This window comes from Oncorhynchus masou, chromosome 5, assembly GCF_036934945.1.
Source record: "Oncorhynchus masou masou isolate Uvic2021 chromosome 5, UVic_Omas_1.1, whole genome shotgun sequence".
Classification (NCBI taxonomy): domain Eukaryota; kingdom Metazoa; phylum Chordata; class Actinopteri; order Salmoniformes; family Salmonidae; genus Oncorhynchus; species Oncorhynchus masou.
Genome location: NC_088216.1, coordinates 7244416 through 7532773, shown reverse-complemented (window position 1 = coordinate 7532773; position 288358 = coordinate 7244416). Strand labels below are relative to the sequence as shown.

The following is a 288358-nucleotide window of genomic DNA, read 5'->3' as shown; positions in this document are numbered from 1 at the left end:
ACATTTCTGCAGCCTCCTCTCTTCATATGACGTCCTCATTCATTTGTCCAGTGATATAATGCCACTATGATATTATGTTACACTGGTTGCTTCCCAAATGCACCCTACGTGCCCTGGTCAAAAGTAGTACACTATTAACTTCTCTAGGATAGGAGGCAGCATTTTCACGTTTGGATGAAAAACGTGCCCAGAGTAAACTGCCTCCTACTCAGTCCCAGATGCTAAAATATGCATATCATTTTTAGTATTGGATGGAAACCACTCTGAAGTTTCTAAAACTGTCTGAATCATGTCTGTGACTATAACAGAACTTATTTGGCAGGCAAAACCCCGAGGACAAACCATTCAGAATCATTTTTTGGAGGTCACTCTCTTTTCAATGGGTTTTCATTGGGAATCCGGTGTTTTTCTGGATCAAACGAGCCAAATAAATGGACATTTTGGATATATATCAACAGAGTTAATCGAACAAAAGGTCCATTTGTGATGTTTATGGGACATATTGGAGTGTCAACAGAAGAAGCTCGTCAAAGATAAGGCATGAATTATATCTTTATTTCTGTTTTGTGTCGTGCCGGGAGTGTTGAAATATGATTGTCTGTGATTGTTAGCTGGGGTGCTATCCTCAGATAATAGAATCGTTTGCTTTCGCCGTAAAGCATTTTTCAAATCTGACACATTGGCTGGATTCACAACCAGTGTAGCTTTAATTTGGTATATTGAATGTGTGATTTCATGAAAGTTTGATTTTTATAGTAATTTATTTGAATTTGGCGCTCTGCATTTTCACTGGATGTTGGCCAGGTGGGACGCTACCATCCCAGATATCCCAGAGAGGTTAAAAATTATTAACCTACGCCACGCTGTATCTTGGTCCAACCATCCTTACAACGACAAGCGTTACAGAGATCCCAACACCTACGGACCAAGCAGCTTGCCCACGAGGAGCAGGGATCCTGGGCCTGGGAGGAAAGCCAGAAGTGGAGGACATCCTGGACGTGGGACGAAATCATGACAGGAGACATGGAAGCAGGCGGAGGTAGCGAAGAAACAATAACAATGACACCGGGGTTCGCGGCCACGACGGAAACCCGAGAGGCAGCCTCAAAACATTTTTTGGGGGGCACACGGGGTGGTTGGCAGAGCCAAAGTGGGAACCAGAACCAGCTCCCTGTACTCACCGTGTGGAGTTGGTTACCGTTCAGGTGCCATGTTTTGCAGTTTTACGCACCGTGTCTCCAGTGCGCCTCCACAGCCCGGTGCGTTCTGTGGCAGCTCCCTGCACTTGTCGTGCTAATGTGGGTATCTGTCCAGGATGGGTTGTGCCGGCTCAGCGCTCCTGGTCCCCAGTATGCCTCCAGGGTCCAGTATATCCTGCGCCGGCTCTAAGCCCTGTGCATCCTGTGCCAGCTCCCCGCACTTGCCGTGTGAAGGTGGTCATTTGTCCAGGACGGTTGCGCCAGCTCTGCGCTCCAGACCCCCAGTGCGCCTCCATGGTCCAGTATATCCTGTGCCGGCTTCACGCTCCCGGCCTCCAGTGCGTCTCCCCAGCCTGGTACGTCCTGTGCCAGCTCCATGCACCAGGCCTCCAGCGATGGTCTGCAGTCCAGAGCCTCCAGTGATGATCCGTGGCCCGGAGCCTCCAGGGATGATCCATGGCCCGGAGCCTCCAGTGATGACCCATGGCCCGGAGCCTCCAGTGATGACCCATGGCCCGGAGCCTCCAGTGATGATCCATGGCCTAGAGCCTCCAGTGATGATCCATGGCCTGGAGCCTCTAGAGATGATCCAAGGTCCGGAGCCTCCAGTGAGGGTTCCCAGTACAGAGCCTCCAGCGACGTTCTGCAGTCCAGAGCCTCCAGTGATGATCCATGACCCGGAGCCTCCAGTGATGATCCACGGCCCAGAGCTTCCAGTGATGATCCACGACCCGGAGCCTCCAATGATGATCCATGGCCTGGAGCCTCTAGAGAGGGTCATTGACCCCTCAGCCTCCAGTGATGTTCCATGGCCAGGAGCCTCCAGTGATGATCCATGGCCCGGAGCCTCCTGGGATGATCCTTGGCCCGGAGCCTCTAGAGACGATCCAAGGTCCGGTGCCTCCAGCGGGGGTTCCCAGTCCAGAGCCTCCGCCGACGATCCACGTCCAGAGTCCCCGGCAACAATCTACGGTCCAGAGTCCTTGGTGACGATCCGCAGTCTGGTTTCTCCGGCGATGATCCACGTTCCAGTTCCACGGAAGAGGAGGGATCCGCGAGCGGAGCAGGGTCTACGTCCCGAACCGGAGCCGCCACCGAGGCTAGATGCCCACCCGAACCCTCCCCCATAGAGTCAGGTTTTGCTGCCGGTGAACGCACCTTGGGGGGTTGCTGTCACACCCTGACCTTAGAGAGCCTTTTGATTCTCTATTTTGGTTAGGTCAGGGTGTGACTAGGGTGGGTACTCTAGTTTTTTGTATTTCTATGTTGGCCTGGTATGGTTCCCAATCAGAGGCATCTGCACGTTCGTCCAACCATCCTTACAGTGACGGGCATTACATTGGGACACAACCCCTGTTGGTCATTGTGTACAGTACCGGTACCTAATAATAATGTCCTCAAACATTTTGGGTCAATAACAACATAACAAACGAATAAAACACAACACTGGCTAGAACTTGACCAAGTCACATTTACGCACACAAACACTGATGTCTATAGTAGTATAAGCCACTATTACATTATGTTACAATGTTGGCCCTTATGTACAGCAGAGGAGGCTGGTGATAGAAGGAGATGGTGCTGCAGTGGATGCTAATTTGTGTTTTTTATGCTGGTCTTTTTATGCTCTTTTTGTTCTTAATGTCTCTGCCATCATTTTGTAATAGGTCTGGGTGTAGCTGGTGCAGAGGAGTCAGGCGCAGGACAGCAGAGATAAATAATACACGTCATTTTACTCAAGACTTAAAAATAGTCAATAATACCTAGCCCACAATACGGACCGTAAATACAACAAACAATCACTCACAAACAAACATGGGGGACAGAAGTTTAAATAATGAACAAGTAATTGAGGGAGTGAAACCAGGTGTGTAAGACAAGGACAAAACAAATAGAAAATGAAAGTGGATCGGTGATGGCTAGAAGGCTGGTGACGTTGACCACCGAACGCCGCCCGAACAAGGAGAGGGACCGACTTCGGTGGAAGTAGTGACACATTTCCTTTGGCCTACAGCTTCTAAACATCACAACAGTGATCACTAAACTTGATTTGGACTAAAATTTCAACTTCAACGAGTCTGCAACATTGGACATTCTGCTTACTCCGGACCAGACATGATCCCCGGCAACCCTGATCCCCGGCAGCCGTGAGTCAAGCGAGCAGGCATCCTGACAAGATTACGTCGGTGATCAAATAGACCAACAAATAGACCAACAAACTGGATGAGCTCGAAAACTATCCGGTCAACGGGACCTGAATAACTGTCATATATGTTTCTCAGAGTCGTGGCTTTACATCGTGGATTTACATCTTGCTGATTTGTCTATACTCTTAGAAAACAAATGGTGCTATCTAGAACCTAAAAGGGTTATTTGGTTCTCCCCATAGGAGAACACTTTGAAGAACTCTTTTTGTTTCCAGGTAGAACACTTTTGGGTTCCATGTAGAACCCTTTCCACAGAGGGTTCTACATGGAACACAAAAATGTTCTACCTGGAACCAAAAATAATTCTACATAGAACCAAAAAGGGTGCTCCTATAGGGACAGCCGAAGAACACTTTTGGATCCTCACCTGTGCAACTAGGAGGAACAAAACTCCAGTTCACCTATACTCTACACATGAATAAAAGGCCCTCCCTTGCCCTCTCTTTGGCAAATCAGACCATACCTTTGTCCTCTTGCTTCCTGCCTACAAGCTAATACTCAAACAGGACCTACCAGAGACACGCTCAATATGTAAGTGGTCCGATCAAGTGGATGCTCAGCTACAGGACTGTTTCACTAGCACAGACTAGAATATGTTCCGGGATTCATCCAATAACATTGAGGAATTGACCACGTCTTTCACCGCTTCATTAATAAGTGCATCGCCGACATTGTCACCACAGTGACTTACAGATGTACCCCAACCAGAAGCCATGGATTACAGGCAACATCTGCACAGAGCTAAAGGCTAGAGCTTCCGCTTTCAAGGAACGGGGCACTAATCCGGACGCATAAAGAAATTCTGCGACCACATCTAGATGAGCAATCAAACCGGAAACACGTCAATACAGGACTAAGGCTGAATCCTACTATGCTGGCTCTGAAGCGAGAAGCATGTGGCTGGGCTTGCAAACTATCATGGATTACAAAGGGAAATCCAGCCGCAAGCTGCCCAGTGACACAAGTCCACCAGACGAGCTACGGTAAGTTACTTCTATGCTCGCTTAGTCTATTATCGCTCCTGATGCCTAGTCACTTTACCCCTCCCTATGGGGCAGCAGGTAGTCTCGCGCTTAAGAGTGTTGGGCCAGTAAAGGTTGCTGTTTTGACTTCCTGAACTTGCAAAAGCAGTAAATTCTGCAGTTCTGCCCTTGGGCAAGGCAGTTAACCTCTTGAATCTATAGGGGCACTATTTCATTATTGGATAAAAAAACGTGCCCGTTTTACGCGCGATATTTTGTCACAAAAAGATGCTCGACTATGCATATAATTGACAGCTTTGGAAAGAAAACACTCTGACGTTTCCAAAAGTGCAAAGATATTATCTGTGAGTGCCCCAGAACTGATGCTACAGGCGAAACCAAGATGAAACTTCAAACAGGAAATGAGCAAAATTTTTGAAGCTCTGTTTTCCAATGTCTTCTTATATGGCTGTGAATGCAACAGGAATGAGCCCACAATTTCTGCCGTTTCCCCAAGGTGTCTGCAGCATTGTGACGTATTTATAGACATATCATTGGAAGATTGACCATAAGAGACTACATTTGCCAGGTGTCCACCCGGTGTCCTCCGTCGAAATTGGTGCGTCATCTTCAGATGCAAGTATTTTTCCATGGGATTCAGAGGAGAAAGTAGACTTCCACGAACGATATATCAATGAAGAGATATGTGAAAAACACCTTGAGGATTGATTCTAAACAGCGTTTGCCGTGTTTCAGTCGATATTATGGAGTTAATTTGGAAAAAAGTTAGCCGTTTTGATGACTGAATTTTCGTCTTTTTTTGGTACCCAAACGTGATGTACAAAACGGAGCGATTTCTCCTACACAAAGAATCTTTCAAGAAAAACTCAACATTTGCTATGTTACTGAGAGTCTCCTCATTGAAAACATCCGAAGTTCTTCAAAGGTAAATGATTTTATTTGAATGCTTTTCTGGTTTTTGTGAAAATGTTGCCCGCTAAATGCTACGCTAAATGCTATGCTAGCTATCAATACTCTTACACAAATGCTTGTTTAGCTATGGTTGAAAAGCATATTTTGAAAATCTGAGATGACAGTGTTGTTAACAAAAGTCTAAGCTTGAGAGCAAATATATTTATTTCATTTCATTTGCGATTTTCATGAATAGTTAACGTTGCATTATGCTAATGAGCTTGAGGCTATAAATAGGATCCCGGATCCGGGATTACTCGACGCAAGAAGATAACCCACAACAACAACTGCTACCGGGCGACGATTACGTCCATTTATGCAGCCCCACGCACCTCTCTGATTCAGAGGGGTTGAATTAAATGTAGAAGACACATTTCAGTTGAATGCATTCAATTGTGCAACTGACTAGGTATCCCCCTTTCCCATATGTATGTACACAAACACCTCATTACCTCGTAGCCCTGCACATCGACTCTGTACTGTGGAACAGATGTTATTTTTACTCGTGATTGATATTCGTTAATCACTCTGTATTTATTCCTTGTGTCACTATTTCCCTCAAAACATTTATACAGTGTAAGTATTCAGACCCCTTTACCTATTTCGACATTTTGTTACGTTACAGCCTTATTCTAAAATGGAATAAAGAACAATTTCCCTCATCATTCTACACAGAATACACCATAAAGACAAAACAAAAACGTTTTTTATTTTTTTTACACAAGTATCCATAACATTTGTTATGAGATTCGAAATTGAGCTCAGGTGTATCATGTTTCCATTGATCATCCTTAAAGTGTGATTGGAGTCCACCTGTGGTAAATTCCTGTCTATATAAGGTCCCACAGTTGACTATGCATGTCAGAGAAAAAAACAAGCCATGACGAAAGGAATTGTCTGTAGAGCTCCGAGACAGGATTGGGTCTAGGCAAAGATTTGGGGAAGGGTACAAAACATGTCTGCAGCATTGAAGGTCCCCAAGAACACAGTGGCCTCCATCATTCTTAAATGGAAGAACGGAGCAATCGGAGGAGACAGGCCTTGGTCAGGTAGGTGACCAAGAACTCGATGGTCACTCTGACAGAGCTCCAGTGTTCCTCTGTGGAGATGGGAGAACCTTCCAGATGGACAACAATCTCTGCAGCACTCCACCAATCAGGTCTTTATTGTAGAGTGGCCAGATGGAAGCCAGATGACAGCCAGCTTGAACTTTGCCAAAAGGCACCTAAATGAGATTCTCTGGTCTGATGAAACCAAGATGGAAGTCTTTGGCCTCAATAGCCAAGTGTCACGTCTGGAGGTTACCTGGCACATCCCTACGATGAAGCATGGTGGTGGCAGCATAATGGTGTGGGGATGTTTTTCAGCTGCAGGGACTGGGAGACTAGTCAGGATGAGGGAGAGATGTAAAAAGTAGAGAGAGATCCTTGATGAAAACCTGCTCCAGAGCGCTCAGGACCTGCCAACAGGACAACGACCCTAAGCACACAGCCAAGACAACGCAGGAGTGACTTCGGGACAAGTCTCTGAATGTCCTTCAGTGGCCCAGCCAGAGGCAGGACAAACCCAATCGAACATCTCTGGAGAGACCTGAAAGTAGCTGTGCAGCGATGCTCCAACCTGACAGAGCTTGAGAGGATCTGCAGAGAAGATGACAGAAACTCACCAAATACAAGTTTGCCAAGCTTGTTGCATCATACCCAAGAGGACTCGAGGCTGTAGTTGCTGCCAAGGTGCTTCAACAAAGTACTGAGTAAAAGGTCTTAATTCTTATGGAAATGTGATATTTCAGTTTACATTTTTTTACAAAAATGTATAAAAAACAGTCTTTGTATTTATTATTATGGAGAATTGTGTTTAGATTGATGAGGGGGAAAAAAACAATTGAATCCATTTTAGAATAATGCTGTAACGTAACATGTGGGAAAAGTCAAGGGGTCTGAATACTTTCTGAATACACTGTATTTTTATCTTTAACTCTGCATTGTTGGAAAGGACCCGTTTAGTCAGCATTTCAACCCACCATCACTGTGTCTCATGTTAATACTACTCCTATACACAACCCACCATCACTGTGTCTCATGTTAATACTACTCCTAAACACAACCCACCATCACTGTGTCTCATGTTAATACGACTCCTAAACAGAACCCACCATCACGGTGTCTCATGTTAATACTACTCCTATACACAACCCACCATCACTGTGTCTCATGTTAATACTACTCCTATACACAACCCACCATCACTGTGTCTCATGTTAATACTACTCCTAAACACAACCCACCATCACTGTCTCATGTTAATACTACTCCTATACACAACCCATCGTCACTGTGTTTCATGTTAATACTACTCCAATACACAACCCATCATCACTGTCTCATGTTAATACTACTCCTAAACACAACCCACCGTCACTGTGTTTCATGTTAATACTACTCCTATACACAACCACCATCACTGTGTCATGTTAATACTACTCCTAAACACAACCCACCATCACTGTCTCATGCTAATACTACTCCTAAACACAACCCACCATCACTGTGTCTCATGTTAATACTACTCCTAAACACAACCCACCATCACTGTCTCATGTTAATGCTACTCCTAAACACAACCCACCATCACTGTCTCATGTTAATGCTACTCCTAAACACAACCCACCATCACTGTCTCATGTTAAACCTACTCCTAAACACAACCCACCATCATTGTGTCTCATGTTAATACTACTCCTAAACACAACCCACCATCACTGTGTCTCATGTTAACACTACTCCTAAACTCAACCCACCATCACTGTCTCATGTTAAACCTACTCCTAAACACAAGCCACCATCACTGTGTCTCATGTTAATACTACTCCTAAACACAAGCCACCATCACTGTGTCTCATGTTAATACTACTCCTAAACACAACCCACCATCACTGTGTCTCATGTTAATACTACTCCTAAACACAACCCACCATCACTGTGTCTTATGTTAATACTACTCCTAAACACAGCCCACCATCACTGTGTCTCATGTTAAACCTACTACGAAACACAACCCACCATCACTGTGTCTCATGTTAATACTACTCCTAAACTCAACCCAACATCACTGTCTCATGTTACACCTACTCCTAAACACAACCCACCATCACTGTGTCTCATGTTATTACTACTCCTAAACACAACCCACCATCACTGTGTCTCATGTTAATACTACTCCTAAACACAACCCACCATCACTGTGTCTCATGTTAATACTACTCCTAAACACAACCCACCATCACTGTGTCTCATGTTAATACTACTCCTAAAGACAACCCACCATCACTGTGTCTCATGTTAATACTACTCTTGTTAATACTACTCCTAAACACAGTCCACCACAACTGTGTCTATACTACTCCTAAAGCTCTTACGAAGCATTCATTCAATCACTCAAAACTCTTACTTTAGGCCATTTTCAAAATGGCTCCACAACAATCTGTTGATCTGAGAGCTCTTAAAATAGCATGCACCGTACACACACACACACGTACACGCACACACACGCACACACATGTACACACACACACACACACACGTACACACACACACGTACACACACACACACACTCACACACTCACACTCATACACTCTCACACACTCACACGTACACGCACACGTGCACGCACACACACGCACATACACTTACACACACGTACACACTCACACACTCACACACTCACACACTCACACACTCTCACACTCTCACACTCTCACACACTCGCACGTACACACACACACACACACACACACATACATACACACACACACACACACACACACACACACACACACACACACACACACACACACACACACACACACACACACACACACACACACACACACACAGACAGTTATCATTGACCCTGTTATACTATGACAGTGAACATGACCCTATTGAATGGAGATCTGGGTATTACTGGTATACTCTACTGATCATGTTTTAAACATGTAAATGAATAAACTGAACTAAACTAAACACATGAAACCCCAGTCCAGGGTCAGTATTCACAATGTGTATCAGAGTAGGAGAGCTGATCTGGGATCAGTTTAGCCTTTTAGATCATAATTATATGGACCGTCTGAGACACTTTATGAATACAGGCCCTGATGTAACAACCAAAACACAGTACAAAGATACAGGCAGTCATGTGATGTTTGGCTAAAAACGTCAAAACTAAAACTATATTTCAAGATATCATCAAGTGTACTTACAGAGTGAAGTGAAGAGGAGAGGTCTTGAACAGTTAGTCAACTTACTGTCACTGCGTGGAAACAAGAAGTAGTCTACTGTAAGTGTTAGTAGAAGCAGGCAAAGCCTAAGTGTGAGTTCTGTGGTTGACACATTTTAAAGTAGTCTTGACTGGTCATTAACATGCAGCAACAACATGTCACATAAGGGATGTTACTGAATCTAAATCGAAAATGTGCTAAAGTCAGAATACTGTAGTTGCATTTCTTTATTTGAGGAGTGGACCTACATGTTTTAAAAGAGACAAAATGTGACCCATTCCCATCACTCCTCATCAGCTGGTACTGAAGGTTCCAGAACAGATGAAAGGGGAGTATCTTTGGTTCCAGTGTTCTAGACTAGAGCTCTCCCTACTGACATCTCAACATTACTGCAGCTTCCAGGCTTCATATGTCCCTACAAGTCCGATGAAAATATACAAAATAGAAGGTAAAATAACATTTGAAAATGGCAAAAATATATATAGAATAAAACAGTCACGTACTTAAAAGTACTGTGTTATTGGGACTTATGTTGAACTGGTGTTTTAATTGAGTGAATTCGTGATCTCAACTAGCTTGTTAGCTACATGAAGCTGCTGTTATTCAGTGATAAACAAGCATTTTGGTGCATCACACAGCTACTCTGAATGTACTGGATTGTGAACAATATGATTTGCTGCCGCTGAATTACAGCAAGACCCCATAGTTAACTAGTGAGCTAGTTAGTTAGCTGACATTTAGCTATCAACATTAGCTAGCTAGAAACAACAGACAACAGTGAGCTGTCATTATGCCAAGTCCAAGGCAAGCTGCTCTGAGTTTCCAGTGTGTTCTTGTGTGAAAGAGAACTCTTCACTCCTCTTCACTTTGATTGACACTTCACACACTCACTATATATGTCCAGTGTTCTGTCTGGGATCTGTGGCCGGTGCCAGAGGACGACAAATGGGGTGACACCCCCCAAGCCTCCTGTTCCCTTTTAAAGTAGGGACACAGCCCCTCATCCTCTTCCTGCGGGGCGGCAGGGTAGCCTAGTGGTTAGAGAGTTGGACTGGTAACCGAAAGGTTGCAAGTTCAAATCCCCAAGCTGACAAGGTACAAATCTGTCGTTCTGCCCCTGAACAGAGGTAAAAAGGTAAAAATAAAATAAAAAAATCTTCATCATTCTCTCTACTATTCAGGGTGCTATTTGAGACGGCATATAGAACTGTAGAAATGTATACTGTGGAATAACCATAAATAAACATATTCACCCACTGGAGTCCTGAGGGGAGGAGAGGTCCATCACTGGAGTCATGAGGGGAGGAGAGGTCCACCACTGGAGTCCTGAGGGGAGGAGAGGTCCACCACTGGAGTCCTGAGGGGAGGAGAGGTCCACCACTGGAGTCCTGAGGGGAGGAGAGGTCCATCACCGGAGTCATGAGGGGAGGAGAGGTCCATCACTGGAGTCATGAGGGGAGGAGAGGTCCACCACTGGAGTCATGAGGGGAGGAGAGGTCCATCACTGGAGTCATGAGAGGAGGAGAGGTCCACCACTGGAGCCCTGAGGGGAGGAGAGGTCCATCACTGGAGTCATGAGGGGAGGAGAGGTCCACCACTGGAGCCCTGAGGGGAGGAGAGGTCCATCACTGGAGTCATGAGAGGAGGAGAGGTCCACCACTGGAGCCCTGAGGGGAGGAGAGGTCCACCACTGGAGTCATGAGGGGAGGAGAGGTCCACCACTGGAGTCATGAGGGGAGGAGAGGTCCATCACTGGAGTCATGAGGGGAGGAGAGGTCCATCACTGGAGTCCTGAGGGGAGGAGAGGTCCACCACTGGAGTCATGGGGGAGGAGAGGTCCATCACTGAAGTCATGAGGGGAGGAGAGGTCCATCACTGGAGTCATGGGTGGAGAGGAGAGGTCCACCACTGGTCCTGAGAGGGGGAGAGGTCCACAACTGGAGTCCTGAGGGGAGGAGAGGTCCACCACTGGAGTCATGATGGGAGGAGAGGTAAACAACTGGAGTCCAGAGGGGAGGAGAGGTTCCAGCATTTACTCAAAAGCTACAGTTCATGGTCTGGAAAACCATCTAGATATGGTTGCAAGAGAATAGAGGTGTGAGACCTGGTTTTGGATTAGAACCGTAGCTCGTCAGTCCAGCTTCTGTGGTGATTCTCTTCAGTCCAGCTTCTGTGGTGATACTCTTTAGTCCAGGATCTGTGGTGGTTCTCTTCAATCCAGGATCTGTGGTGGTTCTCTTCAGTCCAGGATCTGTGGTGGTTCTCTTCAGTTGATGTTCTGAGGTACTTTTCTTCAGTCCAGCTTCTGTGGTGATACTCTTTAGTCCAGGATCTGTGGTGGTTCAAATCAAATCAAATCAAATTTATTTATATAGCCCTTCGTACATCAGCTGATATCTCAAAGTGCTGTACAGAAACCCAGCCTAAAACCCCAAACAGCAAGCAATGCAGGTGTAGAAGCACGGTGGCTAGGAAAAACTCCCTAGAAAAGCCAAAACCTAGGAAGAAACCTAGAGAGGAACCAGGCTATGTGGGGTGGCCAGTCCTCTTCTGGCTGTGCCGGGTAGAGATTATAACAGAACATGGCCAAGATGTTCAAATGTTCATAAATGACCAGCATGGTCGAATAATAATAAGGCAGAACAGTTGAAACTGGAGCAGCAGCACGGCCAGGTGGACTGGGGACAGCAAGGAGTCATCATGTCAAGTAGTCCTCGGGCATGGTCCTAGGGCTCAGGTCAGTTGAAACTGGAGCAGCAGCACGGCCAGGTGGACTGGGGACAGCAAGGAGTCATCATGTCAGGTAGTCCTGGGGCATGGTCCTAGGGCTCAGGTCCTCCGAGAGAGAGAAGGAGAGAATTAGAGAACGCACACTTAGATTCACACAGGACACCGAATTGGACAGGAGAAGTACTCCAGATATAACAAACTGACCCCAGCCCCCGACACATAAACTACTGCAGCATAAATACTGAAGGCTGAGACAGGAGGGGTCAGGAGACACTGTGGCCCCACCCGAGGACACCCCGGACAGGGCCAAACAGGAAGGATATAACCCCACCCACTTTGCCAAAGCACAGCCCCCACACCACTGGAGGGATATCTTCAACCACCAACTTACCATCCTGAGACAAAGCTGAGTATAGCCCGCAAAGATCTCCGCCACGGCACAACCCAAGGGGGGCGCCAACCCAGACAGGATGACCACATCAGTGAATCAACCCACTCAGGTGACGCACCCCTCCAGGGACGGCATGAGAGAGCCCCAGCAAGCCAGTGACTCAGCCCCTGTAATAGGGTTAGAGGCAGAGAATCCCAGTGGAAAGAGGGGAACCGGCCAGGCAGAGACAGCAAGGGTGGTTCGTTGCTCCAGAGCCTTTCCGTTCACCTTCCCACTCCTGGGCCAGACTACACTCAATCATATGACCCACTGAAGAGATGAGTCTTCAGTAAAGACTTAAAGGTTGAGACCGAGTTTGCGTCTCTGACATGGGTAGGCAGACCGTTCCATAAAAATGGAGCTCTATAGGAGAAAGCCCTGCCTCCAGCTGTTTGCTTAGAAATTCTAGGGACAATTAGGAGGCCTGCGTCTTGTGACCGTAGCGTACGTGTAGGTATGTACGGCAGGACCAAATCAGAGAGATAGGTAGGAGCAAGCCCATGCAATGCTTTGTAGGTTAGCAGTAAAACCTTGAAATCAGCCCTTGCTTTGACAGGAAGCCAGTGTAGGGAGGCTAGCACTGGAGTAATATGATCAAATTTTTTGGTTCTAGTCAGGATTCTAGCAGCCGTATTTAGCACTAACTGAAGTTTATTTAGTGCTTTATCCGGGTAGCCGGAAAGTAGAGCATTGCAGTAGTCTAAACTAGAAGTGACAAAAGCATGGATTAATTTTTCTGCATCATTTTTGGACAGAAAGTTTCTGATTTTTGCAATGTTACGTAGATGGAAAAAAGCTGTCCTTGAAATGGTCTTGATGTGTTCTTCAAAAGAGAGATCAGGGTCCAGAGTAACGCCGAGGTTCTTCACAGTTTTATTTGAGATGACTGTACAACCATTAAGATTAATTGTCAGATTCAACAGAAGATCTCTTTGTTTCTTGGGACCTAGAACAAGCATCTCTGTTTTATCCGAGTTTAAAAGTAGAAAGTTTGCTGCCATCCACTTCCTTATGTCTGAAACACATGCTTCTAGCGAGGGCAATTTTGGGGCTTCACCATGTTTCATTGAAATGTACAGCTGTGTATCATCCGCATAGCAGTGAAAGTTAACATTATGTTTTCGAATAACATCCCCAAGAGGTAAAATATATAGTGAAAACAACAGCGGTCCTAAAACGGAACCTTGAGGAACACCGAAATTTACAGTTGATTTGTCAGAGGACAAACCATCCACAGAGACAAACTGATATCTTTCCGACAGATAAGATCTAAACCAGGCCAGAACTTGTCCGTGTAGACCAATTTGGGTTTCCAATCTCTCCAAAAGAATGTGGTGATCGATGGTATCAAAAGCAGCACTAAGGTCTAGGAGCACGAGGACAGATGCAGAGCCTCGGTCCGATGCCATTAAAATGTCATTTACCACCTTCACAAGTGCCGTCTCAGTGCTATGATGGGGTCTAAAACCAGACTGAAGCATTTCATATACATTGTTTGTCTTCAGGAAGGCAGTGAGTTGCTGAGCAACAGCCTTTTCTAAGATTTTTGAGAGGAATGGAAGATTCGATATAGGCCGATAGTTTTTTATATTTTCTGGGTCAAGGTTTGGCTTTTTCAAGAGAGGCTTTATTACTGCCACTTTTAGTGAGTTTGGTACACATCCGGTGGATAGAGAGCCGTTTATTATGTTCAACATAGGAGGGCCAAGCACAGGAAGCAGCTCTTTCAGTAGTTTAGTTGGAATAGGGTCCAGTAAGCAGCTTGAAGGTTTAGAGGCCATGATTATTTTCATCATTGTGTCAAGAGATATAGTACTAAAACACTTGAGCGTCTCTCTTGATCCTAGGTCCACGCAGAGTTGTGCAGACTCAGGACAACTGAGCTTTGAAGGAATACGCAGATTTAAAGAGGAGTCTGTAATTTGCTTTCTAATAATCATAATTTTTTCCTCAAAGTTATAGACTTTGGTTCTCTTCAGTCCAGGATCTGTGGTGATTCTCTTCAGTCCAGGATCTGTGGTGATTCTCTTCAGTCCAGCTTCTGTGGTGATTCTCTTCAGTCCAGGATCTGTGGTGGTTCTCTTCAGTCCAGGATCTGTGGTGGTTCTCTTCAGTTGATGTTCTGAGGTACTTTTCTTCAGTCTAGCGTCTGTGGTGGTTCTCCTCTGTGCAGGTTCTGTGGTGGTTCTCTTCAGCCAAGGACGTGTGGTGGTTCTCTTCAGTTGATGTTCTGAGGTACTTTCCTTCAGTCCATGTTCTGTGGTGGTTTTCTTCAGTGCAGGTTCTGTGGTGGTTCTCTTAAGTTCAGGTTCTGTAGTGGTTCTCTTCAGTGGGAGGGTCCCCTCACATTCTAAAAGAAGATACTGAATTAGCAATTTACACTCCCACTAAAATGTTTATGGACACACTAACAAACTTAGAGAGAGAGGGAGAGAGAGAGAGAGAGAGAGAGAGGAGGAATATTACACAAACTTTCCACAGAGGGAGAGGGAGAGAGAGAGAGAGAGAGAGAGAGAGAGAGAGAGAGAGGGAGGAATATTACACAAACTTTCCACAAATGTACTTTTCCACACAATGACTTTTAGCTCCATCCTCTTATTGAAGATGATCCGTTCAAGTATCATGTGGAGCCAATATCTGTCACTACAATGTTATTATACCAAACTAAAGGGTTAAACCCCATGTACTTACATCTGACAGTGAGAGTCTCTTCATCAGAGTGGAGATCCTCATGTCCTTCTACAGAACAGGAGTATCTGCCTGCATCCTCACTGCTGACTGAGTTTAGGAACAGACTGTTAGATTGGTTGGTTACATGTCCGTTCTTGTACCAGATGTAGGTGGGGTTGTCACTCAGAGTACAGGTGGTGCTACAGGTCAGTGTCACCTGCTGTCCCTCTGTCACAGTGGCAGGAGTCACCTTCACCTGCAGACCTAAATGAAAGAGGATTAAAACACTGAGTACATCATTAAGTAATCGTTTGCAGTATTGATAGGATGTGACCTGCAGTGTTACCTGTGACAGTCAGAGTTGTTCCAGGGAAGGTGGGCTCCCAGGTTGTCTGATCTGTTCTGAATCTAATCGTATACTCAGCTGAGTCACTCTCTCTCAGGTCTGTGATTCTCAGGATGGAGTCACTCTGCATATTTCCAAGGTACTCCACACGACCTCCATACCCCGGGCTCAGGTTTTGAGGCGCCTCATTAACTTTTGTATACCAGTTTGTTTCAGACACTGTATGACCACTGGGATAAGTATAAGAGCAGGATATGTCCACTGATGTCCCCTTCAAGGTACAGATCCTCTGATGGGTGTAAGTCACGTGGAAATAACTGTGACCCTCAACAGCTGAAACACAAGTACATTTTTCAAATGGTGTCAGTATTTAGAACTGTAAAATCAACCACCATTAATCTAAATGGAATAGTAGCTCTATCTCATGTCTGTTTCACTAAACATCAACACTGACCAGTGATATATTGGAGGATTTTGACAGACTTTAAAAAGTGTGTCAGTCACACTCACACACTGCAGGAGAATTGATGCCTTTTACAGCACAGTAGAAGCTGTCTTCAGTTTGAAAGTAGACTGAGTACGAGGGGGAGGAGTACCTGAGACGGTACCTGCTACAGACCAGAGAAAGACCACCAACACACTTCCTGCTGTTCTCAAGGACATTGTTGCATCTCCCACCCTGCAGTCTTAGAAACATAAACAACAACTCACTCTATAGCTGGTGAATAACTCCACCTGATACATTGAAGTAGAAACTGTAAATGGGGTACAGGGCCTCATTACTGAAAATGAACCAGGCTCATATTGTGTTCTGTTGTATTGTGCTATATGGTTGTCTATGTGAATAATGTCTGTCTGTAAGTCTATATCACTATGTACAGTATGTAATGTGTGTGACGTGTTGCATGTCTGTCTACATCTGTCTATTTAACCTGACGTGATGTATGATGCAAAAATAATTTCCTAATGGATACAATAGTCATCATCATCATCGTGGTCATCAGCACCATCATCATCAAAAACAACAACAGCAACAATCACTTATTGAACAGATGTGTAAAACTGTAAACAAACATTTCTACATTGATTGTTCTGAAGCTGTTTTATTCTCAGAACCCCAAATATAGGAGGATAAATGTTCAATCCTCTACGGTCCGTCAAGCTGTACAGCAGCATAAAGACTGACCACCAGGTTCAATGACAGCACCTATCCTCAAGCTGTGAGGCTAAACAGCAAGTCACTCACTCACTCACTCACTCACACACACACACACACACACACACACACACACACACACACACACACACACACACACACACACACACACACACACACACACAGTCTTGTAAAGCTAACCTTGTGGGGACACAAAATTCAGTCCCATTCACAATCCTATTTTCCTTTACCTTAACCCCAAAACCTATTAACCCTAACCCGAACCCTAGCTCCAAACCCTAAACCTAATTCTAACTGTAAAACTGATTCGAACTGGTTTAGTCTTATATTTAGTATTGCATTCTATTATACCATGCAATTAATTAACCTAGCACTTATTTTTTGAGCACCTAATCCCTTCATCTCTTGTTGTCACGCCCTGACCATAGAGAGCTGTTTATTCTCTATGTTGGTTGGGGCGTGATAGTGATTAAGGTGGGTCATCTAGGTGATTAATGAATTATGTTGGCCGGGTATGGCTTCCAATCAGAGACAGCTGTTTATCGGTGTCTCTGATTGGGGATCATATTTAGGCAGCCATTTCCTCATTGTGTTTTGTGGGATCTTGTCTACAGATAGTTTCCTGTGTGCATACCAGTAGTGTCACGGTTCACTGTTTTGTTTTGTGAGTTTTAATTTATTAAAAGATGTGGAACTCTACTCACGCTGCGCCTTGGTCCAATCTTTACGACGATCGTGACACTTGGTGGGATTATTTATTTAATTGATCCAGTTTGCATGTTTTATTATGATTGTATTAGAACATTTGTATTAAAGTTAAAGTTTTTAACCTCAGCACTTAATCAATAATTGTCTTCCTCCTGTTGAACTTCGGCCTGTCATGTTCTCCCACTGTCTCCAGACTGGTTGGATGTACAATATAGAAACAGGGCAGAAAGTTGCAATAGGCCCGTGCAACACAAGTGTTGATACCAGCATAAACAGAAACCCTCTTAAACCTGACACTGATTCTAACCTTAACCCTGAACCCCAAGAAATAGCATTTGACCTTGTGGGGACCAACAAAACGTCCTCCGTTGGTCAAATGTTTGTTGGTTTACTATTCCTGTGGGGAAACTATATATACAAAATAATGTGAACACCTCCTCAAATGAGTGGATTCAGCTGTTTATGCCACAGCCGTTGCTGACTGGTGTATAACATCGAGCACACAGCCATGCCATCTCCATAGACAAACAGTAGAATGGCCTTACTGAAGACTTCAGTGACCTTCAACGTGGCACCGTCAAAGGATGACACCTTTCCAGTTTGACAAATTTCTGCCCTGCCAGAACAGGGTTTACATGAACAAGCAGCCAGACACAAGCCCAAGATCACCAAGCGCAATGCCAACCGTTGGCTGGAGTGGTGTGAAACTCTTCACCATTGGACTCTGGAGCAGTGGAAACGCGTTCTCTGTAGTGATGAATAACGATTCACCATCTGGCAGTTCGACGGACGTTTCTGGGTTTGGTGGATGATAGAACACTACCAGCCCCCCAAAAGTGCCAACTAAAGTTTGGTGGAGGAAGAATAAAGGTCTGGGGCTGTTTTTCATGGTTCGGGCCCCTTAGTTCCATTGAAAGGAAATGTTAACGATACGGCATCCAATGATATTCTAGACCATTATGTGCTTCCAAGTTTGAGGCAACGATTTGGGAAAGGCCCTTTCCTGTTACAGCATGACAATGCACACACACACTGCAGTGCTACAATGTTTGTCTGCATGTCTTTTTTACCCTGGTTAATCATCTCATCCCTATGTAGATCAACACTCCTACACTGAGACACTATAAATACTGGACATAAAACACAGCTCAAAACTGAACAACAAGTAAAATGATACATTACCCTCAATTACATGACTAAAAACAAATAACCCCAAACTATATTTCAAGATATTGACAACTGTACTTACAGAGTGAAGTGAAGGTGAGAGGTCTTGTACAGTGAGTCAACTTACTGTAAGTTAGTGTGAGTTATTTTGTTGACACATATTTAACTGCCCTTATACTTCCTCTTTAAGTCATTAACATGCAAGATGACCAGACCAGTACATCAGAAAAGGGATGTTACTGTATTTCTACAGAAATTGTGCAACAGACTGCATATCTATATGTACTTTTCTTCATTTGAGGAGTGGGACTACATTTTTAAAAATAGCTAAATGTGTCATATTTCCAACGTGATTTTTTGACAACACAGAGAACCATTTAAACAATGTGTCGACTACAGAGGGCTTGGTGTGGTTGCTAGGTGATTTGTGACACACCTGCAAGCCCTCTATACTATTTAGAATGTGAACAATTGCTTAGAATGTGTTGTCTTGTCCTTCTGAGTTCTGTATATACAGGTCAAAGTTCTATGATCTCATTCAATTAGAACCCATTCAATTAATACTGAAGGTTCCAGTGTTCTAGACTAGAGCTCTCCCTACTGGTATCTCAACATTACTGCACTATCCTAATAATAATGTCCTCAATAATGTTGGGTTAATAACAACATTTTTTCAAATGTATTTTATTTCACCTTTATTTAACCAGGTAGGCTAGTTGAAAACAAGTTCTCATTTGCAACTGCGACCTGGCCAAGATAAAGCATAGCAGTGTGAACAGACAACACAGAGTCAAACATGGAGTAAACAATTAACAAGTCAATAACACAGTAGAACAAAAAGAGAGTCTATATACATTGTGTGCAAAAGGCATGAGGAGGTAGGGGAATAATTACAATTTTGCAGATTAACACTGGAGTGATAAATGATCAGATGGTCATGTACAGGTTCCTTGATGTCCTTCCAGATTCCCTCTGTCTACCCAAGGACGCCAGAGGACAAAACTCAGTTAACCACCTAACTGAGGAACTCAATTTAACCTTGCGCAATACCCTAGATGCAGTTGCACCCCTAAAAACTAAAAACATTTCTCATAAGAAACTAGCTCCCTGGTACACAGAAAATACCCGAGCTCTGAGGCAAGCTTCCAGAAAATTGGAACGGAAATGGCGCCACACCAAACTGGAAGTCTTCCGACTAGCTTGGAAAGACAGTACCGTGCAGTACCGAAGAGCCCTTACTGCTGCTCGATCATCCTATTTTTCTAACTTAATTGAGGAAAATAAGAACAACCCGAAATTCCTTTTTGATACTGTAGCAAAGCTAACTAAAAAGCAGCATTCCCCAAGAGAGGATGGCTTTCACTTTAGCAGTGATAAATTCATGAACTTCTTTAAGGAAAAGATTATGATTATTAGAAAGTAAATGATGGACTCCTCTTTAAATCTGCGTATTCCTTCAAAGCTCAGTTGTCCTGAGTCTGCACAACTCTGCCAGGACCTAGGATCAAGAGAGATGCTCAAGTGTTTTTTTTGTACTATATCTCTTGACACAATGATGAAAATAATTATGGCCTCTAAACCTTCATGCTGCATACTGGACCCTATTCCAACTAAACTACTGAAAGAGCTGCTTCCTGTGCTTGGCCCTCCTATGTTGAACATAATAAACGGCTCTCTATCCACCGGATGTGTACCGGATGTGTACCAAACTCATTGCTTGCTGTTTGGGGTTTTAGGCTGGGTTTCTGTACAGCACTTTGAGATATCAGCTGATGTACGAAGGGCTATATAAAATACATTTGATTTGATTTACAGGTAGAGATATTGGTGTGCAAAAGAGCAGAAAAGTAAATAAATAAAAACAGTATGGGGATGAGGTAGGTCAAATTGGGTGGGCTATTTACCGATAGACTATGTACAGCTGCAGCGATCGGTTAGCTGCTCAGATAGCAGATGTTTGAAATTGGTGAGGGTGTTAAAGTCTCCAACTTCAGCAATTTTTGCTATTCGTTCCAGTCACAGGCAGCAGAGAACTGGAACGAAAGGCGGCCAAATGAGGTGTTGGCTTTAGGGATGATCAGTGAGATACACCTGCTGGAGCTCGTGCTACAGGTGGGTGTTGCCATCGTGACCAGTGAACTGAGATAAGGCGGAGCTTTACCTAGCATGGACTTGTAGATGACCTGGAGCCAGTGGGTCTGGCGACGAATATGTAGCGAGGGCCAGCCGACTAGAGCATACAGGTCGCAGTGGTGGGTGGTATAAGGTGCTTTAGTAACAAAACAGATGGCACTGTGATAAACTGTATCCAGTTTGCTGAGTAGAATATGGTGATTGACAGAGTCGAAAGCCTTGGCAAGGTCGATGAAGACGGTTATGATATCGTTTAGTACCTTGAGCGTGGCTGAGGTGCATCTGTGACCGGCTCGGAAACCAGATTGCACAGCGGAGAAGGTACGGTGGGATTCGAGATGGTCAGTGACCTGTTTGTTGACTTGGCATTCGAAGACACTGGAAATACATTAGATGAACATTAGATAAACTAGTGAAAAACTAAACTGTTTACTTGACAAAGTCACAGTTAAGCAAACATACACTGTTGTATTACAATATGCCACTATCATATTCTGTTACACTGTTGGCCCTTGTGTACAATAAAGGAGGCTGGTTGGCAGAGATATAGGAGGAGAGGCTAATTGCAATGACTGGAATATAATTAATTGGATACCGTTCCATTTATTCCACTCCAGCCAGTACAATGAGCATGTCTATCTATATATCTGCCCACCAGCCTCCTCTGCTGGACAGTACAGGTAGTAGCAGAGGTATCAATATCCTCACCATCATCATCACCATAGTGATGCTGTGTTGACTGTATAGGCAAATGCACTCTGTTGTCCATGTAGAATAATGTAACCTCTTATCCATATATATTAAAATGTAGCAAAGTATCCACATATAGTCTAATGTAGCCTGTTATCCATATATAGTCTAATGTAGCATATTATCTATATATAATCTAATGTAGCATGGTATCCATATATAGTCTACTGTTGCCTGTTGTCCATATATATTCTAATGTAGCCTGTTACCATATATAGGCTATTATAGCCTGTTGTCCATATTGTCTGATGTAGCCTGTTATCCATATTGTCTAATGTAGCCTGTTAATACTACTCCTAAACACAACCCACCATCACTGTGTCTCATGTTAATACTACTCCTAAACACAACCCACCATCACTGTGTCTCATGTTAATACTACTCCTAAACACAACCCACCATCACTGTGTCTGATGTTAATACTACTCCTAACCACAACCCACCATCACTGTGTCTCATGTTAATACTACTCCTAAACACAACCCACCATCACTGTGTCTGATGTTAATACTACTCCTAAACACAACCCACCATCACTGTGTCTCATGTTAATACTACTCCTAAACACAACCCACCATCACTGTGTCTCATGTTAATACTACTCCTATACACAACCCACCATCACTGTGTGTCATGTTAATACTACTCCTAAACACAACCCACCATCACTGTGTCTCATGTTAATACTACTCCTAAACACAACCCACCATCACTGTGTCTCATGTTAATACTACTCCTAAACACAACCCACCATCACTGTGTCTCATGTTAATACTACTCCTAAACACAACCCACCATCACTGTGTCTCATGTTAAAACTAATCCTAAATACAACCCACCATCACTGTGTCTCATGTTAATACTACTCCTAAACACAACCCATTCTCTATGTTGGTTAGGTCAGGGTGAGAGTGGGGTGGGTAATCTAGTTTTTTTTTCTATGTTGGTCTGGTATGGTTCCCAATCAGAGGCGGTTGTTTATTGTTGTCTCTGATTGGGGATCAAATTTAGGCAGGCATTTCCCCACTGTGTTTTGTGGGATCTTGTTTTTGTGTTGTTGCCTGTGAGCACTCCTGAACGTCACGTTTCGGTTATTCTTTATTGTTTTTGTGCGTTTCATTAAAAAAATGTGGAACCAGATGACGCTGCGCTTTGGTCCGAGTATGGTTCCAACGAGAGCCACAGACCACCTGGGAAGAGATAGAGAGGTGGTCAGTCGACCCAAGGAGTGCCACCGGTGGTACCACCTGGGCCGGCTCCACGCACCAGGCTTCCAGTGCACTTTCCCAGTCTGGTACGTCCTGTGCCTAATCCTCGCGCTTGCCCTGAAGTGTGTGTCACCAGTCCGGTACCACCTGGGCCGGCTCCACGCACCAGGCTTCCAGTGCACTTTCCCAGTCTGGTACGTCCTGTGCCTAATCCTCGCGCTTGCCCTGAAGTGTGTGTCACCAGTCCGGTACCACCTGGGCCGGCTCCACGCACCAGGCTTCCAGTGCGCTTTCCCAGTCTGGTACGTCCTGTGCCTAATCCTCGCGCTTGCCCTGAAGTGTGTGTCACCAGTCCGGTACCACCTGGGCCGGCTCCACGCACCAGGCTTCCAGTGCGCTTTCCCAGTCTGGTACGTCCTGTGCCTAATCCTCGCGCTTGCCCTGAAGTGTGTGTCACCAGTCCGGTACCACCTGGGCCGGCTCCACGCACCAGGCTTCCAGTGCGCTTTCCCAGTCTGGTACGTCCTGTGCCTAATCCTCGCGCTTGCCCTGAAGTGTGTGTCACCAGTCCGGTACCACCTGGGCCGGCTCCACGCACCAGGCTTCCAGTGCGCTTTCCCAGTCTGGTACGTCCTGTGCCTAATCCTCGCACGCACGCTGAAGTGCGTGTCACCAGGCCAGAGCCTTCCTCTGTGCCGATGCCCAGTCCAGCCCTGGTGTCCAGTCCCGCTCCAAGGCCGGAGTCTTCCTCTGTGCCGGTGCCCAGCCCAGACACGGTGTCCAGTCCTGCTCCATTGCCGGAGCCTTCCACTGCGCCGGTGCCCAGTCCAGGCACGTCGTCCAGTCCCGCACCAAGGCATGAGCATTCTTCTGCGCCAATGTCCAGTCCAGGCACGGCGTCCAGTCCTGCTCCATGGCCGGAGCCTTCCACTGCGCCGGTGCCCAGTCCAGGCACTTTTTAAACTTTTGTTATTGAAAAATCCTACAATGTGATTTTCTGAATTTTTATTCTCATTTTGTCTGTCATAGTTGAAGTGTACCTATGATGAAAATTACAGGCCTCTCTCATCTTTTTAAGTGGGAGAACTTGCACAATTGGTGGCTGACTAATTACTTTTTTTCCCCACTGTATCTGGACGGTACGTGGTGTTCAGGCTTGTAAGGGTTGTCAGGGTTTCCTGTCTCTTCCTCTCTGGTCAGGCTTGTGTTTGAAGCGACACTTGTCACCATAGAAACAGCCGGTGGTCCTCCAGAAGAAACACTCGTCACCATTGATGGGAGCCATCCTCCTGGTCCTGGGAGAGAGAGAGACAAACAGTATGAAAACACAAACACCTGCACCTGCTTCCTCCTGCTTCCACCTGCTTCCTCCTTCCATCACTTTGTACATTTCAAAAGTTTATATGAGTTGATTGGTAACACTTTAGAATAACTCATAATGATGTTTTGGATGACAGACAGATGGATGTCTTTACCCTGTGGAGGCGTACTGGGAGGCTGAGGAGGTGTTGAGGCCTATAGGGTTGGTCCTCTGAGGAGAGCGAGGGGTTCTCTGCATCTAGCTGTCTGGGTACCTGATCACCAGCCTGGTGCTCTCCAGCTCCACCCCCTGGACGGGAGGACAAACAGCAGGCACAGTCCAAAAACATGCAATGGGACCAATAGCATAGTCCCACAAGTACAATGGAACCAATAACAAAGCTTGTTTTTCCTTTGCTGCCAGAAATGAGTTGAATCGTTGTACTTTTCTCTCTTTGAGGAACGTTGGTGATACTATTTAAAGCTCTAAACTGAAGCTCTAAACTGAAGGCTCTTGACTCCGTGTATCGTGCAGGGACGTCTAACTCACCATTGTGGTCTCGACAGTGCTGTCAGGTGGACATCAGTAGCAACACGCAGCCTCAAACCCTGGTCCATTCCTAGTCAGAAGGCCATTTAAGGAAAACTGAGGGGAGGTGGAGGATATGAAGTGAGAGAGTGAAGGGAGGAAAGGATGGGGAGATAGAAGGAGTGGGGAGAGGGAGAAGACAGACCGACACACACACACATACACAATCAGCAATTTCCACTTTCACAGTAGAAAGCTCAGACACTGACCTTCAACCCCATCAGTGCACTCCCCTTGAATAAGTATCCCTTTGGCCAATCAGGGGTGAGCTGGATGGACTTCTGAGCATCTGATAGGGCAGAGGGGTAGAGCTCCAGACACCAGTAGCAGTATGAATCCCATTCCCAAAGAACCATAGAAAATGAAGAAATGAGATCAATGTAGAAATAGTCCATCCAGACCTTTACCACTTAGGAAATCTGTTGGACCACTTACATTAGAGTACTCCTGCAGTAGTCTAGGGAGCAGCATACCCACACCACACACACACACACACACACACACACACACACACACACACACACACACACACACACACACACACACACACACACACACACACACACACACCCATACAACGTCTGAACTACCGGGAAAGACTCAAGTTCCAGACTCAGTGTGTGTTTACGTGTGTTTACGTGTGTGTGTGCATGTTCGTGTGTGTGTTTGTTGATGAACAGTGCTGATTGTTGATCTATTACAGTTTATCTCCTGACAGTAATGGAGTATCCCTGGCTGGCCTATAGGCGAGCCACTCATGTATTATGTTGCTCAATGGCTCCATCATGTGTACAATAGACAGAAATACAACAAACATAATTGATTTATTTGTTGTCTATTTATTGTCTTAAACTGAGCTTATTTACAACATGATACTTGCACTGTATTCAATGTAAAAAAAATACTGCAAAATGTAATGTATCTAAAATAGATTTGATAATTTGATAATAAAACAAGCAATATTGACACTGAACAATATGGTATAACATAATATAAAATATAAAATGCCCAATAATATCTGACACCAATACAATGTAAAACGTATTAAAACAAATCAGGAGAAACTCCAGAGCTAAAATTATTTAAAACCTCTCATCAATGTTATTCCTTTGTGTCACTAAAACAAACCAATACTTCATCTATTATAAAACATCTGGAATTGGCTAAATCCCATAGAAAAATATCAAAAACAGATAAGCACAAGAAAAGTAGGCTAATTATTTAGCGGAGCAAGTTCAGAAAGGAAACCCGAGGGCCCGCCTCAACTGAGAATGGAACCAATTAGAGGCCAGTATCATTCACGACTTCCTTATTGACCTGGTCTGCTCTTACATCCTTCTGCCGCTTGCTGCTACTAAGCGCTGGCTTCTTGTCCTCCATTGATTCTGCTGCTGTAACTAGCTGTTTCTCGCTATGCTGCTGATTTCTGATATAATGTTGTTTTTGTGAATGCTCGCTGGCTGTGTTTGAACCTCACCCGCATCGTTCAATATGCTCATGTTGCAATGTTTGGCTGCTGCGGTGATGTGATAGATTGTGAGGATCAACCATGTTGCTGCTCTGTTTTCAGTTAATAGCCGGCGACATGTAGAATTAGCTTAGTAGAATTAGCCTCAGGAGTAGTCAATCATATAGCCTACTTGTTTGTTCCCAATACCAGCTTTCGAGCTGAGTCGGTGGGCTCCGTGAACCATCATGGAGAATAGTCCCTCATCCATACAAGGAGGAAGAAGCCTGTGCTAGACTAGCATACAGGCTATGTGTTGCTATACCATCTGGACTGGTGCATTTGTATAGTTACACTTTCGCTGCACTTCTACTCTGATTTGCTCAGAGCGTCTGCTAGCTCATTGGTGCAGTATTTACGAAAATATGCAACTATACATAAATATCAATACATTTCATTGCCCTTATGCCTGAAACAAATGCAATATAGACAAAAACAAATAACAATGACATTAAATATCTATTAATGTTTATTTTCCTATCTATTAATGTAGAAATTATTGTTGAAAGTCTAGGTTGGAACTGTTGCTGTTAAAATACAATACATATGTTTTTATTCTGACCTGGAATAAAGTGATTGATCACATCTGTAGACCAGAAAACCCCCACACAGTCCTAATGAGAGCAGGTCTATTCTGGGCTCTGTTTATGACAGTGTAACACTGAGGTCAAGCTCAGCCTTGAAACTGTTTCTGTACATGTTTTTTAAGTGTCAGAGTTGAGAACCCTGACTCACATAGGTATGTGGTGCCAAACTGGACCAGAACATCTACTGCTTTCTCAGTCAGGCAGGAGACCGCTTCCTATTGTAGATGAGCAACCCAGAACTGTGAGTGAGTTTTCCTCAAAAAGTATCTTGCTTCAATCAATTTATTCCAGCTAAGAATAACAATTATAATTGTATTTTAACAGCAACAGTCCCAACCTAGACTAGTTTTCAACAATAATGTATACAGTAAGTTGTAAAGTAGGCCTGATCATTTTTTATTTTCATCTGTACTGTTACTAGGGTTGCACTATCAGTAGCTAGCTTGTTTTTGGCAAATGTTAGCTATTAGCTGTGTACAAGGCCAGGGGATTGAAAGAGAAACTCACATCTACTACTATGAGAGTTAGTTAATACTCCCTTATTACTGCTTATCGTCACCTGTTATAAAATACCAACAATCTGAACGACAGCGCTGCATCTGTGTAGCCGAGTGATCTGCAAGAAAACAGCAGAAAAAGAGATCAAGTACACAACTCAGATGCACACAGGAATCTCCCTCTCACACTGGTGCAGCTGCCAAACTGAGCAGAGACCGAGCAGAACGCGCACCGAACAGAGAGCGCAGATGCACTTGGCCAAATCAATTACAGTAGATCATGAAATAGTGATGTATTTACACTGACATGTCGCGACCCACCATTAACAGGTCCTTGACCCAACTTTAAGAAAGGCTGCATTAGTGCATACTGACTGACTGGGTGCATCACTGACTGTTATGGCAACTGCTCGGCCTCCGACCAAAAGGCGCGTATGGCCCAGTACATCACTGGGGCCATGCTTCCTGACATCCAGGACCTCTAACCTGACAGTGTCAGAGGAAGGCCATAAAAATTGTCAGACTCCAGCCACCCCAGTCATAAGCTGTTCTCTTTGCTACCAAATGGCAAGAGGTTCCAGACCGCCAAGTCTAGGTCCAAAAGGCTTCTGAACAGCTTCTACCCCCAAGCCAAGACTCCTGACCAGCTAATCAAAGGGCGACCAAGACGCTGCTGCAACACTCTGTTTATTATCTATGCATAGTCACTTTAGCCCTACCTACATGTACATTTTACCTCAACTACCCGGTGCCCCCAAATTGACTCAGTACGATAACCCCTGTAAAGGGGTTGGGTTAAATGCAGAAGGCACATTTCAGTTGAATGCATTCAGTTGTACAACTGACTAGGAATCCCCCTTTCCCTTTATATAGCCTCTATAATGTTATTTTACTGCTGCTGTTTAATTATTTGCTACTATAATTTTCTATTTTTTACTTAACACTTAATTTTTCGTAACTTATTTTAACTTATTTTTTCGTAACTTCTGAAAGCATAGTTGGTTAAGGGGCTTGTAAGTAAGCATTTCCATGTAAGATTTACACCTGTTGTATTCCGATACTGTTGCATGAGTCACATTATTAGTTTCCATTTTATGGTATAATTTGTGTCACTCTAATATTTACTTCATCCTTATCTACAACAGTAAGTTTAGGCTCTGATGTATTAGCCATATTCTAAGCCTGTTATGTATTTTACATAGTTAGTCCTCCCTGTCGGTCCATCTTTACATAGTTAGTCCTCCCTGTCGGTCCATCTTTACATAGTTAGTCCTCCCTGTCGGTCCATCTTTACATAGTTAGTCCTCCCTGTCGGTCCATCTTTACATAGTTAGTCCTCCCTGTCGGTCCATCTTTACATAGTTAGTCCTCTCTGTCCGTCCATCTTTACATAGTTAGTCCTCTCTGTCGGTCCATCTTTACATTATATGCTACTGTAGCGATCACTTCATTCTAGTCATCATGTATTAGCTACTGTTGTTCATTCTTATTAATCTCCTGCTAGTAATACATTTACGCATGTTATCATGTATGCTTGTACATAGTGAGTATGCAGGCATCTTATACCCTGATGAGACTCACTCTGCTACAGTAGTTTTAGTGAGAGTGGGTCATATCTACCACCATCGTGCTGGCCCAAATGCTGTTGGCCGCTATATGCGCTGTTCAGCAGTCGAGCATTACTGGATCTTTTTATCATTAAATGCATGTATTCATAGATGTACAGCATCATTTAAAATGTCATACTACTTCTTAAACCTGACTTTCTTCCTCAGATTCCAAGTTATCACATTGGACCTTAGTGGGGAAGCTGACGCTGTGATTACTAATCAAGGCTAGCTATAATTTCAGCTGTGTTGGATGGGCTGTTAATATTAGCATTATCTGGCATGTGGTGGTCTTACTATAGTTTCAGCTGTGTTGGATGGGATGTTGATACTAGCATTACCTAGCATGCGGTGGTCTTACTATAGTTTCAGCTGTGTTGATGGCATGTTGATACTAGCATTACCTAGCATGTGGTGGTCTTACTATAGTTTCAGCTGTGTTGATGGCATGTTGATACTAGCATTACCTAGCATGCGGTGGGCTTACTAAACACCTGAAGGAGCAGAGCTAATGAATAGTTCAACATATTTCTACATGAAATGTAATCAAATCTGGAAATGGCAAAATCTTATAGAAAAATAGCAGAAGCATAATCTATCCCCCATTTATCATCTATATACAAACTGTATTTATCATCTATATACATACTGTATTTATCATTAGGATAACAATCTAAATTCCAGCATTCACTCAAAAGTTAAAGGTCATTGTCTGGAAAACCTAATAGATAAGAAAGCGTAATGATAGTAAGAGAATAGCATTGTGAGGCCTAGCTTTGGTTTGATGCTGTTGCTCTTCAGTCCAGGTTCTGTGGTGGTTCTCTTCAGTTCAGTTTCTACGGTGGTTCTCTTCAGTCATGTTCTGTGGTGGTTCTCTTCAGTCCAGGTTCTGTTGCGGTTCTCTTCAGTCCAGGTTCTGTGGTGGTTCTCTTCAGTCAGGTTCTGTGGTGGTTCTCTTCAGTCTGGTTCTGCGGTGGTTCTCTTCAGTCCAGGTTCTGTGGTGGTACTCTTCAGTCCAGGTACTGTGGTGGTTCTCTTCAATCCAGGTTCTGTGGTGGTTCTCTTCAGTCCATGTTCTGTGGTGGTTCTCTTCAGTCCAGGTTCTGTGGTGGTTCTCTCCAGTTCTCATAATCGGAGGGCTCAGCATCTATCTGAGGGTCTGTGTCACTTTCCAGGATCTTTGGTGGTTCGCTCCAGTTCTCATAATCGGAGGGCTCAGCATCTATCTGAGGGTCTGTGTCACTTTCCAGGATCTTTGGTGGTTCGCTCCAGTTCTCATAATCGGAGGGCTCAGCATCTATCTGAGGGTCTGTGTCACTGTCCAGGTTCTGTGGTGGTTCGCTCCAGTTCTCATAATTGGAGGGCTCAGCATCTATCTGAGGGTCTGTGTCACTTTCCAGGTTCTGTGGTGGTTCGCTCCAGTTCTCATAATCGGAGGGCTCAACATCTATCTGAGGGTCTGTGTCACGGGGGAGTCCCTTAATCTGAAAGAAGACACTCTGAATTAGCACTTTACGAACCACTCCCTCTACATTTTTAGGTAAATTCATTTTCTTACTGTCTATGTTATTAGGATTAAAATAACTTTGGTTGTTGACATTATTACCTGTGTGTCTGCTGTGGCATCACTTCCTCCTGTGGATCTCCTGTAATGAGGGACATAGTGAGTTCTGCTCTCTACTGACCTCTAGTGGAAGTTGATATGTTACTAATACAGTACATCTCAATGAGAGACTCACCTCTTCATATAGCAGTAGATGGTGACAAGAAGAGCTCCAGCAGTCAGGACAGCCCCCACCCCCACCACAGGAACCCAGGGAAACACTGTTGCAGGGTCATGAGTTTATAAATGCATGATGTGAGAATGTAATCTGTAAAATGACAGAGCACAAAAATAGACAGAATGTGTCATACTTACATGTAACATTAATATGGACAGGGACAGTCTCTCTCCCTATAATGTTCAGAGCCTCACAGTAGTATCCCTCTCTGTCCTCAGAGCTGATATTATGGATGGTGTATCTCTGTCCTGATGCTTTTGGTGAGATCACGTTCTTCTTGTACCAGGTGTAGTTTTCCACAGGTGGGTTGGCGTCACTGCTGCAGGTCAGAGTCACTGAACTGCCCTCCACTATTTCACCAGAGGGACTGACTGACACTGAGGTGTTCCTTGGGCCATCTGGTGGACAGTATGAACCAATACAGTGTCTTAAAACAGTGTTGTACATGAGGAACATCATGACACTTGGACTTATGATTGTATGAGTGAAATCAAATTTAAAATGTGTGAATCTCAGATCAAAAGAGAAGGACAGGTGAACTTACAATGAACATCTACATGCACAGAAGTGGAGTTGAGACGTCCATATTTATTCTCAGCCTCACAGTAATATTCTCCTCTGTCCTCAGAGATGATGTTAGTGATGCTGTAACTCTGTCCTGATGCTTTTGGTGAGGATACGTTCTTCTTGTACCAGGTGTATTTGTCCACAGGTGGGTTGGCATCACTGCTGCAGGTCAGAGTCACTGAACTGCCCTCCACTATTTCACCAGAGGGACTGACTGACACTGAGGTGTTCCTTGGTTTATCTGATGGAAAAATGTGTCACAATACTTTCCTTTTGAGATCAGAATATATATCTGTAAAATCATAATTCAAGTAAAATAGAGTTGAAATTGGAGATTATATGCAATACTTACACAACACATTTACAGGAACAAGCTTTGATATTTTGGCTCCAACTTCATTCTCAGCCTCACAGTAATATTCTCCTCTGTCCTCAGAGCTGATATTATGGATGGTGTAGCTCTGTCCAGAATGTCTCATTGACATTTTCTTGTATGTTATCTTGTACCAAGTGTATTTGTCCACAGGTGGGTTTGCATCACTGCTGCAGGTCAGAGTCACTGAACTGCCCTCCACTATTTCACCAGAGGGACTCACTGACACTGAGGTGTTGCTTTGGCCATCTGGTAAAGATTAGGACATAAAAGGTAAGAATACACATAGTATAATGCAAGAATGTGTACTCTTACCTTGCTTGTGGGGGCCAAATAAAACCACCCGCAAGCCAAGTTTGGCCTGCAGACCACCAGTTGTGTAAATCTGGTCTATGTCATGGAAAAAGCAGGTGTTCTTAATGTTTTGTATAATCAGCATGTAGTTCTAGAATTATATCCCACATACTCACATCTGACAGTGAGAGTCTCTTCAGCAGAGGGGAGATCCTCCTGGCCATTAACAGCACAGGAGTATCTGCCTGCATCCTCACTGCTGACTGGGTCTAGGATCAGGTACTTAGTCTCGTGTCTGAACAGACGTTGTCCGTTCTTGTACCAGATGTAAGAGGGGTTGTCCTGCAGAAAGCATATGGACTCACAGAACAGACAAAGCCCCTTTCCCTCTATGATGTTGGTTGGATCCTTAATCCGCACCTGAAGACCTGGAGTAAAAAACATCATTAAAACCCTGAATCACCTGATTACAATAAACAAAGACTTTCCTACACAGAAGGTTCCTATTGTATCAATGTTAAAAAAAGACAACACCCACAGCTGCATGGTCACTGTGGCAGGAACAGGGTTAAACACTTCTGGTAACTCTCCCCAAATCCCCATGTTTTCCAGAATATTCCCAGAATCAGAAGGAATTAATCCTCCAACCAGGATTTCTGGAATTTGGGGAAAGTTACCAACATGTTGCATCACCAGGCAGGAGTCACATTCACCTGTAGGTTGTGAGTTCAGTGTTACCTGTGACAGTCAGAGTTGTTCCAGGGAAACTGTATCCCCATCTTGATGTCTGTGTGTTGAATATGAACTTGTACTCAGCTGAGTCCTCCTCTCTCAGATCTGTGATTCTCAGGGTGGAGCGACCTCTCTCCTTCTCTCCAACATACTCCACACGACCTGCATACCCTGGGTCTGTGGTTAGGTCCTCAGGGATCAACTCATCCCTCCACCTGTCACTCTGTTTAGGACTAAACCAGAGTGTTGATGTGATCGTATCATAACCACTGTCATACGTGGAGGATATATCCACTGATGACCCCTTCAAGGCACAGACTCCCTGATGGGGGTAAGTCACACTCCAACACTTCTGACCACGGACACCTTAAACAATAACATGACAATATAGTGTTTTCTGTATTCTTTTCTCAGATCTTTCTGTGTGATGAGTGTTTCAGATGTGTAATTCCCCAACATGAATGAATGTAGCCTAATGAGGAGGAATACTGTAGTGGAATCTACACTCACACACTGCAGGAGAGTGGAGATCCTCATGGCCTTTTACAGCACAGGAATAACTGTCTGCATCACTAATGTAGTCTGAGTACTGTCTGGAGGTGTCTTCCTTTACTTTGTTTCCGTTCTTGTACCAGATGTAGGTGGGGTTGTCAGTCAGAGTACACGTGCCACAGTTCAGGGTCACCCATCTTGAAAACAGTGAAGTTGTCATCTTTACCTGAAGATCTGGAGAGAAATACAACACACCAAATACTGTTTGAATTTACTGAGTTCTCTTCTGAAGAAATGATGCAAACCAGTCCTATTACAGTCTGTACAGACCATCATCCTGACCCTTATACTGAATGAACACAACACAAGATATGTTGAATTCAAATTACGTTAGTCTGTAGATTGATAATGCACATTTGTATCGAATCTTGGTCTAGTATTTTAACACAGTATTTATTACCTATGACAGACAGTAACTCTGTGTCATACTGCCCTCTCGGATCTGAATAAACTATTTTAGAGACAATAATGACAGTCATTCTCTCTCTCGGATCTCTGTTTCAACTACACTGAAAAAAAATATAAATACAACATGTAAAGTGTTGGTTTCATGTTTCATGAGCTGAAATAATAAATCCCAGAAATGTTCCATATGAACAAAAAGCATATTTGTCTCATGCAGCGTGACACATCTCCTTCACAGAGAGTTGATCAGGCTGTTGATTGTGGCCATACACGTGGTCTGCGGTTGTGAGGCCAGTTGGACGCACTGCCAAATTCTCTAAAACGACATTGGAGGCGGCTTATGGTAGAGAAATGAACATTAATTTCTCTGATAACAGTTCTGGTTGACATGCCTGCAGTCAGCATGTCAATTGCACACTCCCCCAAAACTTGAGACATCTGTGGCATTGTCTTGTGTGACAAAACTGCACAATTTATGGTGGCATTTTATTGTCCCCAGCACAAGTTGCACCTGTGTCATAATAATGCAGTTTAATCAGGTGAGTAAAACATTTAAACGTGTTAACCCTCGCAAGGCTGCAGGCCCAGACGGCATCCCCAGCCGCGCCCTCAGAGCATGCGCAGACCAGCTGGCTGGTGTGTTTACGGACATATTCAATCAATCCCTATACCAGTCTGCTGTTCCCACATGCTTCAAGAGGGCCACCATTGTTCCTGTTCCCAAGAAAGCTAAGGTAACTGAGCTCAACGACTACCGCCCCGTAGCACTCACTTCCGTCATCATGAAGTGCTTTGAGAGACTAGTCAAGGACCATATCACCTCCACCCTACCTGACACCCTAGACCCACTCCAATTTGCTTACCGCCCAAATAGGTCCACAGACGACGCAATCTCAACCACACTGCACACTGCCCCAACTCATCTGGACAAGAGGAATACCTATGTGAGAATGCTGTTCATCGACTACAGCTCGGCATTTAACACCCTAGTACCCTCCAAGCTCGTCATCAAGCTCGAGACCCTGGGTCTCGACCCCGCCCTGTGCAACTGGGTACTGGACTTCCTGACGGGCCGCCCCCAGGTGGTGAGGGTAGGCAACAACATCTCCACCCCGCTGATCCTTAACACTGGGGCCCCACAAGGGTGCGTTCTGAGCCCTCTCCTGTACTCCCTGTTTGCCCACGACTGCGCAGCAACGCACGCCTCCAACTCAATCATCAAGTTTGCGGACGACACAACAGTGGTAGGCTTGATTAACAACAACGACGAGACGGCCTACAGGGAGGAGGTGAGGGCCCTCGGAGTGTGGTGTCAGGACAATAACCTCACACTCAACGTCAACAAAACTAAGGAGATGATTGTGGACTTCAGGAAACAGCAGAGGAACACCCCCTATCCACATCGATGGAACAGTAGTGGAGAGGGTAGTAAGTTTTAAGTTCCTCGGCATACACATCACAGACAAACTGAATTGGTCCACTCACACAGACAGCATCGTGAAGAAGGCGCAGCGCCTCTTCAACCTCAGGAGGCTGAAGAAATTCGGCTTGTCACCAAAAGCACTCACAAACTTCTACAGATGCACAATCGAGAGCATCCTGGCGGGCTGTATCACCGCCTGGTACGGCAACTGCTCCTCCCTCAACCGTAAGGCTCTCCAGAGGGTAGTGAGGTCTGCACAACGGGGGCAAACTACCTGCCCTCCAGGACACCTACACCACCCGATGTTACAGGAAGGCCATAAAGATCATCAAGGACAACACCCAGCCGAGCCACTGCCTGTTCACCCTGCTATCATCCAGAAGGCGAGGTCAGTACAGGTGCATCAAAGCTGGGACCGAGAGACTGAAAAACAGCTTCTATCTCAAGGCCATCAGACTGTTAAACAGCAACCACTAACATTGAGTGGCTGCTGCCAACACACTGACTCAACTCCAGCCACTTCAATAATGGGAATTGATGGGAAAGGATGTAAAATATATCACTAGCCACTTTAAACAATGCTACCTAATATAATGTTTACATACCCTACATTAATCATCTCATATGTATACGTATATACTGTACTCTATCATCTACTGCATCCTTATGTAATACATGTATCACTAGCCACTTTAACTATGCCACTTTGTTTACATACTCATCTCATATGTATATACTGTACTCGATACCATCTACTGTATCTTGCCTATGCTGCTCTGCACCATCACTCATTCATATCTTTATGTACATATTCTTTATCCCCTTACACTGTGTATAAGAAATTAGTTTTCAAATTGTTAGTTAGATTACTTGTTGGTTATTACTGCATTGTCGGAACTGGAATCACAATCATTTCGCTACACTCGCATTAACATCTGCTAACCATGTGTATGTGACAAATAACATTTGATTTGATGTCACACCTGTCAAGTGGATGGGTTATCTTGGGAAAGGAGAAATTCTCACAAACCGGGATGTAAACCAATTTGTGCACATCATTTTGAATCATTTGGAACATTTCTGGGATCTTTTATTTCAGCTCATGTCTCAAGCACATTACATGTTGCATTTTGGTTCAGTATGTCCTCTTATGTGAATTACTACATTCGGAATTTTTCCATCACATACCACTACTGTGTCTGTATGACTGCCCTTAATAAGGTCATTACACTAACAGATGTGAGATGAGTGACAGATTACCTGTGACAGTCAGGGAGACAGGTGAGCCATAAAACTTGTCTCCAGATGTTATGAATCTGAACCTGAACCCAGCAGAGTCACTCAATCTCAGGTCTGTGATTCTCAGGGTACAGTCACTCTCCTTATCCCCAAGGTACTCTATATGACCCTCATACCCTGGCACTGAGCTCAGATCTACAGGATCCATACCAGACCATTTAGTAAACCAGAAAGCTTGTTATCATACCTGTCTCATGATAACTGGGATATGTGTAAGAGCAGGAAATGTCCACTGTTGACCCCTTCAAAGCACAGATCTTCTGATGGGTGTAAGTCACACTCCAACACTTCTGACCTGAAAGACAAGACAATATAATCCCTTTATATTACCAATACACTTATGTTCACCTGCAAGAAAACCCAAAGTCAGTCAAACAGAAGGGGGAAATACCAAAGAGTCACTAAAAAAGACCAAAATGAGACCAGTTTCTAGGAAAGGTTGTGAAAGACACTCATGGGGGTGTCCATTGAAAGTCGACTAGCAACAACAACTGGAACCAGAGACACGAGCACCCACAATATTTTAAGATAAGAAAAAAGTAAAAACCTACACCAAACGTGAAGACAGGAAGCAAACCAAAAAGTGGAGAAAAACAAAAGCAGGGAAGAAATCAGTAAGGGAGAATCAAGTAAAGGTGTTGACTCTCCACATTTCTTAAACTTCATCATTTAAATATCACCTGGGCCAGCAAAGGTGAAATACCTTCCCACTAACCAGATGGACAGGCGAGCACATGTGTAACTAACGAGGTGATCCCATCTCGAAAGAATTAACTCAAAGAAGTCCACACTGTTGATGAAGTAGGAACACTAGTTTTTACCAGTTAAAATCATATGCTGTGAAAGTAACAAGGATGTGACTAGTCCCTCAGCTTTGTAGTTTTTTTTCATTGTTTAAAAAAGGAGTGCAATGGCGTACAAGCACAAAAACATAATGAAAGGTATCTGGCAGAATTAAATCCATCCATTGACTGCATTTTCATGAATTTGATTATATATCTTGAAGCCCATTCAACACTGCGTGGCAAAGCATACAGAACTAAAGCAGAAGTGGACGTCACATTCACAGCAAATTCAATAATGATCGTCTGACGACCTGAAACAAATGTTGTATGTAAAAGTCCACACTTACACACTGCAGGAGAGAGGAGATCCTCATGGCCTTTTACAGCACAGGAGTAACTGTCTGCATCACTAAAGGAGTCTGAGTCCAGGCTGGAAGTGTCCTCCTTTACTTTGTGTCCGTTCTTGTACCAGATGTAGGTGGGGTTGTCAGTCAGAGTACAGGTGGTGATACAGGTCAGTGTCTTACCAGTCACCTTCACCTGAAAACCTGAAGAAAAACAATATCACTGTAAATCCCTTTACTGATTTATCACTCTAATACTAATAAGGAAGATATCCTGTTATACAGACATAAATACAAACCAAGACAATTTTCCTGAACTAAATGGAATTCAACAGTTTAACTATATTGAATGTAACTGTACCCGTTTATTTATTTATTTTACTAGGCAAGTCAGTTAAGAACAAATTCTTATTTTCAATGACGGCCTAGAAACAGTGGGTTAACTGCCTGTTCAGGGGCAGAACGACAGATTTGTACTTTGTCAGCTCAGGGATTCGAACTTGCAACCTTTCGGTTACTCGTCCAACGCTCTAACCACTAGGCTACCCTGTAACTGTACCTGTGACAGACAGAGCGGCTCCAGGTTTGCCAGTATACCTCCATTTCCCTGTCTGATCTGTAAATCTGAACATGTACGTAGCTGAGTCACTCTCTCTCAGGTCTGTGATTGTCAGGGTGTGACCATTCTCTTCATCCTCACGGTACGTCACACGTCCTTTGTAGTCTGGGTCATCCTTCAGATTAACAGGCCCAACAGCATAATTTTTAGTGAACCAGAAGGTTGTTGTGACTGTATAATCACTGGGATGTGTGTAAGAGCAGAACAGATCCACTGTTGACCCCTTCAAGGTACAGATACTCTGAGTGGTGTAAGTCACTCTCCAGCCATCCTGACCCAGTACCACTGAAACACAGTCACACAACACAATGGTATTAGAATTAATCCAATTAATTGGCACACACTGATGCCTGTAGTTTGAAAAACATGTCAAGCTATGAATGAGACCATACCTGTCACAGACCAGAAAAAGACCACCAACACACTTCCAGCTGTTCTCAAGGACATCGTTGCATCTCCCACCCTGTAGTCTTAAAAACATAAACAACAACTCACTCTATAGCTGGTGAATAACTCCGCCTGATACATTGTATAAACTGTAAAGTATAAACTGTAAATGGGGTACTGCGGTCCGTCAAGCTGTACAGCAGCCTAGAGACTGACCACCAGGTTCAATGATAGCTCCTATCCTCTGTGAGAATAAACAGCATGTGACACACACACACACACACACACAGAGCATCTGTAGTGAAGGCCCGTAAGGTCCATTGAGTCTGTATCAAAGTCTAAAGAGCTGGTTGTTATGGATGTAGAAAAGTTAAAACACACATCCTACACAGTATAGAAGTCAAACCTACTCTGGGGTGGCAGGGTAGCCTAGTGGTTAGAGAGTTGGACCAGTTACCGAAAGGTTGCAAGTTCATATCCCCGAGCTGACAAGGTACAAAGCTGTCGTTCTGCCCCTGAACAGGCAGTTAATCCACTGTTCCTAGGCTATCATTGAAAATAAGAATTTGTTCTTAACTGACTTGCCTAGTTAAATAAAATATCAATTTGGTCCTGAAGAGCCCTCAGCTAAATCCACTGTGTCATACACATTTTAAATACTTGATTTGAATGCATCCAAACATTTCAAAAGTCTCTGTATTCATGGTACTCAAGGGTACAGAAGGCACCTCCTTCTCCAAACAGCTAGACTGCCCGCATCAGCTGAAACTGAGCAGTACCGAGCCAGTTGATTTAACCTAGCTTTTGTCAGGTCCTCAATCTGGAGGCCACAAACTGCAGTGGCTCAGACTGCCAAATATCAGCTCCATCAGATTGCACTTCCACCTGTCCAAGCTCCACGAGGGGCTAATATTTAAGCAGCTTCTCTGTAAGGGCCTGCTCCATGTATTCATCAAATGAGCAGCCCACTTCCAAAATGAGCACCCCCCAACAACAATATCTGGCGTATTTGGCACACAGGAAAACACATCATAATCAACATTAGACCAGCTTACCCTTACACAATAACATTTATGCATGTGTGCTGCTGGTGAGACTACTTGCCATCAGGTCAACAAGGTGGTCATGTCTAGCAATGTACAAATTCCCCCCCCCCCCTCCCCCACACACACACACACACAGACAGACACACACAATGCTGTGTTACAATGTTTGTTTGTATGTCTTTTTTACCCTGGTTAATCATCTCATCCCTATGTAGATCAACACTCCAACACTGAGACACTTTATGAATACTGGCCCTGATGTAACAACCAAAACAGAGCTCAAAACATAACAAGTAAAATGATACATTACCCTTCAAGTATATGACTAATGACTAAAAACAAATAACCAGAACATATATTTCAAGATATTTTCAAGAGTACTTACAGAGTGAAGTGAAGGGGAGAAGTCTTGTACAGTGAGTCAACTGACTGGTATTGTGTGGGAACTGCTAGTAAGTGTCAGTTCTGTGGTTGATACATATTTATGTCGTCAGGACACAAGTAGCTGATGCAGAACTGTCCTTTCTTCCTCTAAGATATTAACATGCATGAGGACCAGACCAGCACATCAGAAAAGGGAAGTTACTGTATTAAAATGGGCCCTACATTTCTATAATGGTCAAAATGTCTGTAACGGCTGTCGTGGGATGAAGAAGGTGAGGACCAAGGTGCAGCGTGGTAAGTGTTCATCATTTTAATAAACTGAACACTAAATACAAAGTAACAAAAAGAGAACAACCGAAACAGCTCCATCAGGTGCAACACACACTAAACAGAAAATAACCACCCACAAACAAAAGTGGGAAAACAGGCTACCTAACTATGGTTCTCAATCAGAGACAACAATTGACAGCTGCCTCTGATTGATAACCATACTAGGCCAAACACATAGAAATATAACATAGAAAAAATAACATAGACTACCCAGCTCAACTCACACCCTGACCAACCTAACACAAAGACATAAAAAGGGAACTAAGGTCAGAACATGACAAGTTGAGTATCTGGAGCATCAGCATTTGTGGGTTCGATTATGTGTTATTCTTATCTCTTGCTTTGGGGGGTATTTTCTTAAAACTACATTGTTGGTTAAGGGCTTTAAAGTAAGCATTTCATCGTAAGGTCAACTACACCTGTTTCAGTGCATGTGACAAATAAAATGTTATTTGATTTGATACTACTCCAAAACACAACCCACCATCACTGTGTTTCATGTTAATACTACTCCTAAACACAACCCACCATCACTGTGTGTCATGTTAATACTACTCCTAAACACAACCCACCATCACTGTGTCTCATGTTAATACTACTCCTATACACAACCCACCATCACTGTGTGTCATGTTAATACTACTCCTAAACACAACCCACCATCACTGTGTCTCATGTTAATATTACTCCTAAACACAACCCACCATCACTGTCGCATGGTAATACTACTCCTATACACAACCCACCATCACTGTGTGTCATGTTAATACTACTCCTAAACACAACCCACCATCACTGTGTCATCCCACCATCACTGTGTTAATACTACTCCTAAACACAACCCACCATCACTGTGTCTCATGTTAATACTACTCCTAAACACAACCCACCATCACTGTGTCTCATGTTAATACTACTCCTAAACACAACCCACCATCACTGTGTCTCATGTTAATACTACTCCTAAACACAACCCACCATCACTGTGTCTCATGTTAATACTACTCCTAAACACAACCCACCATCACTGTGTCTCATGTTAATACTACTCCTAAACACAACCCACCATCACTGTGTCTCATGTTAATACTACTCCTAAACACAACCCACCATCACTGTGTCTCATGTTACATACTGTGTCTCATCCTAAACACAACCCACCATCACTGTGTCTCATGTTAATACTACTCCTAAACACAACCCACCATCACTGTGTCTCATGTTAATACTACTCCTAAACACAACCCACCATCACTGTGTCTCATGTTAATACTACTCCTAAACACAACCCACCATCACTGTGTCTCATGTTAATACTACTCCTAAACACAACCCACCATCACTGTGTCTCATGTTAATACTACTCCTAAACACAACCCACCATCACTGTGTCTCATGTTAATACTACTCCTAAACACAACCCACCATCACTGTGTCTCATGTTAATACTACTCCTAAACACCCACCATCACTGTGTCTCATAAACACAACCCACCATCACTGTGTCTCATGTTAATATACTCCTAAACACAACCACCATCACTGTGTCTCATGTTAATACTACTCCTAAACACAACCCACCATCACTGTGTCTCATGTTAATACTACTCCTAAACACAACCACCATCACTGTGTCTCATGTTAATACTACTCCTAAACACAACCCACCATCACTGTGTCTCATGTTAATACTACTCCTAAACACAACCACCATCACTGTGTCTCATGTTAATACTACTCCTAAACACAACCCACCATCACTGTGTCTCATGTTAATACTACTCCTAAACACAACCCACCATCACTGTGTCTCATGTTAATACTACTCCTAAACACAACTCTCACTGTGTCTCATGTTAATACATCAACACAACCCACCATCACTGTGTCTTGTTAATACTACTGTAAACACAACTTACCATCACTGGGCCATTTTAAAACTGTCTAAACACAACCCACCATCACTGTGTCTCATGTTTATACTACTCCTAAACACAACCCACCATCACTGTGTCTCATGTTAAAATCCTAAACACAACCCACCATCACTGTGTTTTGTTAATACTACTCCTAAACACAACCCACCATCACCTCATTTAATACTACAAACACAACCCTATCACTGCTCATGTTATTTATCAAACACAACCCAATCATGTTGGTCATGTTAATGTATCCTAAACACAACCCAATCAGATGAATATCAAAAAATCTTATTTATACATCAACACACGCACTGCGTTACACACACACACACACACACACACCATTTTCAAAATGTCTCCACAACAATCTATTGCACTCAGAGCTCTTAAAATAGCAAGCACAAGTTTTTGTGTAACATGTACAATTTACATCCCATCATTTGTAGCACACAGTGTATAGCTCAGTATTTATCAAGGGTGCCAATCATGTTGGTCATGACTGTATATCCAACAATCAGATGAATATCAAAACATTTATTTATTCACACACACACGCATGCGTACACACACACACACATGCACACAGTTCTACTTTGACAGTGAACATGACCCTGTTGAATGGAGATCTGGGTGTTACTGGCAAACTCTACTGATCATGTTTTAAACATGTAAATGAATAAACTGAACTAAACTAAACACATGAAACCAAAGTCCAGGGTCTGTATTCACAAAGTGTATCAGAGTAGGAGAGCTGATCTGGGATCAGTTTAGCCTTTTAGATCATAATTATATGGACCGTCTGAGACACTTTATGAATACAGGCCCTGATGTAACAACCAAAACACAGTTCAAAATAAACCAACAAGTACAAAGACACAGTAAGTCATGTGATGTTTGGCTAAAAAAGTAAAAACTAAAACTATATTTCAAGATATCGTCAAGTGTACTTACAGAGTGAAGTGAAGGGGAGAGGTCTTGTACAGTTAGTCAACTTACTGTCACTGCGTGGAAACAAGAAGTAGTCTACTGTAAGTATTAGTAGAAGCAGGCGTAGCCTAAGTGTGAGTTCTGTGGTTGACACATTTTAAAGTAGCCTAGTCAGGCCATTAACATGCAGGAACAGCATGTCACATAAGGGATGTTACTGTATCTAAATAGAAAATGGTCTAGTCAGAATACTGTAGTTACATTTCTTTATTTGAGGAGTGGACCTACATGTTTTACAAGAGACAAAATGTGACCCATTCCCATCACTCCTCATCAGCTGGTACTGAAGGTTCCAGAACAGATGAAAGGGGAGTATCTTTGGTTCCAGTGTTCTAGACTAGAGCTCTCCCTACTGATATCTCTACATTACTGCAGCCTCCAGGCTTCATATGTCCCCACTTGTCAGATGAAAATATACAAAATAGAAGGTAAAATAACATTTGAAAAAGTAAAAGGTATATAGAATTAACCAGGCGCGAACATAAAAATACTGTGATATTGGGACTTATGTTGAACTGACATTTGAATTGAGCGAACAAGTGAGCTCAGCTAGCTTGTTAGCTACATGAAGATTTTTCCTAAATAAACTAGCATTTCTCTGCATCACACAGCTACTCTGAATGGACTGAAATGTGATCAATATGATGCGCTGCCGCTGAATTACAGCAAGAACCCATAGTTAACTAGTGACCTAGTTAGTGAGCCTACTTTTAGCTATCAACAACAGTGAGCTGTCATTATGACAAGGCCAAGGCAAGCTGCTCTGAATGTCCAGTGTGTTCTTGTGTGAAAGAGATGTGTTCAGCTCACTAATCTTCAGAACAATGGACTCAAAGTGAACCCTGACATGAATATAACTAAGTCTGTCTGGGATTATTGTGTCCTACTGTATCTGAGTGATGCGTGTTTTTTTTTAAATGACAATTAATAATCTTTCATGTATTTTGTTATTTCTGCTTCGTTATTGTTATTTTATTGTGATTTAGTTGTAGTTTTATTTACAATTTTTATTTAAAAAAAATAGAATATTACCTTCCATAAAAAAACTGCATTGTTGCTTAATAACCATTTAATAACCATTTCACAGTAAGGTCTACCTGTTGTATTTGAAGCATGTTTCAAATACAATTAGATTTGTGTGTTTAGGCACTGGACATTGCTCCCTCTGACACTGGGATTCTGAATATCTAGAAGTCTGAGCCGTCAGTGGACGGGGACAGGAGGGTTATTCTACTAGCTGACATATGGAATTGTTTTAAGGTGGTCATACCATGGATCATTTAGCTATTTGATTTTGAATTATAGTACCCCTTTAGGTAAAAAGGAGAAGGAGAAGAACTAATGTTTGTGAGAGCAGGCAGGTGACTGCAATATAGTCTGCTGGGAACATGCCCCATATTCAAGTGTAATTCAATTCAAAAATAACATTTATTTATCCCCTGTAGGGGCAATTACTAGGCACCCTTTGGCATCAGGCTGGCACTGAGTCTCACAATGACATCACAAGGGGTCACATGTCCAGTCACATGACCATACACACACAGTAAAACACATGAGTACAACAGATGTCATCCCCCTTAGTGTCTACAACATTGTCATCATAGAGGCGGTTCACGGGGCAAAGATCCCTTCAAGTTCCAATGATGATTTCATTTCCATGTTTCACAGCTCAGGCCGAGGGAGATTTACATTTACAGTAGAGAACATAGTATTAGAATGTAGAACTTAGAGAGTATCAATCTCCCCACACCTACAGTACAGAACATAGAGAGTATCAGAGTTCTACATTCTAATTATATCTCCCCACACCTACAGTACAGAACATAGAGAGTATCAGAGTTCTACATTCTAATTATATCTCCCCTCACCTACAGTACAGAACATAGAGAGTATCAGAGTTCTACATTCTAATTATATCTCCCCTCACCTACAGCACAGAATGTAGAAGGAGGAGAGGAAGGGATGGAGGTGAACACAGTCAAAATACAAGCAATGTAGGAACAGGGTGCTATTTGAGACGGCATATAGAACCTATAACTGTAGAAATGTATACTGTGGAATAACCACAAATAAACATATTCACCCACTGGAGTCCTGAGGGGAGGAGAGGTCCATCACTGGAGTCCTGAGGGGAGGAGAGGTCCATCACTGGAGTCATGGGGGGAGGAGAGGTCCACCACTGGAGTCATGGGGGGAGGAGAGGTCCATCACTGGAGTCATGAGAGGAGGAGAGGTCCACCACTGGAGCCCTGAGGGGAGGAGAGGTCCATCACTGGAGTCATGGGTGGAGAGGAGTGGTCCACCACTGGTCCTGGGAGGGGGAGAGGTCCACCACCGGAGTCCTGAGAGGAGGGGAGGTCCATCACTGGAGTCCTGAGGGGAGGAGAGGTCCATCACTGGAGTCCTGAGGGGAGGAGAGGTCCATCACTGGAGTCCTGAGGGGAGGAGAGGTCCACCACTGGAGTCATGGGGGGAGGAGAGGTCCACTACTGGAGTCATGGGGGGAGGAGAGGTCCATCACTGGAGTCATGAGAGGAGGAGAGGTCCACCACTGGAGCCCTGAGGGGAGGAGAGGTCCATCACTGGAGTCATGGGTGGAGAGGAGTGGTCCACCACTGGTCCTGGGAGGGGGAGAGGTCCATCACTGGAGTCCTGATGGGAGGAGAGGTCCATCACTGGAGTCCTGAGAGGGGGAGAGGTCCACCACTGGAGTCATGAGGGGAGGAGAGGTCCATCACTGGAGTCATGAGGGGAGAGGAGAGGTCCATCACTGGAGTCATGAGGGGAGAGGAGAGGTCCATCACTGGAGTCATGAGGGGAGAGGAGAGGTCCATCACTGGAGACATGAGGGGAGAGGAGAGGTCCACCACTGGAGTCATGAGGGGAGAGGAGAGGTCCATCACTGGAGTCATGAGGGGAGGAGAGGTCCATCACTGGAGACCTGAGGGGAGAGGAGAGGTCCACCACTGGAGTCATGAGGGGAGAGGAGAGGTCCATCACTGGAGTCATGAGGGGAGGAGAGGTCCATCACTGGAGTCATGAGGGGAGAGGAGAGGTCCACCACTGGAGTCATGAGGGGAGAGGAGAGGTCCATCACTGGAGTCATGAGGGGAGAGGAGAGGTCCACCACTGGAGTCATGAGGGGAGAGGAGAGGTCCATCACTGGAGTCATGAGGGGAGAGGAGAGGTCCATCACTGGAGTCATGAGGGGAGAGGAGAGGTCCACCACTGGAGTCATGAGGGGAGGAGAGGTCCATCACTGGAGTCATGAGGGGAGGAGAGGTCCATCACTGGAGTCATGAGGGGAGAGGAGAGGTCCACTACTGGAGTCATGAGGGGAGAGGAGATGTCCATCACTGGAGTCATGAGGGGAGGAGAGGTCCATCACTGGAGTCATGAGGGGAGAGGAGAGGTCCACCACTGGAGTCATGAGGGGAGGAGAGGTCCATCACTGGAGTCATGAGGGGAGAGGAGAGGTCCATCACTGGAGTCATGAGGGGAGAGGAGAGGTCATTCACTGGAGTCATGAGGGGAGAGGAGAGGTCCATCACTGGAGACATGAGGGGAGAGGAGAGGTCCACCACTGGAGTCATGAGGGGAGAGGAGAGGTCCATCACTGGAGTCATGAGGGGAGGAGAGGTCCATCACTGGAGACATGAGGGGAGAGGAGAGGTCCACCACTGGAGTCATGAGGGGAGAGGAGAGGTCCATCACTGGAGTCATGAGGGGAGGAGAGGTCCATCACTGGAGTCATGAGGGGAGAGGAGAGGTCCACCACTGGAGTCATGAGGGGAGAGGAGAGGTCCATCACTGGAGTCATGAGGGGAGGAGAGGTCCATCACTGGAGACATGAGGGGAGAGGAGAGGTCCACCACTGGAGTCATGAGGGGAGAGGAGAGGTCCATCACTGGAGTCATGAGGGGAGGAGAGGTCCATCACTGGAGTCATGAGGGGAGAGGAGAGGTCCACCACTGGAGTCATGAGGGGAGGAGAGGTCCATCACTGGAGTCATGAGGGGAGAGGAGAGGTCCATCACTGGAGTCATGAGGGGAGAGGAGAGGTCCATCACTGGAGTCATGAGGGGAGAGGAGAGGTCCACCACTGGAGTCCTGAGGGGAGGAGAGGTCCATCACTGGAGTCATGAGGGGAGGAGAGGTCCACTACTGGAGTCATGAGGGGAGGCGAGGTCCACCACTGGAGTCATGAGGGGAGGGAAGGTCCATCACTGGAGTCATGCGTGGAGGAGAGGTCCATCACTGGAGTCATGAGGGGAGGAGAGGTTCATCACTGGAATCATGAGGGGAGGAGAGGTCCATCACTGGAGTCATGAGGGGAGGAGAGGTCCATCACTGGAGTCATGGGTGGAGAGGAGTGGTCCACCACTGGAGTCCTGAGAGGGGAGAGGTCCACCACTGGAGTCCTGAGGGGAGGAGAGGTCCATCACTGGAGTCATGAGAGAAGGAGAGGTCCATCACTGGAGTCATTAGGGGAGGAGAGGTCCATCACTGGAGTCCTGAGAGGAGGAGAGGTCCAACACTGGAGTCCTGAGGGGAGGAGAGGTCCATCACTGGAGTCATGAGGGGAGGAAAGGTCCACTACTGGAGTCATGATGGGAGGAGAGGTGAACAACTGGAGTCCAGAGGGGAGGAGAGGTCCACCACTAGAGTCACGAGGGGAGGAGAGGTCCACCACTGGAGTCCTGAGGGGAGGAGAGGTCCACCACTGGAGTCCTGAGGGGAGGAGAGGTCCACTACTGGAGTCATGATGGGAGGAGAGGTGAACAACTGGAGTCCAGAGGGGAGGAGAGGTCCACCACTAGAGTCATGAGGGGAGGAGAGGTCCACCACTAGAGTCATGAGGGGAGGAGAGGTGAACAACTGGAGTCCAGAGGGGAGGAGAGGTCCACTACTGGAGTCATGATGGGAGGAGAGGTGAACAACTGGAGTCCAGAGGGGAGGAGAGGTCCACCACTAGAGTCATGAGGGGAGGAGAGGTCCACCACTAGAGTCATGATGGGAGGAGAGGTGAACAACTGGAGTCCTGAGGGGAGGAGATGTCCACCACTAGAGTCATGAGGGGAGGAGAGGTCCAGCACTGGAGTCATGATGGGAGGAGAGGTGAACAACTGGAGTCCAGAGGGGAGGAGAGGTCCAGCACTGGAGTCATGATGGGAGGAGAGGTGAACAACTGGAGTCCAGAGGGGAGGAGAGGTTCCAGCATTTACTCAAAAGCTAAAGTTCATGGTCTGGAAAACCATCTAGATATGGTTGCAAGAGAATAGAGGTGTGAGGCCTGGTTTTGGATTAGAACCGTAGCTCGTCAGTCCAGCTTCTGTGGTGATTCTCTTCAGTCCAGCTTCTGTGGTGATTCTCTTTAGTCCAGGATCTGTGGTGGTTCTCTTCAGTCCAGGATCTGTTGTGGTTCTCTTCAGTCCAAGATCTGTTGTGTTTCTCTTCAGTCCAGGATCTGTGTTGGTTCTCTTCAGTCCAGGATCTGTGGTGGTTCTCTTCAGTTGATGTTCTGAGGTACTTTCCTTCAGTGCAGGTTCTGTGGTGGTTCTCTTAAGTCCAGGTTCTGTAGTGGTTCTCTTCAGTGGGAGGGTCCCCTCACATTCTGAAAGAAGATACTGAATTAGCAATTTACACTCCCACTAAAATGTTTATGGACACACTAACACACTTACTGAGAGGGAGAGGGAGAGGGAGAGGGAGAGGGAGAGGGAGAGGGAGAGGGAGAGGGAGAGGGAGAGGGAGAGGGAGAGGGAGAGAGAGAGGGAGAGGGAGAGAGAGAGAGAGAGAGGGAATATTACACAAACTTTCCACAAATGTACTTTTCCACACAATGACTTTTAGCTCCATCCTCTTATTGAAGATGATCCATTCAAGTATCATGTGGAGCCAATATCTGTCACTACAATGTTATTATACCAACCCAGGAAGGAAGATCACATCAGTGACTCAACCCACTCAAGTGACGCACCCCTCCCAGGGACGGTAGAAGACCAATATATAAAGTGAAGTATATATGCCAAACAGAACAACATTATGACTCTTAACCTTTTAGACATGTTTATAAATTTAAACACAGGGCAACTAAAACAGTTATGAAAGGGACCATACCTGTCACAGACCAGAGAAAGAACACCAACACACTTCCTGCTGTTCTCAAGGACATTGTTGCATCTCCCACCCTGCAGTCTTAGAAACATAAACAACAACTCACTCTATAGCTGGTGAATAACTCCACCTGATACATTGAAGTAGAAACTGTAAATGGGGTACAGGGCCTCATTACTGAAAATGAATCAAGCTCATATTGCGTTGTGCTGTATTGTGTTACGGATGTAGGATCTTAGTTTGATCACTCTTTAGTTGTAGAGAATTTGTGTATTCAAGGTTTAAAAAGGCATCTAAAGGTTTTTTTGTTTTTTTTCAACTGTCAGACTTAATTTTCCCTAATGAAAACTGTGTGAACCACCACATTAATTATAATCCACATAATAATTCACTTTTCCTGTTGCTGAAGGATACTTTTTAAGATCCTTCATCTGTATACGGTTGTGTGTGTGAATACTGTCTGTCTATTACACTATGGATCAACATCATCAACAACACAGTACTGTAAACACATATTTCTATATTGATTATTCTGAAGCCGTTTTATTCTCAGAGCCCAGATATAGGAGGATAAATGTTCAATCCTCTACGGTCCGTCAAGCTGTACAGCAGCCTAAAGACTGACCACCAGGTTCAACGACAGCTCCTATCCCCAAGCTGAGAGGCTAAACAGAAGTTACTCATAAACACATTCACACACACCTTCTATATAATAATTATATGGACTGGGGGCCCTGATCCTAGATCAACACTGGGGCTATGAGACACTTTATGAATACTGGCCCTGATGTAACAACCAAAACACAGCTCAAAACACAACTAGTAAAATGATACATTACCCTCAAGAATATGACTGAAAAAACAAATAACCAAAAACTATATTTCAAGATATTGTCAAGAGTACTTACAGAGTGAAGTGAAGGGGAGAGGCCTTGTACAGTGAGTCAACTGACTGGTAGTGTGTGGGAACTGACATTAAGTGTGTGTTCTGTGGTTGATACATATTTATAGTAGTCAGAACACAAGTATCTGATGCAGAACAGTCCTTTCCTTCCTCTTTAAGACATTAACATGCATGATAATCAGAACAGCACATATAAAGGGGAGGTTACTGTATTCCAATAGAAAATGTACAACAGACTGCATATCTAGTTGCCTTTCTTCATTTGAGTAGTGGGCTTACAATTTTTTAAATGTGGCCCATTTACAATGTATTATATTGGCTAAATACTATGTTTATCATGTTTACTATAGCCTACTATTTTACTATAGCCTCCCTCCGAGTTCTTCTTGGAACAGGTCAATGTACCATTTACATTTGATCAGTTCCATGATGTCATTCATTCTATTCTACAAACACATTCAATTTACTCTCCTCATCAGCTGTATCAATGTGGTACTGAAGGTTCCAGTGTTCTCGAGTAGAGCTCCTCCTACTGGCATCTCAACATTACTGCACCATCCTAATAATAATGTCCTCAATCATGTTGGACTAATAACAACATTACAAACTGGAAATTAATCAGATAGAATGGTGAAACACAACACTGTCTAGTACTTGACAAAGTCACATTTAATAAGGACACAAACACTTGTAGCGCGATCCTGCAAGTTGTCTTCGCCGTACACTGGCACTTTAAGAGCGCAGCAGCAGTCAGGAAGGAGGAAATCAAGACGTCTTTTCCGGCTCAGTGTCGGAGCTCTCGATTGGCGGGGCAGTTTGACGGGTGTGTTCAACTCCGCATACGACTTGTTTGGTTTCAGCGTGCTTAGTTTATAACATTTCTAAGTGTGATTGCTGTTGTTATCGCGTTACTCCTGACGAGTTGGAAGCGTTCTGGACTCTGATCTCATCGAATACTAGCAACATTGTTGCAAGCTTTTGTCAGACGAACAACCAAGGATTGTGTCAGACGGACAAATGCACGTTCAAGCTTGTACGCAACAGCTCCTTCTTCAGTGTTTACAGTGAAATATGTTCTCTCTTTGTGCTGCTCTCTCTTTCATGTTCAGCGCCTTCAGTGAACTAATAATGCACTTTGGGACTGTTACTTTTTAGTTTAAGGGAGGTTGTGTGAGTGTTTTGAACTTTATTGATTTTGTGTGGGACAACTGACATTTGGAATGTTTTAAGTCCTTTTTAGTCTATGAACACACCTGCACACCCATCCGTCTTTTTAGTCTATGAACACACCTACACATCCATCCGTCCCTCCCCCTCTTTCATTTGGAGGTGATACAAAATATTGCATATTGCTTTCTTGTCGTTGTTTCTAGGAAGTTGCCTTTGAATTGCTCTGACATTAATATTGTATGAGTTATTATTGGTTAGTTTACCGCCTGTGACTTGTCTTCTCCTTTCTCCCCACTGACTATCTGGCCAACAGGCTTCCCTATAGGCAGTCTCTTCTGCTGATGTCTGGTAGTGGTTCTCTATCTATCCTACTCTGTTCAGTTCAGATGGTAGTGGTTCTCTATCTATCCTACTCTGTTCAGTTCAACAGGTAGTGGTTCTCTATCTATCCTACTCTGTTCAGTTCAACAGGTAGTGGTTCTCTATCTATCCTACTCTGTTCAGTTCAGCAGGTAGTGGTTCTCTATCTATCCTACTCTGTTCAGTTCAACAGGTAGTGGTTCTCTATCTATCCTACTCTGTTCAGTTCAACAGGTAGTGGTTCTCTATCTATCCTACTCTGTTCAGTTCAGCAGGTAGTGGTTCTCTATCTATCCTACTCTGTTCAGTTCAACAGGTAGTGGTTCTCTATCTATCCTACTCTGTTCAGTTCAGCAGGTAGTGGTTCTCTGTCTATCCTACTCTGTTCAGTTCAGATGGTAGTGGTTCTCTATCTATCCTACTCTGTTCAGTTCAGCAGGTAGTGGTTCTCTATCTATCCTACTCTGTTCAGTTCAACAGGTAGTGGTTCTCTATCTATCCTACTCTGTTCAGTTCAGCAGGTAGTGGTTCTCTATCTATCCTACTCTGTTCAGTTCAACAGGTAGTGGTTCTCTATCTATCCTACTCTGTTCAGTTCAACAGGTAGTGGTTCTCTATCTATCCTACTCTGTTCAGTTCAACAGGTAGTGGTTCTCTATCTATCCTACTCTGTTCAGTTCAACAGGTAGTGGTTCTCTATCTATCCTACTCTGTTCAGTTCAACAGGTAGTGGTTCTCTATCTATCCTACTCTGTTCAGTTCAACAGGTAGTGGTTCTCTATCTATCCTACTCTGTTCAGTTCAGCAGGTAGTGGTTCTCTATCTATCCTACTCTGTTCAGTTCAACAGGTAGTGGTTCTCTATCTATCCTACTCTGTTCAGTTCAACAGGTAGTGGTTCTCTATCTATCCTACTCTGTTCAGTTCAACAGGTAGTGGTTCTCTATCTATCCTACTCTGTTCAGTTCAGCAGGTAGTGGTTCTCTATCTATCCTACTCTGTTCAGTTCAACAGGTAGTGGTTCTCTATCTATCCTACTCTGTTCAGTTCAGCAGGTAGTGGTTCTCTATCTATCCTACTCTGTTCAGTTCAACAGGTAGTGGTTCTCTATCTATCCTACTCTGTTCAGTTCAGATGGTAGTGGTTCTCTATCTATCCTACTCTGTTCAGTTCAACAGGTAGTGGTTCTCTATCTATCCTACTCTGTTCAGTTCAACAGGTAGTGGTTCTCTATCTATCCTACTCTGTTCAGTTCAACAGGTAGTGGTTCTCTATCTATCCTACTCTGTTCAGTTCAACAGGTAGTGGTTCTCTATCTATCCTACTCTGTTCAGTTCAGATGGTAGTGGTTCTCTATCTATCCTACTCTGTTCAGTTCAACAGGTAGTGGTTCTCTATCTATCCTACTCTGTTCAGTTCAACAGGTAGTGGTTCTCTATCTATCCTACTCTGTTCAGTTCAACAGGTAGTGGTTCTCTATCTATCCTACTCTGTTCAGTTCAACAGGTAGTGGTTTTCTATCTATCCTACTCTGTTCAGTTCAGATGGTAGTGGTTCTCTATCTATCCTACTCTGTTCAGTTCAACAGGTAGTGGTTCTCTATCTATCCTACTCTGTTCAGTTCAACAGGTAGTGGTTCTCTATCTATCCTACTCTGTTCAGTTCAGATGGTAGTGGTTCTCTATCTATTCTACTCTGTTCAGTTCAACAGGTAGTGGTTCTCTATCTATCCTATTCTGTTCAGTTCAACTGGTAGTGGTTCTCTATCTATCCTACTCTGTTCAGTTCAACAGGTAGTGGTTCTCTATCTATCCTACTCTGTTTAGTTCAACAGGTAGTGGTTCTCTATCTATCCTACTCTGTTCAGTTCAACAGGTAGTGGTTCTCTATCTATCCTACTCTGTTCAGTTCAACAGGTAGTGGTTCTCTATCTATCCTACTCTGTTCAGTTCAACAGGTAGTGGTTCTCTATCTATCCTACTCTGTTCAGTTCAACAGGTAGTGGTTCTCTATCTATCCTACTCTGTTCAGTTCAACAGGTAGTGGTTCTCTATCTATCCTACTCTGTTCAGTTCAACAGGTAGTGGTTCTCTATCTATCCTACTCTGTTCAGTTCAACAGGTAGTGGTTCTCTATCTAACCTACTCTGTTCAGTTCAACAGGTAGTGGTTCTCTATCTATCCTACTCTGTTCAGTTCAGATGGTAGTGGTTCTCTATCTATCCTACTCTGTTCAGTTCAACAGGTAGTGGTTCTCTATCTATCCTACTCTGTTCAGTTCAGCAGGTAGTGGTTCTCTATCTATCCTACTCTGTTCAGTTCAACAGGTAGTGGTTCTCTATCTATCCTACTCTGTTCAGTTCAACAGGTAGTGGTTCTCTATCTATCCTACTCTGTTCAGTTCAACTGGTAGTGGTTCTCTATCTATCCTACTCTGTTCAGTTCAACAGGTAGTGGTTCTCTATCTATCCTACTCTGTTCAGTTCAACAGGTAGTGGTTCTCTATCTATCCTACTCTGTTCAGTTCAACAGGTAGTGGTTCTCTATCTATCCTACTCTGTTCAGTTCAACAGGTAGTGGTTCTCTATCTATCCTACTCTGTTCAGTTCAACAGGTTAATACCTGTCTGGCGCCCAAACATAAAACCTTTCTCTTTACCTCTCTAACAACACTGCTACAAACTGATGTCTGTATTGTTACAACATGCCAATGTCATTTTCTTTTACACTGTTACTGTATCAAATGGCACCCTAATCCCTATACGGTGCAATACTTGCACTCCATCTATGATACCGTATGATGGGAATGTGTTTGTCAGCAGCATACCACTGCATCCCACTGCTGGCTTGATTCTAATCAGGATTGGTCCCTGGTTGGGAGACCAGATGCTGCTGGAAGTGGTGTTGGAGGGCCATTAGGAGGTAATCATCCCCAGCTTCCAATTGGCTGATTCATCCCCCTCCTCTCCCTGTAAATATTCCCCAGGTCGTTGCTGTAAATGAGAATGTGTTCTCAGTCAACTTACCTGGTTAAATAATATAAAAAACGTACCCCTGTATGCAGAACAATTTACCCATGGAGCATGTCGACAACTTATTCTAGGTGACAGAACTAACCACAGGTCTGAATACTTATGTACATGTGATATTTCAGAATTTTTTTTATACATTTGCAAAAAAATGTAAACCTGTTTTTGCTTTGTCATTAATGGGCATTGTGTGTAGATTGACGGGAAAATAAACAATTTCATCCATTTTAGAATAAGTCTGTAACTTAACAAAATCTGGAAAAAATCAAGGGGTCTGAATGCTTTCCGAATCCACTGTGGGATCTTGATTCAATCCTAATGTGCTTGTAGACAATACGTTTATTTAAAGGCAAAGTTAATGCGTTAGTGGAGATCACATTCAAGGTGAACACAGCAGATTTGGAAATGACCTTTTAAATGCTTTAGCACGGTTTCTAATTGGATCCAGGCTCCAGGCTCCAGGGTTAGATAAGTCTACAGCCTTTGTTTTCCATAAAGTGTTTTAAAAGGATCCCACGGACATAACCTTCTCCTTATTGGTGCACTCAGACCTTATGAACAACCAGGACCAAAAGGTCAGATAGAGGTTACTTATATTTGCCCTGTTTCAGATGGAAGCGTGTAACCTGTACAGTGTGTGTGGTGTGAAATGGTAATAGTTTGTTGCATATCCCACTCCTCCTGAGACACCCTCGGGGAGGAGAAAGGGTTGCATATCCCACTCCTCCTGAGACACCCTCGGGGAGGAGAAAGGGTTGCATATCCCACTCCTCCTGAGACACCCTCGGGGAGGAGAAAGGGTTGCATATCCCACTCCTCCTGAGACACCCTCGGGGAGGAGAAAGGGTTGCATATCCCACTCCTCCTGAGACACCCTCGGGGAGGAGAAAGGGTTGCATATCCCACTCCTCCTGAGACACCCTCGGGGAGGAGAAAGGGTTGCATATCCCACTCCTCCTGAGACACCCTCGGGGAGGAGAAAGGGTTGCATATCCCACTCCTCCTGAGACACCCTCGGGGAGGAGAAAGGGTTGCATATCCCACTCCTCCTGAGACACCCTCGGGGAGGAGAAAGGGTTGCATATCCCACTCCTCCTGAGACACCCTCGGGGAGGAGAAAGGGTTGCATATCCCACTCCTCCTGAGACACCCTCGGGGAGGAGAAAGGGTTGCATATCCCACTCCTCCTGAGACACCCTCGGGGAGGAGAAAGGGTTGCATATCCCACTCCTCCTGAGACTCCCTCGGGGAGGAGAAAGGGTTGCATATCCCACTCCTCCTGAGACACCCTCGGGGAGGAGAAAGGGTTGCATATCCCACTCCTCCTGAGACACCCTCGGGGAGGAGAAAGGGTTGCATATCCCACTCCTCCTGAGACACCCTCGGGGAGGAGAAAGGGTTGCATATTCAACTCCTCCTGAGACTCCCTCGGGGAGGAGAAAGGGTTGCATATCCCACTCCTCCTGAGACACCCTCGGGGAGGAGAAAGGGTTGCATATCCCACTCCTCCTGAGACACCCTCGGGGAGGAGAAAGGGTTGCATATCCCACTCCTCCTGAGACACCCTCGGGAGGAGAAAGGGTTGCATATCCCACTCCTCCTGAGACACCCTCGGGGAGGAGAAAGGGTTGCATATCCCACTCCTCCTGAGACACCCTCGGGGAGGAGAAAGGGTTGCATATTCAACTGTTTCACTGTTAGAAAATGGACAAGAACAAAGATGGTGTGGTCACCACTGAGGAATTTCTGGACAGGGTGCCCATATTTAGCCCCACAGCCTCCACCCCCGTGCTCTCCTCTATCCCCAATCACAGACTCATTAGGGCTGTCAGGTGGGTAAAACGTACCCCTCCATGGATCTCCACTCTACCATCCGTCCCTAGCCCCCCCCCCCCCAAAAAAAAGAGAGACTCCTAACCGGGTAGATCATACAACAGTTTGGTGGGCAATAGGTACACCTCCATGGGTCTCCACTCTCTCATCCACCTCTAGCCCATCTCTGCCCCCAAAAGAGAGACCCCTACCTGGGAAGGTCAGACAACAGTTAGGGGCTCAAGAGCCACGCAATGTTGGAGACCATATCACTCATTCTATATGACATCACATTCTCACTAAACAATGATGTAATTTATTCTCTAACTACTAGTTGGACAAAATGAGACTGTGAGGAACCCTACAGGTAACACTTTAGAATAACTCATAATGATGTGTTGAATGACAGACAGATGTCTTTACCCTGTGGAGGCGTACTGGGAGGCTGAGGAGGTGTTGAGGCCTATAGGGTTGGTCCTCTGAGGAGAGGGAGGGGTTCTCTGGACTCAGCGGTCTGGGTACCTGATCACCAGCCTGGTGCTCTCCAGCTCCACCCTTTGGACAGCAGGACAAACAACAGGAACAGCCAAAATACTTAGAATGGAACCAATAGCATAGTCCCAAAAGTACAATGAACCAAAAGCATTATCCCAAAAGTCCAATGAAACCATTATTTGTAAAAACAGAGTCGTTCGAAATTACAATCTTTGCAGCTAAACTACATTGTAGCTAATCTTCAAAATAAATCAATGTTAGATGTACAGTATGTATTTCTATATTGTTGTAGTATTTTGGGTAAATCATAAATCAAGCCCCTCTATAGTCAATGGCTATGTCACCTTGGAGTGGGGTCTGGTAGTGCAGCCTGTCTATACTATGTCCCTGTGGTGGGGTCTGGTAGTGCAGCCTGTCTATACTATGTCCCTGTGGTGGGATCTGGTAGTGCAGCATGTCTATACTATGTCCCTGTGGTGGGGTCTGGTAGTGCAGCTTGTCTATACTATGTCCCTGTGGTGGGGTCTGGTAGTGCAGCCTGTCTATACTATGTCCCTGTGGTGGGGTCTGGTAGTGCAGCCTGTCTATACTATGTCCCTGTGGTGGGGTCTGGTAGTGCAGCATGTCTATACTATGTCCCTGTGGTGGGGTCTGGTAGTGCAGCATGTCTATACTATGTCCCTGTGGTGGGGTCTGGTAGTGCAGCATGTCTATACTATGTCCCTGTGGTGGGGTCTGGTAGTGCAGCATGTCTATACTATGTCCCTGTGGTGGGATCTGGTAGTGCAGCCTGTCTTTACTATGTCCCCGTGGTGGGATCTGGTAGTGCAGCCTGTCTATACTATATCCCTGTGGTGGGATATGGTAGTGCAGCCTGTCTTTACTATGTCCCTGTGAAGGGGTCTGGTAGTGCAGCCTTGTTATGCAGCCTGTAAAATTGTTCTGTCATCCTGTATTAGTTATGTTAACTGTGAGGGCTATTTAGCTGACAGAATAGTTACAGTAGACCACTTATTGGCCAGCTCATACTCCACTAGATCACTTATTGGCCAGCTCATACTCCTCTAGATCACTTATTGGCCAGCTCATACTCCTCTAGATCACTTATTGGCCAGCTCATACTCCTCTAGATCACTTATTGGCCAGCTCATACTCCTCTAGATCACTTATTGGCCAGCTCATACTCCTCTAGATCACTTATTGGCCAGCTCATACTCCTCTAGATCACTTATTGGCCAGCTCATACTCCTCTAGATCACTTATTGGCCAGCTCATACTCCTCTAGATCACTTATTGGCCAGCTCATACTCCTCTAGATCACTTATTGGCCAGCTCATACTCCTCTAGATCACTTATTGGCCAGCTCATACTCCTCTAGATCACTTATTGGCCAGCTCATACTCCTCTAGATCACTTATTGGCCAGCTCATCCTCCTCAGGAGTATGACATCATCTTCTATTAGGAAATAGCAAGCATTTTTGAAACAGTCTGTTTGAGGTGACTTTAAAAAAATAGTTTAGCCGCAAATACGAGCTTTGTATGAGTCAACAAAATTATTTTGGTATGAGTGTATTGTCAGTAAACAGAATATTAACAGAATATTACATTTTAAAAGTGAGAGTTTCACTGGACAGTTACTTTAAGAACCTGCCATTGTACTGTTAAAAACTTATCTCCAACTGCTTCTTATCTGTTATGCTATTTGTCCCTTCCAACTACCAACTATGCTAGCTAGCTCGTTACCATCTACAGAATAGACTTTCCCATGCAATCTGTTGAGTTTTTGGAAATTAGCTATCAAGCTAGCTCGCTAGCTAGTTTTCTTACGTTGACTAGCTAGCTACCTAAGCTGGCAAATAGCTATGCTGTAATGACTACTCTAAAGCTAGCTGGCCTCAATGGTCTAATCTTCCCTGAACCTTGTTCACAGGGTATCGGTACCTCGATGGTATTATGTAAGACACACCTAGCATGTTAACCTTAGCTAGCTATATACTCATGTCAGCACACTATCAGTAACATTAGTTACTTCTGAATGTAGCTAAACACTAGCTAACTAGCTAACTATGGCATGGTAGACGCCAGTCAGTGAGGTTGACCTTTACTGTATCTGATCTGTTAACCCAGATGGTAAACTTTTTGGGTGCAAGTGCTAACAACAACATAATTAGAGCAGGTAGGTAATTAGGGCCTATCTAATATCGGGACACCCACCGCATCAGTCCACGAGAGATTACAACCTTGTGATAGTTATTACTTAATCAAATGCAGCTGAGAAGAAACAAAACACTAAATGTGGGGCCCCTGAGTGGTGCAGGGGTCTAAGTCACTGCATCTCAGTGCTAGAGGCACAGACCCTGTTTCGATTCCAGGCTGTACACAACCGGCAGTGTTTGGGAAATCCCATAGGGCGGGGCAGAATGTGTCGGGGTTGGGCCGGGGTAGGCCATCATTGTGAATAATAATTCATTCTTAACTGACTTGCCTAGTTAAATAAAGGTTTAATAAAGTAAAATAAAAATAAAATAAATGATTGAATTTAGTGAAAACTTTTTGAAACAAGCATCTCTGTAATTACAGACTGCAATTACCACCAGTTACATTTTGTTATTACAATGAACTGCAATGCTTGTTACAGTGTAATTACATTTCTACTGGCCTTCAGGATTTATTTCACTAATATATCCTCTATTAGGTTAGAGTTAGAGGAGATGGAAGTGAAGGCTGAAAGGCAGGTATCTTACATCACAGTCAGGACAGGAAGGGAGAATAATATAAAATATATAAATAATAATAATATATAATAATAATATATCCTGCATTTAGCAGTGTTTAGGGAGGGGATGTTTGTCTGCTTGTTGTAGGACAGTACTGTACAGTACTGTACCCAGCCATGTGTGTGTTTAGGGAGGGGATGTTTAGTCTGCTTGTTGTAGGACAGTACTGTACAGTACTGTACCCCAGCCATGTGTGTGTTTAGTTAGGGGATGTTAAGTCTGCTTGTTGTAGGACAGTACTGTACAGCCTGTACCCCAGCCATGTGTGTGTTTAGGGAGGGGATGTTTAGTCGACTGAGCAGTACTGTAGTGTGTGTTTAGGGACTCTGTTTAGTCTGCAAGATGTAGGACAGTACTACTGTCCCCAGCCATGTGTGTTTAGTTAGGGGATGTTTAGTCTGCTTGTTGTAGGACAGTACTGTACAGTACTGTACCCCAGCCATGTGTGTGTTTAGGGAGGGGATGTTTAGTCTCTTGTTGTAGGACAAAGGGAGGGGTTTAGTCTGCTTGTTGTAGGACTACTGTACAGTACAAGCCATGTGTGTGTTTAGGGAGGGGATGTTAAGTCTGCTTGTTGTAGGACAGTACTGTACAGTACTGTACCCCAGCCATGTGTGTGTTTAGGGAGGGGATGTTTAGTCTGCTTGTTGTAGGACAGAACTGTACAGTACTGTACCCCAGCCATGTGTGTGTTTAGGGAGGGGATGTTAAGTCTGCTTGTTGTAGGACAGTACTGTACAGTACTGTACCCCAGCCATGTGTGTGTTTAGTTAGGGGATGTTATTAAGTCTGCTTGTTGTAGGGTACTGTACATGTTTAGGGAGGGGATGTTTAGTCTGCTTGTTGTAGGACAGTACTGTACAGTACTGTACCCCAGCCATGTGTGTGTTTAGGGAGGGGATGTTTAGTCTGCTTGTTGTAGGACAGTACTGTACAGTACTGTACCCCAGCCATGTGTGTGTTTAGGGAGGGGATGTTAAGTCTGCTTGTTGTAGGACAGTACTGTACAGTACTGTACCCCAGCCATGTGTGTGTTTAGGGAGGGGATGTTAAGTCTGCTTGTTGTAGGACAGTACTGTACAGTAGTGTACCCCAGCCATGTGTGTGTTTAGTTAGGGGATGTTAAGTCTGCTTGTTGTAGGACAGTACTGTACAGTAGTGTACCCCAGCCATGTGTGTGTTTAGTTAGGGGATGTTTAGTCTGCTTGTTGTAGGACAGTGTACAGTACTGTACCCCAGCCATGTGTGTGTTTAGGGAGGGGATGTTTAGTCTGCTTGTTGTAGGACAGTACTGTACAGTACCCCAGCCATGTGTGTGTTTAGTTAGGGGATGTTAAGTCTGCTTGTTGTAGGACAGTACTGTACAGTACTGTACCCCAGCCATGTGTGTGTTTAGTTAGGGGATGTTTAGTCTGCTTGTTGTAGGACAGTACTGTACAGTACTGTACCCCAGCCATGTGTGTGTTTAGTTAGGGGATGTTTAAGTCTGCTTGTTGTAGGACAGTACTGTACAGTACTGTACCCCAGCCATGTGTGTGTTTAGTTAGGGGATGTTTAGTCTGCTTGTTGTAGGACAGTACTGTACAGTAGTGTACCCCAGCCATGTGTGTGTTTAGTTAGGGGATGTTTAGTCTGCTTGTTGTAGGACAGTACTGTACAGTAGTGTACCCCAGCCATGTGTGTGTTTAGGGAGGGGATGTTTAGTCTGCTTGTTGTAGGACAGTACTGTACAGTACTGTACCCCAGCCATGTGTGTGTTTAGTTAGGGGGATGTTTATGTTGTTGTAGGACAGTCTGCCATGTGTGTGTTTAGTTGTAGTCTGCTTGTTGACAGTACTGTACAGTACTGTACCCCAGCCATGTGTGTGTTTAGTTAGGGGATGTTTAGTCTGCTTGTTGTAGGACAGTACTGTACAGTAGTGTACCCCAGCCATGTGTGTGTTTAGGGAGGGGATGTTAAGTCTGCTTGTTGTAGGACAGTACTGTACAGTACTGTACCCCAGCCATGTGTGTGTTTAGTTTGTTTAGTCTGCTTGTTGTAGGACAGTACTGTTAACCCCAGCCATGTGTGTGTTTAGTTAGGGGATGTTAAGTCTGCTTGTTGTAGGACAGTACTGTACAGTACTGTACCCCAGCCATGTGTGTGTTTAGTTAGGGGATGTTTAGTCTGCTTGTTGTAGGACAGTACTGTACAGTGTACCCCAGCCATGTGTGTGTTTAGGGAGGGGATGTTTAGTCTGCTTGTTGTAGGACAGTACTGTACAGTAGTGTACCCCAGCCATGTGTGTGTTTAGTTAGGGGATGTTTAGTCTGCTTGTTGTAGGACAGTACTGTACAGTAGTGTACCCCAGCCATGTGTGTGTTTAGTTAGGGGATGTTTAGTCTGCTTGTTGTAGGACAGTACTGTACTGTACCCCAGCCATGTGTGTGTTTAGGGAGGGGATGTTAAGTCTGCTTGTTGTAGGACAGTACTGTACAGTACTGTACCCCAGCCATGTGTGTGTTTAGTTAGGGGATGTTTAGTCTGCTTGTTGTAGGACAGTACTGTACAGTAGTACCCCAGCCATGTGTGTGTTTAGTTAGGGGATGTTAAGTCTGCTTGTTGTAGGACAGTACTGTACAGTAGTGTACCCCAGCCATGTGTGTGTTTAGGGAGGGGATGTTTAGTCTGCTTGTTGTAGGACAGTTGTACAGTAGTGTACCCCAGCCATGTGTGTGTTTAGTTAGGGGATGTTAAGTCTGCTTGTTGTAGGACAGTACTGTACTGTAGTGTACCCCAGCCATGTGTGTGTTTAGTTAGGGGATGTTAAGTCTGCTTGTTGTAGGACAGTACTGTACAGTACCCCAGCCATGTGTGTGTTTAGTTAGGGGATGTTAAGTCTGCTTGTTGTAGGACAGTACTGTACCCCAGCCATGTGTGTGTTTAGTTAGGGGATGTTAAGTCTGCTTGTTGTAGGACAGTACTGTACAGTACTGTACCCCAGCCATGTGTGTGTTTAGTTAGGGGATGTTAAGTCTGCTGTGTTGTGTGTTTAGTTAGGGGATGTTTAGTCTGCTTGTTGTAGGACAGTACTGTATCAGTACTGTACCCCAGCCATGGGGGATGTTTAGTCTGCTTGTTGTAGGACAGTACTGTACAGTAGCTGCCCCAGCCATGTGTGTGTTTAGTTAGGGGATGTTTAGTCTGCTTGTTGTAGGACAGTACTGTACAGTAGTGTACCCCAGCCATGTGTGTGTTTAGGGAGGGGATGTTAAGTCTGCTTGTTGTAGGACAGTACTGTACAGTACTGTACCCCAGCCATGTGTGTGTTTAGGGAGGGGATGTTTAAGTCTGCTTGTTGTAGGACAGTACTGTACAGTAGTGTACCCCAGCCATGTGTGTGTTTAGCCTGCTTGTTGTAGGACAGTACTGTACAGTAGTGTACCCCAGCCATGTGTGTGTTTAGTTAGGGGATGTTAAGTCTGCTTGTTGTAGGACAGTACTGTACAGTAGCCCCAGCCATGTGTGTGTTTAGGGAGGGGATGTTTAGTCTGCTTGTTGTAGGACAGTACTGTACAGTAGTGTACCCCAGCCATGTGTGTGTTTAGGGAGGGGATGCCAGTCTGCCATTGTTGTAGGACATGTACTGCCAGTACTGTACCCCAGCCATGTGTGTGTTTAGGGAGGGGATGTTTAGTCTGCTTGTTGTAGGACAGTACTGTACAGTAGTGTACCCCAGCCATGTGTGTGTTTAGTTAGGGGATGTTTAGTCTGCTTGTTGTAGGACAGTACTGTACAGGTACCCCAGCCATGTGTGTGTTTAGGGAGGGGATGTTAAGTCTGCTTGTTGTAGGACAGTACTGTACAGTACTGTACCCCAGCCATGTGTGTGTTTAGGGAGGGGATGTTAAGTCTGCTTGTTGTAGGACAGTACTGTACATGTGCCAGTGTTTGTGTGTGTTTAGGGGGGGATGTTAAGTCTGCTTGTTGTAGGACAGTACTGTACAGTACTGTACCCCAGCCATGTGTGTGTTTAGGGAGGGGATGTTTAGTCTGCTTGTTGTAGGACAGTACTGTACAGTACTGTACTGCCCACTGTTTAGGAGGGGATGTTAAGTCTGCTTGTTGTAGGACAGTACTGTACAGTACCCCCAGCCATGTGTGTTTAGTTAGGGGATGTTAAGTCTGCTTGTTGTAGGACAGTACTGTACCCCCAGCCATGTGTGTGTTTAGGGAGGGGATGTTAAGTCTGCTTGTTGTAGGACAGTACTGTACAGTACTGTACCCCAGCCATGTGTGTGTTTAGGAGGGGATGTTTAGTCTGCTTGTTGTAGTACTGTACAGACTGCTTGTTGAGTACTGTACCCCAGCCATGTGTGTGTTTAGGGAGGGGATGTTTAGTCTGCTTGTTGTAGGACAGTACTGTACACTACTGTACCCCACCATGTGTGTGTTTAGTTAGGGGATGTTAAGTCTGCTTGTTGTAGGACAGTACTGTACCCCAGCCATGTGTGTGTTTAGGGAGGGGATGTTAAGTCTGCTTGTTGTAGGACAGTACTGTACAGTACTGTACCCCAGCCATGTGTGTTTAGGGGGGATGTTAAGTCTGCTTGTTGTAGGACAGTACTGTACAGTACTGTACCCCAGCCATGTGTGTGTTTAGGGAGGGGATGTTTAGTCTGCTTGTTGTAGGACAGTACTGTACAGTACTGTACCCCAGCCATGTGTGTGTTTAGGGAGGGGATGTTTAGTCTGCTTGTTGTAGGACAGTACTGTACCCCAGCCATGTGTGTGTTTAGGGAGGGGATGTTAACACACATGTGTGTGTTTAGGGAGGGATGTTAAGTAGGACAGTACTGTACAGTACTGTACCCCAGCCATGTGTGTGTTTAGGGAGGGGATGTTAAGTCTGCTTGTTGTAGGACAGTACTGTACAGTACTGTACCCCAGCCATGTGTGTGTTTAGGGAGGGGATGTTTAGTCTGCTTGTTGTAGGACAGTACTGTACAGTACTGTACCCCAGCCATGTGTGTGTTTAGGGAGGGATGTTTAGTCTGCTTGTTGTAGGACAGTACTGTACAGCCATGTGTGTGTTTAGGAACCACTACTGTACCCCAGCCATGTGTGTGTTTAGTTAGGGGATGTTAGTCTGCTTGTTGTAAGTATGTAATGTGTGTGTTTAGGGAGGGGATGTTTAGTCTGAAGGAGTAGGAAAGGGTGTGTGTTTAAAGGGGATGTTTAGTCTGCTTGTTGTAGGACAGTACTGTCACCCCAGCCATGTGTGTGTTTAGAGGGGATGTTTAATCTGCTTGTTGTAGGACAGTACTGTACAGTAGGGGATGTATTAAGTCCCAGCCATGTGTGTGTTTAGTTAGGGGATGTTAAGTCTGCTTGTAGGACAGTACTGTACCCCAGCCATGTGTGTGTTTGGGAGGGGATGTTAAATCTGCTTGTTGTATACTGTACAGTAGTGTACCCCAGAAATGTAAGGGGATGTTTAGTCTGCTTGTTGTAGGACAGTACTGTACTGTACTGTACCCCACCATGTGTGTTTAGTCTTCCAGGACAGTTCTTCCACGTGTGTGTTTAGGGAGGGGATGTTTAGTCTGCTTGATGATGGTTTTAAGGGAGGGGATGTTTAGTCTGCTTGTTGTAGGACAGTACTGTACAGTACTGTACCCCAGCCATGTGTGTGTTTAGTTAAAGTATGTTAAGTCTGCTTGTTGTAGGACAGAACTGTACAGTAGTGTACCCCAGCCATGTGTGTGTTTAGTTTGGGGATGTTTAGTCTGCTTGTTGTAGGACAGTACTGTACAGTAGTGTACCCCAGCCATGTGTGTGTTTAGTTAGGGATGTTTAGTCTGCTTGTTGTAGGACAGTACTGTACAGTACTGTACCCCAGCCATGTGTGTGTTTAGTTAGGGGATGTTTAGTCTGCTTGTTGTAGGACAGTACTGTACCCCAGCCATGTGTGTGTTTAGGGAGGGGATGTAGTCTGCCCCAGCCATGTGTTTTAGTTAGGGGATGTTAAGTCTGCTTGTTGTAGGACAGTACTGTACAGTTGTACCCCAGCCATGTGTGTGTTTAGTTAGGGGATGTTAAGTCTGCTTGTTGTAGGACAGTACTGTACAGTACTGTACCCCAGCCATGTGTGTGTTTAGTTAGGGGATGTTAAATCTGCTTGTTGTAGGACAGTACTGTACAGTAGTGTACCCCAGCCATGTGTGTGTTTAGGGAGGGGATGTTTAGTCTGCTTGTTGTAGGACAGTACTGTACAGTACTGTACCCCAGCCATGTGTGTGTTTAGGGAGGGGATGTTAATCTGCTTGTTGTAGGACAGTACTGTACAGTACTGTACCCCAGCCATGTGTGTGTTTAGGGAGGGGATGTTTAGTCTGCTTGTTGTAGGACAGTACTGCCCCAGCCATGTGTGTGTTTAGGAGGGGATGTGCCCCAGCCATGTGTGTGTTTAGGGAGGGGATGTTTAGTCTGCTTGTTGTAGGACAGTACTGTACCCCAGCCATGTGTGTGTTTAGTTAGGGGATGTTAAGTCTGCTTGTTTTAGGACAGTACTGTACCCCAGCCATGTGTGTGTTTAGGGAGGGGATGTTTAGTCTGCTTGTTGTAGGACACTACTGTACCCCAGCCATGTGTGTGTTTAGTTAGGGGATGTTAAGTCTGCTTGTTTTAGGACAGTACTGTACCCCAGCCATGTGTGTGTTTAGGGAGGGGATGTTTAGTCTGCTTGTTGTAGGACACTACTGTACCCCAGCCATGTGTGTGTTTAGTTAGGGGATGTTATTAAGTCTGCTTGTTGTAGGACACTACTGTACCCCAGCCATGTGTGTGTTTCTCTGTGTGTCGTCCCCCTTCATCCATTCTTCACCTGTTCCTGGGTCTGCTGCCGTTGCTGGGCTGCCTCCTACCAGAGTCTGTAGGGAGGGCAGAGCAGTCCAGCTCAGCTGTTATGTACTCAGCCCCCGCCAGGCCCCGGGCGTGGCTTGACATGGGCAACACCCACAGCCACTGCAGGCTCCTCCTGCCTGTACCTCTCCGCCTCGACCAGCCCCCAGAGACCACCACCACCACCTTCAGCCAGGCCCAAAGCAGCCAGGCAGCTGGGGAAATATCAACAGAAGACAACATGGTCAATACAACAATAACAGGCCACTACAGAGAAGAAGTCAGTAAAGGACAGGGTAATGTTCATAAGGCACAACACAGAAGAAACACTGAGAAAGAGAAAGTAGAAAACTATCTGAACTTGTACAATATTAAAAGTTTTTTTTTCTTTGTTGCAACACATTTTGTTATGATGTGTGCACTAATGAACACAACCCAGCTTCAATAAAGGACATGTTCAACTCAATAGAGGACAGCACCAACAAGGTTGAGTTCATGTGGATGACCATGTACATGTTGAGTGTTTGTGTGTTTGTGAGTGAATTAATGAACAATGGAGGAGCATCCTAAGCTGGATGCCTGGCTGGCCACAATGTAAAGTTTGCAGAAGCAGTACACACACACACACACAACTTACCCATTGAGTGGATTCAACACCATGGAGTTAGTGAGAGCCACACAAATGGACACAACCACAAAACCAGGCCATGCAGCTAGTAGACCTAAGATAAATACCTTGACGACTGAAGGAGCAGGAAAGGGATGGAAAGGTGCCACCACTGTCACTCTCCACTTAGTAGAGCAAATGAATGGGAACTGTAAGTCGCTCTGGATAAGAGCGTCTGCTAAATGACTTAAATGTAAATGTAACTGTACAGTAGTAAGCTGGACTGTTCTTCCATTCTTCCACGCTGCTGTTGATGATGGCTTTAAAACCTCTTCAGGATCGGTGGGTCGATTGAGCTAAAGTAGGCTAATGCGATTAGCATGAGATTGAAGGTAACGAGAACATTTCCCAGGACATAGACATATCTGATATTGGCAGAAAGCTTAAATTCTTGTTATTCTAACTGCACTGTCCAATTTACAGTAGCTATTACAGTGAAAGAATACCATGCTATTGTTTGAGGAGAGTGCACAGTTTTGAACTTGATTATTAATAAACAAATTAGGCACAGTTGGGCAGTCTTGATACAACATATGAACAGAAATGCAATCATTCATTTGCTCAGCTATAAAGTTTGCACATACACTGCTACCATCTAGTGGCCAAAACGTAAATTGATTCTGGGCTGGAATAATACATTATGGCCTTTCACTTGCATTTCAAAGATGATGGTACAGAAAGTTCAACGTTTTTCTGTAATTATCTTTTACCAGATCTAATGTTTTGTATTATCCTACATTCATCAAGTGTATCCAGAATTGCCTCAGACATGAGAAACTATCAGAGTCATGAGCACGTTTCATGTAAATTCACGCACACGGTTTAATATTTAATATTTTTGAGCATGTTTTATAATTTATTAGCTCTTTTTATAAATCATGATCATGTTTAATATAAATTCATGCACACATTTGAGTAATTAATTAGTATGTTTTATAATTTGTGAACTCATTTTATAAATCATAAGCACGTTATATTACTCGTGTTGAAAATACAAATCTCAGTCAATGTCACCTCCAGGGCTCTGTAGTTTACACATTGTTTTGGTTATTGATTTAAAAAATAGATATTTGAAAAGCTTTTATTTTTCTCTCAACTAAAGATACTGTTAAAACAAGTTAAAAACAACAACAATTAAGTTTAATATTTCAAGTTTATTTGTCAAAGATTCCTGTAATCAGATTGTGTTTGCTGTAAATATATTTTTTGAAAATGAACTTGAAAAATATATATTTTTTAAGCTCCTTTTCATGTTCATCATAGTTTAAAAGGCAAAACCAACCCGAGATCAGCACTCCTACTCTAATTTACGACTCTACCCTAGCATGGCTCTACCAACTGCTGGGACTACCGATATGATCCTGGGTAGTTTGGTTCCTGGATGCCGATTGGTTGAAACAACATTTCAGAAGTGTGTACTGTATATCAGACAAAAAACCACCATTGCTCATCATGCATTGCTGTGATAAGGTGCGTCTAGGTGACAGGTGTAGGAGTCAGGCGCAGGAGAGCAGGGATGCCTGAGAAGCGTGCTTTAATAAGACCGTCCACCAACACTGGAATGGCACAATCGAAAAGGACAACGCCCTCGTAATAGAGAACCCGTGCAAACGCACAGAGGAACAAACACAGTTCTGACACTATATACACTTACATAACCGTGAAAACAAATAACACTGAGCACATCAAATAAAAAGACTAATCCCGCACAAACTTAGGCAGGCAACAGGTTACCCTTATACACACAGAAATTAATGTAAATGAAACCAGGTGTGAAAAAGAACCAAAGACAAAACAAACAGAAAAGGAAAAATGGATCGTTGGGGAGAGGAGTTACCTTCTTTAGAAGTCGTGACCATTGCTCTGATCATTTTGAAAAGTTTGCCGACAAAAATGTATTTTCCTATGAATGAAGTCACACAAAATGTGTGTATTTTACTAAAAATTAAATTGCTAAAAAAGGAGTGTCTTTTCCCATGAATTAATCCACACAAAAACGCAAAAAAACATGAAATCTGCTAAAATAGTTTTTGTTCATATTTGCACAAATTGAGTGTGAGATTGTGTTGGTATATCAGACAATATCAGACAATAAAGCACGGGTATGACGCAAAATACTTTTTTACTTTTCTATTGATGTTGGTAGCCAGTTTATAATAGCAATAAGGCATCTCAGGGGTTTGTGGTTTATGGCCAATATACCACTGCTAACGGCTGTTCCAGGAACTCTGCGTTGTGTCGTGCTTAAGAACAGTCCTTAGCCGTGGTACAGTATATAGGCCAATATACCACTGCTAACGGCTGTATCCAGGAACTCTGCGTTGTGTCGTGCTTAAGAACAGTCCTTAGCCGTGGTACAGTATATAGGCCAATATACCACAGCTAACGGCTGTATCCAGGAACTCTGCGTTGTGTCGTGCTTAAGAACAGTCCTTAGCCGTGGTACAGTATATAGTCCAATATACCACAGCTAACGGCTGTATCCAGGAACTCTGCGTTGTGTCGTGCTCAGTCCTTAGCCGTGGTACAGTATATAGTCCAATATACCACAGCTAACGGCTGTATCCAGGAACTCTGCATTGTGTCGTGCTTAAGAACAGTCCTTAGCCGTGGTACAGTATATAGGCCAATATACCACAGCTAACGGCTGTATCCAGGAACTCTGCGTTGTGTCGTGCTTAAGAACAGTCCTTAGCCGTGGTACAGTATATAGGACAACATACCACAGCTAACAGCTGTATACAGGAACTCTGCGTTGTGTCGTGCTTAAGAACAGTCCTTAGCTGTGGTACAGTATATAGTCCAATATACCACAGCTAACGGCTGTATCCAGGAACTCTGCATTGTGTCGTGCTTAAGAACAGTCCTTAGCCGTGGTACAGTATATAGGCCAATATACCACAGCTAACGGCTGTATCCAGGAACTCTGCGTTGTGTCGTGCTTAAGAACAGTCCTTAGCCGTGGTACAGTATATAGGCCAATATACCACTGCTAACGGCTGTATCCAGGAACTCTGCGTTGTGTCGTGCTTAAGAACAGTCCTTAGCCGTGGTACAGTATATAGGCCAACATACCACAACTAACGGCTGTATACAGGAACTCTGCGTTGTGTCGTGCTTAAGAACAGTCCTTAGCCGTGGTACAGTATATAGGCCAATATACCACAGCTAAGGGCTGTATCCAGGAACTCTGCGTTGTGTCGTGCTTAAGAACAGTCCTTAGCCGTGGTACAGTATATAGGCCAATATACCACAGCTAAGGGCTGTATCCAGGAACTCTGCGTTGTGTCGTGCTTAAGAACAGTCCTTAGCCGTGGTACAGTATATAGGCCAATATACCACAGCTAAGGGCTGTATACAGGAACTCTGCGTTGTGTCGTGCTTAAGAACAGTCCTTAGCCGTGGTACAGTATATAGGCCAATATACCACAGCTAACGGCTGTATCCAGGAACTCTGCGTTGTGTCGTGCTTAAGAACAGTCCTTAGCCGTGGTACAGCATATAGGCCAATATACCACACCCCCTCGGACCTTATTGCTTAATTATACCACTTAGTTATTATATACGGGTCCAGATATACAAGGTCTTCTTGGTTCTGGGTTTGTTGTTTTCAGTTCTTGGTTCTGGGTTTGTTGTGTTCAGGTCTTCTTGGTTCTGGGTTTGTTGTGTTCAGTTATTGGTTCTGGGTTTGTCAGGTCTTCTTGGTTCTGGGTTTGTTGTGTTCAGGTCTTCTTGGTTCTGGGTTTGTCAGGTCTTCTTGGTTCTGGGTTTGTTGTTTTCAGTTCTTGGTTCTGGGTTTGTCAGGTCTTCTTGGTTCTGGGTTTGTTGTTTTCAGTTCTTGGTTCTGGGTTTGTCAGGTCTTCTTGGTTCTGGGTTTGTTGATTTCAGTTCTTGGTTCTGGGTTTGTCAGGTCTTCTTGGTTCTGGGTTTGTTGTTTTCAGTTCTTGGTTCTGGGTTTGTCAGGTCTTCTTGGTTCAGGGTTTGTTGTTTTCAGTTCTTGGTTCTGGGTTTGTCAGGTCTTCTTGGTTCTGGGTTTGTTGTTTTCAGTTCTTGGTTCTGGGTTTGTTGTTTTCAGTTCTTCTTGGTTCTGGGTTTGTTGTGTTCAGGTCTTCTTGGTTCTGGGTTTGTTGTTTTCAGTTCTTGTTTCTGGGTTTGTCAGGTCTTCTTTGTTCTGGGTTTGTTGTTTTCAGTTCTTGGTTCTGGGTTTGTCAGGTCTTCTTGGTTCTGGGTTTGTTGTTTTCAGTTCTTGGTTCTGGGTTTGTCAGGTCTTCTTGGTTCTGGGTTTGTTGTTTTCAGTTCTTGGTTTTGGGTTTGTTGTTTTCACTTCTTGGTTCTGGGTTTGTTGTTTTCAGTTCTTGGTTCTGGGTTTGTCAGGTCTTCTTGGTTCTGGGTTTGTTGTTTTCAGTTCTTCTTGGTTCTGGGTTTGTTGTTTTCAGTTCTTGGTTCTGGGTTTGTTGTTCTGTTCAGGTCTTCTTGGTTCTGGGTTTGTTGTGTTCAGGTCTTCTTGGTTCTGGGTTTGTTGTGTTCAGGTCTTCTTGGTTCTGGGTTTGTTGTGTTCAGGTCTTCTTGGTTCTGGGTTTGTTGTTTTCAGTTCTTGGTTCTGGGTTTGTCAGGTCTTCTTGGTTCTGGGTTTGTTGTTTTCAGTTCTTGGTTTTGGGTTTGTTGTTTTCACTTCTTGGTTCTGGGTTTGTTGTTTTCAGTTCTTGGTTCTGGGTTTGTCAGGTCTTCTTGGTTCTGGGTTTGTTGTTTTCAGTTCTTCTTGGTTCTGTGTTTGTTGTTTTCAGTTCTTGGTTCTGGGTTTGTTGTGTTCAGGTCTTCTTGGTTCTGGGTTTGTTGTGTTCAGGTCTTCTTGGTTCTGGGTTTGTTGTGTTCAGGTCTTCTTGGTTCTGGGTTTGATGTGTTCAGGTCTTCTTGGTTCTGGGTTTGTTGTGTTCAGGTCTTCTTGGTTCTGGGTTTATTGTGTTCACGTCTTCTTGGTTCTGGGTTTGTTGACTGTACTGTAGAGAACAGAGGGATCCTCCTCAGCTGCTTGTACCACCGTGGACCTGGAGAAAGAAACAGACGTTAAACTGAATGTCCCAAATGGCACCCTACTCCCTTTTTGCATGCACTACTTTCGACCAGTAGTGAACTAAATAGGGAATAGGGTGCCATTTTGGAATGCAAGCAGAACAGTTACTCAAAACCATCATCACATCACATCACTCCTTCATTATAGACATGTCATAGTAACTGTCTTGAGATGTAAATTGTTGAGTTTAGTTTCAGGAAATTCCATTTGGCCTGAAGAATACTACTGGAACCTTTTAGACATTGAAACTGCAACTTTTCAAAATGTTCACTGTCACACCATAGTATGCACCTAGAGTTCACCATAGAGTTCAATGAAATGTCATTTGATATGAATATTTCTCCTTCAACCCTCAGATAGTGATGGAGGGAGTTATCAGGGAGCAATGAGGGGTCACTAGGGGTCAACTGTTTGGTTATTTTAATGGCATCATTGTCCTCTCCTCCAATAAGCAGCAGCATATGAATGGCCTTGATGCTGTCTGTGTTCACATGTTCAAAATAGAAGACTCTATGTTGTTGTAATGGCAGAATATGCTCACCAGGTGGCAGCACTGGGAAGGTTGAAATTCAAAGCAGCGTACTGGACATCCTCATCCTCTTTCTGGGGTTGAGGCAGCTGGACGGTGGAGTAGAGAGGCACTTCCTGGTTTTTGGAGCGAGAGTGAACATCACTGGCATAGTGAACATCATCCTGGTCGACGGTGGCCGCTGTCTGTGCTGCAGTAGGGGTGAAGGCCATGCCTGAGATGTTGTCATACACTGGACTAGAGTCTCCCTGATGGAGAGAGAGAACAGACAACATAAATAGACCTGGGGACAGACAGCATGAAGTGTGGAAATGTCCCACAAAGCAATAAAGACAATCCTACATCTATTTCAACAGACTCACCTGTCCATTGCCTGCCGTGTGTCTTGTGTCAGAGGTGGTTTTGAAGACCTTCTTCCTGTTTTGTAAATGAATGAGTGAATGAATATATTAACAAAGTAATGAAGATAATAAAGTGAAATAATCTTTAAAATATGCATTTTCACTCACCTGAACCACATGAGTCCAGAGAGACATGAAGCCAGTATGACACCCAGAACAATCACTATGATTCCTACAGCTGCAGTTAGAACTGAGGTTTGTTTCTCTAAAATATAATATAGATGATACGAGTACAGGTTATTATGAAGTGAAAACGAATACAGCAAAACAGGACATTAATGTAATACTTGTATATAGAAGCCCATGTATAGTTAAAAACCAATATGTAATAAGGCCAACTAGAAGAAGATTACCATGAAAAACAATTAGTTATTGAACATCATTTTGTATCTAAGATGTAACTTTACCTGCTACAATGATCATCAGAGCTGTAGAGTTATTAGATCCTCTTCCATTCTGGGCCTCACAGTAATATTCTCCTCTGTCCTCAGAGATGATGTTAGTGATGCTGTAACTCTGTCCTGATGCTTTTGGTGAGGCTACGTTCTTCTTGTACCAGGTGTATTTGTCCACAGGTGGGTTGGCATCACTGCTGCAGGTCAGAGTCACTGAACTGCCCTCCACTAGTTCACCAGAGGGACTGACTGACACTGAGGTGTTCCATGGACCATCTGGTGTAAAATAAATTGTATTTATTTATAGCAACATTTGTGTTTAGTTGAAATAATTTATAAATTATAATAAATTATTAATTCAGAGCAAAAGAAAATGTGAAACAGAATCACAATAAATAATGATGACATTGTGGTAATGCACATTCAGGGAAATGGATGAGTCACGATCGTGTGGAGAGACGGACCAAGGCGCAGCATGATTGGAGTTCTACATCTTTATTTTTAGTGAAACTTAAAATAAACCAAGAAACTAACAACGACGACAGTACTGAGGTGCAACATGAACTCACTCAAAAACAACATCCCACAAAGCAGGTGGGATAAAGGGCTTCCTAAATATGATCCCCAATTAGAGGCAACGATGACCAGCTGCCTCTAATTGGGAACCGCACAAACCAGCCACATAGAAAATAAATGACTAGAACTCCCCCCTAGTCACGCTCTGACCTAAACACCATAGAGAACCGAGGGCTCTCTATGGTCAGGGAGTGACAGGATGTTACACACTAAAATATGTATTGATAGATATATTTATGTGTAAAACAATCTATTCTAAATTCAACTATCAACATTGTCAGTATATCAAACTGGACATTAAAATCCCCAATGTACTTACATGTGACAATGAGAGTCTCTTCAGCAGAGGGGAGATCCTCATGTCCTTCTACAGAACAGGAGTATCTGCCTGTATCCTCACTGCTGACTGAGAACAGGATATAGAAAGGAGAGTAGGTGTTGCTGTTTGGTATAGACTGTCCATTCTTATACCAACTGTAGGCTGTGATGGGGTCCAGTGTACAGTTGGTTCTACATCTCAGTGTGACTCTCTCCCCCTCTGACACAGATGTAGGATCCATCTCCAACACAACATCTGGAGTAAAAGGAACCACATCATTATTCTCCTCCTATATATGTCCTCTTATGTGAAATATCATATTTTTTTTTCCCCTGTTACATAACACTGCAGTGTCTGCATGACTGCCCTTAAATAAGGTAATTACGGTCATTAATTTGATATATTTAGACAGGACAGTCAACTCTGTAATAATTTCCACTGTTTTCCAGGAAGTCCTGGGTTCCTTAGAATCAATAAAACAGATTAAAACACAACATTCTCATTAGCATACATACAAACAACACTCACATTACAGTTATCTAGATATGTGTCATAGATGTGAGATGAGTGACAGATTACCTGTGACAGTCAGAGAGACAGGTGAGCCAGAAAACTTTCCTCCAGATGTTATGAATCTGAACCTGAACCCTGCAGAGTCATTCAATCTCAGGTGTGTGATTCTCAGGGTACAGTCACTCTCCTTATCCCCAAGGTACTCTATATGACCCTCATACCCTGGCACTGAGCTCAGATCTTCAGCCTCCAGACCAGACCATTTAGTAAACCAGAAAGCTTGTTTGATCTCATGGTAACTGGGATATGTGTAAGAGCAGGATATGTCCACTGTTGACCCCTTCAAGGCACAGATCTTCTGATGGGTGTAAGTCACACTCCAACACTTCTGACCTGAAATACAAGACAATATAACACCTTTATAAAATTCTTAATTACAATATCTACTGTATTCACTTATGCTGTTACGTTCCCCAGCAAGAAAACCTCAAATATAACCAAAACAAAAGTGGGAATTAATAAGAGTCACTGACAAAGACAAAAATGAGACCAGTGGGCTCTGAAAGACACTCATGGGGGAGTCCATTGAAAATGTACTATCAACAACAACTGGAACAAAAAGACATGAGCTTCCACAACATTTTGTTATAGGACAAGGTGGAAGCAAACGGGACGACAGCTTGCTTCTGGCATCAAAAAACACAAACAAGAATCAGACACTGAAAGTAGCAGGAACAGAGAAAGAAATAGAGACCTAATCAGAGGGGGAAGAGAGAACAGGTGTGAAAGAGTGAATGAGCTAGTTAGAGGAGATGTAGAACAGCTGAAGAATGAGAGACAGAGAAGGTAACCTAAAAAGACCAGCAGAGAGAGAGTGAAGAGAAAGGACAGGAACAGACATAACAAGACATGACAGTACCCCCCACTCACCGAGCGCCTCCTGGCGCACTCGAGGAGGAAACCTGGCGGCAACGGAGGAAATCATCGATCAGCGAACGGTCCAGCACGTCCCGAGAGGGAACCCAACTCCTCTCCTCAGGACCGACCCTCCCAATCCACTAGGTACTGATGACCACACGGCCCGAGGGCGCATGTCCAAAATCTTACGAACCCTGTAGATGGGTGCGCCTCGACAAGGATGGGGGGAACGATCACGCGAAAACGGGCTTAACACATGGAGACATGGAAGACCGGGTGAACGCGACGAAGATAGCGCTGGAGAAGAAGTCGCACTGCGACAGGATTAATGACCTGGGGGAAATACGGAACGGACCAATGAACCGGGGGCCAACTTGCAAAGCTGTCTTAAGGGGAAGGTTCTGAGTGGAGAGCCATACTCTCTGACCGCAACAATATCTAGGACTCTTGGTCCTACGCTATTACGGCCCTCACAGTCTGCGCCCTATTACGGCAAAGTGCCGACCTGACCCCCTTCCAGGTGCGCTTTGGACAAAAGCCTGAGCGGAGGGGACGCATGACTCGGCGAGCTGAGATGAGAACAGCGGAGGCTGGTACCCGAGGCTACACTGAAAAGGGGATAGACCGGTAGCAGACGAGGGAAGCGAGTTGTGGGCGTACTCTGCCCAGGGGAGCTGTTCTGACCAAGACGCAGGGTTACGAAAAGAAAGACTGCGTAAATGCGACCAACAGTCTGATTGGCCCGTGCTTGACCGTTAGACTGGGGATGAAAGCCGGACGAGAGACTGACGGAAGCCCCAATCAAACGGCAAAACTCCCTCCAAAATTGAGACGTGAACTGCGGGCCTCTGTCGGAAACGACGTCAGACGGAAGGCCATGAATTCCGGAAAACATTCTCGATAATGATCTGAGCCGTCTCCTTAGCAGAAGGGAGCTTATCGAGAGGAATGAAATGAGCCGCCTTAGAGAATCTATCGACAACCGTAAGAATAACTGTCTTCCCGCTGATGAAGGCAGTCCGGTGATAAAATCTAAAGCGATGTGAGACCATGGTCGAGGGGAATGGGAAGCGGTCTGAGACGGCCAGGAGGAGAGTTCCCAGATTTAGTCTGCGCGCAGACCGAACAAGCGGCGACAAATCGACGCGCGTCACGTTCCCGAGTGGGCCACCAGAAACGCTGGCGAATGGAAGCGAGCGGCATTCAGGCCGGCTAACTTGGCAGAGTGGGCCCACTGAAGAACGGCCGGACGAGTAGGAACGGGAACGAACAGAAGGTTCCTAGGACAAGCTCGCGGCGACGGAGTGTGAGCGAGTGCTTGCACCTGCCTCGACAGTCAACCCGACAACACGCCCGTCAGGGAGAATCCCCTCGGGTCGGTGGAGACCTCAGAAGAACTGAAGAGACGAGATAAAGCATCAGGCTTGGTGTTTTTTGAGCCCGGATGATAAGAAATAACAAACCAAACGAGCGAAAAACAGAGCCCAACGAGCCTGACGCGCATTAAGTCGTTTGGCTGAACGGATGTACTCAAGGTTCCTATGGTCAGTCCAAACGACAAAAGGAACGGTCGCCCTCCAACCACTGTCGCCATTCGCCTAGGGCTAAGCGGATGGCGAGCAGTTCGCGATTACCAACATCATAGTTACGTTTGACGGCGATAAGCGATGAGAGAAAAACGCGCAAGGATGGACCTTGCCGTCAGAGAGAGAGCGCTGAGAAAGAATGGCTCCCACGCCCACCTCTGACGCGTCAACCTCAACAACAAACTGGCTAGAGATGTCAGGTGTAACAAGAATAGGAGCGGATGTAAAACGATTCTTAAGAAGATCAAAAGCTCCCTGGGCGGAAACGGACCACTTAAAGCACGTCTTAACAGAAGTAAGGGCTGTGAGGGGAGCTGCCACCTGACCGAAATTACGGATGAAACACATAGAAATTAGCGAAGCCCAGAAAGCGCTGCAGCTCGACGCGTGACTTAGGAACGGGCCAATCAATGACAGCCTGGACCTTAGCGGGATCCATCTTAATGCCCTCAGCGGAAATAACGGAACCGAGAAAAGGGACAGAGGCGGCATGAAAAATGCACTTCTCAGCCTTCACATAAAGACAGTTCTCCAAAAGGCGCTGGAGGACCTCCACGTGCTGAACATGAATCGAGAGAGACGGGAAAAAATCAGGATATCGTCCATGTAAACGTGTTCAGCATGTCTCTCAGGACGTCGTTAACTAGTTCCTGAAAGACAGCTGGAGCGTTAACGAGGCCGAAAGGAAGAACCCGGTATTCAAAGTGCCCTAACGGAGTGTTGCCGTCTTCCACTGTGCCATCCCTGATGCGCACGAGATGGTAGGCGTTACGAAGGTCCACCTGGTGAAAAACCTGGCTCCCTGCAGGATCTCGAAGGCTGAAGACATAAGAGGAAGCGGATAACGATTCTTAGCTGTTATGTCATTCAGCCCTCGATAATCCACGCATGGGCGCAGGGACCCGTCCTTCTTCTGAACAAAACCCCGCCCGGCGGGAGAGGAGGAGGAGACAATGGTACCGGCGTTGGAGCGAAACCGACAAATAATCCTCGAGAGCCTTACGTTCGGGAGCCGACAGAGAGTATAATCTACCCCGAGGGAGTAGTTCCCGGAAGGAGATCAATACTACAGTCATACGACCGGTGTGGAGGGAGAGAAGTGGCCTTGGAACGACTGAACACCGTGCGCAGATCGTGATAATTTCCGGCACCCCTGTCAAATCCAGGCTTCCTGTGAAGTTTAGCAGACATTAAACAGGTTACATGACAAGAAACATTCCAGGATAGGATAGTATTACTAGACCAATTAATAGAAGGGTTATGGCGCACTAGCCAGGATGACCCAAAACAACAGGTGTAAAAGGTGAACGAAAAATTAAAAAAGAAATGGTTTCGCTGATTACCAGAGACAGTGAGGGTTAAAGGCAGCGTCTCACGCTGAATCTTGGGGAGAGAACTAATCTAAAGCGAACAAGGCCGTGGGCTCCCTAACTGTCTGAGAGGAATGTCATGTTCCCGAGCCCAGGTCTCGTCCATAAACAGCCCTCCGCCCCAGAGTCTATCAAGGCACTGCAGGAAAGCAGATGAACCGGGCCAGCGGAGATGGACCGGAAAGTAGTGCGTGATCCAGAAGGAGAGGCCTGAGTAGTTGCGCTACCAGTAACTGATGAGCTCTGGCTTTTACTGGACATGAGGTGACAAAATGACCAGCTGAGCCGCAGTAGAGACAGAGGCGAGATTCTCCTTCCTTCTCCTTGGCCGAGATGCGGATACCCCCAGCTGCATAGGCTCAGCATCCGAGCCGGCGGAGGAGGGTGGCAGTGATGCGGCAGGTGGCAGTGATGTGGAGAGGGGAGCAGCGGAGAACGCGAGCTCCTTTCCACGAGCTGGCGACGAAGATCAAACCGTCGCTCTATGCGAATAGCGAGAGCTATTAAGGAGTCCAGACTGGAAGGAACCTCCCGGGAGAGGATCTGTCCTTAACCTCGACGAGGAGACCCTCCAGAAAACGAGCGAGCAAAGCCGGCTCGTTCCAGTCACTTGAGGCAGCGAGAGTGCGAAACTCAATAGAATAATCCGTTATGGATCGATTCCCCTGACATAGGGAAGACAGGGCCCTGGAAGCCTCCTCCCCAAAAACAGAACGGTCAAAAACCCGTTCATCTCCTCCTTAAAGTCTTGATACTGGTTAATACACTCAGCCCTCGCCTCCCAGACTGCCGTGTACTCACGCGCCCGTCCGGTAAGGAGAGAAATGACGTATGCGCTCCTGGAGTAAGTGTTGGGCTGGAGAGAGAACACCACATCACACTGAGTGAGGAATGAGCGGCACTCAGTGGGCTCCCCAGAGTAACACGGCGGGTTGTTGATCCTGGGCTCCGGAGACTCGGAAACCCTGGAAGTGGGCGGTGGATCGAGGTGGAGTTGGTGAACCTGTCTTGTGAGGTCGGAGACTTGGACGGCCAGGGTCTCAACGGCATGTCGAGCAGCAGACAATTCCTCCTCGTGTCTGCCTAGCATCGCTCCCTGGATCTCGACGGCGGAGTGAAAAGGGTCCGGAGCCGCTGGGTCCATTCTTGGTCTGATTCTTCTGTTATGTACTTGAGTGAAGACCCAAAAGCGGTTTTAACAGAAAACAGAGTTCTTTAATGAAAAACAGGAATGGCATAAATCCTCTTCCAACGTAGTCAATGGAACAAAAAGAACGTATTTTAATGCAGGATGCACCTGCCAGGCAGACTCCGACAGGATAGGACAAGGTGGAAGCAAACGGGACGACAGCTTGCTTCTGGCATCAAAAAACACAAACAAGAATCAGACACTGAAAGTAGCAGGAACAGAGAAAGAAATAGAGACCTAATCAGAGGGGGAAGAGAGAACAGGTGTGAAAGAGTGAATGAGCTAGTTAGAGGAGATGTAGAACAGCTGAAGAATGAGAGACAGAGAAGGTAACCTAAAAAGACCAGCAGAGAGAGAGAGTGAAGAGAAAGGACAGGAACAGACATAACAAGACATGACACATTTACCCAAGAAGAGGCAAACAAAATAAAACCCCCAGTTGTAACACATTCTGACTAATGAGTGACACCAATCAGGGCACCTCACCTCCAAGTATCATTGAAAACAACAAAACAACAATGTTTAAATCATATGCTGTGAAAGTAACCAGGAAGTGACTATCAGCTTTGTAGTTTATAAACTTTTCATGGGTCTTCAGTGCTCAAAAACAGACGTGCAATGGTGTACAAGCACAACAACGTAATGAAATGTATTTTGTAGAAGTAAATTCATCCATTGACTGCATTTTCATGAATTTGATTATACACTGCTCAAAAAATAAATGGAACACTAAAATAACACATCCTAGATCTGAATGAATGAATTATTCTTATTAAATACTTTTTTCTTTACATAGTTGAATGTGCTGACAACAAAATCACACAAAAATTATCAATGGAAATCAAATTTATCAACCCATGGAGGTCTGGATTTGGAGTCACACTCAAAATTAGTGGAAAACCACACTACAGGCTGATCCAACTTTGATGTAATGTCCTTAAAACAAGTCAAAATGAGTCTCAGTAGTGTGTGTGGCCTCCACGTGCCTGTATGACCTGGGCATGCTTCTGATGAGGTCGCGGATGGTCTCCTGAGGGACCTCCTCCCAGACCTGGACTAAAGCATCCGCCAACTCCTGGACAGTCTGTGGTGCAACGTGGCGTTGGTGGATGGAGCGAGACATGATGTCCCAGATGTGCTCAATTGGATTCAGGTCTGGGGAACGGGCGGGCTAAGTCCATAGCATCAATGTCTTCCTCTTGCAGGAACTGCTGACACACTCCAGCCACATGAGGTCTAGCATTGTCTTGCATTAGGAGGAACCCAGGGCCAACCGCACCAGCATATGGATAAACAAGGGGTCTGAGGATCTCATCTCGGTACCTAATGGCAGTCAGGCTTCCTCTGGCAAGCACATGGAGGGCTGTGCGGCCCCAAAGAAATGCCACCCCACACCATGACTGACCCACCGCCAAACCGGTCATGCTGGAGGATGTTGCAGGAAGCAGAACGTTCTCCACGGTGTCTCCAGACTCTGTCACGTCTGTCACGTGCTCAGTGTGAACCTGCTTTCATCTGTGAAGAGCACAGGGCACCGGTGGTGAATTTGCCAATCTTGGTGTTATCTGGCAAATGCCAAACGTCCTGCACAGTGTTGGGCTGGAAGCACAACCCCACCTGTGGACGTCGGGCCCTTACCACCCTTACAGAGTCTGTTTCTGACCGTTTGAGCAGACACATGCACATTTGTGGCCTGCTGGAGGTCATTTTGCAGGGCTCTGGCAGTGCTCCTCCTGCTCCTCCTTGCACAAAGGCGGAGGTAGCGGTCCTGCTGCTGGGTTGTTGCCCTCCTACGGCCTCCTCCACGTCTCCTGATGTACTGGCCTGTCTCCTGGTAGTGCCTACATGCTCTGGACACTAGGCTGACAGACACAGCAAACCTTCTTGCCACAGCTTGCATTGATGTGCCATCCTGGATGAGTTGAAATACCTGAGCCACTTGTGTGGGTTGTAGACTCAGTCTCATGCTACCACTAGAGTGAAAGCACCGCCAGCATTCAAAAGTGACCAAAAAATCAGCCAGGGAGCATAGGAACTGAGAAGTGGTCTGTGGTCACCACCTGCAAAACCACTCCTTTATTGGGGGTGTCTTGCTAATTGCCTATAATTTCCACCTGTTCTCTATTCCATTTGCACAACAGCATGTGAAATTTATTGTGTTGCTTCCTAAGTGGACAGTTTGATTTCACAGAAGTGTGATTGACTTGGAGTTACATTGTGTTGTTTAAGTGTTCCCTTAATTTTTTTGAGCAGTGTATATCTTGAAGCCCATTCAACACTGCGTGGCAAAGCATACAGAACTAAAGCAGAAGTGGACATCACATTCACAGCAAATTCAATAATGATCGTCTGACGACCTGAAACAAATGTTGTATGTAAAAGTCCACACTTACACACTGCAGGAGAGAGGAGATCCTCATGGCCTTTTACAGCACAGGAGTAACTGTCTGCATCACTAAAGGAGTCTGAGTACAGGCTGGAAGTGTCCTCCTTTACTTTGTGTCCGTTCTTGTACCAGATGTAGGTGGGGTTGTCAGTCAGAGTACAGGTGGTGATACAGGTCAGTGTCCTTTCCTGCCTCTGTGGCAGGAGTCACCTTCACCTGCAGGTCTGAATACAAGTCAATGACAATAACATCATTAAACCAATACTGTATTATGGATAAAACATGTATAATGAAACATCTAATAGAAATGTATGTATTAACATGATCCTGTATGTATAAACATGATCCAGTGTTACCTGTGACAGTCAGAGTTGTTCCAGGGAAGCTGTGTCCCCATCTTGATGTCTGTGTGTTGAATATGAACTTGTACTCAGCAGAGTCCTCCTCTCTCAGATCTGTGATTCTCAGGGTGGTAGCAGTCTTTCTTCTTATCTCCAACATACTCCACACGACCTGCATACCCTGGGTCTGTGGTTAGGTCCTCAGGCATCAACTCATCCCTCCACCTGTCACTCTGTTTGGGACTAAACCAGAGTGATGATTTGACTGTATCATCACCACTTCTATAAGTACAGGATATATCCACTGTTGACCCCTTCAAGGCACAGATTGTCCTCTTGGTGTAAGTCACTCTGTTGCAGTCCTGACCCTGAACACCTAGACATATAATGGAATCACATAAATGTACATTATACAGTATTTTCAGATATTTTCATAAAAGCCCCATCAAATTATACAGTGAGACCAAAAGGACGTGTACAAACATTCTGTATACTTGCTGTATTAGATTCATATTAGATTCACACTCACACACTGCAGGAGAATGAGATCCATGGCCTTTTACAGCACAGGAATAACTGTCATCATAGTTACTGGAGACTGGGTCTTTGTACTGGGGGAGGTGCTCTCATCTAGATGTTGTCCGTTCTTGTACCAGATGTAGGTGGGGTTGTCAGTCAGAGTACAGGTGGTTCTCAAGGCCATTGTTGCATCTCCCACTACAGGTCAGTGTCTTATCCTGATGTCCACCAGTCACCTTCACCTGAAGACCTGGAGAAAAAACAATATCACTGTAAATCCCTTTATCACTGACTTATCACTCTAATACAAAGATGGAGGAAATCCTATGTTATACAGACATAAACACAAACCAAGACATTTTTCCTGAACTAAATGGAATTCAACAGTTTAATTATATTGAATGTTACTGTACCTGTGACAGACAGAGTGACTCCAGGACTTCCAGAATATTTCCCTCCTTCCTGATCTGTTAATAATCTGAACTTGTACTCAGCTGAGTCTCTCTCTCTCAGGTCTGTGATTCTCAGGGTACAGTCTTTCTTCTTATCTCCATGATAGTCCAGACGACCTGAATACTCTGGGTCCTGACCTAGATCTTTAGGTTGTACACCAGTCCCCCATTTAGTGAACCAGAAGGTTGTTGTGACTTTACCTCTGGGATATGTATAAGAACAGAACAGCTTCACTGTTGACCCCTTCAAGGTACAGATACTATGAGTGGTGTATGTCACACTCCAGCCATCCTGACCCAGTACCACTGAAACACAGTTAGATATCACAATGGTATCAGAATTAGAACAAGGTATTCTGACTCACACTTTGTTTAGGGTTTGTCCACACTTTGTTGCCATATTGGAAACCACAGATAATCATCACTCAGTGAGGCTGAAACATAACTATTTAAAGTGAAGTGGAGATGCCTAACAGAACACAAGCCAATGTAATACAAATGTCTGTAGATTGACCAACATATAAGTTATGAATGAGACCATATCTGTCACAGACCAGAGAAAGACCAAACACACTTCCTGACTGTTCTCAAGGCCATTGTTGCATCTCCCACCCTGCAGTCTTAGAAACATAAACAACAACTGACTCTATAGCTGGTGAATAACTCCACCTGATACATTGAAGTAGAAACTGTAAATGGGGTACAGCACCTCATCCTCCAATATTGTGTTGTGTTGTATTGTGCTAAACAGCTGTCTGTAAGTCAGTGCACTATTCACTGTCTACTCTGTCTACTTAAAACTGACATGATGCAACAAATAAATTCCTAATATATACAGTAGTCATCATCATCATTGTAAACAACAACAACAACAATCACCTATTGAACAGGTCTGTATTACTGTAAACACATATTTCTACATTGATTGTTCTGAAGCACACACACACACACACACACACACACACACACACACACACACACACACACACACACACACACACACACACACACAAATGATACATTACCCTCAAGTATTTGACTTATGAATAAAAACAAATAACCCAAAAACATATTTCAAGATATTGTCAAGTGTACTTACAGAGTGAAGTGAAGAGGAGAGGTCTTGTACAGTGAGTCAACTGTCTGGTAGTGAGTGAAAACCTGAAGTGTTGAAACATTATAAAAGCAGTCAGAACACAAGTAGTGGATGCAGAACTGTCCTTCCTGTTTATTAAAGACATTAACATCCACGACAACCAGACCAACACGCCAGAAAAGGGCTGTTACTGTAATAGAACAGAAATTGTGTAAAAGACATGTCTGGGCATATATTTATTTTATTAAACAAATGTGTCAATTTTCACTGTGGTCTTTTATACTACATACAGAACCATGTAAACAATGTGTTGACTAAGCTATTTATAACGTTAACATTTTAATGACCTACCTTGCCCTTCTGAGTTCTGTATATACAGGTCAAAGTTCCATGATGTTATTCAATTAGAACCCATTCCATTTAAACACCCATGACCATCACTCCTCATCGGCTGCATCAAAGTGGTACTGAAGGTTCAGTGATCTAGACTAGAGCACCAATGGGTGGTCCTGGGAACCAAACCCATAACGTTGCAGGTGCCATGTTCTACCAACTGAGCTACAGAGGAACATGTTCTGTAAAGTCTAATGTGTATATACAGATTTCTGATATGACTCGGGAGGTCTGTCAGAGGACAGACAGGAAAGGAGAACAGGGAAGTGATACTGAGTGTGTGCATTTAAACCAACAAAACCACAACCCACAGTCACTGTCTCATGTTTATACTACTCCTAAACACAACCCACCATCACTGTGTCTCATGTTAATACTACTCCTAAACACAACCCACCATCACTGTGTCTCATGTTACATACTGTGTCTCATGTTAAACACAACCCACCATCACTGTGTCTCATGTTAATACTACTCCTAAACACAACCCACCATCACTGTGTCTCATGTTAATACTACTCCTAAAGCTCTTACGAAGCATCCACCTAATCACTGTTACTTTCAGTCTTACTTTAGGTCATTTTCAAACAAGTCTCCACAACAATCTATTGCTTTCAGAGTCCTTAAAATACCATGCTAAAGTATTATATGTGTAACCACATGTATAATACTGTATCAGATTACTACGCAGAAATACATCTACAGAGTATACTGTAAATAACAGAAAAACAAAACATACATTACAATAGCATCGCCATGCACATAACAGGATACAGAAGTTCATGGAAACAAACAAATGATAAAATAAACATATTTTAAGATATCATCAAGCATACTTACAGAGTGAAGGGGAGATGTGTTGCAAGTTAACTTACTGGAAGTCTATATAAATAGACACTGAGTGTGAGGTTTGAAGTCTGGTTGACACAACATTGAAGCAGTCAGGGACAATAGAGTTGAATAGAGGGCGTACTTGCTTCAAAGCCCATTTTAGCATGACTAAAGCCATTGAATACACCATTTCAGTTGGTATACCGACTGTTATTAAACTTATGGAAGTTGAAGATATTAACTACTTTAATATGGAAATAGCCCTCAATGGTGCTGCCCATTCTGTCAGAGAAGACATCATGACAAAGATGTCAAGATGTACCTTCTATCCAACTCTATGTCAGGGACCAAGAAGCTTATGCAGAGAAGGCTTCCTTCAGCAGTCACTCAGACAGTGTTCGAGAACATCAAAACTGATGTATCATGGGTAAATTGTGACTGACTGAATGATCTATAAATAATATTGAGTAGTTATTCATCATGCAAGGTGATTTGTAGATCTCGACTTGCCTATAAAGTCAGCTACTATGTCGAACACTCCCACATTTACAAAAATCCCATTCAAGTCACGGGACTGATATTAAGATTTCACATATTAACATCATGTTCAAATCATCTAGAAGTGACTTTGTTGACCTTCACAACGCATTTTTTTAACTTTTGATTGATTTCTTACAGAGTGAAAATGATGCGCAAGAAATGCCTCTTATCAGTCACATGACGAATGGGATTTGTGCCACGAATGCTAAAACGTTAGCAGGTGGAAACAGTGTCAGGGGAAACTAAACCAAAGCAGGGACTGATGTCACCATGTTCATAGACTGCTAAAAGGGAAACCAATGTGTCATTTTGTAACTTGGGTGAACCTTCATTATATTATAACAATATATTAGCAAGAGAATAGAGTGTAAGGACTAGCTTTGGTTTGGGGCCATAGCTCTTTAGTCCAGGTTCTGTGGTGGTTCTCTTCAGTCCATGTTCTGTGGTGGTTCTCTTCCCTCCAGGTTCTGTGGTGGTTCTCTTCCCTCCAGGTTCTGTGGTGGTTCTCTTCCCTCCATGTTCTGTGATGGTTCTCTTCCCTCCAGGTTCTGTGGTGGTTCTCTTCAGTCCAGGTTCTGTGGTGGTTCTCTTCCCTCCAGGTTCTGTGGTGGTTCTCTTTAGTCCAGGTTCTGTGGTGGTTCTCTTCAGTGCAGGTTCTGTGGTGGTTCTCTTTAGTCCAGGTTCTGTGGTGGTTCTCTTCCAGTGCAGGTTCTGTGGTGGTTCTCTTTGGAGTCCAGGTTCTGTGGTGGTTCTCTTCAGTCCAGGTTCTGTGGTGGTTCTCTTTAGTCCAGGTTCTGTGGTGGTTCTCTTTAGTCCAGGTTCTGTGATGGTTCTCTTTTATTGCAGGTTCTGTGAAATGGTTCTCTTCAGTCCAGGTTCTGTGGTGGTTCTCTTTAGTCCAGGTTCTGTGGTGGTTCTCTTCCAGGATCTGTGGTGGTTCAGGTTCTGTGGTGGTTCTCTTCTCTCCAGGTTCTGTGGTGGTTCTCTTCCTCCAGGTTCAGTGGTGGTTCTCTTCCATCCAGGTTCTGTGGTGGTTCTCTTCCCTCCAGGTTCTGTGGTGGTTCTCTTCCTCCAGGTTCTGTGGTGGTTCTCTTCCCTCCAGGTTCAGTGGTGGTTCTCTTCCCTCCAGGTTCTGTGGTGGTTCTATCAGTCCAGGTTCTGTGGTGGTTCTCTCCCCTGGATGGTCTGATATACGGAGTGCTGAGAGTCTCTCTGAAGAGATGTGAACGTGTCACTGTGGGGGATTTTCACACTCAGAGAGACAGCGACAAAGGAAACACAGTATGAGCACTTTACACACTGCTCTATAGCATTCTCTCTTACTTCTACTTTCTGTGTTCATCTCTCTGTGTCACCCACTCACACACACAAACACAAATATTATATACAAAATAAACACATATATGAATATGTTATAACATACCTACTGCCAGAGTGTCTGGTCCTCATTTTCAGTGGTGTGTGTGTCCTAGTTAGGGTCAGGATGGACACTCTGGAGAGAGAGCTGTGTCAAGGTACAGGGGAAATAGTAGAAAGAGACTATTGTGACACAGTAAAAAATAAAAGCAGTAACTTATCAACAGGACGTGTGTTGATAGAATGACCATCTGTAGAGCATCTATCCAGACTATCCAAATAAAGTGACAAAAAACTATCACTGTAAATCCCTTTATCACTTAGTATTCACTCTAATGCACAGATGGAAGAAATCCTATGTTATACAGACAAACACAAACCAAGACATTTAACTGAACTAAACGGAATTCAACAGTTTAGCTTAATTGAATGTAATGTGACAGACAGAATTACTCCAGGATGACCACTATATTTCCTTAGGGTCTGATCTGTTATAAAGCTGAACTTGCACATAGCTGAGTCACACTCTCTCAGATCTCTGATTGTCAGGGTGTGGCCATTCTTCTTGTTGCTACAGTACGTCACATGACCTGTGTAGTCTGGTTCATCACTCAGAGTCACATGATTCCCCTCAGCATCATTTCTAGTGAACCAGAAGGTTGTTGTGATTGTATAGCCACTGGGATATGTGTAAGAGCAGGTCAGCTCTACTGTTGACCTCTTCAAGGTACAGATACTCTGAGTGATGTACTTCACTCTCCAGCCATCCTGACCCAGTAACACTGAAACATCTCTTCAGTGGGTCAATCACACATGATAGTGATTATACATTACAGACCCATTTCCTCACACTAACAGCGTTTGTCCACATTTTATTGCCGTACTTTACTTGCTGAGTGTGAATGGAAACCACAGAAAGGACCGAAGTGTTACTCAGTGAGCTGTGAAAGACAACTATTCCAGAAAAGAAGAAGCCCCTAACAGACGATGTCACTGAACACACAGAATAACATTACTAAAACATTATGAATGAGACCATACCTGCTACAGACCACATACCTGCTACAGACCAGAGAAAGACCCCCAACACACTTCCTGCTGTTCTCAAGGACATTGTTGCATCTCCCACCCTGCAGTCTTAGAAACATAAACAACAACTCTCTACTTCTATAGCTGGTGAATAACTCCACCTGATCCATTAAAACAGTCCAGGTTCCATATTCACAAAGTGTCAAAAATGTAAGTAAAAGTAAAACGATACAGTACATATATATATATCTAATGATCTCGTCAACAGTACTTAACAGAGTGAAGGGGGATGTCTTGTACAGTGAGTCAATTCACTGTTGTAGCTGTGACAGAGAAACAAGAAGTGTGATTTTAGTGACTGACACATTGTGAAAGTAGCCTAGTCAAACATTTAAGACAATCACATGCACCAACAGCATGTCAAAAACACAGATGTACTGGATGTACTGCTAAAGACTGCACAGCTATTTACATTTCTTCATTTGAGGAGTGGGCCTACATTTTTTAATGGGGAAAAATGCAGCCCATTTTCAACATAGTATTTTCTTTAAATACAGATCCACAACAAAGTGTTGACTGTTCTATATGGTTTCTTAATGTGTTTCCTCACAAGATGTGACCCATCACTCCTCATCATCTCCATCAAAGTGCTACTGAAGGTTCCAGTGTTCTAGACTAGAGCTCCCCTACTGGCATCTCAACATTACTGCAGCCTCCAGTCTCTTCATATGTCCCAATCATGTCCTCATCCACTTGGATCAATAACAAAATATCAAACTGGTAATAAGGTGCCTGAGACTGAGGTCCCGATTCCCAACCCTTTCCCAAGTGTGCAAGTTCACTCTTCCCGTCATGGATTTAAAAGTATGAGACTGGTGTGAACATTGGAGTTTCCATATTTGTTAGCTGAATCCATATCAGTGGAACAGGTGAAGCTGAAATCTTTGCCCTATACACATTCTATGTCTTTGCCAGGGGTCAGGGAAACGGACAAGGGATTCACATTTTCTCAAAATGTATTTTCATCAATGTTTTTTTTTCTGTGATTGACACTCAACTAGTGAATTCAGACAATCCGATCTACGATGCTCACACGGTCTACTTCGGGGAAGAAGTGGGCGGAGTCAGGTCTACTTCGGGGAAGAAGTGGGCGGAGTCAAGTCTACTTCGGGGAAGAAGTGGGCGGAGTCAGGGGAGGATTCAAACAAAAGAGCAGATAAAGATACAAATGAAAATAAACAAAATAAAATGTCAAATAACATTTGAAAATGTAAAAAAATGTATACAGAATAAACCAACCATGTAAAGATACTGTGTTATTAAGAGTTGACGTTGGACTGGCATATGAATTCAGTGAACTAGCCATCTCAGTTGGCTTGTTAGCTACATGAAGCAGACGTTGTTCAGTGATACCGAAAGCTAGCTAGCCAGCTAGAAGTTAACTCTGTTACCTCTGACAATCAAGTGAAGTGACTTCCATAAACTGGCATTTTTATCACACAGCTGCTCTGGACAAAGTGATTGTGAACTATACGGTGCGTTGCGCTGAATTACAGCAGCATTTTTATGATTTGTTTACATTTCACACATTAGTAATGTTTTGCTAAAAATAATGAGAAACATTGCATCAAGCAGATTTATTTCCTGAATTTTGAGGCAAAATTGTGATATAAATTTGTCATAAAAACATTTAAACAAATATATATTTTTAAATCTAGCAAACTCTATATAAATTGTATAGAAACAAATTTTATTTATTTGGGTAACAGACAACCAAATTTACTAAAAAACGTTTTATTTGGTAGCATGATACCCAACAAAGACTCGCTGCCAATGGTGCTTCAACAAAGTACTGAGTAAAGGGTCTGTATACTTACGTAATGTGATACTTCCATTTTGTATTTTTAATCAATTTGCAAACCTTTCTAAATACCTGTTTTTGCTTCGTCATTATGGGGTATTGTGTGTAGATTGATGAGGGGAAAAAACTATTTATTCAATTTTAGAATAAGGCTGTAACATAACAAAATGTGGAAAATGTCAAGGGGTCTGAATACTTTCTGAATGCACTGTATATTATTAGATACTATTATAAACCAGGTAGTTTAGGTCCTGGATGATGATTTGCTGAATAAGCATTTCATCTCACATTCAGTATATCAGACAATAGAACACTGGTATGACACAAAAATATTTGTTTACTTTCTATTTATGTTGGTAACCAGTTTATAATAGCAATAAGGCCCTCGGGCTTGTAGTATATGGTCAATATACCACGGCTAAGGGCTGTATCAAGGCACTCTGCGTTGTGCAGAACAACAGTCATTAGCCGTGGTACAGTATGTAGGCCAATATACCACAGCTAACGGCTGTATACAGGAACTCTGCGTTGTGTCGTGCTTAAGAACAGTCCTTAGCCGTGGTACAGTATATAGGCCAATATACCACAGCTAACGGCTGTATCCAGGAACTCTGCGTTTATTGTGTCGTGTTTAAGAACAGTCCTTAGCCGTGGTACAGTATATAGGCCAATATACCACAGCTAAGGGCTGTATCCAGGAACTCTGCGTTGTGTCGTTTTGTATTAAGAACTGTCATTAGCAGTGAGTATAGTATATAGGCCAATATACTATAGCTAACGGCTGTATCCAGGAACTCTGTGTTCTGTTTGTTGCGAACAGTTTAAGAACAGTCCTTAGCCTGTGTTGTACAGTCATTGGTTCTGGGTTTATAGGCCAATATACCACAGCTAACGGCTGTATCCAGGAACTCTGCGTTGTGTCGTGCTTAAGAACAGTCCTTAGCCGTGGTACAGTATATAGGCCAATATACCACACCCCCTCTGACCTTATTGCTTAATTATACCACTTAGTTATTATATATGGGTCCAGATATACAAGGTCTTCTTGGTTCTGGGTTTGTTGTTTTCAGTTCTTGGTTCTGGGTTTGTTGTTTTCAGTTCTTGGTTCTGGGTTTGTCAGGTCTTCTTGGTTCTGGGTTTGTTGTGTTCAGTTATTGGTTCTGGGTTTGTCAGGTCTTCTTGGTTCTGGGTTTGTTGTTTTCAGTTCTTGGTTCTGGGTTTGTTGTTTTCAGTTCTTGGTTCTGGGTTTGTTGTTTCTTCTTGGTTCTGGGTTTGTTGTTTTCAGTTCTTGGTTCTGGGTTTGTTGTTTTCAGGTTTTCTTGGTTCTGGGTTTGTTGTTTTCAGTTCTTGGTTCTGGGTTTGTTGTGTTCAGTTCTTGGTTCTGGGTTTGTTGTTTTCAGTTCTTGGTTCTGGTTTGTTGTGTTCAGGTCTTTCTGGGTTCTGGGTTTGTTTGTTGTTTCAGTTCTTGGTTCTGGGTTTGTTGTTTTCTTGGTTCTGGGTTTGTTGTTTTCTGGTTCTGGATTTGTCAGGTCTTCTTGGTTCTGGGTTTGTTGTTTTCAGTTCTTGGTTCTGGGTTTGTTGTTTTCAGTTCTTGGTTCTGGGTTTGTCAGGTCTTCTTGGTTCTGGGTTTGTTGTGTTCAGGTCTTCTTGGTTCTGGGTTTGTTGTGTTCAGGTCTTCTTGGTTCAGGGTTTGTTGACTGTACTGTATAGAACAGAGGAGTCCTCCTCAGCTGCTTGTGCTGCTGCAGGTCTGAAGAGAGAAACAAAAATGAAACAAAGACAGCGTCCAAAACGATGGCACCATGTAGGGCTCTGTCTAAAGTAGTGCACTAAATAGGGAATAGGGTGCCATTTGGAACAGAAGAACAGTTCCTCAAAACCATCATCACATCTCTCCCTCATTTTAGACATGTCATAGTAACTGTCCTGAGATGTCCATTGTGGGGTTCATAGTTTGGCTTCATAGTGTTCACTAAGGGTCAACTGTTTTGCTTGTTGATGACATCTCCTACAATAAACAGCAGCATATGAATGACCTTAATGCAGAATATGCTCACCGGGTGGCAGCACTGGGGAGGTTGAAATTCAGAGCAGCGTACTGGACATCCTCATCCTCTTTCTGGGGTTGAGGCACCTGAACGGTGGAGTACAGAAGCACTTCCTGGTTTTTGGAGCCAGAGAAGTGGACGCTGGCGTAGTGAACATCATCCTGGTTGTCTGTGTCAGCTGTCTGTGCTGCAGTAGGGTTCATTGCCATGCCTGAGATGTTGTCATACACTGGACTAGAGTCTCCCTGATGGAGAGAGAGGACAGACAACATGAGGAGTGGAAATGTTCCACAAAGAATACAGTCATCACAGTCTCCTTCTGATTCCAACAGACTCACCTGTCCATCGTCTGCTGTGTCTCTTGTGACAGAGGGAGAATTGGAGGCCCTCTTCCTGTTTTATAAATGCATTAATCTATTAATTCATTAATTCATCTTCTAAAGTGAAATAAAAACAACAAAAATACTCACCTGAACCACATGAAGCCGGAGAAACAGAGGATGAGAACCAGAACAACCACTATGATTCCTACAGCTGTAGTCAGAACTGAGGTGTTCTTTGGGCCATCTGGTGGACAATATGTAACACATTGTTCATACATAGAGCTTTACATGAGGAGCATCATGGAACTTACACTTGTGATTGAAATAAGTTAAATATTACTTTAAATATGTGTGATTATCTGATCAAAAGAAGACAAGGTTAAGTGTATTTACACTGAATGTCCACAGACACAGAAGAAGAGTTGAGACTCCCATATATACTCTCAGCCTCACAGTAGTATTCTCCTCTGTCCTCAAAGTTAATGTTGGTGATGAGGAAGGTGTTTTCAGATCCCTTCAGTGAAGCTCCATTCTTCTTGTACCAGGTGTATTTGTCCACAGGTGGGTTGGCATCACTGCTGCAGGTCAGAGTCACTGAACTGCCCTCCACTATTTCACCAGAGGGACTGACTGACACTGAGGTGTTCTTTGGAGCATCTAGTAAAGCAGAAGTTGGGGTTTAGGACTGTTGTATACTACCTCAAATGACGTCATGTCTAAAAAATATATATCTAAAGTCAGAGAACTATCTAAAACTATCACTTACACAAAACATGAACAATAATACATTTAGAGATACTTTAGGACTTTAGTCTACTAAACTATTCTTCAAGTGTCTGAGGCACTGAACATTCTAACTATAGACATGCATACATCTATGATATTGTCTGTAATTTCTATGAATGATGAATATTGATAGATAAAGCAGTAATACTCTTCTTATTGACCTTAAATGATTGATACTTGCTAAGTAGAATAGTAGTTTAATTCATACTTACACACTGCAGGAGAGTGGAGGTCCTCATGGTGTTCTACAGCACAGGAGTAACTGTCCACAGAATGACCCAACACTACTAGGGTATTACTAGAGTATTGTTGGGAAGTGGGCTCATCTACACGTTGTCCGTTCTTGTACCAGATGTAGGTGGGGTTGTCAGTCAGAGTACAGGTGGTGATACAGGTCAGTGTCTTCTGTCCCTCTGCAGCAGGAGTCACCTTCACCTGCAGACCTGAAACAATATGTATAAAACCACATACACCTCTGTGTCAACAGGATGGTTAATTATTTTCTCTTGTAATTCAATATGATTTACAGTTGTATCATACAGTGTAGTATTACCTGCGACAGACAGAGTTGTTCCTGGGAAACTATGACCCCATTCAAAGTTGTCTGTTTTAAAAGTGAAGCGATACTCAGCTGAGTCCTCCTCTCTCAGATCTGTGATTCTCAGGGTGAAGGGACCTCTGTATGTTCCAGTGTACTTCACACGACCTGCAAACCCTGGGTCTGTGGTTAGGTCTTCAGGGGTCGACTTATCACTTCTAAACCAGAATGTTGATGTGGTGGAATAATAACCAACATAAGTACAGGATATGTCCACTGTTGACCCCTTCAAGACACAGATTCTCCTCTTGGTGTAAGTCACTCTGTTGCATCTCTGACCCTGAACACCTGAAACACAGTGACATAACAAGAGGTCAACTAGATTGTGTTCTCAGTTCTTTCTAGAAATGCTAAACGTTCTCAAATGACAAAGTGAAACCAATACACACAGGTTGTATAGTATTGTTAATTAAAGAAACACTCACACACTGCAGGAGAGCGGAGATCCTCATGGCCTTTTACAGCACAGGAGTAACTGTCTTTATAGTTACTGGAGACTGAGTCTTTGTACTGGGGGGAGGTGCTCTCATCTAGATGTTGTCCGTTCTTGTACCAGATATAGATGGTGTTGGGGTTACTCAGAGTACAGGTGGTGCTACAGGACAGTGTCTTTGACTCTGATCTCCATCTAGGAGTCACCTCCACCTGAGAACCTGAATTAAAGGAGAGCAAAAAAAGAGTCAATGGTTCAGAATTGGTTTGAGTTAATTATTAACATTATGACCCTTCAAAACGTTATAATGTGCCATGTTACCTGTGACAGTCAGAGTTGTTCCAGGGAAGCTGTACCCCCATCTTGCCTCATCAGTTGTAAATCTGAACTTGTACTCAGTTGAGTCACTCTCTCTCAGGTCTGTGATTCTCAGGGTGGAGTCCTTCTCTGTTTGTCGATGGTATTCCACACGATCTGCATACTCTGGGTTCAGGCTGAGGTCTTTAGTGACACCAGACTCCCATTTGTTGAACCAGGACACTTCTGTGACGTTATGCCAACTGGGATGTGTGTAAAAGCAGGATATGTCCACTGTTGACCCTTTCAAAGCACAGATACTCTGATGGGTGTAAGTCACATTCATACAGCTCTCACCCACAACACCTGAAACAAAATGTAGCTGATCAATTCCTGAAACCATAATGAGACTCAATGTTTTAGATGTATTGGACAGGTTCATTTTGAATAATAAACAATATATATTGACATAGATCTATAAAACTGTTTATCATTCCAATATATCTAGTTAAGAATATTGATAGAGAAAGTAAAACCATTCTTATTTGTTCCAAATGATACCACATAAAATACTAGTTTCATTCATACTCACACACTGCAGGAGAGTGGAGATCCTCATGGCCTTTTACAGCACAGGAGTAACTGTCTTCATAGTTGCTGGAGACTGAGTCTTTGTACTGGGGGGAGGTGCTCTCATCTAGATGTTGTCCGTTCTTGTACCAGATGTAGGTGGGGTTGTCAGTCAGAGTACAGGTGGTGATACAGGTCAGTGTCTTCTGTCCCTCTGCAGCAGGAGTCACCTTCACCTGCAGACCTGAAACAATATGTATAAAACCACATACACCTCTGTGTCAACAGGATGGTTAATATATTTATCCTGTAATTCATTATGCTTTACAGTTGTATCATACATTGTAGTATTACCTGTGACAGACAGAGTTGTTCCTGGGAAACTATGACCCCATTCAAAGTTGTCTGTTTTAAAAGTGAAGCGATACTCAGCTGAGTCGTCCTCTCTCAGATCTGTGATTCTCAGGGTGAAGGGACCTCTGTATGTTCCAGTGTACTCCACACGACCTTCATACCCTGGGTCTCTGGTTAGGTCTTCAGGGGTCGACTTATCACTTCTAAACCAGAATGATGATGTGGTGTAATAATAACCACCATAAGTACAGGATATGTCCACTGTTGACCCCTTCAAGACACAGATTCTCCTCTTGGTGTAAATCACTCTGTTGCATCTCTGACCCTGAACACCTGAAACACAGTGACATAACAAGAGGTCAACAGATTGTATTCTCAGTTCTATCTAGAAATGCTAACAGTTGTCATATTATAAAATGAAACCAACACAGATATACATTGTATACAGTTTTACAGTGATGTATTAGGGATCTATTTAGTTTTTGTTGTGGGGAGGATTGTGTGTTTTTTACATTCAGCCCAGGATTTCCACATCCGGCTTCTTCACCTGCGGATCATCTGAGAACAGCCACCCAGACAGCTGATGAAACTGAGGAGTAATTCTGTCTGTCATAAAGCCCTTTGTTGGGAAAACCTCAGTCTGATTGGCTGGACCTGGTTCCCCAGTGGGTGGGCCTATGCCCTCCCAAGCCCACCCATGGTTGTGACCCTGCCCAGTCATGTGAAATCCATAGATTAGGACCAAATTATTTTAATTCAATTTTCTGATTTCCTTATATGAACGGTAACTCAGTAAAATGGTTGAAATTGTTGCATGTTGTGTATATATTTTTGTTCAATATAATTGTATATGTATTTATGTAAAACATAGGGACCACAATGAAAAAAGTCACCAACTTTATAGTGCAATCCTGTTCACTTAAAATAATATTGTTTATATATGTATTTTTTTAACTGACGAATAAAATCAATCAGTCAATCAATCCAAACTGAGCAGCAGCCATTTGATGAACGGAAAGAGACATTGGTTAAAAAACACCAAAAAGTTGAATGACATTCAGAGATTGTCAAGCCTTCAATACTGGGTAAGACTACAAGGTAGGGAGGGATGCATTCTCTGTTTGTCCAGATTTACATTGTCTATTTATTGTGGTGTTGAAAACACAAACCATGACATTGAAGGGCCCGAAGTCGGTATGCTTTGTTTATTGGTTGTGTGCTGCATTGGCACAGAAACCTGTTGGTGGAAAATGTGTTGCATATATTTTGTATATGATCGCAGTGTAATAGAACAGGCAGGGTGAGCTTGTCTGTGGTGGTCGGGAACCCTCAAACTTCTGGCCCGTAGCCCTGCCACATAAGGTCTTGGCATTGTCGATCAGTCGGAATTCACGTTTATCAATGCAGGTCTCACTGCAGTTATTCTTATTTGTGGTCAGGCTACCTCTGGCGAGCACATGAAGGGCTGTGCGGCCCCCAATGAAATGCCACCCCACACCATGACTAACCCACCTCCAAACTGGTCATGCAGGAGGATGTTGCAGGCAGCAGAACGTTCTCCACGGCATCTCCAGACTGTCTTGTTTGTCTGTCACATGTGCTCAGTGTAAACCTTATTTGAGTTAATTCTATGAGGGGGAGGGTGTTCAATTTATTTGACAGTACAAGGGAGGGTCATGTGAAAATATTTTAAACTTTGAAGACCAGTCCTGTCCCGTCCCACAGTAAATTTCAATCTGTCCCTTAATAAATAAACACTCACAAACTGCAGGAGAGTGGAGATCCTCATGGCCTTTTACGGCACAGGAGTAACTGTCTTCATAGTTACTGGAGACTGGGTCTTTGTACTGGGGGGAGGTGCTCTCATCTAGATGTTGTCCGTTCTTGTACCAGATGTAGATGGGGTTGTCAGTCAGAGTACAGGTGGTGCTACAGGTCAGTGTCTTATCCTGATGTCCACCAGTCACCTTCACCTGAAGACCTGGAGAAAAAACAATATCACTGTAAATCCCTTTATCACTGACTTATCACTCTGTTATACAGACATAAACACAAACCAAGACAATTTTCCTGAACTAAGTGGAATTCAACAGTTGAACTATATTGAATGTAACTGTACCTGTGACAGACAGAGAGACTCCAGGACTTCCAGAATATTTCCCTCCTTCCTGATCCGTTAGAAATCTGAACTTGTACGTAGCTGAGTCTCTCTCTCTCAGGTCTGTGATTCTCAGGGTACAGTCTTTCTTCTTATCTCCATGATACTCCAGACGACCTGAATACTCTGTGTCCTGACCTAGATCTTCAGGTTCTATACCAGCCTCCATTTTAGTGAACCAGAGGGTTGTTGTGACTTTACCTCTGGGATATGTATAAGAGCAGGTCAGCTCCACTGTTGACCCCTTCAAGGTACAGATACTCTGAGTGGTGTAAGTCACACTCCAGCCATCCTGACCCAGTACCACTGAAACACAGTTAAACATCACAATGGTATCCGAATTAGAACAAGGTATTTGGCTCACACTTTGTTTAGGGTTTGTCCACACTTAGTTGCCATATTGGAAACCACAGATAATCATCACTCAGTGAGGTGTTTAAAGTATTTAAAGTGAAGTGGAGATGCCTAACAGAACACAAGCAAATGTAATACAAATGTCTGTAGATTGACCAACATATAAGTTATGAATGAGACCATACCTGTCACAGACCAGAGAAAGACCACCAACACACTTCCTGCTGTTCTCAAGGCCATTGTTGCATCTCCCACCCTGCAGTCTTAGAAACATAAACAACAACTCACTCTATAGCTGGTGAATAACTCCACCTGATACATTGAAGTAGAAACTGTAAATGGGGTACAGGGCCTCATTACTGAAAATGAACCAGGCTCATATTGTGTTGTGTTGTATTGTGCTACATGGTTGTCTATGTGAATAATGTCTGTCTGTAAGTCTACTGCACTATGTCTGTAATGTGTGTGATGTGTTGCATGTCTGCACCTATGTCTTAAACTGCTGATGAAAATGTGCTGAAACAGCCAGTGACATGACCACCAGGTTCAATGACAGTCTATCCTCAAGCTGACATGATGCAAAATGCAAAAAATGCAAAAGATAAATTCCTAATATATACAGTAGTCATCATCATCATTGTAAACAACAACAAGGTTCAATCACACCTATTGAACAGGTCTGTATTACTGTAAACACATATTTCTACATTGATTGTTCTGAAGCTGTTTTATTCTCAGAACCCCAAATATAGGAGGATAAATGTTCAATCTTCTACAGTCCGTCAAGCTGTACAGCAGCCTAAAGACTGACCACCAGGTTCAATGACAGCACCTATCCCAAGCTGTGAGGCTAAACAGCCAGTGACTAAAGACTGACCACCAGGTTCAATGACAGCACCTATCTTCAAGCTGTGAGGCTAAACAGCCAGTGACTTTCACTCTCACTCTCACCACACTTCTACCCACACACTGTTTCACACACACACACACACACACACACACACACACACACACACACACACACACACACACACACACACACACACACACACACACACACACACAAATGATACATTACCCTCAAGTATTTGACTTATGAATAAAAACAAATAACCCAAAAACATATTTCAAGATATTGTCAAGTGTACTTACAGAGTGAAGTGAAGAGGAGAGGTCTTGTACAGTGAGTCAACTGTCTGGTAGTGAGTGAAAACCTGAAGTGTTGAAACATTATAAAAGCAGTCAGAACACAAGTAGTGGATGCAGAACTGTCCTTCCTGTTTATTAAAGACATTAACATCCACGACAACCAGACCAACACGCCAGAAAAGGGCTGTTACTGTAATAGAACAGAAATTGTGTAAAAGACAAGTCTGGGCATATATTTATTTTATTAAACAGTAGTTTTCAGTGAAAGCAATACAGTAAGTAAACAAACTAAACTATTTATAACGTTAACATTTTAATGACCTACCTTGCCCTTCTGAGTTCTGTATATACAGGTCAAAGTTCCATGATGTTATTCAATTAGAACCCATTCCATTTAAACACCCATGACCATCACTCCTCATCGGCTGCATCAAAGTGGTATTCTGAAGGTTCAGTGATCTAGACTAGAGCACCAATGGGTGGTCCTGGGAACCAAACCCATAACGTTGCAAGTGCCATGTTCTACCAACTGAGCTACAAAGGAACATGTTCTGTAAAGTGTGTTCTACTAACTATACAGAGGAACATGTTCTGAATAGTGTAATGTGCATATATAGATTTCTGATATGATTCAGGAGGTCTGTCAGAGGACAGACAGGAAAGGAGAACAGGGAAGTGATACTGAGTGTGTGCATTTAAACCAACAAAACCACAACCCACCGTCACTGTCTCATGTTTATACTACTCCTAAACACAACCCACCATCACTGTGTCTCATGTTAATACTACTCCTAAACACAACCCACCATCACTGTGTCTCATGTTCAACTACTCCTAAACACAACCCACCATCACTGTGTCTCATGTTAACACTACTCCTAAACACAACCCACCATCACTGTGTCTCATGTTTATACTACTCCTAAACACAACCCACCATCACTGTGTCTCATGTTAATACTACTCCTAAACACAACCCACCATCACTGTGTCTCATGTTAATACTACTCCTAAACACAACCCACCATCACTGTCTCATGTTAATACTACTCCTAAACACAACCCACCATCACTGTGTCTCATGTTAATACTACTCCTAAACACAACCCACCATCACTGTGTCTCATGTTAATACTACTCCTAAACACAACCCAACCTTCACTGTGTCTCATGTTAACCACCATCACTGTGTCTCATGTTAATACATACTCCTAAACACAACACCACCTGTGTCTCATGTTACCATCACTGTCACTGTCTCATGTTAATACTACTCCTAAACACAACCCACCATCACTGTCTCATGTTAATACTACTCCTAAACACAACCCACCATCACTGTTCATGTTAATACTACTCCTAAACACAACCCACCATCACTGTGTCTCATGTTAATACTACTCCTAAACACAATCCACCATCAAACAAACACACCCACCATCACTGTGTCTCATGTTAATACTACTCCTAAACACAACCCACCATCACTGTGTCTCATGTTAATACTACTCCTAAACACAACCCACCATCACTGTGTCTCATGTTAATACTACTCCTAAACACAACCCACCATCACTGTGTCTCATGTTAATACTACTCCTAAACACAACCCACCATCACTGTCTCATGTTCATACTACTCCTAAACACAACCCACCATCACTGTGTCTCATGTTAACACTACTCCTAAACACAACCCACCATCACTGTGTCTCATGTTTATACTACTCCTAAACACAACCCACCATCACTGTGTCTCATGTTTATACTACTCCTATCACTGTGTCTCATGCTAATACTACTCCTAAACCAACCCACCATCACTGTGTCTCATGTTAACACTACTCCTAAACACAACCCACCATCACTGTCTCATGTTAATACTACTCCTAAAAACAACCCACCATCACTGTCTCATGTTAATACTACTCCTAAACACAACCCACCATCACTGTGTCTCTTGTTAATACTACTCCTAAACACAACCCACCATCACTGTCTCATGTTAATACTACTCCTAAACACAACACACCATCACTGTGTCTCATGTTAATACTACTCCTAACACAACCCACCATCACTGTGTCTCATGTTAATACTACTCCTAAACACAACCCACCATCACTGTGTCTCATGTTAATACTACTCCTAAACACAACCCACCATCACTGTGTCTCATGTTAATACTACTCCTAAACACAACCCACCATCACTGTGTCTCATGTTTATACTACTCCTAAACACAACCCACCATCACTGTGTCTCATGTTAATACTACTCCTAAACACAACCCACCATCACTGTGCCTCATGTTAGTACTACTCCTAAACACAATCCACCATCACTGTCTCATGTTAGTACTACTCCTAAACACAACCTACCATCACTGTGTCTCATGTTAATAATACTCCTAAACACAACCACTATCACTGTGTCTCATGTTAATACTACTCCTAAACACAACCACTATCACTGTGTCTCATGTTAATACTACTCCTAAACACAACCCACCATCACTGTGTCTCATGTTAATACTACTCCTAAACACAACCACTATCACTGTGTCTCATGTTAATACTACTCCTAAACACAACCCACCATCACTGTGTCTCATGTTAATACTACTCCTAAACACAACCACTATCACTGTGTCTCATGTTAATACTACTCCTAAACACAACCACAATCACTGTGTCTCATGTTAATACTACTCCTAAACACAACCCACCATCACTGTGTCTCATGTTCATACTACTCCTAAACACAACCCACCATCACTGTGTCTCATGTTAACACTACTCCTAAACACAACCCACCATCACTGTGTCTCATGTTTATACTACTCCTAACCACAACCCACCATCACTGTGTCTCATGTTTATACTACTCCTACACACAACCACACCATCACTGTGTCTCATGCTAATACTACTCCTAAACACAACCCACCATCACTGTGTCTCATGTTAACACTACTCCTAAACACAACCCACCATCACTGTCTCATGTTAATACTACTCCTAAACACAACCCACCATCACTGTCTCATGTTAATACTACTCCTAAACACAACCCACCATCACTGTGTCTCATGTTAATACTACTCCTAAACACAATCCACCATCACTGTCTCATGTTAGTACTACTCCTAAACACAACCCACCATCACTGTCTCATGTTAATACTACTCCTATACACAACCCACCATCACTGTCTCATGTTAATACTACTCCTTAACACAACCCACCATCACTGTGTCTCTTGTTAATACTACTCCTAAACACAACACACCATCACTGTGTCTCTTGTTAATACTACTCCTAAACATAACACACCATCACTGTGTCTCTTGTTAATACTACTCCTAAACACAACACACCATCACTGTGTCTCTTGTTAATACTACTCCTAAACACAACACACCATCACTGTGTCTCTTGTTAATACTACTCCTAAACACAACACACCATCACTGTGTCTCATGTTAATACTACTCCTATACACAACCCACCATCACTGTCTCATGTTAATACTACTCCTTAACACAACCCACCATCACTGTGTCTCTTGTTAATACTACTCCTAAACACAACCCACCATCACTGTGTCTCTTGTTAATACTACTCCTAAACATAACACACCATCACTGTGTCTCTTGTTAATACTACTCCTAAACACAACCCACCATCACTGTGTCTCATGTTAATACTACTCCTTAACACAACCCACCATCACTGTGTCTCATGTTAATACTACTCCTAAACACAACCCACCATCACTGTGTCTCATGTTTATACTACTCCTAAACACAACCACTATCACTGTGTCTCATGTTAATACTACTCCTAAACACAACCCACCATCACTGTGTCTCATGTTAATACTACTCCTAAACACAACCACTATCACTGTGTCTCATGTTAATACTACTCCTAAACACAACCCACCATCACTGTGTCTCATGTTAATACTACTCCTAAACACAACCACTATCACTGTGTCTCATGTTAATACTACTCCTAAACACAACCCACCATCACTGTGTCTCATGTTAATACTACTCCTAAACACAACCCACCATCACTGTGTCTCATGTTTATACTACTCCTAAACACAACCCACCATCACTGTGTCACATGTTAATACTACTCCTAAACACAACCCACCATCACTGTGCCTCATGTTAGTACTACTCCTAAACACAATCCACCATCACTGTCTCATGTTAGTACTACTCCTAAACACAACCTACCATCACTGTGTCTCATGTTAATAATACTCCTAAACACAACCACTATCACTGTGTCTCATGTTAATACTACTCCTAAACACAACCACTATCACTGTGTCTCATGTTAATACTACTCCTAAACACAACCCACCATCACTGTGTCTCATGTTAATACTACTCCTAAACACAACCACTATCACTGTGTCTCATGTTAATACTACTCCTAAACACAACCCACCATCACTGTGTCTCATGTTAATACTACTCCTAAACACAACCACTATCACTGTGTCTCATGTTAATACTACTCCTAAACACAACCACTATCACTGTGTCTCATGTTAATACTACTCCTACACACAACCCACCATCACTGTCTCATGTTCATACTACTCCTAAACACAACCCACCATCACTGTGTCTCATGTGAACACTACTCCTAAACACAACCCACCATCACTGTGTCTCATGTTTATACTACTCCTAACCACAACCCACCATCACTGTGTCTCATGTTTATACTACTCCTACACACAACCACACCATCACTGTGTCTCATGCTAATACTACTCCTAAACACAACCCACCATCACTGTGTCTCATGTTAACACTACTCCTAAACACAACCCACCATCACTGTCTAATGTTAATACTACTCCTAAACACAACCCACCATCACTGTCTCATGTTAATACTACTCCTAAACACAACCCACCATCACTGTGTCTCATGTTAATACTACTCCTAAACACAATCCATCATCACTGTCTCATGTTAGTACTACTCCTAAACACAACCCACCATCACTGTCTCATGTTAATACTACTCCTATACACAACCCACCATCACTGTCTCATGTTAATACTACTCCTTAACACAACCCACCATCACTGTGTCTCTTGTTAATACTACTCCTAAACATAACACACCATCACTGTGTCTCTTGTTAATACTACTCCTAAACACAACACACCATCACTGTGTCTCTTGTTAATACTACTCCTAAACACAACACACCATCACTGTGTCTCTTGTTAATACTACTCCTAAACACAACACACCATCACTGTGTCTCATGTTAATACTACTCCTATACACAACCCACCATCACTGTCTCATGTTAATACTACTCCTTAACACAACCCACCATCACTGTGTCTCTTGTTAATACTACTCCTAAAAACAACCCACCATCACTGTGTCTCTTGTTAATACTACTCCTAAACATAACACACCATCACTGTGTCTCTTGTTAATACTACTCCTAAACACAACCCACCATCACTGTGTCTCATGTTAATACTACTCCTTAACACAACCCACCATCACTGTGTCTCATGTTAATACTACTCCTAAACACAACCCACCATCACTGTGTCTCATGTTAATACTACTCCTAAACACAACCCACCATCACTGTGTCTCATGTTAATACTACTCCTAAACACAACCCACCATCACTGTGTCTCATGTTAATACTACTCCTAAACACAACCCACCATCACTGCGTCTCTTGTTAATACTACTCCTAAACACAACCCACCATCACTGTGTCTCATGTTAATACTACTCCTTAACACAACCCACCATCACTGTGTCTCATGTTAATACTACTCCTAAACACAACCCACCATCACTGTGTCTCATGTTAATACTACTCCTAAACACAACCCACCATCACTGTGTCTCATGTTAATACTACTCCTAAACACAACCCACCATCACTGTGTCTCATGTTAATACTACTCCTAAACACAACCCACCATCACTGCGTCTCATGTTAATACTACTCCTAAACACAACCCACCATCACTGTGTCTCATGTTAGTACTACTCCTAAACACAACCCACCATCACTGTGTCTCTTGTTAATACTACTCCTAAACACAACCCACCATCACTGTGTCTCATGTTTATACTACTCCTAAACACAACCCACCATCACTGTGTCTCATGTTAATACTACTCCTAAACACAACCCACCATCACTGCGTCTCATGTTAATACTACTCCTAAACACAACCCACCATCACTGCGTCTCATGTTAATACTACTCCTAAACACAACCCACCATCACTGTGTCTCATGTTTATACTACTCCTAAACACAACCCACCATCACTGTGTCTCATGTTAATACTACTCCTAAACACAACCCACCATCACTGTGTCTCATGTTAATACTACTCCTTAACACAACCCACCATCACTGTGTCTCATGTTAATACTACTCCTAAACACAACCCACCATCACTGTGTCTCATGTTAATACTACTCCTTAACACAACCCACCATCACTGTGTCTCATGTTAATACTACTCCTTAACACAACCCACCATCACTGTGTCTCATGTTAATACTACTCCTTAACACAACCCACCATCACTGTGTCTCATGTTAATACTACTCCTAAACACAACCCACCATCACTGTGTCTCATGTTTATACTACTCCTAAACACAACCCACCATCACTGTGTCTCATGTTAATACTACTCCTAAACACAACCCACCATCACTGTGTCTCATGTTTATACTACTCCTAAACACAACCCACCATCACTGTGTCTCATGTTAATACTACTCCTAAACACAACCCACCATCACTGTGTCTCATGTTTATACTACTCCTAAACACAACCCACCATCACTGTGTCTCATGTTAATACTACTCCTAAACACAACCCACCATCACTGTGTCTCATGTTAATACTACTCCTAAACACAACCCACCATCACTGTGTCTCATGTTTATACTACTCTTAAACACAACCCACCATCACTGTGTCTCATGTTAATACTACTCCTAAACACAACCCACCATCACTGTGTCTCATGTTAATACTACTCCTAAACACAACCCACCATCACTGTGTCTCATGTTTATACTACTCCTAAACACAACCCACCATCACTGTGTCTCATGTTAATACTACTCCTAAACACAACCCACCATCACTGTGTCTCATGTTTATACTACTCCTAAACACAACCCACCATCACTGTGTCTCATGTTTATACTACTCCTAAACACAACCCACCATCACTGTGTCTCATGTTTATACTACTCCTAAACACAACCCACCATCACTGTGTCTCTTGTTTATACTACTCCTAAACACAACCCACCATCACCGTGTCTCATGTTTATACTACTCCTTAACACAACCCACCATCACTGTGTCTCATGTTTATACTACTCCTTAACACAACCCACCATCACTGCGTCTCATGTTTATACTACTCCTAAACACAACCCACCATCACTGCGTCTCATGTTAATACTACTCCTTAACACAACCCACCATCACTGTGTCTCATGTTAATACTACTCCTTAACACAACCCACCATCACTGTGTCTCATGTTAATACTACTCCTTAACACAACCCACCATCACTGTGTCTCATGTTAATACTAATCCTAAACACAACCCACCATCACTGTGTCTCATGTTAATACTACTCCTAAACACAACCCACCATCACTGTGTCTCATGTTTATACTACTCCTAAACACAACCCACCATCACTGTGTCTCATGTTTATACTACTCCTAAACACAACCCACCATCACTGTGTCTCATGTTAATACTACTCCTAAACACAACCCACCATCACTGTGTCTCATGTTAATACTACTCCTAAACACAACCCACCATCACTGTGTCTCATGTTTATACTACTCCTAAACACAACCCACCATCACTGTGTCTCATGTTAATACTACTCCTAAACACAACCCACCATCACTGTGTCTCATGTTTATACTACTCCTAAACACAACCCACCATCACTGTGTCTCATGTTAATACTACTCCTAAACACAACCCACCATCACTGTGTCTCATGTTTATACTACTCCTAAACACAACCCACCATCACTGTGTCTCATGTTTATACTACTCCTAAACACAACCCACCATCACTGTGTCTCATGTTAATACTACTCCTAAACACAACCCACCATCACTGTGTCTCATGTTTATACTACTCCTAAACACAACCCACCATCACTGTGTCTCATGTTTATACTACTCCTAACCACAACCCACCATCACTGTGTCTCATGTTTATACTACTCCTAAACACAACCCACCATCACTGTGTCTCATGTTTATACTACTCCTAAACACAACCCACCATCACTGTGTCTCATGTTTATACTACTCCTAAACACAACCCACCATCACTGTGTCTCATGTTTATACTACTCCTAAACACAACCCACCATCACTGTGTCTCATGTTTATACTACTCCTAAACACAACCCACCATCACTGTGTCTCATGTTTATACTACTCCTAAACACAACCCACCATCACTGTGTCTCATGTTAATACTACTCCTAAACACAACCCACCATCACTGTGTCTCATGTTTATACTACTCCTAAACACAACCCACCATCACTGTGTCTCATGTTTATACTACTCCTAAACACAACCCACCATCACTGTGTCTCATGTTAATACTACTCCTAAACACAACCCACCATCACTGTGTCTCATGTTTATACTACTCCTAAACACAACCACCATCACTGTGTCTCATGTTTATACTACTCCTAAACACAACCCACCATCACTGTGTCTCATGTTAATACTACTCCTTAACACAACCCACCATCACTGTGTCTCATGTTAATACTACTCCTTAACACAACCCACCATCACTGTGTCTCATGTTTATACTACTCCTAAACACAACCACCATCACTGTGTCTCATGTTTATACTACTCCTAAACACAACCCACCATCACTGTGTCTCATGTTTATACTACTCCTAAACACAACCCACCATCACTGTGTCTCATGTTTATACTACTCCTTAACACAATCCACCATCACTGTGTCTCATGTTTATACTACTCCTAAACACAACCCACCATCATTGTGTCTCATGTTTATACTACTCCTAAACACAACCCACCATCACTGTGTCTCATGTTTATACTACTCCTATACACAACCCACCATCACTGTGTCTCATGTTTATACTACTCCTAAACACAACCCACCATCACTGTGTCTCATGTTTATACTAGCCTACCCTTGAAGCTCTTATGAAGCATATACTCAATCATTCTTACGGCTCGATTCAATCCGTATCACTGAAGAACAGTAAAGTAAGAATAGCTAGACTATATACAGGGGATACCGGTACAGAGTCAATGTGCAGGGGCACCGGTTAGTCGAGGTAATTGAGGTGATATGTACATGTAGGTAGAGTTATTAAAGTGACTTTGCATAGATAATAACAGAGAGTGGCGGGGTGGGGGGGGCAATTCAAATAGTCTGGTTAACAATTTGATTAGATGTTCAGGAGTATTATGGCTTGGTTGTAGAAGCTGTTTAGAAGCCTCTTGGACCTAGACTTCCACCCGGCGCTCCGGTACCGCTTGCTTTGCGGTAGCAGAGAGAACAGTCTATGACTAGGGTGGCTGGAGTCTTTGACAATTTTTCGGGCCTTACTCTGACTCTGTATGGTATAGAGGCCCTGGATGGCAGCAAGCTTGACTCCAATGATGTACTGGGCCATACGCACTACCCTCTGTAGTGCCCTGCGGTCGGAGGCCAAGCAGTTGCCATACCAAGCAATGATGCAACCGGTCAGGATGCTCTCGATGGTGCAGATGTAGAACCTTTTGAGGATCTGAGGACCCATCTGAGGTCCAATTTCCGATTTGAGAAGATATATGCAGTGTTTACCATGAATTCAGTCTCTGCGAACGTGGGAACATAGCCTTTAAATTTCAATGGCACTATAGTGCCGAACTTCCGGATACGGATTGAATCGAGCCCTTCCTTTCACTCTAACTTTAGGCCTATTACTCTCAAAGCCCTCATCAATCAATCAATGACATGTATTTATAAAGCCCTTCTTACATCAGCTGATGTCACAAAGTGCTGTACAGAAACCCAGCCTAAAACCCCAAACAGCAAGCAATGCAGGTGTAGAAGAACGGTGGCTAGGAAAAACTCCCTCGAAAGGCCAGAACCTTGGAAGAAACCGAGACAACCAGGCTATGAGGGGTGGCCAGTCCTCTTCTGGCTGTGCCGGGTGGAGATTATAACAGAACATGGCCAAGATGTTCAAATGTTCATAGATTACCAGCAGGGTCAAATAATAATAATCACAGTGGTTGTTGAGGGTGCAACAGGTCAGAACTAAATTTCAGTTGGCTTTTCATAGCCAATCATTCAGAGTCTCTCTACCGCTCCAGCTGTCTCTAGAGAGTTGAAGACAGCAGGTCTGGGACAGGTAGCATGTCCGGTGAACAGGTCAGGGTTCCATAGCCACAGGCAGAACAGTTAAAACTGGAGCAGCAGCACGACCAGGTGGACTAGGGACAGTAAAGGAGACATCAGGCTAGGTGGTCCTGATGCGTGGTCCCAGGTCTTAGGTCCTCCGAGAGAGAGAAAGAAAGAGAAAAAGAGAGAGAGAATTAGAGAGAGCATACTTAAATTCACACATGACACTGGATAAGACAGGAGGAATACTCCAGATATAACAGACTGACCCTAGCCCCCCGACACATAAACTATTGATGCATAAATACTGGAGGCTGAGACAGGAGGGGTCAGGAGACACTGTGGCCCCATCCGACTATAACCCCGGACAGGGCCAAACAGGCAGGATATAGCCCCACCCACTTTGCCAAAGCACAGCCCCCACACCACTTGAGGGATATGTTCAACCACCAACTTACCATCCTGAGACAAGGCCGAGTATAGCCTACAAAGATTTCCCCCACGGCACATAATTTCATGCAAAACGAATATGTACAGTATATACCTCACTATCAGATTCAGATGCAGAAATACTGTCTAAAGTATACAATGCAAGACAGCAAAAGAAAACAACATACTGGAACTTCCAATAGCATCACCATGCCCTTAATAGACAGGCTGGTCTCATATCCTAGACGTAATATAGTAAAATGAAAATCACTCAAATTAGTATGATATGTTACTTTTTGGTATGATTATATGAGACAGACCGTTTTTTCTGGAATAAACAAAAGAATGGTGGATGTCTGACTGTATTACGCGAGCGTCTAGCAACCCCAAGGTCTCGGGTTTGAATCTTATCACTGACATTTTTAGCTAACTAGCAACTTTGCAACTACTTATTAGCTTTTAGCTACTTTGCACATTCTTAGCATGTTAGCTAACCCTTCCCCTTCCCCTAACCAATTAACATAACTCCTAACTCTAATATTAACCTAAACCATAACCCCGAACCTCTAGCCTAGTTACCGTTAGCCACCTAGCTAACGTTAGCCACATCAAATTGAAATACCATATATATCATGCGTATTGGAATTGCAATTCATTACACATGGATTATATATAATGAAAACCAATTTGGATGATGGATATCAACAAATTAATACTTACCATACCAAACGTAACATATCATACTAATTTGGGAGTACTGGGTTTAAGTTTACTATGTTACGTCCATCCCTGAGTCCAGGTTGTAACAGATGACTATGGTTCATGGTTTCAAACAAGTCAGAAAATATACATACAGCATTTTAAGGTTTTATTAAATGTAAAAACAGAGTTAAAGTGGCAATATGCAGTTGCACCATCCCTTCTTGCACCAATTGATAGTTAAAGAATATAACTTTGCCAGCAGCGTACCACCCTGCATACCACTGCTGGCTTGCTTCTGAAGCTAAGCAGGGTTGGTCCTGGTCAGTTCCTGGATTGGAGACCAGATGCTGCTGGAAGTGGTGTTGGAGGGCCAGTAGGAGGCACTCTTTCCTCTGGTCTAAAAAAATATCCCAATTCCCCAGGGCAGTGATTGGAGACACTGCCCAGTGTAGGGTGCCGTCTTTTGGATTGGACGTTAAACGGGTGTCCTGACTATATGAGGTCATTAAAGATCCCATGGCACTTATCGTAAGAGTAGGGGTGTTAACCCTGGTGTCCTTTCTAAATTCTCAAACCATCACGGTCACCTAATAATCTCCAGTTTACAATTGGCTCATTCATCCCCCTCCTCTCCCCTGCAACTATTCCCCAGTTCGTTGCTGCAAATGATAACATGTGCTCAGTCAACTTACCTGGTAAAATAACAGATAAATAACTTATAACTTATAAATGCCTCATGAGCTTAGTTCAACTGTCGTACACCATCAGAATCCAAAATATATGTTTATTTTACTGTTTGTAAATAAAGTAAATGTAAAAAAACACTATACAGCCTGACAACATGGTTATTAACACTATGATGTTTATATCATGGATGGTCAGTCCTTGCTGTTTATGAATTTGAGAGAGGTTCCATTTCTCTCTACTTTTGATCAAAACAAAGGGCAGGGAAACTACTGATTTCACTTTAAGGTGAGAAGTTTTGTAAGTCAACTTAATGGGAGTCCAAGGAAACAAACACAGTGTGAGGTTTCAGGTCTGTGGTTGATACGACAATGAAGTAGTCAGGGAGCATAGAGTTGAATAGAGGGTGAACATGTCACAAAGCCTGTATTAGCATGGTTAGAGGCATTTACAGACTGTCCTAGAAGATGGAGAATTAAAAGATGAACAACCTTAAAATCAAGATAGCCCTCAATGACGCTGCCCATGTTGTCACAGTAGCCATCATAGCAAAGCAAATACGTGCCCTCTGTCCAACTCTATGTCAGAGACCAAGAAGCGGATGCGGAGAGTGCTCCCTTCCTCAATCATACAGGCTGTGTTCAAGAGCATTAACACCGTGTTGTATCGTGGGTAAATTGTGACTGGCTGACTGATCAACAAATAATACGGAGGAGTTATTTATCATCTAAGGTGATTTGTTGATCAGTCAGTTTCGACTTGCCTTAAAAGTCGGCTGCAATGTTGAACGCACCCACATTTAGGTATTTGACAACCAATGATGTCATACACAATATTATAATAACCGTCTACTGTATTGTGGGATACTTATATAAATTCAGCTTTTTAAGATGTTCATGTTAACAGATGATAAAGAATGACAGACTCGGCTGTAATATTTCAAGCAAAATGTATTTTCTTCAACTATGAGCTCATTTACAACTAAATGCATAATTTACACAGAATCACACTGTATCGTAAATAAATAATCATGAATAATTTCACCATAAAACAAGCGTGATTATGATATTATTAATATTCATTTTCATGAATGCCATGGCAAAATAAAATCTGACAGCAATACAAAGTAAATCAATTAACACGTCAGGAGCAACTAGATCCAAGAGCAAAACATTAACAGCTGTTTTCAATATTATCCAAACGAGTTGCTGAGAAAGGTACATTACGTAATACATCCTGGGGGAATGTCCCATTGTAAAAGAGTAGAAGTGTAGTCCATCATATTTATTTTAGATTTATTTATATTTATTTTTTGTCTTCAGTCCAGATTCTGTCGTGTTTCTCTTCAGTCCAGGTTCTGTGGTTCTTCTCTACAGTCCAGGTTCTGTGGTGGTTCTCCTCAGTCCAGGTCCTGTGGTGGTTCTCCTCAGTCCAGGTCCTGTGGTGGTTCTCCTCAGTCCAGGTCCTGTGGTGGTTCTATTCAGTCCAGGTCCTGTGGTGGTTCTCCTCAGTCCAGGTCCTGTGGTGGTTCTCCTCAGTCCAGGTCCTGTGGTGGTTCTTTTCAGTCCAGGTTCTGTGGTGTTTCTCCTCAGTCCAGGTCCTGTGGTGGTTCTATTCAGTCCAGGTTCTGTGGTGGTTGTCTTCATTCCAGGTTCTGTGGTTGTTCTATTCAGTCCAGGTCCTGTGGTGGTTCTATTCAGTCCAGGCTCTGTGGTGGTTCACTATCTCTCTGAGGGGATGTGTCACTGGGTGAGTCTCTCACATTCTGAACAAACACACACTGAATGAGCACTTTATACACCACTTCATAAAATGACACAAACACACACACCTACTGCCTGGATGTCACTCTGGTGACCTGGTATTCTTCTTCAGAGATGTGCACTTGTTACTGTTAGGGTCAGAATGGACACTCTGTAGAGAGAAAGAGGGAGGGAGGGAGGGAGGGATGGAAAATGCATGAGCACTTTGAGACACCTCTATCATTTTCTCTAAACACAAACACATAATAAGAGACTTACTGCCAGAGAGTCGTAGTCAGGGGACATGGTCCTCATCTTCAGACCTGTGTAAGTGTCACTGTTACAGTCAGGATGGACACTCTGTAGAGAGAGAGAGAGAGAGAGAACATGCTAACTGCAAAAATAGTGTGAAAGAGACTGTCGTGATACAGTAGATTAATGTCACCAGGTGTGAAGGTGGAGGTGTAACTAATATAATCACCTGTGTGTCTGTTGTGGCATCACTTCCTCCTGTGTATCTCCTGTAAAGAGGAACAGAGTGAGTTAAGCTCTCTACTGACATCTAGTGGAGGTTAATATACATTTCATATTTAACCCTGGCTCGAAAATACTCACCTCTTCATATAGCAGGAGATGGTGAGGAGAAGAGCTCCAGCAGTCAGGACAGCCCCCACACAGACCACAGGAACCCAGGGAAACACTGCTGCAGGATTTACTGGGTTTAAGTGTTAAGAGGTTAGAACATATATCTGTTTGTATTTATTATGGATCCACTTTAGGTCCAGAAAAATTAAGCCAGTTCTACAATTTTACAACATTACAATACACTCACAATAGATTTCACAACACATTAAGTGTGTGACCTCAGGCCCCTACTCTACTACCACAGATATACAATCCATGTGTAAAGTGTTTATATTTCATACCTGTTAAATCTGTCATCTCACAGAGCACCAGAAATAGACAGAACATGACATACTTACACATGACATTAATATGGACAGGGATGGAAGTCTCTGTCCCTCTAATGTTGCTAGCTTCACAATAGTACTCTCCTCTGTCCTCAGAGCTGAAGTTAGTGATGCTGTAACTCTGTCCTGATGCTTTTGGTGAGGTTACGTTCTTCTTGTACCAGGTGTATTTGTCCACAGGTGGGTTGGCATCACTGCTGCAGGTCAGAGTCACTGAACTGCCCTCCACTAGTTCACCAGAGGGACTGACTGATACTGAGGTGACCTTTGGCCCATCTGATGTAAAAGACAGTGGATTTAAAAAGAGAACTCATTAGGTCAGTTAAAAATGTGATATACATTTTCCACAATTGTAGTTTTCCACACAATTATATTTAGATTCACCTTCCTACTGAATATGATCAATTCAAGTATCATATGGAGCTAAATTCTGTCACTACAATGTTATTATAGTTAATTAAAGGTTTAATCCCCATGTACTTACATCTGACAGTGAGAGTCTCTTCATCAGAGGGGAGATCCTCATGTCCTTCTACAGAACAGGAGTATCTGCCTGTATCCTCACTGCTGACTGAGAACAGGATATAGACAGGAGAGGAGGTGTTGCTGTTTGGTAGAGACTGTCCATTCTTATACCAACTGTAGGCTGTGATGGGGTCCAGTGTACAGTTGGTTCTACATCTCAGTGTGACTCTCTCCCCCTCTGACACAGATGTAGGATCCATCTCCAACACAACATCTGGAGTAAAAGGAACCAAATCATTATTCTCCTCCTATATATGTCCTCTTATGTGAAATGTAACATTTGGTATTTTTTTTACTTCCCTTACTAAGGTAATTACAGTAATAGATGTGAGACGACAGATTACCTGTGACAGTCAGGGAGACAGGTGAGCCAGAAAACTTGTCTCCAGATGTTATGAATCTGAACCTGAACCCAGCAGAGTCACTCAATCTCAGGTCTGTGATTCTCAGGGTACAGTCACTCTCCTTATCCCCAAGGTACTCTATATGACCCTCATACCCTGGCACTGAGCTCAGATCTTCAGCCTCCATACCAGACCATTTAGTAAACCAGAAAGCTTGTTTGATCTCATGGTAACTGGGATATGTGTAAGAGCAGGATATGTCCACTGTTGACCCCTTCAAAGCACAGATACTCTGATGGGTGTAAGTCACACTCCAACACTTCTGACCTTAAATACAAGAAGACAATATAACACCTTATATAAATCTTTCATTACAATATCTACCGATATACACTGATGTTGTTTATAAAGTAGAAAAACAAACAAGTTTAACAGTTTACATTCGTGACAAGCATAATTTGAATAATGATCCATATTAATCGATTCATTGGCATAAGTCTCACAACCTGAAACAAACATGTATGAGATTTTAATTTTAAAACATACTCACACACTGCAGGAGAGAAGATATTCTCATAGCCTTTTACAGCACAGGAGTAACTGTCTGCATCACTAAAGGAGTCTGAGTCCAGGCTGGAAGTGTCCTCCTTTACTTTGTGTCCGTTCTTGTACCAGATGTAGGTGGGGTTGTCTGCCAGAGTACAGGTGGTGATACAGGTCAGTGTCCTCTTCCCTGCCTCTGTGGCAGGAGTCACCTTCACCTGCAGGTCTGAATACAGAGTCAATGACAATAATATAATTAAACCCATTGTAACGACGTTCTTCGTTTGTCGAAAGAGAGTCGGACCGAAATGCAGCGTGTTGGTTACTCATGTTTATTAATGAAACAAATAACGGAACTATACATGAAATAACTAATAAATACAAAAACAGCAAAACGGAACGTGAAACCTATTACAGCCTATCTGGTGCACACTACACAGAGACAGGAACAATCACCCACGAAATACAAAGTGAAAACCAGGCTACCTAAATACGGTTCCCAATCAGAGACAACGAGAATCACCTGACTCTGATTGAGAACCGCCTCAGGCAGCCAAACCTGTAACACACACCCCTAATCAGCTACAATCCCAATAACCAAAAAACCCCACTAAGAATTACAACAAACAATAAACCCATGTCACACTTTGGCCTGACCAACTAATAAACTAAAACACAAAATACTAAGACCAAGGCGTGACAGAACCCCCCTAAGAAGAACCCCCCCCCCCCTCAAAACCATAGGGAGGGTCCGGGTGGGCGTCTGTCCATGGTGGCGGTTCCGGCTCGGGACGTGGACCCCACTTAATAAATGTCATTGTTCCTCCCCTTCGCGTCCTGGGATGATCCACCCTCGCCGCCAACCATGGCCGAATAGTCCTCACCCAGAACCCTACTGAACAGAGGAGCAGCTCGTGACTGAGGGGCAGCTCGGGACTGAGGCAGCTCGGGACTGAGGGGCAGCTCGGGACTGAGGGGCAGCTCGGAACTGAGGGGCAGCCCGGCACTGAGGGGCTGACTGGCAGATCTGGAAGAGTCTGGCTGACTGGCAGATCTGGAAAAGTCTGGCTGACTGGCAGATCTGGATGAGTCTGGCTGACTGGCAGATCTGGAAGAGTCTGGCTGACTGGAAGATCTGGAAGAGTCTGGTTGAATGGCAGATCTGGAAGAGTCTGGCTGACTGGAAGAGTCTGGCTGACTGGCAGATCTGGAAGAGTCTGGCTGACTGGCAGATCTGGAAAAGTCTGGCTGACTGGCAGATCTGGAAGAGTCTGGCTGACTGGCAGATCTGGAAGAGTCTGGCTGACTGGCAGATCTGGAAGAGTCTGGCTGACTGGAAGAGTCTGGCTGACTGGCAGATCTGGAAGAGTCTGGCTGACTGGCAGATCTGGAAGAGTCTGGCTGACTGGCGGATCTGGCTGCTTCATGCTGACTGACGGCTCTGGCTGCTCCATGCTGACTGGCGGCTCTGGCTGCTCCATGCTGACTGGCGGCTCTGGCTGCTCCATGCTGACTGGCGGCTCTGGCTGCTCCATGCTGACTGGAGGCTCTGGCTGCTCCATGCAGATTGACAGCTCTGGCGGCTTCTTGCAGACTGATAGCTCTGACTGTTCCATGCAGACTAACAGCTTTGGCTCCTTGCAGACTGGCAGCTCCTTGCAGACTGGCAGCTCCTTGCAGACTGGCAGTTCCATGCAGACTGGCAACTCCATGCAGACTGGCAACTCCATGCAGACTGGCAACTCCATGCAGACTGGCAACTCCATGCAGACTGGCAACTCCATGCAGACTGGCAACTCTGGCTGCTCCAAGCAGACTCTGATTGAGAACCGCCTCAGGCAGCCAAACCTATGTAACACACACCCCTAATCAGCTACAATCCCAATAACCAAAAAACCACACTAAGAATTACAACAAACAATAAACCCATGTCACACCTTGGCCTGACCAACTAATAAACTAAAACACAAAATACTAAGACCAAGGCGTGACACCCATGAAGTATTACATATAAAATATAAAGAAACCTACCGTGAATATAAATCTATGAGTATGATCATTTGTTCAGTGTTACCTGTGACAGTCAGAGTTGTTCCAGGGAAGCTGTGTCCCCATCTTGATGTCTGTGTGTTGAATATGAACTTGTACTCAGCAGAGTCCTCCTCTCTCAGATCTGTGATTCTCAGATCTGTGATTCTCAGGGTGGAGCGACCTCTCTCCTTCTCTCCAACATACTCCACACGACCTGCATACCCTGGGTCTGTGGTTAGGTCCTCAGGCATCAACTTATCCCTCCACCTGTCACTCTGTTTAGGACTAAACCAGAGTGATGATTTGACTGTATCATAACCACTGCCATAAGTACAGGATATATCCACAACATCAGGGGCAGCAGGTAGGACTCTAGTCAAAAATAGTGCACTCAATAGGGTGCACTCAAATGGTGTCATTTGGGATGCAGGAATTAAAAACTCACATTATCATGGCTTTGAGTGGATGGTGTGTAAATATCATTTGCCATAATAGTTTGGTAATATGGAGTATGTCAGCTGTTTTGGCAGGTAGTATAGTGGTTAAGAGAGTTGATACATAGAACTCTAAATGTGGCACAGGGCCTCATTACTGAAAATGAACCAGGCTCATATTGTGTTGTGTTGTATTGTGCTATATGGTTGTCTATGTGAATACTGTCTGTATGTAATGTGTGTGACGTGTTGCATGTCTGTCTACATCTGTCTATTTAAGATGACATGCTGTATGATGCAACATCTATTTCCTAATGGATACAATAAAGTCATCATCATCAACAACAACAACAACCACATATTGAACAGATCTGTATTACTGTAAACATATTTCTACATTGATTATTCAGAAGCTGTTTTATTCTCAGAAACCCAAATATAGAAGGATAAATGTTCCATCTCTTACGGTCCGTCAAGCTGTACAGCAGCCTAAAGACTGACCACCAGGTTGAATGATAGCTGCTATCACCAAGCTGTACAGCAGCCTAAAGACTGACCACCAGGTTGAATGATAGCTGCTATCACCAAGCTGTACAGCAGCCTAAAGACTGACCACCAGGTTGAATGATAGCTGCTATCACCAAGCTGTACAGCAGCCTAAAGACTGACCACCAGATTGAATGATAGCTGCTATCACCAAGCTGTACAGCAGCCTAAAGACTGACCACCAGGTTGAATGATAGCTGCTATCACCAAGCTGTACAGCAGCCTAAAGACTGACCACCAGGTTGAATGATAGCTGCTATCACCAAGCTGTACAGCAGCCTAAAGACTGACCACCAGGTTGAATGATAGCTGCTATCACCAAGCTGTACAGCAGCCTAAAGACTGACCACCAGGTTGAATGATAGCTGCTATCACCAAGCTGTACAGCAGCCTAAAGACTGACCACCAGGTTGAATGATAGCTGCTATCACCAAGCTGTACAGCAGCCTAAAGACTGACCACCAGGTTCAATGACAACTGCTATCACGAAGCTGTACAGCAGCCTAAAGACTGACCACCAGGTTTAATGATAGCTGCTATCACCAAGCTGTACAGCAGCCTAAAGACTGACCACCAGGTTCAATGATAACTGCTATCAGGTTCAATGATAACTGCTATAACCTCACATGGTCTCTCCTATCATTGCTATGCAGACGACACACAATTAATCTTCTCCTTTCTCCCTTCTGATGACCAGGTGGCGAATCGCATCTCTGCATGTCTGGCAGACATATCAGTGTGGATGACGGATCACCACCTCAAGCTGAACCTCGGCAAGACGGAGCTGCTCTTCCTCCCGGGGAAGGACTGCCCGTTCCATGATCTCGCCATCACGGTTGACAACTCCATTGTGTCCTCCTCCCAGAGCGCTAAGAACCTTGGCGTGATCCTGGACAACACCCTGTCGTTCTCAACCAACATCATGGCGGTGGCCCGTTCCTGTAGGTTCATGCTCTACAACATCCGCAGAGTACGACCCTGCCTCACACAGGAAGCGGCGCAGGTCCTAATCCAGGCACTTGTCATCTCCCGTCTGGATTACTGCAACTCGCTGTTGGCTGGGCTCCCTGCCTGTGCCATTAAACCCCTACAACTCATCCAGAACGCCGCAGCCCGTCTGGTGTTCAACCTTCCCAAGTTCTCTCACGTCACCCCGCTCCTCCGCTCTCTCCACTGGCTTCCAGTTGAAGCTCGCATCCGCTACAAGACCATGGTGCTTGCCTACGGAGCTGTGAGGGGAACGGCACCGCAGTACCTCCAGGCTCTGATCAGGCCCTACACCCAAACAAGGGCACTGCGTTCATCCACCTCTGGCCTGCTCGCCTCCCTACCATTGAGGAAGTACAGTTCCCGCTCAGCCCAGTCAAAACTGTTCGCTGCTCTGGCCCCCAATGGTGGAACAAACTCCCTCACGACGCCAGGACAGCGGAGTCAATCACCACCTTCCGGAGACACCTGAAACCCCACCTCTTCAAGGAATACCTAGGATAGGATAAGTAATCCTTCTCACCCCCCCTTAATGATTTAGATGCACTATTGTAAAGTGGCTGTTCCACTGGATGTCAGAAGGTGAATTCACCAATTTGTAAGTCGCTCTGGATAAGAGCGTCTGCTAAATGACTTAAATGTAAAATGTAAATGTCTATCACCAAGCTGTACAGCAGCCTAAAGACTGACCACCAGGTTGAATGATAGCTGCTATCACCAAGCTGTACAGCAGCCTAAAGACTGACCACCAGGTTTAATGATAGCTGCTATCACCAAGCTGTACAGCAGCCTAAAGACTGACCACCAGGTTCAATGATAACTGCTATCACCAAGCTGTACAGCAGCCTAAAGACTAACCACCAGGTTGAATGATAGCTGCTATCACCAAGCTGTACAGCAGCCTAAAGACTGACCACCAGGTTGAATGATAACTGCTATCACCAAGCTGTGAGGATAAACAGCAAGTGACACACACACACTTTTCTTTTCAGGGGGTAGCTCAGCTTCAATATTGCAGATAGATTGTGGCTTCCATCAATGTAATTGTCTGAATCATTTCCAATTCCCTATTCATATTTGTTGTAAATATATACAAAATATATCAAATATAAATATATATATACATTATATTTAATATATATGAATATATATATACAGTATATATCATATATGTCATTTAAACCCTTTTTCAGGACCCTGTCTTTCAAAGATAATTTGTAAAAATGCAAATAATTTCACAGATCTTCATTGTAAAGGGTTTAAACACTGTTTCCCATGCTTGTTCAATGAACCATAAACAATTAATCAACATTCACCTGCGGAACGGTCGTTAAGACACTAACAGCTTACATACTATCGGCAATTAAGGTCACAGTTAAGAAACTTAGGACACTAAAGAGGCCTTTCTAGTAACTCTGAAAAACACCAAAAGAAAGATGCCCAAGGGTCCCTGCTCATCCTCGTGAACTTGCCTTAGGCATGCTGCAAGGAGGCATGAGGACCGCAGATGTGCCCAGGGTCCCTGCTCATCCTTGTGAACTTGCCTTAGGCATGCTGCAAGGAGGCATGAGGACTGCAGATGTGGCCATGGCAATAAATTGCAATGTCCGTACTGTGAGACGCCTAAGACAACGCTACAGGGAGACAGGATGGACAGCTGATCATCCTCGCAGTGGCAGACCATGTGTAACAACACCTGCACAGGATCGGTACAACCGAACATTACACCCGCAGGACAGATAAAGGATGGCAACAACAACTGCCCGAGTTACACCAGGAATGAACAATCCCTCCATCAGTGCTCAGACTGTCCGCAGTAGGCTGAGAGAGGCTGGACTGAGGGCTTGTAGGCCTGCTGTAAGGCAGGTCCTCACCAGACATCACCAAACAGGACTGGCAAAAAGAGCTCTTCACTGACGAGTCGCGATTTTGTATCACCAGGGGTGATGGTTGGATTTCCGTTCATCGTCGAAGGTCTGAGCGTTACACCGAGGCCTGTACTCTGGATCGGGATCGATTTGGAGGTGGAGGGTCCGTCATGGTCTGGGGCGGTGTGTCACAGCATCAGTGGACTTCTGCGACCACATCTAAATGAGCAATCAAACCGGAAACACGTCAATACTGGACTAAGGCTGAATCCTACTTTGCTGGCTCTGAAGCGAGAAGCATGTGGCTGGGCTTGCAAACTATCATGGATTAGAAAGGGAAATCCAGCCGCAAGCTGCCCAGCCACTTGAATCTATAGGGGCACTATTTCATTTTTGGATAAAAAGACGTGCCCGTTTTAAGTGCAATATTTTGTCACAAAAAGATGCTCGACTATGCATATAATTGATAGCTTTGGAAAGAAAACACTCTGACGTTTCCAGAACTGCAAAGATTTTCTCTGTGGGTGCCCTAGAACGGGAGCTACAGGCAAATCCAAGATGAAACGGCATCCAGGAAACCAGCAGGATTTTTGAGGCTCCGTTTTCCATTGTCTCCTTATATGGCTGTGAATGCGAGAGGAATGAGCCTGCCCTTTCTGTCGTTTCCCCAAGGTGTCTGCAGCATTGTGACGTATTTGTAGGCATATCATTGGAAGATTGACCATAAGAGACTACATTTTCCAGGTGTCCACCCGGTGTCCTCCGTCGAAATTGGTGCGTCTTTTTCAGCTGCCTGTATTTTTCCATGCGATTCTGAGGTGAAAGCAGGCTTCCACGAACTGCATATCAATGAAGAGATATGTGAAAAAACACCTTGAGGATTGATTCCAAACAACGTTTGCCATGTTTCGGTCGATATTATGGAGTTAATTCGGAAAAAGTTTGACATTTTGGTGACTGAATTTTCGGTTCGTTTCGGTAGCCAAATGTGATGTACAAAACGGAGCGATTTCTCCTACACAAAGATTCTTTCAGGAAAAACTGAACATTTGCTATGTAACTGAGAGTCTCCTCATTGAAAACATCTGAAGCTCTTCAAAGGTAAATGATTTTATTTATTTGGTTATCTGGTTTTTGTGTAAATGTTGCGTGCTAAATGCTACTCAAAATGCTAAGCTAGCTTAGCATATTCTTACACAAATTAGTGAATTGCTATGGTTCAAAAGCATATTTTGAAAATCTGAGATGACAGTGTTGTTAAGAAAAGGCTAAGCTTGAGAGCAGGCGCATTATTTTCATTTTATTTGCGATTTTCAGAAATCGTTAACATTGCGTTATGCTAATGAGCCTGAGGCTTTATTCACGATCCCGGATCCGGGATGGGGAGTATCAAGAGTAAACAGGCAAACAAACTGTATGTAGGTCTACATTACACATGTCTAGGCTAACAGCAAACAAACTGTATGTAGGTCTACATTATGTATGTCTAGGCTAACAGACAAACAAACTGTATGTAGGTCCACATGTCTAGGCTAACAGACAAACAAACTGTATGTAGGTCTAAATTATGTATGTCTAGGCTAACAGACAAACAAACTGTATGTAGGTCTACATTACACATGTCTAAGCTAACAGACAAACAAACTGTATGTAGGTCTACATTATGTATGTCTAGGCTAACAGACAAACAAACTGTATGTAGGTCTACATTACACATGTCTAGGCTAACAGACAAACAAACTGTATGTAGGTCTACATTACACATGTCTAGGCTAACAGACAAACAAACTGTATGTAGGTCTACATTATGTATGTCTAGGTTAACAGAAAAACAAACTGTATGTAGGTCTACATTGTGTATGTCTAGGCTAACAGACAAACAAACTGTATGTAGGTCTACATTACACATGTCTAAGCTAACAGACAAACAAACTGTATGTAGGTCTACATTATGTATGTCTAGGCTAACAGACAAACAAACTGTATGTAGGTCTACATTACACATGTCTAGGCTAACAGACAAACAAACTGTATGTAGGTCTACATTACACATGTCTAGGCTAACAGACAAACAAACTGTATGTAGGTCTACATTATGTATGTCTAGGTTAACAGAAAAACAAACTGTATGTAGGTCTACATTGTGTATGTCTAGGCTAACAGACAAACAAACTGTATGTAGGTCTACATTACACATGTCTAGGCTAACAGACAAACAAACTGTATGTTGGTCTACATTGTGTATTTATAGGCTGACAGACAAACAAACGGTATGTAGGTCTACAGTATGTATGTCTCCATTAACAGACAAACAAAACAGCAGTATGAAACATTGTTCTGCCCGGCAGAAGCTTAAATTGTCATGCCTGGCAGAAGTTTGATGACTCGAAACAAGTAATAATGAAAAGATAGACATTATCAAGCGTACTTACAGCGTGAGGAGAGAGAGGGGAGGTGAGCTCACTGTCCAAACAGAGAATGAAACAGAATGCTGTGAGTTCTGTGGTTGACAGCAACTAGATGTACTGAGGGGCTGAAAGGTGCTGCAGAGCTGGCTTCCTGTCTTCATGATGCCTCTTCCTGGCAACCAACACGCCAGTGAAGGGCTTTAAGAACGGTGTGGACATCTTCATGAGGAGAGAGAGGGACTTTACAAGAAATGTCTGTCTGATATGTCATAGGCTACTTGTATTTCTTCATTGGTGGCTCCAATATGGAGAGTGGATAGATGGGTCCCTCCTGAGAGGATTGAGAAACACTAGTTCTGGTGGGGGGCTGTTCATTCCCCAAACATGTTGCTAAAACTGTTTTTGGGTTTTAGAACACCACTTTCTGAAAATTTACATTACATTAATAATGATACTACATCTGATTTGTTTAAACTGTATTTTATTATGAATGAATACAAGTGATTGTCATAATAAAACAGTAAGTCATTTGTTCACTCAGCTCCCCCACATGCTGAGAGGATACAGACAGATTGTCTTTTTACATTGATGCTCTCAATCAATCATTATGTGCTCCTCATATTGTCACTTTAGTCAACTTGAATTGAATTAGTCCACTGAACATCATGTATAAAATCACTGAACTGAAGATAGGGGCCTTGATCCAATATCCACAGTAGCACACTACTTGTTTCAGTTAAGGTGGTCTGGTGTGGATGTTAGAACACCGCATGGACACTGAGGGCGTTCCAGGCTGACTATATTGCAGTCAAGCTGTGTGCAGCAACCAATGGTTGTGTGCCACATCATCGATTGCGCAGTCAGGAAACGCAGGTTAACTGATATCTTAAACACAAACACCTATCCAGGCATTGTGAGATCTGGCAGGCGACTGTAATATAGTCTGCCTGGAACAGGCCCTATATTCATTTGCAATTGAATTCAAAATCAGCTCAGGCTGAGGGAGCAGGGAAAGGGAATCAGAGGAGCCCTCCTCTTCACTTTGATTGACACTTCACACACTCATACTGTATGTCCAGTGTTCTGTCTGTGCTGTGTGTCAGAGGACTACAAAAGTGGTTCCCCCCCCAACACCCCCATTCTGTCCAAGCTTCCTGTTCCCTTTTAAGGTAGGTACACGGTCCCTATTCCTCTACCTCAATCTTCATATTCATTATTCTGTTCTTCCTCTTCCTCCTCTTCTTCTTCCCTCTGTTATATCCGGACGATGCGAGGTGTTCAGGGTGGTCAGTGGGTCACGGTGGTCAGGGTAGTCTGGGTGGTCTGGGTGGTCAAGGTAGTTTGGTTGGTCTGGGTAGTCAGGGTGGTCAGGGAGGTCAGGGTGGTCTGGGTGGTCAGGGTGGTCAGGGTAGTCTGGGTGGTCAGGGTAGTCAGGGTAGTCTGGGTGGTCAGGGTAGTCAGGGTGGTCTGGGTGGTCAGGGTAGTCTGGGTGGTCAGGGTAGTCTGGGTGGTCAGGGTAGTCAGGGTAGTCTGGGTGGTCAGGGTAGTCTGGGTAGTCTGGGTGTTCAGGGTGGTCTGGGTGGTCAGGGTAGTCTGGGTGGTCAGGGTAGTCTGGGTGGTCAGGGTGGTCAGGGTGGTCAGGGTCGTCAGGGTGGTCAGGGTGGTCAGTCTGGGTGGCCATGGTTTCCTGTCTCTTCCTCTATGGTCAGGCTTGTGTTTGATGCTCCATTTGTCACCATACAGGCAGCCAGTGGTCCTCCAGAAGAAACACTCATCACCATTGATGGGAGCCATCCTCCTGGTCCTGGGAAAGACAAACAAACAGTATGAAAACACAAGCACCTCCACGCAAGTGCTCCCATCCCCACCTTCTGTCAGTTATCTGTAATTTTGTACAATTCATGGCCCATAGATTAGTAGCAATTTAGAATACAACATTATAAATGCTTATATATGTTTATAATATATAGTTGATGTTTTGACATATAGTTGGATGTCCTTACCCTGTGGCGGCGTACTGGGAGGCTGAGGAGGTGTTGAGGTCTCGGTAGGAGGTTGGTCCTCTGAGGAGAGGACCTAGCGGTCTGGGTACCAAATCACCAGTCTGGTGCTCTCCAGCTCCACCACCTGGACAGTAGGACAAACCGCATCCACTGTCAAAATACATACAACATCATCCACTGTCAAAATACATACAACATCATCCACTGTCAAAATACATACAACATCATCCACTGTCAAAATACAAACAACATCATCCACTGTCAAAATACATACAACATCATCCACTGTCAAAATACATACAACATCATCCACTGTCAAAATACAAACAACATCATCCACTGTCAAAATACATACAACATCATCCACTGTCAAAATACAAAAGACAGCATCCACTTTCAAAATACATACAACATCATCCACTGTCAAAATACATTCAACATCATCCACTGTCAAAATACAAACAACAGCATCCACTGTCAAAATACAAACAGCAGCATCCACTTTCAAAATACATACAACATCATCCACTGTCAAAATACATACAACATCATCCACTGTCAAAATACATACAACATCATCCACTGTCAAAATACATACAACATCATCCACTGTCAAAATACATACAACAGCAGCCACTGTCAAAATACATACAACATCATCCACTGTCAAAATACATACAACAGCAGCCACTGTCAAAATACATATAACAGCAGCCACTGTCAAAATACATTAAATGGAATCAATATCATAGTCCCAAAAGTTCAAGGAACCAATAACAGAGTCAAAAAAGTACAATGGAACCAATAGCCTAGTCCCAATAGTACAAGCATTGTCACAATAGTACAAAGGAACCAATAGCATATTCCCAAAAGTACAATCTCCTTTTTTTTCAAGCTAAATAATTGAAAGCACATCTCACATAGTAAAATGCATTTGACAGCATTATGTTTCATCACACCACTCACCTGGAGCCTCTCCAAGGCGAGAGCAGCCATGTTGCTATTCTTGATGTTCACAAAGCTGTGAACTGTGATGCTCTCTATGTTCTGTACTGTAGCTGAGGGGAGATACAATTAGAATGTAGAACTCTGATGCTCTCTATGTTCTGTACTGTAGGTGAGGGGAGATACAATTAGAATGTAGAACTCTGTTACTCTCTATGTTCTGTACTGTAGGTGAGGGGAGATATAATTAGAATGTAGAACTCTGATACTCTCTATGTTCTGTACTGTAGCTGAGGGGAGATACAATTAGAATGTAGAACTCTGATACTCTCTATGTTCTGTACTGTAGCTGAGGGGAGATATAATTAGAATGTGGAACTCTGATACTCTCTATGTTCTGTACTGTAGGTGAGGGGAGATATAATTAGAATGTAGAACTGTGATACTCTCTATGTTCTGTACTGTAGCTGAGGGGAGATATAATTAGAATGTAGAACTGTGATACTCTCTATGTTCTGTACTGTAGGTGAGGGGAGATACAATTAGAATGTGGAACTCTGTTACTCTCTATGTTCTGTACTGTAGCTGAGGGGAGATATAATTAGAATGTGGAACTCTGATACTCTCTATGTTCTGTACTGTAGCTGAGGGGAGATATAATTATGAGGAGAGGTCCACCACTGGAGTCCTGAGGGGAGGAGAGGTCCATCACTGGAGTCCTGAGGGGAGGAGAGGTCCATCACTGGAGTCCTGAGGGGAGGAGAGGTCCACCACTGGAGTCCTGAGGGGAGGAGAGGTCCACCACTGGAGTCATGAGGGGAGGAGAGGTCCACTACTGGAGTCATGAGGGGAGGAGAGGTCCACCGCTAGAGTCCTGAGGGGAGGAGAGGTCCACCACTAGAGTCCTGAGGGGAGGAGAGGTCCACCACTGGAGTCCTGAGGGGAGGAGAGGTCCACCGCTAGAGTCCTGAGGGGAGGAGAGGTCCACCACTAGAGTCCTGAGGGGAGGAGAGGTCCACCACTGGAGTCCTGAGGGGAGGAGAGGTCCACCACTGGTGTCCTGAGGGGAGGAGAGGTCCACTACTGGAGTCATGAGGGGAGGAGAGGTCCACCGCTAGAGTCCTGAGGGGAGGAGAGGTCCACCGCTAGAGTCCTGAGGGGAGGAGAGGTCCACCACTGGAGTCCTGAGGGGAGGAGAGGTCCACCACTGGAGTCCTGAGGGGAGGAGAGGTCCACCACTGGAGTCCTGAGGGGAGGAGAGGTCCACCACTGGAGTCCTGAGGGGAGGAGAGGTCCACCACTGGAGTCATGAGGGGAGGAGAGGTCTACTACTGGAGTCATGAGGGGAGGAGAGGTCCACCACTAGAGTCCTGAGGGGAGGAGAGGTCCACCACTGGAGTCCTGAGGGGAGGAGAGGTCCACCACTGGAGTCATGAGGGGAGGAGAGGTCCATCACTGGAGTCATGAGGGGAGGAGAGGTCCATCACTGGAGTCATGAGGGGATGAGAGGTCCACCGCTAGAGTCCTGAGGGGAGGAGAGGTCCACCACTAGAGTCCTGAGGGGAGGAGAGGTCCACCACTAGAGTCCTGAGGGAGGAGAGGTCCATCACTGGAGTCATGAGGGGAGGAGAGGTCCATCACTGGAGTCATGAGGGGAGGAGAGGTCCACCACTAGAGTCCTGAGGGGAGGAGAGGTCCACCACTGGAGTCATGAGGAGAGGAGAGGTCCACCACTGGAGTCATGAGGGGAGGAGAGGTCCACCACTGGAGTCCTGAGGGGAGGAGAGGTCCACCACTGGAGTCCTGAGGGGAGGAGAGGTCCACCACTGGAGTCCTGAGGGGAGGAGAGGTCCACTACTGGAGTCATGAGGGGAGGAGAGGTCCACCACTGGAGTAGAGAGGGGAGGAGAGGTCCACCACTAGAGTCCTGAGGGGAGGAGAGGTCCACTACTGGAGTCATGAGGGGAGGAGAGGTCCACTACTGGAGTCATGAGGGGAGGAGAGGTCCACCGCTAGAGTCCTGAGGGGAGGAGAGGTCCACCGCTAGAGTCCTGAGGGGAGGAGAGGTCCACCACTGGAGTCCTGAGGGGAGGAGAGGTCCACCACTGGAGTCCTGAGGGGAGGAGAGGTCCACCACTAGAGTCCTGAGGGGAGGAGAGGTCCACCACTGGAGTCCTGAGGGGAGGAGAGGTCCACCACTGGAGTCATGAGGGGAGGAGAGGTCCACTACTGGAGTCATGAGGGGAGGAGAGGTCCACCACTAGAGTCCTGAGGGGAGGAGAGGTCCACCACTGGAGTCCTGAGGTGAGGAGAGGTCCACCACTGGAGTCATGAGGGGAGGAGAGGTCCATCACTGGAGTCATGAGGGGAGGAGAGGTCCATCACTGGAGTCATGAGGGGATGAGAGGTCCACCGCTAGAGTCCTGAGGGGAGGAGAGGTCCACCACTAGAGTCCTGAGGGGAGGAGAGGTCCACCACTAGAGTCCTGAGGGGAGGAGAGGTCCATCACTGGAGTCATGAGGGGAGGAGAGGTCCATCACTGGAGTCATGAGGGGAGGAGAGGTCCACCACTAGAGTCCTGAGGGGAGGAGAGGTCCACCACTGGAGTCATGAGGAGAGGAGAGGTCCACCACTGGAGTCATGAGGGGAGGAGAGGTCCACCACTGGAGTCCTGAGGGGAGGAGAGGTCCACCACTGGAGTCCTGAGGGGAGGAGAGGTCCACCACTGGAGTCCTGAGGGGAGGAGAGGTCCACTACTGGAGTCATGAGGGGAGGAGAGGTCCACCACTGGAGTAGAGAGGGGAGGAGAGGTCCACCACTAGAGTCCTGAGGGGAGGAGAGGTCCACCGCTAGAGTCCTGAGGGGAGGAGAGGTCCACCACTAGAGTCCTGAGGGGAGGAGAGGTCCACCACTGGAGTCCTGAGGGGAGGAGAGGTCCACCGCTAGAGTCCTGAGGGGAGGAGAGGTCCACCACTAGAGTCCTGAGGGGAGGAGAGGTCCACCACTGGAGTCCTGAGGGGAGGAGAGGTCCACCACTGGTGTCCTGAGGGGAGGAGAGGTCCACCACTGGAGTCATGAGGGGAGGAGAGGTCCACCGCTAGAGTCCTGAGGGGAGGAGAGGTCCACCGCTAGAGTCCTGAGGGGAGGAGAGGTCCACCACTGGAGTCCTGAGGGGAGGAGAGGTCCACCACTGGAGTCCTGAGGGGAGGAGAGGTCCACCACTAGAGTCCTGAGGGGAGGAGAGGTCCACCACTGGAGTCCTGAGGGGAGGAGAGGTCCACCACTGGAGTCATGAGGGGAGGAGAGGTCCACTACTGGAGTCATGAGGGGAGGAGAGGTCCACCACTAGAGTCCTGAGGGGAGGAGAGGTCCACCACTGGAGTCCTGAGGGGAGGAGAGGTCCACCACTGGAGTCATGAGGGGAGGAGAGGTCCATCACTGGAGTCATGAGGGGAGGAGAGGTCCATCACTGGAGTCATGAGGGGATGAGAGGTCCACCGCTAGAGTCCTGAGGGGAGGAGAGGTCCACCACTAGAGTCCTGAGGGGAGGAGAGGTCCACCACTAGAGTCCTGAGGGGAGGAGAGGTCCATCACTGGAGTCATGAGGGGAGGAGAGGTCCATCACTGGAGTCATGAGGGGAGGAGAGGTCCACCACTAGAGTCCTGAGGGGAGGAGAGGTCCACCACTGGAGTCATGAGGAGAGGAGAGGTCCACCACTGGAGTCATGAGGGGAGGAGAGGTCCACCACTGGAGTCCTGAGGGAGGAGAGGTCCACCACTGGAGTCCTGAGGGGAGGAGAGGTCCACCACTGGAGTCCTGAGGGGAGGAGAGGTCCACTACTGGGAGTCATGAGGGGAGGAGAGGTCCACCACTGGAGTAGAGAGGGGAGGAGAGGTCCACCACTAGAGTCCTGAGGGGAGGAGAGGTCCACTACTGGAGTCATGAGGGGAGGAGAGGTCCACTACTGGAGTCATGAGGGGAGGAGAGGTCCACCGCTAGAGTCCTGAGGGGAGGAGAGGTCCACCGCTAGAGTCCTGAGGGGAGGAGAGGTCCACCACTGGAGTCCTGAGGGGAGGAGAGGTCCACCACTGGAGTCCTGAGGGGAGGAGAGGTCCACCACTAGAGTCCTGAGGGGAGGAGAGGTCCACCACTGGAGTCCTGAGGGGAGGAGAGGTCCACCACTGGAGTCATGAGGGGAGGAGAGGTCCACTACTGGAGTCATGAGGGGAGGAGAGGTCCACCACTAGAGTCCTGAGGGGAGGAGAGGTCCACCACTGGAGTCCTGAGGGGAGGAGAGGTCCACCACTGGAGTCATGAGGGGAGGAGAGGTCCATCACTGGAGTCATGAGGGGAGGAGAGGTCCATCACTGGAGTCATGAGGGGATGAGAGGTCCACCGCTAGAGTCCTGAGGGGAGGAGAGGTCCACCACTAGAGTCCTGAGGGGAGGAGAGGTCCACCACTAGAGTCCTGAGGGGAGGAGAGGTCCATCACTGGAGTCATGAGGGGAGGAGAGGTCCATCACTGGAGTCATGAGGGGAGGAGAGGTCCACCACTAGAGTCCTGAGGGGAGGAGAGGTCCACCACTGGAGTCATGAGGAGAGGAGAGGTCCACCACTGGAGTCATGAGGGGAGGAGAGGTCCACCACTGGAGTCCTGAGGGGAGGAGAGGTCCACCACTGGAGTCCTGAGGGGAGGAGAGGTCCACCACTGGAGTCCTGAGGGGAGGAGAGGTCCACTACTGGAGTCATGAGGGGAGGAGAGGTCCACCACTGGAGTAGAGAGGGGAGGAGAGGTCCACCACTAGAGTCCTGAGGGGAGGAGAGGTCCACTACTGGAGTCATGAGGGGAGGAGAGGTCCACCACTGGAGTAGAGAGGGGAGGAGAGGTCCACCACTAGAGTCCTGAGGGGAGGAGAGGTCCACTACTGGAGTCATGAGGGGAGGAGAGGTCCACCACTGGAGTAGAGAGGGGAGGAGAGGTCCACCACTAGAGTCCTGAGGGGAGGAGAGGTCCACTACTGGAGTCATGAGGGGAGGAGAGGTCCACCACTGGAGTAGAGAGGGGAGGAGAGGTCCACCACTAGAGTCCTGAGGGGAGGAGAGGTCCACCACTGGAGTCATGAGGGGAGGAGAGGTCCACCACTGGAGTCATGAGGGGATGAGAGGTCCACTACTGGAGTCATGAGGGGAGGAGAGGTCCACCGCTAGAGTCCTGAGGGGAGGAGAGGTCCACCACTAGAGTCCTGAGGGGAGGAGAGGTCCACTACTGGAGTCATGAGGGGAGGAGAGGTCCACTACTGGAGTCATGAGGGGAGGAGAGGTCCACCACTGGAGTCCTGAGGGGAGGAGTGGTCCACCACTGGAGTCCTGAGAGGGGAGCCGAGAGCAGTCTGCACAGTGGTAAACTTCTCCAGCAGCAACAAACTGGGGGGGGAGGGGGAGAGAGAGGGGGGGAGAGGGGGAGAGAGAGAGAGAGGAGAGAGAGGGAGAGAGGGGGAGAGGGGGGAGAGGGAGAGGGAGGAGAGGGGAAAGAGGGGAGAGAGAGGGTTGGAGAGGGAGAGAGATGGGGAGATAGAGAGAGGGGGAGAGAGTGGGAGAGAGGGGGGAGAGAGGGAGAGAGGGGGGAGAGGGGGAGAGAGGGGAGAGAGGGGGAGAGAGAGGGAGAGAGGGGGAGAGTGGGGGAGAGAGGGGGGAGAGAGGGAGAGAAGGGGGGAGAGAGGGGGAGATGGGGGAGATGAACAGTGCTTGGTGTTTATCTATGACAGTGTCTCCTGACAGTAATGTAGTATCCCTGACCTTCCTATAGCCTAGCTGTGTGGTTCAATGGTTCCATCATGTCTCCAATAGGTAGAAATACAAGAAACGAGCAGAATGGATTTAGTTATGAATCAATGCATGTTAGTCAAACAATCAATTTATTTGTTGTCTTTTTATTGTCTACCTTTGAGCTTATTTACAACATGATGCTTATACTGTATTCAATGTGTCTAAAATATGTCATTATTAATTATTTGATAATAAAACAAGCAATATCATGACACTGAACAATATAGTATTACATAATATAAAATATAAAATGACCAGTAATGACTGACAGCAATACAAAGTAAAACATATTTTAACACATCAGGAACAACTCCAGAGATACAAACATTTAAAAGCTCTGGTCAATATTATTCCTTTTAGTGTCACTAAGACAAGACATAACTTTATATGTTATAAAAATCTGGAATTGGCAAAATCCCATAAAAAAGATAAGCAATACAATCTACAGATAGTAAACAGATAAGTTGACATGTTGAATCTGTAAATGAACCCACAAATGCTGATGCTCCAGATACTCAACTCGTCTAAAGAAGTCCAGTTTCATTGCTTCTTTAATCAGCGAGCACAACAGTTTTCAGCTGTGCTAAAATAATTACAATATGGTTTTCTAATGATTAATTTACCTTTTAAAATGATAAACTTGGATAACACAACGTGCCATTGGAACACAGGAGTGATGGTTGCTGACAATGGGCCTCTGTCTGCCTTTGTAGATATTCCATTAAACAACTGCCATTTCCAGCTACAATAGTAATTTACAACATTAACAATGTCTACACTGCATTTCTGATCAATTAGATGCTATTTTAATGGACTTTTTTTTTTGCTTTTCTTTCAAAAACAAGGACATTTTAAGCGACCCCAAACTTTTGAATGGTAGTGCACAAACTGTATTTATCATAAGGAGAACAATCTAAATTCCAGCACTTACTCAAAAGTTAAAGCTCATTGTCTCAAACCTTCTAGATTAAAAAGCAACATGATAGTAGGAGAATAACATTGTGAGGCCGAGCTTTGGTTTGATGCTGTTGCTCTTCAGTCCAGGTTCTGTGGTGGTTCTCTTCAGTCCAGGTTCTGTGGTGGTTCTCTTCTGCCCAGGTTCTGTGGTGGTTCTCTTCAGTCCAGAATCTTTGGTGGTTCTCTTCAGTCCAGGTTCTGTGGTGGTTCTCTTCAGTCCAGGTTCTGTGGTGGTTCTCTTCAGTCCAGGTTCTGTGGTGGTTCTCTTCAGTCCAGAATATTTGGTGGTTGTCTTCTGCCCAGGTTCTGTGGAGATTCTATTCAGTACAGAATCTTTGGTGGTTCTCTTCAGTCCAGGTTCTGTGGTGGTTCTCTTTTGTCCAGGTTCTGTGGTGGTTCTCTTAAGATCTCATAATCGGAGGGCTCAGCATGTATCTGAGGGCTGTGTCACTGCGAAGTCCCTCACATTCTGAAAGGAGACACATTGAATGAGCACTTTACAAACCACTCCCTCTAACACTTGTATGTACACGGACACACAGACTGCATTATAAGAGACTTACTGCCAGGGTGTCATACTCTGGTGACCTGGTCTTCATGTTCAGAGATGTGTACATGTCACTGTTGGGGTCAGGATGGACACTCTGGGGGGTGGGGGGGGAGAGGGGGAGAGAGAGAGAGAGGGAGAGACAGAGAGAGAAACACAAATACTCTCAATACTGTATAGAGCACAAATCCATCCATTCACTTACTGTCTATGTCTGTGGCATTGGGATTGAAATAGCTTTGGTTGTTGACAATATTACCTGTCTGTCTGCTGTGTCATCACTTCCTCCTGTGTGTCTCCTGTAATGAGGGACAGAGTGAGTTCTGCTCTCTACTGACCTCTAGAAGTTGATATGTTACTAATAGAGTTCATGTAAATGGCTGGCTCACCTCTTCATATAGCAGTAGATGGTGACAAGAAGAGCTCCAACAGTCAGGGCAGCCCCCACCCCCACCACAGGAACCCAGAGAAACAATGCTGTAGTATCTTGAGATTTTAAATGCAAGGTGGAGATATGACATAGAAGAAACCAGGGAAGAAGAAAATAAAACAATTATTTAAATACAGGCCTACTAATACTATGTCATATGGTATGATAAGTGTGTAATATTACTAATTCTATGTCATATGGTATGATAAGTGTGTAATATTACTAATTCTATGTCATATGGTATGATAAGTGTGTAAAATTATTAATTCTATGTCATATGGTATGATAAGTGTGTAATATTACTAATTCTATGTCATATGGTATGATAAGTGTGTAAAATTACTAATTCTATGCCATATGGTATGATAAGTGTGTAATATTACTAATTCTATGTCATATGGTATGATAAGTGTGTAAAATTACTAATTCTATGCCATATGGTATGATAAGTGTGTAATATTACTAATTCTATGTCATATGGTATGATAAGTGTGTAATATTATTAATTCTATGTCATATGGTATGATAAGTGTGTAATATTACTAATTCTATGTCATATGGTATGATAAGTGTGTAAAATTACTAATTCTATGTCATATGGTATGATAAGTGTGTAATATTACTAATTCTATGTCATATGGTATGATAAGTGTGTAATATTACTAATTCTATGTCATATGGTATGATAAGTGTGTAATATTATTAATTCTATGTCATATGGTATGATAAGTGTGTAATATTACTAATTCTATGTCATATGGTATGATAAGTGTGTAAAATTACTAATTCTATGCCATATGGTATGATAAGTGTGTAATATTACTAATTCTATGTCATATGGTATGATAAGTGTGTAATATTATTAATTCTATGTCATATGGTATGATAAGTGTGTAATATTACTAATTCTATGTCATATGGTATGATAAGTGTGTAAAATTACTAATTCTATGTCATATGGTATGATAAGTGTGTAATATTACTAATTCTATGTCATATGGTATGATAAGTGTGTAATATTACTAATTCTATGTCATATGGTATGATAAGTGTGTAATATTACTAATTCTATGCCATATGTAATGATAAGTGTGTAATATTACTAATTCTATGTCACATGGTATGATAAGTGTGTAATATTACTAATTCTATGTCATATGGTATGATAAGTGTGTAATATTACTAATTCTATGTCATATGGTATGATAAGTGTGTAATATTACTAATTCTATGTCATATGGTATGATAAGTGTGTAATATTACTAATTCTATGTCATATGGTATGATAAGTGTGTAAAATTACTAATTCTATGTCATATGGTATGATAAGTGTGTAATATTACTAATTCTATGTCATATGGTATGATAAGTGTGTAAAATTACTAATTCTATGTCATATGGTATGATAAGTGTGTAATATTACTAATGATTATTTATTGTTGTTGACCTGTGTGATTATCAATGAATAGAGGAAGATGAGGTGAACTTACACTGAACGTCCACAAACACAGAAGAAGAGTTGAGTCGTCCATATTTATTCTCAGCCTCACAGTAATATTCTCCTCTGTCCTCAGAGATGATGTTAGTGATGCTGTAACTCTGTCCTGATGCTTTTGGTGAGGCTACGTTCTTCTTGTACCAGGTGTATTTATCCACAGGTGGGTTGGCATCACTGCTGCAGGTCAGAGTCACTGAACTGCCCTCCACTATTTCACCAGAGGGACTGACTGACACTGAGGTGTTCTTTGGAGCATCTAGTAAAGGAGAATATGTCAGAGGATCAGGACTGTAGTATACTACCTCAAATGACGTCATGTCAAAAATAAATCATATCTAAAGTCAGAGGACTATCTAAAACTATCACTTACTAAAACTATCACTCACTTATCTAAAACTATCACTTACACAAAACGTTAACAATAATACATAGAGACACTTTAGGACTTTAGTCTACTAAACTATTCTTCAAGTGTCTGAGGTACTGAACACTAACTATAGACATGCATACATCTATGACATTGTCTGTCATTTCTATGTAATGATGAATATGTACAGATAAAGCAGTAATACTCTTCTTATTGACCTTAAATTATTGATACTTGCTAAGTAGAATAGTAGTTTAATTCATACTTACACACTGCAGGAGAGTGGAGGTCCTCATGGTGTTCTACAGCACAGGAGTAACTGTCCACAGAATGACCCAACACTACTAGGGTATTACTAGAGTATTGTTGGGAAGTGGGCTCATCTACACGTTGTCCGTTCTTGTACCAGATGTAGGTGGGGTTGTCAGTCAGAGTACAGGTGGTGATACAGGTCAGTGTCTTCTGTCCCTCTGCAGCAGGAGTCACCTTCACCTGCAGACCTGAAACAATATGTATAAAACCACATACACCTCTGTGTTAACAGGATGGTTAATATATTTATCCTGTAATTCATTATGGTTTACAGTTGTATCATACAGTGTAGTATTACCTGTGACAGACAGAGTTGTTCCTGGGAAACTATGACCCCATTCAAAGTTGTGTGTTTTAAAAGTGAAGCGATACTCAGCTGAGTCCTCCTCTCTCAGATCTGTGATTCTCAGGGTGAAGGGACCTCTGTATGATCCAGTGTACTCCACACGACCTGTATACCCTGGGTCTCTGGTTAGGTCTTCAGGGGTCGACTTATCACTTCTAAACCAGAATGATGATGTGGTGGAATAATAACCAACAGTACAGGATATGTCCACTGTTGACCCCTTCAAGACACAGATTCTCCTCTTGGTGTAAGTCACTCTGTAGCAGCTCTGACCCTGAACACCTGAAACACAGTGACATAACAAGAGGTCAACTAGATTGTATTCTCAGTTCTATCTAGAAATGCTAACAGTTCTCATATTATAAAATGAAACCAACACAGATATACATTGTATACAGTTTTACAGTGATGTATTAGGGATCTATTTAGTTTTTGTTGTGGGGAGGATTGTGTGTTTTTTACATTCAGCCCAGGATTTCCACATCCGGCTTCTTCACCTGCGGATCATCTGAGAACAGCCACCCAGACAGCTGATGAAACTGAGGAGTAATTCTGTCTGTCATAAAGCCCTTTGTTGGGAAAACCTCAGTCTGATTGGCTGGACCTGGTTCCCCAGTGGGTGGGCCTATGCCCTCCCAAGCCCACCCATGGTTGTGACCCTGCCCAGTCATGTGAAATCCATAGATTAGGACCTAATGAATATACAGTATTTCAACTGACTGATTACCTTATATGAACTGTAACTCAGTAAACTGGTTGAAATTGTTGCACGTTGCGTTTATATTTTTGTTCAGTATAATTGTATATGTATTTATGTAAAACATAGGGACCACAATGAAAATAAGTCCCCAACTTTATTGTGCAATCCTGTTCACTTAAAATAATATTGTTTATATATGTATTTCTTTAACTGACAAATAAAATCAATCAGTCAATCAATCCAAACTGAGCAGCAGCCATTTGATGAACGGAAAGAGACATTTGTTACAAAACACCAAAAAGTTTAATGACATTCAGAGATTGTCAAGCCTTCAATCCTGGGTAAGACTACAAGGTAGGGAGGGATGTATTCTCTGTTTGTCCAGATTTACATTGTCTATTGATTGTGGTGTTGAAAACACAAACCATGACATTGAAGTGGCCGAAGTCGGTATGCATTGTTTATTGGTTGTGTGCTGCATTGGCACAGAAACCTGTTGGTGGAAAATGTGTTGCATATATTCTGTATATGATCGCAGTGTAATAGAACAGGCAGGGTGAGCTTGTCTGTGGTGGTCGGGAACCCTCAAACTTCTGGCCCGTAGCCCTGCGTGGCATCGATCAGGCCTCAAAAGCAGGCTGAAGTGGCAAAGTCGGTATTCACGTTTATAAATGCAGGTCGCTACAATTATTCTTATTTGTGGTCGTAAACATTATTTTGAGTTAATTCTATGAGGGGGAGGGTGATCAATTTATTTTACAGTACAAGGGGAGGGTCATGTTGTCACGGTCGTCCTCCTCTTCATCTGAAGAGGAGAGGCGAGATGGATCGGAGGACCAAAATGCGGCGTGGTATGTGTTCATCATTAATTTTAATAAAGAAAACACTGAACACTGAAATCCTATACAAAAACAATAAACGAAATAACAACCGTGAAGCGAATGCGAACTGCGCTGAAACAAGCAATCAGCATAGACAATCACCCACAAACAAACAGTGCAACCCAGGCTACCTAAGTATGATTCTCAATCAGAGACAACTAATGACACCTGCCTCTGATTGAGAACCATACTAGGCCGAAACATACAAATCCCCAAATCATAGAAAAACAAACAGACTGCCCACCCCAACTCACGCCCTGACCATACTAAATAAATACAAAACAATGGAAATAAAGGTCAGAACGTGACACATGTGAACATATTTTAAACTTTGAAGACCAGTCCTGTCCCATCCCCCAGTAAATTTCAATCTGTCCCTTAATAAATAAACACTCACAAACTGCAGGAGAGTGGAGATCCTCATTGCCTTTTACAGCACAGGAGTAGCTGTCTGAATAATAACTATTGACAGAGTATTGCAGGGAAGTGGGCTCATCAAGACGCTGTCCGTTCTTGTACCAGATGTAGGTGGGGTTGTCAGTCAGAGTACAGGTGGTGATACAGGTCAGTGTCTTCTGTCCCTCTGCAGCAGGAGTCACCTTCACCTGCAGACCTGAAACAATATGTATAAAACCACATACACCTCTGTGTTAATAGGATGGTCAATTTATTTTCTCCTGTAATTCATTATGCTTTACAGTTGTATCATACAGTGTAGTATTACCTGTGACAGACAGAGTTGTTCCTGGGAAACTATGACCCCAGTCAAAGTTGTGTGTTTTAAAAGTGAAGCGATACTCAGCTGAGTCCACCTCTCTCAGATCTGTGATTCTCAGGGTGAAGGGACCTCTGTATGTTCCAGTGTACTCCACACGACCTGCATACCCTGGGTCTCTGGTTAGGTCTTCAGGGGTCGACTTATCACTTCTAAACCAGAATGATGATGTGGTGTAATAATAACCAACATAAGTACAGGATATGTCCACTGTTGACCCCTTCAAGACACAGATTCTCCTCTTGGTGTAAGTCACACTGTTGCATCTCTGACCCTGAACACCTGAAACACAGTGACATAACAAGAGGTCAACTAGATTGTATTCTCAGTTCTATCTAGAAATGCTAACAGTTGTCATATTATAAAATTAAACCAACACAGATATACATTGTATACAGTTTTACAGTGATGTATTAGGGACCTATTTAGTTTTTGTTTTGGGGAGGATTGTGTGTTTTTTACATTCAGCCCAGGATTTCCACATCCGGCTTCTTCACCTGCGGATCATCTGAGAACAGCCACCCAGACAGCTGATGAAACTGAGGAGTAATTCTGTCTGTCATAAAGCCCTTTGTTGGGAAAACCTCAGTCTGATTGGCTGGACCTGGTTCCCCAGTGGGTGGGCCTATGCCCTCCCAAGCCCACCCATGGTTGTGACCCTGCCCAGTCATGTGAAATCCATAGATTAGGACCTAATGAATATACAGTATTTCAACTGACTGATTTCCTTTTATGAACTGTAACTCAGTAAACTGGTTGAAATTGTTGCACGTTGCGTTTATATTTTTGTTCAGTATAATTGTATATGTATTTATGTAAAACATAGGGACCACAATGAAAATAAGTCACCAACTTTATTGTGCAATCCTGTTCACTTAAAATAATATTGTTTATATATGTATTTCTTTAACTGACAAATAAAATCAATCAGTCAATCAATCCAAACTGAGCAGCAGCCATTTGATGAACGGAAAGAGACATTTGTTACAAAACACCAAAAGTTGAATGACATTCAGAGATTGTCAAGCCTTCAATCCTGGGTAAGACTACAAGGTAGGGAGGGATGTATTCTCTGTTTGTCCAGATTTACATTGTCTATTGATTGTGGTGTTGAAAACACAAACCATGACATTGAAGTGGCCGAAGTCGGTATGCTTTGTTTATTGGTTGTGTGCTGCATTGGCACAGAAACCTGTTGGTGGAAAATGTGTTGCATATATTCTGTATATGATCGCAGTGTAATAGAACAGGCAGGGTGAGCTTGTCTGTGGTGGTCGGGAACCCTCAAACTTCTGGCCCGTAGCCCTGCGTGGCATCGATCAGGCCTCAAAAGCAGGCTGAAGTGGCAAAGTCGGTATTCACGTTTATAAATGCAGGTCGCTACAATTATTCTTATTTGTGGTCGTAAACATTATTTTGAGTTAATTCTATGAGGGGAGGGTGATCAATTTATTTTACAGTACAAGGGGAGGGTCATGTTGTCACGTCGTCCTCCTCTTCATCTGAAGAGGAGAGGCGAGATGGATCGGAGGACCAAAATGCGGCGTGGTATGTGTTCATCATTAATTTTAATAAAGAAAACACTGAACACTGAAATCCTATACAAAAACAATAAACGAAATAACAACCGTGAAGCGAATGCGAACTGCGCTGAAACAAGCAATCAGCATAGACAATCACCCACAAACAAACAGTGCAACCCAGGCTACCTAAGTATGATTCTCAATCAGAGACAACTAATGACACCTGCCTCTGATTGAGAACCATACTAGGCCGAAACATACAAATCCCCAAATCATAGAAAAACAAACATAGACTGCCCACCCCAACTCACGCCCTGACCATACTAAATAAATACAAAACAATGGAAATAAAGGTCAGAACGTGACACATGTGAACATATTTTAAACTTTGAAGACCAGTCCTGTCCCATCCCCCAGTAAATTTCAATCTGTCCCTTAATAAATAAACACTCACAAACTGCAGGAGAGTGGAGATCCTCATTGCCTTTTACAGCACAGGAGTAGCTGTCTGAATAATAACTATTGACAGAGTATTGCAGGGAAGTGGGCTCATCAAGACGTTGTCCGTTCTTGTACCAGATGTAGGTGGGGTTGTCAGTCAGAGTACAGGTGGTGATACAGGTCAGTGTCTTCTGTCCCTCTGCAGCAGGAGTCACCTTCACCTGCAGACCTGAAACAATATGTATAAAACCACATACACCTCTGTGTTAATAGGATGGTCAATTTATTTTCTCCTGTAATTCATTATGGTTTACAGTTGTATCATACAGGGTAGTATTACCTGTGACAGACAGAGTTGTTCCTGGGAAACTATGACCCCAGTCAAAGTTGTGTGTTTTAAAAGTGAAGCGATACTCAGCTGAGTCCTCCTCTCTCAGATCTGAGATTCTCAGGGTGAAGGGACCTCTGTATGTTCCAGTGTACTCCACACGACCTGCATACCCTGGGTCTCTGGTTAGGTCTTCAGGGGTCGACTTATCACTTCTAAACCAGAATGATGATGTGGTGGAATAATAACCAACAGTACAGGATATGTCCACTGTTGACCCCTTCAAGACACAGATTCTCCTCTTGGTGTAAGTCACTCTGTTGCAGCTCTGACCCTGAACACCTGAAACACAGTGACATAACAAGAGGTCAACTAGATTATATTCTCAGTTCTATCTAGAAATGCTAACAGTTCTCATATTATAAAATGAAACCAACACAGATATACATTGTATACAGTTTTACAGTGATGTATTAGGGACCTATTTAGTTTTTGTTTTGGGGAGGATTGTGTGTTTTTTACATTCAGCCCAGGATTTCCACATCCGGCTTCTTCACCTGCGGATCATCTGAGAACAGCCACCCAGACAGCTGATGAAACTGAGGAGTAATTCTGTCTGTCATAAAGCCCTTTGTTGGGAAAACCTCAGTCTGATTGGCTGGGCCTGGTTCCCCAGTGGGTGGGCCTATGCCCTCCCAAGCCCACCCATGGTTGTGACCCTGCCCAGTCATGTGAAATCCATAGATTAGGACCTAATGAATATACAGTATTTCAACTGACTGATTACCTTATATGAACTGTAACTCAGTAAACTGGTTGAAATTGTTGCACGTTGCGTTTATATTTTTGTTCAGTATAATTGTATATGTATTTATGTAAAACATAGGGACCACAATGAAAATAAGTCACCAACTTTATTGTGCAATCCTGTTCACTTAAAATAATATTGTTTATATATGTATTTCTTTAACTCACAAATAAAATCGATCAGTCAATCAATCCAAACTGAGCAGCAGCCATTTGATGAATGGAAAGAGACATTTTTTTACAAAACACCAAAAAGTTTAATGACATTCTGAGATTGTCAAGCCTTCAATACTGGGTAAGACTACAAGGTAGGGAGGGATGTATTCTCTGTTTGTCCAGATTTACATTGTCTATTGATTGTGGTGTTGAAAACACAAACCATGACATTGAAGGGCCCGAAGTCAGTATGCTTTGTGTATTGGTTGTGTGCTGCATTGGCACAGAAACCTGTTGGTGGAAAATGTGTTGCATATATTCTGTATATGATCGCAGTGTAATAGAACAGGCAGGGTGAGCTTGTCTGTGGTGGTCGGGAACCCTCAAACTTCTGGCCCGTAGCCCTGCGTGGCATCGATCAGGCCTCAAAAGCAGGCTGAAGTGGCAAAGTCGGTATTCACGAATATAAATGCAGGTCGCTACAATTATTCTTATTTGTGGTCGTAAACATTATTTTGAGTTAATTCTATGAGGGGGAGGGTGATCAATTTATTTTACAGTACAAGGGGAGGGTAGGGTGAAAATATTTCAAACTCTGAAGACCAGTCCTGTCCCATCCCCCAGTAAATTTCAATCTGTCCCTTATTAATAAATAAACACTCACACATTGCAGGAGAGAGGAGATCCTCATGGCCTTTTACAGCACAGGAGTAACTGTCTTCATAGTTGCTGGAGACTGAGTCTTTGTACTGGGGGGAGGTGCTCTCATCTAGACGTTGTCCGTTCTTGTACCAGATGTAGGTGGGGTTGTCAGTCAGAGTACAGGTGGTGATACAGGTCAGTGTCTTCTGTCCCTCTGCAGCAGGAGTCACCTTCACCTGCAGACCTGAAACAATATGTATAAAACCACATACACCTCTGTGTTAACAGGATGGTTAATTTATTTATCCTGTAATTCAATATGATTTACAGTTGTATCATACAGTGTAGTATTACCTGTGACAGACAGAGTTGTTCCTGGGAAACTATGACCCCATTCAAAGCTGTGAGTTTTAAAAGTGAAGCGATACTCAGCTGAGTCGTCCTCTCTCAGATCTGAGATTCTCAGGGTGGAGGGACCTTCGTATCTCCATCTCTCTTTGTCAGGGTACTTCACACGACCTGCATACCCTGGGTCTCTGGTTAGGTCTTCAGGGGTCGACTTATCACTTCTAAACCAGAATGATGATGTGGTGGAATAATAACCAACATAAGTACAGGATATGTCCACTGTTGACCCCTTCAAGACACAGATTCTCCTCTTGGTGAAAGTCACTCTGTTGCAGCTCTGACCCTGAACACCTGAAACACAGTGACATAACAAGAGGTCAACTAGATTATATTCTCAGTTCTATCTAGAAATGCTAACAGTTCTCATATTATAAAATGAAACCAACACAGATATACATTGTATACAGTTTTACAGTGATGTATTAGGGACCTATTTAGTTTTTGTTGTGGGGAGGATTGTGTGTTTTTTACATTCAGCCCAGGATTTCCACATCCGGCTTCTTCACCTGCGGATCATCTGAGAACAGCCACCCAGACAGCTGATGAAACTGAGGAGTAATTCTGTCTGTCATAAAGCCCTTTGTTGGGAAAACCTCAGTCTGATTGGCTGGACCTGGTTCCCCAGTGGGTGGGCCTATGCCCTCCCAAGCCCACCCATGGTTGTGACCCTGCCCAGTCATGTGAAATCCATAGATTAGGACCTAATGAATATACAGTATTTCAACTGACTGATTTCCTTATATGAACTGTAACTCAGTAAACTGGTTGAAATTGTTGCACGTTGCGTTTATATTTTTGTTCAGTATAATTGTATATGTATTTATGTAAAACATAGGGACCACAATGAAAATAAGTCACCAACTTTATTGTGCAATCCTGTTCACTTAAAATAATATTGTTTATATATGTATTTCTTTAACTCACAAATAAAATCGATCAGTCAATCAATCCAAACTGAGCAGCAGCCATTTGATGAATGGAAAGAGACATTTTTTTACAAAACACCAAAAAGTTTAATGACATTCAGAGATTGTCAAGCCTTCAATACTGGGTAAGACTACAAGGTAGGGAGGGATGCATTCTCTGTTTGTCCAGATTTACATTGTCTATTGATTGTGGTGTTGAAAACACAAACCATGACATTGAAGGGCCCGAAGTCAGTATGCTTTGTGTATTGGTTGTGTGCTGCATTGGCACAGAAACCTGTTGGTGGAAAATGTGTTGCATATATTCTGTATATGATCGCAGTGTAATAGAACAGGCAGGGTGAGCTTGTCTGTGGTGGTCGGGAACCCTCAAACTTCTGGCCCGTGCCCTGCGTGGCATCGATCAGGCCTCAAAAGCAGGCTGAAGTGGCAAAGTCGGTATTCACGAATATAAATGCAGGTCGCTACAATTATTCTTATTTGTGGTCGTAAACATTATTTTGAGTTAATTCTATGAGGGGGAGGGTGATCAATTTATTTTACAGTACAAGGGGAGGGTAGGGTGAAAATATTTCAAACTCTGAAGACCAGTCCTGTCCCATCCCCCAGTAAATTTCAATCTGTCCCTTATTAATAAATAAACACTCACACATTGCAGGAGAGTGGAGATCCTCATGGCCTTTTACAGCACAGGAGTAACTGTCTTCATAGTTGCTGGAGACTGAGTCTTTGTACTGGGGGGAGGTGCTCTCATCTAGATGTTGTCCGTTCTTGTACCAGATGTAGGTGGGGTTGTCAGTCAGAGTACAGGTGGTGCTACAGGTCAGTGTCTTCTGTCCCTCTGCAGCAGGAGTCACCTTCACCTGCAGAGCTGGAGTAGATCACAACATTAAAACCCTGAATCACCTGTTCTATAGTTTAATCACATGATGCAAGACATTCTCAAACTCATTTAATTATTAAATCTGTTTCATATATGCAAATCCAATTTCTAGACCTAAATGGACAGTAGATATTAATTCAACAGACTAGCAGCATAAAGCATATTACTGTACCTGTTACAGACAGATTGACTCCAGGACTTCCAGAATATTTCCTTCCTTCCTGATCTGTTAGAAATCTGAACCTGTACGTAGCTGAGTCTCTCTCTCTCAGGTCTGTGATTCTCAGGGTACAGTCTTTCTTCTTATCCCCATGATACTCCAGACGACCTGCATACTCTGGGTCCTGACCTAGATCTTTAGGTTCTACACCAGTCCCCCATTTAGTGAACCAGAAGGTTGTTGTGACTTTACCTCTGGGATATATGTAAGAGCAGAACAGATTCACTGATGACCCCTCCAAGGTACAGATACTCTGAGTGGTGTAAGTCACACTCCAGACATACTGACCAAGTACCACTGAAACACAGTCACACAACACAATGGTATAAGAATGAGAATGAGGTCCATTGGCTCACACTGACTGTAGGGTTTGTTCACACTTTGTTGCCATAGTTCCTGATTTGAGTGTGAATGGAAACCACAGATAAGCATCACTCAGTGAGGTGTGAAAGATAACTATTTAAAGTGAAGTGGAGACTCCTAACAGAACACACCAGAATAACATTATGATTCTTATCCTTTTAGAAATGTCTGTAGATTGATAAACAGAGCAACTAAAAGATAAGAATGAGACCATACCTGCTACAGACCAGAGAAAGACCCCCAACACACTTCCTGCTGTTCTCAAGGCCATTGTTGCATCTCCCACCCTGCAGTCTTAGAAACATAAACAACAACTCACTCTATAGCTGGTGAATAACTACATACAAACCATCAGGGGCAGCAGGTAGGGCTCTAGTCAAAAGTAGTGCACTCTATAGCTGGTGAATAACTACATACAAACCATCAGTGGGGCAGCAGGTAGGGCTCTAGTCAAAAGTAGTGCACTCTATAGTGAATATGGTGTCATTTGGGATGCAGGTATAACAACACATCATCATCACATTTACATTTAAGTGCAGACGCTCTTATCCAGAGCGACTTACAAATTGGTGAATTCACCTTATGACATCCAGTGGAACAGCCACTTTACAATAGTGCATCTAAATCATTTAAGGGGGGGGGTGAGAAGGATTACTTTATCCTATCCTAGGTATTCCTTGAAGAGGTGGGGTTTCAGGTGTCTCCGGAAGGTGGTGATTGACTCACAGCCTCGGTGGATGGTGTGTAAATCACATTCTTCATTATAGTTTGGTAATATGGTTTGTCAGCGGTATCAGCAGGTAGTCTAGCAGTTAAGAACGTTGGGCCAGTAACTGAAACATTACTGGTTCAAATCCCTGACCTGGCAAGGTGGAAACCTCTGCCATTTTGAGCAAGGCATTTACCACCAGCTTGAATGACACCTACTATCCCCAAGCTGTGAGGATAAACAACAAGTCACACACACCTTTTATATCATCATTATATGATAGTGTCTGTATTTACAAAGTGTCTCAGAGAAGGATCTAGCATTAGTTTTCCCATTTAGATCATAATTATATGGACCAGGAGGACCTGATCCTAGATCAGCTCTCCATGTCTGAGACCCTTGAGGAGATGACTTACGGCTAAAAACAAAAAACTATATTTCAAGATATCAAGAGTACTTACAGACTGAAGGGGAGAGGTCTTGTACAGTGAGTTAACTGACTGGTATTGAGTGGGAACTGCTGGTAAGTGTGTGTTCTGTGGTTGATACATATTTATAGTAGTCAGAACACAAGTAGCTGATACAGAACAGTCCTTTCCTTCCTCTTTAAGACATTAACATGCATGAGGACCAGAACAGCATGTCAGAGAACGGAGGTTACTGTATTAGAGAGGGTCCTACATTTCTATAATAGACAAAATTTCTCCCATTTCCACTTTCAATAAATACAGAACCATGTTAACAATATGTTGACTATTCTATATGGAATGTTTATAATATCTTAGAATGTGTTGCCTTGTCCCTCTGAGTTCTACTTGGAACAGGTCAAAGTTCCATTTACATTTGGACAGTTCCATGATGTCATTCATTCTATTCTACAAACACATTCAATTAATCAGATAGAATGGTGAAACACAACATTGGCTACTTGACAAAGTCACATTTAATCACCCAAACACTGATGTCTGTAGTAGTACAATATGCCACTGTCATTTCTTTACACTGATTGCGTCCCAAATAGTGCACTTCCTTTGACCAGAGCCCTATGGGTATGGTATGACCGTGTGTGTTTACATGCCCTCTCAACTTGATTGGCCTGCAGCCCTGTCAATCACCCTTTGCACCGCTGTTCATCCAACCAATCAGGGTGCTTGGATGTGCTGCAGGACACCGCCTCCCCTCACCTTCAGTTAGTGCACGACATGGTCAGTCTTGAGAAGAAGTGTTGTGTTGCTGATATACTTTTGACATGCAGTTCCTTACTGCAGTGTGAGACCAGCGAATATAACCACACAATAATATAAAACATCTTCAAATGGAAACAGATGTGTCTGCATGTATGTGGTGGTGGTGACCATCAAGAGTAGAGAGACGGGCCTCAACACCATGTTCTAACCAGACAGCACTATAGTGGGCAGAACCTAAACCACTCAGCATTAAGTACGCAGCAGGTCTCGGCATATCCAGCTAACCGCTCAGACGAGATCCAGCTGTTTACACATGTAAAAACGGTCTGGATGACCTCTACTAATCCCTAGGTACTGACTCAGGAATGTGTGAAGGACCACAGGGACGTCAAAGGGTGTTATTGTGACCACAACAAGGCCCTCCGGTTCACTTTGGGTTCTTATACAACAGGATTTCTAGGAGGAAAGAGATACATGAAAATATAACTAAACCTTCTCTCCAGCTGCTTCTTACCCATTGTGCTTTTTGTCCCTTCCTGCCTCCCGTCCAGGATGAGAACAATCAGAAGTCCATGCATCTGTTCAACAACGTCACTTAGTGACACTTCCTGTGGGTGTGGCCTATCAGAAGGGATGCCCATATTTACCCCCACCCCATGTTACTATCCCATAATCAGACTCAATGGGACTGTCAGGGGGGTAAACCTCTCCATTGGATCTTCACCCTCCCATCCACCCCTAACTCCTCCTTCCTACCTGGGAAAGTATGACACTAGTTAGGGGGTCAAGAAACATATGACATCACATTCTCACTAAACAATGATGTATTCTATTCTCTAACTACTAGTTGGACAAAATGGTGGATATTCAGTACAGACACTATCTAGGGGAAGGTACATAAGGCCCTTGAGTCTGCATCAAAGTCTAGAGAGCTTGCTGTTATGGACGTAGAAATGGTCAAACACACATCCTACACAGTATAGATGTCAACACTTCTCCCTACCCTGGTTAACAGGACGGTGATGCTGAGTCAGTTCATCTGAACCAACAACACTTACTGGCAGTGCAGAGAAACAAGAAGTATCCTACTGTAAGTGTGAGTTCTGTGGTTGACACATTTCAAAAGTAGCCCAGTCAGGATGTTAAGACATTAACGTGCATAAACAACATGTCAGAAAATAGTTGCATTTGTATATTTGAGGAGTGGCCTAGATTTTATAAAGAGGCTAAATATGACCTATTCCCATCACTCCTCATCAGCTGCCTCAAAGTGGTACTGAAGGTTCCAGTGTTCTAGACTAGACCGCCACCTACTGGCATCTCAACATTACTGCAGCCTCCAGTCCTCATTATGTCCTCATTCCTTTGGCAGTAATAGGAATAAAATTAATGGATAGTGTTCCATTCATTCCAGCCTTTACAATGAGTCCATCCTCCTATATCTCCGCCCACCAGCCTCCTCTGTTGTACAGTACTTTTAGTAGCTTTAGCTAGCAGATAATCCAATGAACATCACCATAGCCTGCTGTATTGACTGTGTAATTTATTGTAGTCTGCTGTCCATAAATTATGCAGTTTAGTTGACTCAACAATCCAAATCAATATACAGTCCTGTGTGCATATATTTTACATATGGGTGGTCCTGGTAACCAAACCCATTACGTTGCAGGTGCCATGTTCTACCAACTGTTACATAGGAACATGTTCTGTATAGTCTAATGTTTCTCACTGTGTGTGATGTTAATACTACACAACCCACCATCCTAAACACAACCCACCATCACTGTGTCTCATGTTAATACTACTCCTAAACACAACCCACCATCACTGTGTCTCATGTTAATACTACTCCTAAACACAACCCACCATCACTGTGTCTCATGTTAATACTACTCCACAACCCACCATCACTGTGTCTCATGTTACACAATCCACCATCACTGTCTCATGTTAATATTACTCCTAAACACAACCCACCATCACTGTGTCTCATGTTAATACTACTCCTAAACACAATCCACCATCACTGTGTCTCATGTTAATACTACTCCTAAACACAACCCACCATCACTGTCTCATGTTAATACTACTCCTAAACTCAACCCTCACCATCACTGTGTCTCATGTTAATACTACTCCTAAACACAACCACCATCACTGTGTCTCATGTTAATACTACTCCTAAAGCTCTTACTACTCCTAAACACAACCCACCATCACTGAAGCATCCACTCAATCACTCTTAATCTTACTGTCACTCTTAAACTTGAGGCCATTTTCAAAATGTCTCCAAATTAATTGTTTTGCTCTCAGTGCTCTTAAAACAGCAGGCACACTGTCTCATGTTAATACTCTTGTGAAACAACCACATGAACAATGTACATCCCGTCTCATGTTTGTAGCACACAACCCTCCATCACTGCTCAGTATTTGTCAAGGGTGGCAATCATTTTGGTCATGACTGTATATCTAACTTTCAGATTAATATGTAAAAATACATTTACACACACATACACATGGACAGAAACATCACATCACACACTCTGTTTTCCTCACCCTGTTATACACCATGACAGTGAACACGACCCTATAGAATTGAGATCCAGTTATTCCCCTTTATACTGTGCAGAAATGCATCTGGGTATTACTGGCAAACTCTACTAATCATGCTTTAAACATGTAAATGAATAAACTGAACTAAACTAAACACATGAAACCCCAGTCCAGGGTTTGTATTCACAAAGTGTATCAGAGTAGGAGAGCTGATCTGGGATCAGTTTAGCCTTTTAGATCATAATTATATGGACCGTCTGAGACACTTTATGAATACAGGCCCTGATGTAACAACCAAAACACAGTTCAATATAAACCAACAAGTACAAAGATACAGGAAGTCATGTGATGTTTGGCTAAAAACGTCAAAACTAAAACTATATTTCAAGATATTATCAAATGTACTTACAGAGTGAAGTGAAGGGGAGAGGTCTTGAACAGTTAGTCAACTTACTGTCACTGCGTGGAAACAAGAAGTAGTTTACTGTAAGTGTTAGTAGAAGCAGGCGTAGCCTATGTGTGAGTTCTGTGGTTGACACATTTTAAAGTAGCCTAGTCAGGTCATTAACATGCAGCAACAACATGTCACATAAGGGATGTTACTGTATCTAAATAGAAAATGGTCTAAAGTCAGAATACTGTAGTTGCATTTCTTTATTTGAGGAGTGGACCTACATGTTTTACAAGAGACAAAATGTGACCCATTCCCATCACTCCTCATCAGCTGATACTGAAGGTTCCAGAACAGATGAAAGGGAGTATCTTTGGTTCCAGTGTTCTAGACTAGAGCTCTCCCTACTGACATCTCAACATTACTGCAGCTACCAGGCCTCATATGTCCCTTCTTGTCCGATGAAAATATACAAAATAGAAGGTAAAATAACATGACACTGCTGTTATTCAGTGATAAACAAGCATTTTTGTGCATCACACAGCTACTCTGAATGTACTGGATTGTGAACAATATGATGTGCTGCTACTGAATTACATCAAGACCCCATAGTTAGCTAGTGAGCTAGTTAGTTAGCTAGTGAGCTAGTTAGTTAGCTAGTGAGCTAGTTAGTTAACTAGTCAGCTAGTTAGTTAGCTAGTGAGCTTGTTAGCTAACATTTAGCTATCAACATTAGCTAGCTAGAAACAACAGACAACAGTGAGCTGTCATTATGCCAAGGCAAGCTGCTCTGAGTTTCCACTGTGTTCTTGTGTGAAAGAGATGTCTTCAGCTCACTGATCTTCAGAACAACAGACCCAAAGGGAACCCTGACATGCATATACAGTGCCTTGCGAAAGTATTCGGCCCCTTGAACTTTGCGACCTTTTGCCACATTTCAGGCTTCAAACATAAAGATATAAAACTGTATTTTTTTGTGAAGAATCAACAACAAGTGGGACACAATCATGAAGTGGAACGACATTTATTGATATTTCAAACTTTTTTAACAAATCAAAAACTGAAAAATTGGGCGTGCAAAATTATTCAGCCCCTTTACTTTCAGTGCAGCAAACTCTCTCCAGAAGTTCAGTGAGGATCTCTGAATGATCCAATGTTGACCTAAATGACTAATGATGATAAATACAATCCACCTGTGTGTAATTAAGTCTCCGTATAAATGCACCTGCACTGTGATAGTCTCAGAGGTCCGTTAAAAGCGCAGAGAGCATCATGAAGAACAAGGAACACATCAGGCAGGTCCGAGATACTGTTGTGAAGAAGTTTAAAGCCGGATTTGGATACAAAAAGATTTCCCAAGCTTTAAACATCCCAAGGAGCACTGTGCAAGCGATAATATTGAAATGGAAGGAGTATCAGACCACTGCAAATCTACCAAGACCTGGCCGTCCCTCTAAACTTTCAGCTCATACAAGGAGAAGACTGATCAGAGATGCAGCCAAGAGTCCCATGATCACTCTGGATGAACTGCAGAGATCTACAGCTGAGGTGGGAGACTCTGTCCATAGGACAACAATCAGTCGTATATTGCACAAATCTGGCCTTTATGGAAGAGTGGCAAGAAGAAAGCCATTTCTTAAAGATATCCATAAAAAGTGTTGTTTAAAGTTTGCCACAAGCCACCTGGGAGACACACCAAACATGTGGAAGAAGGTGCTCTGGTCAGATGAAACCAAAATTGAACTTTTTGGCAACAATGCAAAACGTTATGTTTGGCGTAAAAGCAACACAGCTCATAACCCTGAACACACCATCCCCACTGTCAAACATGGTGGTGGCAGCATCATGGTTTGGGCCTGCTTTTCTGCAGCAGGGACAGGGAAGATGGTTAAAATTGATGGGAAGATGGATGGAGCCAAATACAGGACCATTCTGGAAGAAAACCTGATGAGTCTGCAAAAGACCTGAGACTGGGACGGAGATTTGTCTTCCAACAAGACAATGATCCAAAACATAAAGCAAAATCTACAATGGAATGGTTCAAAAATAAACATATCCAGGTGTTAGAATGGCCAAGTCAAAGTCCAGACCTGAATCCAATCGAGAATCTGTGGAAAGAACTGAAAACTGCTGTTCACAAATGCTTTCCATCCAACCTCACTGAGCTCGAGCTGTTTTGCAAGGAGGAATGGGAAAAAGTTTTAGTCTCTCGATGTGCAAAACTGATAGAGACATACCCCAAGCGACTTACAGCTGTAATCGCAGCAAAAGGTGGCGCTACAAAGTTTTAACTTAAGGGGGCTGAATAATTCTGCACGCCCAATTTTTCAGTTTTTGATTTGTTAAAAAAGTTTGAAATATCCAATAAATGTCGTTCCACTTCATGATTGTGTCCCACTTGTTGTTGATTCTTCACAAAAAAATACAGTTTTATATCTTTATGTTTGAAGCCTGAAATGTGGCAAAAGGTCGCAAAGTTCAAGGGGGCCGAATATTTTCGCAAGGCACTGTAGCTAAGTCTGTCTGTCTGGGATTATTGTGTCCCATTGTGTCTGTATGATGCGTGTTCTTTTTAAATGACAATGAATAATCTTTCATGTAATTGTTTATTGCTGCTTCATTATTGTAATTTTATTATCTGATCTGTTTTTTGAAGCATTTTAAAAATAATTTTCAAAAATGGTTTACTTACATAAAAACAACTGCAATGTTAGTTAAGAGCTTGTCATTAACCGTTTCACAGTAAGGTCTACTACACCTGTTGTATTCGGTGCATTTGACTATTACAATTTGATTTGATTTGTGTGTGTAGGTGCTGGTCATTGCTCCCTCTGACACTGGGTTTCTGAACCTCTAAAAGTCGAAGCCGTTTGCGGGGGGGGGGGGGGGTTCTACTAGCTGACATATGGAATTGATTTAAGGTGGTCATTCCATGGATCATTTAGATATTTGATTTAGATTTATAGTACCCCTTTAGGTAAACAAGGAGAATGACTAATGTTTGTGAGAGCAGGCAGATGACTGCAATATAGTCTGCCTGGAACATGCCCCATATTCAACTGTAATTCAATTCAAAATAACATTAATGTTTCCCATGTAGGGGCTTTACTAGGCACCCTATAGCATCAGGCTGGCACTGAGTCTCACAATGACATCACAAGGGGTCACATGTCCAGTCACATGACCATATATACATACACAGCAAAACACATGATAACAACAGATGTCAGCCCCCTTAGTGTCTACAACATGGTCATCATAGAGGAGGTTCACTGGGCAGAGATCCCTTCAAGTTCTAATGATGATGTCATTTCCATGTTTCACAGCTCCGGCCGAGGGAGAGGGGGAAGGAAATCAGAGGTGCACTCCTCTTCACTTTGATTGACACTTCACACACTCATTATATATGTCCAGTGTTCTGTCTGGGATCTGTGGTCTGTGCCAGAGGACTACAAACGGGGTGACACCCCCCCCCATCCACCATCCCCCCAAACCTCCTGTTCCCTTTTAAAGTAGGGACACAGTCCCTCATCCTCATCATTCTCCTCCCTCTCTCATATCCAGTCCCTGCGTGGTGGTCAGGGTTGTCATGGTGGACAGGGTTGACATGGTTTCCTGTCTCTTCCTCTCTGGTCAGGCTTGTGTTTGAAGCGACACCTGTCACCATAGAAACAGCCGGTGGTCCTCCAGAAGAAACACTCGTCACCATTGATGGGAGCCGTCCTCCTGGTCCTGGGAGAGAGAGAGACAAACAGCATGAAAACACAAACACCTGCACCTGTGCTCCTGCTTCCTCCTTCCATCACTTTGTACATTTCAAAAGTGTATATGAGTTGATTGGTAACACTTTAGAATAACTCATAATGATGTGTTGAATGACAGACAGATGGATGTCTTTACCCTGTGGAGGCGTACTGGGAGGCTGAGGAGGTGTTGAGGCCTATAGGGTTGGTCCTCTGAGGAGAGGGAGGGGTTCTCTGGACCCAGCGGTCTGGGTACCTGATCACCAGCCTGGTGCTCTCCAGCTACACCCTTTGGACAGCAGGACAAACAACAGGAACAGCCAAAATACTTAGAATGGAACCAATAGCATAGTCCCAAAAGTCCAATGAAACCATTATTTGTAAAAACAGAGTCCCAAATTACAATCTTTGCAGCTAAACTACATTGTAGCTAATCTTCAAAATAAATCAATGCTAGATGTACAGTATGTATTTCTATATTGTTGTAGTATTTTGGGTAAATCATAAATCAAGCCCCTCTATAGTCAATGGCTATGTCACCTTGGAGTGGGGTCTGGTAGTGCAGCATGTCTATACTATGTCCCTGTGGTGGGGTCTGGTAGTGCAGCATGTCTATACTATGTCCCTGTGGTGGGGTCTGGTAGTGCAGCATGTCTATACTATGTCCCTGTGGTGGGGTCTGGTAGTGCAGCCTGTCTTTACTATGTCCCTGTGAAGGGGTCTGGTAGTGCAGCATGTCTATACTATGTCCCTGTGGTGGGGTCTGGTAGTGCAGCCTGTCTATACTATGTCCCTGTGGTGGGGTCTGGTAGTGCAGCCTGTCTATACTATGTCCCTGTGGTGGGGTCTGGTAGTGCAGCATGTCTATACTATGTCCCTGTGGTGGGGTCTGGTAGTGCAGCATGTCTATACTATGTCCCTGTGGTGGGGTCTGGTAGTGCAGCATGTCTATACTATGTCCCTGTGGTGGGGTCTGGTAGTGCAGCATGTCTATACTATGTCCCTGTGGTGGGGTCTGGTAGTGCAGCATGTCTTTACTATGTCCCTGTGGTGGGGTCTGGTAGTGCAGCCTGTCTATACTATGTCCCCGTGGTGGGGTCTGGTAGTGCAGCATGTCTATACTATGTCCCTGTGGTGGGATATGGTAGTGCAGCATGTCTATACTATGTCCCCGTGGTGGGGTCTGGTAGTGCAGCCTGTCTTTACTATGTCCCTGTGGTGGGGTCTGGTAGTGCAGCCTGTCTATACTATGTCCCTGTGGTGGGGTCTGGTAGTGCAGCATGTCTATACTATGTCCCTGTGGTGGGGTCTGGTAGTGCAGCCTGTCTATACTATGTCCCTGTGGTGGGGTCTGGTAGTGCAGCATGTCTATACTATGTCCCTGTGGTGGGGTCTGGTAGTGCAGCCTGTCTTTACTATGTCCCTGTGGTGGGGTCTGGTAGTGCAGCCTGTCTATACTATGTCCCTGTGGTGGGGTCTGGTAGTGCAGCCTGTCTTTACTATGTCCCTGTGAAGGGGTCTGGTAGTGCAGCCTTGTCTTAGTTATGTTAACTGTGCAGCTATTTAGCTGACAGAATAGTTACTGTCATCCTTATTAGGTTATACTCCACTAGATCACTTATTGGCCAGCTAGTACTACTCTAGATCACTTATTGGCCAGCTCATACTCCACTAGATCACTTATTGGCCAGCTCATACTCCCTAGATCACTTATTGGCCAGCTCATACTCCTCTAGATCACTTATTGGCCAGCTCATACTCCTCTAGATCACTTATTGGCCAGCTCATACTCCTCTAGATCACTTATTGGCCAGCTCATACTCCTCTAGATCACTTATTGGCCAGCTCATACTCCTCTAGATCACTTATTGGCCAGCTCATACTCCTCTAGATCACTTATTGGCCAGCTCATACTCCTCTAGATCACTTATTGGCCAGCTCATACTCCTCTAGATCACTTATTGGCCAGCTCATACTCCTCTAGATCACTTATTGGCCAGCTCATACTCCTCTAGATCACTTATTGGCCAGCTCATACTCCTCTAGACCACTTATTGGCCAGCTCATACTCCACTAGATCACTTATTGGCCAGCTCATACTCCACTAGATCACTTATTGGCCAGCTCATACTCCTCTAGATCACTTATTGGCCAGCTCATACTCCTCTAGATCACTTATTGGCCAGCTCATAGTCCTCTAGATCACTTATTGGCCAGCTCATACTCCTCTAGATCACTTATTGTCCAGCTCATACTCCTCTAGATCACTTATTGGCCAGCTCATACTCCTCTAGATCACTTATTGGCCAGCTCATACTCCTCTAGATCACTTATTGGCCAGCTCATACTCCTCTAGATCACTTATTGGCCAGCTCATAGTCCTCTAGATCACTTATTGGCCAGCTCATACTCCTCTAGATCACTTATTGGCCAGCTCATACTCCTCTAGATCACTTATTGGCCAGCTCATACTCCTCTAGATCACTTATTGGCCAGCTCATACTCCTCTAGATCACTTATTGGCCAGCTCATACTCCTCTAGATCACTTATTGGCCAGCTCATCCTCCTCAGGAGTATGACATCATCTTCTATTAGGAAATAGCAAGCATTTTTGAAACAGTCTGTTTGAGGTGAGTTTAAAAAATAGTTTAGCCGCAAATACGAGCTTTGTATGAGTCAACAAAATGATTTTGGTATGAGTGTATTGTCAGTAAACAGAATATTAACAGAATATTACATTTTAAAAGTGAGAGTTTCACTGGACAGTTACTTTAAGAACCTGCCATTGTACTGTTAAAAACTTATCTCCAACTGCTTCTTATCTGTTATGCTATTTGTCCCTTCCAACTACCAACTATGCTAGCTAGCTAGTTACCATCTACAGAATAGACTTTCCCATGCAATCTGTTGAGTTTTTGGAAATTAGCTATCAAGCTAGCTCGCTAGCTAGTTTTCTTACGTTGACTAGCTAGCTACCTAAGCTGGCAAATAGCTATGCTGTAATGACTACTCTAAAGCTAGCTGGCCTCAATGGTCTAATCTTCCCTGAACCTTGTTCACAGGGTATCGGTACCTCGATGGTATTATGTAAGACACACCTAGCATGTTAACCTTAGTTAGCTAGCTATATACTTATGTCAGCACACTATCAGTAACATTAGTTACTTCTGAATGTAGCTAAACACTAGCTAACTAGCTAACTATGGCATGGTAGACGCCAGTCAGTGAGGTTGACCTTTACTGTATCTGATCTGTTAACCCAGATGGTAAACTTTTTGGGTGCAAGTGCTAACAACAACATAATTAGAGCAGGTAGGTAATTAGGGCCTATCTAATATCGGGACACCCACCGCATCAGTCCACGAGAGATTACAACCTTGTGATAGTTATTACTTAATCAAATGCAGCTGAGAAGAAACAAAACACTAAATGTGGGGCCCCCGAGTGGTGCAGGGGTCTAAGTCACTGCATCTCAGTGCTAGAGGCACAGACCCTGTTTCGATTCCAGGCTGTACACAACCGGCAGTGTTTGGGAAATCCCATAGGGCGGGGCAGAATGTGTCGGGGTTGGGCCGGGGTAGGCCATCATTGTGAATAATAATTCATTCTTAACTGACTTGCCTAGTTAAATAAAGGTTTAATAAAGTAAAATAAAAATAAAATAAATGATTGAATTTAGTGAAAACTTTTGAAACAAGCATCTCTGTAATTACAGACTGCAATTACCACCAGTTACATTTTGTTATTACAATGAACTGCAATGCTTGTTACAGTGTAATTACATTTCTACTGCCCTTCAGGATTTATTTCACTAATATATCCTCTATTAGGTTAGAGTTAGAGGAGATGGAAGTGAAGGCTGAAAGGCAGGTATCTTACATCACAGTCAGGACAGGAAGGGAGAAGGTATGACTGTCTTGTGGTAGTTGCAGACTGTCAACTTTAACATGGTTCTCAAAAGGGGGTCTGATCAAATAGGGAGGGGATGTTTAGTCTGCTTGTTGTAGGACAGAACTGTACAGTACTGTACCCCAGACATGTGTGTGTTTAGGGAGGGGATGTTTAGTCTGCTTGTTGTAGGACAGAACTGTACAGTAGTGTACCCCAGCCATGTGTGTGTTTAGGGAGGGGATGTTTAGTCTGCTTGTTGTAGGACAGTACTGTACCCCAGCCATGTGTGTGTTTAGTTAGGGGATGTTTAGTCTGCTTGTTGTAGGACAGTACTGTACAGTACTGTACCCCAGCCATGTGTGTGTTTAGGGAGGGGATGTTTAGTCTGCTTGTTGTAGGACAGTACTGTACAGTACTGTACCCCAGCCATGTGTGTGTTTAGGGAGGGGATGTTTAGTCTGCTTGTTGTAGGACAGTACTGTACAGTACTGTACCCCAGCCATGTGTGTGTTTAGGGAGGGGATGTTTAGTCTGCTTGTTGTAGGACAGTACTGTACAGTACTGTACCCCAGCCATGTGTGTGTTTAGTTAGGGGATGTTTAGTCTGCTTGTTGTAGGACAGTACTGTACAGTACTGTACCCCAGCCATGTGTGTGTTTAGGGAGGGGATGTTTAGTCTGCTTGTTGTAGGACAGTACTGTACAGTAGTGTACCCCAGCCATGTGTGTGTTTAGGGAGGGGATGTTTAGTCTGCTTGTTGTAGGACAGTACTGTACAGTACTGTACCCCAGCCATGTGTGTGTTTAGGGAGGGGATGTTTAGTCTGCTTGTTGTAGGACAGTACTGTACAGTAGTGTACCCCAGCCATGTGTGTGTTTAGGGAGGGGATGTTTAGTCTGCTTGTTGTAGGACACTACTGTACAGTACTGTACCCCAGCCATGTGTGTGTTTAGGGAGGGGATGTTTAGTCTGCTTGTTGTAGGACAGTACTGTACCCCATGTGTGTGTTTAGGGGGGATGTTTAGTCTGCTTGTTGTAGGACAGTACTACTGTACCCCAGCCATGTGTGTGTTTAGGGAGGGGATGTTAAGTCTGCTTGTTGTAGGACAGTACTGTACCCCAGCCATGTGTGTGTTTAGGGAGGGGATGTTTAGTCTGCTTGTTGTAGGACAGTACTGTACCCCAGCCATGTGTGTGTTTAGTTAGGGGATGTTAAGTCTGCTTGTTGTAGGACAGTACTGTACCCCAGCCATGTGTGTGTTTAGGGAGGGGATGTTTAGTCTGCTTGTTGTAGGACAGTACTGTACAGTACTGTACCCCAGCCATGTGTGTGTTTAGGGAGGGGATGTTTAGTCTGCTTGTTGTAGGACAGTACTGTACAGTACTGTACCCCAGCCATGTGTGTGTTTAGGGAGGGGATGTTTAGTCTGCTTGTTGTAGGACAGTACTGTACAGTACTGTACCCCAGCCATGTGTGTGTTTAGGGAGGGGATGTTTAGTCTGCTTGTTGTAGGACAGTACTGTACAGTAGTGTACCCCAGCCATGTGTGTGTTTAGGGAGGGGATGTTTAGTCTGCTTGTTGTAGGACAGTACTGTACAGTAGTGTACCCCAGCCATGTGTGTGTTTAGGGAGGGGATGTTAAGTCTGCTTGTTGTAGGACAGTACTGTACAGTAGTGTACCCCAGCCATGTGTGTGTTTAGGGAGGGGATGTTAAGTCTGCTTGTTGTAGGACACTACTGTACAGTAGTGTACCCCAGCCATGTGTGTGTTTAGGGAGGGGATGTTTAGTCTGCTTGTTGTAGGACAGTACTGTACAGTAGTGTACCCCAGCCATGTGTGTGTTTAGGGAGGGGATGTTTAGTCTGCTTGTTGTAGGACAGTACTGTACAGTAGTGTACCCCAGCCATGTGTGTGTTTAGGGAGGGGATGTTTAGTCTGCTTGTTGTAGGACAGAACTGTACAGTAGTGTACCCCAGCCATGTGTGTGTTTAGGGAGGGGATGTTAAGTCTGCTTGTTGTAGGACAGTGTACAGTAGTGTACCCCAGCCATGTGTGTGTTTAGGGAGGGGATGTTTAGTCTGCTTGTTGTAGGACAGTACTGTACAGTAGTGTACCCCAGCCATGTGTGTGTTTAGTTAGGGGATGTTAAGTCTGCTTGTTGTAGGACAGTGTACAGTAGTGTACCCCAGCCATGTGTGTGTTTAGGGAGGGGATGTTAAGTCTGCTTGTTGTAGGACAGTACTGTACAGTAGTGTACCCCAGCCATGTGTGTGTTTAGGGAGGGGATGTTTAGTCTGCTTGTTGTAGGACAGTACTGTACAGTAGTGTACCCCAGCCATGTGTGTGTTTAGTTAGGGGATGTTTAGTCTGCTTGTTGTAGGACAGTACTGTACAGTAGTGTACCCCAGCCATGTGTGTGTTTAGGGAGGGGATGTTTAGTCTGCTTGTTGTAGGACAGTACTGTACAGTAGTGTACCCCAGCCATGTGTGTGTTTAGGGAGGGGATGTTTAGTCTGCTTGTTGTAGGACAGAACTGTACAGTACTGTACCCCAGCCATGTGTGTGTTTAGGGAGGGGATGTTTAGTCTGCTTGTTGTAGGACAGTACTGTACAGTAGTGTACCCCAGCCATGTGTGTGTTTAGGGAGGGGATGTTTAGTCTGCTTGTTGTAGGACAGTACTGTACAGTAGTGTACCCCAGCCATGTGTGTGTTTAGTTAGGGGATGTTTAGTCTGCTTGTTGTAGGACAGTACTGTACAGTACTGTACCCCAGCCATGTGTGTGTTTAGGGAGGGGATGTTTAGTCTGCTTGTTGTAGGACAGTACTGTACAGTACTGTACCCCAGCCATGTGTGTGTTTAGGGAGGGGATGTTTAGTCTGCTTGTTGTAGGACAGAACTGTACAGTACTGTACCCCAGCCATGTGTGTGTTTAGGGAGGGGATGTTAAGTCTGCTTGTTGTAGGACAGTACTGTACCCCAGCCATGTGTGTGTTTAGGGAGGGGATGTTTAGTCTGCTTGTTGTAGGACAGTACTGTACAGTGTGTACCCCAGCCATGTGTGTTTTAGGGAGGGGATGTTTAGTCTGCTTGTTGTAGGACAGTACTGTACAGTAGTGTACCCCAGCCATGTGTGTGTTTAGGGAGGGGATGTTTAGTCTGCTTGTTGTAGGACAGTACTGTACAGTACTATACCCCAGCCATGTGTGTGTTTAGGGAGGGGATGTTTAGTCTGCTTGTTGTAGGACAGAACTGTACAGTACTGTACCCCAGCCATGTGTGTGTTTAGGGAGGGGATGTTAAGTCTGCTTGTTGTAGGACAGTACTGTACAGTAGTGTACCCCAGCCATGTGTGTGTTTAGTTAGGGGATGTTAAGTCTGCTTGTTGTAGGACAGTACTGTACAGTACTGTACCCCAGCCATGTGTGTGTTTAGTTAGGGGATGTTAAGTCTGCTTGTTGTAGGACAGTACTGTACAGTACTGTACCCCAGCCATGTGTGTGTTTAGGGAGGGGATGTTAAGTCTGCTTGTTGTAGGACAGTACTGTACAGTAGTGTACCCCAGCCATGTGTGTGTTTAGTTAGGGGATGTTAAGTCTGCTTGTTGTAGGACAGTACTGTACAGTAGTGTACCCCAGCCATGTGTGTGTTTAGTTAGGGGATGTTAAGTCTGCTTGTTGTAGGACAGTACTGTACAGTACTGTACCCCAGCCATGTGTGTGTTTAGTTAGGGGATGTTTAGTCTGCTTGTTGTAGGACAGTACTGTACCCCAGCCATGTGTGTGTTTAGTTAGGGGATGTTTAGTCTGCTTGTTGTAGGACAGAACTGTACAGTACTGTACCCCAGCCATGTGTGTGTTTAGTTAGGGGATGTTAAGTCTGCTTGTTGTAGGACAGTACTGTACAGTAGTGTACCCCAGCCATGTGTGTGTTTAGTTAGGGGATGTTAAGTCTGCTTGTTGTAGGACAGTACTGTACAGTACTGTACCCCAGCCATGTGTGTGTTTAGTTAGGGGATGTTAAGTCTGCTTGTTGTAGGACAGTACTGTACAGTACTGTACCCCAGCCATGTGTGTGTTTAGTTAGGGGATGTTTAGTCTGCTTGTTGTAGGACAGTACTGTACCCCAGCCATGTGTGTGTTTAGTTAGGGGATGTTTAGTCTGCTTGTTGTAGGACAGTACTGTACAGTACTGTACCCCAGCCATGTGTGTGTTTAGTTAGGGGATGTTTAGTCTGCTTGTTGTAGGACAGTACTGTACCCCAGCCATGTGTGTGTTTAGTTAGTGTTTAGTCTGCTTGTTGTAGGACCTACTGTACCATGTGTGTGTTTAGTTAGGGGATGTTTAGTCTGCTTGTTGTAGGACAGTACTGTACAGTACTGTACCCCAGCCATGTGTGTGTTTAGTTAGGGGATGTTTAGTCTGCTTGTTGTAGGACAGAACTGTACCCCAGCCATGTGTGTGTTTAGTTAGGGGATGTTTAGTCTGCTTGTTGTAGGACAGTACTGTACAGTACTGTACCCCAGCCATGTGTGTGTTTAGTTAGGGGATGTTAAGTCTGCTTGTTGTAGGACAGTACTGTACAGTACTGTACCCCAGCCATGTGTGTTTAGTTAGGGGATGTTAAGTCTGCTTGTTGTAGGACAGTACTGTACAGTACTGTACCCCAGCCATGTGTGTGTTTAGTTAGGGGATGTTTAGTCTGCTTGTTGTAGGACAGAACTGTACAGTACTGTACCCCAGCCATGTGTGTGTTTAGGGAGGGGATGTTTAGTCTGCTTGTTGTAGGACAGTACTGTACAGTACTGTACCCCAGCCATGTGTGTGTTTAGTTAGGGGATGTTAAGTCTGCTTGTTGTAGGACAGTACTGTACAGTACTGTACCCCAGCCATGTGTGTGTTTAGTTAGGGGATGTTAAGTCTGCTTGTTGTAGGACAGTACTGTACAGTACTGTACCCCAGCCATGTGTGTGTTTAGGGAGGGGATGTTAAGTCTGCTTGTTGTAGGACAGTACTGTACAGTACTGTACCCCAGCCATGTGTGTGTTTAGGGAGGGGATGTTAAGTCTGCTTGTTGTAGGACAGTACTGTACAGTACTGTACCCCAGCCATGTGTGTGTTGGGAGGGGATGTTAAGTCTGCTTGTTGTAGGACAGTACTGTACAGTACTGTACCCCAGCCATGTGTGTGTTTAGTTAGGGGATGTTAAGTCTGCTTGTTGTAGGACAGTACTGTACAGTACTGTACCCCAGCCATGTGTGTGTGTTTAGGGAGGGGATGTTTAGTCTACTTGTTGTAGGACAGTACTGTACCCCAGCCATGTGTGTGTTTAGTTAGGGGATGTTAAGTCTGCTTGTTGTAGGACAGTGTACAGTACTGTACCCCTGCCATGTGTGTGTTTAGGGAGGGGATGTTTAGTCTGCTTGTTGTAGGACAGTACTGTACCCCAGCCATGTGTGTGTTTAGTTAGGGGATGTTTAGTCTGCTTGTTGTAGGACAGAACTGTACAGTACTGTACCCCAGCCATGTGTGTGTTTAGTTAGGGGATGTTAAGTCTGCTTGTTGTAGGACAGTACTGTACAGTACTGTACCCCAGCCATGTGTGTGTTTAGGGAGGGGATGTTTAGTCTGCTTGTTGTAGGACAGTACTGTACCCCAGCCATGTGTGTGTTTAGTTAGGGGATGTTTAGTCTGCTTGTTGTAGGACAGTACTGTACAGTAGTGTACCCCAGCCATGTGTGTGTTTAGGGAGGGGATGTTTAGTCTGCTTGTTGTAGGACAGTACTGTACAGTAGTGTACCCCAGCCATGTGTGTGTTTAGGGAGGGGATGTTAAGTCTGCTTGTTGTAGGACAGTACTGTACAGTAGTGTACCCCAGCCATGTGTGTGTTTAGGGAGGGGATGTTTAGTCTGCTTGTTGTAGGACAGTACTGTACAGTACTGTACCCCAGCCATGTGTGTGTTTAGTTAGGGGATGTTAAGTCTGCTTGTTGTAGGACAGTACTGTACAGTACTGTACCCCAGCCATGTGTGTGTTTAGGGAGGGGATGTTAAGTCTGCTTGTTGTAGGACAGTACTGTACAGTACTGTACCCCAGCCATGTGTGTGTTTAGTTAGGGGATGTTAAGTCTGCTTGTTGTAGGACAGAACTGTACAGTACTGTACCCCAGCCATGTGTGTGTTTAGTTAGGGGATGTTAAGTCTGCTTGTTGTAGGACAGTACTGTACAGTACTGTACCCCAGCCATGTGTGTGTTTAGTTAGGGGATGTTTAGTCTGCTTGTTGTAGGACAGAACTGTACAGTACTGTACCCCAGCCATGTGTGTGTTTAGGGAGGGGATGTTTAGTCTGCTTGTTGTAGGACAGTACTGTACAGTAGTGTACCCCAGCCATGTGTGTGTTTAGTTAGGGGATGTTAAGTCTGCTTGTTGTAGGACAGAACTGTACAGTACTGTACCCCAGCCATGTGTGTGTTTAGGGAGGGGATGTTTAGTCTGCTTGTTGTAGGACAGTACTGTACAGTAGTGTACCCCAGCCATGTGTGTGTTTAGTTAGGGGATGTTAAGTCTGCTTGTTGTAGGACAGTACTGTACAGTACTGTACCCCAGCCATGTGTGTGTTTAGTTAGGGGATGTTAAGTCTGCTTGTTGTAGGACAGTACTGTACAGTACTGTACCCCAGCCATGTGTGTGTTTAGTTAGGGGATGTTAAGTCTGCTTGTTGTAGGACAGTACTGTACAGTACTGTACCCCAGCCATGTGTGTGTTTAGGGAGGGGATGTTTAGTCTGCTTGTTGTAGGACAGTACTGTACAGTACTGTACCCCAGCCATGTGTGTGTTTAGTTAGGGGATGTTAAGTCTGCTTGTTGTAGGACAGTACTGTACAGTAGTGTACCCCAGCCATGTGTGTGTTTAGTTAGGGGATGTTAAGTCTGCTTGTTGTAGGACAGTACTGTACAGTACTGTACCCCAGCCATGTGTGTGTTTAGTTAGGGGATGTTTAGTCTGCTTGTTGTAGGACAGTACTGTACCCCAGCCATGTGTGTGTTTAGTTAGGGGATGTTTAGTCTGCTTGTTGTAGGACAGAACTGTACAGTACTGTACCCCAGCCATGTGTGTGTTTAGTTAGGGGATGTTAAGTCTGCTTGTTGTAGGACAGTACTGTACAGTAGTGTACCCCAGCCATGTGTGTGTTTAGTTAGGGGATGTTAAGTCTGCTTGTTGTAGGACAGTACTGTACCCCAGCCATGTGTGTGTTTAGTTAGGGGATGTTAAGTCTGCTTGTTGTAGGACAGAACTGTACAGTACTGTACCCCAGCCATGTGTGTGTTTAGTTAGTAGTCTGCTTGTTGTAGGACAGTACTGTACCCCAGCCATGTGTGTGTTTAGTTAGGGGATGTTTAGTCTGCTTGTTGTAGGACAGTACTGTACAGTACTGTACCCCAGCCATGTGTGTGTTTAGTTAGGGGATGTTTAGTCTGCTTGTTGTAGGACAGAACTGTACCCCAGCCATGTGTGTGTTTAGTTAGGTGATGTTTAGTCTGCTTGTTGTAGGACACTACTGTACCCCAGCCATGTGTGTGTTTAGTTAGGGGATGTTTAGTCTGCTTGTTGTAGGACAGTACTGTACAGTACTGTACCCCAGCCATGTGTGTGTTTAGGGAGGGGATGTTAAGTCTGCTTGTTGTAGGACAGTACTGTACAGTACTGTACCCCAGCCATGTGTGTGTTTAGTTAGGGGATGTTTAGTCTGCTTGTTGTAGGACAGTACTGTACAGTACTGTACCCCAGCCATGTGTGTGTTTAGGGAGGGGATGTTAAGTCTGCTTGTTGTAGGACAGATGTACAGTACTGTACCCCAGCCATGTGTGTGTTTAGTTAGGGGATGTTAAGTCTGCTTGTTGTAGGACAGTACTGTACAGTACTGTACCCCAGCCATGTGTGTGTTTAGGGAGGGGATGTTAAGTCTGCTTGTTGTAGGACAGTACTGTACAGTACTGTACCCCAGCCATGTGTGTGTTTAGGGAGGGGATGTTTAGTCTGCTTGTTGTAGGACAGTACTGTACAGTACTGTACCCCAGCCATGTGTGTGTTTAGTTAGGGGATGTTAAGTCTGCTTGTTGTAGGACAGTACTGTACAGTACTGTACCCCAGCCATGTGTGTGTTTAGTTAGGGGGGGATGTTAAGTCTGCTTGTTGTAGGACAGTACTGTACAGTACTGTACCCCAGCCATGTGTGTGTTTAGGGAGGGGATGTTAAGTCTGCTTGTTGTAGGACAGTACTGTACAGTACTGTACCCCAGCCATGTGTGTGTTTAGGGAGGGGATGTTAAGTCTGCTTGTTGTAGGACAGTACTGTACAGTACTGTACCCCAGCCATGTGTGTGTTTAGTTAGGGGATGTTAAGTCTGCTTGTTGTAGGACAGTACTGTACAGTAGTCCCCAGCCATGTGTGTGTTTAGGGACATGTTTACTGTAGGACAGTACTGTACCCCAGCCATGTGTGTGTTTAGTTAGGGGGGATGTTAAGTCTGCTTTTTGTAGGACAGTACTGTACAGTACTGTACCCCAGCCATGTGTGTGTTTAGGGAGGGGATGTTTAGTCTGCTTGTTGTAGGACACTACTGTACCCCAGCCATGTGTGTGTTTAGTTAGGGGATGTTAAGTCTGCTTGTTGTAGGACAGTGCTGTACAGTACTGTACCCCAGCCATGTGTGTGTTTAGTTAGGGGATGTTATTAAGTCTGCTTGTTGTAGGACAGTACTGTGTGTGTTTAGGGAGGGGATGTTTAGTCAGTACTGTACCCCAGCCATGTGTGTGTTTAGTTAGGGGATGTTTAGTCTGCTTGTTGTAGGACAGTACTGTACAGTAGTGTACCCCAGCCATGTGTGTGTTTAGGGAGGGGATGTTTAGTCTGCTTGTTGTAGGACAGTACTGTACAGTAGTGTACCCCAGCCATGTGTGTGTTTAGGGAGGGGATGTTTAGTCTGCTTGTTGTAGGACAGTACTGTACAGTAGTGTACCCCAGCCATGTGTGTGTTTAGGGAGGGGATGTTAAGTCTGCTTGTTGTAGGACAGTACTGTACAGTAGTGTACCCCAGCCATGTGTGTGTTTAGGGAGGGGATGTTTAGTCTGCTTGTTGTAGGACAGTACTGTACAGTAGTGTACCCCAGCCATGTGTGTGTTTAGGGAGGGGATGTTTAGTCTGCTTGTTGTAGGACAGTACTGTACAGTAGTGTACCCCAGCCATGTGTGTGTTTAGGGAGGGGATGTTAAGTCTGCTTGTTGTAGGACAGTACTGTACAGTAGTGTACCCCAGCCATGTGTGTGTTTAGGGAGGGGATGTTTAGTCTGCTTGTTGTAGGACAGTACTGTACAGTAGTGTACCCCAGCCATGTGTGTGTTTAGGGAGGGGATGTTTAGTCTGCTTGTTGTAGGACAGTACTGTACAGTACTGTACCCCAGCCATGTGTGTGTTTAGTTAGGGGATGTTAAGTCTGCTTGTTGTAGGACAGTACTGTACAGTACTGTACCCCAGCCATGTGTGTGTTTAGGGAGACAGGGATGTTTAGGGATCTGCTTGTTGTAGGACAGTACTGGATGTTTAGTCTGCTTGTTGTAGGACAGTACTGTACCCCAGCCATGTGTGTGTTTAGTTAGGGGATGTTTAGTCTGCTTGTTGTAGGACAGTACTGTACAGTACTGTACCCCAGCCATGTGTGTGTTTAGGGAGGGGATGTTAAGTCTGCTTGTTGTAGGACACTACTGTACACAAGCCATGTGTGTGTTTAGTTAGGGGATGTTTAGTCTGCTTGTTGTAGGACAGTACTGTACAGTACTGTACCCCAGCCATGTGTGTGTTTAGGGAGGGGATGTTAAGTCTGCTTGTTGTAGGACAGTACTGTACAGTAGTGTACCCCAGCCATGTGTGTGTTTAGGGAGGGGATGTTTAGTCTGCTTGTTGTAGGACAGTACTGTACAGTAGTGTACCCCAGCCATGTGTGTGTTTAGGGAGGGGATGTTAAGTCTGCTTGTTGTAGGACAGTACTGTACAGTAGTGTACCCCAGCCATGTGTGTGTTTAGGGAGGGATGTTTAGTCTGCTTGTTGTAGGACAGTACTGTACCCAGCCATGTGTGTGTTTAGTTAGGGGATGTTAAATCTGCTTGTTGTAGGACAGTACTGTACAGTAGTGTACCCCAGACATGTGTGTGTTTAGGGAGGGGATGTTTAGTCTGCTTGTTGTAGGACAGTACTGTACAGTAGTGTACCCCAGCCATGTGTGTGTTTAGGGAGGGGATGTTTAGTCTGCTTGTTGTAGTCTGCTTGTTGTTTAGTTAGGGGATGTTTAGTCTGCTTGTTGTAGGACAGTACTGTACAGTACTGTACCCCAGCCATGTGTGTGTTTAGGGAGGGGATGTTAAGTCTGCTTGTTGTAGGATACTGTTGTGTGTGTTTAGTTAGGGGATGTTTAGTCTGCTTGTTGTAGGACAGTACTGTACAGTACTGTACCCCAGCCATGTGTGTGTTTAGGGAGGGGATGTTAAGTCTGCTTGTTGTAGGACAGTACTGTACAGTAGTGTACCCCAGCCATGTGTGTGTTTAGGGAGGGGATGTTTAGTCTGCTTGTTGTAGGACAGTACTGTACCCCAGCCATGTGTGTGTTTAGTTAGGGGATGTTAAATCTGCTTGTTGTAGGACAGTACTGTACAGTACTGTACCCCAGCCATGTGTGTGTTTAGGGAGGGGATGTTTAGTCTGCTTGTTGTAGGACAGTACTGTACAGTACTGTACCCCAGCCATGTGTGTGTTTAGGGAGGGGATGTTTAGTCTGCTTGTTGTAGGACAGTACTGTACAGTACTGTACCCCAGCCATGTGTGTGTTTAGTTAGGGGATGTTAAGTCTGCTTGTTGTAGGACAGTTGTAGCCATGTGTGTGTTTAGTTAGGGGATGTTTAGTCTGCTTGTTGTAGGACAGTACTGTACAGTACTGTACCCCAGCCATGTGTGTGTTTAGGGAGGGGATGTTAAGTCTGCTTGTTGTAGGACAGTACTGTACAGTAGTGTACCCCAGCCATGTGTGTGTTTAGGGAGGGGATGTTTAGTCTGCTTGTTGTAGGACAGTACTGTACAGTACTGTACCCCAGCCATGTGTGTGTTTAGGGAGGGGATGTTTAGTCTGCTTGTTGTAGGACAGTACTGTACAGTAGTGTACCCCAGCCATGTGTGTGTTTAGGGAGAGGATGTTTAGTCTGCTTGTTGTAGGACAGTACTGTACAGTACTGTACCCCAGCCATGTGTGTGTTTAGGGAGGGGATGTTTAGTCTGCTTGTTGTAGGACAGTACTGTACAGTACTGTACCCCAGCCATGTGTGTGTTTAGTTAGGGGATGTTAAGTCTGCTTGTTGTAGGACAGTACTGTACAGTACTGTACCCCAGCCATGTGTGTGTTTAGTTAGGGGATGTTAAGTCTGCTTGTTGTAGGACAGTACTGTACAGTACTGTACCCCAGCCATGTGTGTGTTTAGGGAGGGGATGTTTAGTCTGCTTGTTGTAGGACAGTACTGTACCCCAGCCATGTGTGTGTTTAGTTAGGGGATGTTAAGTCTGCTTGTTGTAGGACAGTACTGTACAGTACTGTACCCCAGCCATGTGTGTGTTTAGGGAGGGGATGTTTAGTCTGCTTGTTGTAGGACAGTACTGTACCCCAGCCATGTGTGTGTTTAGGGGGATGTTAAGTCTGCTTGTTGTAGGACAGTACTGTACAGTACTGTACCCCAGCCATGTGTGTGTTTAGTTAGGGGATGTTAAGTCTGCTTGTTGTAGGACAGAACTGTACAGTACTGTACCCCAGCCATGTGTGTGTTTAGGGAGGGGATGTTTAGTCTGCTTGTTGTAGGACAGTACTGTACCCCAGCCATGTGTGTGTTTAGTTAGGGGATGTTTAGTCTGCTTGTTGTAGGACAGTACTGTACAGTAGTGTACCCCAGCCATGTGTGTGTTTAGGGAGGGGATGTTTAGTCTGCTTGTTGTAGGACAGTACTGTACAGTAGTGTACCCCAGCCATGTGTGTGTTTAGGGAGGGGATGTTTAGTCTGCTTGTTGTAGGACAGTACTGTACAGTAGTGTACCCCAGCCATGTGTGTGTTTAGGGAGGGGATGTTAAGTCTGCTTGTTGTAGGACAGTACTGTACAGTACTGTACCCCAGCCATGTGTGTGTTTAGGGAGGGGATGTTTAGTCTGCTTGTTGTAGGACAGTACTGTACAGTACTGTACCCCAGCCATGTGTGTGTTTAGGGAGGGGATGTTTAGTCTGCTTGTTGTAGGACAGTACTGTACAGTAGTGTACCCCAGCCATGTGTGTGTTTAGGGAGGGGATGTTAAGTCTGCTTGTTGTAGGACAGTACTGTACAGTAGTGTACCCCAGCCATGTGTGTGTTTAGGGAGGGGATGTTTAGTCTGCTTGTTGTAGGACAGTACTGTACAGTAGTGTACCCCAGCCATGTGTGTGTTTAGGGAGGGGATGTTTAGTCTGCTTGTTGTAGGACAGTACTGTACAGTACTGTACCCCAGCCATTGTGTGTGTTTAGTTAGGGGATGTTAAGTCTGTTTTGTAGGACAGTACTGTACAGTACTGTACCCCAGCCATGTGTGTGTTTAGGGAGGGGATGTTTAGTCTGTTGTTGTAGGACAGTACTGTACTTGTTGTTTAGGATGTTTAGTCTGCTTGTTGTAGGACAGTACTGTACAGTACTGTACCCCAGCCATGTGTGTGTTTAGGGAGGGATGTTAAGTCTGCTTGTTGTAGGACAGTACTGTACAGTACCCAGCCATGTGTGTGTTTAGTTAGGGGATGTTAAGTCTGCTTGTTGTAGGACAGTACTGTACAGTACTGTACCCCAGCCATGTGTGTGTTTAGGGAGGGGATGTTAAGTCTGCTTGTTGTAGGACAGTACTGTACAGTAGTGTACCCCAGCCATGTGTGTGTTTAGGGAGGGGATGTTTAGTCTGCTTGTTGTAGGACAGTACTGTACAGTAGTGTACCCCAGCCATGTGTGTGTTTAGGGAGGGGATGTTAAGTCTGCTTGTTGTAGGACAGTACTGTACAGTACTGTACCCCAGCCATGTGTGTGTTTAGGTGTTTAGTCTGTTGTTGTAGGACAGTACTGTAGCCATGTGTGTGTTTAGTTAGGGGATGTTAAGTCTGCTTGTTGTAGGACAGTACTGTACAGTACTGTACCCCAGCCATGTGTGTGTTTAGGGAGGGGATGTTTAGTCTGCTTGTTGTAGGACAGTACTGTACAGTACTGTACCCCAGCCATGTGTGTGTTTAGGGAGGGGATGTTTAGTCTGCTTGTTGTAGGACAGTACTGTACCCCAGCCATGTGTGTGTTTAGTTAGGGGATGTTTAGTCTGCTTGTTGTAGGACAGTACTGTACAGTACTGTACCCCAGCCATGTGTGTGTTTAGGGAGGGGATGTTAAGTCTGCTTGTTGTAGGACACTACTGTACCCCAGCCACTGTACCCTGTGTTTAGCCATGTGTGTGTTTAGTTAGGGGATGTTTAGTCTGCTTGTTGTAGGACAGTACTGTACAGTACTGTACCCCAGCCATGTGTGTGTTTAGGGAGGGGATGTTAGTCTGCTTGTTGTAGGACAGTACTGTTAGTGTACCCCAGCCATGTGTGTGTTTAGGGAGGGGATGTTTAGTCTGCTTGTTGTAGGACAGTACTGTACAGTACCCCCAGCCATGTGTGTGTTTAGTTAGGGGATGTTAAATCTGCTTGTTGTAGGACAGTACTGTACAGTAGTGTACCCCAGACATGTGTGTGTTTAGGGAGGGGATGTTTAGTCTGCTTGTTGTAGGACAGTACTGTACAGTACTGTACCCCAGCCATGTGTGTGTTTAGGGAGGGGATGTTTAGTCTGCTTGTTGTAGGACAGTACTGTACCCCAGCCATGTGTGTGTTTAGTTAGGGGATGTTAAATCTGCTTGTTGTAGGACACTACTGTACCCCAGCCATGTGTGTGTTTAGTTAGGGGATGTTAAATCTGCTTGTTGTAGGACAGTACTGTACCCCAGCCATGTGTGTGTTTAGTTAGGGGATGTTAAGTCTGCTTGTTGTAGGACAGTACTGTACAGTAGTGTACCCCAGCCATGTGTGTGTTTAGGGAGGGGATGTTTAGTCTGCTTGTTGTAGGACAGTACTGTACAGTACTGTACCCCAGCCATGTGTGTGTTTAGGGAGGGGATGTTTAGTCTGCTTGTTGTAGGACAGTACTGTACCCCAGCCATGTGTGTGTTTAGGGAGGGGATGTTTAGTCTGCTTGTTGTAGGACAGTACTGTACCCCAGCCATGTGTGTGTTTAGTTAGGGGATGTTAAATCTGCTTGTTGTAGGACAGTACTGTACAGTAGTGTACCCCAGCCATGTGTGTGTTTAGGGAGGGGATGTTTAGTCTGCTTGTTGTAGGACAGTACTGTACAGTACTGTACCCCAGCCATGTGTGTGTTTAGGGAGGGGATGTTTAGTGCTTGTTGTAGGACAGTACTGTACAGTACTGTACCCCAGCCATGTGTGTGTTTAGTTAGGGGATGTTAAGTCTGCTTGTTGTAGGACAGTACTGTACAGCCATGTGTACCCCAGCCATGTGTGTGTTTAGGACAGAGGGGATGTTGTAGTCTGTTTAGTCTTGTTGTAGGACAGTACTGTACAGTACTGTACCCCAGCCATGTGTGTGTTTAGTTAGGGGATGTTTAGTCTGCTTGTTGTATGTTACTGTCCATGTGTGTGTTTAGTTAGGGGATGTTAAGTCTGCTTGTTGTAGGACAGTACTGTACAGTACTGTACCCCAGCCATGTGTGTGTTTAGGGAGGGGATGTTTAGTCTGCTTGTTGTAGGACAGTCTGTACCCCAGCCATGTGTGTGTTTAGTTAGGGGATGTTGTAGGACAGTACTGTACCCCAGCCATGTGTGTGTTTAGGACTGCTTGTTGTAGGACAGTACTGTACAGTAGTGTACCCCAGCCATGTGTGTGTTTAGGGAGGGGATGTTTAGTCTGCTTGTTGTAGGACAGTACTGTACAGTAGTGTACCCCAGCCATGTGTGTGTTTAGGGAGGGGATGTTTAGTCTGCTTGTTGTAGGACAGTACTGTACAGTAGTGTACCCCAGCCATGTGTGTGTTTAGGGAGGGGATGTTAAGTCTGCTTGTTGTAGGACAGTACTGTACAGTAGTGTACCCCAGCCATGTGTGTGTTTAGGGAGGGGATGTTTAGTCTGCTTGTTGTAGGACAGTACTGTACAGTAGTGTACCCCAGCCATGTGTGTGTTTAGGGAGGGGATGTTTAGTCTGCTTGTTGTAGGACAGTACTGTACAGTAGTGTACCCCAGCCATGTGTGTGTTTAGGGAGGGGATGTTAAGTCTGCTTGTTGTAGGACAGTACTGTACAGTAGTGTACCCCAGCCATGTGTGTGTTTAGGGAGGGGATGTTTAGTCTGCTTGTTGTAGGACAGTACTGTACAGTAGTGTACCCCAGCCATGTGTGTGTTTAGGGATAGGGATGTTTAGTCTGCTTGTTGTAGGACAGTACTGTACAGTACTGTACCCCAGCCATGTGTGTGTTTAGTTAGGGGATGTTAAGTCTGCTTGTTGTAGGACAGTACTGTACAGTACTGTACCCCAGCCATGTGTGTGTTTAGGGAGGGGATGTTTAGTCTGCTTGTTGTAGGACAGTACTGTACCCCAGCCATGTGTGTGTTTAGTTAGGGGATGTTTAGTCTGCTTGTTGTAGGACAGTACTGTACAGTACTGTACCCCAGCCATGTGTGTGTTTAGGGAGGGGATGTTAAGTCTGCTTGTTGTAGGACAGTACTGTACAGTAGTGTACCCCAGCCATGTGTGTGTTTAGGGAGGGGATGTTTAGTCTGCTTGTTGTAGGACAGTACTGTACCCCAGCCATGTGTGTGTTTAGTTAGGGGATGTTAAGTCTGCTTGTTGTAGACAGTACTGTACAGTACTGTACCCCAGCCATGTGTGTGTTTAGGGAGGGGATGTTTAGTCTGCTTGTTGTAGGACAGTACTGTACAGTACTGTACCCCAGCCATGTGTGTGTTTAGGGAGGGGATGTTTAGTCTGCTTGTTGTAGGACAGTACTGTACAGTACTGTACCCCAGCCATGTGTGTGTTTAGTTAGGGGATGTTAAGTCTGCTTGTTGTAGGACAGTACTGTACAGTACTGTACCCCAGCCATGTGTGTGTTTAGTTAGGGGATGTTAAGTCTGCTTGTTGTAGGACAGTACTGTACAGTACTGTACCCCAGCCATGTGTGTGTTTAGGGAGGGGATGTTAAGTCTGCTTGTTGTAGGACAGTACTGTACCCCAGCCATGTGTGTGTTTAGTTAGGGGATGTTAAGTCTGCTTGTTGTAGGACAGTACTGTACAGTACTGTACCCCAGCCATGTGTGTGTTTAGGGAGGGGATGTTTAGTCTGCTTGTTGTAGACAGTACTGTACCCCAGCCATGTGTGTGTTTAGTTCGGGGATGTTAAGTCTGCTTGTTGTAGGACAGAACTGTACAGTACTGTACCCCAGCCATGTGTGTGTTTAGTTAGGGGATGTTAAGTCTGCTTGTTGTAGGACAGAACTGTACTGCTTGTTGTTTAGGACATGTTTAGTCTGTTGTTGTAGGACAGTACTGTACCCCAGCCATGTGTGTGTTTAGTTAGGGGATGTTTAGTCTGCTTGTTGTAGGACAGTACTGTACAGTAGTGTACCCCAGCCATGTGTGTGTTTAGGGAGGGGATGTTTAGTCTGCTTGTTGTAGGACAGTACTGTACAGTAGGGATGTTGTGTTTAGGGAGTGTTTAGTCTGCTTGTTGTAGGACAGTACTGTACAGTACTGTACCCCAGCCATGTGTGTGTTTAGGGAGGGGATGTTAAGTCTGCTTGTTGTAGGACAGTACGTACAGTAGTGTACCCCAGCCATGTGTGTGTTTAGGGAGGGGATGTTTAGTCTGCTTGTTGTAGGACAGTACTGTACAGTAGTGTACCCCAGCCATGTGTGTGTTTAGGGAGGGGATGTTTAGTCTGCTTGTTGTAGGACAGTACTGTACAGTAGTGTACCCCAGCCATGTGTGTGTTTAGGGAGGGGATGTTAAGTCTGCTTGTTGTAGGACAGTACTGTACAGTAGTGTACCCCAGCCATGTGTGTGTTTAGGGAGGGGATGTTTAGTCTGCTTGTTGTAGGACAGTACTGTACAGTAGTGTACCCCAGCCATGTGTGTGTTTAGGGAGGGGATGTTTAGTCTGCTTGTTGTAGGACAGTACTGTACAGTACTGTACCCCAGCCATGTGTGTGTTTAGTTAGGGGATGTTAAGTCTGCTTGTTGTAGGACAGTACTGTACAGTACTGTACCCCAGCCATGTGTGTGTTTAGGGAGGGGATGTTTAGTCTGCTTGTTGTAGGACAGTACTGTACCCCAGCCATGTGTGTGTTTAGTTAGGGGATGTTTAGTCTGCTTGTTGTAGGACAGTACTGTACAGTACTGTACCCCAGCCATGTGTGTGTTTAGTTTAGGTTGTAGGACAGTATGTTGTGTTTAGTCTGCTTGTTGTAGGACAGTACTGTACAGTACTGTACCCCAGCCATGTGTGTGTTTAGGGAGGGGATGTTAAGTCTGCTTGTTGTAGGACAGTACTGTACAGTAGTGTACCCCAGCCATGTGTGTGTTTAGGGAGGGGATGTTTAGTCTGCTTGTTGTAGGACAGTACTGTACAGTACTGTACCCCAGCCATGTGTGTGTTTAGGGAGGGGATGTTAAGTCTGCTTGTTGTAGGACAGTACTGTACAGTAGTGTACCCCAGCCATGTGTGTGTTTAGGGAGGGGATGTTTAGTCTGCTTGTTGTAGGACAGTACTGTACCCCAGCCATGTGTGTGTTTAGTTAGGGGATGTTAAGTCTGCTTGTTGTAGGACAGTACTGTACAGTAGTGTACCCCAGCCATGTGTGTGTTTAGGGAGGGGATGTTTAGTCTGCTTGTTGTAGGACAGTACTGTACAGTAGTGTACCCCAGCCATGTGTGTGTTTAGGGAGGGGATGTTTAGTCTGCTTGTTGTAGGACAGTGTTGTGTGTGTTTAGTTAGGGGATGTTTAGTCTGCTTGTTGTAGGACAGTACTGTACAGTACTGTACCCCAGCCATGTGTGTGTTTAGGGAGGGGATGTTAAGTCTGCTTGTTGTATGTTGTGTGTGTTTAGTTAGGGGATGTTAAGTCTGCTTGTTGTAGGACAGTACTGTACAGTACTGTACCCCAGCCATGTGTGTGTTTAGGGAGGGGATGTTAAGTCTGCTTGTTGTAGGACAGTACTGTACAGTAGTGTACCCCAGCCATGTGTGTGTTTAGGGAGGGATGTTTAGTCTGCTTGTTGTAGGACAGTACTGTACAGTAGTGTACCCCAGACATGTGTGTGTTTAGGGAGGGGATGTTAAGTCTGCTTGTTGTAGGACAGTACTGTACAGTAGTGTACCCCAGCCATGTGTGTGTTTAGGGAGGGGATGTTTAGTCTGCTTGTTGTAGGACAGTACTGTACCCCAGCCATGTGTGTGTTTAGTTAGGGGATGTTAAATCTGCTTGTTGTAGGACAGTACTGTACAGTAGTGTACCCCAGACATGTGTGTGTTTAGGGAGGGGATGTTTAGTCTGCTTGTTGTAGGACAGTACTGTACAGTAGTGTACCCCAGCCATGTGTGTGTTTAGGGAGGGGATGTTTAGTCTGCTTGTTGTAGGACAGTACTGTACCCCAGCCATGTGTGTGTTTAGTTAGGGGATGTTTAGTCTGCTTGTTGTAGGACAGTACTGTACCCCAGCCATGTGTGTGTTTAGGGAGGGGATGTTAAGTCTGCTTGTTGTAGGACAGTACTGTACCCCAGCCATGTGTGTGTTTAGTTAGGGGATGTTAAGTCTGCTTGTTGTAGGACAGTACTGTACAGTACTGTACCCCAGCCATGTGTGTGTTTAGGGAGGGGATGTTAAGTCTGCTTGTTGTAGGACAGTACTGTACAGTAGTGTACCCCAGCCATGTGTGTGTTTAGGGAGGGGATGTTTAGTCTGCTTGTTGTAGGACAGTACTGTACCCCAGCCATGTGTGTGTTTAGTTAGGGGATGTTAAGTCTGCTTGTTGTAGGACAGTACTGTACAGTAGTGTACCCCAGCCATGTGTGTGTTTAGGGAGGGGATGTTTAGTCTGCTTGTTGTAGGACAGTACTGTACAGTACTGTACCCCAGCCATGTGTGTGTTTAGGGAGGGGATGTTTAGTCTGCTTGTTGTAGGACAGTACTGTACAGTACTGTACCCCAGCCATGTGTGTGTTTAGGGAGGGGATGTTTAGTCTGCTTGTTGTAGGACAGTACTGTACAGTAGTGTACCCCAGCCATGTGTGTGTTTAGGGAGGGGATGTTAAGTCTGCTTGTTGTAGGACAGTACTGTACCCCAGCCATGTGTGTGTTTAGTTAGGGGATGTTTAGTCTGCTTGTTGTAGGACAGTACTGTACAGTACTGTACCCCAGCCATGTGTGTGTTTAGGGAGGGGATGTTAAGTCTGCTTGTTGTAGGACAGTACTGTACAGTACTGTACCCCAGCCATGTGTGTGTTTAGGGAGGGGATGTTTAGTCTGCTTGTTGTAGGACAGTACTGTACAGTAGTGTACCCCAGCCATGTGTGTGTTTAGGAGGGGATGTTAAGTCTGCTTGTTGTAGGACAGTACTGTACAGTAGTGTACCCCAGCCATGTGTGTGTTTAGTTAGGGGATGTTTAGTCTGCTTGTTGTAGGACAGTACTGTACCCCAGCCATGTGTGTGTTTAGTTAGGGGATGTTAAGTCTGCTTGTTGTAGGACAGTACTGTACAGTAGTGTACCCCAGCCATGTGTGTGTTTAGGGAGGGGATGTTTAGTCTGCTTGTTGTAGGACAGTACTGTACAGTAGTGTACCCCAGCCATGTGTGTGTTTAGGGAGGGGATGTTTAGTCTGCATGTGTGTGTGTTTAGTTAGGGGATGTTTAGTCTGCTTGTTGTAGGACAGTACTGTACAGTACTGTACCCCAGCCATGTGTGTGTTTAGGGAGGGGATGTTAAGTCTGCTTGTTGTAGGACAGTACTGTACCCCAGCCATGTGTGTGTTTAGTTAGGGGATGTTTAGTCTGCTTGTTGTTACTGTACAGTACTGTACCCCAGCCATGTGTTGTTTAGGAGGGGATGTTAAGTCTGCTTGTTGTAGGACAGTACTGTACAGTAGTGTACCCCAGCCATGTGTGTGTTTAGGGAGGGGATGTTAAATCTGCTTGTTGTAGGACAGTAGTCTGCTTGTTGTAGGACAGTACTGTACCCCAGCCATGTGTGTGTTTAGTTAGGGGATGTTAAGGACAGTACTGTACAGTAGTGTACCCCAGACATGTGTGTGTTTAGGGAGGGGATGTTTAGTCTGCTTGTTGTAGGACAGTACTGTACAGTACTGTACCCCAGCCATGTGTGTGTTTAGGGAGGGGATGTTTAGTCTGCTTGTTGTAGGACAGTACTGTACCCCAGCCATGTGTGTGTTTAGTTAGGGGATGTTAAATCTGCTTGTTGTAGGACACTACTGTACCCCAGCCATGTGTGTGTTTAGTTAGGGGATGTTAAATCTGCTTGTTGTTGGACAGTACCCCCAGCCATGTGTGTGTTTAGTTAGGGGATGTTAAGTCTGCTTGTTGTAGGACAGTACTGTACAGTAGTGTACCCCAGCCATGTGTGTGTTTAGGGAGGGGATGTTTAGTCTGCTTGTTGTAGGACAGTACTGTACAGTACTGTACCCCAGCCATGTGTGTGTTTAGTTAGGGGATGTTTAGTCTGCTTGTTGTAGGACAGTACTGTACCCCAGCCATGTGTGTGTTTAGGGAGGGGATGTTTAGTCTGCTTGTTGTAGGACAGTACTGTAGCCATGTGTGTGTTTAGTTAGTGGATGTTAAGTCTGCTTGTTGTAGGACAGTACTGTACAGTAGTGTACCCCAGCCATGTGTGTGTTTAGGGAGGGGATGTTTAGTCTGCTTGTTGTAGGACAGTACTGTACAGTACTGTACCCCAGCCATGTGTGTGTTTAGGGAGGGGATGTTTAGTCTGCTTGTTGTAGGACAGTACTGTACAGTAGTGTACCCCAGCCATGTGTGTGTTTAGTTAGGGGATGTTAAGTCTGCTTGTTGTAGGACAGTACTGTACCCCAGCCATGTGTGTGTTTAGGGAGGGGATGTTAAGTCTGCTTGTTGTAGGACAGTACTGTACAGTACTGTACCCCAGCCATGTGTGTGTTTAGGGAGGGGATGTTTAGTCTGCTTGTTGTAGGACAGTACTGTACCCCAGCCATGTGTGTGTTTAGTTAGGGGATGTTTAGTCTGCTTGTTGTAGGACACTACTGTACCCCAGCCATGTGTGTGTTTAGTTAGGGGATGTTAAGTCTGCTTGTTGTAGGACAGTACTGTACAGTACTGTACCCCAGCCATGTGTGTGTTTAGGGAGGGGATGTTTAGTCTGCTTGTTGTAGGACAGTACAGTGTACCCCAGCCATGTGTGTGTTTAGTTAGGGGATGTTTAGTCTGCTTGTTGTAGGACAGTACTGTACAGTTGTTGTGTGTGTTTAGGGGGGGATGTTTAGTCTGCTTGTTGTAGGACAGTACTGTACAGTAGTGTACCCCAGCCATGTGTGTGTTTAGGGAGGGGATGTTTAGTCTGCTTGTTGTAGGACAGTACTGTACAGTAGTGTACCCCAGCCATGTGTGTGTTTAGGGAGGGGATGTTAAGTCTGCTTGTTGTAGGACAGTACTGTACAGTAGTGTACCCCAGCCATGTGTGTGTTTAGGGAGGGGATGTTTAGTCTGCTTGTTGTAGGACAGTACTGTACAGTAGTGTACCCCAGCCATGTGTGTGTTTAGGGAGGGGATGTTTAGTCTGCTTGTTGTAGGACAGTACTGTACAGTAGGACAGTACTGTACCCCAGCCATGTGTGTGTTTAGGGAGGGGATGTTAAGTCTGCTTGTTGTAGGACAGTACTGTACAGTAGTGTACCCCAGCCATGTGTGTGTTTAGGGAGGGGATGTTTAGTCTGCTTGTTGTAGGACAGTACTGTACAGTAGTGTACCCCAGCCATGTGTGTGTTTAGGGAGGGGATGTTTAGTCTGCTTGTTGTAGGACAGTACTGTACAGTACTGTACCCCAGCCATGTGTGTGTTTAGTTAGGGGATGTTAAGTCTGCTTGTTGTAGGACAGTACTGTACAGTACTGTACCCCAGCCATGTGTGTGTTTAGGGAGGGGATGTTTAGTCTGCTTGTTGTAGGACAGTACTGTACCCCAGCCATGTGTGTGTTTAGTTAGGGGATGTTTAGTCTGCTTGTTGTAGGACAGTACTGTACAGTACTGTACCCCAGCCATGTGTGTGTTTAGGGAGGGGATGTTAAGTCTGCTTGTTGTAGGACAGTACTGTACAGTACTGTACCCCAGCCATGTGTGTGTTTAGGGAGGGGATGTTTAGTCTGGTTGTAGGACAGTGTTGTGTGTGTTTAGTTAGTGTTAAGTCTGCTTGTTGTAGGACAGTACTGTACAGTAGTGTACCCCAGCCATGTGTGTGTTTAGGGAGGGGATGTTTAGTCTGCTTGTTGTAGGACAGTACTGTACAGTACTGTACCCCAGCCATGTGTGTGTTTAGGGAGGGGATGTTTAGTCTGCTTGTTGTAGGACAGTACTGTACAGTACTGTACCCCAGCCATGTGTGTGTTTAGTTGGGATGTTAAGTCTGCTTGTTGTAGGACAGTACTGTACAGTACTGTACCCCAGCCATGTGTGTGTTTAGTTAGGGGATGTTAAGTCTGCTTGTTGTAGGACAGTACTGTACAGTACTGTACCCCAGCCATGTGTGTGTTTAGGGAGGGGATGTTTAGTCTGCTTGTTGTAGGACAGTACTGTACTGTGTTGTTTAGGGGGATGTTACTGCTTGTTGTAGGACAGTGTACAGTACTGTACCCCAGCCATGTGTGTGTTTAGGGAGGGGATGTTTAGTCTGCTTGTTGTAGGACAGTACTGTATGTTGTGTTTAGTTAGGGGATGTTAAGTCTGCTTGTTGTAGGACAGTACTGTACAGTACTGTACCCCAGCCATGTGTGTTTTAGTTAGGGGATGTTAAGTCTGCTTGTTGTAGGACAGTACTGTACAGTACTGTACCCCAGCCATGTGTGTGTTTAGGGAGGGGATGTTTAGTCTGCTTGTTGTAGGACAGTACTGTACCCCAGCCATGTGTGTGTTTAGTTAGGGGATGTTTAGTCTGCTTGTTGTAGGACAGTACTGTACAGTAGTGTACCCCAGCCATGTGTGTGTTTAGGGAGGGGATGTTTAGTCTGCTTGTTGTAGGACAGTACTGTACAGTAGTGTACCCCAGCCATGTGTGTGTTTAGGGAGGGGATGTTTAGTCTGCTTGTTGTAGGACAGTACTGTACAGTAGTGTACCCCAGCCATGTGTGTGTTTAGGGAGGGGATGTTAAGTCTGCTTGTTGTAGGACAGTACTGTACAGTAGTGTACCCCAGCCATGTGTGTGTTTAGGGAGGGGATGTTTAGTCTGCTTGTTGTAGGACAGTACTGTACAGTAGTGTACCCCAGCCATGTGTGTGTTTAGGGAGGGGATGTTAAGTCTGCTTGTTGTAGGACAGTACTGTACAGTAGTGTACCCCAGCCATGTGTGTGTTTAGGGAGGGGATGTTAAGTCTGCTTGTTGTAGGACAGTACTGTACAGTAGTGTACCCCAGCCATGTGTGTGTTTAGGGAGGGGATGTTTAGTCTGCTTGTTGTAGGACAGTACTGTACAGTAGTGTACCCCAGCCATGTGTGTGTTTAGTGATAGGGATGTTTAGTCTGCTTGTTGTAGGACAGTACTGTACAGTGTGTGTGTGTTTAGTTAGGGGATGTTAAGTCTGCTTGTTGTAGGACAGTACTGTACAGTACTGTACCCCAGCCATGTGTGTGTTTAGGGAGGGGATGTTTAGTCTGCTTGTTGTAGGACAGTACTGTACCCCAGCCATGTGTGTGTTTAGTTAGGGGATGTTTAGTCTGCTTGTTGTAGGACAGTACTGTACAGTACTGTACCCCAGCCATGTGTGTGTTTAGGGAGGGGATGTTAAGTCTGCTTGTTGTAGGACACTACTGTACCCCAGCCATGTGTGTGTTTAGTTAGGGGATGTTTAGTCTGCTTGTTGTAGGACAGTACTGTACAGTACTGTACCCCAGCCATGTGTGTGTTTAGGGAGGGGATGTTAAGTCTGCTTGTTGTAGGACAGTACTGTACAGTAGTGTACCCCAGCCATGTGTGTGTTTAGGGAGGGGATGTTTAGTCTGCTTGTTGTAGGACAGTACTGTACAGTAGTGTACCCCAGACATGTGTGTGTTTAGGGAGGGGATGTTAAGTCTGCTTGTTGTAGGACAGTACTGTACAGTAGTGTACCCCAGCCATGTGTGTGTTTAGGGAGGGGATGTTTAGTCTGCTTGTTGTAGGACAGTACTGTAACCCAGCCATGTGTGTGTTTAGTTAGGGGATGTTAAATCTGCTTGTTGTAGGACAGTACTGTACAGTAGTGTACCCCAGACATGTGTGTGTTTAGGGAGGGGATGTTTAGTCTGCTTGTTGTAGGACAGTACTGTACAGTAGTGTACCCCAGCCATGTGTGTGTTTAGGGAGGGGATGTTTAGTCTGCTTGTTGTGGACAGTACTGACAGTACTGTACCCCAGCCATGTGTGTGTTTAGTTAGGGGATGTTTAGTCTGCTTGTTGTAGGACAGTACTGTACAGTACTGTACCCCAGCCATGTGTGTGTTTAGGGAGGGGATGTTAAGTCTGCTTGTTGTAGGACACTACTGTACCCCAGCCATGTGTGTGTTTAGTTAGGGGATGTTTAGTCTGCTTGTTGTAGGACAGTACTGTACAGTACTGTACCCCAGCCATGTGTGTGTTTAGGGAGGGGATGTTAAGTCTGCTTGTTGTAGGACAGTACTGTACAGTACTGTACCCCAGCCATGTGTGTGTTTAGGGAGGGGATGTTTAGTCTGCTTGTTGTAGGACAGTACTGTACAGTACTGTACCCCAGCCATGTGTGTGTTTAGGGAGGGGATGTTAAGTCTGCTTGTTGTAGGACAGTACTGTACAGTAGTGTACCCCAGCCATGTGTGTGTTTAGGGAGGGGATGTTTAGTCTGCTTGTTGTAGGACAGTACTGTAACCCAGCCATGTGTGTGTTTAGTTAGGGGATGTTAAATCTGCTTGTTGTAGGACAGTACTGTACAGTAGTGTACCCCAGACATGTGTGTGTTTAGGGAGGGGATGTTTATCTGCTTGTTGTAGGACAGTACTGTACTTGTTGTGTGTGTTTAGGGAGGGGATGTTTAGTCTGCTTGTTGTAGGACAGTACTGTACCCCAGCCATGTGTGTGTTTAGTTAGGGGATGTTTAGTCTGCTTGTTGTAGGACAGTACTGTACAGTACTGTACCCCAGCCATGTGTGTGTTTAGGGAGGGGATGTTAAGTCTGCTTGTTGTAGGACACTACTGTACCCCAGCCATGTGTGTGTTTAGTTAGGGGATGTTTAGTCTGCTTGTTGTAGGACAGTACTGTACAGTACTGTACCCCAGCCATGTGTGTGTTTAGGGGGGATGTTAAGTCTGCTTGTTGTAGGACAGTACTGTACAGTAGTGTACCCCAGCCATGTGTGTGTTTAGGGAGGGGATGTTTAGTCTGCTTGTTGTAGGACAGTACTGTAACCCAGCCATGTGTGTGTTTAGTTAGGGGATGTTAAATCTGCTTGTTGTAGGACAGTACTGTAGTGTACCCCAGCCATGTGTGTGTTTAGGGAGGGGATGTTTAGTCTGCTTGTTGTAGGACAGTACTGTACAGTACTGTACCCCAGCCATGTGTGTGTTTAGGGAGGGGATTTTAGTCTGCTTGTTGTAGGGTACCCCAGCCATGTTGTGTTTAGTTAGGGGATGTTAAGTCTGCTTGTTGTAGGACAGTACTGTACCCCAGCCATGTGTGTGTTTAGTTAGGGGATGTTAAGTCTGCTTGTTGTAGGACAGTACTGTACCCCAGCCATGTGTGTGTTTAGTTAGGGGATGTTAAGTCTGCTTGTTGTAGGACAGTACTGTACAGTAGTGTACCCCAGCCATGTGTGTGTTTAGGGAGGGGATGTTTAGTCTGCTTGTTGTAGGACAGTACTGTACAGTACTGTACCCCAGCCATGTGTGTGTTTAGGGAGGGGATGTTTAGTCTGCTTGTTGTATGTTGTGTGTGTTTAGTTAGGGGATGTTAAGTCTGCTTGTTGTAGGACAGTACTGTACAGTAGTGTACCCCAGCCATGTGTGTGTTTAGGGAGGGGATGTTAGTCTGCTTGTTGTAGGACAGGTACAGTAGTGTACCCCAGCCATGTGTTAGGGGATGTTAAGTCTGCTTGTTGTAGGACAGTACTGTACAGTACTGTACCCCAGCCATGTGTGTGTTTAGTTAGGGGATGTTAAGTCTGCTTGTTGTAGGACAGTACTGTACCCCAGCCATGTGTGTGTTTAGTTGTGGTTTAGGATGTTAAGTCTGCTTGTTGTAGTACAGTACTGTACAGTACTGTACCCCAGCCATGTGTGTGTTTAGGGAGGGGATGTTTAGTCTGCTTGTTGTAGGACAGTACTGTACCCCAGCCATGTGTGTGTTTAGTTAGGGGATGTTAAGTCTGCTTGTTGTAGGACAGTACTGTACAGTAGTGTACCCCAGCCATGTGTGTGTTTAGGGAGGGGATGTTTAGTCTGCTTGTTGTAGGACAGTACTGTACCCCAGCCATGTGTGTGTTTAGGGAGGGGATGTTTAGTCTGCTTGTTGTAGGACAGTACTGTACAGTACTGTACCCCAGCCATGTGTGTGTTTAGTTAGGGGATGTTTAGTCTGCTTGTTGTAGGACAGTACTGTACAGTAGTGTACCCCAGCCATGTGTGTGTTTAGGGAGGGGATGTTTAGTCTGCTTGTTGTAGGACAGTACTGTACAGTACTGTACCCCAGCCATGTGTGTGTTTAGTTAGGGGATGTTAAGTCTGCTTGTTGTAGGACAGTACTGTACAGTAGTGTACCCCAGCCATGTGTGTGTTTAGGGAGGGGATGTTTAGTCTGCTTGTTGTAGGACAGTACTGTCAGTACTGTACCCCAGCCATGTGTGTGTTTAGTTAGGGGATGTTAAGTCTGCTTGTTGTAGGACAGTACTGTACAGTACTGTACCCCAGCCATGTGTGTGTTTAGTTAGGGGATGTTTAGTCTGCTTGTTGTAGGACAGTACTGTACAGTAGTATGTACCCCAGCCATGTGTGTGTTTAGTTAGGGGATGTTAAGTCTGCTTGTTTTAGGACAGTACTGTACAGTACTGTACCCCAGCCATGTGTGTGTTTAGGGAGGGGATGTTTAGTCTGCTTGTTGTAGGACAGTACTGTACAGTACTGTACCCCAGCCATGTGTGTGTTTAGTTAGGGGATGTTAAGTCTGCTTGTTGTAGGACAGTACTGTACCCCAGCCATGTGTGTGTTTAGGGAGGGGATGTTTAGTCTGCTTGTTGTAGGACAGTACTGTACAGTACTGTACCCCAGCCATGTGTGTGTTTAGGGAGGGGATGTTTAGTCTGCTTGTTGTAGGACAGTACTGTACAGTACTGTACCCCAGCCATGTGTGTGTTTAGGGAGGGGATGTTTAGTCTGCTTGTTGTAGGACAGTACTGTACCCCAGCCATGTGTGTGTTTAGTTAGGGGATGTTTAGTCTGCTTGTTTTAGGACAGTACTGTACCCCAGCCATGTGTGTGTTTAGTTAGGGGATGTTAAGTCTGCTTGTTTTAGGACAGTACTGTACCCCAGCCATGTGTGTGTTTAGTTAGGGGATGTTTAGTCTGCTTGTTGTAGGACACTACTGTACCCCAGCCATGTGTGTGTTTAGTTAGGGGATGTTAAGTCTGCTTGTTGTAGGACAGTACTGTACCCCAGCCATGTGTGTGTTTAGTTAGGGGATGTTAAGTCTGCTTGTTGTAGGACACTACTGTACCCCAGCCATGTGTGTGTTTCTCTGTGTGTCGTCCCCCTTCATCCATTCTTCACCTGTTCCTGGGTCTGCTGCCGTTGCTGGGCTGCCTCCTACCAGAGTCTGTAGGGAGGGCAGAGCAGTCCAGCTCAGCTGTTATGTACTCAGCCCCCGCCAGGCCCCGGGCGTGGCTTGACATGGGCAACACCCACAGCCACTGCAGGCTCCTCCTGCCTGTACCTCTCCGCCTCGACCAGCCCCCAGAGACCACCACCACCACCTCACAGCCAGGCCCAAAGCAGCCAGGCAGCTGGGGAAATATCAACAGAAGACAACATGGTCAATACAACAATAACAACAACAGGCCACTACAGAGAAGAAGTCAGTAAAGGACAGGGTAATGTTCATAAGGCACAACACAGAAGAAACACTGAGAAAGAGAAAGTAGAAAACTATCTGAACTTGTACAATATTAAAAGTTTTTTTTTCTTTGTTGCAACACATTTTGTTATGATGTGTGCACTAATGAACACAACCCAGCTTCAATAAAGGACATGTTCAACTCAATAGAGGACAGCACCAACAAGGTTGAGTTCAAGTGGATGACCATGTACATGTTGAGTGTTTGTGTGTTTGTGAGTGAATTAATGAACAATGGAGGAGCATCCTAAGCTGGATGCCTGGCTGGCCATAATGTAAAGTTTGCAGAAGCAGTACACACACACACACACAACTTACCCATTGAGTGGATTCAACACCATGGAGTTAGTGAGAGCCACACAAATGGACACAACCACAAAACCAGGCCATGCAGCTAGTAGACCTAAGATAAATACCTTGACGACTGAAGGAGCAGGAAAGGGATGGAAAGGTGCCACCACTGTCACTCTCCACTTAGTAGAGCAAATGAATGGGAACTGTACAGTAGTAAGCTGGACTGTTCTTCCATTCTTCCACGCTGCTGTTGATGATGGCTTTAAAACCTCTTCAGGATCGGTGGGTCGATTGAGCTAAAGTAGGCTAATGCGATTAGCATGAGATTGAAGGTAACGAGAACATTTCCCAGGACATAGACATATCTGATGTTGGCAGAAAGCTTAAATTCTTGTTATTCTAACTGCACTGTCCAATTTACAGTAGCTATTACAGTGAAAGAATACCATGCTATTGTTTGAGGAGAGTGCACAGTTTTGAACTTGATTATTAATAAACAAATTAGGCACAGTTGGGCAGTCTTGATACAACATATGAACAGAAATGCAATCATTCATTTGCTCAGCTATAAAGTTTGCACATACACTGCTACCATCTAGTGGCCAAAACGTAAATTGATTCTGGGCTGGAATAATACATTATGGCCTTTCACTTGCATTTCAAAGATGATGGTACAGAAAGTTCAACGTTTTTCTGTAATTATATTTTACCAGATCTAATGTTTTGTATTATCCTACATTCATCAAGTGTATCCAGAATTGCCTCAGACATGAGAAACTATCAGAGTCATGAGCACGTTTCATGTAAATTCACGCACACGGTTTAATATTTTTGGAGCATGTTTTATAATTTATTAGCTCTTTTTATAAATCATGATCATGTTTAATATAAATTCATGCACACATTTGAGTAATTAATTAGTATGTTTTATAATTTGTGAACTCATTTTATAAATCATAAGCACGTTATATTACTCGTGTTGAAAATACAAATCTCAGTCAATGTCACCTCCAGGGCTCTGTAGTTTACACATTGTTTTGGTTGTTGATTTAAAAAATATATATTTGAAAAGCTTTTATTTTTCTCTCAACTAAAGATACTGTTAAAACAAGTTAAAAACAACAACAATTAAGTTTAATATTTCAAGTTTATTTGTCAAAGATTCCTGTAATCAGATTGTGTTTGTTGTAAATATATTTTTTGAAAATTAACTTGAAAAATATATATTTTTTAAGCTCCTTTTCATGTTCATCATAGTTTAAAAGGCAAAACCGACCCTAGATCAGCACTCCTACTCTAATTTACGACTCTACCCTAGCATGGCTCTACCAACTGCTGGGACTACCGATATGATCCTGGGTAGTTTGGTTCCTGGATGCCGATTGGTTGAAACAACATTTCAGAAGTGTGTACTGTATATCAGACAAAAAACACCATTGCTCATCATGCATTGCTGTGATAAGGTGCGTCTAGGTGACAGGTGTAGGAGTCAGGCGCAGGAGAGCAGGGATGCCTGAGAAGCGTGCTTTTATAAGACCGTCCACCAACACTGGAATGGCACAATCGAAAAGGACAACGCCCTCGTAATAGAGAACCCGTGCAAACGCACGGAGGAACAAACACAGTTCTGACACTATATACACTTACGTAACCGTGAAAACAAATAACACTGAGCACATCAAATAAAAAGACTAATCCCGCACAAACTTAGGCAGGCAACAGGTTACCCTTATACACACAGAAATTAATGTAAATGAAACCAGGTGTGAAAAAGAACCAAAGACAAAACAAACAGAAAAGGAAAAATGGATCGTTGGGGAGAGGAGTTACCTTCTTTAGAAGTCGTGACCATTGCTCTGATCATTTTGAAAAGTTTGCCGCCAAAAATGTATTTTCCTATGAATGAAGTCGCACAAAATGTGTGTATTTTGCAAAAAATTTAATCGCTAAAAAAGGAGTGTCTTTTCCCATGAATTAATCCACACAAAAACGCAAAAAAACATGAAATCTGCTGAAATAGTTTTTGTTCATATTTGCACAAATGGAGTGTGAGATTGTGTTGGTATATCAGACAATAAAGCACGGGTATGACGCAAAAATACTTTTTTTTCTACTTTTCTATTGATGTTGGTAGCCAGTTTATAATAGCAATAAGGCATCTCAGGGGTTTGTGGTTTATGGCCAATATACCACTGCTAACGGCTGTATCCAGGAACTCTGCGTTGTGTCGTGCTTAAGAACAGTCCTTAGCCGTGGTACAGTATATAGGCCAATATACCACAGCTAAGGGCTGTATACAGGAACTCTGCGTTGTGTCGTGCTTAAGAACAGTCCTTAGCCGTGGTACAGCATATAGGCCAATATACCACACCCCTCTCGGACCGTGCTTAAGAACAGTCCTAGCCGTGGTACTTATTGCTTAATTATACCACTTAGTTATTATATACGGGTCCAGATATACAAGGTCTTCTTGGTTCTGGGTTTGTTGTGTTTCAGGTCTTCTTGGTTCTGGGTTTGTTGTGTTCAGTTATTGGTTCTGGGTTTGTCAGGTCTTCTTGGTTCTGGGTTTGTTGTGTTCAGGTCTTCTTGGTTCTGGGTTTGTCAGGTCTTCTTGGTTCTGGGTTTGTTGTTTTCAGTTCTTGGATCTGGGTTTGTCAGGTCTTCTTGGTTCTGGGTTTGTTGTTTTCAGTTCTTGGTTCTGGGTTTGTCAGGTCTTCTTGGTTCTGGGTTTGTTGACTTCAGTTCTTGGTTCTGGGTTTGTCAGGTCTTCCTGGTTCTGGGTTTGTTGTTTTCAGTTCTTGGTTCTGGGTTTGTCAGGTCTTCTTTGTTCAGGGTTTGTTGTTTTCAGTTCTTGGTTCTGGGTTTGTCAGGTCTTCTTGGTTCTGGGTTTGTTGTTTTCAGTTCTTGGTTCTGGGTTTGTCAGGTCTTCTTGGTTCTGGGTTTGTTGTTTTCAGTTCTTGGTTTTGGGTTTGTTGTTTTCACTTCTTGGTTCTGGGTTTGTTGTTTTCAGTTCTTGGTTTTGGGTTTGTTGTTTTCACTTCTTGGTTCTTTGTTTGTTGTTTTCAGTTCTTGGTTCTGGGTTTGTCAGGTCTTCTTGGTTCTGGGTTTGTTGTTTTCAGTTCTTCTTGGTTCTGGGTTTGTTGTTTTCAGTTCTTGGTTCTGGGTTTGTTGTAATCAAGGCCTTCTTGGTTCTGGGTTTGTTGTGTTCAGGCCTTCTTGGTTCTGGGTTTGTTGTGTTCAGGTCTTCTTGGTTCTGGGTTTGATGTGTTCAGGTCTTCTTGGTTCTGGGTTTGTTGTGTTCAGGTCTTCTTGGTTCAGGGTTTATTGACTGTACTGTAGAGAACAGAGGAGTCCTCCTCAGCTGCTTGTGTTGCTGAGGGTCTGAAGAGAGAAACAAAAATGAAACAAAGACAGTGTACCAAATGGTGGCACCCTATAGGGCTCTGTCTAAAGTAGTGCACTAAATAGGGAATAGGGTGCCATTTGGAACAGAAGAACAGTTCCTCAAAAACATCATCACATCTCTCCCTCATTATAGACATGTCATAGTAACTGTCCTGAGATGTCCATTGTTGGGTTCATAGTTTGGGTTCATAGTGGTCACTAAGGGTCAACTGTTTTGCTTATTGATGACATCTCCTACAATAAACTGCAGCATATGAATGACCTTAATTCAGAATATGCTCACCGGGTGGCAGCACAGGGGAGGTTGAATTTCACAGCAGCGTACTGGACATCCTCATCCTCTTTCTGGGGCTGAGGCACCTGGACGGTGGAGTACAGAGGCACTTCCTGGTTTTTGGAGCCAGAGAAGTGGACGCTGGCGTAGTGAACATCATCCTGGTTGTCTGTGTCAGCTGTCTGCGCTGCAGTAGGGTTCATTGCCATGCCTGAGATATCTCTCCTCTGCTCTCATCCTTCTAGACCTATCGGCTGCCTTCGATACTGTGAACCATCAGATCCTCCTCTCCACCCTCTCCGAGTTGGGCATCTCCGGCGCGGCCCACGCTTGGATTGCGTCCTACCTGACAGGTCGCTCCTACCAGGTGGCGTGGCGAGAATCTGTCTCCTCGCTGGGCGCTCTCACCACTGGTGTCCCCCAGGGCTCTGTTCTAGGCCCTCTCCTATTCTCGCTATACACCAAGTCACTTGGCTCTGTCATAACCTCACATGGTCTCTCCTATCATTGCTATGCAGACGACACACAATGAATCTTCTCCTTTCACCCTTCTGATGACCAGGTGGCGAATCGCATCTCTGCATGTCTGGCAGACATATCAGTGTGGATGACGGATCACCACCTCAAGCTGAACCTCGGCAAGACGGAGCTGCTCTTCCTCCCGGGGAAGGACTGCCCGTTCCATGATCTCGCCATCACGGTTGACAACTCCATTGTGTCCTCCTCCCAGAGCGCTAAGAACCTTGGCGTGATCCTGGACAACACCCTGTCGTTCTCAACTAACATCAAGGCGGTGGCCCGTTCCTGTAGGTTCATGCTCTACAACATCCGCAGAGTACGACCCTGCCTCACACAGGAAGCGGCGCAGGTCCTAATCCAGGCACTTGTCATCTCCCGTCTGGATTACTGCAACTCGCTGTTGGCTGGGCTCCCTGCCTGTGCCATTAAACCCCTACAACTCATCCAGAACGCCGCAGCCCGTCTGGTGTTCAACCTTCCCAAGTTCTCTCACGTCAGCCCGCTCCTCCGCTCTCTCCACTGGCTTCCAGTTGAAGCTCGCATCCGCTACAAGACCATGGTGCTTGCCTACGGAGCTGTGAGGGGAACGGCACCGCAGTACCTCCAGGCTCTGATCAGGCCCTACACCCAAACAAGGGCACTGCGTTCATCCACCTCTGGCCTGCTCGCCTCCCTACCACTGAGGAAGTACAGTTCCCGCTCAGCCCAGTCAAAACTGTTCGCTGCTCTGGCCCCCCAATGGTGGAACAAACTCCCTCACGATGCCAGGACAGCGGAGTCAATCACCACCTTCCGGAGACACCTGAAACCCCACCTCTTCAAGGAATACCTAGGATAGGATAAAGTAATCCTTCTCACCCCCCCCCTTAAATGATTTAGATGCACTATTGTAAAGTGGCTGTTCCACTGGATGTCAGAAGGTGAATTCACCAATTTGTAAGTCGCTCTGGATAAGAGCGTCTGCTAAATGACTTAAATGTAAATGTAAATGTAATGTCATACACTGGACTAGAGTCTCCCTGATGGAGAAAGAGGACAGACAACATGAGGAGTGGAAATGTTCCACAAAGAATACACATTAATCACAGTCTCCTTCTCTTTAATCCTAGTACTGAATATAATGTGTGTAAATATAATCACGAATTAGAACAATGACTGTCTGTACCATGGTAGAAATGAATGAACTTATAGCCAGTCTGGCTGGAAGGCTTATCTACACAAGCTGACCTTGGCTAGATCATATATTATCTTAATAGGGAGAGACGATGTGAGACCGTACAGTCTCTGTACTAGAGCGGAGATGACACGGGCTGGTACTGGAACTAATGACGTCACTTTAAGTTTATAACCTGTGGTAAAATGTGTAAGGAGCAGTACTCTCTGCTGTTTGACTTTAAGACTGGGCTCTGTCCATTTTTATACTAATAAGGGTCATACATATCCTTATGAATTGACAGAGTGTTTGATTTTAATTGGGTATTAAAACAGAGGAATTTAATTCCCGCAACACTGTCATTCCAAGATATTGAGCCCTGCCCATGTCTCTTTGCTTAATAAATGGTTATATTTTGTGCCTACAACCCAGTGCAACAATTTTGATGTTAAGGTAGACATGTTTAATTTTTTTTAGAAACATCCGTTTAAGGGAATACTTTAGCTCCCCTAATTCTGACACTTCTATTGAACCAGTAGGTTGCTCTCCTGCACATACTTATCACGACTTCTGCCGAAGTCGTTGCCTCTCCTTGTTCGGGCGGTGCTCGGCGTTCGACGTCACCGGTCTTCTAGCCATCATTGATCAATTTTTCATTATCCATTGGTTTTGTCTTGTATTCCCACACACCTGTTTTCAATCCCATTCATTACCTGTTGTGTATTTAACCCTCTGTTTCCCCTCATGTCTTTGTCAGAGATTGTTCTATTGTCAGTGTAGTTTAATGTTGTATAGGTGCGCGTCGGGTCCTCGTACCCATGTTTGTTTGTGTACATTTTAGTGTGATGGAGCAAACTCCGTGGACTTTATTAAAAGACTCCATTTTACACTCCTTTGACTCTCCTGCGCCTGACTTCCCTGCCACCTATACACCTCTGCCTGCACATACTCGGACTCCTTTTAGAAGCAAGAGTTATTTTATACCTCCTGCCAATCGCAATCACTCTATCGAGACATTGAGGAGTTGTGGAAAAAGATGTTGGACATCTCCTTAAGAATAAACAGGGGTCCAAATCTTTCCATAATGTACCTAAGGATGAAAAACAAGCTTTGCTTGATTTACAATCCGATACGTCAGTCCTTATTCGTCCTGCTGATAAGGGTGGGTCGGTTGTACTCATGGATAGGACAGTTTATGTATATATGAATCAATGTATTATGAGTTGATCAAATAATGAATGTATATAATGTCTTAAACTTTGATCTTATTTACAACATGATGCTTGTACTGTATTGTCACTAAACCACACTGTAAAAACTGCAAAGGTAAACCTGTATATAAAATACGTAATAATGAAGAATGTGACATAACAAGTGATATGACACTGAACAATATAGCATTATGTAATATACAATTATATAATATACAATTATAATTAATATAAAAAACAGCAAATGTTGAAATGTATGTAATTAACTGATTATATTAAAAAATAAAAAATAAAAAATATATAGTATTATAAAATATAAAATAACAAATGTGGAATAATGTCTGACAGCAATACAAAGTAAATCATCATTAAACACATCAGGAGAAACTTGACCCAAAAGCAAAAAATATTAAAAAGCTGTTGTCAATATTATCCATATTAGTTGCAGAGGAAAGTAGGACTATTGATGTTATAAATCCCTAATTTGCAAAATTCCATAGAACAATACCAGAAATATAATCTTAAACTATAGATAGGAAACAGATTGGTACACAAGAAAAAATATGGACATGGAAAAAATCCCATTGAAAAAAAGCAGAAGCATAACCCATCCCATTTATCACCAATATACATAATTATCATCATAAGAAAATAAAACATATATTCCAGCATTTACTCAAAAGCTAAAGTTCATGGTCTGGAAAACCATCTAGATAAGGTTGCAAGAGAATAGAGGTGTGAGGCCTGGCTTTGGATTGGAACCGTAGCTCGTCAGTCCAGCTTCTGTGGTGTTTCTCTTCAGTCCAGCTTCTGTGGTGATTCTCTTCAGTCCAGCTTCTGTGGTGATTCTCTTCAGTCCAGCTTCTGTGGTGGTTCTCTTCAGTCCAGATTAAGTCTTCAGTCCAGGATCTGTGGTGATTCTCTTCAGTCCAGGTTCTGTGGTGATTCTCTTCAGTCCAGCTTCTGTGGTGATTCTCTTCAGTCCAGCTTCTGTGGTGATTCTCTTTAGTCCAGGATCTGTGGTGATTCTCTTCAGTCCAGGATCTGTGGTGGTTATCTTCAGTGGGAGGGTCCCCTCACATTCTGAAAGAAGATACTGAGTTAGCAATTTACACTCCGACTAAAATATTTATGTACAAACACAAACACACTTACTGCCAGGGTGTCATACTCTGGTGACCTGGTCTTCATGTTCAGAGGTGTGTACATGTCACTGTTGGCATCACTGTTAGGGTCAGGATGGACACTCTGTGGACAGAAAGAGAGAGAGAGAAAGAGAGAGGGAAATATATATATATAGAGAGGGAAAGATATAGAGAGAGTAGGAGAGGGAGAGAGAGAGGAAATGCATGTGTTCTTTGAAACACAACTTTCCATAATTTTCTCTAAACACATTCAAGTACTGTATAAAACACAAACACACTAACAAACAATCTAAATGAATGATAAGAGACTTACTGCCAGCGTGTCATAGTCAGGGGACATGGTCCTCATGTTCAGACCTGTGTACGTGTCACTGTTACAGTCAGGACGGACACTCTGTGGGGAGACAGAGAGACAGAGAGAACGAGAGACAGAGAGACAGAGAGAGAGAGACAGAGAGACAGAGACAGAGAGAGAGAGAGAGAGAGAGACAGAGAGAGAGACAGAGAGAGAGAGAGAGAGACAGAGAGACAGAGACAGAGAGAGAGAAGAGACAGAGACAGAGAAGAGACAGAGAGAGACAGAGAGAGGGAGAGAGACAGAGAGAGAGACAGAGACAGAGAGAGAGAGAGAGGAGAGAGAGAGAGAGAGAGAGAGAGAGACAGAGAGAGAGACAGAGAGAGAGAGAGAGAGAGAGAGAGAGAGAGAGAGACAGAGAGAGAGAGAGAGAGAGAGAGAGAGAGAGAGACAGAGAGAGAGAGAGAGAGAGAGAGAGAGAGACAGAGACAGAGAGAGAGAGAGAGAGAGAGAGAGAGAGAGACAGAGACAGAGAGAGAGAGAGAGAGAGAGAGAGACAGAGAGAGAGACAGGGAGAGAGACAGAGAGAGAGACAGAGGGAGAGGGAGAGGGAGAGACGTAACAATGAAAATAGTATGAAAGAGACTGTCTTGACAGTAAATGAATGAAAATGGAGTTGTAACTCAGGGTTTCCCAAACTCGGAGCTGGACCTCCCCTGGGTGGGGTGCACATTTTGTTTTTTGCCCAAACACTACACGGGGGGGGGGGGACAGAGAGAGGTGTAACTGATAACTGATAGAATCACCTGTGTGTCTGTTGTCGCATCACTTCCTCCTGTGATACTCCTGTAATGAGGGACAGAGTGAGTTCTGCTCTCTACTGACCTCTAGTGGAAGGAGATATGTTACTAATACAGTTTAGCAGTTAAGGGCATTGGGCCAATAAATACCTTTATGAATGAATTAAGTTAGTAACAAATCTGAGTGTTAAGGTGAAAGAATAATACAAATATCAGTTTTCCTTCTTCACTCACCTGAACCACATGAGTCCAGAGAGACAGAGGATGAGAACCAGAACAACCACTATGATTCCTACAGCTGCAGTCACAACTGAGGTTTGTTTCACTATAATACAATATGGATGATATGAGAACAACAGTACAGGATATTTGTTAACTGATCTATCTGAATGTATGATAGTTATAACACAAAGTATGAAAAGCCAAACTAGAAATATGAATATTAGCTTGAAACATAATTTTGTGTTGAAATATATAAGATGAAACTTCACCTGGTAAAATGATCATCAGAGCTGTAGAGTTCCTAGATCCTCTTCTATTCCAGGCCTCACAGTGGTAATGTCCACTGTCCACTGACTTGAAGTTACTGATGTTGTACATCTGTCCACATCCATTTAGAAAAGTCTCATTTTGAAAGTACCAGGTGTATTTGTCCACAGGTGGGTTGGCATCACTGCTGCAGGACAGAGTCACTGAACTGCCCTCCACTATTTCACCAGAGGGACTGACTGACAATGAGGTGTTCCTTGGGCCATCTGGTGGACAATATGTAACAACAGTGTTTTAAATAGTGTTTTACTTGTTATTGAAATATGATTTAAATTGATTTCTGATTAAAGATGAGGTAACTTACACAGAACGTCCACAAACACATCAAGAATTGAGTTATTCCATCCTTTATTCTCAGCCTCACAGTAATATTCTCCTCTGTCCTCAGAGATGATGTTAGTGATGCTGTAACTCTGTCCTGATGCTTTTGGTGAGGTTACGTTCTTCTTGTACCAGGTGTATTTGTCCACAGGTGGGTTGGCATCACTGCTGCAGGTCAGAGTCACTGAACTGCCCTCCACTATTTCACCAGAGGGACTGACTGACACTGAGGGGTTCTTTGGTTTATCTGATGTAAAGGAGAATTTGTCAGAGGGATATGACTAGTATATTTACCACAGTAGTATATTTACCACAGTAGTATATTTACCACAGTAGTATATTTACCACAGTAGTATATTTACCACAGTAGTATATTTACCACAGTAGTATATTTACCACAGTAGTATATTTACCACAGTAGTATATTTACCACAGTAGTATATTTACCACAGTAGTTATTTACCACAGTAGTATATTTACCACAGTAGTATATTTAACACAGTAGTATATTTAACACAGTAGTATATTTACCACAGTAGTATATTTAACACAGTAGTATATTTAACACAGTAGTATATTTAACACAGTAGTATATCTACCACAGTAGTATATCTACCACAGTAGTATATTTAACACAGTAGTATATTTACAGCACAGTAGTATATTTACCACAGTAGTATATTTACCACAGTAGTATATTTACCACAGTAGTATATTTACCACAGTAGTATATTTACCACAGTAGTATATTCACCACAGTAGTATATTTACCACAGTAGTATATTTACCACAGTAGTATATTTACCACAGTAGTATATTTAACACAGTTGTATAATTACCACAGTAGTATATTTACCACAGTAGTATATTTACCACAGTAGTATAATTACCACAGTAGTATATTTACCACAGTAGTATATTTACCACAGTAGTATATTTACCACAGTAGTATATTTACCACAGTAGTATATTTACCACAGTAGTATATTTACCACAGTAGTATATCTACCACAGTAGTATATCTACCACAGTAGTATATCTACCACAGTAGTATATTTACAAATGACATGTCATGTCAAAAATAAATTATCTGTTTAGTTAGAGAACTATCTAAAACTCTAACTTACACAAAACGTTAACAAATACTCATTTGGAGATGATATGCTTAAGGACTGCTTCATTTAGTTATAATTGTTTTGCTACCTTCTCATTGAAACACTGAGCTGTACTTTACTCACATTTCACATCCATGTTGATGGTCCCAGACCTGTCTGTCCCCATCTCATTCTGGGACTCACAGTAGTACTCTCCACTGTCAGATGACTGGATGTGACTGAAGACATGCTGTGGTCCTGTCATACTCTGATAGTCACCTCCGTTCTTCTTGTACCAGGTGTAACTCTTGACAGGTGGGTTGGCATCACTGCTGCAGGTCAGAGTCACTGAACTGCCCTCCACTATTTCACCAGAGGGACTGACTGACACTGAGGTCTTTGGTTTATCTGATGGAAAATACCAAATGTTTTGTCAAAGTAATATTAATTAGTAAAAAATATATTTTTGTTCTGTAATGATTGAGAAAGTAAGAGGTCTCTTTTGCCTGAATACATGATATTTGCTAAGTAGAATACTGTACTATTGTACTGTACTCACACACTGCAGGAGAGCTGAGACGGCCTTTTACAGCACAGAAGTAGCTGTCTGCATCCTCACTGCTGATGGAGTACATGGGGGAGGAGACACCTTGTACATTCTGTCCGTTCTTGTACCAGATGTAGGTGGGGTTGTCAGTCAGAGTACAGGTGGTGCTACAGGTCAGTGTCTTCTGTCCCTCTGCAGCAGGAGTCACCTTCACCTGCAGACCTGAAACAATATGTATAAAACCACATACACCTCTGTGTCAACAGGATGGTCAATGTATTTCTCCTGTAATTCATTATGATTTACAGTTGTATTATACAGTGTAGTATTACCTGTGACAGACAGAGTTGTTCCTGGGAAACTATGACCCCAGTCAATGTTTTGTGTTTTAAAAGTGAAGCGATACTCAGCTGAGTCCTCCTCTCTCAGATCTGTGATTCTCAGGGTGAAGGGACCTCTGTATGTTCCAGTGCACTTCACACGACGTGCATACCCTGGGTCAGTGGTTAGGTCTTCAGGGGTCGACTTATCACTTCTAAACCAGAATGATGATGTGGTGTAATAATAACCAACAGTACAGGATATGTCCACTGTTGACCCCTTTAAGACACAGATTCTCCTCTTGGTGTAAGTCACTCTGTAGCAGCTCTGACCCTGAACACCTGAAACACAGTGACATAACAAGAGGTCAACTAGATTGTATTCTCAGTTCTATCTAGAAATGCTAACAGTTCTTGAGTTCTCAAAGTGAAACCAAAACACACAGAGGTTAAACAGTATTGTTAATGAAGAAACACTCACACACTGCAGGAGAGAGGAGACCCTCATGGCCTTTTACAGCACAGGAGTAGCTGTCTGCAGCATCAGGGAGGACTGAATAGGGAGAAGTGTTGTCAGTTACTATCTGTCCGTTCTTGTACCAGATGTAGGTGGGGTTACCAGTCAGAACACAGGTGGTGATACAGGTCAGTGTCTTATACTCTGAAAACTGTTCAGGAGTCACCTTCACCTGAACACCTGAATTAAAGCAGAGCAAAAACAGATGACATCGTTTAGAATTAATGATTCATTTCCTGACTCTTCAACACTGTATAATGTGCTATGCAGTGTTACCTGTGACATACATACATCTATGACATTGTCTGTAATTTCTATGTAATGATGAATATGGAAGTATTTCCCTTCTCATTGACCTTAAATGACTGATTCTTCCTAAGTAGAATCCTAGTTTCATTCAGACTCACAGACTACAGGAGAGTGGAGAGCCGCGTGACCTTCAACAACACAGGAGTAAATGTCCACAGTAGAATCCCAGACCACCAGCATATTACTGGAGTGTTGTTGGGAAGTGGGCTCATCTACACGTTGTCCGTTCTTGTACCAGATGTAGGTGGGGTTGTCAGTCAGAGTACAGGTGGTGCTACAGGTCAGTGTCTTCTGTCCCTCTGCAGCAGGAGTCACCTTCACCTGCAGACCTGAAACAATATGTATAAAACCACATACACCTCTGTGTCAACAGGATGGTCAATGTATTTATCCTGTAATTCATTATGATTTACAGTTGCATCATACAGTGTAGTATTACCTGTGACAGACAGAGTTGTTCCTGGGAAACTATGACCCCATTCAAAGTTGTGTGTTTTAAAAGTGAAGCGATACTCAGCTGAGTCGTCCTCTCTCAGATCTGTGATTCTCAGGGAGGGACCTCTGTATGTTCCAGTGTACTCCACACGACCTGCATACCCTGGGTCAGTGGTTAGGTCTTCAGGGGTCGACTTATCACTTCTAAACCAGAATGATGATGTGGTGGAATAATAACTAACATAAGTACAGGATATGTCCACTGTTGACCCCTTCAAGACACAGATTCTCCTCTTGGTGTAAGTCACTCTGTAGCAGCTCTGACCCTGAACACCTGAAACATAAAGAGGACATCATTTACACAGTGGAATCGTGAGCTTCACTAATCTAAAGTAGTTAAGCCATCCTGTCTTGTCAAAGTGTTGCAGTCACAACTGTGAGGCCTGTTTAGCAGACAGAAGAGTTATACTTGAAAAGGTATACTAGAATACTGAGTTAAATTCACACTCACACACTGCAGGAGAGGGGAGATCCTCATGGCCTTTTACAGCACAGGAGTAGCTGTCTTTACTGTTACTGTAGACTGAGTATTTGTACTGGGGGAAGGTTCTCTCGTGTTGATGTTGTCCGTTCTTGTACCAGATGTAGGTGGGGTTGCCAGTCAGAGTACAGGTGGTGCTACAGGTGAGTGTCTTCTGTCCCTTTGCAGCAGTAGTCACCTTCACCTGCAGAGCTGGAGAAGATCACAACATTAAAACCCTGAATCACCTGTTCGATAGTTTAATCACATGATGCAAGACATTCTCAAACTCATTTAATTATTAAATCTGTTTCATATATGCAAATCCAATTTCTAGACCTAAATGGACAGTAGATATTAATTCAACAGATTAGCAGCATAAAGCATATTACTGTACCTGTTACAGACAGAGTGACTCCAGGACTTCCAGAATATTTCCCTCCGGTCTGATCTGTTATAAATCTGAACTTGTACGTAGCTGAGTCTCTCTCTCTCAGGTCTGTGATTCTCAGGGTACAGTCTTTCTTCTTATCCCCATGATACTCCAGACGACCTGCATACTCTGGGTTCTGACCTAGATCTTCAGGTTCTATACCAGTCCCCCATTTAGTGAACCAGAAGGTTGTTGTGACTGTATAACCACTGGGATATGTGTAAGAGCAGAACAGATTCACTGATGACCCCTTCAAGGTACAGATACTCTGACTGGTGTATGTAACAGCATCTACACTTCGGTCCGCAGGTAGTATAACTTTTTATAACTTTTCATTACATATCGTTATAGTACAACGGTTTGATTTGTCTAATCTTAGCAATTTCTTCTTAGCCAGCTACATAGCCGTCCTTGTATCAACGACAATTGCATAATTATCGTATTTCGTCGTCCTAACGTATCTGCCCAGCAGCTAGCTAAGCAGCTAGCTAAGCAGCTAAGCAGCTAGCTAACATCCACTGTCCACTAGCACTGTAGTAACTATTACACTCAACTGAACGACTCGATTAGCGTAGTGTCAGCTAGCTACATAGTTGTCTTCGTATCCAAGATAATTGTGCAGTTTAGAGTGTGTAGACTTAGAGTGATTATCTTAATTTACCGAGGTTAGCTAGCCAGCTATTTGTCGTCCTTAACGTAGGAAATGCTGCTAGCTAGCTAGCCAACAGCTAGCCAACCTCTACCGAATTGAACTCCAACTACCCGGTCAACATTCCGCGTCGTTCCACAGGTAGTATCACATTTTCATTTCACTTCATTACAGTACAACGGTTTGATTTGTTTGATCGTAGCTAGCCAGCTACATAGCCGTCTTTGTATCTAAGACAATTGTGTAGTCTAGAGCGATTTTCTAGGTTAGCTTTCTAGGTTAGCTGGCCAGCTATTGTCGTTCTTCTACTGTTTGAATAGCAGCACCGTAGTAACTATTACAGTACAACGGTTTGTTTTGTTTGATCGTAGCTAGCTAGATACATAGCCGTCTTTGTATCTAAGACAATTGTGTAGCCTAGAGCGATTTTCTAGGTTAGCCAGCCAGCTATTGTCGTTCTTTTAAGTAACGGAACGCAATCAACCTTGCTAGCTAGCCAGCTAGCCCCCGAATAGCAGCACTGTAGAAACTATTACACTCGACGGAACGACTTGATTAGTGTAGTGTCAACATCGCAGCCACTACCAGCTAGCCTACTCCAGCAGTACTGTTTCATTTCAATCATTTTAGTCAATAAGATTCTTGCTACGTAAGCTTAACTTTCTGAACATTCGAGACGTGTAGTCCACTTGTCATTCCAATCTCCTTTGCATTAGCATAGCCTCTTCTCTACCCTGTTAACTATGTGTCTATCTATCCCTGTTCTCTCCTCTCTGCACAGACCATACAAACGCTCCACACCGCGTGGCCGCGGCCACCCTAATCTGGTGGTCCCAGCGCGCACGACCCACGTGGAGTTCCTGGTCTCCGGTAGCCTCTGGAACTGCCGATCTGCGGCCAACAAGGCAGAGTTCATCTCAGCCTATGCCTCCCTCCAGTCCCTCGACTTCCTGGCACTGACGGAAACATGGATCACCACAGATAACACTGCTACTCCTACTGCTCTCTCTTCGTCCACCCACGTGTTCTCGCACACCCCGAGAGCTTCTGGTCAGCGGGGTGGTGGCACCGGGATCCTCATCTCTCCCAAGTGGTCATTCTCTCTCTCTCCCCTTACCCATCTATCTATCGCCTCCTTTGAATTCCATGCTGTCACAGTTACCAGCCCTTTCAAGCTTAACATTCTTATCATTTATCGCCCTCCAGGTTCCCTCGGAGAGTTCATCAATGAGCTTGATGCCTTGATAAGCTCCTTTCCTGAGGACGGCTCACCTCTCACAGTCCTGGGCGACTTTAACCTCCCCACGTCTACCTTTGACTCATTCCTCTCTGCCTCCTTCTTTCCACTCCTCTCCTCTTTTGACCTCACCCTCTCACCTTCCCCCTACTCACAAGGCAGGCAATACGCTCGACCTCATCTTTACTAGATGCTGTTCTTCCACTAACCTCACTGCAACTCCCCTCCAAGTCTCCGACCACTACCTTGTATCCTTTTCCCTCTCGCTCTCATCCAACACTTCCCACACTGCCCCTACTCGGATGGTATCGCGCCGTCCCAACCTTCGCTCTCTCTCCCCGCTACTCTTTCCTCTTCCATCCTTTCATCTCTTCCCTCTGCTCATACCTTCTCCAACCTTTCTCCTGACTCTGCCTCCTCAACCCTCCTCTCTTCCCTTTCTGCATCCTTTGACTCTCTATGTCCCCTATCCTCCAGGCCGGCTCGGTCCTCCCCTCCCGCTCCGTGGCTCGATGACTCATTGCGAGCTCACAGAACAGAGCTCCGGGCAGCCGAGCGGAAATGGAGGAAAACCCGCCTCCCTGCGGACCTGGCATCCTTTCACTCCCTCCTCTCTACATTTTCCTCCTCTGTCTCTGCTGCTAAAGCCACTTTCTACCACTCTAAATTCCAAGCATCTGCCTCTAACCCTAGGAAGCTCTTTGCCACCTTCTCCTCCCTTCTGAATCCTCCTCCCCCTCCCCCCCCCTCCTCCCTCTCTGCAGATGACTTCGTCAACCATTTTGAAAAGAAGGTCGACGACATCCGATCCTCGTTTGCTAAGTCAAACGACACCGTTGGTTCTGCTCACACTGCCCTACCCTGTGCTCTGACCTCTTTCTCCCCTCTCTCTCCAGATGAAATCTCGCTTCTTGTGACGGCCGGCCGCCCAACAACCTGCCCGCTCGACCCTATCCCCTCCTCTCTCCTCCAGACCATTTCCGGGGACCTTCTCCCTTACCTCACCTCGCTCATCAACTCATCCCTGACCGCTGGCCACGTCCCTTCCGTCTTCAAGAGAGCGAGAGTTGCACCCCTTCTGAAGAAACCTACACTCGATCCCTCCGATGTCAACAACTACAGACCAGTATCCCTTCTTTCTTTTCTCTCCAAAACTCTTGAACGTGCCGTCCTTGGCCAGCTCTCCCTCTATCTCTCTCAGAATGACCTTCTTGATCCAAATCAGTCAGGTTTCAAGACTAGTCATTCAACTGAGACTGCTCTTCTCTGCATCACGGAGGCGCTCCGCACTGCTAAAGCTAACTCTCTCTCCTCTGCTCTCATCCTTCTAGACCTATCGGCTGCCTTCGATACTGTGAACCATCAGATCCTCCTCTCCACCCTCTCCGAGTTGGGCATCTCCGGCGCGGCCCACGCTTGGATTGCGTCCTACCTGACAGGTCGCTCCTACCAGGTGGCGTGGCGAGAATCTGTCTCCTCGCCACGCGCTCTCACCACTGGTGTCCCCCAGGGCTCTGTTCTAGGCCCTCTCCTATTCTCGCTATACACCAAGTCACTTGGCTCTGTCATAACCTCACATGGTCTCTCCTATCATTGCTATGCAGACGACACACAATTAATCTTCTCCTTTCCCCCTTCTGATGACCAGGTGGCGAATCGCATCTCTGCATGTCTGGCAGACATATCAGTGTGGATGACGGACCACCACCTCAAGCTGAACCTCGGCAAGACGGAGCTGCTCTTCCTCCCGGGGAAGGGACTGCCCGTTCCATGATCTCGCCATCACGGTTGACAACTCCATTGTGTCCTCCTCCCAGAGCGCTAAGAACCTTGGCGTGATCCTGGACAACACCCTGTCGTTCTCAACCAACATCATGGCGGTGGCCCGTTCCTGTAGGTTCATGCTCTACAACATCCGCAGAGTACGACCCTGCCTCACACAGGAAGCGGCGCAGGTCCTAATCCAGGCACTTGTCATCTCCCGTCTGGATTACTGCAACTCGCTGTTGGCTGGGCTCCCTGCCTGTGCCATTAAACCCCTACAACTCATCCAGAACGCCGCAGCCCGTCTGGTGTTCAACCTTCCCAAGTTCTCTCACGTCACCCCGCTCCTCCGCTCTCTCCACTGGCTTCCAGTTGAAGCTCGCATCCGCTACAAGACCATGGTGCTTGCCTACGGAGCTGTGAGGGGAACGGCACCGCAGTACCTCCAGGCTCTGATCAGGCCCTACACCCAAGCAAGGGCACTGCGTTCATCCACCTCTGGCCTGCTCGCCTCCCTACCATTGAGGAAGTACAGTTCCCGCTCAGCCCAGTCAAAACTGTTCGCTGCTCTGGCCCCCCAATGGTGGAACAAACTCCCTCACGACGCCAGGACAGCGGAGTCAATCACCACCTTCCGGAGACACCTGAAACCCCACCTCTTCAAGGAATACCTAGGATAGGATAAGTAATCCTTCTCACCCCCCCCCTTAATGACTTAGATGCACTATTGTAAAGTGGCTGTTCCACTGGATGTCAGAAGGTGAATTCACCAATTTGTAAGTCGCTCTGGATAAGAGCGTCTGCTAAATGACTTAAATGTAAATGTAAATGTAACACTCCAGCCATACTGACCCAGTACCACTGAAACACAAGTCACACAACACAATGGTATCAGAATGAAGACAAGATATATTGCCTCACAGTGACTGTAGGGTTTGCCAACACTTTGTTGCCATAGTTCCTGATTTGAGTGTGAATGGAAACCACAGATAAGCATCACTCAGTGAGGTGTGAAAGATAACTATTTAAAGTGAAGTGGCGATGCCTAACAGAACACACCAGAATAACATTATGATTCTTATCCTTTTAGAAATGTCTGTAGATTGTTAAACAGAGCAACTAAAAGATAAGAATGAGACCATACCTGCTACAGACCAGAGAAAGACCACCAACACACTTCCTGCTGTTCTCAAGGACATTGTTGCATCTCCCACCCTGCAGTCTGAGAAACATAAACAACAACACTCTCTATAGCTGGTGAATAACTACATACAAACCATCAGGGACAGCAGGTAGGGCTCTAGTCAAAAGTAGTGCACTCTATAGTGAATATGGTGTCATTTGGGATGCAGTTATAACAACACATCATCATCACAGCCTTGGGTGGATGGTGTGTAAATCACATTCTTCATAATAGTTTGGTAATATGGTGTGTCAGCGGTATCAGCAGGTCATCTAGCGGTTAAGAACGTTGGGCCAGTAACTGAAACATTACTGGTTCAAATCCCAGACCTGGCAAGGTGGAAACCTCTGCCATTTTGAGCAAGGCAGTTACCACCAGCTTGAATGACACCTCCTATCCCCAAGCTGTGAGGATAAACAACAAGTCACACACACCTTTTATATCATCATTATATGATAGTGTCTGTATTTACAAAGAGTCTCAGAGAAGGATCTAGCATTAGTTTTCCCATTTAGATCATAATTATATGGACCAGGAGGACCTGATCCTAGATCAGCTCTCCATGTCTGAGACCCTTGAGGAGATGACTTACGGCTAAAAACAAAAAACTATATTTCAAGATATCAAGAGTACTTACAGACTGAAGGGGAGAGTCTTGTACAGTGAGTTAACTGACTGGTATTGAGTGGGAACTGCTGGTAAGTGTGTGTTCTGTGGTTGATACATATTTATAGTAGTCAGAACACAAGTAGCTGATGCAGAACAGTCCTTTCCTTCCTCTTTAAGACATTAACATGCATGAGGACCAGAACAGCATGTCAGAGAACGGAGGTTACTGTATTAGAGAGGGTCCTACATTTCTATAATAGACAAAATGTCTCCCATTTCCACTTTCAATAAATACAGAACCATGTTAACAATATGTTGACTATTCTATATGGAATGTTTATAATATCTTAGAATGTGTTGCCTTGTCCCTCTGAGTTCTACATGGAACAGGTCAAAGTTCCATTTACATTTGGACAGTTCCATGATGTCATTCATTCTATTCTACAAACACATTCAATTAATCAGATAGAATGGTGAAACACAACATTGGCTACTTGACAAAGTCACATTTAATCACCCAAACACTGATGTCTGTAGTAGTACAATATGCCACTGTCATTTCTTTACACTGATTGCGTCCCAAATAGTGCACTTCCTTTGACCAGAGCCCTATGGGTATGCTATGACCGTGTGTGTTTACATGCCCTCTCAACTTGATTGGCCTGCAGCCCTGTCAATCACCCTTTGCACCGCTGTTCATCCAACCAATCAGGGTGCTTGGATGTGCTGCAGGACACCGCCTCCCCTCACCTTCAGTTAGTGCACGACATGGTCAGTCTTGAGAAGAAGTGTTGTGTTGCTGATAGACTTTTGACATGCAGTTCCTTACTGCAGTGTGAGACCAGCGAATATAACCACACAATAATATAAAACATCTTCAAATGGAAACAGATGTGTCTGCATGTATGTGGTGCTGGTGACCATCAAGAGTAGAGAGACGGGCCTCAACACCATGTTCTAACCAGACAGCACTATAGTGGGCAGAACCTAAACCACTCAGCATTAAGTACGCAGCAGGTCTCGGCATATCCAGCTAACCGCTCAGACGAGATCCAGCTGTTACACATGTAAAAACGGTCTGGATGACCTCTACTAATCCCTAGGTACTGACTCAGGAATGTGTGAAGGACCACAGGGACGTCAAAGGGTGTTATTGTGACCACAACAAGGCCCTCCGGTTCACTTTGGGTTCTTATACAACAGGATTTCTAGGAGGAAAGAGATACATGAAAATATAACTAAACCTTCTCTCCAGCTGCTTCTTACCCATTGTGCTTTTTGTCCCTTCCTGCCTCCCGTCCAGGATGAGAACAATCAGAAGTCCATGCATCTGTTCAACAACGTCACTTAGTGATACTTCCTGTGGGTGTGGCCTATCAGAAGGGATGCCCATATTTACCCCCACCCCATGTTCTATCCCATAATCAGACTCAATGGGACTGTCAGGGGGGTAAACCTCTCCATTGGATCTTCACCCTCCCATCCACCCCTAACTCCTCCTTCCTACCTGGGAAAGTATGACACTAGTTAGGGGGTCAAGAAACATATGACATCACATTCTCACTAAACAATAATGTATTCTATTCTCTAACTACTATTTGGACAAAATGGTGGATATTCATCTATGGACAAAGGCTTTAAATCAAGAAATAATCTGAACTTGTTAACTGTGAGATGCAATATTATCAATCATCGAACATTCCGGTATGTTCCATCTTTGTGTTCCTGAGTGGAATTCCCTCGCTGGTGCAGCTACCTTCAACACTCCAAACATCCATGATGTCATAATGTGTCTGCATGATGTGTTTTAAAATGGCAATACATCATATTTCATGTAACTGGACATTGCTCCTTCTGAAAGTGTCTGTGTTTATTTTGTACTGACATGATGATGTTGAAGGTGAATAAAACACTATTGTTCTACAAACCAATGTAAATGTATTATTTGTAGTTACTATATGTACTGTAAAGTACAAGAGGTGAGATGTTGAAAGCTTTCCGTTTTCTCTCCACAGAAGATACTGTTATAACAAGGTGAAAACAATGACAATTAAGTTTATTCTGAAAGGTTGATTACAAAAAATATCACACTTCATACATGATTATTTTAAGCGATAAGAAACGTTGCATCAAGCAGAACTCTTTCCTGGACATTGAGGCAAAATTGTGCCTTAACTTTGTCATAAAAACTTTTTTTAAATCACACAAACTTATATTATGTGTATCATGTTACAGGACCATATGAAGTAATACATTCATTCATATTTAGTCTCACAAGTCTGATGATTCTTTCAGACAGATACTAAATAATAGTTATGTAGAATATAACTGAACCTCCAGGCTGCCTAATTCAGATATAAAACGTTTTGGTCAAAAGTTCTTATTATCAGATTCCGAGTTTGCTGTAACTTAAAAAATATTAGAAAAAAATAGTTATTCAATATTTACAAGGTTAATTTCTTATTGATCATAGATGTAAAGGCAAAACTGACCCTAGATACGCACTCCTACTCTAAGTGTGAATAGAGTAGTTCTGTGTGACTCAGTTTGTACAGAATGGCTCATGGGTTCCATTCCTGCTGGGACTTCCCATATGAAGGATTTATGCACCCATGACTGTAATGACTGAGTGAATGACTTTGGATAGAAGTGTCTGCTAGATGGTATATATTAGGTTTATGGAGTCTGAATCAAAGTCTAGAGAGCTGGTTGTTATGGATGTAGAAAAGTTAAACCACAAATCCTCCACAGTATAGATGTCAACCCTACTCCCTATCAGTCTGGTCCTAGAAGACTGACCATCACATTCAATGATAGCTCCTATCACCAAGCTGTGAGGCTAAACAGCAAGTGACTCACACACACACAAGTACAGACACTATCTGTAGGGGAAGGTACATAAGGCCCATTGAGTCTACATCAAAGTCTCGAGAGCTGGCTGTTATGGACGTAGAAAAGTACAAACACACATCCTACACAGTATAGATGTCAACACTTCTCCCTACCCTGGTTAACAGGGAGGTGATGCTGAGTCAGTTCATCTGAACCAACAACACTTACTGGCAGTGCAGAGAAACAAGAAGTATCCTACTGTAAGTGTGAGTTCTGTGGTTGACACATTTCAAAAGTAGCCCAGTCAGGATGTTAAGACATTAACGTGCAAAAACAACATGTCAGAAAATAGTTGTATTTGTATATTTGAGGAGGGGCCTAGATTTTATAAACAGGCTAAATATGACCCATTCCCATCACTCCTCATCAGCTGCCTCAAAGTGGTACTGAAGGTTCCAGTGTTCTAGACTAGAGCGCCACCTACTGGCATCTCAACATTACTGCAGCCTCCAGTCCTCATATTATGTCCTCATTCCTTTGGCAGTAATAGGAATAAAATGAATGGATAGTGTTCCATTCATTCCAGCCATTACAATGAGTCCATCCTCCTATATCTCCGCCCACCAGCCTCCTCTGTTGTACAGTACTTTTAGTAGCTTTAGCTAGCAGATAATCCAACATCACCAGAACATCACCATAGCCTGCTGTATTGACTGTGTCATGTATTGTAGTCTGCTGTCCCTAAATTATGCAGTTCAGTCAACTCAACATTCCAAATCAATATACAGTCCTGTGTGCATATATTTTACATATGGGTGGTCCTGGTAACCAAACCCATTACGTTGCAGGTGCCATGTTCTACCAACTGAGTTACATAGGAACATGTTCTGTATAGTCTAATGTTTCTCACTGTGTGTCATGTTAATACTACTCCTAAACACAACCCACCATCACTGTGTCTCATGTTAATACTACTCCTAAACACAACCCACCATCACTGTGTCTCATGTTAATACTACTCCTAAACACAACCCACCATCACTGTGTCTCATGTTAATACTACTCCTAAACACAACCCACCATCACTGTGTCTCATGTTAATACTACTCCTAAACACAACCTACCATCACTGTGTCTCATGTTAATACTACTCCTAAACACAACCCTCCATCACTGTGTCTCATGTTAATACTACTCCTATACACAACCCTCCATCACTGTGTCTCATGTTAATACTACTCCTAAACACAACCCACCATCACTGTGTCTCATGTTAATACTACTCCTAAACACAACCCACCAACACTGTGTCTCATGTTAATACTACTACTAAACACAACCCACCATCACTGTCTCATGTTAATACTACTCCTAAACACAACCCACCATCACTGTCTCATGTTAATACTACTCCTAAACACAACCCACCATCACTGTGTCTCATGTTAATACTACTCCTAAAGCTCTTGTGAAGCATCAACTCATCACTCTCACTCTTACTGTCACTCTGTTGCTCTCAGAGCTCTTAAAATAGCATAACGTCTTCATGTGAAACACCATGTACAATGTACTTCCCATCTTTAGTAGCATAGAATATAGCTCAGAATTTGCCAAGGGGGCCAATCATATTGGTCGTGACTGTAAATCCACAAATCAGATTAATATGTCAAAATGCATTCACACGCACAGTTATTCTTGACCCTGTTATACTGTGGCAGTGAACATGACCCTATTGAATAGAGATCTGGGTATTACTGGTATACTCTACTGATCATGTTTTAACATGTAAATGAATAAACTCAACTAAACTAAACACATGAAACCCCAGTCCAGGGTCAGTATTCACAAAGTGTATCAGAGTAGGAGAGCTGATCTGGGATCAGTTTAGCCTTTTAGATCATAATTATATGGACCGTCTGAGACACTTTATGAATACAGGCCCTGATGTAACAACCAAAACACAGTTCAATATAAACCAACAAGTTCAAAGTTACTGTAAGTAATTTGATGTTTGGCTAAAAACATCAAAACTAAAACTATATTTCAAGATATTGTCAAGTGTACTTACAGAGTGAAGTGAAGGGGAGAGGTCTTGTACAGTTAGTCAACTTACTGTCACTGTGTGGAAACAAGAAGTAGTCTACTGTAAGTGTTAGTAGAAGCAGGCGTAGCCTATGTGTGAGATCTGTGGTTGATACATTTTAAAGTAGTCTAGTCAGGCCATTAACATGCAGCAACAACATGTCACATAAGGGATGTTACTGTATCTGAATAGAAAATGGTCTAAAGTCAGAATACTGTAGTTGCATTTCTTTATTTGAGGAGTGGACCTGCATGTTTTACAAGAGACAAGATGTGACCCATTCCCATCACTCCTCATCAGCTGGTACTGAAGGTTCCAGAACAGATGAAAGGGGAGTATCTTTGGTTCCAGTGTTCTAGACTAGAGCTCTCCCTACTGACATCTCAACATTACTGCAGCTACCAGGCCTCATATGTCCCTTATTGTCCGATGAAAATATACAAAATAGAAGGTAAAATAACATGACGCTGCTGTTATTCAGTGATAAACAAGCATTTTTGTGCATCACACAGCTACTCTGAATGTACTGGATTGTGAACAATATGATGTGTTGCCGCTGAATTATAGCAAGACCCCATAGTTAACTAGTGAGCTAGTTAGTTAGCAAGTGAGCTAGTTAGTTAACTAGTGAGCTAGTTAGTTAGCTAGTGAGCTTGTTAGCTAACATTTAGCTATCAACATTAGCTAGCTAGAAACAACAGACAACAGTGAGATGTCATTATGCCAAGGCCAAGGCAAGCTGCTCTGAGTTTCCACTGTCTTCTTGTGTGAAAGAGATGTCTTCAGCTCACTGATCTTCAGAACAACAGACCCAAAGGGAACCCTGACATGCATATACAGTGCCTTGCGAAAGTATTCGGCCCCCTTGAACTTTGCGACTTTTTGCCACATTTCAGGCTTCAAACATAAAGATATCAAACTGTATTTTTTTGTGAAGAATCAACAACAATTGGGACACAATCATGAATTTGAACGACATTTATTGGATATTTCAAACTTTTTTTAACATTTCAAAAACTGAAAAATTGGGCGTCCAAAATTATTCAGCCCCTTTACTTTCAGTGCAGCAAACTCTCTCCAGAAGTTCAGTGAGGATCTCTGAATGATCCAATGTTGACCTAAATGACTAATGATGATAAATACAATCCACCTGTGTGTAATTAAGTCTCCGTATAAATGCACCTGCACTGTGATAGTCTCAGAGGTCCGTTAAAAGCGCAGAGAGCATCATGAAGAACAAGGAACACACCAGGCAGGTCCGAGATACTGTTGTGAAGAAGTTTAAAGCCGGATTTGGATACAAAAAGATTTCCCAAGCTTTAAACATCCCAAGGAGCACTGTGCAAGCGATAATATTGAAATGGAAGGAGTATCAGACCACTGCAAATCTACCAAGACCTGGCCGTCCCTCTAAACTTTCAGCTCATACAAGGAGAAGACTGATCAGAGATGCAGCCAAGAGTCCCATGATCACTCTGGATGAACTGCAGAGATCTACAGCTGAGGTGGGAGACTCTGTCCATAGGACAACAATCAGTCGTATATTGCACAAATCTGGCCTTTATGGAAGAGTGGCAAGAAGAAAGCCATTTCTTAACCTCTTGAAACTCTAGGGGCGCTATATCATTTTTGGATAAAAAGACGTGCCCGTTTTAAACGCAATATTTTGTCACAAAAAGATGCTCGACTATGCATATAATTGGTAGCTTTGGAAAGAAAACACTCTGACGTTTCCAGAACTGCAAAGATATTTTCTGTGCGTGCCCTAGAACGTGAGCTACAGGCAAAACCAAGATGAAACGGCATCCAGGAAATGAGCAGGGTTTTTGAGGCTCCGTTTTCCATTGTCTCCTTATATGGCTGTGAATGCGAGAGGAATGAGCCTGCCCTTTCTGTCGTTTCCCCAAGGTGTCTGCAGCATTGTGACGTATTTGTAGGCATATCATTGGAAAATTGACCATAAGAGACCACATTTACCAGGTGTCCGCCCGGTGTCCTGCGCCGAAATTGGTGCGCAAACCTCAGCTGCAAGTATTTTTCCATGGAATTCAGAGAAGAAAGCAGGCTTCCACGAACGATATATCAATGAAGAGATATGTGAAAAAACACCTTGAGGATTGATTCCAAACAACGTTTGCCAAGTTTCGGTCGATATTATGGAGTTAATTCGGAAAAAGTTTGACGTTGTTGGTGACTGAATTTTCGGTTCGTTTCGGTAGCCAAATGTGATGTACAAAACGGAGCGATTTCTACTACACAAAGATGCTTTCAGGAAAAACTGAACATTTGCTATGTAACTGAGAGTCTCCTCATTGAAAACATCCGAAGCTCTTCAAAGGTAAATTATTTTATTTATTTGGTTATCTGTTTTTTGTGAAAATGTTGCGTGCTAAATACTAGCTACTCAGCTAGCTTAGCATACTCTTACACAAATTAGTGAATAGCGATGGTTCAAAAGCATATTTTGAAAATCTGAGATGACAGTGTTGTTAAGAAAAGGCTAAGCTTTAGAGCAGGCACATTATTTTCATTTTATTTGCGATTTTCAGAAATCGTTAACGTTACATTATGCTAATGAGCTTGAGGCTATAACTGTATACAGGTTTTTTTCATAGCCAAACGTGAACAAAACGGAGCGATTTGTCCTACACAAATAATGTTTTTTTGAATAACTGAACATTTGCTATCTAACTGAGAGTCTCCTCATTGAAAACATCAGAAGCTCTTCAAAGGTAAATTATTTTATTTATTTGGTTATCTGGTTTTTGTGAAAATGTTGCGTGCTAAATGCTACTCAAAATGCTATGCTAGCTTTGCATACTCTTACACAAATTAGTCAATTTCTATGGTTCAAAAGCATATTTTGAAAATCTGAGATGACAGTGTTGTTAAGAAAAGGCTAAGCTTGAGAGCAGACGCATTATTTTCATTTTATTTGCGATTTTCAGAAATCGTTAACGTTGCGTTATGCTAATGAGCCTGAGGCTTTAGTCACAAACCCGGATCCGGGGTGGGGAGTTTCAAGAAGTTAAGAGCTTGTCATTAACCGTTTCACAGTAAGGAATACTACACCTGTTGTATTTGGTGCATTTGACTATTACAATTTGATTTGATTTGTGTGTTTAGGTGCTGGTCATTGCTCCCTCTGACACTGGGTTTCTGATCCTCTAAAAGTCGACGCCGTTTGCGGGGGGTGGGTTGGGGGGGTTCTACTAGCTGACATATGGAATTGATTCAAGGTGGTCATTCCATGGATCATTTAGATATTTGATTTAGATTTATAGTACCCCTTCAGGTAAACAAGGAGAATGACTAATGTTTGTGAGAGCAGGCAGATGACTGCAATATAGTCTGCCTGGAACATGCCCCATATTCAACTGTAATTCAATTCAAAATAACATTAATGTTTCCCATGTAGGGGCTTTTACTAGGCACCCTATGGCATCAGGCTGGCACTGAGTCTCACAATGACATCACAAGGGGTCACATGTCCAGTCACATGACCATATATACATACACAGCAAAACACATGATAACAACAGATGTCAGCCCCCTTAGTGTCTACAACATGGTCATCATAGAGGAGGTTCACTGGGCAGAGATCCCTTCAAGTTCTAATGATGATGTCATTTCCATGTTTCACAGCTCCGGCCGAGGGAGAGGGGGAAGGAAATCAGAGGTGCACTCCTCTTCACTTTGATTGACACTTCACACACTCATTATATATGTCCAGTGTTCTGTCTGGGGTAGTGTACCCCAGCCATGTGTGTGTTTAGTTAGGGGATGTTTAGTCTGCTTGTTGTAGGACAGTACTGTACAGTAGTGTACCCCAGCCATGTGTGTGTTTAGTTAGGGGATGTTTAGTCTGCTTGTTGTAGGACAGTACTGTACCCCAGCCATGTGTGTGTTTAGTTAGGGGATGTTAAGTCTGCTTGTTGTAGGACAGTACTGTACCCCAGCCATGTGTGTGTTTAGTTAGGGGATGTTAAGTCTGCTTGTTGTAGGACAGTACTGTACAGTAGTGTACCCCAGCCATGTGTGTGTTTAGTTAGGGGATGTTTAGTCTGCTTGTTGTAGGACAGAACTGTACAGTAGTGTACCCCAGCCATGTGTGTGTTTAGTTAGGGGATGTTAAGTCTGCTTGTTGTAGGACAGTACTGTACAGTAGTGTACCCCAGCCATGTGTGTGTTTAGTTAGGGGATGTTAAGTCTGCTTGTTGTAGGACAGTACTGTACCCCAGCCATGTGTGTGTTTAGTTAGGGGATGTTTAGTCTGCTTGTTGTAGGACAGTACTGTACAGTAGTGTACCCCAGCCATGTGTGTGTTTAGTTAGGGGATGTTAAGTCTGCTTGTTGTAGGACAGTACTGTACCCCAGCCATGTGTGTGTTTAGTTAGGGGATGTTTAGTCTGCTTGTTGTAGGACAGTACTGTACAGTAGTGTACCCCAGCCATGTGTGTGTTTAGTTAGGGGATGTTTAGTCTGCTTGTTGTAGGACAGTACTGTACAGTAGTGTACCCCAGCCATGTGTGTGTTTAGTTAGGGGATGTTAAGTCTGCTTGTTGTAGGACAGTACTGTACCCCAGCCATGTGTGTGTTTAGTTAGGGGATGTTAAGTCTGCTTGTTGTAGGACAGTACTGTACAGTAGTGTACCCCAGCCATGTGTGTGTTTAGTTAGGGGATGTTTAGTCTGCTTGTTGTAGGACAGAACTGTACAGTAGTGTACCCCAGCCATGTGTGTGTTTAGTTAGGGGATGTTAAGTCTGCTTGTTGTAGGACAGTACTGTACAGTAGTGTACCCCAGCCATGTGTGTGTTTAGGGAGGGGATGTTAAGTCTGCTTGTTGTAGGACAGTACTGTACAGTAGTGTACCCCAGCCATGTGTGTGTTTAGGGAGGGGATGTTTAGTCTGCTTGTTGTAGGACAGTACTGTACCCCAGCCATGTGTGTGTTTAGGGAGGGGATGTTAAGTCTGCTTGTTGTAGGACAGTACTGTACAGTACTGTACCCCAGCCATGTGTGTGTTTAGGGAGGGGATGTTAAGTCTGCTTGTTGTAGGACAGTACTGTACAGTACTGTACCCCAGCCATGTGTGTGTTTAGGGAGGGGATGTTTAGTCTGCTTGTTGTAGGACAGTACTGTACAGTACTGTACCCCAGCCATGTGTGTGTTTAGGGAGGGGATGTTAAGTCTGCTTGTTGTAGGACAGTACTGTACAGTACTGTAACCCAGCCATGTGTGTGTTTAGGGAGGGGATGTTAAGTCTGCTTGTTGTAGGACAGTACTGTACAGTAGTGTACCCCAGCCATGTGTGTGTTTAGGGAGGGGATGTTTAGTCTGCTTGTTGTAGGACAGTACTGTACAGTACTGTACCCCAGCCATGTGTGTGTTTAGGGAGGGGATGTTTAGTCTGCTTGTTGTAGGACAGTACTGTACAGTACTGTACCCCAGCCATGTGTGTGTTTAGGGAGGGGATGTTAAGTCTGCTTGTTGTAGGACAGTACTGTACAGTACTGTAACCCAGCCATGTGTGTGTTTAGGGAGGGGATGTTTAGTCTGCTTGTTGTAGGACAGTACTGTACAGTACTGTAACCCAGCCATGTGTGTGTTTAGGGAGGGGATGTTTAGTCTGCTTGTTGTAGGACAGTACTGTACCCCAGCCATGTGTGTGTTTAGGGAGGGGATGTTAAGTCTGCTTGTTGTAGGACAGTACTGTACAGTACTGTAACCCAGCCATGTGTGTGTTTAGGGAGGGGATGTTTAGTCTGCTTGTTGTAGGACAGTACTGTACAGTACTGTACCCCAGCCATGTGTGTGTTTAGGGAGGGGATGTTAAGTCTGCTTGTTGTAGGACAGTACTGTACAGTACTGTAACCCAGCCATGTGTGTGTTTAGGGAGGGGATGTTTAGTCTGCTTGTTGTAGGACAGTACTGTACAGTACTGTACCCCAGCCATGTGTGTGTTTAGGGAGGGGATGTTTAGTCTGCTTGTTGTAGGACAGTACTGTACAGTACTGTACCCCAGCCATGTGTGTGTTTAGGGAGGGGATGTTAAGTCTGCTTGTTGTAGGACAGTACTGTACAGTACTGTACCCCAGCCATGTGTGTGTTTAGGGAGGGGATGTTAAGTCTGCTTGTTGTAGGACAGTACTGTACAGTACTGTACCCCAGCCATGTGTGTGTTTAGTTAGGGGATGTTAAGTCTGCTTGTTGTAGGACAGTACTGTACCCCAGCCATGTGTGTGTTTAGTTAGGGGATGTTAAGTCTGCTTGTTGTAGGACAGTACTGTACCCCAGCCATGTGTGTGTTTAGGGAGGGGATGTTTAGTCTGCTTGTTGTAGGACAGTACTGTACCCCAGCCATGTGTGTGTTTAGTTAGGGGATGTTAAGTCTGCTTGTTGTAGGACAGTACTGTACAGTACTGTACCCCAGCCATGTGTGTGTTTAGGGAGGGGATGTTTAGTCTGCTTGTTGTAGGACAGTACTGTACAGTACTGTACCCCAGCCATGTGTGTGTTTAGGGAGGGGATGTTTAGTCTGCTTGTTGTAGGACAGTACTGTACAGTACTGTACCCCAGCCATGTGTGTGTTTAGGGAGGGGATGTTAAGTCTGCTTGTTGTAGGACAGTACTGTACCCCAGCCATGTGTGTGTTTAGTTAGGGGATGTTAAGTCTGCTTGTTGTAGGACAGTACTGTACAGTACTGTACCCCAGCCATGTGTGTGTTTATGGAGGGGATGTTTAGTCTGCTTGTTGTAGGACAGTACTGTACAGTACTGTGCCCCAGCCATGTGTGTGTTTAGGGAGGGGATGTTAAGTCTGCTTGTTGTAGGACAGTACTGTACAGTACTGTACCCCAGCCATGTGTGTGTTTAGTGAGGGGATGTTAAGTCTGCTTGTTGTAGGACAGTACGGTACAGTACTGTACCCCAGCCATGTGTGTGTTTAGTTAGGGGATGTTAAGTCTGCTTGTTGTAGGACAGTACTGTACAGTACTGTACCCCAGCCATGTGTGTGTTTAGGGAGGGGATGTTTAGTCTGCTTGTTGTAGGACAGTACTGTACAGTACTGTACCCCAGCCATGTGTGTGTTTAGGGAGGGGATGTTAAGTCTGCTTGTTGTAGGACAGTACTGTACAGTACTGTACCCCAGCCATGTGTGTGTTTAGGGAGGGGATGTTAAGTCTGCTTGTTGTAGGACAGTACTGTACCCCAGCCATGTGTGTGTTTAGTTAGGGGATGTTAAGTCTGCTTGTTGTAGGACAGTACTGTACAGTACTGTACCCCAGCCATGTGTGTGTTTAGGGAGGGGATGTTTAGTCTGCTTGTTGTAGGACAGTACTGTACCCCAGCCATGTGTGTGTTTAGTTAGGGGATGTTAAATCTGCTTGTTGTAGGACACTACTATACAGTACTGTACCCCAGCCATGTGTGTGTTTAGGGAGGGGATGTTAAGTCTGCTTGTTGTAGGACAGTACTGTACAGTAGTGTACCCTAGCCATGTGTGTGTTTAGGGAGGGGATGTTTAGTCTGCTTGTTGTAGGACAGTACTGTACAGTACTGTACCCCAGCCATGTGTGTGTTTAGGGAGGGGATGTTTAGTCTGCTTGTTGTAGGACAGTACTGTACAGTACTGTACCCCAGCCATGTGTGTGTTTAGGGAGGGGATGTTAAGTCTGCTTGTTGTAGGACAGTACTGTACAGTACTGTACCCCAGCCATGTGTGTGTTTAGGGAGGGGATGTTAAGTCTGCTTGTTGTAGGACAGTACTGTACAGTACTGTACCCCAGCCCCAACCATGTGTGTGTTTAGTTAGGGGATGTTAAGTCTGCTTGTTGTAGGACAGTACTGTACCCCAGCCATGTGTGTGTTTAGTTAGGGGATGTTAAGTCTGCTTGTTGTAGGACAGTACTGTACAGTACTGTACCCCAGCCATGTGTGTGTTTAGGGAGGGGATGTTTAGTCTGCTTGTTGTAGGACAGTACTGTACCCCAGCCATGTGTGTGTTTAGTTAGGGGATGTTAAATCTGCTTGTTGTAGGACACTACTATACAGTACTGTACCCCAGCCATGTGTGTGTTTAGGGAGGGGATGTTAAGTCTGCTTGTTGTAGGACAGTACTGTACAGTAGTGTACCCTAGCCATGTGTGTGTTTAGTTAGGGGATGTTAAGTCTGCTTGTTGTAGGACAGTACTGTACAGTACTGTACCCCAGCCATGTGTGTGTTTAGGGAGGGGATGTTAAGTCTGCTTGTTGTAGGACAGTACTGTACAGTACTGTAACCCAGCCATGTGTGTTTAGGGAGGGGATGTTTAGTCTGCTTGTTGTAGGACAGTACTGTACAGTACTGTACCCCAGCCATGTGTGTGTTTAGGGAGGGGATGTTAAGTCTGCTTGTTGTAGGACAGTACTGTACAGTACTGTAACCCAGCCATGTGTGTGTTTAGGGAGGGGATGTTAAGTCTGCTTGTTGTAGGACAGTACTGTACAGTAGTGTACCCCAGCCATGTGTGTGTTTAGGGAGGGGATGTTTAGTCTGCTTGTTGTAGGACAGTACTGTACAGTACTGTACCCCAGCCATGTGTGTGTTTAGGGAGGGGATGTTTAGTCTGCTTGTTGTAGGACAGTACTGTACAGTACTGTACCCCAGCCATGTGTGTGTTTAGGGAGGGGATGTTAAGTCTGCTTGTTGTAGGACAGTACTGTACAGTACTGTAACCCAGCCATGTGTGTGTTTAGGGAGGGGATGTTTAGTCTGCTTGTTGTAGGACAGTACTGTACAGTACTGTAACCCAGCCATGTGTGTGTTTAGGGAGGGGATGTTTAGTCTGCTTGTTGTAGGACAGTACTGTACCCCAGCCATGTGTGTGTTTAGGGAGGGGATGTTAAGTCTGCTTGTTGTAGGACAGTACTGTACAGTACTGTAACCCAGCCATGTGTGTGTTTAGGGAGGGGATGTTTAGTCTGCTTGTTGTAGGACAGTACTGTACAGTACTGTACCCCAGCCATGTGTGTGTTTAGGGAGGGGATGTTAAGTCTGCTTGTTGTAGGACAGTACTGTACAGTACTGTAACCCAGCCATGTGTGTGTTTAGGGAGGGGATGTTTAGTCTGCTTGTTGTAGGACAGTACTGTACAGTACTGTACCCCAGCCATGTGTGTGTTTAGGGAGGGGATGTTTAGTCTGCTTGTTGTAGGACAGTACTGTACAGTACTGTACCCCAGCCATGTGTGTGTTTAGGGAGGGGATGTTAAGTCTGCTTGTTGTAGGACAGTACTGTACAGTACTGTACCCCAGCCATGTGTGTGTTTAGGGAGGGGATGTTAAGTCTGCTTGTTGTAGGACAGTACTGTACAGTACTGTACCCCAGCCATGTGTGTGTTTAGTTAGGGGATGTTAAGTCTGCTTGTTGTAGGACAGTACTGTACCCCAGCCATGTGTGTGTTTAGTTAGGGGATGTTAAGTCTGCTTGTTGTAGGACAGTACTGTACCCCAGCCATGTGTGTGTTTAGGGAGGGGATGTTTAGTCTGCTTGTTGTAGGACAGTACTGTACCCCAGCCATGTGTGTGTTTAGTTAGGGGATGTTAAGTCTGCTTGTTGTAGGACAGTACTGTACAGTACTGTACCCCAGCCATGTGTGTGTTTAGGGAGGGGATGTTTAGTCTGCTTGTTGTAGGACAGTACTGTACAGTACTGTACCCCAGCCATGTGTGTGTTTAGGGAGGGGATGTTTAGTCTGCTTGTTGTAGGACAGTACTGTACAGTACTGTACCCCAGCCATGTGTGTGTTTAGGGAGGGGATGTTAAGTCTGCTTGTTGTAGGACAGTACTGTACCCCAGCCATGTGTGTGTTTAGTTAGGGGATGTTAAGTCTGCTTGTTGTAGGACAGTACTGTACAGTACTGTACCCCAGCCATGTGTGTGTTTATGGAGGGGATGTTTAGTCTGCTTGTTGTAGGACAGTACTGTACAGTACTGTGCCCCAGCCATGTGTGTGTTTAGGGAGGGGATGTTAAGTCTGCTTGTTGTAGGACAGTACTGTACAGTACTGTACCCCAGCCATGTGTGTGTTTAGTTAGGGGATGTTAAGTCTGCTTGTTGTAGGACAGTACTGTACAGTACTGTACCCCAGCCATGTGTGTGTTTAGGGAGGGGATGTTTAGTCTGCTTGTTGTAGGACAGTACTGTACAGTACTGTACCCCAGCCATGTGTGTGTTTAGGGAGGGGATGTTAAGTCTGCTTGTTGTAGGACAGTACTGTACAGTACTGTACCCCAGCCATGTGTGTGTTTAGGGAGGGGATGTTAAGTCTGCTTGTTGTAGGACAGTACTGTACCCCAGCCATGTGTGTGTTTAGTTAGGGGATGTTAAGTCTGCTTGTTGTAGGACAGTACTGTACAGTACTGTACCCCAGCCATGTGTGTGTTTAGGGAGGGGATGTTTAGTCTGCTTGTTGTAGGACAGTACTGTACCCCAGCCATGTGTGTGTTTAGTTAGGGGATGTTAAATCTGCTTGTTGTAGGACACTACTATACAGTACTGTACCCCAGCCATGTGTGTGTTTAGGGAGGGGATGTTAAGTCTGCTTGTTGTAGGACAGTACTGTACAGTAGTGTACCCTAGCCATGTGTGTGTTTAGGGAGGGGATGTTTAGTCTGCTTGTTGTAGGACAGTACTGTACAGTACTGTACCCCAGCCATGTGTGTGTTTAGGGAGGGGATGTTTAGTCTGCTTGTTGTAGGACAGTACTGTACAGTACTGTACCCCAGCCATGTGTGTGTTTAGGGAGGGGATGTTAAGTCTGCTTGTTGTAGGACAGTACTGTACAGTACTGTACCCCAGCCATGTGTGTGTTTAGTTAGGGGATGTTAAGTCTGCTTGTTGTAGGACAGTACTGTACCCCAGCCATGTGTGTGTTTAGTTAGGGGATGTTAAGTCTGCTTGTTGTAGGACAGTACTGTACAGTACTGTACCCCAGCCATGTGTGTGTTTAGGGAGGGGATGTTTAGTCTGCTTGTTGTAGGACAGTACTGTACCCCAGCCATGTGTGTGTTTAGTTAGGGGATGTTAAATCTGCTTGTTGTAGGACACTACTATACAGTACTGTACCCCAGCCATGTGTGTGTTTAGGGAGGGGATGTTAAGTCTGCTTGTTGTAGGACAGTACTGTACAGTAGTGTACCCTAGCCATGTGTGTGTTTAGTTAGGGGATGTTAAGTCTGCTTGTTGTAGGACAGTACTGTACAGTACTGTACCCCAGCCATGTGTGTGTTTAGGGAGGGGATGTTAAGTCTGCTTGTTGTAGGACAGTACTGTACAGTACTGTAACCCAGCCATGTGTGTGTTTAGGGAGGGGATGTTTAGTCTGCTTGTTGTAGGACAGTACTGTACAGTACTGTACCCCAGCCATGTGTGTGTTTAGGGAGGGGATGTTTAGTCTGCTTGTTGTAGGACACTACTGTACCCCAGCCATGTGTGTGTTTAGTTAGGGGATGTTAAGTCTGCTTGTTTTAGGACAGTACTGTACCCCAGCCATGTGTGTGTTTAGGGAGGGGATGTTTAGTCTGCTTGTTGTAGGACAGTACTGTACAGTACTGTACCCCAGCCATGTGTGTGTTTAGTTAGGGGATGTTATTAAGTCTGCTTGTTGTTGTACAGTCCTGTACCCCAGCCATGTGTGTGTTTCTCTGTGTGTCGTCCCCCTTCATCCATTCTTCACCTGTTCCTGGGTCTGCTGCCGTTGCTGGGCTGCCTCCTACCAGAGTCTGTAGGGAGGGCAGAGCAGTCCAGCTCAGCTGTTATGTACTCAGCCCCCGCCAGGCCCCGGGCGTGGCTTGACATGGGCAACACCCACAGCCACTGCAGGCTCCTCCTGCCTGTACCTCTCCGCCTCGACCAGCCCCCAGAGACCACCACCACCTCACAGCCAGGCCCAAAGCAGCCAGGCAGCTGGGGAAATATCAACAGAAGACAACATGGTCAATACAACAATAACAGGCCACTACAGAGAAGAAGTCAGTAAAGGACAGGGTAATGTTCATAAGGCACAACACAGAAGAAACACTGAGAAAGAGAAAGTAGAAAACTATCTGAACTTGTACAATATTAAAAGTTTTTTTTTTTCTTTGTTGCAACACATTTTGTTATGATGTGTGCACTAATGAACACAACCCAGCTTCAATAAAGGACATGTTCAACTCAATAGAGGACAGCACCAACAAGGTTGAGTTCAAGTGGATGACCATGTACATGTTGAGTGTTTGTGTGTTTGTGAGTGAATTAATGAACAATGGAGGAGCATCCTAAGCTGGATGCCTGGCTGGCCATAATGTAAAGTTTGCAGAAGCAGTACACACACACACACAACTTACCCATTGAGTGGATTCAACACCATGGAGTTAGTGAGAGCCACACAAATGGACACAACCACAAAACCAGGCCATGCAGCTAGTAGACCTAAGATAAATACCTTGACGACTGAAGGAGCAGGAAAGGGATGGAAAGGTGCCACCACTGTCACTCTCCACTTAGTAGAGCAAATGAATGGGAACTGTACAGTAGTAAGCTGGACTGTTCTTCCATTCTTCCACGCTGCTGTTGATGATGGCTTTAAAACCTCTTCAGGATCGGTGGGCCGATTGAGCTAAAGTAGGCTAATGCGATTAGCATGAGATTGAAGGTAACGAGAACATTTCCCAGGACATAGACATATCTGATATTGGCAGAAAGCTTAAATTCTTGTTATTCTAACTGCACTGTCCAATTTACAGTAGCTATTACAGTGAAAGAATACCATGCTATTGTTTGAGGAGAGTGCACAGTTTTGAACTTGATTATTAATAAACAAATTAGGCACAGTTGGGCAGTCTTGATACAACATATGAACAGAAATGCAATCATTCATTTGCTCAGCTATAAACTTTGCACATACACTGCTACCATCTAGTGGCCAAAACGTAAATTGATTCTGGGCTGGAATAATACATTATGGCCTTTCACTTGCATTTCAAAGATGATGGTACAGAAAGTTCAACGTTTTTCTGTTCAATTAAGTTCAATTATCTTTTACCAGATCTAATGTTTTGTATTATTCTACATTCATCAAATGTATCCAGAATTGACTCAGACATGAGAAACTAGCAGAGTCATGAGCACGTTTCATTTAAAATTCACGCACACGTTTTAATATTTTTGGAGCATGTTTTATAATTTATTAGCTCTTTTTATAAATCATGATCATGTTTAATATAAATTCATGCACACATTTGAGTAATTCATTATTATGTTTTATAATTTGTGAACTCATTTTATAAATCATAAGCACGTTATATTACTCGTGTTGAAAATACAAATCTCAGTCAATGTCACCTCCAGGGCTCTGTAGTTTACACATTGTTTTGGTTGTTGATTTAAAAAATATATATTTGAAAAGCTTTTATTTTTCTCTCAACTAAAGATACTGTTAAAACAAGCTAAAAACAACAACAATTAAGTTTAATATTTCAAGTTTATTTGTCAAAGATTCCTGTAATCAGATTGTGTTTGCTGTAAATATATTTTTTGAAAATTAACTTGAAAAATATATATTTTTTAAGCACCTTTTCATGTTCATCATAGTTTAAAAGGCAAAACCGACCCTAGATCAGCACTCCTACTCTAACTTACAACTCTACCCTAGCATGGCTCTACCAACTGCTGGGACTACCGATATGATCCTGGGTAGTTTGGTTCCTGGATGCCGATTGGTTGAAACAACATTTCAGAAGTGTGTACTGTATATCAGACAAAAAACCACCATTGCTCATCATGCATTGCTGTGATAAGGTGCGTCTAGGTGACAGGTGTAGGAGTCAGGCGCAGGAGAGCAGGGATGCCTGAGAAGCGTGCTTTTATAAGACCGTCCACCAACACTGGAATGGCACAATCGAAAAGGACAACGCCCTCGTAACAGAGAACCCGTGCAAACGCATGGAGGAACAAACACAGTTCTGACACTATATACACTTACGTAACCGTGAAAACAAATAACACTGAGCACATCAAATAAAAAGACTAATCCCGCACAAACTTAGGCAGGCAACAGGTTACCCTTATACACACAGAAATTAATGTAAATGAAACCAGGTGTGAAAAAGAACCAAAGACAAAACAAACAGAAAAGGAAAAATGGATCGTTGGGGAGAGGAGTTACCTTCTTTAGAAGTCGTGACCATTGCTCTGATCATTTTGAAAAGTTTGCCGCCAAAAATGTATTTTCCTATGAATGAAGTCGCACAAAATGTGTGTATTTTGCAAAAAATTAAATCGCTAAAAAAGGAGTGTCTTTTCCCATGAATTAATCCACACAAAAACGCAAAAAACATGAAATCTGCTAAAATAGTTTTTGTTCATATTTGCACAAATTGAGTGTGAGATTGTGTTGGTATATCAGACAATAAAGCACGGGTATGACGCAAAAATACTTTTTTACTTTTCTATTGATGTTGGTAGCCAGTTTATAATAGCAATAAGGCACCTCAGGGGTTTGTGGTTCATGGCCAATATACCACAGCTAAGGGCTGTATGCAGGAACTCTGCGTTGTGTCGTGCTTAAAAGCAGTCCTTAGCCGTGGTACAGTATATAGGCCAATATACCACTGCTAACGGCTGTATCCAGGAACTCTGCGTTGTGTCGTGCTTAAGAACAGTCCTTAGCCGTGGTACAGTATATAGGCCAATATACCACAGCTAACGGCTGTATCCAGGAACTCTGCGTTGTGTCGTGCTTAAGAACAGTCCTTAGCCGTGGTACAGTATATAGGCCAATATACCACACCCCCTCTGACCTTATTGCTTAATTATACCACTTAGTTATTATATACGGGTCCAGATATACAAGGTCTTCTTGGTTCTGGGTTTGTTGTTTTCGGTTCTTGGTTCTGGGTTTGTTGTTTTCAGTTCTTGGTTCTGGGTTTGTTGTTTTCAGTTCTTGGTTCTGGGTTTGTTGTTTTCGGTTCTTGGTTCTGGGTTTGTTGTTTTCAGTTCTTGGTTCTGGGTTTGTTGTTTTCGGTTCTTGGTTCTGGGATTGTTGTTTTCTGTTCTTGGTTCTGGGATTGTTGTTTTCAGTTCTTGGTTCTGGGTTTGTTGTTTTCAGTTCTTGGTTCTGGGTTTGTCAGGTCTTCTTGGTTCTGGGTTTATTGTGTTCAGGTCTTCTTGGTTCAGGTTTGTTGTGTTCAGGACTTCTTGGTTCTGGGTTTGTTGTATTCAGTTCTTGGTTCTGGGTTTGTTGTGTTCAGGTCTTCTTGGTTCTGGGTTTGTTGACTGTACTGTAGAGAACAGAGGGATCCTCCTCAGCTGCTTGTTCCAACGTGGACCTGGAGAAAGAAACAGACGTTAAACTGAAAGTGAGTCTGAAATGGCACCCTACTCCCTTTTTTGCATGCACTACTTTAGACCAGTAGTGAACTAAATAGGGAATAGGGTGCCATTTGGAATGCAGACAGAACAGTTACTCAAAACCATCATCACATCACATCCCTCCTTCATTATAGATATGCCATAGTAACTGTCTTGAGATGTAAATTGTTGAGTTTGTAGTTTCAGGAAATGCCATTTGGCCTGTAGAATGGCCCTGGAACCTTTTAGACATTAAAACTGCAACTTTTCAAAATGTTCACTGTCACACCATAGTATGCCCCTAGAGTTCACCATAGAGTTCAATGAAATGTCACTTGACATGAAGATTTCTCCTTCAACCCTCAGATAGTGATGGAGGGAGTTATCAGGGAGCAATGAGGGGTCACTAGGGGTCAACTGTTTTGCTTATTTTAATGAGATCATTGTCCTCTCCTCCAATAAGCAGCAGCATATGAATGGCATTGACGCTGTCTGTGTGTTCACATTTTCTTCATAGTCGAGACTCTATATTGTTGTAATGGCATAATATGCTCACCAGGTGGCAGCACTGGGGAGGTTGAAATTCACAGCAGCGTACTGGACATCCTCATCCTCTTTCTGGGGTTGAAGCACCTGGACGGTGGAGTACAGAGGCACTTCCTGGTTTTTGGAGCCAGAGAAGTGGACGCTGGCGTAGTGAACATCATCCTGGTTGTCTGTGTCAGCTGTCTGTGCTGCAGTAGAGGTCATGGCCATGTTTGAGATGTTGTCATACACTGGACTAGAGTCTCCCTGATGGAGAGAGAGGACAGACAACATGAGGAGTGGAAATGTTCCACAAAGAATACAGTCATCACAGTCTCCTTCTGATTCCAACAGACTCACCTGTCCATCATCTGCTGTGTCTCTTGTGTTGGTGGGTTTGGAGGCCTTCTTCCTGTTTTGCACATTAATTAATGAATACATTACTTCATAAATTAACAACAAATCAGAGGGCTACATTTAAATAATGAACAACATGATAATATGCATTTTCACTCACCTGAACCACATGAGTCCAGAGAGACAGAGGATGAGAACCAGAACAACCACTATGATTCCTACAGCTGCAGTCAGAACTGAGGTTTGTTTCCCTATATTATAATACAGATGATATGAGTACATGGCATTATATAATAAACTAAAATAAACTATAATACAGGACAGTAATGCAATACTTGTTAAGGGATCTTATAACCCAATGTATAGTTATAACCTAAGGTGTAATAAGCCAAAACATAATGATTAAGATTAGATTGAAACATGTAGGTTTGTATTGAGATGTAACTTTACCTGCTACAATGATCATCAGAGCTGTAGAGTTCATAGATCCTCTTCCATTCTGGGCCTCACAGTAATATTCTCCTCTGTCCTCAAAGATGATGTTAGTGATGTTGTAACTCTGTCCTGATGCTTTTGGTGAGGCTACGTTCTTCTTGTACCAGGTGTATTTGTCCACAGGTGGGTTGGCATCACTGCTGCAGGTCAGAGTCACTGAACTGCCCTCCACTATTTCACCAGAGGGACTGACTGACACTGAGGGGTTCTTTGGAGCATCTAGTAAAGGAGAATATGTCATTGGGTCAGGACTGTAGTATACTACCTCAAATGACGTCATGTCAAAAATAAATCATATCTAAAGTCAGAGGACTATCTAAAACTATCACTTACACAAAACGTTAACAACAATACATTCAGAGATACTTTAGGACTTTAGTCTACTAAACTATTCTTCAAGTGTCTGAGGTACTGAACACTCTAACTATAGACATGCATACATCTATGACATTGTCTGTCATTTCTATGTAATGATGAATATGTACAGATAAAGCAGTAATACTCTTCTCATTGATATAACGTTTTTGATACTTGCTAAGTAGAATAGTAGTTTAATTCATACTCACACACTGCAGGAGAGTGGAGGTCCTCATGGTGTTCTACAGCACAGGAGTAACTGTCCTCAGAATGACCCAACACTACTAGGGTATTACTAGAGTATTGTTGGGAAGTGGGCTCATCTACACGTTGTCCGTTCTTGTACCAGATGTAGGTGGGGTTGTCAGTCAGAGTACAGGTGGTGATACAGGTCAGTGTCTTCTGTCCCTCTGCAGCAGGAGTCACCTTCACCTGCAGACCTGAAACAATATGTATAAAACCACATACACCTCTGTGTTAACAGGATGGTTAATTTATTTATCCTGTAATTCATTATGGTTTACAGTTGTATCATACAGTGTAGTATTACCTGTGACAGACAGAGTTGTTCCTGGGAAACTATGACCCCATTCAAAGCTGTGAGTTTTAAAAGTGAAGCGATACTCAGCTGAGTCCTCCTCTCTCAGATCTGTGATTCTCAGGGTGAAGGGACCTCTGTATGTTCCAGTGTACTTCACACGACCTGCATACCCTGGGTCTCTGGTTAGGTCTTCAGGGGTCGACTTATCACTTCTAAACCAGAATGATGATGTGGTGGAATAATAACCAACATAAGTACAGGATATGTCCACTGTTGACCCCTTCAAGACACAGATTCTCCTCTTGGTGAAAGTCACTCTGTTGCAGCTCTGACCCTGAACACCTGAAACACAGTGACATAACAAGAGGTCAACTGGATTATATTCTCAGTTCTATCTAGAAATGCTAACAGTTCTCAAATGACAAAGTGAAACCAATACACACAGAGGTTAAACAGTATTGTTAGTTAAAGAAACACTCACACACTGCAGGAGAGAGGAGACCCTCATGGCCTTTTACAGCACAGGAGTAGCTGTCTGCAGCATTAGGGAGGACCGAATAGGGAGAAGTGTTGTCAGTTACTATCTGTCCGTTCTTGTACCAGATGTAGGTGGGGTTACCAGTCAGAACACAGGTGGTGATACAGGTCAGTGTCTTATACTCTGAAAACTGTTCAGGAGTCACCTTCACCTGAACACCTGAATTAAAGCAGAGCAAAAACAGATGACATCGTTTAGAATTAATGATTCATTTCCTGACTCTTCAACACTGTATAATGTGCTATGCAGTGTTACCTGTGACATACATACATCTATGACATTGTCTGTAATTTCTATGTAATGATGAACATGGAAGTATTTCCCTTCTCATTGACCTTAAATGACTGATTCTTCCTAAGTAGAATCCTAGTTTCATTCAGACTCACAGACTACAGGAGAGTGGAGAGCCGCGTGACCTCCAACAACACAGGAGTAAATGTCCACAGTAGAATCCCAGACCATCAGCATATTACTGGAGTGTTGTTGGGAAGTGGGCTCATCTACACGTTGTCCGTTCTTGTACCAGATGTAGGTGGGGTTGTCAGTCAGAGTACAGGTGGTGATACAGGTCAGTGTCTTCTGTCCCTCTGCAGCAGGAGTCACCTTCACCTGCAGACCTGAAACAATATGTATAAAACCACATACACCTCTGTGTCAACAGGATGGTCAATGTATTTCTCCTGTAATTCAATATGATTTACAGTTGTATCATACAGTGTAGTATTACCTGTGACAGACAGAGTTGTTCCTGGGAAACTATGACCCCATTCAAAGTTGTGTGTTTTAAAAGTGAAGCGATACTCAGCTGAGTCCTCCTCTCTCAGATCTGTGATTCTCAGGGTGAAGGGACCTCTGTATGTTCCAGTGTACTTCACACGACCTGTATACCCTGGGTCTGTGGTTAGGTCTTCAGGGGTCGACTTATCACTTCTAAACCAGAATGATGATGTGGTGGAATAATAACCAACAGTACAGGATATGTCCACTGTTGACCCCTTCAAGACACAGATTCTCCTCTTGGTGTAAGTCACTCTGTAGCATCTCTGACCCTGAACACCTGAAACACAGTGACATAACAAGAGGTCAACTAGATTGTATTCTCAGTTCTATCTAGAAATGCTAACAGTTGTCATATTATAAAATGAAACCAACACAGATATACATTGTATACAGTTTTACAGTGATGTATTAGGGACCTATTTAGTTTTTGTTGTGGGGAGGATTGTGTGTTTTTTACATTCAGCCCAGGATTTCCACATCCGGCTTCTTCACCTGCGGATCATCTGAGAACAGCCACCCAGACAGCTGATGAAACTGAGGAGTAATTCTGTCTGTCATAAAGCCCTTTGTTGGGAGAACCTCAGTCTGATTGGCTGGGCCTGGTTCCCCAGTGGGTGGGCCTATGCCCTCCCAAGCCCATCCATGGTTGTGACCCTGCCCAGTCATGTGAAATCCATAGATTAGGACCTAATGAATATACAGTATTTCAACTGACTGATTTCCTTATATGAACTGTAACTCAGTAAACTGGTTGAAATTGTTGCACGTTGCGTTTATATTTTTGTTCAGTATAATTGTATATGTATTTATGTAAAACATAGGGACCACAATGAAAATAAGTCACCAACTTTATTGTGCAATCCTGTTCACTTAAAATAATATTGTTTATATATGTATTTCTTTAACTCACAAATAAAATCGATCAGTCAATCAATCCAAACTGAGCAGCAGCCATTTGATGAATGGAAAGAGACATTTTTTTACAAAACACCAAAAAGTTTAATGACATTCAGAGATTGTCAAGCCTTCAATACTGGGTAAGACTACAAGGTAGGGAGGGATGCATTCTCTGTTTGTCCAGATTTACATTGTCTATTGATTGTGGTGTTGAAAACACAAACCATGACATTGAAGGGCCCGAAGTCAGTATGCTTTGTGTATTGGTTGTGTGCTGCATTGGCACAGAAACCTGTTGGTGGAAAATGTGTTGCATATATTCTGTATATGATCGCAGTGTAATAGAACAGGCAGGGTGAGCTTGTCTGTGGTGGTCGGGAACCCTCAAACTTCTGGCCCGTAGCCCTGCGTGGCATCGATCAGGCCTCAAAAGCAGGCTGAAGTGGCAAAGTCGGTATTCACGAATATAAATGCAGGTCGCTACAATTATTCTTATTTGTGGTCGTAAACATTATTTTGAGTTAATTCTACGAGGGGGAGGGTGATCAATTTATTTTACAGTACAAGGGGAGGGTAGGGTGAAAATATTTCAAACTCTGAAGACCAGTCCTGTCCCATCCCCCAGTAAATTTCAATCTGTCCCTTATTAATAAATAAACACTCACACATTGCAGGAGAGTGGAGATCCTCATGGCCTTTTACAGCACAGGAGTAACTGTCTTCATAGTTGCTGGAGACTGAGTCTTTGTACTGGGGGGAGGTGCTCTCATCTAGATGTTGTCCGTTCTTGTACCAGATGTAGGTGGGGTTGTCAGTCAGAGTACAGGTGGTGCTACAGGTCAGTGTCTTCTGTCCATTTGCAGCAGGAGTCACCTTCACCTGCAGAGCTGGAGTAGATCACAACATTAAAACCCTGAATCACCTGTTCTATAGTTTAATCACATGATGCAAGACATTCTCAAACTCATTTAATTATTAAATCTGTTTCATATATGCAAATCCAATTTCTAGACCTAAATGGACAGTAGATATTAATTCAACAGACTAGCAGCATAAAGCATATTACTGTACCTGTAACAGACAGATTGACTCCAGGACTTCCAGAATATTTCCTTCCTTCCTGATCTGTTAGAAATCTGAACCTGTACGTAGCTGAGTCTCTCTCTCTCAGGTCTGTGATTCTCAGGGTACAGTCTTTCTTCTTATCCCCATGATACTCCAGACGACCTGCATACTCTGGGTCCTGACCTAGATCTTTAGGTTCTACACCAGTCCCCCATTTAGTGAACCAGAAGGTTGTTGTGACTTTACCTCTGGGATATATGTAAGAGCAGAACAGATTCACTGATGACCCCTCCAAGGTACAGATACTCTGAGTGGTGTAAGTCACACTCCAGACATACTGACCAAGTACCACTGAAACACAGTCACACAACACAATGGTATAAGAATGAGAATGAGGTCCATTGGCTCACACTGACTGTAGGGTTTGTTCACCCTTTGTTGCCATAGTTCCTGATTTGAGTGTGAATGGAAACCACAGATAAGCATCACTCAGTGAGGTGTGAAAGATAACTATTTAAAGTGAAGTGGAGACTCCTAACAGAACACACCAGAATAACATTATGATTCTTATCCTTTTAGAAATGTCTGTAGATTGATAAACAGAGCAACTAAAAGATAAGAATGAGACCATACCTGCTACAGACCAGAGAAAGACCCCAACACACTTCCTGCTGTTCTCAAGGCCATTGTTGCATCTCCCACCCTGCAGTCTTAGAAACATAAACAACAACTCACTCTATAGCTGGTGAATAACTACATACAAACCATCAGGGGCAGCAGGTAGGGCTCTAGTCAAAAGTAGTGCACTCTATAGCTGGTGAATAACTACATACAAACCATCAGTGGGGCAGCAGGTAGGGCTCTAGTCAAAAGTAGTGCACTCTATAGTGAATATGGTGTCATTTGGGATGCAGGTATAACAACACATCATCATCACATTTACATTTAAGTGCAGACGCTCTTATCCAGAGCGACTTACAAATTGGTGAATTCACCTTATGACATCCAGTGGAACAGCCACTTTACAATAGTGCATCTAAATCATTTAAGGGGGGGGGGGTGAGAAGGATTACTTTATCCTATCCTAGGTATTCCTTGAAGAGGTGGGGTTTCAGGTGTCTCCGGAAGGTGGTGATTGACTCACAGCCTCGGGTGGATGGTGTGTAAATCACATTCTTCATTATAGTTTGGTAATATGGTTTGTCAGCGGTATCAGCAGGTAGTCTAGCAGTTAAGAACGTTGGGCCAGTAACTGAAACATTACTGGTTCAAATCCCTGACCTGGCAAGGTGGAAACCTCTGCCATTTTGAGCAAGGCATTTACCACCAGCTTGAATGACACCTACTATCCCCAAGCTGTGAGGATAAACAACAAGTCACACACACCTTTTATATCATCATTATATGATAGTGTCTGTATTTACAAAGTGTCTCAGAGAAGGATCTAGCATTAGTTTTCCCATTTAGATCATAATTATATGGACCAGGAGGACCTGATCCTAGATCAGCTCTCCATGTCTGAGACCCTTGAGGAGATGACTTACGGCTAAAAACAAAAAACTATATTTCAAGATATCAAGAGTACTTACAGACTGAAGGGGAGAGGTCTTGTACAGTGAGTTAACTGACTGGTATTGAGTGGGAACTGCTGGTAAGTGTGTGTTCTGTGGTTGATACATATTTATAGTAGTCAGAACACAAGTAGCTGATACAGAACAGTCCTTTCCTTCCTCTTTAAGACATTAACATGCATGAGGACCAGAACAGCATGTCAGAGAACGGAGGTTACTGTATTAGAGAGGGTCCTACATTTCTATAATAGACAAAATGTCTCCCATTTCCACTTTCAATAAATACAGAACCATGTTAACAATATGTTGACTATTCTATATGGAATGTTTATAATATCTTAGAATGTGTTGCCTTGTCCCTCTGAGTTCTACTTGGAACAGGTCAAAGTTCCATTTACATTTGGACAGTTCCATGATGTCATTCATTCTATTCTACAAACACATTCAATTAATCAGATAGAATGGTGAAACACAACATTGGCTACTTGACAAAGTCACATTTAATCACCCAAACACTGATGTCTGTAGTAGTACAATATGCCACTGTCATTTCTTTACACTGATTGCGTCCCAAATAGTGCACTTCCTTTGACCAGAGCCCTATGGGTATGGTATGACCGTGTGTGTTTACATGCCCTCTCAACTTGATTGGCCTGCAGCCCTGTCAATCACCCTTTGCACCGCTGTTCATCCAACCAATCAGGGTGCTTGGATGTGCTGCAGGACACCGCCTCCCCTCACCTTCAGTTAGTGCACGACATGGTCAGTCTTGAGAAGAAGTGTTGTGTTGCTGATAGACTTTTGACATGCAGTTCCTTACTGCAGTGTGAGACCAGCGAATATAACCACACAATAATATAAAACATCTTCAAATGGAAACAGATGTGTCTGCATGTATGTGGTGGTGGTGACCATCAAGAGTAGAGAGACGGGCCTCAACACCATGTTCTAACCAGACAGCACTATAGTGGGCAGAACCTAAACCACTCAGCATTAAGTACGCAGCAGGTCTCGGCATATCCAGCTTACCGCTCAGACGAGATCCAGCTGTTACACATGTAAAAACGGTCTGGATGACCTCTACTAATCCCTAGGTACTGACTCAGGAATGTGTGAAGGACCACAGGGACGTCAAAGGGTGTTATTGTGACCACAACAAGGCCCTCCGGTTCACTTTGGGTTCTTATACAACAGGATTTCTAGGAGGAGAGAGATACATGAAAATATAACTAAACCTTCTCTCCAGCTGCTTCTTACCCATTGTGCTTTTTGTCCCTTCCTGCCTCCCGTCCAGGATGAGAACAATCAGAAGTCCATGCATCTGTTCAACAACGTCACTTAGTGACACTTCCTGTGGGTGTGGCCTATCAGAAGGGATGCCCATATTTACCCCCACCCCATGTTACTATCCCATAATCAGACTCAATGGGACTGTCAGGGGGGTAAACCTCTCCATTGGATCTTCACCCTCCCATCCACCCCTAACTCCTCCTTCCTACCTGGGAAAGTATGACACTAGTTAGGGGGTCAAGAAACATATGACATCACATTCTCACTAAACAATGATGTATTCTATTCTCTAACTACTAGTTGGACAAAATGGTGGATATTCAGTACAGACACTATCTAGGGGAAGGTACATAAGGCCCTTGAGTCTGCATCAAAGTCTAGAGAGCTTGCTGTTATGGACGTAGAAATGGTCAAACACACATCCTACACAGTATAGATGTCAACACTTCTCCCTACCCTGGTTAACAGGACGGTGATGCTGAGTCAGTTCATCTGAACCAACAACACTTACTGGCAGTGCAGAGAAACAAGAAGTATCCTACTGTAAGTGTGAGTTCTGTGGTTGACACATTTCAAAAGTAGCCCAGTCAGGATGTTAAGACATTAACGTGCATAAACAACATGTCAGAAAATAGTTGCATTTGTATATTTGAGGAGTGGCCTAGATTTTATAAAGAGGCTAAATATGACCTATTCCCATCACTCCTCATCAGCTGCCTCAAAGTGGTACTGAAGGTTCCAGTGTTCTAGACTAGACCGCCACCTACTGGCATCTCAACATTACTGCAGCCTCCAGTCCTCATTATGTCCTCATTCCTTTGGCAGTAATAGGAATAAAATTAATGGATAGTGTTCCATTCATTCCAGCCTTTACAATGAGTCCATCCTCCTATATCTTCGCCCACCAGCCTCCTCTGTTGTACAGTACTTTTAGTAGCTTTAGCTAGCAGATAATCCAATGAACATCACCATAGCCTGCTGTATTGACTGTGTAATTTATTGTAGTCTGCTGTCCATAAATTATGCAGTTTAGTTGACTCAACAATCCAAATCAATATACAGTCCTGTGTGCATATATTTTACATATGGGTGGTCCTGGTAACCAAACCCATAACGTTGCAGGTGCCATGTGAGTTACATAGGAACATGTTCTGTATAGTCTAATGTTTCTCACTGTGTGTGATGTTAATACTACTCCTAAACACAACCCACCATCACTGTGTCTCATGTTAATACTACTCCTAAACACAACCCACCATCACTGTCTCATGTTAATACTACTCCTAAACTCAACCCACCATCACTGTGTCTCATGTTAATATTACTCCTATACACAATCCACCATCACTGTCTCATGTTAATATTACTCCTAAACACAACCCACCATCACTGTGTCTCATGTTAATACTACTCCTATACACAATCCACCATCACTGTCTCATGTTAATACTACTCCTAAACACAACCCACCATCACTGTCTCATGTTAATACTACTCCTAAACTCAACCCACCATCACTGTGTCTCATGTTAATACTACTCCTAAACACAACCACCATCACTGTGTCTCATGTTAATACTACTCCTAAAGCTCTTACGAAGCATCCACTCAATCACTCTTAATCTTACTGTCACTCTTACTTGAGGCCATTTTCAAAATGTCTCCAAATTAATTGTTTTGCTCTCAGTGCTCTTAAAACAGCAGGCACACGTCTTGTGAAACCACATGAACAATGTACATCCCGTCGTTTGTAGCACACAGCGTCGCTCAGTATTTGTCAAGGGTGGCAATAATTTTGGAGACTGTATATCTAACTTTCAGATTAATATGTAAAAATACATTTACACACACATACACATGGACAGAAACATCACATCACACACGTTTTCCTCACCCTGTTATACTATGACAGTGAACACGACCCTATAGAATTGAGATCCGTCCCCCTTTCAGCAGAAATGCATCTGGGTATTACTGGCAAACTCTACTAATCATGCTTTAAACATGCCACTGAATAAACTGAACTAAACTAAACACATGATACCCCAGTCCAGGGTTTGTATTCACAATGTGTATCAGAGTAGGAGAGCTGATCTGGGATCAGTTTAGCCTTTTAGATCATAATTATATGGACCGTCTGAGACACTTTATGAATACAGGCCCTGATGTAACAACCAAAACACAGTTCAATATAAACCAACAAGTACAAAGATACAGGAAGTAATGTGATGTTTGGCTAAAAACGTCAAAACTAAAACTATATTTCAAGATATTGTCAAGTGTACTTACAGAGTGAAGTGAAGGGGAGAGGTCTTGAACAGTTAGTCAACCTAATGTCACTGTGTGGAAACAAGAAGTAGTTTACTGTAAGTGTTAGTAGAAGCAGGCGTAGCCTATGTGTGAGTTCTGTGGTTGACACATTTTAAAGTAGCCTAGTCAGGTCATTAACATGCAGCAACAACATGTCACATAAGGGATGTTACTGTATCTAAATAGAAAATGGTCTAAAGTCAGAATACTGTAGTTGCATTTCTTTATTTGAGGAGTGGACCTACATGTTTTACAAGAGACAAAATGTGACCCATTCCCATCACTCCTCATCAGCTGATACTGAAGGTTCCAGAACAGATGAAAGGGGAGTATCTTTGGTTCCAGTGTTCTAGACTAGAGCTCTACCTACTGACATCTCAACATTACTGCAGCTACCAGGCCTCATATGTCCCTTCTTGTCCGATGAAAATATACAAAATAGAAGGTAAAATAACATGACACTGCTGTTATTCAGTGATAAACAAGCATTTTTGTGCATCACACAGCTACTCTGAATGTACTGGATTGTGAACAATATGATGTGCTGCTACTGAATTACAGCAAGACCCCATAGTTAACTAGTGACCTAGTTAGTTAGCTAGTGACCTAGTTAGTTAGCTAGTGAGCTAGTTAGTTAGCTAGTGAGCTAGTTAGTTAGCTAGTGAGCGTGTTAGCTAACATTTAGCTATCAACATTAGCTAGCTAGAAACAACAGACAACAGTGAGATGTCATTATGCCAAGGCAAGCTGCTCTGAGTTTCCACTGTGTTCTTGTGTGAAAGAGCTGTCTTCAGCTCACTGATCTTCAGAACAACAGACCCAAAGGGAACCCTGACATGCATATACAGTGCCTTGCGAAAGTATTCGGCTCCCTTGAACTTTGCGACCTTTTGCCACATTTCAGGCTTCAAACATAAAGATATAAAACTGTATTTTTTTGTGAAGAATCAACAACAAGTGGGACACAATCATGAAGTGGAACGACATTTATTGGATATTTCAAACTTTTTTAACAAAGCAAAAACTGAAGAATTGGGCGTGCAAAATTATTCAGCCCCTTTACTTTCAGTGCAGCAAACTCTCTCCAGAAGTTCAGTGAGGATCTCTGAATGATCCAATGTTGACCTAAATGACTAATGATGATAAATACAATCCATCTGTGTGTAATTAAGTCTCCGTATAAATGCACCTGCACTGTGATAGTCTCAGAGGTCCGTTAAAAGCGCAGAGAGCATCATGAAGAACAAGGAACACATCAGGCAGGTCCGAGATACTGTTGTGAAGAAGTTTAAAGCCGGATTTGGATACAAAAAGATTTCCCAAGCTTTAAACATCCCAAGGAGCACTGTGCAAGCGATAATATTGAAATGGAAGGAGTATCAGACCACTGCAAATCTACCAAGACCTGGCCGTCCCTCTAAACTTTCAGCTCATACAAGGAGAAGACTGATCAGAGATGCAGCCAAGAGTCCCATGATCACTCTGAATGAACTGCAGAGATCTACAGCTGAGGTGGGAGACTCTGTCCATAGGACAACAATCAGTCGTATATTGCACAAATCTGGCCTTTATGGAAGAGTGGCAAGAAGAAAGCCATTTCTTAAAGATATCCATAAAAAGTGTTGTTTAAAGTTTGCCACAAGCCACCTGGGAGACACACCAAACATGTGGAAGAAGGTGCTCTGGTCAGATGAAACCAAAATTGAACTTTTTGGCAACAATGCAAAACGTTATGTTTGGCGTAAAAGCAACACAGCTCATAACCCTGAACACACCATCCCCACTGTCAAACATGGTGGTGGCAGCATCATGGTTTGGGCCTGCTTTTCTGCAGCAGGGACAGGGAAGATGGTTAAAATTGATGGGAAGATGGATGGAGCCATATACAGGACCATTCTGGAAGAATGGAGGCTGCAAAAGACCTGAGACTGGGACGGAGATTTGTCTTCCAACAAGACAATGATCCAAAACATAAAGCAAAATCTACAATGGAATGGTTCAAAAATAAACATATCCAGGTGTTAGAATGGCCAAGTCAAAGTCCAGACCTGAATCCAATCGAGAATCTGTGGAAAGAACTGAAAACTGCTGTTCACAAATGCTTTCCATCCAACCTCACTGAGCTCGAGCTGTTTTGCAAGGAGGAATGGGAAAAAGTTTTAGTCTCTCGATGTGCAAAACTGATAGAGACATACCCCAAGCGACTTACAGCTGTAATCACAGCAAAAGGTGGCGCTACAAAGTTTTAACTTAAGGGGGCTGAATAATTTTGCACGCCCAATTTTTCAGTTTTTGATTTGTTAAAAAGTTTGAAATATCCAATAAATGTCGTTCCACTTCATGATTGTGTCCCACTTGTTGTTGATTCTTCACAAAAAAATACAGTTTTATATCTTTATGTTTGAAGCCTGAAATGTGGCAAAAGGTCGCAAAGTTCAAGGGGGCCGAATATTTTCGCAAGGCACTGTAGCTAAGTCTGTCTGTCTGGGATTATTGTGTCCCATTGTGTCTGTATGATGCGTGCTCTTTTTAAATGACAATGAATAATCTTTCATGTAATTGTTTATTGCTGCTTCATTATTGTTATTTTATTATCTGATCTGTTTTTTGAAGCATTTTTAAAATAATTTTCAAAAATGGTTTACTTACATAAAAACAACTGCAATGTTAGTTAAGAGCTTGTCATTAACCGTTTCACAGTAAGGTCTACTAGACCTGTTGTATTCGGTGCATTTGACTATTACAATTTGATTTGATTTGTGTGTGTAGGTGCTGGTCATTGCTCCCTCTGACACTGGGTTTCTGATCCTCTAAAAGTCGAAGCCGTTTGCGGGGGGTGGGTTGGGGGTTCTACTAGCTGACATATGGAATTGATTTAAGGTGGTCATTCCATGGATCATTTAGATATTTGATTTAGATTTATAGTACCCCTTTAGGTAAACAAGGAGAATGACTAATGTTTGTGAGAGCAGGCAGATGACTGCAATATAGTCTGCCTGGAACATGCCCCATATTCAACTGTAATTCAATTCAAAATAACATTAATGTTTCCCATGTAGGGGCTTTTACTAGGCACCCTATAGCATCAGGCTGGCACTGAGTCTCACAATGACATCACAAGGGGTCACATGTCCAGTCACATGACCATATATACATACACAGCAAAACACATGATAACAACAGATGTCAGCCCCCTTAGTGTCTACAACATGGTCATCATAGAGGAGGTTCACTGGGCAGAGATCCCTTCAAGTTCTAATGATGATGTCATTTCCATGTTTCACAGCTCCGGCCGAGGGAGAGGGGGAAGGAAATCAGAGGTGCACTCCTCTTCACTTTGATTGACACTTCACACACTCATTATATATGTCCAGTGTTCTGTCTGGGATCTGTGGTCTGTGCCAGAGGACTACAAACGGGGTGACACCCCCCCCCCATCCACCATCCCCCCCAAACCTCCTGTTCCCTTTTAAAGTAGGGACACAGTCCCTCATCCTCATCATTCTCCTCCCTCTCTCATATCCAGTCCCTGCGTGGTGGTCAGGGTTGTCATGGTGGACAGGGTTGACATGGTTTCCTGTCTCTTCCTCTCTGGTCAGGCTTGTGTTTAAAGCAACACTTGTCACCATAGAAACAGCCGGTGGTCCTCCAGAAGAAACACTCGTCACCATTGATGGGAGCCGTCCTCCTGGTCCTGGGAGAGAGAGAGACAAACAGCATGAAAACACAAACACCTGCACCTGTGCTCCTGCTTCCTCCTTCCATCACTTTGTACATTTCAAAAGTGTATATGAGTTGATTGGTAACACTTTAGAATAACTCATAATGATGTGTTGAATGACAGACAGATGGATGTCTTTACCCTGTGGAGGCGTAATGGGAGGCTGAGGAGGTGTTGAGGCCTATAGGGTTGGTCCTCTGAGGAGAGGGAGGGGTTCTCTGGACCCAGCGGTCTGGGTACCTGATCACCAGCCTGGTGCTCTCCAGCTCCACCCTTTGGACAGCAGGACAAACAACAGGAACAGCCAAAATACTTAGAATGGAACCAATAGCATAGTCCCAAAAGTCCAATGAAACCATTATTTGTAAAAACAGAGTCGTTCGAAATTACAATCTTTGCAGCTAAACTACATTGTAGCTAATCTTCAAAATAAATCAATGCTAGATGTACAGTATGTATTTCTATATTGTTGTAGTATTTTGGGTAAATCATAAATCAAGCCCCTCTATAGTCAATGGCTATGTCACCTTGGAGTGGGGTCTGGTAGTGCAGCATGTCTATACTATGTCCCTGTGGTGGGGTCTGGTAGTGCAGCATGTCTATACTATGTCCCTGTGGTGGGGTCTGGTAGTGCAGCATGTCTATACTATGTCCCTGTGGTGGGGTCTGGTAGTGCAGCCTGTCTTTACTATGTCCCTGTGAAGGGGTCTGGTAGTGCAGCATGTCTATACTATGTCCCTGTGGTGGGGTCTGGTAGTGCAGCCTGTCTATACTATGTCCCTGTGGTGGGGTCTGGTAGTGCAGCCTGTCTATACTATGTCCCTGTGGTGGGGTCTGGTAGTGCAGCATGTCTATACTATGTCCCTGTGGTGGGGTCTGGTAGTGCAGCATGTCTATACTATGTCCCTGTGGTGGGGTCTGGTAGTGCAGCATGTCTATACTATGTCCCTGTGGTGGGGTCTGGTAGTGCAGCATGTCTATACTATGTCCCTGTGGTGGGATCTGGTAGTGCAGCATGTCTTTACTATGTCCCTGTGGTGGGGTCTGGTAGTGCAGCCTGTCTATACTATGTCCCTGTGGTGGGGTCTGGTAGTGCAGCATGTCTATACTATGTCCCTGTGGTGGGATCTGGTAGTGCAGCATGTCTTTACTATGTCCCTGTGGTGGGGTCTGGTAGTGCAGCCTGTCTATACTATATCCCTGTGGTGGGGTCTGGTAGTGCAGCCTGTCTATACTATGTCCCTGTGGTGGGGTCTGGTAGTGCAGCATGTCTATACTATGTCCCTGTGGTGGGGTCTGGTAGTGCAGCCTGTCTATACTATGTCCCTGTGGTGGGGTCTGGTAGTGCAGCTTGTCTATACTATGTCCCTGTGGTGGGGTCTGGTAGTGCAGCCTGTCTTTACTATGTCCCTGTGGTGGGGTCTGGTAGTGCAGCCTGTCTATACTATGTCCCTGTGGTGGGGTCTGGTAGTGCAGCCTGTCTTTACTATGTCCCTGTGAAGGGGTCTGGTAGTGCAGCCTTGTTATGCAGCCTGTACAATTGTTCTGTCATCCTGTATTAGTTATGTTAACTGTGAGGGCTATTTAGCTGACAGAATAGTTACAGTAGACCACTTATTGGCCAGCTCATACTCCACTAGATCACTTATTGGCCAGCTCATACTCCTCTAGATCACTTATTGGCCAGCTCATACTCCTCTAGATCACTTATTGGCCAGCTCATACTCCTCTAGATCACTTATTGGCCAGCTCATACTCCTCTAGATCACTTATTGGCCAGCTCATACTCCTCTAGATCACTTATTGGCCAGCTCATACTCCTCTAGATCACTTATTGTCATACTCCTCTAGATCACTTATTGGCCAGCTCATACTCCTCTAGATCACTTATTGGCCAGCTCATACTCCTCTAGATCACTTATTGGCCAGCTCATACTCCTCTAGATCACTTATTGGCCAGCTCATACTCCTCTAGATCACTTATTGGCCAGCTCATACTCCTCTAGACCACTTATTGGCCAGCTCATACTCCACTAGATCACTTATTGGCCAGCTCATACTCCACTAGATCACTTATTGGCCAGCTCATACTCCTCTAGATCACTTATTGGCCAGCTCATACTCCTCTAGATCACTTATTGGCCAGCTCATAGTCCTCTAGATCACTTATTGGCCAGCTCATACTCCTCTAGATCACTTATTGTCCAGCTCATACTCCTCTAGATCACTTATTGGCCAGCTCATACTCCTCTAGATCACTTATTGGCCAGCTCATACTCCTCTAGATCACTTATTGGCCAGCTCATACTCCTCTAGATCACTTATTGGCCAGCTCATAGTCCTCTAGATCACTTATTGGCCAGCTCATACTCCTCTAGATCACTTATTGTCCAGCTCATACTCCTCTAGATCACTTATTGGCCAGCTCATACTCCTCTAGATCACTTATTGGCCAGCTCATACTCCTCTAGATCACTTATTGGCCAGCTCATACTCCTCTAGATCACTTATTGGCCAGCTCATCCTCCTCAGGAGTATGACATCATCTTCTATTAGGAAATAGCAAGCATTTTTGAAACAGTCTGTTTGAGGTGAGTTTAAAAAAATAGTTTAGCCGCAAATACGAGCTTTGTATGAGTCAACAAAATGATTTTGGTATGAGTGTATTGTCAGTAAACAGAATATTAACAGAATATTACATTTTAAAAGTGAGAGTTTCACTGGACAGTTACTTTAAGAACCTGCCATTGTACTGTTAAAAACTTATCTCCAACTGCTTCTTATCTGTTATGCTATTTGTCCCTTCCAACTACCAACTATGCTAGCTAGCTAGTTACCATCTACAGAATAGACTTTCCCATGCAATCTGTTGAGTTATTGGAAATTAGCTATCAAGCTAGCTCGCTAGCTAGTTTTCTTACGTTGACTAGCTAGCTACCTAAGCTGGCAAATAGCTATGCTGTAATGACTACTCTAAAGCTAGCTGGCCTCAATGGTCTAATCTTCCCTGAACCTTGTTCACAGGGTATCGGTACCTCGGTGGTATTACGCAAGACTCACCTAGCATGTTAACCTTAGTTAGCCAGCTATATACTTATGTCAGCACACTATCAGTAACATTAGTTACTTCTGAATGTAGCTAAACGCTAGCTAACTAGCTAACTATGGCATGGTAGACGCCAGTCAGTGAGGTTGACCTTTACTGTATCTGATCTGTTAACCCAGATGGTAAACTTTTTGGGTGCAAGTGCTAACAACAACATAATTAGAGCAGGTAGGTAATTAGGGCCTATCTAATATCGGGACACCCACCGCATCAGTCCACGAGAGATTACAACCTTGTGATAGTTATTACTTAATCAAATGCAGCTGAGAAGAAACAAAACACTAAATGTGGGGCCCCCGAGTGGTGCAGGGGTCTAAGTCACTGCATCTCAGTGCCAGAGGCACAGACCCTGTTTCGATTCCAGGCTGTACACAACCGGCAGTGTTTGGGAAATCCCATAGGGCGGGGCAGAATGTGTCGGGGTTGGGCCGGGGTAGGCCATCATTGTGAATAATAATTCATTCTTAACTGACTTGCCTAGTTAAATAAAGGTTTAATAAAGTAAAATAAAAATAAAATAAATGATTGAATTTAGTGAAAACTTTTTGAAACAAGCATCTCTGGAATTACAGATTGCAATTACCACCAGTTACATTTTGTTATTACAATGAACTGCAATGCTTGTTACAGTGTAATTACATTTCTACTGGCCTTCAGGATTTATTTCACTAATATATCCTCTATTAGGTTAGAGTTAGAGGAGATGGAAGTGAAGGCTGAAAGGCAGGTATCTTACATCACAGTCAGGACAGGAAGGGAGAAGGTATGACTGTCTTGTGGTAGTTGCAGACTGTCAACTTTAACATGGTTCTCAAAAGGGGGTCTGATCAAATAGGGAGGGGATGTTTAGTCTGCTTGTTGTAGGACAGAACTGTACAGTAGTGTACCCCAGACATGTGTGTGTTTAGGGAGGGGATGTTTAGTCTGCTTGTTGTAGGACAGTACTGTACAGTACTGTACCCCAGCCATGTGTGTGTTTAGGGAGGGGATGTTTAGTCTGCTTGTTGTAGGACAGTACTGTACAGTAGTGTACCCCAGCCATGTGTGTGTTTAGGGAGGGGATGTTAAGTCTGCTTGTTGTAGGACAGAACTGTACAGTACTGTACCCCAGCCATGTGTGTGTTTAGGGAGGGGATGTTAAGTCTGCTTGTTGTAGGACAGAACTGTACAGTACTGTACCCCAGCCATGTGTGTGTTTAGGGAGGGGATGTTAAGTCTGCTTGTTGTAGGACAGTACTGTACAGTAGTGTACCCCAGCCATGTGTGTGTTTAGGGAGGGGATGTTTAGTCTGCTTGTTGTAGGACAGAACTGTACAGTACTGTACCCCAGCCATGTGTGTGTTTAGGGAGGGGATGTTAAGTCTGCTTGTTGTAGGACAGTACTGTACAGTAGTGTACCCCAGCCATGTGTGTGTTTAGGGAGGGGATGTTAAGTCTGCTTGTTGTAGGACAGTACTGTACAGTACTGTACCCCAGCCATGTGTGTGTTTAGGGAGGGGATGTTTAGTCTGCTTGTTGTAGGACAGAACTGTACAGTAGTGTACCCCAGCCATGTGTGTGTTTAGGGAGGGGATGTTTAGTCTGCTTGTTGTAGGACAGAACTGTACAGTACTGTACCCCAGCCATGTGTGTGTTTAGTTAGGGGATGTTTAGTCTGCTTGTTGTAGGACAGTACTGTACAGTAGTGTACCCCAGCCATGTGTGTTTAGGGAGGGGATGTTAAGTCTGCTTGTTGTAGGACAGTACTGTACAGTAGTGTACCCCAGCCATGTGTGTTTAGGGAGGGGATGTTAAGTCTGCTTGTTGTAGGACAGTACTGTACAGTACTGTACCCCAGCCATGTGTGTGTTTAGTTAGGGGATGTTTAGTCTGCTTGTTGTAGGACAGTACTGTACAGTACTGTACCCCAGCCATGTGTGTGTTTAGTTAGGGGATGTTTAGTCTGCTTGTTGTAGGACAGTACTGTACAGTAGTGTACCCCAGCCATGTGTGTGTTTAGTTAGGGGATGTTTAGTCTGCTTGTTGTAGGACAGTACTGTACAGTAGTGTACCCCAGCCATGTGTGTGTTTAGTTAGGGGATGTTTAGTCTGCTTGTTGTAGGACAGTACTGTACAGTAGTGTACCCCAGCCATGTGTGTGTTTAGTTAGGGGATGTTTAGTCTGCTTGTTGTAGGACAGTACTGTACAGTACTGTACCCCAGCCATGTGTGTGTTTAGTTAGGGGATGTTAAGTCTGCTTGTTGTAGGACAGTACTGTACAGTAGTGTAACCCAGCCATGTGTGTGTTTAGGGAGGGGATGTTTAGTCTGCTTGTTGTAGGACAGTACTGTACCCCAGCCATGTGTGTGTTTAGGGAGGGGATGTTTAGTCTGCTTGTTGTAGGACAGTACTGTACCCCAGCCATGTGTGTGTTTAGTTAGGGGATGTTAAGTCTGCTTGTTGTAGGACAGTACTGTACAGTAGTGTACCCCAGCCATGTGTGTGTTTAGTTAGGGGATGTTTAGTCTGCTTGTTGTAGGACAGTACTGTACAGTAGTGTACCCCAGCCATGTGTGTGTTTAGTTAGGGGATGTTTAGTCTGCTTGTTGTAGGACAGTACTGTACAGTAGTGTACCCCAGCCATGTGTGTGTTTAGTTAGGGGATGTTAAGTCTGCTTGTTGTAGGACAGTACTGTACAGTAGTGTAACCCAGCCATGTGTGTGTTTAGGGAGGGGATGTTAAGTCTGCTTGTTGTAGGACAGTACTGTACAGTAGTGTAACCCAGCCATGTGTGTGTTTAGTTAGGGGATGTTTAGTCTGCTTGTTGTAGGACAGTACTGTACAGTAGTGTAACCCAGCCATGTGTGTGTTTAGTTAGGGGATGTTTAGTCTGCTTGTTGTAGGACAGTACTGTACAGTACTGTACCCCAGCCATGTGTGTGTTTAGTTAGGGGATGTTAAGTCTGCTTGTTGTAGGACAGTACTGTACAGTAGTGTACCCCAGCCATGTGTGTGTTTAGTTAGGGGATGTTTAGTCTGCTTGTTGTAGGACAGAACTGTACAGTACTGTACCCCAGCCATGTGTGTGTTTAGTTAGGGGATGTTTAGTCTGCTTGTTGTAGGACAGTACTGTACAGTAGTGTACCCCAGCCATGTGTGTGTTTAGTTAGGGGATGTTAAGTCTGCTTGTTGTAGGACAGTACTGTACAGTAGTGTAACCCAGCCATGTGTGTGTTTAGTTAGGGGATGTTAAGTCTGCTTGTTGTAGGACAGTACTGTACAGTAGTGTAACCCAGCCATGTGTGTGTTTAGTTAGGGGATGTTAAGTCTGCTTGTTGTAGGACAGTACTGTACAGTAGTGTACCCCAGCCATGTGTGTGTTTAGTTAGGGGATGTTTAGTCTGCTTGTTGTAGGACAGTACTGTACAGTAGTGTACCCCAGCCATGTGTGTGTTTAGTTAGGGGATGTTTAGTCTGCTTGTTGTAGGACAGTACTGTACAGTACTGTACCCCAGCCATGTGTGTGTTTAGGGAGGGGATGTTTAGTCTGCTTGTTGTAGGACAGTACTGTACAGTACTGTAACCCAGCCATGTGTGTGTTTAGTTAGGGGATGTTTAGTCTGCTTGTTGTAGGACAGTACTGTACAGTACTGTACCCCAGCCATGTGTGTGTTTAGTTAGGGGATGTTAAGTCTGCTTGTTGTAGGACAGTACTGTACAGTAGTGTAACCCAGCCATGTGTGTGTTTAGGGAGGGGATGTTTAGTCTGCTTGTTGTAGGACAGTACTGTACAGTACTGTACCCCAGCCATGTGTGTGTTTAGTTAGGGGATGTTAAGTCTGCTTGTTGTAGGACAGTACTGTACAGTAGTGTAACCCAGCCATGTGTGTGTTTAGGGAGGGGATGTTTAGTCTGCTTGTTGTAGGACAGTACTGTACCCCAGCCATGTGTGTGTTTAGGGAGGGGATGTTTAGTCTGCTTGTTGTAGGACAGTACTGTACCCCAGCCATGTGTGTGTTTAGTTAGGGGATGTTAAGTCTGCTTGTTGTAGGACAGTACTGTACCCCAGCCATGTGTGTGTTTAGTTAGGGGATGTTTAGTCTGCTTGTTGTAGGACAGTACTGTACAGTACTGTACCCCAGCCATGTGTGTGTTTAGGGAGGGGATGTTTAGTCTGCTTGTTGTAGGACAGTACTGTACAGTACTGTACCCCAGCCATGTGTGTGTTTAGTTAGGGGATGTTTAGTCTGCTTGTTGTAGGACAGTACTGTACAGTAGTGTAACCCAGCCATGTGTGTGTTTAGTTAGGGGATGTTAAGTCTGCTTGTTGTAGGACAGTACTGTACAGTAGTGTACCCCAGCCATGTGTGTGTTTAGTTAGGGGATGTTAAGTCTGCTTGTTGTAGGACAGTACTGTACAGTAGTGTACCCCAGCCATGTGTGTGTTTAGTTAGGGGATGTTAAGTCTGCTTGTTGTAGGACAGTACTGTACAGTAGTGTAACCCAGCCATGTGTGTGTTTAGTTAGGGGATGTTAAGTCTGCTTGTTGTAGGACAGTACTGTACAGTAGTGTACCCCAGCCATGTGTGTGTTTAGTTAGGGGATGTTAAGTCTGCTTGTTGTAGGACAGTACTGTACAGTAGTGTACCCCAGCCATGTGTGTGTTTAGTTAGGGGATGTTAAGTCTGCTTGTTGTAGGACAGTACTGTACAGTAGTGTACCCCAGCCATGTGTGTGTTTAGTTAGGGGATGTTAAGTCTGCTTGTTGTAGGACAGTACTGTACAGTACTGTACCCCAGCCATGTGTGTGTTTAGTTAGGGGATGTTTAGTCTGCTTGTTGTAGTACAGTACTGTAACCCAGCCATGTGTGTGTTTAGTTAGGGGATGTTAAGTCTGCTTGTTGTAGGACAGTACTGTACAGTAGTGTACCCCAGCCATGTGTGTGTTTAGTTAGGGGATGTTAAGTCTGCTTGTTGTAGGACAGTACTGTACCCCAGCCATGTGTGTGTTTAGGGAGGGGATGTTTAGTCTGCTTGTTGTAGGACAGAACTGTACAGTACTATACCCCAGCCATGTGTGTGTTTAGTTAGGGGATGTTAAGTCTGCTTGTTGTAGGACAGTACTGTACAGTACTGTACCCCAGCCATGTGTGTGTTTAGTTAGGGGATGTTAAGTCTGCTTGTTGTAGGACAGTACTGTACAGTAGTGTACCCCAGCCATGTGTGTGTTTAGTTAGGGGATGTTAAGTCTGCTTGTTGTAGGACAGTACTGTAACCCAGCCATGTGTGTGTTTAGGGAGGGGATGTTAAGTCTGCTTGTTGTAGGACAGTACTGTACAGTACTGTACCCCAGCCATGTGTGTGTTTAGTTAGGGGATGTTAAGTCTGCTTGTTGTAGGACAGTACTGTACCCCAGCCATGTGTGTGTTTAGGGAGGGGATGTTTAGTCTGCTTGTTGTAGGACACTACTGTACCCCAGCCATGTGTGTGTTTAGGGATGGGATGTTTAGTCTGCTTGTTGTAGGACAGTACTGTACAGTACTGTACCCCAGCCATGTGTGTGTTTAGGGGGTGGATGTTTAGTCTGCTTGTTGTAGGACAGTACTGTACCCCAGCCATGTGTGTGTTTAGGGAGGGGATGTTTAGTCTGCTTGTTGTAGGACAGTACTGTACAGTACTGTACCCCAGCCATGTGTGTGTTTAGGGAGGGGATGTTTAGTCTGCTTGTTGTAGGACAGTACTGTACAGTACTGTACCCCAGCCATGTGTGTGTTTAGGGAGGGGATGTTTAGTCTGCTTGTTGTAGGACAGTACTGTACAGTACTGTACCCCAGCCATGTGTGTGTCTAGGGAGGGGATGTTTAGTCTGCTTGTTGTAGGACAGTACTGTACAGTACTGTACCCCAGCCATGTGTGTGTTTAGGGAGGGGATGTTTAGTCTGCTTGTTGTAGGACAGTACTGTACCCCAGCCATGTGTGTGTTTAGTTAGGGGATGTTAAGTCTGCTTGTTGTAGGACAGTACTGTACAGTACTGTACCCCAGCCATGTGTGTGTTTAGGGAGGGGATGTTTAGTCTGCTTGTTGTAGGACAGTACTGTACCCCAGCCATGTGTGTGTTTAGGGAGGGGATGTTTAGTCTGCTTGTTGTAGGACAGTACTGTACCCCAGCCATGTGTGTGTTTAGTTAGGGGATGTTAAGTCTGCTTGTTGTTGTACAGTCCTGTACCCCAGCCATGTGTGTGTTTCTCTGTGTGTCGTCCCCCTTCATCCATTCTTCACCTGTTCCTGGGTCTGCTGCCGTTGCTGGGCTGCCTCCTACCAGAGTCTGTAGGGAGGGCAGAGCAGTCCAGCTCAGCTGTTATGTACTCAGCCCCCGCCAGGCCCCGGGCGTGGCTTGACATGGGCAACACCCACAGCCACTGCAGGCTCCTCCTGCCTGTACCTCTCCGCCTCGACCAGCCCCCAAAGACCACCACCACCACCTCACCAGCCAGGCCCAAAGCAGCCAGGCAGCTGGGGAAATATCAACAGAAGACAACATGGTCAATACAACAATAACAACAACAGGCCACTACAGAGAAGAAGTCAGTAAAGGACAGGGTAATGTTCATAAGGCACAACACAGAAGAAACACTGAGAAAGAGAAAGTAGAAAACTATCTGAACTTGTACAATATTAAAAGTTTTTTTTTCTTTGTTGCAACACATTTTGTTATGATGTGTGCACTAATGAACACAACCCAGCTTCAATAAAGGACATGTTCAACTCAATAGAGGACAGCACCAACAAGGTTGAGTTCATGTGGATGACCATGTACATGTTGAGTGTTTGTGTGTTTGTGAGTGAATTAATGAACAATGGAGGAGCATCCTAAGCTGGATGCCTGGCTGGCCATAATGTAAAGTTTGCAGAAGCAGTACACACACACACACACAACTTACCCATTGAGTGGATTCAACACCATGGAGTTAGTGAGCGCCACACAAATGGACACAACCACAAAACCAGGCCATGCAGCTAGTAGACCTAAGATAAATACCTTGATGACTGAAGGAGCAGGAAAGGGATGGAAAGGTGCCACCACTGTCACTCTCCACTTAGTAGAGCAAATGAATGGGAACTGTACAGTAGTAAGCTGGACTGTTCTTCCATTCTTCCACGCTGCTGTTGATGATGGCTTTAAAACCTCTTCAGGATCGGTGGGTCGATTGAGCTAAAGTAGGCTAATGCGATTAGCATGAGATTGAAGGTAACGAGAACATTTCCCAGGACATAGACATATCTGATATTGGCAGAAAGCTTAAATTCTTGTTATTATAACTGCACTGTCCAATTTACAGTAGCTATTACAGTGAAAGAATACCATGCTATTGTTTGAGGAGAGTGCACAGTTTTGAACTTGATTATTAATAAACAAATGAGGCACAGTTGGGCAGTCTTGATACAACATATGAACAGAAATGCAATCATTCATTTGCTCAGCTATAAACTTTGCACATACACTGCTACCATCTAGTGGCCAAAACGTAAATTGATTCTGGGCTGGAATAATACATTATGGCCTTTCACTTGCATTTCAAAGATGATGGTACAGAAAGTTCAACGTTTTTCTGTTCAATTAAGTTCAATTATCTTTTACCAGATCTAATGTTTTGTATTATTCTACATTCATCAAATGTATCCAGAATTGACTCAGACATGAGAAACTAGCAGAGTCATGAGCACGTTTCATTTAAAATTCACGCACACGTTTTAATATTTTTGGAGCATGTTTTATAATTTATTAGCTCTTTTTATAAATCATGATCATGTTTAACCTGTTGATGCTCTGGGGGCGCTATTTCATTTTTGGATGAAAAACGTTCCCGTTTTAAACAAGATATTTTGTCACAAAAAGATGCTCGACTATGCATATAATTGATAGCTTTCGAAAGAAAACACTCTGACGTGTCCAGAACTACCAAGATATTTTCTGTGCGTGCCCTAGAACGTGAGCTTCAGGCAAAACCAAGATGAGACGGCATCCAGGAAATGAGCAGGATTTTTGAGGCTCTGTTTTCCATTGTCTCCTTATATGGCTGTGAATGCGAGAGGAATGAGCCTGCCCTTTCTGTCGTTTCCCCAAGGTGTCTGCAGCATTGTGACGTATTTGTAGGCAGATCATTGGAAGATTGACCATAAGAGACCACATTTACCAGGTGTCCGCCCGGTGTCCTGCGCGAAATTGGTGCGCAAAAGGCAGCTGCCAGTATTTTTCCATGGGATACAGAGAGGAAAGCAAGCTTCCACGAACTGCATATCAATGAAGAGATATGTGAAAAAACACATTGAGGATTGATTCCAAACAACGTTTGCCATGTTTCGGTCGATATTATGTAGTTAATTCGGAAAAAGTTTTACGTTGTAGGTGACTGAATTTTCGGTTCGTTTCGGTAGCCAGACGCAATGTAGAAAACGGAACGATTTCTCCTACACACAGACGCTTTCAGGAAAAACTGCGCATTTGGTATGTAACTGAGAGTCTCCTCATTGAAAACATCAGAAGCTCTTCAAATGTAAATGATTTTATTTATTTGGTTATCTGGTTTTTGTGAAAATGTTGCGTGCTAAATGCTACTCAAAATGCAATGCTAGCTTTGCATACTCTTACACAAATTAGTCAATTTCTATGGTTCAAAAGCATATTTTGAAAATCTGAGATGACAGTGTTGTTAAGAAAAGGCTAAGCTTGAGAGCAGACGCATTATTTTCATTTTATTTGCGATTTTCAGAAATCGTTAACGTTGCGTTATGCTAATGAGCCTGAGGCTTTAGTCACGATCCCGGATCCGGGATGGGGAGTTCCAAGAGGTTAATATAAATTCATGCACACATTTGAGTAATTAATTATTATGTTTTATAATTTGTGAACTCATTTTATAAATCATAAGCACGTTATATTACTCGTGTTGAAAATACAAATCTCAGTCAATGTCACCTCCAGGGCTCTGTAGTTTACACATTGTTTTGGTTGTTGATTTAAAAAATATATATTTGAAAAGCTTTTATTTTTCTCTCAACTAAAGATACTGTTAAAACAAGTTAAAAACAACAACAATTAAGTTGTTCATAAATTCAAGTTTATTTGTCAAAGATTCCTGTAATCAGATTGTGTTTGCTGTAAATATATTTTTTGAAAATTAACTTGAAAAATATATATTTTTTAAGCACCTTTTCATGTTCATCATAGTTTAAAAGGCAAAACCGACCCTAGATCAGCACTCCTACTCTAATTTACAACTCTACCCTAGCATGGCTCTACCAACTGCTGGGACTACCGATATGATCCTGGGTAGTTTGGTTCCTGGATGCCGATTGGTTGAAACAACATTTCAGAAGTGTGTACTGTATATCAGACAAAAAACACCATTGCTCATCATGCATTGCTGTGATAAGGTGCGTCTAGGTGACAGGTGTAGGAGTCAGGCGCAGGAGAGCAGGGATGCCTGAGAAGCATGCTTTAATAAGACCGTCCACCAACACTGGAATGGCACAATCGAAAAGGACAACGCCCTCGTAACAGAGAACCCGTGCAAACGCATGGAGGAACAAACACAGTTCTGACACTATATACACTTACGTAACCGTGAAAACAAATAACACTGAGCACATCAAATAAAAAGACTAATCCCGCACAAACTTAGGCAGGCAACAGGTTACCCTTATACACACAGAAATTAATGTAAATGAAACCAGGTGTGAAAAAGAACCAAAGACAAAACAAACAGAAAAGGAAAAATGGATCGTTGGGGAGAGGAGTTACCTTCTTTAGAAGTCGTGACCATTGCTCTGATCATTTTGAAAAGTTTGCCGCCAAAAAATGTATTTTCCTATGAATGAAGTCGCACAAAATGTGTGTATTTTGCAAAAAATTAAATCGCTAAAAAAGGAGTGTCTTTTCCCATGAATTAATCCACACAAAAACGCAAAAAAACATGAAATCTGCTGAAATAGTTTTTGTTCATATTTGCACAAATGGAGTGTGAGATTGTGTTGGTATATCAGACAATAAAGCACGGGTATGACGCAAAAATACTTTTTTACTTTTCTATTGATGTTGGTAGCCAGTTTATAATAGCAATAAGGCATCTCAGGGGTTTGTGGTTTATGGCCAATATACTACTGCTAACGGCTGTATCCAGGAACTCTGCGTTGTGTCGTGCTTAAGAACAGTCCTTAGCCGTGGTACAGTATATAGGCCAATATACCACAGCTAACGGCTGTATACAGGAACTCTGCGTTGTGTCGTGCTTAAGAACAGTCCTTAGCCGTGGTACAGTATATAGGCCAATATACCACTGCTAACGGCTGTATCCAGGAACTCTGCGTTGTGTCGTGCTTAAGAACAGTCCTTAGCCGTTGTACAGTATATAGGCCAATATACCACTGCTAACGGCTGTATCCAGGAACTCTGCGTTGTGTCGTGCTTAAGAACAGTCCTTAGCCGTGGTACAGTATATAGGCCAATATACCACAGCTAAGGGCTGTATCCAGGAACTCTGCGTTCTGTCGTGCTTAAGAACAGTCATTAGCCGTGGTACAGTATATAGGCCAATATACCACGGCTAAGGGCTGTATCCAGGAACTCTGCGTTGTGTCGTGCTTAAGAACAGTCCTTAGCCGTGGTACAGTATATAGGCCAATATACCACAGCTAACGGCTGTATCAAGGCACTCTGCGTTGTGTCGTGCTTAAGAACAGTCCTTAGCCGTGGTACAGTATATAGGCCAATATACCACGGCTAACGGCTGTATCAAGGCACTCTGCGTTGTGTCGTGCTTAAGAACAGTCCTTAGCCGTGGTACAGTATATAGGCCAATATACCACAGCTAAGGGCTGTATCCAGGAACTCTGTGTTGTGTCGTGCTTAAGAACAGTCCTTAGCCGTGGTACAGTATATAGGCCAATATACCACAGCTAAGGGCTGTATCCAGGAACTCTGCGTTGTGTCGTGCTTAAGAACAGTCCTTAGCCGTGGTACAGTATATAGGCCAATACACCACGGCAAAGGGCTGTATCCAGGAACTCTGCGTTGTGTCGTGCTTAAGAACAGTCCTTAGCCGTGGTACAGTATATAGGCCAATATACCACAGCTTTGGGCTGTATCCAGGAACTCTGCGTTGTGTCGTGCTTAAGAACAGTCCTTAGCCGTGGTACAGTATATAGGCCAATATACCACAGCTAAGGGCTGTATCCAGGAACTCTGTGTTGTGTCGTGCTTAAGAACAGTCCTTAGCCGTGGTACAGTATATAGGCCAATATACCACAGCTAAGGGCTGTATCCAGGAACTCTGCGTTGTGTCGTGCTTAAGAACAGTCCTTAGCTGTGGTACAGTATATAGGCCAATATACCACAGCTAAGGGCTGTATCCAGGAACTCTGCGTTGTGTCGTGCTTAAGAACAGTCCTTAGCCGTGGTACAGTATATAGGCCAATATACCACAGCTAACGGCTGTATCCAGGAACTCTGCGTTGTGTCGTGCTTAAGAACAGTCCTTAGCCGTGGTACAGTATATAGGCCAATATACCACAGCTAAGGGCTGTATCCAGGAACTCTGCGTTCTGTCGTGCTTAAGAACAGTCATTAGCCGTGGTACAGTATATAGGCCAATATACCACGGCTAAGGGCTGTATCCAGGAACTCTGCGTTGTGTCGTGCTTAAGAACAGTCCTTAGCCGTGGTACAGTATATAGGCCAATATACCACAGCTAACGGCTGTATCAAGGCACTCTGCGTTGTGTCGTGCTTAAGAACAGTCCTTAGCCGTGGTACAGTATATAGGCCAATATACCACGGCTAACGGCTGTATCAAGGCACTCTGCGTTGTGTCGTGCTTAAGAACAGTCCTTAGCCGTGGTACAGTATATAGGCCAATATACCACAGCTAAGGGCTGTATCCAGGAACTCTGTGTTGTGTCGTGCTTAAGAACAGTCCTTAGCCGTGGTACAGTATATAGGCCAATATACCACAGCTAAGGGCTGTATCCAGGAACTCTGCGTTGTGTCGTGCTTAAGAACAGTCCTTAGCCGTGGTACAGTATATAGGCCAATACACCACGGCAAAGGGCTGTATCCAGGAACTCTGCGTTGTGTCGTGCTTAAGAACAGTCCTTAGCCGTGGTACAGTATATAGGCCAATATACCACAGCTTTGGGCTGTATCCAGGAACTCTGCGTTGTGTCGTGCTTAAGAACAGTCCTTAGCTGTGGTACAGTATATAGGCCAATATACCACAGCTAAGGGCTGTATCCAGGAACTCTGCGTTGTGTCGTGCTTAAGAACAGTCCTTAGCCGTGGTACAGTATATAGGCCAATATACCACAGCTAACGGCTGTATCCAGGAACTCTGCGTTGTGTCGTGCTTAAGAACAGTCCTTAGCCGTGGTACAGTATATAGGCCAATATACCACAGCTAACGGCTGTATCCAGGAACTCTGCGTTGTGTCGTGCTTAAGAACAGTCCTTAGCCGTGGTACAGTATATAGGCCAATATACCACAGCTAAGGGCTGTATCCAGGAACTCTGCGTTGTGTCGTGCTTAAGAACAGTCCTTAGCCATGGTACAGTATATAGGCCAATATACCACAGCTAAGGGCTGTATACAGGAACTCTGCGTTGTGTCGTGCTCAAGAACAGTCCTTAGCCGTGGTACAGTATATAGGCCAATATACCACAGCTAAGGGCTGTATCCAGGAACTCTGCGTTGTGTCGTGCTTAAGAACAGTCCTTAGCCGTGGTACAGTATATAGGCCAATATACCACACCCCCTCTGACCTTATTGCTTATTATACCACTTAGTTATTATATACAGGTCCAGATATACAAGGTTTTTGTTAAACTTGTTGTGTTCAGGTTTTCTTGGTTCTGGGTTAGTTCTGTTCAGGTTTTCTTGGTTCTGGGTTAGTTCTGTTCAGGTCTTCTTGGTTCTAGGTTAGTTCTGTTCAGGTTTTCTTGGTTCTGGGTTAGTTCTGTTCAGGTTTTCTTGGTGCTGGGTTAGTTCTGTTCAGGTCTTCTTGGTTCTAGGTTAGTTCTGTTCAGGTCTTCTTGGTTCCGGGTTAGTTCTGTTCAGGTTTTCTTGGTTCTGGGTTAGTTCTGTTCAGGTCTTCTTGGTTCTAGGTTAGTTCTGTTCAGGTCTTCTTGGTTCCGGGTTAGTTCTGTTCAGGTTTTCTTGGTTCTGGGTTTGTAATGTTCGGGTCTTCTTGGTTCTGTGTTTGTAATGTTCAGGTCTTCTTGGTTCTGGTTTGGTTGTGTTCAGGTCTTCTTGGTTCTGGGTTTGTTCTGTTCAGGTCTTTTTGGTTCGGGGTTAGTTCTGTTCAGGTTTTCTTGGTTCTGTAATGTTCCGGTCTTCATGGTTCTGGGTTTGTTGACTGTGCTGTAGAGAACAGATGGGTTCTCCTCAGATGCTTGTGTTGCTGCCGGTCTGAAGCAGAGAAACAGAAATGAAACAAAGTCTGCGTCCCAAATGGTGGCACCCTATACCTCTTAAAGTGCACTACTTTGACAAGGGCCTGTGGGGCTCACTAAATAAGGAATAGGCAGCCATTTGTAACACAGAGAACATTTCCTTAAAACCATCATCAAATCACTACCACATTATAGACATGTAATTGTATTGAGATGTCCATTGTTGGGTTGGTATTTTGGGGAATAGACAAGTGTTAGGAAATGACATCACTAGTGGTCACTAGGGGTCAACTGTTTTGCATATTGATGACATCTCCTACAATAAGCAGCAGCATATGAATGACGTTCATGCAGAATATGCTCACCAGGTGTCAGCAGTGGAGCTGTTGATCTTCAGAGCAGAGTACTGGACATCTTCTTCCTCTTTCTGGGGTTGAAGCAGCTGGATGGTGGAGTACAGAGGCACTTCCTGGTTTTTGGAGTGAGAGAAGTGGACGCTGGCGTAGTGAATGTCATCCTGGTTGTCTGTGGGGTTGTCTGGAGGGCTCATGGCCATGTTTGAGACGTTGTCATACACTGGACTAGAGTCTCGCTGATGGGAAGAGAGGACAGACAACATGAGGAAGAAAATGTTCCACAAAGAATACACAGTCATCTTCTGATTCCAACAGACTCACCTGTCCAACGTCTGCTTTGTCTCTTGTGTCAGAGGTGGATTTGGAGGCCTTCTTCCTGTTTTGCACATTAATTAATTAATTAATGAAGTTAACAAAAAAAACAGACTGCTACGTTTAAATAATGAACAACATGAAAATGTGCATTTTCACTCACCTGAACCACATGAGTCCAGAGAGACAGAGGATGAGAACCAGAACAACCACTATGATTCCTACAGCTGCAGTCAGAACTGAAGTTTGTTTCCCTATAATATAATACAGATGATATGAGTACATTGCATGATATAATATACTAAAAATATACTTAAATACAGGACATTACTCCAATACTTGTTAAAGGAATCTTATAACCCAATATAGTTATAGTTATAAATTTATAGTTATAGTTCTAAATATAATAATATAGTTATAAACTAAGGTGTAATAATCCAAAGTATAGTGAGATTAGATTGAAACATGTAGCTTTGTGTTGAAGATGTAACTTTACCTGCTACACTAATCATCAGAGCTGTAGAGTTATTAGATGCTATTGTATTCTCTGCCTCACAGTAATATTCTCCTCTGTCCTCAGAGATGATGTTAGTGATGCTGTAACTCTGTCCTGATGCTTTTGGTGAGGCTACGTTCTTCTTGTACCAGGTGTATTTGTCCACAGGTGGGTTGGCATCACTGCTGCAGGTCAGAGTCACTGAACTGCCCTCCACTATTTCACCAGAGGGACTGACTGACACTGAGGTGTTCCTTGAGCCATCTGGTAAAATAAAATTTGTCAGAGCATTAAAACAGTAGTTATATTATATTACAACTTCACATCACATGTCATGTCAAAATGAAATCCTCTGAGAACTATCTAGAACTAGACACACAAAACATCAACAATAACACATTTGGAGATGCTATGGACTACTTTTTTAAATTACTATGTTTTTGCAACGTTAGCATTCCAATACTGAGCTGTATTTTACTCAAATTTCACATCGATGTTGATAGTCTCAGCCCTCCCTGTCTTCATCCCATTCCAGGCCTCACAGTCGTACTCTCCAGTGTCAGATGACTTGATTTGATTGAAGACATGATGTGGTACTGTGTTCTGATTGGAGATACTCTGATAGTGACCTCCATTCTTCCTGTACAACCAGGTGTAACTCTGGACAGGAGGGTTGGCATCACTGCTGCAGGTCAGAGTCACTGAACTGCCCTCCACTATGTCACCAGAGGGACTGACTGACACTGAGGTGTTCCTTGGTCCATCTGATGTAAAAGACAGTGGATTTAAAAAGAGAACAAATTAGGTCAGTTGTAAATATTACATACATGTTCCACAATTGTACTTTTCCACAAAATAACTTTTAGATTTTCCCTCTTGTTGAAGATGAACATTTCAAGGATTTATGGACATTAGTCTCACAACCTGAAACAACATTGTATTCATATGAAATGTGTATAAAAAGTCCACACTTACACACTGCAGGAGAGTGGAGACCCTCATGGCCTTTTACAGCACAGGAGTAACTGTCTGCATCACTAAAGGAGTCTGAGTCCAGGCTGGAAGTGTCCTCCTTTACTTTGTGTCCGTTCTTGTACCAGATGTAGGTGGGGTTGTCAGTCAGAGTACAGGTGGTGATACAGGTCAGTGTCTTATCCTGATGTCCACCAGTCACCTTCACCTGAAGACCTGGAGAAAAAACAATATCACTGTAAATCCCTTTATCACTGACTTATCACTCTAATACAAAGATGGAAGAAATCCTATGTTATACAGACATAAACACAAACCAAGACAATTTTCCAGAACAAAATGGAATTCAACAGTTTAACTATATTGAATGTAACTGTACCTGTGACAGACAGAGTGACTCCAGGTTCGCCATAATATTTCCCTCTTGTCTGATCTGTTATAAATCTGAACTTGTACGTAGCTGAGTCACTCTCTCTCAGGTCTGTGATTCTCAGGTTACAGTGTTTCTTCTTATCCCCATGATACTCCAGACGACCTGCATTCTGACCTATATCTTCAGGTTCTATACCAGTCTCCATTTTAGTGAACCAGAAGGTTGATGTGACTTTATGACCTCTGGGATATGTGTAAGAGCAGGTCAGCTCCACTGTTGACCCCTTCAAGGCACAGATACTCTGAGTGGTGTAAGTCACACTCCAGCCAGTCTGCCCCAGTACAACTGAACAGTCACAGAACACAAGGGTATTACATTAAGCCAATGCCAATTGGCTCACACTAACAGTATAGGCTTTGTCCATACTTTGTTGCCATAGTTGCTGAGTTGAGTCGAGTGTGTTGAGAAAACACATACGCATCATTCGGTAAGGTAAGAGAGGTGTGAAATATAACTACTGAAGTGAACTGGAGACGCCTAACAGAACACAACAGAATAATAAAACACAAATGTAATTTTAATATTTTACAAATGCCTGTAGATTGACAAACATATCAAATAATGAATGAGACCAGACCTGTCACAGACCAGAGAAAGACCACCAACACACTTCCTGCTGTTCTCAAGGCCATTGTTGCATCTCCCACCCTGCAGTCTTAGAAACATAAACAACAACTCACTCTATAGCTGGTGAATAACTCCACCTGATACAATGAAGTAGAAACTGTAAATGGGGTCCAGGGCCTCATTACTGAAAATGAACCAGGCTCATATTGTGTTGTGTTGTGCTACATGGTTGTCTATGTGAATACTGTCTGTATGTAATGTGTGTGATGTGTTGCATGTCTGTCTACATCTGTCTATTTAAGATGACATGATGTTTGATGCAAAACAATGTCCTAATGGATACAATAAAGTCATCATCGTCAACAACAACAACAATAATCGCTTATCGAACAGATCTGTTTTTCTGTAAACATATTTCTACATTGATCGTTCTGAAGCTGTTTTAGTCTCAGAACCACAAATATAGGAGGAAAAATGTTCCATCTTTTACGGTCCGTCAAGCTGTACAGCAGCCTAAAGACTGACCACCAGGTTGAATGATAGCTGCCATCACCAAGCTGTACAGCAGCATAAAGACTGACCACCAGGTTGAATGATAGCTGCTATCACCAAGCTGTACAGCAGCCTAAAGACTGACCACCAGGTTCAATGATAACTGCTATCACCAAGCTGTACAGAAGCCTAAAGACTGACCACCAGGTTGAATGATAACTGTTATCACCAAGCTGTGAGGATAAACAGCAAGTGACACACACACTTATTTTTAAGGTTGGTAGCTCATCTTCAATATTGCAGATAGATTGTGGCTTCAATCAATGTAATTGTCTGAATCTTTCAAATTCCCTATTTATAATTTTTGTAAATATATACAATATATATCAAATTTAAATATATATATATATACACATTATATTTCATATATATTAATATATATATATATACACATTATATTTCATATATATTAATATATATACAGTATACATCATATATGTCATATCAACTCAGCAAAAAAGAAAAGTCCCTTTTTCAGGACCCTGTCTTTGAAAGATAGTTTGTAAAAATGCAAATAACTTCACAGATCTACATTGTAAAGGGTTTAAACACTGTTTCCTATGCTTGTTCAATGACCCATAAACAATTAATCAACATGCACCTGCGGAACGTTCGTTAAGACACTAACATCTTACATACTATCGGCAATTAAAGTCACAGTTATGAAAACTTAGGACACGAAAGAGGCATTTCTAGTGACTCTGAAAAACACCAAAAGAAAGATGCCCAGGGTCCCTGCTCATCCTTGTGAACGTGCCTTAGGCATGCTGCAAGGAGGCATGAGGACTGCAGATGTGCCCAGGGTCCCTGCTCATCCTTGTGAACGTGCCTTAGGCATGCTGCAAGGAGGCATGAGGACTGCAGATGTGGCCAGGGCAGTAAATTGCAATGTCCGTACTGTGAGACGCCTAAGACAGCGCTACAGGAAGACAGGATGGACAGCTGATCATCCTCGCAGTGGCAGACCACGTGTAACAACACCTGCACAGGATCGGTACAACCGAACATCACACCTGCAGGACAGATAAAGGATGGCAACAACAACTGCCCGAGTTACACCAGGAATGAACAATCACTCCATCAGTGCTCAGACTGTCCGCAAGAGGCTGAGAGAGGCTGGACTGAGGGCTTGTAGGCCTGTTGTAAGGCAGGTCCTCACCAGACATCACCAGCAACAACGTCGCCTATGGGCACAAACCCACCGTCGCTGGACCAAACAGGACTGGCAAAAAGAGCTCTTCACTGACAAGTAACGGTTTTGTATCAACAGGGTTGATGGTCGCATTCGCGTTCATCGTCAAAGGAATGAGCGTTACACCGAGGCCTGTACTCTGGAGCGGGATCGATTTGGAGGTGGAGGGTCCGTCATGGTCTGGGGAGGTGTGTCACAGCATCATTGGACTGAGCTTGTTGTCATTGCAGGCAATCTCAACGCTGTGCGTTTCAGGGAAGACATCCTCCTCCCTCATGTGGTACCCTTCCTGCAGGCTCGTCCTGATATGACCCTCAAGCATGACTATGCCACCAGCCATACTGCTCTTTTTTTGTGTGATTTACTGCAAGACAGGAATGTCAGTGTTCTGCCATGGCCAGCGAAGAGCCCGGATCCCAATCCCAATGAGCACGTCGGGGACCTGTTGGTTTGGAGGGTGAGGGCTAGGGCCATTCCACCCAGAAATGTCTGGGAACTTGCAGGTGCCTTGGTGAAAGTGAGAGGTAACATCTTACAGCATCATCTGGCCAATCTGGTGCAGTCCATGTGGAGGAGATGCACTGCAGTACTTAATGCAGCTGGTGGCCACACCAGATACTGACTGTTACTTTTGATTTTGACCCCCGTTTGTTCAGGGACACATTATTCCCTTTCTGTTAGTGTAACGGCGTTCTTCTTTAGTTGAAAGAGAGTCGGACCGAAATGCAGCGTGTAAGTTACTCATGTTTATTTAGTGAAGACAAACGAACGAACTATACACGAATAACTAATAAATACAAAAACAACAAACAGAACGAAAACCTATTACAGCCTGACTGGTGAAACTAACACAGAGACAGGAACAATCACCCACGAAATGCAAAGCGAAATCAGGCTACCTAAATACGGTTCCCAATCAGCGACAACGAGAATCACCTGACTCTGATTGAGAACCGCCTCAGGCAGCCAACCTATTCAACACACACACACCCCTAATCAGCTACAATCCCAAACACTACAAACCCCAATACGAAAATACAATACATAATAACCCCATGTCACACCCTGGTCTGACTAACTAATAAACTAAAACACAAAATACTAAGACCAAGGCGTGACAGTTAGTCACATGTCTGTGGAACTTGGTCAGTTTATGTCTCAGTTGTTGATTCTTGATTCATAGAAATATTTAGACATGTTAAGTTTTTATATATTTTTTGTAAATATATTTTCCACTCAATGATCATGCTGCTGCTCCCCCTATGGTCATTTCACCTCACCCCCTCTACAGTCTTTACTCTGCCTCCACCCCAATGGTCATTATTCATCACTGCCAGAGTTATTATCTATATAGTGCTAGTTCTACTTCTATTGTTTTCATTACTATTTTTCAACATTTTATTTCACTAGTCCTGCATATTGGAGCTCCAAGCCTAAGATTATCACTGTACCCTGCAATTGCACCTGCAAACCTGTGCATGTGACTATTAAACAATCTGAATCTTAATTATTTTCCCCTAAGCCTACCTCCCCTTGTAACGGCGTTCTTCGTTTGTCGAAAGAGAGTCGGACCGAAATGCAGCGTGTTGGTTACTCATGTATTTTAATGAAACAAATGACGATTACATGAAAATACTGAGACAAATACAAAACAACAAAAGGGAACGTGAAACCTAAGTACAGCATATCTGGTGAAACTACACAGAGACAGGAACAATCACCCACGAAATACACAGTGAAACCCAGGCTACCTAAATACGGTTCCCCATCAGAGACAACAAGAATCACCTGACTCTGATTGAGAACCGCCTCAGGCAGCCAAACCTAAACTAAACACACCCCTAATCAACCACAATCCCAATGCCTACAAAAACCCCAATACGACAACACAATAACATAAACCCATGTCACACCCTGGCCTGACCAACTAATTAACTAAAACACAAAATACTAAGACCAAGGCGTGACAGAACCCACCCCCCCCCCTAAGGTGCGGACTCCCGGACGCACCTCAAAACCATAGGGAGGGTCCGGGTGGGCGTCTGTCCATGGTGGCGGTTCCGGCTCGGGATGTGGACCCCACTCCATTAATGTCATAGTTCCTCCCCTACGCGTCCTGGGATAATCCACCCTCGCCGCCGACCATGGCCTAGTAGTCCTCACCCAGAACCCCACTGGACTGAGGGGCAGCTCGAGACAGAAGGGCAGCTCGGGACAGAGGGGCAGCTCGGGACAGAGGGGCAGCTCGGGACAGAGGGGCAGCTCGGGACAGAGGGGCAGCTCGGGACAGAGGAAGCCCAGCACTGAGAGGAAGCCCAGCACTGAAAGGAAGCCCAGCACTGAGAGGAAGCCCAGCCAGGCAGTTGAATCCGGCAGATCCTGGCTGGCTGGCAGTTCTGGCAGATCCTGGCTGACTGGCGGATCTGGAAGAGTCTGGCTGACTGGCGGATCTGGAAGAGTCTGGCTGACTGGCGGATCTGGAAGAGTCTGGCTGACTGGCGGATCTGGAAGAGTCTGGCTGACTGGCGGATCTGGAAGAGTCTGGCTGACTGGCGGATCTGGAAGAGTCTGGCTGACTGGCGGATCTGGAAGAGTCTGGCTGACTGGCGGATCTGGAAGAGTCTGGCTGACTGGAAGATCTGGAAGAGTCTGGTTGACTGGCAGATCTGGAAGAGTCTGGCTGACTGGCGGATCCTGGCAGACTGACGGCTCTGGCTGCTTCATGCTGACTGACAGCTCTGGCTTCTCCATGCTGACTGGCGGCTCTTGCTGCTTCATGCAGATTGACAGCTCTGGCGGCTTCTTGCAGACTGACAGCTCTGACTGTTCCATGCAGAATAACAGCTTTGGCAGCTCCTTGCCGACTGGCAGCTCCTTGCAGACTGGCAGCTCCATGCAGACTGGCAGCTCCATGCAGACTGGCAGCTCTGGCTGCTCCAAGCAGACTGACAGCTCTGGCCGCTCCATGCAGACTGGCAGCTCTGGCTGCTCCATGCAGACTGGCAGCTCTGGCTGCTCCAAGCAGACTGGCAGCTCCATGCAGACTGGCAGCTCCTTGCAGACTGGCAGCTCCATGCAGACTGGCAGCTCCATGCAGACTGGCAGCTCCATGCAGACTGGCAGCTCCTTGCAGACTGGCAGCTCCTTGCAGACTGGCAACTCCTTGCAGACTGGCAACTCCATGCAGACTGGCAGCTCCATGCAGACTGGCAGCTCCATGCAGACTGGCAGCTCTGGCTGCTCCAAGCAGACTGACAGCTCTGGCCGCTCCATGCAGACTGACAGCTCTGGCCGCTCCTTGCAGACTGGCAGCTCCTTGCAGACTGGCAGCTCAGGCTGCTCCGAACAGGCAGGAGGCTCCGGCAGCGCTGTAGAGGAGGAAGGCTTTAGAAGCGCTGAACAGGCGGTAGACTCCGGGAGCGCAGGAGAGGAGAAAGGCTCTGATAGCGCTGAACAGACAGGAGACTCCAGCAGCGCTGTAGAGGAGGAAGGCTCTAAAAGCGCTGAATAGGCGGGAGACTCCGACAGCGCAGGAGAGAGGGAAGCGCTGGCTGCGCTGAACAGGCGAGGCGCACTGAAGGCCTGGTGCGTGGTACTGGAACTGGTGGTACAGGACCGAAGACACGCACAGGAAGCCTGGTGCGGGGAGCTACCATCGGAGGACTGGTGTGTGAAGGTGGCACAGGATGGATTGGACCGTGAAGGTGTACTGGAGAGCCTGAGAGCAGGACTGGCACAGGACGTGCAAGGCTAGGTAGGTACACAGGAGGCCTAGTGCGTTAGGCTGGCACATTTTTCACCAGCTGACTAACACGCACCTCAGGACTAGTATGGAGCGCTGACCCAGGTGCAATTAAATCCCCGACACGCTCCGTCGGACGAATCTTATACCTAAAGCACCAAACTAGCAACTCCGTCATTACTCTCTCCTCCAATTTCCCCATTAACTCCTTCACAGTCTCTGCTTCGCTCACCTCCAACACCGGTTCTGGTCTCCTCCTTGGCTCCTCACGATAAACAGGGAGAGTTGGCTCAAGTCTATCTCCTGACTCAGCCACTCTCCCTCTGAGCCCCCTGACTCACAGGCTTTCCTCTGCACCGTCGTGATTGCCTCTCCAACTCCCTTCTCCTATAGCCCTCTTCGCACTGCTCCAGCGAATCCCAGGCGGGCTCCGGCACTCTCTCTGGGTCGACCGCCCACCTGTCTATTTCCTCTCACGTCGTATACTCCATGCTTCTGCTGTCCATAACGACCTCCCTTCGCTGCTCCTGCTGTCGCTGCCTGTTAACACGCTGCTCGGTCCGTGTGTGGTGGGTGATTCTGTAACGGCGTTCTTCGTTTGTCGAAAGAGAGTCGGACCGAAATGCAGCGTGTTGGTTACTCATGTATTTTAATGAAACAAATGACGATTACATGAAAATACTGAGACAAATACAAAACAACAAAACGGAACGTGAAACCTAAGTACAGCATATCTGGTGAAACTACACAGAGACAGGAACAATCACCCACGAAATACACAGTGAAACCCAGGCTACCTAAATACGGTTCCCCATCAGAGACAACAAGAATCACCTGACTCTGATTGAGAACCGCCTCAGGCAGCCAAACCTAAACTAAACACACCCCTAATCAACCACAATCCCAATGCCTACAAAAACCCCAATACGACAACACAATAACATAAACCCATGTCACACCCTGGCCTGACCAACTAATTAACTAAAACACAAAATACTAAGACCAAGGCGTGACACCCCTCCTCTAATTGGAGTAAACTAATGACAATCACAGACAACATGTTGTGTTTCTGTCCTGGACCAAAACAGTCCAGGACAGTAATATGTTTTACCGAACCACTAACCCTAATCTTAATCCTAACCTTAACCAATAAACCTAACTCTTATTCCAAATCTCGACCAAAAATAGCCTTGTTACTTGTGGGGACCTGTGAAATGCACCCACCTGTCCAACTTTGTTTTACAGTCCTTGTCAGGACTTCTGGTCCACACAAGGATAGCAAAACCACACACACACACACACACACACACACACACACACACACACACACACACACACACACACACACACACACACGGCTATACTTTGACTGGATGTCAGAAGGTGAATTCACCAATTTGTAAGTCGCTCTGGATAAGAGCGTCTGCTAAATGACTTAAATGTAAATGTTTAGGACTGCATTATTCTATGTATGGTGAGGTCTCTTGTGAATAGGAAGCATTTCAGTGTAAATTGAAAATGGACAAAGGTCAGCACAGTTATATGTCTTATGTTGAGCAGTGGACCTACATTTTTAAAACAGGCAAAATGTGACTAAATCCCATCACCCCTCATCAGCTGCATCATAGTGCTACTGAAGGTTCCAGTGTTCTAGACAAGAGCTCCTCCTACTGGCATCTCAACATTACTGCAGCCTCCTCTCTTCAAACGATGTCCTTATACATTTGGGCAGTAATATAATGCCATGGTGATATTCTGTTACACTGGATGTGTCCCAAATGGCACCCTATGTGCCCTGGTTAAAAGTAGTACACTGTTTAGGGAATAGGGTGCCATTTGGGACACAGCCACTGTTGGCCATTGTGTTTAGTACTGGAACCTAATAATAATGTCCTCAATAATGTTGGGTCAATAACAACATAATAAACTAATGAAACACAACACTGGCTAGTACTTGACCAAGTCACATTTAAGCACACAAACACTGATGTCTATAGTAGTATTAGCTATCATATTCTGTTACACTGTTGGCCCTTATGTACAGCAGATGAGGCTGGTGATAGAAGGAGATGGTGCAGCAGTGGACTATTTTGTGTTTTTTATGCTCGTCTTAACTTTTTTAGTTCTTAATGTCTCTGCCATCATTTCCTTTGGCCGAAACAGCTTCTAAACATCAGAACAGTGATCACTAAACTTGATTTGGATGAACATTTCTACTTCAACAGGTCTGCAACTTTGGACATTCTGCTTACTCCGGACCAGACCCTGATCCCCGGCAACAGAGTCAAGCGAGCAGGCATCCTGACGAGATTACGTCGGTCATCAAATAGACCGACAAACTGGAAGAGCTCGAGACTATCCTGTCAACAGGACCTGAATAACTGTAATATATGTTTCTCAGAGTCGTGGCAGAACGAGGACAGGGATATACATCGTGTTGATTTGTCTACACTCTTAGAAAACAAATGGTGCTATTTAGAACCTTAGAGGGTTATTTGGCTCTCCCCATAGGATAACACTTTGAAAACCCTTTATCTTTCCAGGTAGAACATTTTTGGATTCCATGTAGAACACTTTCCACAGAGGGTTCTACATGGAACACAAAAAGGTTCTACCTGGAACCAAAAATAATTCTACCTAGAACCAAAAGGGTACTCCTTTTTCAACCTCACCTGTGCAACTAGGGGCAGCAAAACTGAAGTTCACCTATACTCTACACATGCATAAAAAGCCCTCCCTTTGGCAAATCAGACCTTTATCCTCCTGCTTCCTACCTACAAGCAAAAGCAAACAGGATGTACCAGAGACACGCTCAATACAGAAGTGATCCGATCAGGTGGATGCTCAGCTACAGGACTGTTTCACTAGCACAGACTGGAATATGTTCCGGGATTCATCCAATAACATGGAGGAATTGATCACGTCATTCACCACTTCATTAATAAGTTTATCTCCGACATTGTCACCACAGTGACCTACAGACGTACCAACCAGAAGCCATGGATTACAGGCAACATCTGCAGAGAGCTAAAGGCTAGAGCTTCCGCTTTCAAGGAACGGGACACTAATCCGGACGGTTAAAGAAATTCTGCTATGACCTCTGATGAGCAATCAAACCGGAAACGCGTCAATACAGGACGAAGGCTGAATCCTACTCTGCTGGCTCTGAAGAGAGAAGCATGTGGCTGTGCTTGCAAACTATCATGGATTACAAAGGGAAATCCAGCCGTGTGCTGCCCAGTGACACAAGTCCACCAGACGAGCTACAGTATGTTACTTCTATGCTCACTATCCTGATGCCTAGTCACTTTACCCCTCCCTATGGGACAGCAGGTAGCCTAGCGGTTAAGAGCGTTGGGCCAGTAAAGGTTGCTGTTTTGACTTCCTGAACTGGCAAAAGCAGTAAATTCTGCAGTTCTGCCCTTGAGCAAGGCAGTTAACCCACAACAACAACTGCTCCCGGGTGACGATTACGTCCATTTTGTCAGGATTTGGCCAGGGTTGTTCCGGTTTTTGGTCACTAGATGCCCCCATTGTGCTTTTTGACCTTTTGCTTTTCCTTGATCCCCATTATTATTTGCACCTGTGCCTCGTTTTCCCTGATTGTATTTAAACCCTTAGTTTCCCTCAGTTCTTTGCTCTGTGTTTGTATGTTAGCACCCAGCCCTAGTATTCTGTGTACTCTTGTTGATCCCGGTGGACGCTCTTGTGGAATTCTGTTTTTTTGTTCTTGTTTATTTATTTTTGAGTATCTTTTGAGGCTTTTTATGCTTTACCTACCACCGTGTGGATTTACCTTTTTGTCTTGGAGGATTACCTTGTGGATTACCTTGTTCTTGTGGAATTCCTTTTGAGCTTGTGGAGTTACATGTTTTCCTGAAGGACTTCACTTTTTACTTTATTAAATACACCGTCTCAAGTACTGCTGTGTCTGCCTCATCTTCTGGGTTCTGCTGACTATTCGTGGCTCAGTTGTTTAAGTGACTGTTTCTCACTCCGGAGACCCGGGTTCGTAACCGGGTCCTGACACATTTGTACAGCCCCACGCACCTCTCTGATTCAGAGGGGTTGAATTAAATGTAGAAGACACATTTCAGTTGAATGCATTCAGTTGTGCAGCTGACTAGGTATCCCCCTTTCCCTTATATGTATGTACACAAACACCTCATTACCTCGCAGCCCTGCACATCAACTCTGTACTGTGAAACAGATGTTATTTTTACTCGTTATTGATATTCGTTATTCACTCTGTATTTATTCCTTGTGTCACTATTTCCCTCAAAACATTTATACAGTGTAAGTATTCAGACCCCTTTACCTATTTCGACATTTTGTTACGTTACAGCCTTATTCTAAAATGGAATAAAGAACAATTTCCCTCATCATTCTACACAAGTATTCATAACCTTTGTTATGAGATTCGAAATTGAGCTCAGGTGTATCATGTTTCCATTGATCGTCCTTAAAATGTGATTGGAGTCCACCTGTAGTAAATTCCTGTCTATATAAGGTCCCACAGTTGACTATTCATGTCAGAGAAAAAACCAAGCCATGACGATGAAGGAATTGTCTGTACAGCTCCGAGACAGGATTGGGTCTAGGCAAAGATTTGGGGAAGGGTACAAAACATGTCTGCAGCATTGAAGGTTCCCAAGAACACAGTGGCCTCCATCATTCTTAAATGGAAGAATGGAGCAATCGGAGGAGACATGCCTTGGTCAGGTAGGTGACCAAGAACTCTATGGTCTACCTGACAGAGCTCCAGTGTTCCTCTATGGAGATGGGAGAACCTTCCAGATGGATAACCATCTCTGCAGCACTCCACCAATCAGGCCTTTATTGTAGAGTGGCCAGATGGAAGCCAGATGACAGCCAGCTTGAACTTTGCCAAAAGGCACCTAAATGAGATTCTCTGGTCTGATGAAACCAAGATGGAAGTCTTTGGCCTCAATAGCCAAGTGTCACGTCTGGAGGTTACCTGGCACATCCCTACGATGAAGCATGGTGGTGGCAGCATAATGGTGTGGGGATGTTTTTCAGCTGCAGGGACTGGATGACTAGGCAGGATTGAGGGAACGATGAGAAAAGTAGAGAGAGATCCTTGATGAAAACCTGCTCCAGAGCGCTCAGGACCTCCCAACAGGACAACAACCCTAAGCACACAGCCAAGACAATGCAAGAGTGGCTTCGGGACAAGTCTCTGAATGTCCTTCAGTGGCCCAGCCAGAGGCAGGACAAACCCAATCGAACATCTCTGGAGAGACCTGAAAGTAGCTGTGCAGCGATGCTCCCCATCCAACCTGACAGAGCTTGAGAGGATCTGCAGAGAAGATGACAGAAACTCACCAAATACAAGTTTGCCAAGCTTGTTGCATCATACCTAAGAGGACTCGAGGCTGTAGTTGCTGCCAAGGTGCTTTAACAAAGTACTGAGTAAAAGGTCTTAATTCTTATGGAAATGTGATATTTCAGTTTACATTTTTTTACAAAAATGTATAAAAAACTGTTTTTGCATTTATTATTATGGAGAATTGTGTTTAGATTGATGAGGGGGAAAAAACAATTGAATCCATTTTTAAGGCTGTAACGTAACATGTGGGAAAAGTTTAGGGGTCTGAATACTTTCTGAATACACTGTATTTTTATCTTTAACTCTGCATTGTTGGAAAGGACCCGTTTAGTCAGCATTTCAACCCACCATCACTGTGTCTCATGTTAATACTACTCCTATACACAACCCACCATCACTGTGTCTCATGTTAATACTACTCCTATACACAACCCACCATCACTGTGTCTCATGTTAATACTACTCCTAAACACAACCCACCATCACTGTGTCTCATGTTAATACTACTCCTAAACACAACCCACCATCACTGTCTCATGTTAATACTACTCCTAAACACAACCCACCATCACTGTTTCTCATGTTAATACTACTCCTATACACAACCCACCATCACTGTGTCTTATGTTAATACTACTCCTAAACACAACCCACCATCACTGTGTCTCATGTTAATACTACTCCTATACACAACCCACCATCACTGTGTCTCATGTTAATACTACTCCTATACACAACCCACCATCACTCTCTCATGTTAAACCTACTCCTAAACACAACCCACCATCACTGTGTCTCATGTTAATACTACTCCTAAACACAACCCACTATCACTGTCTCATGTTAAACCTACTCCTAAACACAACCCACCATCACTGTGTCTTATGTTAACACTACTCCTAAACTCAACCCACCATCACTGTCTCATGTTAAACCTACTCCTAAACACAACCCACCATCACTGTGTCTCATGTTAATACGACTCCTAAACACAACCCACCGTCACTGTGTCTCATGTTAATACTACTCCTACACACAACCCACCATCACTGTGTCTCATGTTAATACTACTCCTAAACACAACCCACCATCACTGTGTCTCATGTTAATACTACTCCTACACACAACCCACCATCACTGTGTCTCATGTTAATACTACTCCTATACACAACCCACCATCACTGTGTCTCATGTTAATACTACTCCTAAACACAACCCACCATCACTGTGTCTCATGTTAATACTACTCCTAAACACAACCCACCATCACTGTGTATCATGTTAATACTACTCCTAAACACAACCCACCATCACTGTGTCTCATGTTAATACTACTCCTAAACACAACCCACCATCATTGTGTCTCTTGTTAATACTACTCCTAAACACAGTCCACCACAACTGTGTCTATACTACTCCTAAAGCTCTTACGAAGCATTCATTCAATCACTCAAAACTCTTACTTTAGGCCATTTTCAAAATGTCTCCACAACAATCTGTTGATCTGAGAGCACTTAAAATAGCATGCACAAGTCTTTATGTGAAACCACATGTCCAACGTACACACACACACACATGTACACACACACACACACACACGTACACACACACACTCATACACTCTCACACTCACGTACACACACACACACACACACACACAGTTATTCTTGACCCTGTTATACTATGACAGTGAACATGACCCTATTGAATGGAGATCTGGGTATTACTGGCAAACTCTACTGATCATGTTTTAAACATGGAAATGAATAAACTGAACTAAACTAAACACATGAAACCACAGTCCAGGGTCAGTATTCACAATGTGTATCAGAGTAGGAGAGCTGATCTGGGATCAGTTTAGCCTTTTAGATCATAATTATATGGACCGTCTGAGACACTTTATGAATACAGGCCCTGATGTAACAACCAAAACAAATTCAAAATAAACCAACAAGTACAAAGATACAGGAAGTCATGTGATGTTTGGCTAAAAACATCAAAACTAAAACTATATTTCAAGATATTGTCAAGTGTACTTACAGAGTGAAGTGAAGAGGAGAGGTCTTGTACAGTGAGTCAACTGTCTAGTAGTGAGTGAAAACCTGAAGTGTTGAAACATTATAAAAGCAGTCAGAACACAAGTAGTGGATGCAGAACTGTCCTTCCTGTTTATTAAAGACATTAACATCCACGACAACCAGACCAACACGCCAGAAAAGGGCTGTTACTGTAATAGAACAGAAATTGTGTAAAAGACAAGTCTGGGCATATATTTATTTTATTAAACAAATGTGTCAATTTTCACTGTGGTCTTTTATACTACATACAGAACCATGTAAACAATGTGTTGACTAAACTATTTATAACGTTAACATTTTAATGACCTACCTTGCCCTTCTGAGTTCTGTATATACAGGTCAAAGTTCCATGATGTTATTCAATTAGAACCCATTCCATTTACACACCCATGACCATCACTCCTCATCAGCTGCATCAAAGTGGTACTGAAGGTTCAGTGATCTAGACTAGAGCACCAATGGGTGGTCCTGGGAACCAAACCCATAACGTTGCAGGTGCCATGTTCTACCAACTGAGCTACAGAGGAACATGTTCTGTAAAGTCTAATGTGTATATACAGATTTCTGATATGACTCAGGAGGTCTGTCAGAGGACAGACAGGAAAGGAGAACAGGGAAGTGATACTGAGTGTGTGCATTTAAACCAACAAAACCACAACCCACCATCACTGTGTCTCATGTTAATACTACTCCTAAACACAAACCTCCATCACTGTGTCTCATGTTAATACTACTCCTAAACACAACCCACCATCACTGTCTCATGTTTATACTACTCCTAAACACAACCCTCCATCACTGTGTCTTAGGTTTATACTACTCCTAAACACAACCCACCGTCACTGTGTCTCATGTTAATACTACTCCTAAACACAACCCTCCATCACTGTGTCTCATGTTAATACTACTCCTAAACACAACCCACCATCACTGTCTCATGTTTATACTACTCCTAAACACAACCCTCCATCACTGTGTCTTAGGTTTATACTACTCCTAAACACAACCCACCGTCACTGTGTCTTAGGTTTATACTACTCCTAAACACAACCCACCATCACTGTGTCTCATGTTAATACTACTACTAAACACAACCCACCATCACTGTGTCTCATGTTAATACTACTCCTAAACACAACCCACCATCACTGTGTCTCATGTTAATACTACTCCTAAACACAACCCACCATCACTGTGTCTCATGTTAATACTACTCCTAAACACAACCCACCATCACTGTCTCATGTTAATACTACTCCTAAACACAACCCACCATCACTGTGTCTCATGTTAATACTACTCCTAAACACAACCCTCCATCACTGTGTCTCATGTTAATACTACTCCTAAACACAACCCACCATCTCTGTGTCTCATGTTAATACTACTCCTAAAGCTCTTACGAAGCATCCACCTAATCACTGTTACTTTCAGTCTTACTTTAGGTCATTTTCAAACAAGTCTCCACAACAATCTATTGCTTTCAGAGTCCTTAAAATACCATGCTAAAGTATTATATGCGTAACCACATGTACAATACTGTATCAGATTAAATATGCAGAAATACATCTACAGAGTATACTGTAAATAACAGAAAAACAAAACATACATTACAATAGCATCGCCATGCGCACAACAGGATACAGAAGTTCATGGAAACAAACAAATGATAAAATAAACATATTTAAGATATCATCAAGCATACTTACAGAGTGAAGGGGAGATGTGTTGCAAGTTAACTTACTGGAAGTCTATATAAATAGACACTGAGTGTGAGGTTTGAAGTCTGGTTGACACAACATTGAAGCAGTCAGGGACAATAGAGTTGAATAGAGGGCGTACTTGCTTCAAAGCCCATTTTAGCATGACTAAAGCCATTGAATACACCATTTCAGTTGGTATACCGACTGTTATTAAACTTATGGAAGTTGAAGATATTAACTACTTTAATATGGAAATAGCCCTCAATGGTGCTGCTCATTCTGCTCCAGAAGACATCATGACAAAGATGTCAAGATGTACCTTCTATCCAACTCTATGTCAGGGACCAAGAAGCTTATGCAGAGAAGGCTTCCTTCAGCAGTCACTCAGACAGTGTTCGAGAACATCAAAACTGATGTATCATGGGTAAATTGTGACTGACTGAATGATCTATAAATAATATTGAGTAGTTATTCATCATGCAAGGTGATTTGTAGATCTCGACTTGCCTATAAAGTCAGCTACTATGTCGAACACTCCCACATTTACAAAAATCCCATTCAAGTCACGGGACTGATATTAAGATTTCTCTCATGTTCAAATCATCTAGAAGTGACTTTGTTGACCTTCACAACGCATTTTTTAAAACTTTTGATTGATTTCGAAATGATGCGAGAAATGCCTCTTATCAGTCACATGACGAATGGGATTTGTGCCACGAATGCTTTAGCATTAGCAGGTGGAAACAGTGTCAGGGGAAACTAAACCAAAGCAGGGACTGATGTCACCATGTTCATAGACTGCTAAAAGGGAAGGGAAATCAATGTGTCATTTTGTAACTTGGGTGAACCTTCATTATATTCTAACAATATATTAGCAAGAGAATAGAGTGTAAGGACGAGCTTTGGTTTGGTGCCATAGCTCTTTAGTCCAGGTTCTGTGGTGGTTCTCTTCAGTCCATGTGTTGTGATGGTTCTCTTCCCTCCAGGTTCTGTGATGGTTCTCTTCAGTCCATGTGTTGTGATGGTTCTCTTCAGTGCAGGTTCTGTGATGGTTCTCTTTAGTGCAGGTTCTGTGGTGGTTCTCTTTAGTCCAGGTTCTGTGGTGGTTCTCTTCAGTGCAGGTTCTGTGGTGGTTCTCTTTAGTCCAGGTTCTGTGGTGGTTCTCTTTAGTCCATGTGTTGTGATGGTTCTCTTCAGTGCAGGTTCTGTGATGGTTCTCTTCAGTGCCGGTTCTGTGATGGTTCTCTTCAGTCCAGGTTCTGTGGTGGTTCTCTTTAGTCCAGGATCTGTGGTGGTTCTCTTTAGTCCAGGTTCTGTGGTGGTTCTCTTCAGTGCAGGTTCTGTGGTGGTTATATTCTCTCCAGGTTCTGTGGTGGTTCTCTTCCCTCCAGGTTCTGTGGTGGTTCTCTTCCCTCCAGGTTCTGTGGTGGTTCTCTTCCCTCCAGGTTCAGTGGTGGTTCTCTTCCCTCCAGGTTCTGTGGTGGTTCTCTTCCCTCCAGGTTCTGTGGTGGTTCTCTTCCCTCCAGGTTCTGTGGTGGTTCTCTTCCCTCCAGGTTCAGTGGTGGTTCTCTTCCCTCCAGGTTCTGTGGTGGTTCTATCAGTCCAGGTTCTGTGGTGGTTCTCTTCCCTGGATGGTCTGATATACGGAGTGCTGAGCGTCTCTCTGAAGAGATGTGAACGTGTCACTGTGGGGGATTTTCACACTCAGAGAGACAGCGACAAAGGAAACACAGTATGAGCACTTTACACACTGCTCTATAGCATTCTCTCTTACTTCTACTTTCTGTGTTCATCTCTCTGTGTCACCCACTCACACACACAAACACAAATATTATATACAAAATAAACACATATATGAATATGTTATAACATACCTACTGCCAGAGTGTCTGGTCCTCATTTTCAGTGGTGTGTGTGTCCTAGTTAGGGTCAGGATGGACACTCTGGAGAGAGAGCTGTGTCAAGGTATAGGGGAAATAGTAGAAAGAGACTATTGTGACACAGTAAAAAATAAAAGCAGTAACTTATCAACAGGACGTGTGTTGATAGAATGACCATCTGTAGAGCATCTATCCAGACTATCCTAATAAAGTGACTGAAAAACTATCACTGTAAATCCCTTTATCACTTAGTATTCACTATAATGCACAGATGGAAGAAATCCTATGTTATACAGACAAACACAAACCAAGACATTTAACTGAACTAAACGGAATTCAACAGTTTAGCTTAATTGAATGTAACTGTGACAGACAGAATTACTCCAGGATCACCACTATATTTCCTTAGGGTCTGATCTGTTATAAAGCTGAACTTGCACATAGCTGAGTCACACTCTCTCAGATCTCTGATTGTCAGGGTGTGGCCATTCTTCTTGTTGCTACAGTACGTCACATGACCTGTGTAGTCTGGTTCATCACTCAGAGTCACATGATTCCCCTCAGCATCATTTCTAGTGAACCAGAAGGTTGTTGTGATTGTATAGCCACTGGGATATGTGTAAGAGCAGGTCAGCTCTACTGTTGACCCCTTCAAGGGATACTACAGATACTCTGAGTGAGGTACTTCACTCTCCAGCCATCCTGACCCAGTAACACTGAAACACAATCACACATGATAGTGATTATACATTACAGACCCATTTCCTCACACTAACAGCATTTGTCCACACTTTGTTGCCGTACTCTACTTGCTCAGTGTGAATGGAAACCACAGAAAGGACCTAAGTGTTACTCAGTGAGGTGTGAAAGACAACTATTCCAGAAAAGAAGAAGCCCCTAACAGACGATGTCACTGAACACACAGAATAACATTACTAAAACATTATGAATGAGACCATACCTGCTACAGACCACATACCTGCTACAGACCAGAGAAAGACCCCCAACACACTTTCTGCTGTTCTCAAGGACATTGTTGCATCTCCCACCCTGCAGTCTTAGAAACATAAACAACAACTCACTCTATAGCTGGTGAATAACTCCACCTGATCCATTAAAACTCTGTTCCCTCTGACAATCAATGACTTCCATAAACTGGCATTTTTGTGCATCACACAGCTGCTCTGGACAAAGTGATTGTGAACTATACGGTGCGTTGCGCTGAATTACAGCAGCATTTTTATGATTTGTTTACACTTCACACATTAGTAATGATTTGATAAAAGTAATAAGAAACATTGCATCAAGCAGATTTATTTCCTGAATTTTGAGGCAGAATTGTGCTATAACTGTCATAAAAACCTTTAAAGCATTTTTTTTAATATATAAAGTGTATAGAAACTAATTTAATTTATTTAGTTAACAGACAACCAAATTTACTTGCTGTAAAATTAACAAAATTAAGCTGGTAGCATGATTCCCAAGAAAGACTCGCTGCCAATGGTGCTTCAACAAAGTACTGAGTAAAGGGTCTGTATACTTACGTAATGTGATACTTCCATTTTGTATTTTGAATCCATTTGCAAACCTTTCTAAATACCTGTTTTTGCTTTGTCATTATGGGGTATTGTGTGTAGATTGATGAGGGGAAAACAACTATTTATTCAATTTTAGAATAAGGCTGTAACATAACAAAATGTGGAAAAAGTCAAGGGGTCTGAATACTTTCTGAATGCACTGTATATTACTAGATACTATTATAAACCAGGTAGTTTAGGTCCTGGATGCTGATTGGCTGAATAAGCATTTCATTTCACATACAGTATTTCAGACAATAGAACGCTGGTATGACACCAACATATTTGTTTACTTTCTATTTATGTTGGTAACCAGTTTATAATAGCAATAAGGCCCTCGGGCTTGTAGTATATGGTCAATATACCACGGCTAAGGGCTGTATCAAGGCACTCTGCATTGTGCAGAACAACAGTGATTAGCCGTGGTACAGTACATAGGCCAATATACCAAAGCTAACGGCTGTATACAGGAACTCTGCGTTGTGTCGTGCTTAAGAACAGTCCTTAGCCGTCGTACAGTATATAGGCCAATATACCACAGCTAAGGGCTGTATCCAGGAACTCTGCGTTGTGTCGTGCTTAAGAACAGTCCTTAGCCGTGGTACAGTATATAGGCCAATATACCACAGCTAACGGCTGTATACAGGAACTCTGCGTTGTGTCGTGCTTAAGAACAGTCATTAGCCGTGGTACAGTATATAGGCCAATATACCACAGCTAACGGCTGTATCCAGGAACTCTGCGTTGTGTCGTGCTTAAGAACAGTCCTTAGCCGTGGTACAGTATATAGGCCAATATACCACACCCCCTCTGACCTTATTGCTTAATTATACCACTTAGTTATTATATACGGGTCCAGATATACAAGGTCTTCTTGGTTCTGGGTTTGTTGTTTTCAGTACTTGGTTCTGGGTTTGTTGTTTTCAGTTCTTGGTTCTGGGTTTGTCAGGTCTTCTTGGTTCTGGGTTTGTTGTTTTCAGTTCTTGGTTCTGGTTTTATTGTTTTCAGTTCTTGGTTCTGGATTTGTGAGGTCTTCTTGGTTCTGGGTTTGTTGTTTTCAGTTATTGGTTCTGGATTTGTCAGGTCTTCTTGGTTCTGGGTTTGTTGTTTTCAGTTCTTGGTTCTGGGTTTGTGAGGTCTTCTTGGTTCTGGGTTTGTTGTTTTCAGTTATTGGTTCTGGATTTGTCAGGTCTTCTTGGTTCTGGGTTTGTTGTTTTCAGTTCTTGGTTCTGGGTTTGTCAGGTCTTCTTGGTTCTGGGTGTGTTATTTTCAGTTCTTCTTGGTTCTGGGTTTGTTGTTTTCAGTTCTTGGTTCTGGATTTGTTGTGTTCAGTTCTTGGTTCTGGGATTGTTGTTTTCAGTTCTTCTTGGTTCTGGGTTTGTTTTTTTCAGTTCTTGGTTCTGGGTTTGTTGTTTTCAGTTCTTCTTGGTTCTGGGTTTGTTGTTTTCAGTTCTTGGTTCTGGGTTTGTTGTGTTCAGTTCTTGGTTCTGGGTTTGTCAGATCTTCTTGGTTCTGGGTTTGTTGTTTTCAGTTCTTGGTTCTGGGTTTGTCAGGTCTTCTTGGTTCTGGGTTTGTTGTTTTCAGTTCTTGGTTCTGGATATGTTGTGTTCAGTTCTTCTTGGTTCTGGATTTGTTGTGTTCAGTTCTTCTTGGTTCTGGGTTTGTTGTTTTCAGTTCTTCTTGGTTCTGGGTTTGTTGCTTTCAGTTCTTGGTTCTGGTTTGTTGTTTTCAGTTCTTCTTGGATCTGGGTTTGTTGTTTTCAGTTCTTGGTTCTGGGTTTGTTGTGTTCAGTTCTTGGTTCTGGGTTGGTCAGGTCTTCTTGGTTCTGGGTTTGTTATTTTCAGGTCTTCTTGGTTCTGGGTTTATTGTGTTAAGGACTTCTTGGTTCTGGGTTTGTTGACTGTACTGTAGAGAACAGAGGGATCCTCCTCAGCTGATTGTTCCACCGTGGACCTGAAGAAAGAAACATTAAACTGAATGTGAGTCCCAAATGGCACCCTACTCCATTTTTGCATGCACTACTTTAGACCAGTAGTAAACTAAAGAGGGAATAGGGTGCCATTTGGAATGCAAGCAGAGCAGTTACTCAAAACCATCATCACATCACATCCCTCCTTCATTATAGACATATCATAGTAACTGTCTTGAGATGTAAATTGTTGAGTTTGTAGTTTCAGGAAATGCCATTTGGCCTGAAGAATGGCCCTGGAACCTTTTAGACATTAAAACTGCAACTTTTCAAAATGTTCACTGTCACACCATAGTATGCCCCTAGAGTTCACCATAGAGTTCAATGAAATGTCACTTGACACTTGAGATTTCTCCTTCAACCCTCAGATAGTGATGGAGTTATCAGGGAGCAATGAGGGGTCACTAGGGGTCAACTGTTTTGCTTATTTTAATGAAATCATTGTCCTCGCCTCCAATAAGCAGCAGCATATGAATTGTCTTGATGCTGTCTGTGTGGTCACATGTTCTACATAGTATAGACTCTATATTGTTGTAACGGCAGAATATGCTCACCAGGTGGCAGCACTGGGGAGGTTGAAATTCATCCTCTTTCTGGGGTTGAAGCAGGTTGGAGTGAGAGAAGTGGACGCTGGCAAAGTGAATGTCATCTTGGTCGACGGTGGCCGCTGTCTGTGCTGCAGTAGGGGTGAAGGCCATGCCTGAGATGTTGTCATACACTGGACTAGAGTCTCCCTGATGGAGAGAGAGGACAGACAATATAAATAGACCTGGGGACAGACAGCATGAAGAGTGGAAATGTCCCACAAAGCAATAAAGACAATCCTACATCTGTTTCAACAGACCTGTCCATTGCCTGCCGTGTGTCTTGTGTCAGAGGTGGTTTTGGAGACCTTCTTCCTGTTTTGTAAATGAATGAGTGAATGAATATGTTAATAAAGTAATGAAGATAATAAAGTGAAATAATCTTTAAAATATGCATTTTCACTCACTTGAACCACATGAGTCCAGAGAGACATGAAGCCAGTATGACAACCAGAACAACCACTATGATTCCTAAGGCTGCAGTTATAACTGAGGTCTGTTTCCCTAAAAGATAATATAGATGATATGAGTACAGGTTATTATGAAGTGAAAATGAATATACAGCAAAACAGGACATTAATGCAATACTTGTATATAGAAGCCTATGTATAGTTATAAACCAAAGTGGAATGAGGCAAACTAGAAGAAGATACCTTGAAACATAATTTTGTATTGAAGTAATGAAGATGTAACTTTACCTGCTACAATGATCATCAGAGCTGTAGAGTTATTAGATCCTCTTCCATTCTCCTCTGTCCTCAGAGATGATGTTAGTGATGCTGTAACTCTGTCCTGATGCTTTTGGTGAGGTTACATTATTCTTGAACCAGGTGTATTTATCCACAGGTGGGTTGGCATCACTGCTGCAGGTCAGAGTCACTGAACTGCCCTCCACTATTTCACCAGAGGGACTGACTGACACTGAGGTGTTCCATGGACCATCTGGTGTAAAATAAATTTTATTTATTTATAGCAACATTTGTGTTTAGTTGAAATAATTTATAAATTATAATAAATTATTAATTCAGAGCAAAAGAAAATGTGAAACAGAATCACAATAAATAATGATGACATTGTGGTAATGCACATTCAGGGAAATGGATGAGTCACGATCGTGTGGAGAGACGGACCAAGGCGCAGCATGATTGGAGTTCTACATCTTTATTTTTAGTGAAACTTACAATAAACCAAGAAACTAACAACGCCGACAGTACTGAGGTGCAACATGAACTCACTCAAAAACAATATCCCACAAAGCAGGTGGGATAAAGGGCTTCCTGAATATGATCCCCAATTAGAGGCAACAATTACCAGCTGCCTCTAATTGGGAACCACACAAACCAGCCACATAGAAAATAAATGACTAGAACACCCCCCTAGTCACGCTCTGACCTAAACACCATAGAGAACTGAGGGCTCTCTATGGTCAGGGAGTGACAGGATGTTACACACTAAAATATGTATTGATAGATATATTATTGTGTAAAACATGCTATTCTAAATTCAAGTATCAACATTGTCAGTATATCAAACTGGACATTAAAATCCCCAATGTACTTACATGTGACAATGAGAGTCTCTTCATCAGAGGGGAGATCCTCATGTCCTTCTACAGAACAGGAGTATCTGCCTGTATCCTCACTGCTGACTGAGAACAGGATATAGACAGGAGAGGAGGTGTTGCTGTTTGGTAGAGACTGTCCATTCTTATACCAACTGTAGACTGTGATGGGGTCCAGTGTACATTTGGTTCTACATGTCAGTGTGACTCTCTCCCCCTCTGACACAGATGTAGGATCCATCTCCAACACAACATCTAGAGTAAAAGGAAACAAATCATTATTCTCCTCCTATATATGTCATCTTATGTGAAATATTATATATATATATTATTATATTTTTCCCTGTTACATAACACTGCAGGGTACAGTCACTCTCCTTATCCCCAAGGTACTCTATATGACCCTCATACCTTGGCACTGAGCTCAGATCTTCAGCCTCCATACCAGACCATTTAGTAAACCAGAAAGCTTGTTTGATCTCATGGTAACTGGGATATGTGTAAGAGCAGGAAATGTCCACTGTTGACCCCTTCAAAGCACAGATCTTCTGATGGGTGTAAGTCACACTCCAACACTTCTTATCTGAAATACAAGACAATATAACACCTTTATAAAATTCTTAATTACAATATCTACTGTATACACTTATGCTGGTACGTTCCCCAGCAAGAAAACCTCAAATGTAACCAAAACACAAATGGGAATTAATAAAAGAGTCACTGACAAAGACAAAAATGAGACCAGTGGGCTCTGAAAGACACTCATGGGGGAGTCCATTGAAAAAGTACTATCAACAACAACTAGAACAAAAAGACATGAGCTTCCACAACATTTACCCAAGAAGAGGCAAACAAAATAAAACCCCACAGTTGTAACACATTCTGACTAACGAGTGACACCAATCAGGGCACCTCACCTCCAAGTATCAATGAAAAAAACTAAACAACAATGTTTAAATCATATGCTGTGAAAGTAACCAGGAAGTGACTATCAGCTTTGTAGTTTTTAAACTTTAGTAGTTATTTTTCATGGGTCTTCAGTGCTCAAAAAAAGTAGTGCAATGGTGTACAGGCACAACAACGTAATGAAAGGTATTTGGTAGAAGTACATTCATCCATTGACTGCATTTTCATGAATTTGATTATATATCTTGAAGCCAATTCAACACTGCGTGGCAAAGCATACAGAACTAAAGCAGAAGTGGACGTCACATTCACAGCAAATTAAATAATGATCGTCTGACAACCTGAAACAAATGTTGTATGTAAAAGTCCACACTCACACACTGCAGGAGAGTGGAGATCCTCATGGCCTTTTACAGCACAGGAGTAACTGTCTGCATCACTAAAGGAGTCTGAGTCCAGGCTGGAAGTGTCCTCCTTTACTTTGTGTCCGTTCTTGTACCAGATGTAGGTGGGGTGACTTATCACTCTAATACAAAGATGGAAGAAATCCTATGTTATACAGACTATTGTACATACACACCACAACAATTGTCAGAACTAATTGGAATTGAACATAAAAACACTTTTACTGTACCTGTGACAGACAGAGTGACTCCAGGATTGCCAGTAAATGTCCCTCCTTCCTGATCTGTTAATAGTCTGAACCAATACGTAGTCTCTCTCTCTCAGGTCTGTGATTCTCAGGGTACAGTCTTTCTTCTTATCTCCATGATACTCCAGACGACCTGCATACTCTGGGTTCTGACCTAGATCTTCAGTCTCAATTTTAGTGAACCAGAAGGTTGATGTGACCTTATGACCTCTGAGATAGCTGAAAGAGCAGGTCATCTCCACTGTTCACCCCTTCAAGGCACAGATACACCAATCAGAGTATGTCACACTCCAGACATTCTTCCCCAGTACAACTGAAACACAGTCACACAACACAACATTTATTAAATGACAATGAGGCAAAAATGGCTCTCACTAACGGTATTGTTGGTCCACATTTTGTTGCCATAGTTGCTGAGTTGTGTGAATGGAAACCACAGATAAGCATCTCTCAATGAGGAGTAGAAATCAAATCAAATCAAATTTATTTATATAACCCTTCGTACATCAGCTGATATCTCAAAGTGCTGTATAGAAACCCAGCCTAAAACCCCAAACAGCAAGCAATGCAGGTGTAGAAGCACGATGGCTAGGAAAAACTCCCTAGAAAGGACAAAACCTAGGAAGAAACCTAGAGAGGAACCAGGCTATGTGGGGTGGCTAGTCCTCTTCTGGCTGTGCCGGGTGGAGATTATAACAGAACATGGCCAAGATGTTCAAATGTTCATAAATGACCAGCATGGTCCAATAATAATAAGGCAGAACAGTTGAAACTGGAGCAGCAGCACGGCCAGGTGGACTGGGGACAGCAAGGAGTCATCGTGCCAGGTAGTCCTGAGGCATGGTCCTAGGGCTCAGGTCCTCCGAGAGAGAGAAAGAAAGAGAGAAAGAGAGAATTAGAGAGAGCACACTTAAATTCACACAGGACACCGAATAGGACAGGAGAAGTACTCCAGATATAACAAACTGACCCCAGCCCCCCGACACATAAACTACTGCAGCATAAATACTGGAGGCTGAGACAGGAGGGGTCAGGAGACACTGTGGCCCCATCCGAGGACACCCCCGGACAGGGCCAAACAGGAAGGATAGAACCCCACCCACTTTGCCAAAGCACAGCCCCCACACCACTAGAGGGATATCTTCAACCACCAACTTACCATCCAGAGACAAGGCCGAGTATAGCCCACAAAGATCTGCGCCACGGCACAACCCAGGGGGGGGGGGCGTCAGTGACATCAGTGACTTAACCCACTCAAGTGACGCACCCCTCCCAGGGACGGTAGAAGACCAATATATAAAGTGAAGTATATATGCCAAACAGAACAACATTACGACTCTTAACCTTTTAGACATATTTATAAATTGAAACACAGGGCAACTAAAACAGTTATGAAAGGGACCATACCTGCTACAGACCAGAGAGAGACCCCCAACACACTTCCTGCTGTTCTCAAGGCCATTGTTGCATCTCCCACCCTGCAGTCTTAGAAACATAAACAACAACTCACTCTATAGCTGGTGAATAACTCCACCTGATACATTGAAGTAGAAACTGTAAATGGGGTACAGGGCCTCATTACTGAAAATGAACATTACATTACATTACATTTAAGTCATTTAGCAGACGCTCTTATCCAGAGCGACTTACAAATTGAACCAAGCTCATATTGCGTTGTGCTGTATTGTGTTACGGATCTTTTTAATTTGATCACTCTTTAGTTGTAGAGAATTTGTGTATTCAAGGTTTAAAAAGGCATCTAAAGGTTTTTTTTGTGTTTTTTTTTCAACTGTCAGACTTAATTTTCCCTAATGAAAACTGTGTGAACCACCACATTAATTATAATCCACATAATAATTCACTTTTCCTGTTGCTGAAGGATACTTTTTAAGATCCTTCATCTGTATACGGTTGTGTGTGTGAATACTGTCTGTCTATTACACTATGGATCAACATCATCAACAACACAGTACTGTAAACACATTTCTACATTGATTATTCATTTCTACATTGATTATTCTGAAGCTGTTTTATTCTCAGAACCCCAAATATAGGAGGATAATGATGGGCTATGAGACACTTTATGAATACTGGCCCTGATGTAACAACCAAAACACAGCTCAAAACACAACTAGTAAAATGATACATTACCCTCAAGAATATGACTGAAAAAACAAATAACCAAAAACTATATTTCAAGATATTGTCAAGAGTACTTACAGAGTGAAGTGAAGGGGAGAGGTCTTGTACAGTGAGTCAACTTACTGGTAGTGTGTGGGAAATGACATTAAGTGTCAGTTCTGTGGTTGATACATATTTAAAGTAGTCAGGACACAAGTAGCTGATGCAGAACTGTCCTTTCCTTCCTCTTTAAGACATTAACATGCATGATAATCAGAACAGCACATATAAAGGGGAGGTTACTGTATTCCAATAGA

General features: G+C 43.9%; 11 protein-coding genes and 2 long non-coding RNA genes across 18 annotated transcripts; all 13 read right to left on the bottom strand.

Moving 5' to 3' along the window:
• Nucleotides 1–14169: 14169 nt before the first annotated feature.
• LOC135532082 (sialoadhesin-like) lies at nt 14170–19003 on the bottom strand. Of its 2 annotated transcripts, none has more exons than XR_010454280.1 (5): nt 18932–19003; nt 16308–16483; nt 15798–16130; nt 15473–15715; nt 14170–15131 (listed from the first exon to the last, which is right to left on the bottom strand). XR_010454280.1 is itself a non-coding variant. In XM_064959729.1 (5 exons), coding segments are annotated over exons 2-5 (645 nt in total). In that variant the 5' UTR covers nt 16461–16483; nt 18932–19003; the 3' UTR covers nt 14170–15129. The 2 variants fall into 2 exon arrangements, 1 of the variants encoding a protein (XP_064815801.1); XM_064959729.1 differs by having other exon boundaries at nt 16394–16483.
• An 11805-nt stretch (nt 19004–30808) lies between these two features.
• Nucleotides 30809–36614, bottom strand: LOC135525787 (B-cell receptor CD22-like). The gene is made up of 8 exons (XM_064953647.1): nt 36414–36614; nt 33284–33499; nt 32780–33139; nt 32218–32469; nt 31727–31996; nt 31352–31615; nt 30945–31205; nt 30809–30897 (listed from the first exon to the last, which is right to left on the bottom strand). The coding sequence occupies exons 1-8, from the start codon at nt 36598–36600 to the stop codon at nt 30809–30811; spliced, it is 1899 nt and encodes a 632-aa protein (XP_064809719.1). The 5' UTR covers nt 36601–36614.
• A 267-nt stretch (nt 36615–36881) lies between these two features.
• On the bottom strand, nt 36882–43282 carry LOC135525781 (uncharacterized). Its single transcript, XM_064953632.1, has 5 exons — nt 43224–43282; nt 38593–38670; nt 38141–38485; nt 37585–37785; nt 36882–36943 (listed from the first exon to the last, which is right to left on the bottom strand). The coding sequence occupies exons 2-5, from the start codon at nt 38645–38647 to the stop codon at nt 36882–36884; spliced, it is 663 nt and encodes a 220-aa protein (XP_064809704.1). The 5' UTR covers nt 38648–38670; nt 43224–43282.
• Nucleotides 43283–48817: 5535 nt separating this feature from the next.
• On the bottom strand, nt 48818–144683 carry LOC135532030 (uncharacterized). 2 transcript variants are annotated; one of them, XM_064959690.1, is made up of 11 exons: nt 144414–144683; nt 142799–143128; nt 142472–142687; nt 140444–140776; nt 140117–140332; nt 137750–138420; nt 137106–137369; nt 135575–135671; nt 135445–135484; nt 135202–135282; nt 48818–48872 (listed from the first exon to the last, which is right to left on the bottom strand). In XM_064959690.1, exons 1-6 carry the CDS (start codon nt 144415–144417, stop codon nt 137969–137971), a joined length of 1551 nt encoding a protein of 516 aa, XP_064815762.1. In that variant the 5' UTR covers nt 144418–144683; the 3' UTR covers nt 48818–48872; nt 135202–135282; nt 135445–135484; nt 135575–135671; nt 137106–137369; nt 137750–137968. The 2 variants fall into 2 exon arrangements, with proteins under 2 accessions (XP_064815762.1, XP_064815761.1); XM_064959689.1 differs by lacking the exon at nt 48818–48872 and adding an exon at nt 133783–135107.
• LOC135525779 (B-cell receptor CD22-like) lies at nt 71935–83767 on the bottom strand. The gene is made up of 9 exons (XM_064953618.1): nt 83657–83767; nt 82731–82917; nt 75341–75667; nt 74762–75016; nt 73879–74142; nt 73580–73676; nt 73433–73487; nt 73083–73318; nt 71935–72515 (listed from the first exon to the last, which is right to left on the bottom strand). The coding sequence occupies exons 1-9, from the start codon at nt 83765–83767 to the stop codon at nt 72434–72436; spliced, it is 1614 nt and encodes a 537-aa protein (XP_064809690.1). The 3' UTR covers nt 71935–72433.
• LOC135531991 (sialoadhesin-like) lies at nt 92659–100641 on the bottom strand. 4 transcript variants are annotated; one of them, XM_064959687.1, is made up of 16 exons: nt 100537–100641; nt 100215–100276; nt 99248–99325; nt 98670–99014; nt 98313–98531; nt 96551–96883; nt 96219–96440; nt 95651–95992; nt 95322–95549; nt 94852–95184; nt 94511–94741; nt 93906–94169; nt 93660–93756; nt 93528–93582; nt 93199–93434; nt 92659–92891 (listed from the first exon to the last, which is right to left on the bottom strand). In XM_064959687.1, exons 3-16 carry the CDS (start codon nt 99300–99302, stop codon nt 92825–92827), a joined length of 3027 nt encoding a protein of 1008 aa, XP_064815759.1. In that variant the 5' UTR covers nt 99303–99325; nt 100215–100276; nt 100537–100641; the 3' UTR covers nt 92659–92824. The 4 variants fall into 4 exon arrangements, with proteins under 4 accessions (XP_064815759.1, XP_064815760.1, XP_064815749.1 ...); XM_064959688.1 differs by having other exon boundaries at nt 99248–99318; XM_064959677.1 differs by lacking the exon at nt 100537–100641 and having other exon boundaries at nt 100215–100455.
• On the bottom strand, nt 114726–198029 carry LOC135532141 (uncharacterized). Its single transcript, XR_010454301.1, has 3 exons — nt 197772–198029; nt 197515–197605; nt 114726–114770 (listed from the first exon to the last, which is right to left on the bottom strand). It is a non-coding gene; the product is annotated as an uncharacterized LOC135532141 (long non-coding RNA).
• Nucleotides 144437–212703, bottom strand: LOC135525250 (uncharacterized). Its single transcript, XM_064952975.1, has 9 exons — nt 212668–212703; nt 152050–152099; nt 148362–148436; nt 147408–147485; nt 146781–147125; nt 146375–146596; nt 144746–145090; nt 144500–144635; nt 144437–144443 (listed from the first exon to the last, which is right to left on the bottom strand). Exons 4-9 carry the CDS (start codon nt 147460–147462, stop codon nt 144437–144439), a joined length of 1110 nt encoding a protein of 369 aa, XP_064809047.1. The 5' UTR covers nt 147463–147485; nt 148362–148436; nt 152050–152099; nt 212668–212703.
• LOC135525774 (B-cell receptor CD22-like) lies at nt 198114–203245 on the bottom strand. Its single transcript, XM_064953604.1, has 8 exons — nt 202290–203245; nt 201884–202105; nt 201036–201706; nt 200593–200808; nt 200124–200453; nt 199804–200013; nt 199389–199652; nt 198114–198397 (listed from the first exon to the last, which is right to left on the bottom strand). The coding sequence occupies exons 3-8, from the start codon at nt 201115–201117 to the stop codon at nt 198114–198116; spliced, it is 1386 nt and encodes a 461-aa protein (XP_064809676.1). The 5' UTR covers nt 201118–201706; nt 201884–202105; nt 202290–203245.
• A 13468-nt stretch (nt 212704–226171) lies between the features above and the next one.
• Nucleotides 226172–230272, bottom strand: LOC135532062 (uncharacterized). Its single transcript, XM_064959711.1, has 6 exons — nt 230003–230272; nt 229392–229655; nt 229102–229192; nt 228945–228996; nt 228616–228851; nt 226172–228037 (listed from the first exon to the last, which is right to left on the bottom strand). Exons 2-6 carry the CDS (start codon nt 229423–229425, stop codon nt 227956–227958), a joined length of 495 nt encoding a protein of 164 aa, XP_064815783.1. The 5' UTR covers nt 229426–229655; nt 230003–230272; the 3' UTR covers nt 226172–227955.
• Nucleotides 230273–234268: 3996 nt separating this feature from the next.
• Nucleotides 234269–238794, bottom strand: LOC135532135 (uncharacterized). Its single transcript, XR_010454297.1, has 3 exons — nt 238765–238794; nt 235204–235278; nt 234269–234324 (listed from the first exon to the last, which is right to left on the bottom strand). It is a non-coding gene; the product is annotated as an uncharacterized LOC135532135 (long non-coding RNA).
• A 16282-nt stretch (nt 238795–255076) lies between these two features.
• On the bottom strand, nt 255077–278161 carry LOC135532072 (carcinoembryonic antigen-related cell adhesion molecule 1-like). The gene is made up of 11 exons (XM_064959720.1): nt 275399–278161; nt 275051–275112; nt 262185–262262; nt 261554–261892; nt 261178–261390; nt 260681–260966; nt 260203–260466; nt 259870–259960; nt 259716–259770; nt 259404–259630; nt 255077–259054 (listed from the first exon to the last, which is right to left on the bottom strand). Exons 3-7 carry the CDS (start codon nt 262237–262239, stop codon nt 260424–260426), a joined length of 936 nt encoding a protein of 311 aa, XP_064815792.1. The 5' UTR covers nt 262240–262262; nt 275051–275112; nt 275399–278161; the 3' UTR covers nt 255077–259054; nt 259404–259630; nt 259716–259770; nt 259870–259960; nt 260203–260423.
• A 6207-nt stretch (nt 278162–284368) lies between these two features.
• Nucleotides 284369–287134, bottom strand: LOC135532098 (uncharacterized). Its single transcript, XM_064959737.1, has 4 exons — nt 285903–287134; nt 285646–285794; nt 284774–284945; nt 284369–284617 (listed from the first exon to the last, which is right to left on the bottom strand). The coding sequence occupies exons 1-4, from the start codon at nt 286154–286156 to the stop codon at nt 284554–284556; spliced, it is 639 nt and encodes a 212-aa protein (XP_064815809.1). The 5' UTR covers nt 286157–287134; the 3' UTR covers nt 284369–284553.
• Nucleotides 287135–288358: the final 1224 nt, after the last annotated feature.

Coding starts and splice junctions, on each gene's coding strand:
- LOC135532082 (XM_064959729.1), bottom strand. CDS start 16,460: ATGTCCTTGAGAACAGCAGGAAGTGTGTTGGTGGTCTTTCTCTGGTCT. Junction 16,131..16,393: donor TGTAGCAGGTACCGTCTCAG/GTACTCCTCCCC, acceptor CTTGTGTTTCAG/CTGTTGAGGGTCACAGTTAT. Junction 15,716..15,797: donor AACAACTCTGACTGTCACAG/GTAACACTGCAG, acceptor TCTTTCATTTAG/GTCTGCAGGTGAAGGTGACT.
- LOC135525787 (XM_064953647.1), bottom strand. CDS start 36,600: ATGGATCCTGTAGATCTGAGCTCAGTGCCAGGGTATGAGGGTCATATA. Junction 31,997..32,217: donor AGAGACTCTCACTGTCAGAT/GTGAGTATGTGG, acceptor AATCTTTACCAG/ATGGCCAAAGCAACACCTCA. Junction 31,206..31,351: donor TGTGCATGTAGATGTTCATT/GTAAGTTCACCT, acceptor ACTGTCCACCAG/ATGGCCCAAGGAACACCTCA.
- LOC135525781 (XM_064953632.1), bottom strand. CDS start 38,647: ATGTCCTTGAGAACAGCTGGAAGTGTGTTGGTGGTCTTTTTCTGGTCT. Junction 37,786..38,140: donor AGCCGCTCTGTCTGTCACAG/GTACAGTTACAG, acceptor GTTTTTCTTCAG/GTTTTCAGGTGAAGGTGACT. Junction 36,944..37,584: donor TCTCCTCTCTCCTGCAGTGT/GTAAGTGTGGAC, acceptor CTCTGGTTCCAG/TTGTTGTTGCTAGTCGACTT.
- LOC135525779 (XM_064953618.1), bottom strand. CDS start 83,767: ATGGCCTTGAGAACCACCTGTACTCTGACTGACAACCCCACCTACATC. Junction 75,017..75,340: donor TGTCTCTCTGACTGTCACAG/GTAATCTGTCAC, acceptor CTTTTACTCCAG/ATGTTGTGTTGGAGATGGAT. Junction 73,319..73,432: donor ACACGGCAGGCAATGGACAG/GTGAGTCTGTTG, acceptor TCTCTCCATCAG/GGAGACTCTAGTCCAGTGTA.
- LOC135531991 (XM_064959677.1), bottom strand. CDS start 100,362: ATGTTAATGTCTTTAATAAACAGGAAGGACAGTTCTGCATCCACTACT. Junction 98,532..98,669: donor AGTCTCTCTGTCTGTCACAG/GTACAGTTACAT, acceptor TTTTTTCTCCAG/GTCTTCAGGTGAAGGTGACT. Junction 95,185..95,321: donor TCTCCGCTCTCCTGCAGTGT/GTGAGTGTTTCT, acceptor ACTGTGTTTCAG/GTGTTCAGGGTCAGAGATGC.
- LOC135532030 (XM_064959690.1), bottom strand. Junction 140,777..142,471: donor TCTCCACTCTCCTGCAGTTT/GTGAGTGTTTAT, acceptor ACTGTGTTTCAG/GTGTTCAGGGTCAGAGATGC. Junction 138,421..140,116: donor TCTCCACTCTCCTGCAGTTT/GTGAGTGTTTAT, acceptor ACTGTGTTTCAG/GTGTTCAGGGTCAGAGCTGC.
- LOC135525250 (XM_064952975.1), bottom strand. CDS start 147,462: ATGGCCTTGAGAACAGCAGGAAGTGTGTTGGGGGTCTTTCTCTGGTCT. Junction 145,091..146,374: donor TCTCCACTCTCCTGCAATGT/GTGAGTGTTTAT, acceptor ACTGTGTTTCAG/GTGTTCAGGGTCAGAGCTGC. Junction 144,636..144,745: donor AACAACTCTGTCTGTCACAG/GTAATACTACAC, acceptor ATATTGTTTCAG/GTCTGCAGGTGAAGGTGACT.
- LOC135525774 (XM_064953604.1), bottom strand. CDS start 201,117: ATGCTGGTGGTCTGGGATTCTACTGTGGACATTTACTCCTGTGTTGTT. Junction 200,454..200,592: donor TCTCCTCTCTCCTGCAGTGT/GTGAGTGTTTCT, acceptor ACTGTGTTTCAG/GTGTTCAGGGTCAGAGCTGC. Junction 200,014..200,123: donor AACAACTCTGTCTGTCACAG/GTAATACTACAC, acceptor ATATTGTTTCAG/GTCTGCAGGTGAAGGTGACT.
- LOC135532062 (XM_064959711.1), bottom strand. CDS start 229,425: ATGAACTCTACAGCTCTGATGATCATTGTAGCAG. Junction 228,997..229,101: donor TCTGGACTCATGTGGTTCAG/GTGAGTGAAAAT, acceptor TGTGCAAAACAG/GAAGAAGGCCTCCAAACCCA. Junction 228,852..228,944: donor ACACAGCAGATGATGGACAG/GTGAGTCTGTTG, acceptor TCTCTCCATCAG/GGAGACTCTAGTCCAGTGTA.
- LOC135532072 (XM_064959720.1), bottom strand. CDS start 262,239: ATGGCCTTGAGAACAGCAGGAAGTGTGTTGGTGGTCTTTCTCTGGTCT. Junction 260,967..261,177: donor TCTCCACTCTCCTGCAGTGT/GTAAGTGTGGAC, acceptor CTTTTACATCAG/ATGGACCAAGGAACACCTCA. Junction 260,467..260,680: donor AACATCGATGTGAAATTTGA/GTAAAATACAGC, acceptor TTATTTTACCAG/ATGGCTCAAGGAACACCTCA.
- LOC135532098 (XM_064959737.1), bottom strand. CDS start 286,156: ATGACCTGCTCTTTCAGCTATCTCAGAGGTCATAAGGTCACATCAACC. Junction 285,795..285,902: donor AGTCACTCTGTCTGTCACAG/GTACAGTAAAAG, acceptor TCTTTGTATTAG/AGTGATAAGTCACCCCACCT. Junction 284,618..284,773: donor GATCTGAGCTCAGTGCCAAG/GTATGAGGGTCA, acceptor CTTTTACTCTAG/ATGTTGTGTTGGAGATGGAT.